The following is a 232,599-nucleotide window of genomic DNA, read 5'->3' as shown; positions in this document are numbered from 1 at the left end:
TCTCAATATTTTACTAGCAATGTGCTTACGTTCAGAGTAAAGTACACAGCTAGGGATTTGGTTCTGTACTGCCCTGTGGATCCTCAGGTTCAAACTCTGGTCTGTAGGCTTGGCAGCAAGCTCCTCTTAACCTATTGAGCATTTTGCCTGGGCCCATTTATTTTATTCATAAGTGAATACTAGACGGTCCAAAAGAAACCAGAGCAAGACATTGGAAAGAGTAATTTGTTTTGTTTTGTAACTTGAAAATGGTCTCATGCAGCCAAGTGGGCCTTCACCTTGCTACGGAGCTAAGGATGAACTACTGGTTTCTCTCCACATCCTAGGATAGGGATTAAAGGTTTCAGCCATCACATGTGGCTTGGAAACTCTCTACAAATCGAATATACAAAAGTTTATAAGTATATAAAATAATGTTCCCAACCTTCTTAGTGGCACGGCCTTTAATTCCAGCACTCAGGAAGTGGAGGCCGATTTCAGTAAGTTTGAAGCCAGCTTGCTTTACATAGCCATTTCAGGCCAGCCAGAGGCTACACTGTGAGACCCAATCAAAAAACAAACAAATAAATAAATAAATAAATAACTCAAATAACGAACCAAACGAAAAAAACAAAAGTACAATCGAACTATATGAGCATGCGAGAAAGAATATACAGTCTTTCCCATAACGTAACAGAAGCAGACAGAAGACCCACCGGCCAGTCCACTGCTTTAGGTGGGCTGGGACTTTAGGGATGGGAAAAGGAAGTGAGTGGGAGGATCCAGAGGAGAGTCCAGTTTCTCGTCGGTTTTTTTTTCTTTTTTCCTCGCATGAGTTATTAGCTAGAGGAGAGAGGCATCTGCGCGAAGAGAGACAGAAGCAGATGAGAGAACCTTCCACGACCTTGGCCAGACAAGCCACAGAGGCTTGACTACGCGGACCGCGACAACTTCCGGCATTCCAGAAGAGGAAGAGGCGGGGCGTGAGCAGCGCCTCGGAGACCAACGAATCCGGAGGCCAACGGGAAAGCACGTGCCCTCGAACCAATAGGGCGCGGGAGCCGCCCCCTCTGGCCAAGGGGACCGCGGCAGTAGTGGAGCTCACAGGAGCTGCGGCGGTATGGCGGGCGGGGCCCGCGAGGTGCTCACGCTGCAGTTGGGACATTTTGCGGGTTTCGTGGGGGCGCACTGGTGGAACCAGCAGGTCAGGCCCCTAGTGGCAGCACGGCGTTCCCTGCGGAAGGTATCGGCTCTCCCCCTCCTTCCCCCTCCGCTCAGTCCTGTGAACCCTGCAGGATGCTGCGCTGGGACGCACGACCGAGGGCGAAGAGTCGCCAGGCGAGCTGTGCCCCGACGTCTTGTACAGAACCGGCCGGACACTGAATGGCCAGGAAACATATACGCCTCGACTCATCCTCATGGACCTGAAAGGTGAGGCGATGGCGGGCTCAGCCAAGTTTCCCGTGTGGCGTGGGAGGGCTTTAGCATCACTTCACTTCAAAACCCACCTTAGGCACAAGCCCCCGGGAATGCCAGACGGGCAGGTTTTTAAGTTCAGGATCCGGCTCTGAAATGGGCAGTATAATGTTAAACTGCTGCACTCACACCCACGGATGGACCACAGCTATTAACAGAAGGATGGAGTCCAGATTCCCTGTCCCATCTAATGTATATCCAAGTATGCTTTTAAAAGGCAAGTGCCATGTGCAGTTGGGCACGCCCTTAATCCCAGTAAAGTCAGGTAGAAGCTCTGAGTTCAAAACCAATCTGTCTGGATAGTTGTAGACCGTTCAGAGTTACAAAGAGAGATCTCATCTTGATCGAGAGGAACCACCACAAATCATCTGAAGGGTAATCAGGTTAGTCTTGATCACATGACGCCCTAGGTTTGACCTTTCCTTTCCTTTCTGTGCAGGCAGTCTGAATACCCTAAAAGAAGAAGGTAGCCTCTATAGGGACCGACAGCTAGAGGCCGAAGTAGCATGGTGAGTATCTTAAGAGCATAGTCCACTGTGTGTACATAGACAGCTGGAGAGAGCTCCGCACAGGGATGCTTTCTTTGTTTAATTTCTCCTCCTCTTCAGGCAAGGGAAGCTCACCACACACAGAGAAGAAGCCCACCAAAAGAACCCGAACCTCCAGGACCTTCTGAGTGCAGAGGTGATGGATGGGCTCTGTCTCAAACCTTTAAACACAGTGGCTCTCTGATGCAGAGAAGTTGGAGTCTAGTCATTGTAAATGCCTTAGGGGAGTATTTTTGGAAAAAGCACCTTTGCCTCTAGACTGGCAGGAAAGGCTCAGAGTTTAAGAGTCCTGCCTGTTTTTCCAGAAATCTGAATTGAGTTCCCAATGTCTACATCAGGCCGCTCACAACTGTAACGTCAGTTCCGGGGTTTCTAACACCCTCTTCTGGCTTTGGGTATCTCATGCACGTGGTGCACATAAACTCACACAGGCACGAACATACACACATAAGTAAAGATAAGCCCATGGCAGACTAAAACAACCTGGAACTAAAATGCTGCTCTTCTCACCTGTCCCAGGGCGTGCTGGGTAGTGATAGTGCCTGGAGGGCCAAACTGATCCAGAATGGCAAAGGTGAGACAGCCCTTGATGCTGGACACTGGACAGAGAAGGAACTTGGGGGCTGGGCTGGGCTGTATCTTCCTACTAGTCATCCCTGCTACAAATCCAAACCCACTTATCCCCACAGAGAACAGCATCAAAGTCTGGTCAGACTTCCTCAGAGTCCATCTCCACCCACGGAGCATCTGTGTAATTCAGAAGTACAACCATGATGGGTATGGGGACTGCAGAGGTGTGGGGACAAAGCTTGGGTGCCCACAACACTGGATAAGGCTGGGGCCCATCTTTACCCACCCTCCAAAACAAGAGACTGATGAGTTGAGTGCAGAGCTGAGTTTTTTATCATGGTGATTTTTTTGGCAGTGAGACAGGCCGACTGGAGGCTTTTGGCCAAGGGGAGAGTGTCCTGAAGGAGCCCAGGTACTTGGAAGAGCTGGAGGACAGACTGCATTTCTATGTGGAAGAATGTGACTACTTGCAGGTAGCTGTATGGCAAGGTGGATGTTGGAATAGAAAGTCTCCTCATCCTACAGCCGGGTTTTGTTTTTTTGTTTTTTGTTTTGGTCTTCATCTATGTCCAGGGCTTCCAGATCCTGTGTGACCTGCATGATGGCTTCTCTGGAGTAGGTGCTAAAACTGCAGAATTACTACAAGACGAGTATTCAGGGCGGGGAGTACTAACCTGGGGTCTGCTCCCAGGTCCCTACAGTCTTGGGGTGAGTGAGTGGACACTGGAAGAGCAGCAGAGTCACTGGGAAGAGGACCCCACTGTGCGATTGCTGATGCAAGCCATTCTCATTCTATTATAGGAGCCCCAGAGAAATGTCTATCGTCTCCTAAACACAGCATTTGGTCTGGTGCACCTGACTGGGTACAGCTCTTTCGTCTGTCCCTTATCCCTTGGAGGGAACCTGGGCCTGCGACCCAAGCCACCTGTCAACTTCCCTTACCTACATTATGATGTAAGGCCCAAGCTCACTTTGTGCCATCCTCTTCTCCTGTGGCTCTGTTCATCCTCTCTCACCCCTAACCCCACGTACGTGTGTGTGTGTGTGTGTGTGTGTGTGTTGCCAGGCACTAAACTCGACCTAGCACATGCTTGGGAGGTGTTTATAACACCAAAGTGGGTTCTCAGCTCCAGCTCACCCAACTTGAACTTGACTTTTAGCACCTCATGTTTGTCTTGTCTAAGGACAGTCTTGTTTCATTCCCTGGATGCCTGTCCTTCATGTTCTACCTCCACATATTTTTGCACACTCAAAAGACGCAGTGTTCCCCTCCTGTCCCACTTGACAGGCCACTCTGCCCTTCCACTGTAGCGCCATCCTGGCGACAGCCCTGGACACAGTCACCGTTCCCTACCGCCTCCGCTCCTCAACGGTTACCATGGCTCACCTGGCTGACGTGCTAAGTGTCTCTGGGAAAAAGGTAAGTTCTGTGAGGGGCTGGGCCAGAGCACAGAAAACACTTGGTAACCTACTCCCTCCCCGTGTTTAGGTGGTGACAGCAGAAGCAATCATTCCCTTCCCACTGGTTCCAGGCCAGTCCCTTCCTGATACCCTGATGCAGCTGGGAGAAGCCCCTCCCTGGACCTCACTGTCTGCATGCGGGGATTCTGCCGGACGTCGGTGCTTTGCCCAGTCTGTGGTGCTCAGGGGCATAGACAGAGCTAGCCATACCAGGTAAAGACTGCTGGTTCTTAAGAGACCCTTGTAAGACCTGTGCAAGTCCTTGTCTCTGTAGCATACTTTCTGCCACCATGGTCGCCTCACCTTAGGGGAAAAAAAAAAAAAAATAGAAAAGCTCCGGACCAGTTCGCTTGATGATCCAAGGATGTATGAATCTTAGCTTACATTCGTGCAGCCCAAGGGTAACTGCGATTTTGTTCTTGCAGTAAGCTCAGCCCGGGGACACCTCTGCCCTCGGCACTCCATGCATGTGTCTCTGGAGAAGAAGTCTTGGCCCAGTACTTACAGCAGCAGCACCCTAGAGTTTTGAGGTCAGTATGTACCCACCCTTCCCCAGGCCTCTGCATCCTGGCCTCCCTGCTCTCTGATCACCTCTCTGTCTGCAGTTCCTCACACCTGCTGCTGACTCCCTGCAAAGTGGCTCCTCCGTACCCACACTTCTTCTCAAGCTTCAGTCAGAAAGGGCTGGCGATGGACAGTACCCCCAAGGGCGCAGGTAGGACATGAAGAAAAATAACGCTTGAGCTGCTTAGGAGCAACTTTACTCTTTCTCTTCCTGGATTAAAAGTGCAAAGAAAGAAACGTTCACAGTTGAGTGTTCCCTACTCCACTACAAGCTCCTCTGGGGAGCACACTAAAGGGACAGCACACATGTCACTGCTGGACTTCAGAGTCCCAGAGCAGACTCCAGCCCACTCAGCATCCCTCTTCTTTCCTTCTGCAGCAGTGCAGAGCATCCCTGTGTTTGGGGCCTTGCGTTCAACTTCATCCTTGCACCGGACCCTGAGAGACTTGGCTGAAGAGCTCAGCAGACTGGAGCTGCGGCGCTGGGCTAGCTTCATGGACGCCGGGGTGGAGCAGGACGACATGGAGGAGCTGCTGCAGGAGTTACACAGCCTGGCCCAATGTTACCAAGACGGTGACAGCCTTTCGAACTGAAGTCCAGGGGAGGGGTGTGGGGAGACCATTTATAATAAAAGCTGCCGGGTGCAGGAACCCAGTATGTAGGGACCTGTTACATGACATACACATTTGTACATTTAAAACACTGAGACCACCAGGCTAAGAAGCAAGCCCTGTTCTCCCTCAATGCTATGTACAGATTGGACTTGTAGGTCTTCACCAGCGACCCTGAGAGATGGACCAGGAGGACAGAGCAAGGATGGAGGTGGCTCCACAGTTCATCTCCAGTGCTTACAGCTCTCAGGCAGATCCTGGCAGATATCACTCATCCAGCTCCTCTTCAGACAGCAGGTCGCCGTGGTCAGAGAGCTGGTCTGCGTTGCTGGTGCTGGTGGCATCATCCTCATCCTCAGAGCTGGCCTCACAGGCCGTGTGAAAGAGCTGCATGAGCTCTCGGAAACGGTGGGAAACCTAGGAACAGAAGAGGGATGTGCTCATCCTTCTAGGCTGCTCACAGTGAGCAGGTGGGTGGGCCCCCTGGCACCAGAGAGTGAGGCCAGGATTGTGTCTTCTGTACAGCAAAGGGAATATCACTCACTCACACACACACACACACACACACACACACACACAGAGTAATATGTACCTTTAATTCCAGCAATCAGGAGGCTGAGCCAGATGGATTTCTGAGTTTAAGACCAACCTGATCTACATTGTTCTAGGTTATCCAGACACAGTGAAAATCCTATCTCCAAAGAAACCCTACCACCTGACAGGTCAAGCCTTTTTAAGACCACCCTTGATGTAACCAGTTGCTGCCTTGAGAGTTCCTAGTGTGTGAACCCACTGGTCTGTCATCTCGCCTTTGTTCCCATCCATCACCTGCCACTTGCACCTTACCTCAGCAGGAGTCTTATTCCCCAGCTGCTGAGAAATGACGCTGAAGGTGTGAGGCTGTGCTCCCTGCTCCTGGCACATGGTGAGAATCACTCTGTCAGCTTCCCTGTGATCCAGGCAGCATCGTTAGCTCCAAGAAGCTTTTTGGATTTGTATTAAATCTTGTAAATACCGCCCAGCTTTACCTACCTTGTCCAAAGTACCACCTTCTCCCCAGTGGAGCTGACCTTGCTGTTGTTGGCACAGACAGTAGCTTCTGAGGATTTTGGCAGCACCCCTTCTGGGCCCTTGCCTTGTGTCCCACTGTCTTCAGCCAGGACCACTCTGGCAGCTTTGGGAGCAGCCTCTGAGGCACTAACTCCTGATGATGGTCCATGGATAGGGGCCGCCATATGGGCTGCCTTTGCCTCAGCTCTGCTCTCAAGCAGCCAACTCTGAGTGCCTGCTTTCCCATATATGTGTCTTCTCCCTGTGTCTCTGGTCCTTAAGGAAACAGGACTTGGGAGAGGAGCAGGGGGCTGCACAGTTCCCAGCAGTCTCTCAGATTCTGATGCTTCAGGGAGGGGCGCAGTAGTCTCTGAGTTAGCAGCAGCCTTTTGGTCCTCCACCTCTTCAGGAGGTGTGGAGGATGTACTGAGGCAGGAGACAACTTCAGGCCCAGCCTGTTTTCTCTTGACAGAGCAGACTACAGCTCCAATCTGAGGAAGAGGCCGAGGAGTCTCTGGTGAGCAGCGTGTAGGGCCTTCCAAGGGTGGCTCCGTGGGAGTCACTTCTGCAGAGCACAGCAAAGTACTCCCTACTGTTGACCCTGCTTAGAAGGAATGTGGGATCAGATCTGTGCTGGGAACCACAGCCTTGGGGGCTGCAGCAACACAGTTCCAGTAGAAAGGCTGCTGGGAGTAACCATGCAAAGGAGGTGGGGTTGATGGAATATTGAGTGGTAGAGAGGACTCAAGCCTAGGGAAAGACTTCAGGAATCGGTTTTGTTATTTTTGAGACAGGGACTATGTAGCTCTAGCTATTCTGGAACTTACTGTGTAGACCATGCTGGTCTGGAACTCACAGTCTTAACCATAATAGAGAGGGGAGTAGCAAAGGGGATTGTCATGGCCTGCCCATGAATGTGTTATGTGCATCACTGGAAAGGTTTTAGCATCCAACACAGCTTGTTGCAGTGTAGGAAAAAGAGCAAAGAAGGAAGGAGCAAGAGCCACAGCGGCCATCAGTCACTCACCTGGAACGGGCGTCTCTCCCTTTTTGGTGGTTCTGCCAGTCTTACTCTGGGTCCCCTCCATGCTCTCCTGTTCCTCCAGGGTTTCCTCTTCTAACGTGTCCTTGCCTTGCCCTGCTTCCTGAGTGCCAGGCACAGTGCTGGCCTCTTGGAGCGGGCCACTGCCCACCAACTCCAGGGGCTCCTTGCTCTTGTAGGATTTGCTGTCACAGACCTGCAAGAGTAACTCTAGGTTGAAAATGTCCTGACTTTCCTATGTCTCAGGCCATTCTAAGGCCTGTGTTGGTCCTCAGCAGGTCAGGCAGCATGCTTTTAAACAGTAGGAAGACTCTGTTTCTAATGAGGACTATATTTGTGATACCAATGAACTCACTGAAAATCCAAAGTTATCTTTACTCTGTTTTGCTCACAGGTTTATTTGATGGAAAGAAAGGGAAACCTAAAGAGACAATCGTAGGGCCTACCTATAATGATATCCCACAGAAGCATAAACTTCATAGAGGGTGTCCTCAGACAGACAATAGCAAATCTGTGAGGAAATACACTTTAACTGCAGTTTTACTCCCCATTTTGAGAAGCATTCGCTTTTAGACAAATTTTATTTTTATTTTACACACATCATGACTATTTGCCTGCATGAATGTCTGTGCACCATGTGCCTGTAAGGCCAGAAGGCAGCAATGGATCCCCTGAAACTGGAGTTGGCAACAGAGAAAAGAAGCAAAGATCCCCTGGAAGGCAGGCCAGCCAGTGTTCTTACTGCTGAGCCGTCTCTCTAACCGCTCAAGTCTCTTTTGAGACAGGGTCTTTATGTATGTTCCCTGTTATCCAGGTTTTCTTTTCAAGCGCCTTGTCTCCACCCCAAGTGTCAAGATTACAGGTATGAACCACCATATTCAAAACAAAGACTGTTTTAAAAGAAAAATCCAAATAGGAAGTGGTGGAGTATGCCTTTAATTCCAGCACTTGGGAGGCAGAAGCAAGTGGATCTCTGTGAGTAAGACACTAGTCTGGTCTACAGAGTAAATTCCAGGACACCCAAGGATATACAAAGAATCCCAACTCAGGAAACAAACAAAAAAAAAAAAAGCAAAAGCTAACTGCAACCCAGCACTTATGTAGCAGAGGCAGGAGTTCAAGGTTTACTACATGGTCAATTTGGGGCTAGCAATGGCTACATGAGGCCTTATCGCAAAAATTTGAGAGCAACCAATATCACCTCAGGAAGAAAAAGGAAAGCCATCTAAAGCTGCAGATGTAGCTCAGGTGGTAGAGCTTGCCTACCACACACGGGCCCTGGGCTTGCTCTCAGAATCACAGAAAACTGAGTGTGGTGATGTATGTCCATAGTCCTAACACTCAAAATGTACAGACAGAAGGATGCTGAGTTTGAGGTCAAGCTGGGTTATGTAAAGCCACTGTCTCAAGACCAAACAACAACAAAAAGACAAAAACAACAACAACAAAAGAAAAATCCACCTATTTCCTTTTAGTTTTGAGAAAGGGTGTTAATATCCCATGCTGTACCTCACACTTGCTATGTAGCTGAGGATAACCTAGAACTTCTCATCTTCCTACTTTCACCTCCTCAGGCACCTGGCTCCACTCTGAATTTTGTAGAAGGGTCCACTTATTTTGTATATCTGCACATGTGTGTACTGCATATAATCAGGTGCATATAATCATTTATAAATTCAAAAAGACTCAAACCTGTAGTAGCAAACTAGCATCTAATCAGGAATGTTGGCACCTTTAATTCCAGCTCTCAGAGGGAGAACTTGAGGTCTCAGTAGGAGAATGAGTCTCCCCATCCCCACCCCAACAAAGCCAACAAGCCCACCAGTGTCTGCACAGTGAAGCCTGGGCAATCCCAGCACACCAAGCGCTTTCTTCACCTTGCTGCTGCAGTGACAATTTCTCCTTTTGCTCTTCTTCAGCTTAGATTCGGGACCTCCCTCGTGGCAGGAACAGGAGCAGTCCTTGGCTGCTTCAGGCCACTCGGTCTCCTACAACAAACCCCAGCTTGATTAGCAGCCAGTATTTTCAGAACTCAGAAAAGCAGCTGAGTTGAAAGGCCTGAGTTATGCAAATGGACCTCTCTCTCCTCTTTTATACTGCAGCCTCTCATCACTCAGGGGCCACTGACCCAGTCCTTGCTACAGTCCATTAAGAATCCCTGAAAAGTCCACAATGATCCAAAGAAAGAGGCATGCCACAGGCCCAGGACAGACTTAAGTCAAACAGATTTTGAAGAAATGCACTGGAGAGCTCCAGGGTAGATCCGGGTCACAGGCTTTCTGTCTCCTGTGTGTTCTCTAAATTCTTGAAAAATGGCTTTGTACAGTAACTCTACTTAATAAAGTCAAAACCCAAGAACCATTAACCGGATGTGGAAACTCCTAAGAGGCTCAGAAGTTCTCAGGGTCATTTATTTTCTAAGAAGTTTGTCAGAGAAACAATAAAGAAATATGGCTTTCATAGGTTAGCTAGAGAGAGAGCTTGGCAGGTAAGTGTGGCTGCTCATCCACAGGATCCAGGTTTATTCGCTGGACCCACATGGTGGCTCATAACAGAGGGTCTGATGTCCTCTTCTGATGTCTGTGGGCACCATGCACACGTGTGATACAAAGACATACATGCAGACAAACACATACTTAAATGTAAAAGCAAACAAAAAGAAAGCCACAGATATAAAGACTACCTCTTCATTGAGCATGGAAGGATTCCCCTTTGATCCCCACACTGGGAAGGCAGAAACAGGCAGATTTCTTAGTTCCAGAACAGCCAGGGCTACACAGAGAAACCCCATCACAAAAAATAAAACAACCCCCTCCCCCAAAAAAAAACAAAAGAAGAGAGAGACAGACAGCAGACAGCCAACATCTTGGGCCAGTGAGATGGCTCAGTGAATAAAGGAATCTGTTGTGGGGCTTGAGGGCCTGAGTTTGGTCCCTGGGACCCAAGGTAAAAGGAGAAAAACCAACAAAGACCCACAAGCTGTCCTCTACCACCAAAAATGCTCCACAGCACATGCCTGCCCCCCACACAAAATACATGAAAAACAAAATCTACCCAGAGCAGCCTACACCTCTAATCATAGCACCAGGAAGACAGGCAGTTGATCTCTGCGAGTTTGAGGCCAAGATGGTCTACATAGTAAGTTCCAGGGCCAGGGCTATATAGAGAGGCTCCACTTACAACAACAACACAACAACAATCTTTAGAAGTAAATTAATTTGGGGGGGGGGCACGTTGAAGAGATGGCTCAGTAGCAAGAGAACTTAAGTTTAAGAGTTCCCAAGTCGAGAGGCACATAAGCCACGCCTTCCGTTCTCTGTGCGCACCTGCATTCACAGACATTTTCCTCCACAGACACACACATCTACTCATCTACTACATCACACTGTACCACATGTATGGCGGTCAGAGTGAAGAGTCTGACCGTACGGACTCGATGATCAACCTCTAGACATCAGGCTTGGGTCCGAGCACCTAGACCATCTTAGCCCAAGGCTATTTCTGGTGCTAGGCATGAACAGACTCTCCAGCTAGAAATATGTCCTATTCATCAGCGTCCCAACACTTGACAGCTGAAGAGGTCACTTTGGCATTAGCTTCTCTATGCACTTCAGTTATATAAATAAAGCCCTCTGCAGTATTGCTGTGATAACTTCATGAACTAATTAAAAACCTATTATCAGGCTTGGGTCCAAGCACCTTTACCTGCTGATCCATCTTAGCCCAAGGCTATTTTTGATGCTGCCACAGTAATACACCTGCTACATGTGTCATTAGTAAATTATCATTATTTCTTTCCATGGGCAAAAATTAAAAAAAAAAAAAAAGAAAAGAAAGAAAGAAAGAAAAAAAAAACCCCAAAGGTAAGAAACATGGCAGCTCTGAGCTAGGGGGGAAAGCATGAAATGCGTCAAGGTTTTTGGTTTGTTTGTTTGTTTTGTAATTGTTCCCTTTCTTTTTTGAGGTAGGGTTTCACAAAGAAGCTTAAGCTACCTTTGAAGCTGCAGCAATACCCCTGCCTCAACCTCTAGGTGCTAGGATTATAAGCATATGCCATCATGCCTGGCTGTGATTCCTTCCCATGAGGCCTGACGGGTCCTCTGCACAACTGCACATGGATTCTCCACAGCAGGCTTACCTGTGGTCTGCACCCCACGAGCACTTCCAACCTTAAGACTTTGAGCTGTCCTATACATACCAGTGGTATGTACAACAGAATACCACTGGTAATTCACAGAGTGATTCCTGAAAAGCAGGGATTTCCCAAAAGCATGCACACCTTATCTTGATGCTGGACCCCAATCTCTTTTCGCCTCTTGCTTTTGGAGGCTGTGGACACCTTGGTGGGCTCTTCTTCCTCTTCCACATCAGGGAGTATCACTTCTTCAAAGCCATCAAACTAAACAAGAGTTGGTGGCAGTGAGTAGACTCTGGGACCCAGCCCTCCCCCAGGAAGCCTCCCCCTTGACAACCTATACCTCATACTCCTTCTCTTCAGTCCAATTGATCTCTTCAAAGTCACCCATCCTGCTAGCTGCTGGGCGCAGATGATCAAAAAAGATGGAGAACTCATCCTGTAGGTGGTCATGGCCTCTGAGGAGCTGCCACATCTGTGTCTTCAGCTGGGGAGAGTTGGGAAGGCTAAGAAGACATCTGCAGAACTCTCTAGAATACACTAAACCAGTCCCAATGAAGCCACATTCTGCCTTCTACACAGAGCCTAGCTTTTTTTTTTTTTAAGTATTTTATTTTTAAATTAATTTGGTGTATGTGTGTACATGCCACAGCACATCAATGGAGGTCAAAGGACAACTTCTAGGAGTCAGTTCTCTCCTCCTCCCATGTCGATCCCAGGGATCAAACTCACATCTTTAGGCAATAAGTGCACACAGGCCAATGCATGGCTAGGTAAGTAATTAACTAACGGAGAGTGATTCAGGGCTCACGGGTTTAATTTAGGTCAGCAGCAGCTAAAAAGTTCACCAAGTAAGTCATCTCACTGGCCCATGGATCCTATCTTTGATAGCTAAGAATTTTCAAGCTTTTCCCTGCTTGCTTGCCTACAGGGTGGGAGTAGGGTAGGGAGGGAGAATATTAGTCATAAATGCAATTCCCAATGACAGTACTTTCCATTCCTGCCTAACTGGTCCCCTGCATAAGCAAAATGAGGAATCCAAACCCTCTGGCACCCACTTTCTTTGACCTCCCTCCCACAGCACTGATGGTCCTATGAGCGTGTGAGTGGCAGTCAGGCCCCGGACTCTCCCAGTGCTTCATTCTGTAGTCGCTAAGTGGAAAACACTCTTGCTTTCTGCATCTCCTGAGTTTATGATACCCCAGAGGGAAATGATATGGAGCCAGTTAGGAGGCAGGACATGGGTGTTGGAGATGGCCCAGGAGTCAAGAGCACCTGAGGGCCCAGGTTAGGTTCCCAGTACCAAATGGTAGTTCACACCCATCTGTTCCAAGAAATACAATGCCCTCTTCTAACTTCTGCAGGCACCAGGCATGCATGTGATGCACAAACACGTGCACATAAAACACTCACACACATAAATAAACCTAACAGGGAAGAACAAGCTGACAGGAAGCAGGACAGGGAGCACCTCAGTGATGTCCTGAGGAAGGCAGTCTGCACAGCCCTGAAGAACCTTGATGATCTTCTGGTGGTGTGAGGGGTTCTCGGCAAAACATATCTCCAGCTGCCGAAGGAACTTGCGACTCTTCTCAAAAGCCTGTTGTTCCTCAAACTGTCAGAGTGGAAGGAAGACGAGAAAGAAGTCACTAGACAGCCAGAGCTGGACATGAGGCTCTGAGGAGAGCTAAGAGCACAAGCCAGAGCACTGCTGATGACAGGAGGCTATTTAAAACCCAAGAGATGGAGATAGGAATCAAAGACTTAAGAGATATATATATCTCTCTTACTAGTAGGAGGCTGACACAGGAGGATTCCAAAGTCAAGGTTAGCATGGGGTACACATGAGAATTGTCTCAAATAAAACAAATAAAAGAGATATATATATCTCAAGTTTGTCCTTATTTTATTTTATGGATTATAAAATAAGATATTCAAACTCAAATGGAACGTCAAAGAGTAGAAATTATTTTTGCATATATGTTCATTTGATCCTCACAGTAATGCCAGAAGATGAACATTAAATTTATAGTTGAGACAACACCAAATGAGCAATCTGTCAAAATAATGTGGTTTCTCCTTTATCCCCGTTCCTGTTTCTACCTGTCAGAACGAGAAGACTAGTCTGACTATTATTGCATATTCATATTCTCTCCTCCTCCTCTCCCCCCCCCCCCCCCCCCCCCCCCCCGCCTCCCAAGCTCAGGGAAAGTACTTAGGAGTCACCACATACATCACGTGACTCCTCCCATTTCAACTCTTAGTCTTCAGCTCCTTTTGTTTTTGGAGACAGGGTTTCACTATGGACCACAGAAACTAGAATCCTGAACAAGCATCAATCCTAGGCTGGTCCTGCATCAGCAGCAATCGTTCTGGCTCAGTTTCCTGAATGCTAAAATTGTAAGTATGTGTACACATACACACACACACACACACACACACACACACACACACACACACACACACCAACCCCTCGCCCACTTACAACTCTCTAGTCTCTTATCTTGCTCTAGTTTTCTGTGAAAAATTATCTTCATAAAAGATAATGTACTACATATTGACTATTCTTATCATCTATACGTTACAGACTTTCTTGAGACTGAAAGCTCTATTGAGGGCAGAAATATTAGTATTTTTTAACTGCTATTCTTAGCTTCAAGATTTGCCTGACACTCAACAATTGCTTAGTATAAAGGAGATGGGGTACGATGGTGCACTCGAGGGGCAGAGGCAGGAGGATCTCTTTGCAGCCTGATATAAACAACGAGTTGAAGCCAACAGAGGCTACCTAGAAACTCCATGTATTTAAAAAAAAAAAAAAAAAAAAATGTACTTTTCACCAGTGAGGAGGGAGGGCAGAGTGTGACTTATCAAGATCTCCACTGGTACTATACATAAAACTCTGTAAGCAAATAAGAAGACTGGAATTGTCTTGATTGACTGCATTCAAGCCCCTCTGCCTCTGCCCGTCAAAGTGGACTTACGAGTCCACAGGACAGGGCTTGCTCAGGCAGCAGGAACGCAGCAAAGTCCTTCAGGAGCTGAGGCCAGTCTTGGAGAAGGGTCTGCAAGCTCCTGAAGAGGTCCACAGCGCTGTGCATCTGGGTGCTTGACTCAAATTCATAGATGATCTGAAGGAAATCTTCGTATTTGCCAGGGACATGCTGGAGAGCTTCTCGGACCTACAAGGAATACGTCCAACAGTAAGCACCCTTCTTTGGGCCTGTAATCCTAACTAACAAGGGCACAGGAGGCAGTGACACTAACCGGGCTCTAAGAGCTCCCGTCAGAGTCACGCCTCGGACCCAAGAAGTAACAGAACATACAGAACGAGCGCAAGGCAGAACTCCTTTCCTCTGAGGGGCAACTGGACAACCTCTAAACTATTAAAAACTAGGGACTTCTTTTCACAGCCTTAAGCTTTGCTTTCTGACGTCAGCACTGCATCAACCAGATAAGAGGCATTTGTATATGGATTCTAAGACATGGCATACCAAGATACAGAATACATGAACTTAGAATGTTAATAAAATGATAGCAGACAAGAACCTCGCTTTGCTGGGTTAACTAAGGAGGAAGCTGCACAGTGTACCTAGAGACACAAGACCAAGGTTCACTGCCCTGAGATCCGCTCTCCCAGCATGCACACTGAGAACTGCCATTCTTTTCACTGAATGCTCAGTGAAGGTCCTGTATCGGCCCAATCGGGGAAGTCACAACTTGCCACTGAGGGAGGCAATATGGTCTTTCTCCTAATCTCTGGGTGAAAAAGAGATGAGATGAGCGAGAGTCGGGGCACCAATGACCAAGACACACATCTCCCGCCATCATTAGAGAACGCTGTGGCAGACACAAAGTCTACTGTGCACCTAGAGAAAAGACTTGGTTTTGGTTGTGCTGGGGCTGACCCAGCCTTGCCCATGCTAGACAAGTACTCTGTTGCTAAGCTACCCCTTAATCATGCTTAGAGCATCTCCCTCCAACGCGGCAGCTCCAAATGCTCACAGACTGGCAAATGGCAGCAGTTGCCTACCCTGGTTAGGTAAGCCTGTGCAAACGCCAGGTCCTTCTGCTCCCTGAGTGGGTCGTGGTCCAGAATGTCCTCATCATACAGCAACAGCAGCTTAGAGGTGTCTTTGCTGGCCCGAGCCCGACTTCCCCGTCTGTTTCGAGCCCGATGACTGCTCCGCCCCTTTCCAGCAGCTTTGATGCTCTCTCCTTGGAGAAGTGAACAAGATTCTTTCTCAATCCTTGTAACCGTTCTACCCAGCACAAGTGCCACCCCATGCACTCCAACCAAGACCACAGCACAGCTAGGGAAGAGTAGCTAGGTCAGCAGCAGAGCCAGCCTGTCTCCATGACAGCACTAGTGCTGCCCAGTGCACCACACGCCCTTCAATAGCCACGGGGACACAGAAGGACCATGAGTTCTGCAGCTGAGAAAGGAGTCCAAGGCTGGGAAGAGGAGAGGTGACCTAACAGAAGAATACTGCCTGAGCTACAGTGTAGGACCCTGCCTCAAACAACAGAAGAGAAGCTGAAGGCGGAACATGAAAGCCAAACAGCTCTTAGCCTCTAGCACACAAGAGGCAAGAAATGCAGATAAAACACAGGGCAACCTAGTGTAAACCAAGTGTTGATGAGAATTTAACTTTCTGTAAAGAGGCGGCTCCAGTCTGCTTGGGGAGGGAAGAAAAGCTCCAGGAGACAAAGCCCACTCTGCACACTGTCTCTGGGCAATGCAGCTAAGGGAAACATACCCTCCTTGGGAAGCTGCTACACTTACCTGCTGGGGTTATGCTGGTCTCTACTTCTGGAGCAGTCTGAGGTGAGGCCAAGGTAGAAGGAGGTTTCTCAGCAGCATCTCCAACTGCTTCATCATTCACTTCATCCTCTTTTTGCAAGGTTTCCATTCCTTCTGCCTCTTCTTCCTCTTCTTCTTCTGGCTCAGAGTTCTCCTCCTGAGAGTTCTCTTCCTCAGACTCACCCTCCTGACTCATCCGCCTCTCAGATGCCAGCCAAGTCAGTTTCTCCATTGTTTCCTGAAAGTATCACATTGCTAAGGTTCGGTCTGTCACTCTGTATTGTAATGATAAACTCTGTACAGAAGGTCTACCTATGAGTGACTTCTCATGCTTACCAGCTTCTGTTGTGCAAACCTTGTTCCTTAATTTAAAAATATTGGTTAAATAAAAATGGCTACAGCCAATTACTAGAGGGATTAGAGGTAGGCAGGTTTTTTAGTTACCTGGCTGTGCATGGCAGAAGAACAAAGAAGGAAAGAACAAGGACAAGGAGAAAGAAGGCACCATGAGAGGAGATGAACCATGAGCACATGGCCAGGAAAAGTTACAAGTTTTGGGGGAACAATGCTGGGGAAGTAGCCAGGCCAGTAGTTGGAAAAGTAGATTAGGGATTAACCCCGAGTAATTATCAAAAGCCAAATACCCTAAGCAAAGTCTGGGTCTCGTTCATTTGTAAGGCAGTCGGGATAGGATTAAATTTGTTTCCAAGAGCTCCTAGCAGCTCCCAGAATGAAGTACAGGAGCTGCAGCATGAGGCTCAGAAGCAAAGCAGGGCCAGCACTCAGAACTAAAGAAGCCTGAGGGAGTGAGGACAGCTTTGCTTTTGCCATGCCCGCGACAGGAACTTTTTCACCTTTTCACCTTCTCCTCCTCTTCCTCCTCCTATTTCTTTGCTTCTTCTCTCACGGCTAGGAATTGAATCAGGGCCTTGCACATGTGAAGTATAGGCTCTATGTTTGCTTGGTTTGGTTTTTCAAGACAAGATTTCTTTGGCTGTCCTGGAACTCACTCTATAGACCAGGCTGGCCCTGTACTCAGAGATCTACCTGCCACTGCCTCCCAAGTGCTGGGACTTGGTGTGCACCACCATGGCCTGACAGGTACATGTTCTACTGTTTAGCTAGTCCTCTATTTCTTATGACTATTTAAAATTATTTTTAATTATTACTTTATTATTTTATGAGTATAAGTTTTGTCTACATGTAGATCTGTATACCACACACCTGTCAAGGCCTGAAAAGGGCATCAGATTCCCTACAACTGGAGTTACTGAGGGTTGTGAGCAGCCATGTGGGTGCTGCGAACCAAAGCTGCATCCTCTGGAAGAACAACAAGTGATACTAACTGAAGAGCCATCTCTCCAGCCTTCATGGGCTATTCTTTTTTAAATCACATTTATTTATGGCTGTGTGCATGCACAGGGGTACATGTACACCATGGCACTCATGGAGGGGGTCCGAGGAAAACTTATGAAAATCAGTTCTCTCCTTATACCATGTGGTGGGTAACTCTACCCATGGCCTCATTGCCATGAAGATTATTTTTGTTTTTTTGGTGTTTTGTTTTGTGGTATGTAAAGTATGCTTAGGTCAGTGAGGTAACTCAACAGGTATGTAAAGTATGCTTACAGTCAGTGAGGTAACTCAACAGGTACAGGCATCTGCTGTAAGTCTGACAACATGAGCTCAACTCCTGGGACCCACACGACAGAAGGATAACCACCTCGTCCTGCTCCTCTGAGCTCTACACACATCATCGCATGGATTCACTATATAAATAAATGAATAGCGTAAAAAATTTTTAAAAATTAAGTGGTCAGCCGGGCGGTGGTGGCGCATGCCTTTAATCCCAGCACTTGGGAGGCAGAGGCAGGCAGATTTCTGAGTTCGGGGTCAGCCTGGTCTACAGAGTGAGTTCCAGGACAGTCAAGACTACACAGTGAAACCCTGTCTCGAAAAACAAAAACAAAAACAAAAACAAAAAAAAAAAAAAAAAAAAAAAATTAACTGGTCAAGTAATTCAAACTAATTCAAATTAACACTTATATGAGTTTAATTCAAAGAAAATGTCCCCTTTACATAGCACTTCAAACAAAGGTCAAAATTATGTTCCACAAATACTCAAGGGTCAAGTAACAGTTTATGGCTATAATGTAATAAATTAAACATTCTATCAAGTCCCCATACTACTGTTCTGGCCCTTACCTGGAGTTCTGGGACAGAAAGCACAGACTCTTCAGAAGCTGATGACAGCTCATCTTCTTCATCTTGGGTGAGATCATCAAGGTCCTCCTCCTCTTCTTCCTCAGGCCCGTCCTTCTCCCCTCCAGTGTCTGGTCCTGCTGATATTCCCACAGACTGACCATCAGCGCTGGCTGAATCCTCAGGCTTCCCTGGAGGACTGCCAAGCACCGTGGCCTGGTCCGTGGAAGATGGAGTGCCTTTTGGCAATCCTTTGCTTGCATCCCTACTTGCAAATCCCTCGTCAGGAGCATCTTGGGACACAGAAGGGGATTTAGTGGCCTGCGTCTCTTCCCTCTGCAGGACTGTCTGTTTCCTCCTCTCCCCAGTACTAGGCGTCTCCTGTGAGGAGTCCCTGTCTAACTCCACAGAACCCTCCTCTTTCACTTCCTCGCCAACGTCCTGCTTGGGGAAATAGCTGGAGATTTCCTCCATACAATCCTCAGCTTCCATCTTGACCATATTTAATAAATCCTTCGATGGAGAGTTCAGAGATTCCTGGAGATTCTGAGGCAATGGCTCCACAGCATGCCCACCATCTTCTGTTTTCACAACAGTCCAGCCGCAGGCAGTCTTTTCGGAAGCCCCTTCCTGACTTTCTGTTTTCACAACAGTCCAGCCGCAGGCACTGGACTCAGAGAACGCTTCCTGGCTTCCTGTATCTGAAGGCCATGGCCTGGGCTCCTCTTTGGAGAAGACAGCAGTACAGAGAGGAGTTAGTTCCTGGGGTTTCAATTTGGATTCAGGGTTCTGAGGAGCATTTTTCCCTTCGGCCATATCCAAGTTCACTTGGGCCTTATCTTCAGGAATAGATGTCACAGGAAGCGTCAGAGGATTGCTGGAAACAATTAGGGGGGGTATGGATGAGGCCACAAGGGGCTGGTTTAGTGAACAGGGGAAAGAGGTAGGGTTAACAAGGAGAGTGGTGATAGGAATGGTCTGGGGACTGGGTGCCACAGCTGCGGTAACAGGCTGGATCATGTTACAACCACCACCGAGGCTTACGACCTTCACTGTGGTGGCAGGAACTGTGAAGATGACAGGGGTGGGGTGGATGATGGGAGCAGGTTTCACACACGGGGAAGCCTTGGCTCCTTTTCTTCTTGTTGGCTTACGCCTCACATATGGCTTTCGAAATTTAGAAGGGGCAAGAGAGGGCAACATTAACTTGGGTGTAGAGGAAGAAGGCAGTGCTGACTGAGACTTGGACAAGGGGAAGCTGGTCCTGGCTTCAGACCCACAAGGCATAGCAGGCAGTGCTGCAGGAGAATCAAAACCATCTTCTCCACGGACCCCCACTGAGGGGAAACCTGGAAGTGTCTGTAAGACAGTAGCTGGCTGGATTAGATGAGGAATCTGGACCACCGTGTTGCTTGGAGGGATTTCTGACTGAGTTGGCCAGGTTGCCATTTTCCCAGGGTTGAACATAGGCTGAACGGAGGGGCTGGGTTGGATAAGGAGGGGCTTCTGGACCAATGGCCGCTTCTGTCGCCAAGCCTTTCTGGAGAAACGCTTGGAACCTGGCTTCAGTTTGAGTACTACACCTTTGGGCAGCAGCAGTGGGTATTGAGTTTCACTCCCTAGGACCGGGCTGGCTTTCTCTAAGTGCTGATCTGTGCTGGTCTCAGCAGCTGTGATCACACTTCCGCCCTCTGTAGCACCTTCAGCTATGTTCCGCAGTTCATCCTGAATGGACTGTAGACTGGCCTACAGGACAAGAACACTCTGCTCTAGCACACATCAGGAGTTAGGGGAAAGAAAACCTAGCTTTCTGGATTCTAAGGATTACTGAAAGGCAGCCTCAACATATGGTTCCAAGAAGGGTTTTTCTCTGCATCAATTTTCTAACACTTCCTGAATTTACTTTGGTAAGTTATCACTTAACTCCTATAGGAGCTTTTAGTGACTTCTGCCTCATACAGATTTATTTTGAAGGAGGGCCAGACCTTTAACCAGAATGGAAGCCGGTGTTCTTCCTTCTCAATAGGTGGCTTCCACTGATGTGGCTGAATCTCTTCACAGCACCGCACCAGGACTGGCAGCTGTTTGGTCTTCTTATAAAACTAAAGGTGAAAACATAAAGTGTAAACCATATTCTTTCAGACTGGTAAATGGGGTGGCTGATGATTTCACACACACACAGGAGTATATGCTGAATGTTTCTGCATTTCACAGTATCTCTAACTAATGAACATTTTACAATTATTCAATATCTAAATGCAAACATCCATTCTGATTACCACTAAAACTTAAACTTATCTTCTCCAATGACCCCCCACCCTCACTGTAGGGACCCTTGGAAATTTATGTCACAAAGAACAGAAAGTAAATGATCAAAATAATCTTATTAAACGTCTTCTCTTGCACACAGAGCTTAACCCTCATTATACACAGAAACTACTTTTAAGCAAGTAAGAGTGTTAACTGGAAAAGACACTATGAACCAAGCATCATGCAACCCATCTGTAATCCCAGGGAAAGAAGAGGAAGAGGAGAAAGAGAGGAAGAGACAGATGATGTTAGTTTCATTTTAAAAGTAAATGGGCCAGGTGTGGTGACATATCTTTAATCCCAGCACTTGGGAGGCAGAGAAAAACAGATCTCCATGAGGTCAATACACTAGCCTGGTCTACATAGTAAGCTGCAGGACAGACAAGGGTACAGATACATAGAGAGACTCAACCTCAAATCAATCAATGAATAATTAAAGGAAGAACATACACCAAGAGACACAGCCCCAAACAAACAAACTAGCTAGATAATAAATAGAATGAATGGTGCAGCCAGTAGGCTTGAGCCTAGTACAAGGAAGGAACAGATTTCCTCAAGTTGTCCTCTGACCTCACGTGTGCACTGTGGCATGTGCATGCCCCTAATCATGTAAATAAGTGCGATTTTAAAAATATATAAATAGATCAAAAAATCAGGGAGGTTGACAGATGGTTCAATAGTTAAAACGCTTGCTGCTCTTACAATGAACCTGGGTTCATTTCCAACACCCACACTAGGCAATGAATCCAGTGCCCTCTTCTGACCTCCACAGGCACCTGCACACACAAGGTCCACAAATACCCAGGCACACACAAATGCACATAGAAAATAACAAACCTTAAGCAATACATTTTTAAAAGAGTAAATGAGGGTGCTAGAGACATGGTTTAGTGAGACATCGTATTCTAACACTGAAGGAGGGAGACAGAAGAGGAGGGAAGAGGGAGGAAGGAATGAAGGCAGACAGGCAAGAATCCATGACTGAAGGTTAGTAACTTAGGTCTAAATCCAAACACCAATTAGTCAGGTATAACCCTGCTAAATAATCCTGCAGTGAGCACACCACCTTCCCAAACACTTGAGCGACCTGGAAAAGGGATAAAACACTTGCATAACAAAAGCCTCATAAAAATGTCTGACTCAGGCTAGAGAGATGGTTCAGTGGTTAAGAACACTGACTGCTCTACCAGGGGTCCTGAGTTCAATTCCCAGCAACCAAGTGGTGGCTCACAACCATCTGTAATGGGATCCGATGAACTATTCTAGTCTGTGTCTAAAGACAGCTACAGTGTACTCATATAAATAAAAAATAAATAAATCTTTGAAAATAACAGTCTGACTCTTTAAACTATTTAATCTTTTCCTGTGTTGTTTGTTTATCCATGTGGAGCCCTGGGTAAACTCCAGCCTCTCAGTCTCCCAAACCCACAGGTTACCGCACTGCACTGCCACCCTGGTTCCCGTGACTCCTAAAGTACATTCTACATAACAAATATAACAAAAAATTGACAAAAATAACAAAATCACAAAGCAGCTCTGGAACATGGAGAGATGGCTCCATGGTTATGATCAGGTAGTGCTCTTAGGACCCCAGTGCAGTTCCCAGCACCTATGCACCCATGTTGGGTGGCTCATAACTACATACAACTCCAGCTTCAGAGGATGTAGGCACCTGAACACACTTGCACACGGCCACACGCAGACCCATGCTTAATTTAAAAAAAAAAAAAAGAAATCTTTTAAAGAAAAGAAAGCAGAACTGTGGAGGTTTCCGGGAAACTGTCTACCCACAGAAAGCTAGAGTAAGAGAGATACAATATGGTTAGAAGGAACAAGGACTTGTGGGATCCTGTGACATGAATAATTTCTTACTTAGGTAAGAGAGGGTAAGCTATAGGTACTTTGGAGCAAATCAATGAATCAATGCCTTAACTAGGGAAGCAGCAGAACTAATCTCACGTAGTGGGAGGAGTCACCCTTTAGATCAGCCTTCTCTTGGAGAAGAGGGAAGGAGGAGGGAGTTTTCACACTCACTCACTTTAATCACGTTGTTAGGAGCTCTGTTCAGGTTGAGGTTCTTGATTCTCACCGTCAGCTGGTGAGCAGTCTTACAAGTCACAAGGTACTTGCTGATCAGAGGCTTCGGAAACTCAGTCCCTTCAAAGTGCTTCAGTCCTAAAGCTAACAGGCTGAGAGAGAGGTGATGAGACAACCTAACTTCACATTCGGCTCACAAAGGAGCTCTCCAAACTGCTCATACTTCACAACCACTCCCCACACCTTCAGATAGTGACAGCACCGAGTATTTTAAGAAGAAAACATGAAAAGCTCGATGACCCTGGATTAATCCCCAGCACCCACTGAAAATAAATTTGCTTAAAACTCTTTGCACAAACATCCTTGAAGTCTTGTGACAGAAAAAAGAACAAACAAAAACAGCCAACTGCACACTCTCAACACCCATGAGGAAGGAGATGCCAAGGCTGAGGAAGGAGATGCCAAGGTTGAAACCAGCTTGGGCTCCATGGCACAAGCCTGTACCAAGAAAACAAGGGTTGTAATGTAGCTAACTCATTGGTTACAGTGCTTGACTACCATATGGAAGGCCCTAGGATTGAACTCTCGTGTGCCCTAGATTGGTTTCAAGAAAACAGCGGGCCTGAGATACAGTACTGAGCAAACACAAATGAGACTGCTTACAATTCACAAACAACAGAAGAGCATTACATGTCAGAATAAGCCATCCCAGGCATGGTGGCACACTCCCGCAATCGCAACACTGGAGAGGCTGAGGCGTGAGTACTGCTGGAAGCTGGGGGCTAGCACAGACTACACAATATCACTCTGTACGCAAACCCCTCCCACAGAGGTAAAAAAAAAAAAAGAAAGAAAAAAAAACTCCAGTTCCAAAATTAAAAACAAAAACAAACAAACAAAACCACAGCTCTTAGGATGTGGAGGCCAAAGGGTTCAAAGTTCAAGGTCATCCACAGTAACATAACTGATACAAGTCTAGCTTTGGATCCCTTAGGGCCTAACTCAGACAACAATAAATCATGAATAACTCAAGCATAAAATGACAACTTCAAGTTCTTTGTTTTGTTGTTGTCTTGTTTGTTTGTTTTTTGGTTGGTTGGTTTTTTTCTTTTTGGTTTTTTTTTTCGAGACAGGGTTTCTCTGTATAGACTTGGCTGTCCTGAAACTCACTCTGTAGACCAGGCTGGCCTCAAATTCAGAATGTTGTCTTGTTTTGAGACAAGTTTTCCCTCTGTAGTGCTGGCTGATCTGGAACTTTCCCTGTAGACCAGGCTGGACTTGAACTCACAGATCAGCCTGCATCTGCCTCCAAAATGCTAGGATTAAAGGTATGTGCCACCATCACTCAGCAAATCCTGTGTTTTTGTAAGATTTTAAAATTAGAAGTAGGAGCAACAGAAACTAAAGGCAAAGAACAAAAAATAAACCATGCTCTCTCTCTCTCTCTCTCTCTCTCCCTCTCTCCCTCTCTCTCCCTCTCTCTCCCTCTCTCTCTCTCTCTCTCTCTCTCTCTCTCTCTCTCTCTGTGTGTGTGTGTGTGTCAGGGCTGGAGAGAGGGCTCAGTGCTTAGGAGCACAGCTTGCTCTTGCAGAGGAACCAGCTTCAGTTAGCACACACATAGTGACTCCAACACCTTGACTGGCCTCTGTTGGCACTGTCATGCACATACAAGCAGGCAAGACATCCATACTCAAAAACTAAAATAATAATGAAAAGTTTTAACATCCCCTACGAAAGAGAGAAACTTGTGTCTATGTACATGGTTTTTCTTTGGTCTACATCCTTGTCATATACATCTTATTTGTCCCAAGCTTCTCAAACAACTGTCTTTGTCTTTCTCTAATGCACTGTTGTCATCTTCACAGTAAACGTACTTATCCTCAGCCTTGGTAAAGATGGTCTTATCCCGAGGATTATTTGCCTTCAGGGAACATACTGGGAGGAGCTCTGGATACATGAAAACCTTGTTTGTGGCCAGAATCCAAGCCACTTGTTTTGGCAAACAGGGAAATTCACTGGCTATAAGGAAAAAAAAAAAAAAAAAAAAAACTTGAGATAAATATAATCCAAGAACCAAAGAGCTTCACAAAGGCCTAAGTCCACTTGGCACTCACACAGGCTCTTCCTCTTACTTGACCCACTCAAGTTTCCAGTCACTGCAACCTAACACTTGCCTAAAAGGAGGTCTGCCGAGCAGATTCTCTTGTGTGCGCCTATAAGGAACACTTTCTCCACTGACACAGGAACACAGGCATGAAGAGAACCCATACATGCTGCTAGACTCACAGTTTCATCCCATCTCTCTTTAGAAAGTCTTTGTAAGACAAATATCTTCAACAAGATTTTTTATCTTCCAAGATAAAAAAATTACAATTTGGTTATTCTCTCTTACAAATCTAGTGTTTTAGATGTTGGTGAGATGGCTCAGTAGACAAACTTCCCTGGGCCTGATGACCTGAATTCAATTCCTGGAACCCACATGATAGGAGGAGAAGAACAACTCATAAAGCTGTCGGGTGTGCTTGTGCATGTGTGCATGCCTGTGTGTGCATGCGTGTGTTTAGACATAAAAATGTAATTTTAAAAATATATAGAAAATACCAGTGGCATTCCCATTTTGAATGAAACACTGATTTGGGAAATAGGCCCCACGTTAGAAATGAACTATAAACATTTGTCACACAATGTAGGTAGGTACTTTACTGCTGAGCTACATCCCTGGTCACCGTGAATGGGAACACAACTGAAACTTCACAACCTGACTTTCCTCTTTACCAAACCCCACTACTTACTGTTCATGGGACAGCAGACGCTTCCCCATGTGTCATTCACGTGTAGGTCCTAGCAATGCTTCCTGCACCCTATCTTGTCTACATCTTACTCTGGCATAGACATTAACATAAAATCAGAAAGCATACAAAATTAAGGATAAAGGACAGAATAAATTACAAATCTCCCATACACTAAGAATTACAGTGAAAACATTAAAGCCCTGCATCTTTCACTGCCAATCAGAACCTGAACTTCACACATGCATCTCCTACCAGTCTTCTTGACAGTTTTATGAGGACTGCAGTCAATGCTGATGTGGGCGAAGTCTTCAAGGAGCTGCATAGCTCCCGTCCAGTTACAAGGCTGGAACAAGGTCTGGAACCTGGGGTTGAACTGCTGGTGAAGGGCGATGGAGTTCTCAGCAAAGGTGCCTAGCTCTTTCTGGAAAGAAAGGACACAGAGGAGTTCTGAAGTGACTCCAAACAACTAATACCACAGTCCTCGATCTCATAAGGGGAAAGGGCGATTCCTGAAATAGGATTAAAGGCAGGTAAAAATCTTTAACTGATATCATTCCATTGAATTTCTCTGTCTTTGGCCTCAGGCTCTCAGGATGGGATCTACACTCATTTGTCTTTTTTTTTTTTTTTTTTTTTTTTTTTTAAGTTATTTACTTACTTTTATTTTACATGCATTGGTGTTTTGCCTGCATGTATGCATGTATGTCTGTGTGAGGGAGTCAGAATCCCTGGAACTAGAGTTTTGGACTGTTGTGAGCTGCTGCCAAGTGCATGCTGGGAATTGAACCCAAGTCCTTTGGACAAACAGCCCCATGCCCTACTTTTCTAAGTCTCATACTGTAACACTCCTGTCTTCCAGATGCATGTTATACTCAAGTAGACTGAAGACTCAGCAGTTGGGTCGTTATGGTTTATGCTACAAGCCCTAGATTTAACCTCAGCAGTGTGGGGAGGAAAAATGTCAGTGTTAGATTCCCACACACATACACCAGTTTTTCAAGACAGTCTCAATCTCTAGGCCTGGACAGGATCCTAATTCAGGATCCTCCTTTCTCATTCACCAAATACTAAATATGGAAAATAAATAGTACCACCACACCCACCTCTAGTTTTGGATTTTTCTGGTTTAGGGGAATTTTGTTTGTTTTTATTTAATTTTTCAAGACAGGGTTTCTCTGTGTGATAGCCTTGGCTGTCCTGGAACTTACTCTGTAGAACATGCTAGCCTCAAACTCAGAGATCTGCCCACCTCTGCCTCCTGAGTTCTGAGATTAAAGGTGTGCATCACCACCTGACCTACTTCCTGTTGTTGTTTTGTTTTTTTAAATTTCCGATGGTCTGGAGAGCTGGCTCAGCAGTTAAAAAGCACTTGTTCTCTTATAGAGGGCCCAAGTTCAGTCCCTAGCACTCATGTGGCGGCTCACAAATGTCCATGACTCCAGTTCCAGGAGATTTGTTACCCTCTTTTGGCCTCCACAAGCATCAGGCAAACATGTTGTGCACTAGTAGGCAAAATAGTGAGGGACATAAAATAAATCTAATTTTTAAAAGTTTTCTGAATAATGCATCAAAAAATATTGTTTTCTCATGATCTTCTGGATACAGTAAGAAGTGAAAGGCCTCTTTTACCACAAAGGAAGTTTGGCACATTGGCAAACACCTTCAGGAAAGCACAAAGGGCTTCCTACAGAGTGCTCCTCTCATAGAGCCTCTTCCAATGCAAACTTCTTTCTTATCTCCTTTCACAGATCTATTATTAAATCTGTAAGAATGAGAAAGAACTGGTGGAAAAAAAAGAGAAAGAAAGGAGAGTGGGAAGGAGGGAGGACCCATCAAAATTAATAAATCTTTCAAAATACTTATAAATGTCATAAGTAAAATTAATTTACATTAAACACTAAAGGTGAGCCTAATCAGCAGGTAAGGAACTCAACACCTATAAAAACAGAAGCATCAAAGGCTGAGAGTGCTGCAGAGTTCAGTGAGTGAGTGCTGCCTAACACACAGGGACTCGGGTTAGACCCACACTGCCCATAATTTGGACAAGGTAGTGTGCATCTGTAACTCAAGTCCTTATCAAGTAGATGCAGGAAGATCAGGTGAACTCATGAGTCTGAGGCCAGCTTGAGCTACATGAGACCCCACCTCCAAAAAAGGGAAAAAAAAAGAAAAAAAAAAAAAAGCAGGGTGATGGGGGATGGATGGATCTCAAGATGAGGAGTATGCAATTAAAATGACATTCAAACATTTCCCCAGACTGTGTTCTGTCAAACAGAGGAAGTCACAGGACAGGCAGGTAGAGAGAACAAACACATCCAGGAAAGAAGAAGAAATGTAAATTACAACCAGTGCGTAACATTAACAGTTAAACGAATATCATACTTAAGTCTTCCAAGTTACAGATATATGGAACCTTACAAGAAATACTTTGGTGGTACTGGCCTCGGAGCTGAGGTTGGGGTTGGAGGTGGTGAGAAGGTAGATTTGTGTCAAGAGCTGAACATGCTGGGAAGGGAAAAAAAAGACACATTATAATGTTGCCAGTTCAGAAACTCAGATCTTACCAAAAAGTCTACAAATGTACCACAGGTATCTTGCTTCTCAGAGAGACTAGAGCAAAGCAGGATCTTGGCATCTGTTTGAGTTATGTTCGTTTGGCTAAAACCACAAACTCAGACAAACTTGAACCTCAAACTAGAGAGACTAAGACTGAAATAAGAAAAGGTAATACTGACGAGTACTTGAGTGTGAATGTGTTACTAAGAATCCCGAAATCTCTAACCCTGCACACGATCAGGGTCTTTATTTGATTTCCCACCTGACCCTCAGGCCACGAACATGATGCTGCCCTTCAGGTCCTAGTAGACAGACAGTCCTATGGGTCTAACAGAAGGTAGGACAGCCACCTGACTTCATCACACTTCACTTACTTACTACAAGACAGTGAGAAAAGCCTTGCCTGCTGCATCTGCTGCTGAAGCCTGCTCCTTTGTGCCGGGTCGAGAACCAGAGTCTGATGGACTTTCTCCTTCTGAGGCTTCAGCTTCTCCACCTCAGGCTGCTGTCTGACTGAAGACTTTTTCATTTTCAGCTGTTCAAGCAGCTCTTTCACTGTCCGATGTCGTTCATTTAGTAAGTTGGCCAATGGTTCCTCAAACCTATTCCCAACAAAGATATAACTTGTAGATTTCCCTAGGTCCACAACACAGCCAGTTCCTTACAAGGACATATTAACCAGCATGAACACCATCTGTTCACTTTGATCATGACATCTTACTAGTCTTGCTCCTTGAGGAAATATTTCCCTTGACTGTTAGCACTGTATTCAAATAAAAGAAGGCTGGTGTTAGAGGATAGTTTGAGCTCATACTTCCTGGGTTCAATCTCCAGCAATTCCAAAGAATATTCTGAAATATACTCCACCTTATTTTAATACAATTACTTCACTATATAAAACACAGAGAGAACAAATAAAATTAAACTCTAGGAGCAGAGAAGCACCAGTGTAATACAATGCCACAGGAGAGTGGGACCCCATCACTCTTACATTATACTAACACATACCACCTTATAACTGCTTCCAAATTGGAGGGACTCTGGCTAGCTCCAGTGTGTCCAGCGTGGCTCTGGCAGCCCTTGCTATTCTCTCCCATTCCTTCTACCTTGCTAAAAAACCATTATAGCTAGTCACCAAGGTTGAGTCCTTTATTGGGCCACTTCCTCCTCTTGAGGAGGACTAACAGAGTACTGGAGTCCAGTAATCGAAAGCCCCCTTTGGCTCAGCTCATTAAGATGCCCACTTACAATGAAACACCTCATCCTAACACAGGCTTTTCCCTTAATCCTTTATAAACTACCTTTTGCCTATTGACCCTGTCTTCTCTCTATTCAGAGGCAGTCCTTTGTCCTCTGGGACAAAGACCCCTCCCACCTTTCCCCTGTTGTCTTCCCCTTCTCAGCTATCCTCTATATCCTGCCTTTGTCCCTTATCCCTACCCTTTGTCTCTCTGGGGCAAACAAATCCCCTTTGTGCTGACAATTCTGTCTTGGGGGTCTTTGGCTGGCACTTTCCCTAACACCAATAGCAACAAAGAATACTGCAGAAGTGCATCATTTGGTCCCTGGTGACCTGCTAAGCCAGCGCTTTCCAATCCAGCGGCCCTTCCTTCATTTCCTTTAAAATAAAACCAAAGCCCCTAAGTGAGGATGCCCCTACCTTAGACTGGACAACACTTGCTTTGTAAGCATTAGTTCTGAGTTTGAGTGTCAGTATCCAAAACAAACAAACAAAACCAAGTAAGTCTAGCAAGGCCTTTCGACAATGTAACAAGAAAGAAATACACTAAAATCTGAGGCAGCTTAGATGGAGATGAATTCTTAGTTCAAACATTACTATACAACCACTATGAAAATAACTTCCTTCACCCATTCAAATACCTTTCTCAAACTTTTTGAACATACCACATACACTGACCATAACTGTAGCCCTACATCTTGAAGAGAAACTATTTTAGGACTATAGCAAGAATCCAAACACCCAAGCACATTAGTTCTGGGTAAAAATAAAACAAAAGATAAAGGTGACAATATTCTAGGCAATCAGAAAAAGAGGTGCTAGCCCTGCAGTGGTGGTGCATGCCTTTAATCCCAGCACTTGGGAGGCAGAGGCAGAGGGATTTCTGAGTTCGAGGCCAGCCTGGTCTACCAAGTGAGTTCCAGGACAGCCAAGGCTATACAGAGAAACAAAAACAAGAAAAAGAAAAAGAAAAAGAGCTGCTCACATGCCCACAACCAACAAATTATCAAACTCCGAGGAGCCTTCTGCAGTGTGGCAACAGTTAAATGGTAACTTTTGTAATAGGTTGAAGACATTTTCTTTTTTCTTTAGATTTAATTATTTTTACTTCCTGTGTATGAGTGTTTTGCTGACATGTATGTGCTCTAGGTTTCCAGATTTGGTGAGCTGTCACCCATGCTAGGCTGAGTTTTGGGTGATGCAGCTGTCTTTGAGTCATCTCTGCCTCTGTAATTAACCCCAAAAAAGCTCACTAGCTCAAACCGAAGAGATGGCTCAGCAGTTAAGAGTACTGACTACTCTTCCAGAGGTCCTGAGTTCAACTCCTAGTAACTACATGGTGGCTCACAACCATCTGTAATGGCATCCAATGCCCTCTTCTGGTGTGTCTGAAATAAATAAATCTTTAAAAAACACCTCACTGGTTCAAGTTGAACTTTGTTCATGGTATCTGTACTTTGGTCTGGCCTGGGCTCCCTGTGTGGAGTGAACAGGCATATGTGTATGTAATGAGTCTTGTGTCACAAAACACAAGGATATTATGCCTGAAGGGGCCAAAGGAGGATGGATGTCAGATCCCTGGAACTGGACTTACAGACAGCTGAGAGCTACCAAGTAGGTCCTGGGAATTGAACCTGGGTCCTCTGAAAGAACAGCCACTGCTCCCATCTACTGAGCCATCTCTCCAGCCCCAAGAAAGACTTAAGTAATAGTTTTTCAGACTGCTTCTTTAAACTGTGAGACATGGGAGCAGATCAAAGGACCAAGCTTGAGTGCTGTCCAAGCAGAGGAACTTATCATTTCTCCTGAAAACAAAGGCATAATCTAAGGCAACTGGAGGAATATCAGATGCTAATAGACCAACAAACACATATAAGCCATTAGGAACAATTGGTTAATACCAGCTAAGGTCCCTAGTAATATTAGGGACTGGAAGACAATAGATATTGAAGGAATGAGGAATTAGGAGTTGATGTGAGGTCAAATTTACTGAGCAAAGTGTTCCCAGGAAAGTTAAGAGGTTGACTCTGAGGGACCAGTGATTGATACGGGGCTTTAGGGGCTTTGCTGAGCCCCATGGTGGAATATGACTGTTCTCAGCTAGGGGAGAATGATTAACAGTGCCATTGGACAAAAATGACACAAAAGAAAAGATGAAGGGGTCTTTCTAGGACACCCAAATGCAAATGTGGAGTGGCCCTGTACCAAGGAAAAACTCATGGCGGTTTATGAAAGAAGGAAGAGAAGTGGAAATGGAACTGTGTGCTCACCCCCAAGGCCTTCCAGCAGTCATGTATTGCTGGCGGGGAGACAGCGTCACCCTGGTGCTCTCCCAGATCCTGGCATAATGAGTTCCCTTCCAAAGGAATCCGACAACTGAGAACCAAGCTGCTGATCTATTCTAAGGTAAGTACAAATCACTTGTTTCTGCTGGTATTTGCCACCCACCAATGTGATTCTAGAGTCTGTCTCCTCCGGCACTTCTTCCCTCCACCTTAGCTCATCATCTATCTCCCCTTGCTAACTCCTCAGTGTCTTTCCCTACTGAGCCCTTTTGGGGTACCCACCACATTGGTATCTCCCTCCTATGCTCTTTGGGGTACCCCCACGTGGGCAATTCTACTTACAAAGACACTTGAACCTCTCAAGCTATTTTCTCCTCTAACTGCTCTATACAATTCTCTCCCCTTCTACTGGGTGTCGCTATGAAGATGCATGCTTTGTAGACTCCAATTCTAAAAGCTACATCACTGTGACAGGAAACTTACAGGGCCCTTATCACATGGGAAAGGGACACCTCTTCTCTGTGACTTCAGACATTTCTCTCCAACCAGTCTCTTGGTCTGCCTGGAAAGAGCCTGGACTGGAGTTCTTGTTAACACCGCACTTCCCCACAGCTCCTCGAGTCTTTGGAACTTCCTTATGTCCCCAGAAGCTGCCTGCCAAGTCCCATGCTTCTCTACATGTTCCAGGGTCTGCAACACTTTTCTTGCCCCCTTGTCCTTGAAGCTACCTGTTCCAACTCTCCTTGTGCCCTCCTGGGCCTGTACATTCCCTTGTATCCCTCCCCCATGGTGCTTAGTCCCAAAGCTCCTACTACTGGGACCCTCCTTGGCTGGAGCTCTAGTTGTCCCCCCTCAACCCTCTTGTCCCTTTGTGGCTCACTGGTCTCTTAGCTGCCTAACCCTCCCTGTGCCCGAGTTCTTTTTAAGACCCTTCCTCCTTTTCTCCTTGGATTTTCTTAAAGTCTTGCTGTCTTACTGAAAACAGCTTGGCCTCAGGACAAGAGTGAGGGACAAAGATGGTGTAATCAAGTTTCAAATTCTCACAGATTCTAACAACTTCTGCTAGGACAACCAAATAATTAATTGCAAAGCCTCTTGCTGCTATGGTTCTACAACTTAACATTCTTAAATCTTTTATCCCTATGATTTCTCTGTGCTTTGCTCCCAAGAAATCTTTTAAGACTATGCTGTAAACACATCTCAGGATTTGTAAATTCATTGGATTTGGTAAAAGAATCTGAAAATCTGTAAAATTTGGCTTAAAACTTGTAACAAACGGCTTATAATCAAAAATCTATACACAGGTATATATGTGACTCAACTCTTGTCTAAAATATACTATGTATAACTTGGACTCAACTCCTGTTTTTTTGTTTTTTTTTAAAGATCTATTTATTTATTTTGAAGAAGGCATCAAATCCAATTACAGATGGTTGTGAGCCACCATGTGGTTGCTGGGAATTGAACTCATGACCTCTAGAAGAGCAGGGAGTGCTCTTAACCACTGAGCCATCTCTCCAGCCCAACTCCTGTTTTTAAAAAAGTCTATCAGCCAGGCGGTGGTGCCACACGCCTTTAATCCCAGCACTTGGGAGGCAGAGGCAGGCGGATTTCTGAGTTCGAGGCCAGCCTGGTCTACAGAGTGAGTTCCAGGACAGTCAGGACTACACAGAGACACCCTGTCTCAAAAATCCAAAAAGTCTATCTACTAGCATCCAAGTGACTTTCCTCCATCAGAGCTGATGACCTCATCAAAATGTAAGAAGCTATGACCGACAGCCATCTTTACTAACATTAAAGGGTACAGGCCATATGGTGTCACCAGCTTAAGATGACCACATGGCATACAGCAACAACTGTGGTACTTCTCAGTCCTGTGAAGCTCTCAATTTATCCCTGCATCTCTTTTTAATAGAAGGAAACAAGAAATATACAAAATAGTTTGAATTGACATGGATTTTTGCATAATGGTAAAAATTTAGGATTATAAAGGTCTACTCAGATTAACAAAAGCTAATTTAAGATTTACGGCTAACTATTTAAGTCTTTGTTAACTTAAACAACACCAGCCTTTCTAGAAACTTTAGATAAATAATAACATGTGTTTAAAATAAGATACATCTGAAAAATAAAATTTATGAATGCCTAAGGGCTACCCAGGGTCACAGTACCAGCAATACAGCTTCTTTGTCTTTGCACCCTTTGTTAAACTTTAGCTATTAGGATAAACTAAATCAAACTAAAAAGCCCTGTGAGAATGGTACACTTCGATTAATAATTTTATTTTGATACTAAAAAAGTTTCAATTAAAAAATTAGGGTTTAAACTTGGTGTGGTAGTACATTTTTTTTTTTTTTTTGAGACAGGGTTTCTCTGTGTAGCCCTGGCTGTCCTGGAACTCACTTTGCAGACCAGGCTAGCCTCAAACTAAGAAATCCACCTGCCTCTGCCTCCCAAGTGCTGGGATTAAAGGCCTGAGCCACCACTGCCCAACTTCTTAATATTTAATAAATAATGGTCCTCAAAACTTTTCAGAGATCTGCTGAATATGGCTTTTAAAACGCTTAACACAAAAAGCTTTACTAAGACTGAGAGAGACCTCCAGATCCTAGCTGTGGTCTGAAGGTCTTCAAAGAAAATGATGGCCCACAGAAGAACTCTACCCAGAACATGCTTTAAATGTATCAAGGAGAGCCTCAACATGAAATATTGCCCTTCACTTCGCCCTCTGCAGGATCTGTGCAAACTGTGGTCAGGTGAACTATTGGGGAGCTGACTGCCCCACTTTGCCTGGACTACACAGCCTGGTCCTCCAAGTTCCTTCTCTACAGCAAAGTCTGTTGGATCTTTTGGGCCTGGTGGCCAAAGACTGACACTGCCCTGGGACTTCTGCCCCTCAAAGAAATCAAGATTACCATGGAGGGTAATTGTTCAGGTAGCCAGTAAGTATCAGTCACTTTTAATAGATTTGTACCTACTTGGTGTACTGAATCATTGCTGGATCTCCAAGCTCCTACTATGAGCTTTTCTGCAATATGCATCTTAATAGAGACCACAGACATTGGTAACGCTAACATATCTAAAATTTTATCTCTTTTGATAAACAACAAATTCTTGTAAGCTGCATGGATCTGACTTCAATTGTCTTCTCCCTGGTCAAATGGACTCCAGATAAGTCTTGTCAACCACCATCTTAAGTCTCCTATCTACTGCCTACTCTTGAGGGTAGGAGCTTTCTTTCTCCCCTGGTCTTGGGACTGCCCTCAGCCAACTACCAGGATTGTGGGCCAGGAAATTTCAAATGCACACCCTGGATAAACATTTCCCCTAAATTCCTTTCCTTTACTTTCTCTCCCTGGTGATCTGTGCCAGCAGATTTAAAATCAACTACAGACTGCTCCAGCAACACGATCAGCTCCAAGTGTCAACTCCACAGCATCTTACCCCAGGTGGTTCAGCCTCTCAGACTGCTCCAACAGGGCCTGTGCTTTGCTATCTCCAGAAGTCCCACAGAACCTAGACAGTGACTAAAGAGCCTGCTCTTCCTGGCGTTGACCAGCATTTGAGCTTTCTTGGGTCCCCAACTATGGTACCCAGGTGTCAGCAGGAAGTGGTCATAGAAGATAATGTCACCCCTTATCACTTACTAGTTAGTAACTTTATACAAAAAGGCTTGTTTCTGGCTCTTCAGACATCATAGCAGGATGCTTACTCAATCAATGCCTAAGTGTCAAATTAGATGTTAATGACAAAGCATGAACACAGCATCATGACGGCGGAGGGTGGTTTCTGTGGCTGGCCATTCAAAGCTCCCAACACCTCTCCAGCACCGCTCGGCTACAGGAGCTGCTCTAAGGCCCAGCTATGCTTTTTCTCCTTTCCCAAACAGATACAGCTTTGTCTAGAGCTGCACTGCCCCAAAGCAAGGAGACTGTTTTTGTTTGTTTGACAACAAACTTACCTCCAGGACTCCCCATCCTAAACAAGAGGGTGATTAAAGATTAACTATAATTTAAAAAAAAAAAATCAAACATTTTCAAAATACATTAATCCCTTCACTCTAAGTCTCAGCCAGCATACCGTAGGGCTTGAGGGGTGTTGAAGCTAGGCCGAGACTCTGTTGCACGTTCCTCTTCCTCTGGGCCATCGTCTTCCATATTGGAGAATCCCATTTCATCTTGAAACTGTGGGAGAGGGGAAAAAAAAAAAAAAAAAAGAGGAGGGTTTTCTCAAGGGAATGATCCCTATTTATAAATATCTCTAGCAATGAGAAACGTAAGTAAAAACTACAGAATTCAGAAATTTTAATAATGTTGAGACCCAAAAGAGAGCCTACAGGCTGGAGTTGACTCAGTGGTTAAGAACACTCGCTGCTCTGGCAGAGGACCCAGGTTCAAGTCCCATCCCCAAAATGGTAGCTCATAACCATCTGTAACTCCAGTCCAGAGAATCCAAAGGCCTCTTCTGACCTTCAGAGTCACCAAGCATGTAGTATACAGACAAACACTCAGCAAAACCACACACTCACATAAAAAATAATATTTCTCACTTAAGGAAACTCTTCTCTGCAACTGACAGAGACCATTACAGAAAACTACAACCAATCAAAATGGAGATCTGTGGAGCCCAGTCACAAAGAACATGTCTACAGCACACTCCTGCCCAGTCGAAAAGGACATATTACGACACACTTGCACCCAGTCGCAAAGGACAAATTACAGCACACTCCTGCCCAGTAACAAAGGACACATCTAAGGCACTCCTGCCCAATCACAAAGGAAATAACACAGTCCTGCACATAAGGTTCCAGGAACATGGCAGAAAGGGAAGCAGAAAGACTGTGAGAGCAAGAGGAACGGCTAGAACCACTCAGCGTGGGTGCCGAGAACTGCAGTGATGTGAACAGTGAAGTCTTGTGTCTGGCTTTGGGTGAAATGATTCAGCAAAACCTTTACAATGTTCAGGTCAATTAAGAGAAGCTGAGAAATTATTCTCAGACTGTTTGAACCTTCTTCAAGGTTCTCTAAAGAATCTACATTTAGGGCCATATGAGAATTTGCAGATGAACCACCCTTGATCCTAAGACAGTCCTGGCAAACCTGGACTTCTTCCTTTTGATTAAGGCTAGCCATGGTCAGAAGGGACTGAGATTTGTGTGGGTCATCTACTGATGCCCAACACTGTGGACCAGGAGGGAGAGGAGTCCAGCTGAGACTGGGCATGAAAGAAGTTGTGCTTGCAAGGAGGTAAACGCATCTCTAGGATTTTGGCAGAGGTCATGGGAAATTCAACTGCTGGTCTGTGTAATTTCTCAGGAGCAGAATTATTGCCTAGGTCTACAAAAAAACAAAAAACAAAAAAAACCCAAAAAAAACAAAACAAAACAAAAACCCCAAACCCTCAAGTATTTCCAATAACACTGCAGCAAATGCCACCAGATATTCAACATCCTCAAGGTTATGTTCAGATTAACTGGAAACCTTCATATAAAGCAGATTTGAGGCAATTAAAGTGGTAGCATATGGAATGCATATGTGAGACAGGTAATAAACAATTGGGCTATGCAGAACAGAATTATACCACAAGATTGGAAGGACTTAATGACAGCTATATTAGAAGCTGGCCCTCAATTTCAATGGCTTACATGGTAGAGAAAGGAATCAGTGGCCATGGAACAACATAACCAGGCTAAAGAAATAAGTATAACAAAGGATCGTTTGTTAGGTGAAGGTCAATTGCTGACTGGCGTAAGCAGATACAACTTGATGATGCTGCTTCAACACAATGTCACTTGGTGGCTTTAAGGGCTTGGGGCAAAGTTGAAGAAGCAAGAAAAAAAAAGACTCCATCTTTTACTAAAATTACCCAAGGTCCTGGTGAGGTATTCATTGACTTTTACAAAGATTTAACTTCAGCAATGCAAAAAGCAATAGCAGATTCAGGTGTTAGCTACTTGAATCTCTGGCTTTTGAAAATGCAAATAATGAATGAATGCCACTAAACCTCAAGGTGTTTCCCAAGAGGAATGGATTAAAAACTACTGCTGATAGTCAATCTGCTGCAGATGATGCAACTTTAATTGAACAAGCCTTAGCTAAAGGTATTTATTAACTCTCAGAAAGCATGATGCTTTTACTGTGGGAAGGTTGGACATTTGGAAAAAAGAATGTAGATATTTGCTTACTAAAGGAAATGCCTCATTTCAAAATAAACAAAATATATCACCAAGAATTTGTAATAGATGTGAAAAAGGCAGATACTGGGCTAATGAATGCCAATCAGTAAGAAATCTGCAAGGAGATGTTTTACCATCCAGAAACCAGACAAGGGGACTATCTCCGGACCCAAGCACAAACAACACAAGCCAACAATGTCCTGTCAGCAATGGAATAGTAACTAACAGGGCAATCAGAGGAATGTAAACTCAGTTTTGGAGAGTTAATGCATGCTACTTCACATAGTGCTGCTCTTGACTTGACAGTGGGAAATATCTAACACTGTCTCCATAAATTCCTTGTTATAAAATAGCCACTGGTGTGTATGATTCTATTCCTACAGGAAGAGTAGGGATGATTTTGGGAAGTAGTGGTTTCACAACTTAAGAGTTTACTGTATATCCAGGATTAATAAATGAAGCTTATCAAGGTGAAATTAAAGTCAAGGCTTATGTTAAGAAAACCACACAATTAGAGCCAGGTAATGGCTCAATTACATTACTCCCAGATCACAAAGGTAAAGCAGCTCCAATAAATAGGACAGGAGGATTTGGAAGCTGCGGTGGTTTAAATCTGCTTGGCCCAGGGAGTGGCACTATTAGGAAGTGTCATCTTACTGGAGGAAGTGTGTCACTGTGGGAGTGGGCTTTGATACCCTCCTCCTAACCACGTGGGAGCCAGTCTTTTCCTAGCAGCCTTCAGATGAAGATGTACAACTCTCAGCTCCTCCTGCCTGGATGCTGCCATGCTCCTGCCTTGATGATAATGGACTGAACCTCGGAACCTGTAAGCCAGCCTCAATTAAATGTTGTCCTTTATAAGATATGCCTTGGTCATGGTGTCTGTTCAAAGCAATGGAAACCCTATGACAGAAGATCTGAGAAGAAAGTATTTTGGCAAACTGTTATTAATGATGAAAGGCCAAAATAAAGGTGATAAATGGTATTGAACTTAGCTGTTTAGTGGACACTGGGGCAGATGTATCTATAATTTCTGAAGAATCTTAGAATCAAAATTGGCCATGGCGAGAAGTCTCTACTCTGTTTATAGGTATTGGAACAATATCGCATGTGAGCCAGTGTTGACTGGAATAAATATATGTGTCCAGAAGGTCAAATAGGAAAGTTAAAACCTACGTGGCTGACATAGTCATAACCCTATGAGAAATGGATTTGTTACAACAATGGGAACTCAAATTAGTGTTTCTTCAGTTTCAGAAACAGCTCATGAGATTATATTTAAAATGGGTTATATTCCTGGAAAAGGTATTGGAAAAAAATTATCAAAGAAGATCACAGTCTATACAGGTTGTCCATCAGCAGGGGAAAGCAAGAATTAGCTTTCCAAATTTAAACTAGAGGCCACTGTTCATAATATACCAACAGCACTGCCTTTAAAATGGTTAGATGGATATGGATAGATCAATGGCCCTTAACAAAAGAAAAATTAATGGCACTTGAGCAACTGGCGCAAAAAAAAAATTGGATGCTAAACATATTGAGGAGTCTACAAGCCCTTGGTATTTGTAATAAGAAAAAAAAAAAGGAACCAGTAAAATGGAGAATGTTAGCAGATTTAAGAGTGGTAAAGTAATACAGCATGTGAGTTCTTTGCAGACTAAAATTCATTTACCTTTTTTACACTATCTAGAAATTGGCCTATGATAGTTACTGATTTAAAAGACTTGTTTTTTTACTATTCCCTTGCAAAAACAAGACAGAGAAAAACTTGCTTTTATTGTGATCACGTATAATAATGCTAAATCTGTAAAGAGATATCAGTGGACTGTTCTTACTTAGGGAATGTTAAATAGTCCAATGTATGTCAATATTTTGTACAACAATGGCTAGCAATAATTTGTTAATAACCTGTTTTCTCAGTCCATTATTCACCATTAATTACATGGTTGAAACTTTACTGGCTGATTCTGATACAGATATTTTAGAAAAAATGTTTAATGAAACACAAAAAGATTTTACCTTACTGGGGACTACAGATTGCACCTGAAAAAAATACAGAAAGGAAATTCTATAAATTATTTAAGATTTAAACTGAGTCAACAAAAAATTCAATCTTAAAAGGTTCAGATTATAAGAGAGAAATTAAAACCACTTATTGATTTTCAAAAATTATTTGGAGATAGTAACTGGTTATGCCTTACTACTAGATTAACTACTCAAGAGTTCAGTAATTTGTTTCAAACCCTGCAATGTGATTCAAATTAAAACCATTCAGGAAAATTAATGGCTGAGGCAGAAAAGGAATCAGCCCAAGTAGAACAGAGATTATAAGATGCCTATGTGTACAGATTAGATCCTAAGCTTGATTATATTTTAGTTATTTTACTAGCTGATCATTCTGGAAAAATTTTGGCAAAGAGAAGATAGTATTTTAGAATGAATTATTTTTATCATATAAAGAGAATAAAAAATTAAAAACCTATATAGAAAAAGTTTCTGAATTAAATTATTAAAGGCAGAATAAGACTTCGTCAGTCCACAGAATTTGATCCAATAGAGTGGAGTCCCATATACAAAGGCTCAAATTACATAATTATGATGGCTGATGATAACAGGCAGAGAGAGCTTGAAGTAACTACTTAGGAGAAATTAACAACAGATACGCCAAAAAAAAAGAAAAAAGAAAAAAAAGACTTCAATTAAAAAAAAAAAAAAACAGGATGAGTTAAATAAAATCACTGATATTCAAAACTTTTAACATTTTTACAATGATGCAAATAAATTAGAAATGGCAGGTTATGAATCAGGAAATATAAGTAGTTCAAAGTCCCTATTCTTCTGTTCAAATATCAGGATTATATGCAATTCTTATGGTACTATTAGATTTTTCTGAAGCTCTGAATATGATTAGATTCCCAATATGCAGAAGTTGTTCTAAATATAGAAACTGCTGAACTTGTTCCTGATAAGTCAGAATTAAGCTTATTATTTATGCAACTGCTACAGGCAATTAGAGACAGAAAGTACCCATTATATTTGTTCTTATACTGGATTACCAGGACCACTTACACAATTGAAATAAATCAACTATAAATAGGAAATGTGTTAGAAGCATCAAATTTTCAATGAAACACATCACGTTGATAGTAAAGGCCTGAAGAAGTTCTCAGTAACATGGCAACAAGCTAAGAAATCTTTAAAAATTGTCCCAATTGTTCCTTGAATAATCAAATTCTTTTACCTGCAGGCAATAATCCTAAAGGTAAACAAAGAAATGAAAATTGGCAAATGGATCTATTTCATTTAACAGAATTTGGGAGGCCAAAATATATACATCATACTATTGATACTTATTCAGAGTTTCAGAGCATAACTGCCTTAAGGTCTGTAACAGTAGATTGTGTAATTGCACATTTATTAGAAACAATGGCTATTATGGGAAATTCCATCACTAATTAAAACTGATAATCCATCTGCTAATGTTTCTAATAAAATGAAACAATTTTTTACATGATATAAAGCATACTACAGGTATTCCTCATAACCCTATAGGACAAGCTATTGTGGAAAGATCTAATCATACATTAAAAGAGATGCTTTTAAAACAAGAAAGGGAAATGATAAGAACCCCCAAAGATAGATTGAACAATGTCTTATTAACTTTAAAAGTTTTAAATGCTAGTGAAACAGGAACAACAGCAACTGAAGGCATTAAATTATAGAAAAAACTGCCTAGTTAAAACAAGCACATCTTAACATCAGAATGGAAAGCAGGGAAGGTATTATACGGGGTTGAGCATATGCCTTTGTTTCTACAAGAGGAAAAACTTTGGATTCCATCAAAACTAATTCACCATGAGCAAGAGAGGAAGCCTTGGCTGCTGATGTGGATGGCATGGCTTTAAAAAGGAAAAAAACAAAAAGATTTTGAAACAGCTTCCTCCATGGGGACAGCTTAAGAAACTGGCTGATGAAGGGAAACAATAGTTGACTATCTGGGAAGCCCCTGAACACTACAACCTGTTTCTTGCCTTGCTGTGTTAAACGCATAGGTAACAGGAACAAATCATATTATATTTCTTTCTTTCCTTTTTTTTTTTTTTTTTTTTTTTAGTTTTTCGAAACAGGGTTTCTCTGTGTAGCTCTGGCTGTCCCGGAACTCACTCTGTAGACCAGGCTGGCCTCGAACTCAGAAATTTGCCTGCCTCTGCCTCGTAAGTGCTGAGATTAAAGGTGTGCACCACCACTGCCACTGCCCAGCCATACTTATATTTCTAACCCATCAATTAACATAGGACTAAATTGGGGAGACATGAGTATTCCTGCGGTGGACAATAAATCTTCTTGGCTACCTGGTCTTTATGACCATCATGGACCTGCTCAACCTGCAGAGGAAGGGTAAAAAAATTATAAATTATACTGTGGAAATTTAAATAATTTCCCCTATTTGTATGGGTAATGGAATTCATTGTTTAAATATAACTTCTTAAATTTAGTTATCTAGAATTGATCATGGTACTATGCAGAATTCTTATAGAAAAGTTCCTGAATTTGACTGGATCCACTAACAGCAACATATAGGTAGGAACTGTCAGGTGCTAGTTAGTATCACCCAAGGAGAAGTCATTGCTTGGAGACCTTATGGGTCTCCTCGAGGACTATACTCTCACTCAGAATTGAAATGGCAATTGTCCAATTTAAGTAAAACTGCGAAGTTGCCTCTGCTTCTAGATATTCTACTGAGTGGCATGGAGTTGGAATGTCAGGCCCTCTATTACAATTTGGTAATTCTATTCAGGCTAATTTGCAGTAATTGGCAAGTGTTTTTCATCACTTGAAGCAGGGAATGGAAAGTTAAACTTTAATAATGACAGATTTCATTTGTCCTTTAATTTGGATCAAAGTCACACCTTTATGGCTTGTATGCCGTTACCTTATCTGTTACTGTAAGGACCGTGCAATAGCACCCTAATAATTATAGCATCACTGCACACTCTATACTCTTCATACCTGTGTCAATGCTAATATGTCTTTAGATGCTACTTTTCAAAGTAGATACCAGTGAAGTTGTCAAGACCATGTCAACACTCACCTGTGATAATGCTACTACAGAACCTTGCTGAAAGAATATTGAAAAGAATGCAACAGATGGTGGGACTGATAATTGCTGAGGTCCCGGGAATAATCACATTAATTGATACTGCTCACATCAAGAGTTGCTCTTCACCGGGCAGTAGTGGCTCACAACTTTAATCCTAACATTTGGGAGGCAGAGGCAGGCGATTTCTGAGTTCAAGGCCAGCCTGGTCTACAGAGTGAGTTCCAGGACCACCAAGGCTATACAGAGAAACCCTGTCTTGAAAAACAAAAGAAAACAAAACAAAACAACAACAAAAACAAAACAAAAAAAAGAGTTGCTCTTCACAAAGAAGTTCAAACTGTTGAACTTTTTAAAGATTGAAATATGCATTCTTACGAAGTCTGGACTCAAGAAAGTAAGACAGGAAAATAGTTGATGCAATAGCCAAATTGAGAGAAGCTGGATTACAATAAGGATTACTGAGATAACAAATAAGATGTGATTGGAATGTCCTCACTTCTTACTGTATTACATCTGTAAGAGTCAAGGACAGCAGATATAATTGGGAAAAGGCTAAAATGCATTCACTGAGTCATCCTAACTCTTCTCAAATGATTTATGATTTACAGCAAGAAATTATAGAAATACTTTCTAAGAAGCTGTCTGAAAAAACAGGGATGGATGTTATAAAGTGTTTTACAGTATGTTGCAGTTTCATTTAAACCCATGAATCATTTTGATAAGTTTCTTGCTTTTGTGATTTTTTTATTCTTTGTGATGACTTTACTGGCTTTGATTAATTTAGATAAAACTGTCAGACAAATAGATAGACAAAAGTGCATATTTACTGTACAACTTCATAATCTTCAACAGAATTATTATCCCTAACTACTTAGAACAGAAAAGGGCAAGATGTAATGATATTACAGCACTCGAGCCTCTGTGCCTGGGTTTGAGGGAAATGTTCAGGTCAATTAGTAGAAGCTGAGAAACTGTTTTGAGACTGTTTGAACCTTGAACTAAATTCTCTCTAGAAAATTTAGTGTTACATATTTCTGGCAAACCTAGAGTTCTTATGTTTGATTCTGGCTATCCATGGTCAAAAGGGACTGAGATTTGTATGGCTGTTTGCTCTCATGGGCAGCAAGAGCAAGATAACTTTGGTATTTGGAACGTTTCCCAGCCCCAATTAACCTTGTATAATGTTTGACTAAAGTAAGCTACCTGGAAGCTTACTTCCAGTGAGCTACTTGGAAGGTTAGACCACTCTGCTCCTTTGGGAAATTAAGGTTTAGCATCTTGGTGAGCTTCTCTCTGCTGTGACATCTACGACCTGACATCTGAACTTAGGTCCTCTGGAAAAGCAGCAGCTGTGCTCTCAAATGCTGAGCCATCTCTTTAGTTTCTGCACACAACCAAAAAATCTTCAAAGAGACAGATTTACCTGCCACTACCCTTTAGAACCACCCAGTCCAATCTCTCTTTAAAGGGTAAATTTTCCTGGGCTTAACAAATTTCTGCTTCAACTGAAAAATTACCTAAAATCAAGAGACAATGTTATGAAAAAAGTTTGTGATCAGTGTCCTAATCATAGTCTGCAAAGGCGGCCCAGAGAAAGAGCACGTAGACGACCAGAGTCTACTGCTTAGAACTTCCTGCCTCTCTGCTCCTAGCTGGCCCTGACACACGCACACCGCTCTGTTGGAAAGACAATTTTGAGGAGCAAAGGACAGAGCTTACTACAGAATCCCACTAACCTACTGACTCAAAAATCACTACTCACAGTCTCAAATAGTTCTTCCATCAGCCCGTTCACTTCTTTTTCTGTAAAGAAGCAAAAGAGTTTGTTAGCAGAACTTGGGTCCATTTTGTAGTAAGAAAGAACTCTAAGAAGATAACAAATCTGTTTTTCCAAGGCATGTGACCAAGGCTCATATCCATCCTCCATGCATCAACTCAAAATCAGTTATGAAACGTCAGCCATTTCTTAAGTCCTGCTCAAGATGCCTGAGATACATGAAAGAACAAGACAGGAGTCTATTTCCATCAAGTTTAAATTCTAGTGGGAAGACACAGAAAACATTCACTGAATTTATAATAAAAACAGAACTATAATCCCAGTTCTCAGGAGGTTGATGTAAAAGTTGTTCATAATTCAGAACCTTACTGGGCTGCATGAATCAGCAGCAAACTCTGGGTACATAATGAGATTCTGTCTCAAAACCAAACAAGACGATGAACAGACATACACATGGAGAGCTATCTGATAAGGCAAGTTGACCCCTGCCTGACTCTCCAGGTGGCACTCTCTTCTGCTTGCAATAGGCCTTCTCTGTCATGTCCCTACTCACTACAAAACTCTTTACCCTCCTTCAGTGACTAAAGCATCTCATCTTAAGTCCTCTCCGAAGCCTTCCAAAGGACAGCCTCTTTCAGACTGGGAAGCTCCAAGCAACCCACCCAGTACCTACTGCTTTCTAGGCCCTTACTAAGCTCATTGCCTGCAACACAGGGCTATATCCACATTCATTTTGGCACTCAAAGTATAATACAACCCTTGCCAAGTAGAAATGCCAAACTTAGGGCCATAAGGTGTACAAGCAAACAATAGCTTTCTGCATATACACCTAAGGTTAACCTACAGAAATGAACAAAGGAACCTTAATTGTCTTTAATTTGAATTAGTCATAAACATCGACATACTAAACAAAGACAAATTGAAAAGGCAATAACAGACAAACATACTAGTGATTCTCACTGCCCGGTCAGTACGGAAATCCTCTGTGTCTGGCTCATCAAGATCTTCCAGGAAGTTATATTCTGGATCATCATCATCATCTGCTTCATCTAGGGGAGAGATGTCTTAGACAATTATTTCCAAACTGCACTGGAATGAAAGGAATGAAGCTTATCTGGTCTGGGTGGCTTGAGTGCCTGGGAGAAATGGCCTTCTCCAAGATGGTTTCAGTGCTACAGCTCTCTTTATTTGGGGGTAATAAGGGCCATATTAACTTTGGGGAGTGGGCAGGGGTTTTCAGAGTGGGTGGTTTATTGCCTGGGGCTGAAGCACTGGGAATGCTTCATTTACATGAAGAGGAATTTCAGGTGCTTGCTGGACATGTCCTTACAGGGAAAGAGGAAGTTAAACCTGTGATCCGGCCACTGGGCTATGTGAGTACCTCAAGGTGGGGGATCACAATCATATGTGTTCCAGAGCATGCAGCCCCTATACAGGGAAAGATTGATCCTTACTCCTGCCCGTCTCAAGATGAGATTTCCGGGGTTTGGACACATTTGGACCTCACTCTTACTCCAGGCCTGATGGCTCACTTGTCCCACACTCTGACTCTTCACCCCGCGACCCCCCCCCCCCCCCGTCCCCAGGTTTCTCTGTTTCTCTGTCTCTCCCTGTCTCTCTCTCTTCCCTCTCCCTCTCCCTCTCCCCCTCCCCCCCCCCCCTCTCTCTCTCTCTCTGTCCCTTTGATTTTTTTGAGATAGGATCTCACTGGGTACCCCTAGATGAACTAGGGCTTACTATGTAGACCAGGCTGCCCTTCTTTTTCTTCCTAAATTCAGAAATTATGGTCATGTACTCATGTACCACTATACCACCATACCCAGACCCTAACTCTGAACATTTACCTGTTTAAAAAAAAAAAAATAGAATCTTTCAACAAAGCATATATAATCCTTTTATTTTATTGCATTTATTTATATATATGTATGCCCAGAAGCCTTGGTGTGTATGAAAAAGGCCCTCATAGCCTCATATATTTGAATGTTTGGTTCCTAGTTGGTTTGGAGAAAGATTAGGAACTGTGGTCTCCTTGGAGAAGTGTGTCATTGGGAGCAGGGAAGGAGGGCTTTAAAATTTCAGAAGCTCACCCCAGGCCCATTCTCTCCCTCCCCCCAACTTTCAGACAAAATATAAATTCTCAGCTACTGCTCCAGTGCCATGCCCACTGACTACTACCATACTCTGACACGATGGTCACCAACTCACAATCTACAACTGTGAACAGAGCTCAATTAAATGCTTCATGGTGTCTGTTCACAGCAATAAAACAGAAAGTGCAAGTGGGGCTCAGTGAACAACTTGTAGGAGATGATTCTCTTCTACTACCACTTGGATCCTGGGCATGGAACTCTGGTCACTGGCTTGGCAGCAATCACCATTACACATTATCTCACTGACCTGTGTCTTTCTTTTCTTTGAAACAAGGTCACACTAAGTTCGGTAAGCCAGTCTAGATATTATGTAGCCCTGGCAAGGCTCAAGACTATGACTCTCCTACTTAGCCTCCCAAGTGCTAAGATGACAGACACATGTCAGGCCCGCCTCACCTTTCCTGCTTTTTAGATAACGTTTCCCCAACACTTCCTGTGCATCACCCTCCATGGCTGACTTGTTGCACCTAATTCCTCCTGAGCCAGGCTCCCTTCTCTCCTCCAAACATCATTCAATCTCAGCAAGCAGCAAGACAGCAAAGTCTATCTTATGACTCACGCTGGGAGGCACAGTTGTGCAGTGTGTCTCACAAAAATAATACTTTTTAAATTTCTTTCTTTCTTTCTTTCTTCTTCTTTTTCTTTCTTTCTTTCTTTTTTTTTTTTTTTTTTTTTTTTTTTAAAACAGGGTTTTTCTGTATAGCCCTGGAACTCACTCTGTAGACCAGGCTGGCCTCAAACTCGGAAATCCACCTGCCTCTGCCTCCCAAATGCTGACATTAAAGGCATGCACCACCACTGCCCTGCCTTTTTAAATTTCTTCTATTCAAATTTTATTTATTGTGTGTGCACATATATGTGTGGGGGTGCTAACATGGCATGGCACACATGTGTGAAGATCAGTGGACAACCAGCACAAGCATGTTCTGGAGATGGCACTCAGGATATCAGGATTGCAACAAGTGCCTTTACTCACAGAGCACTCTCCTGGCCCCAAACCAATGTTTTATGGAAAGGCTACCTATGCAATGATATAGTGAGAGGAGGAATGAGACACGTCCCAGCCATTAGGGCAGGACTCTGTGTTAGGACCCCAAAGCAGCTTCATAAATGGCAGCACTAATGGCAACAGTCTGGATCAAACCTGAGATCAGTGTTGCTAGGAAACAGAAACCTGAAGCATTTCTCAGAAGCCCTTAATCAGCACTGAGCACTCTGACAGGACTGCCAGCACATCCTGTCTGACAGAGCCTCAGGCTGTTCTAGAGGCTGAGATGTGTCCCCCCCTCCCCCAAAACCCAATAAGCTAATGCAGCTGGGCACTGTCCTTTACTATCCTTAAAGGCATCCCACTGGGGTTGTTTTGCCTTTTTTTTTTCCCCCCAAATTAAAACTGTTCTTTCTTTCTACAGAGAGTGGCTGTGTTCAGCAGTGTCTTGCTGTGCCTGCTCAAACCCTGAAACTGTGACATCTGGGGCTGAGGATGTACAGCGTTGTCCTAGCAAATACAAAACCCTGGGTTTGACTCCAACTTCACACATACACATAGATATTAATTATGGATATTTATTATGTCATAGCATGACAAAAAAGGTATATGGGCAGAACATATAACCATCCCACTAATATTCAGTACAGGCATGGCAAAAGTAGAGTATTATATACAGAATCACCACCAGTATAAAAAAGTGTCAGCATCAGTTAAATGCTACTATTGAGAACCTAAAATGTGGCTGAAATACTAGAAGGAAAAAAAAAATCATCAATATAATCCTTACTATGTTGTATCCATTGAAGAAGGAACGGGAGGAGGAGGAAGAAGAAGAGGAAGAGGAGGAAGGAAGGAAGGAAGGAAGGAAGAAAGGAAGGAAGGAAGGAAGGAAGGAAGGAAGGAAGGAAGGAAGGAAGGAAAGAAAGAATAGAAAAGAGAAAGGCAGAAATGGCAGGCCATGCCTTTAACTCCAGCATGTGGGAGGCAGAGACAGAAGAAGCCTGTTAGGGCCGGGCAGTGGTGGCGCAGGCCTTTAATCCCAGCACTTGGGAGGCAGAGGCAGGCAGATTTCTGAGTTCGAGGCCAGCCTGGTCTACAGAGTGAGTTCCAGGACAGCCAGGACTATACAGAGAAACCCTGTCTCGAAAAAAAAAAAAAACAACAACAACAAAAAATAGGTATAATACAATTCTTCTGTGGAAAAACATTCGTTCGTTTGTTTTAGACAAGGTTTCTCTGTGGAGACCTGGCTGTCCTGAAAGTTGCTCTATAGCCCAGGCTGACCTCAAATTCAGAGATTTACCTGCCCCAACCTCCAGAATGCTGGAATTGAACATTGTGTGCTGGCCTGATGGAAAAACATTCTTATAGGAGATAACTATTTGCTTAAACTAAATACACAGAGACTATCTGGAAAGAAATTAACGGCTGGACATGGTGGCACACACCATTAATCCCAGCACTTGGGAGGCAGAGTCAGGTGGATCTCAAATTCAAGGCCAGCCTGGTCTACAGCGCAGGGGAACACAAAAGACCTCACTAATAGACACCATGGAGAAAACCCAGAGTTCAATTCTCAACACTGCCTAAAACCAAATGTGGTGGTTCTAAGCCTCTGCTACATGAGACACTGATTCAAAATAAATTTCAAAGTTAAAAAACAATTTAAAAAGGAAAAAAAAAAAAAAACCACCCTGCTTTGGTGGTACATACCTTTAATCCAGAGCCTGGAAGACAAAGGCAAGTGGTTTTATGTAAGTTTGAGGTCAGCCTGGTCTATAGAGCAAGTCCCCGGCCAGATAGGACTACGCTTGGGGCAGGAGAGGCGGCTTTGCTGCTAAGAGTGTTTACTGCCCTAGCAGTGGACTGGAGTTCACCGCCCAACACCCACATCAGAAAGCTCACCGTCACCTCAGCTCCAGGGGATCTGACTCTGTGACACAGACACACATGTAACTAATAATAAATGTGACAGGGGGCAGCTTCACAGCTCACCAGGTAAGGCGGCTTGCTGCCAAGCCAAACAGCCTCAGCTCAATCCTAGAGGCCTGAATGGTAGGAGAAGAGGAATTTCTGCAAGCTGATCTGTGATCTTTTTTCTTTGTTTGATATTTTTGTTTGGTTTTTGTTTTTGTTTTTTTAAGACAGGATGCCTCTGTGAATTCAAAGGCACCCAGGTCTACATAGCAAGTTCTATAATACTCTTTTTTTACTTAAAAAAAAAAAAAGAAATAGGCTCCCACTATGTAGCCTAGGCTAGCCTAGAACTCATTATGTAGACCAGGATGGTTTTGAATTCACAATGAGTTCCACTTGCTTCTGCAGTTCAAGCTTTGGGATTAATAGTATGTGCCTCTACACCAGCAACATAATTTGTAAGACTACAGGCTGGACTTCCAGGCTCAGCTGTCAAGCCATTTGTTAGTCTCAGAGGAAGTAGGTTTGATTCTTAGTACCCATAAAGAGGCCATAACACACGTCGATTCAAAACTCACTCAGAAGTTAAGAGCACTGACTGATCTTCCAGAGGTCCTGAGTTCAATTCCCAGCAACCACACTGTGGGTCACAACCATCTGTAATGGGATCTGATGCCCTCTCTGGCACACTGGTGTACATGCAGATAGAGCACTCATATACATAACATAAATAAATCTTTAAAAGACAAACAAACAAAGAAACAAACAAAAACCTCTCTCTCTCTCTCTCTCTCTCTCTCTCTCTCTCTCTCACAGACACACACACACAGAGTAGATGATAACTACAAACAAAATCACTCACCCTCGTTCTCCATGTCATCATTTATGAGGCCCCCCAGCCACAGCTTCCAGTCCTCATCATCAGCTGTATTTGGGTCATACATATCGGGAGTGATGTCTGGTGCCTGAAGCTCAGCCTCTAGCTGGCCCAGAGGAACATCTTTCAGTGGCATCTTAGAACGTGTTCGGAATGCAATGAGACTATCCTCCATGGGCTGGCAAAGTAGAAAGAAAAAGCATCCAGGATGTGAAAATAATGCGTCTAAATTATCCAAACTGCACCCTCTGCAATTCGTCCTACTAGAACATCTCCATGCCCACGCTTTTGATCCCAGTGTGTAAGAGGCAGAGCTCTGTGAGTGAGTTCCAGGCCACCCAGGCCTATACGGTGAGACCCTGTCTCCACAAACACAAACGCAAACAACAAAAAGACACAGCAATATGGATTTACTTTCTTCTCAATCTCCTTTTTACGTCCTGTAGGTTTAGGTTGTCCTAAATATTTTTTCTTTTTATTAAATATTTAAGGGAAAATCATAAAAGCAACCCTTCACTACCACAAATTATGCATTGGAGTTTCCTGAGTTTGGGGAAATCGCAGGGTCAGCACATCCAGAGTGCAATGAGTGAGCATTGTCCTGGGAAAACGATTTTCCTGATCACCTGATCACAGCATCTCTCCTCCAGTTAAGCATGCTATTTTTTTAATGTATTTTTTATTTCATAAGTGTGTGTTGCCTGCATGTATGCATGTGTACTACATGTGTTCAATACCCGAAGAAGAGGAAGTTGAACATCCTGAAATTAAAGTTACAAATGGTTATAAGCAACAATGTGGTGTTGGGAACCAAACCCAGTCCTCTACAAAGAGCAGCCAGTACTCTTAACTCCTGAGCCATCTCTTCAATCCAGTCATCAGTTTTACAATATACATTTTCAAGTACATTTATAAGTACTTTGAGATGTATAATTTATGTAACATAAAATCCACCCACACTTTTAAAGGTATAATTGAGTGGATTTTAATACTCACAAAATGATGTAACAATCACTTCTGCAAGACCTTCATAGCCTCAAAAGACCCCATACTTACTCACAGCAGTCAACTCCTTTCCAGCTTCTCCCAGGTCACACTAACTACTCACCTAGCACCTGTCTCTATGTCGCCTACTTACTGGAGACTTTGTGTGTGTGTGTGTGTGTGTGTGTGTGTGTGTGTGTGTGTGTGTGTGTGTGTGTGTGTGTGCTGCCATTTTGCTGAATATGCTTGTTAGGTCTAAGACTTTTCAGATGAAGTCTTTAAGGTCTCTTAAGTACAAAATATCAAACATAAATTTTTCTGTGTATCCTTTACTTGGTTTTGAGTCATAGTCTCATGAGCACAGGATGGTCGTCAGCTGTTTCCCAGCACCTACGTCCATAAGTACATGTCAGGTATTGCTACTACAGCATTAAGGTTTTTAGGAATTGTTTGCTTTTTAGTTTTTTTGATACAGGCCATTACCATGTAGCCTTGGCTGGCCTGGAATTCACTATACAAGCTAGGCTGGCCTCAAACACACAAAGATCTACCTGCCTTTGCCTTCCAGTACTGGGATTAAAGTCATGTGCCACCATGCCCAGCAGGGATTTTTTTTTTTTTAATCTATTCATCCTCTCTGGCTCTGTCTCTCTGTCTGTCTCTCTGTCTCTGTCTCTGTCTCTCTCTCTCTGTGTGTGTGTGTGTGTTGAAGAGCATGAGGGTTCTAGGAAATTAAATCAGATTGTCAGGCTTTGTTAACAAATAACTTTTACTTGGTGAACCTTCCTGTTAGCCTTCAATTTATTTATTTCTATTTTATACATATAGGTATTTCAGCCTAAACAGAACACACCATTTGTACGCACTGTCCACAAAGAACAGAAGAGGGTGTGTGATCCCCTGAATTAAGAGTCGTAGGCAGTTGGTAGCTAAATGTGGCTGAATCCTTTGGAAGAGCAGCCAGTGCTCCTGTTTGTTTGGGGGGTTTTGGTTTTTTATTTTGTTTTGTTTTGTTCTCTGAGACAGGGTTTCTCTGTGTAGCCCTGGCTGTCCTGGAACTCACTCCATAGATCGGGCTGGCCTTAAACTCAGAGCTAAAGGGGTGAGCCATCACCAATCCTGGCAACAATGTTCTTAATCACTGAGCCATCTCTACAGCTGCAGAATTTTTAAGTTTTTTAAATTGATTGTAGTTGTAAGTCTCTTATCAAAAATGTAGTTTGTAAATATTTTCAAATATTCTAAGTTTGTCTTCATATTACCTTTTTCAAAAAAATCTGTTTTTTTGTGCTAGGGTTAAAGGCCATCTACCACTGTGCCCAGCTTACCTTGCCAATTTTAAATACTGTCCCACAGTTTACTCCTTTCTCAAAAGCTGTCATTCTCAGTCAGGCATGGTGGTGTGCACCTTTTATCCCAGCATTCGAGGAGGCTAAGGAGGGTGGACCACCTAATGTTTAAGGCCATCTGGTCTATATATCAAGTCCCAAGCCTTCCTTCAAGGACTATGTACTACAACCCTGTCTTTTAAAAAAAAAAGAAAGAAAAAAAGAAAAAGCCAGGATGGGTGTCTTTAATCCCAGCACTTGGGAGATAGAGGTGGGTGATCTCTCAAAAACCAAAATAATTAATAACAACAACAACAACAACAACAAAAGGACTGCATTTTTACTTGAGAAAAACATCACAAGAGAATCAAAGCCAAACAATAGCAGGACACCCACTTAAGAAACGACTCTTCCTGTCAGCCCCACTACCTTCTCTGAGCAGAAAGTAAATAACCTAAAGTTATTCTGTCAGCAACTCAACAGTGATGCTTACCTGGAAAGTGTCCATGCAGACAGGACTGGATGCCAGCTCCTCCTCCACTGCATCTAGCTTCTCCATGAAAGCACTGTCTCTGGTCTGCTTAGGTTTTGGAGGAGGTGGAGGCCCCATGGGCACGACCTCAGCACTGATGTGCCTGAGCGCAGGGGTGGTAACTTTCTCAACCTGATTAAAAAAGGACACTGTGTTAGAAAGAGAGGAGGGAGAGGAAAAGGCAGGTCTTTCACATGCACTTAATGTGGCCATTTTCCTCTTTTCTAGATGCAGACAGATGAATGGCAACTTCAACACACAGATCTAACTAGGTATCATCTCATTTCCAATGAAGCAAACAGAACACTACTTGGCTTTAAAAACAGCATATAAAACAGGAGAACTCAGAAAACCTCTCTGCCATGACTAGGTCTCAGTCATCTCTAACTGTTCATTCACTTGAGAAACTTTGAAAAAGTGACAACCTAAATTTCCATTGATAGACCAGCTACTTATAAAGAAGCCAGTGCTCATGTAGTGAGTAACGTCTCTCGTCTGACACTGTTTACCTCTGACAACACGCCACTCTCCTCATCTGTCTCGGCCACTTCAGAAGACCGCTGCAGTCTGGATCTCTTCACTCCCCGAGGAGACGAAGCAGTGCTTTCAACATCACTTTCCAATAAGCTCTAAAACAAACCCAGGGTGCTCTCATGGGTGTGCCCCAACCTCTGGCCAGAGCACGAAATGTCACAACACAATAAAGCACAAAATACCAGTCAATTGGGATTTGAGTTGGTAGGCTGGCACAGATGACAGATATGCGACCAAGCCTGAGTTTAACTCCCAAGATCCACACGGTAGAAGGAAGAATGTATTCTTACCAGGATGCCCTCTAATCTCTACCACCAAACTGTGGCACACACACACAACCAACCCCACACACAGACATATACACAGATATATACATACATACATATATAATATGTATCATAGAAAGAATAGGTCATGTATACAATAATTGTATATATCATAGAAAACAATGAATTTTCAATGACTTAATAGCCTAGAGATAGAAAAATGGCAGGAATCAAATCTTTAGCTTCACCTCATTATAAACTGTTATTTAAAAAAAAAAAAAGGAAAAGAAACCCTTTCTTGAAAAAAGAAAAGGCCAACTGCCAGGTGGTGGTGGCACACGCCTTTAATCCCAGCACTTGGGAGGCAGAGGCAGGTGGATTTCTGAGTTCGAGGCCAGCCTGGTCTACAGAGTGAGTTCCAGGACAGCCAGGGCTACACGGAGAAACCCTGTCTTGAAAAAAACAAAAAAACAAAAACAAAACAAACAAAAAAACAAAAGGAAAAAAGGCCAACTATGGTGGCACACACCTTTAATCCCAGCACTCAGGAGGCAGAGGCAGGAAGATCTCTTATCATTTTGAAGATAGCTTGATCTACCTAGGGAACTCTAGGCTAGCCAAAACTCCATAATGAGACCCTTTCTCAAAAATAAAATAAAGAATAAATTATTAATAATAACAACAATAATAAAGTTCATAAACAGAAAAACTTATACCATAGTACATAAAGGTATATATCAGACGATACATAGGTTCACACTATGTGATAGGTACAGAGGTGATGTAACTATAAAGAAAACAGTAGCTACTATCAAGACTTCAGGGTTGGGGTAAAACTTGTCTGTTGGTTTCTAAGACAGGGCATAGAACATATTGTTAGCTGAGGATAAAGTTGAATCCCTAACCCTCCTACCTGCACTTCCCAGGTATACTGAAACTATAGTACACGTTTGTGTCATGTGTGTGATATTTTATAACGTAAGCTTAGATATTTAGGGAGTCTGAAGAGCAGAAAAACACCTCACAGCAAAGCAATTTTTAGGAAAGAGAAGCATGCCTTAATCATCTCTCTCGAATGAGTGACAACACTAATCCCCAAATCAGCCCTTCCTATGAAGCCCAGCTTTATTCTCCACTAACAATGAGCACACACTGACCTCTTCAGCTGTCTCATCTTCCTCTTCCTCATCTGGCTGGTACTCTTCATCTGAGGAGTCATCTTCTTCAAGGTGAATATCCACAAACTGTGGAGGCTGCTTTAATAGAAACACACACAAAAAAGTGGGGGTGGGGGTACAGAAAGATGGTTTAGCAGCTAAAGACGCAGCCCAGTGACCTGAGTTTAACCCGCAGGACCAGTTAGCAGAAGGAAAAGCAATTTCCACAACTGTCTGTCCTCTAAGCTCCACATGCCATGGCAGGTGCTCCCTCCACTCAATACACAAATGAATATGTAAATATAAAATAACAAAGAGTAAGAAAGGAATGGGAGGGAAGCTAGAAAGCTCAGGGCAGAATGCATGCTCACCATGCATGAGGCTCTGGCTTTGAGCAGCAGCAGCAGCAGACAGATGGGTAAAGAGAGGGGGAGGGAGGGAAGGAGGGAGGGAGGGAGAGATGGAAGAAAGGGAAGCACGGATCACACACATTTGGAAAATAAAGTGAAGATATTAGAGGAAAAAAGAAATCTATGAGTCTAATGTACAGGCGCATCAAACAACACAGACAGTACTGTATAATGCCATAAGGTACAAGGTTAGGCATAACAGAATGGAAAAACTCAAACCTGTAAATAAAAAAAGACAGGTCTACAAAGTAGTGAATACAGAGGAAATAGTTAGGTTTCAAAACTGATGAAGTATTTTGGAAAAAGAGTAACAATGACTGCTTCTAAGTTTACCTTAATTTCATTGGCTTTCTTAATTGGTGAAATATTCCAAGTTGGAATTACCTATCAAAAAGAATGTAAGTAATAATATGAAGCTGCTTCTCCTTTTACTGATAATCAGAAAGAGCCAACTACTTAATAAGTAGCTAGAGTACACTACAGATGCTGACTGTCACTGAGCACAGTATCCTAAAATAGCTGGAGGATTTATAATCCCAGCACTTGCAGGGCTGAAAGGAAGAATGTCAAAAGCTCAGAAGAGCTTCGGCCACTCAGTAAGATCGCTGTCAGCCTGGGTCATAACATGTGACTTGCCTCAAGCAATGCCCCACCACCCCACCACCAAAGCTTCACAACTCGCAAGAAAGGAGCACTAACCAACGATGAAACCTGGATGTCCTTGACTCATGCCAGAGTACCACAGGAAAAACTGGGTGGGGTGGCTCACACTTATAATCCCGTGTATATTAGGCAAGCTCACACTGAGCTAAGAGTCCCAGCCTACACATCATTCTGTCAAGAGGCAAACCCAGACCAAAATTGCTCATGACTTCCTTCTCTATCAATAACCTAGAACGACATTCTACTTCCCAAGACAAAGAGAAACTCAGAACACATACCACTCCTTTCTCCACAACTTCCTTCAGTTTAGAGCGTGTCATCTTAGGCTCCTAAGAAGGGACATACAGGAACAAAGTAGTCAATAAAAATTATGCCGTCATTTTTCAAATCTGAGATGTGTCGAGGTGTTTACAAACTCCTACATGGCCTCCCACACTTGGACAGTTCCCATGACGGTTGGAAAGACTGACAGGAAGCTACTCACAAACAGTGGCATGTCTTCTGTCTCACTGATTGCTGCCTTCATCATGGCCACAACATGTTCATTTGTGATTACTTCCTGGAGGGGAGAGAGAAAATCCCACCTTAGACCAAGGGATTTGTCATCTGGACTATACTCTACTGTATGTTACTCTGCCGCTAGACTTTTGTGGAGGATTCTCAAGCAGCTTCAACCTGGGGTCAAGTGAGGCAATTAAAGACAAAGGAGACAGATGCAGTCCTTGAAACAACGTAGGAGCAAATGGCCCCATTCATTACCTGATATTAGAACCAGGAATATGCAGACCTAGGTAGGAGGTGGAAGAGAATTATATATCAAAAGCATTCTTTTTTTTTTTTTTTTTGTCTTGTTAAGGATAGAAGCCTGGCCATTCTTGTGCATGCTAAGCAAACACTCTGCTAGTTCTCAAAGGCATTCATTACATATGTACAAAGCACTACCAACTACTACTATGGCTGTTTTTCTGACATGGTCCATTATTGATCTAATCGGTGGAAGAAAGTATAGGTAGCTCATCTTCTCAACACGTGTGCTGAGTGCAGGGAGAAACCTGTCTCAGGATGTGGAACATTTTGTCACACATAAACGACAAAATTGCTAATCACATAGCAGGAGTCGAGGGCTTGGGCATTTGTTCTCTATGGAAGTTTCTATGCAGATTGAGTAGCTGCCCACGGCGACTCACATGCAGGATGTTTCGGACATTGACTGCCGTCAGATTGTGCTGCTTGGCGCCATCCTCTAAGGTGCGGTCCAGCACATCATCCAGTTTTGGGTCGTATGCCGTTGTCCCTTGCTCCTGACCCTTTCCATCTCGCTTCCTCTTGGTACCCTTTTTAGTTTTTTTCTTTTTATCGCTTTCTTCACCGTCTTGCTCTTCTGCAAATAAACCAAGAAGAACATCACCAAAATCTCCTAAAATACTCCTCTAGGAACTTAGGTCCAAGCCAGCAGTAAAAGAAAATCAACCTGCCTGCTGTCTGACTTTGAAAACCAAACACCATGATGTGGCAGTATGGCTTATCATGAAGTTGGTAATGGTACTATGGTACTAGTCATAATAGTTAACACTCAGCTAGGCACTGGTAGTAAGCACCTTCAATTCCAGAACTCGGGAGCAGAAGCCAGCTTGGTCTACACAGTGATTTCCAGAATAGCCAGTCAGAGCTAAATAGTGAGACCTTGTCTCGAAAAAACAAAACAAAATAGCTAACACAAGCCAGGCAGTGGTGGCACATACCACTAATCCTAGCTGATCTCTAGGCAGAGGCAGAAGATCTCTGATTTTGAGGCCAGCGTGGTCTATAAAGAGAGTTCCAAGATAGCCAAGGCTACACAGAGAAACCCTGTCTCAAAATAACAAACAGAGAGAGAGAGAAAGAGAGAGACAGAGAGAGAGACAGAGAGAGAGAGAGAGACAGAGAGAGACAGAGAGACAGAGAGAGCGAGAGCAAGGAGGGAAGGAAAGAGGGAGGGAAGGAAGAAGGAAAAGAAGAAAGAAAAAAACTGACACTCATGAAACATAGACACTATTAATTTTCCCATTGTTCAGATTAGAAAACTGAAACAGAGAAGAAGCATCCCTGCCAGGTCTAAGTGGCAAATCTCTAACACTTTAGGACAAGAGGCAGGAGGATTACATACCAGGTCACTAGAGTACATAGAGAATAATACAAACTACATAAAGAACCTCTGCTTGGACTGGAGAAATGGTTGGCGATTAACAGCACTGTCTACTCTTCCAGAGGTTCAATTCCCAGCAACCACATGGTGGCTCACAACCATCTCTAATGGGATTGGGTTCCCCCTTCTGGTGTGTCTGAAGACAGCTAAAGTATACTCCTATACATAAAATAAAAAAATAATTCTTTGCCAGGCAGTGGTGGCTCACGCCTTTAAACACAGCATTTGGGAGGCAGAGGTAGGAGGATTTCTGAGTTTGAGGTCAGCCTGGTCTACAGAGTGAGTTCCAAGACAGCCAGGACTACACAGAGAAACCTTGTCTCAAACACCTACTCCCCCCCACCCCCCAAAAAAAAGAACATGGACCTTATTCTGCAAAGACTTGATGAACCAGGGTGAGGAGATATGAAGGAGGGGGTCCCCTACCCTCTTAGAGGAGAAGGAGATGGGAGATGGGGAGGGACTCTGTGAGGCAGAGACCAGGATGGAGAGGGCGCCCAACTGGGATGTAAAATAAACAAGAATATATTAAATGAGACTTGGGAAAATATTTATAAAAAATAAGAGGGGCTTGAGACCAAGCCTGACTGCCAAGCCCCGGAACGCACATGTTGAGAGGAGAAAACCAATTTCTCCAAGTTGTCCTCTGACATCCATAGGTGAACCATGGCACCACTCTCTAAACAATACTCACTCAATCCATCCATCCATCCATCCATCCATCCATACATACATACATACATAAATTCCATTTTATTCAATTTGCATAAAGCCCCTAGTGAGAAGATAGATGTGTTTTACAAAAGAGAACATTGAAGATTCCATCACCATGGTAACATAGTTAATTTATGAAATTGGTACACAAACCTAGAATTTCTGATATATTATGTGATTTGTATGGAGTAACAATTTCACTACAGAGTCTAGAATTAGAATGTTTGGCTTTGGTATGTGTCAAATATCTGGATACAGGATCATTTCCTATACTAGCACTTCTAACATATATAACCTTTAACAAAAAAAAGAAACACAATGAATAAGATGGTACACACCAAATAATGCCAGTGCTTGATGAACAGAGGGAGGAGAATCAGGATTTCAAGGACAGCCTGAGCTACATGAGACCTAGTCTTTAAAAAAAAAAAAAAAAATCAAACAAGAGACCCACTCCTGGAAGCTTGTATCTATAATCTCCTATCACCTTAAAGGCTGAGGCAAGAGAACTGCTTCAAGTTGATATACAGGCCACAGAGGTGAGATCCTATCTCAAAAACAAATACAAAAATAAAAGGGCTGGAGAGCTAGCTCAGTGGTTAAGAGAATGCACTGCTCTCCCAGGACTAAGGTTTGAGTCTCAGCACCCTTTAGGTGGCTCACACTGCCTGTAAGTAAGGTGACACCTTTGGTCTCCAGGGGCACCTGCACTCACATGCACAGTGGTGGCTCATGCCTTTAATCCCAGCATTTGGGAGGCAGAGGTAGGAGGATTTCTGAGTTTGAGGCCAGCCTGGTCTACAGAGTAAGTTCCAGAACAGCCAGGGCTACACAGAAAAACCCTGTCTCGACTAAAAAAAAAAAAAAAAAAAAAAATCTAACAAATTATAAACACGGCAAATCCTTCTCTGGTATCTCTAGTTTGCTACTATCTGAAAACAAGGAGTTTTCAAAGATCAAGATTAACACAATCTTCTATGTTTAAAACAAAGCACACTGGGTGCTGGAGAGATGGCTCAGAGCAATAGCTGTTCTTTCACAGAAGTCAAGTTCAGTTCCCAGCATCCACATGGTAGTCCACAACTGTTTTAACTCCAGTTCCAGTTACCAGACACACTCTTCTGGCCTCTATAGGCACCAGGCACACTCATAAAATAAAAATAAATAAATCTTACTCAGGAGGCAGAGGAAAGGGGATCTCTGTGAGTTCTAGGCCAGCCAAGACCACACAGTGAATCTTGTCTCAAAAAAACAAAACAAAACAAAACTAATATTGTCTGTAAATATTCTTTCTCTTTAAAATAAATAAATATATAAATAAATAAATCTATCTTAAAAGAAACCCCATATGAAATCTGGGGTTTACTTAAAGGGTAAAGTGCCTACCATACAACATGAGACTCTGAATTCAATCCCCAAGCACCCACATAAAAATTAGGCACAATGGCACATTCCCTGGGTTCAATGTACAGTGTGACATAAACCTGTAATCCTCACTGCTTAGGAGGTAGAAGAGCAAGACAGTCAGACATCAAATGTCAGACTCAACAAACTCTATAAAGCTGGGTGGCAGTGACATATGCCTTTAATCCTTGGGAGAAGAGGGGACTGGGCTAGGTAGGGTGTGTCGCAGATGGTAGTTTGCCTAGCACACACAAAGCACTTGCTTATTTTCCCAGAAGCACAGACGTCGAGAAGCGATGACACACGTCCAGACTCTCAACACTCATGTGGTAGAACCAAGAGGATCACAAATATCCTTGGCTACAAACCAAGTACGGGTCAAGTCGGAGTTCCATGACAACCTTTCTTTTCTCAAAATAGAAACACAACAAAGAAGGGGAAAGGGGAAAGTGGACAACCCAGAGCAAGCTGACATACTTGTTAGCCCTGCAGTGCCTGATGAGAGCAAGTCTTTAGTAAAGGGGCAGAGATATGACGGAGGGGCGGGGCAGTGAGTAAAGGCACTTTCAGCTAAGCCTGACAACCTGAGTTCAGTGTCTGTAACCTATAAGCTGTCCTCTGAATTTCACACACCAGGGTTCTCCTCAGGCTGTCCTCTGATCTCCACATGGACACTGCAGCACAAGCACCCTCAAGATAAATGGATAAAACTGTAATAAATTACACTCTGAGCTCTACAAAAGTGAGTGTGCTCACACAATAAATAAAATGTTTAAAGAAACTGAATTTGTAGCATTAAACCCTTGCTCCAAAGAAAATTCCAGGATTAGAAGACTCACTCGTACATTATACGAAAGAAATAATTTGTGGTAGAAATAATACAATTTCACTAGAAAAGTATTTTCAAAATGATTTTTGGTCATTTACATCTACTTATTTATGGAAGGGGTGCCACAGCCCGCACAGCAGTGTCAAAGGACAGTCTGTAGAAGTCCGTCCTCTCCTGCCACCAGTGGGAAGCAGGGATCCATCCAACTTAGATCATCGGGCTTGGCAGCAAGCAATGTACTCACTGAGTCACATCCCAGGAGCTTTAATTTTTCATACACACACACACACACCTACATAAAAATAGTTAAGAAAAAAAGCCTGCCGTGTATACAGGTAGCTTACATCTGTTATATAGAACTTAGAAGGATGAAACAGGAGGATTACTGAGAGTTTTATCCTCTAGCCTGGGTATACAGTGAGTTATAGACTTCCTGGTCTACAAAACACAAACTGCCTTGCTGAGGCAACACTGAGAAGTACTGATGAAAGGTTAGGTGCAACACAGACACTAAACACAAGTCCCTAAAGAAGGCTGCAAACAGCCAAGTAACTGTCATCTTTCACTATGTCTAGTGAAGATTTTCTAACAGTACTCCAACAATGAAACCTCCACATGCAAACCAACAACAAACAAGGAATGCAACCTTGCCTCTTACATAAAGTAGATCAGAACAGCTGGACCCCCTGACAGACAGCCACAGTCTCAGCTACAGCTAATAGGAACACCCAGACAGAAGGCTGGCTAGACGCCGGGAAGTGGAACACAACTAAGGAAAACACAAAGATTCATCTCGGAAATTTACCCCTTAAATGTTCAGCACTGATGGACAAATAGAACCATTTAAATGCCTATATCGTGGGGTAGTCTGGTACTAATCCTATTTCTCAATAAAAATCAGGCAGAGATTTAGAGAAAAATTACTTGTGAAAAAGGCAATACCGTTGGGCTAAGCAGTAGAGGCAGGGACTAACTAAATGTCCAGACTCTCATCTGAACATCTGACATCATATGTCATTTCCACTAATACCTGAAAAGGAGAATCTGTTCCTGGAAATTAATGCTCAAAACTATTGCATGGCCGGCGGTGGTGGCGCACGCCTTTAATCCTAGCACTTGGGATGCAGAGGCAGGTGGACCTCTGAGTTTGAGGCCAGCCTGGTCTACAGAGTGAGTTCCAGGACAGCCAGGCATACACAGAGAAACCCTGTCTCGAAAAAAAAAACAACAACAACAAAAAACTATTGAATGGTGCAGGGGGTTCAGAGCACTTGCTGCTCATCCAGAGGATGGGGTTCAGTTCCTACATGGTAGCTCACAGACATCAGCACGCATGCAGTGCACATACATACATGCAGACAAACCCTCATTGCACAAAAGGTAAAATAAATCTAAAAAAAATTTTTTTAAATATTTGGATTGAATGAAGTAGTAAATATCCACCTTAATATTTTAATATTAATCCTCTAATTGGAAGAAAAAGTGCTACTCTTAAGGGGAAAAAATAAATCAATCTGAATGGAACATTTATATCTATATGAACATGGAAAAGTACAGGCTGGGGATACAGACTCTGAAGGGAAGAGCATGCTTACATGTACAAAGACTGAGTTGGAATCCTGGAACAAAAAAAATAACTGAATAAATAAAAATGACAATTCTGAGACAATGTATACCAGGTTTTCTTTGAACTTGCTATGAATAGAAGAACGGGACAGATGAGAAGAATCCTGAGTCCTTATGTCCTCTGTCTATCTCCTGAGTGCTGGGATTACTACATGTCCCACAACATCTGCTGTGTTCAGTACCAGAGGTGAAACCCAGGTGTGTACACACTAGGCAGGACCTCAACCAACTGAGCTATTTCCCAGTCCCAAAACTATATGACTTCTAGAGAAAAAAGACAAAAAACAAAAAACAACAACAACAAAACCTTTGTGATTATACATGAAGTGACATGTTACTAAAAGCACAGAGAAAAACTAAAACAGCTCTGCATACCCGTAATCAAGGCTCTCACTGTACAAGCTGTATTCCAAGAGTTCGTAGCCAACTTTATAACATAGCTCAGAGCCAGCAGAGGGGGACAACAGAAAACAATCTGAAATAGCTCTCTATGAGTTAAAGGTAAAGAGCTGGGAAAAATAATATTAGTAGTATTAGAATATAATTTCTATTCTAAAATATAAAAATGGAAGCCCATGTTCTATATGTAAATACTTAACCAGATGTAGCAGCATACATGTGTAATCCCAGCACTCAGACCTTGAGTTCAAGCAGTGCGGCACCCAGGCTAGCCTCCGGGAGGCTCTCTGCACTCATTTATTTACTTCCTTCCTTTCTGAGGCAGTGTCTGTCTCAGGCTGCTCTCTACCTCCAGCCTGATCCTCCTTCCCCCAACCCTCATGGGCTGGGGTTCCAGGCTCGCACCACCGTGCCTGGCCAGTTTGACCATGTCTTATGAAGTTCAGCATCCACTCACCAGTGACTTGCAAACACTCCTACTTACCAACCAAGAAAGAATGAAAATGCTGCTGAGCTGTCTGGGGATGGAGCAGGGGGAGGTGCTAAACTGCTTTAAAGAAAGCATGCCAAAGTTCTGTATTTAATTCCCAAAACAAAAAGGATTCAAACAACAAAACATTAAACAGCAGTAAAAATGAAGTCTACAATTTTAGACAGTCTGAATGAATCTTCTACATATAACACTGAGTGAAAAACGACCACCAAAAAGGAGTACATCTGATTCCACTCATTTTATGAAGACAGACAGGTTGAGTGCCACATGCTACTAGAAGTCAGGATTTATTACTACCAAGGTGTAACTAGTAACTGAAAGGGAAGACAAGGTTGACTCTAGGTAGGGAACTCCAGATGCTTGTCAGGGGCATCTCTGTCTATACACTAAAGGCCTGGAATCAGCCATAGGCCTGAAGACAGCAATAGGCCTAACATGCATGCCTGCTAGCACAAAGTCTTGGTCTCTGTGGAAAAACACTAACTAGAACAGATGTCTAGAAGCTATTGTAAACAAACAGCTTTGGTAGATAGTTGTCAGGCTCTAGTCATAGACCTTGTAGATAGGTGACCTTGGGTAGATAGTACCAACTTAGATTAGGACAAGTGAATCATATGCAGAGTCATAGTGGCCTATCCCCTGAACCTTCACCCAGCTGACACACTGTTCTGGAAATTATCTGTACTCCCCCTGAACACCTACGCTCCTGCTTCATCCCCTTCCCCACATCCTGCCTTTTTATGTAAACAAGTAAAAATTGCAGCCAGGCAGTGGTAGCGCATGCCTTTAATCCCAGTACTTGGGAGGCAGAGGCAGGCGGATTTCTGAGTTCGAGGCCAGCCTGGTCAACAGAGTGAGTGCCAGGACAGCCAGGGATACACACAGAAACCCTGTCTCGAAGGAAAAAAAAAAAAAAAAAAAAAAAAAATGTAAAAATTTCGATCTGATCATGATCAGCCTATAGACAGGTCGCCATTCTTTGCTTCTTTGCCTGCTACCCCAGCTCTCTTTCAGGTGATCTCCCCAGACCCCTGTTTAATGTCCTCCTGGACAGGACAGATGCTGCCATTATCCTGACAGAAAACCCCAGCTATCTGATGTCATTTTATACATTATGTTCATTACAGTCACTATATACATACTCTACACTTCAATAGTCTCTTGCTTTGGTGCTGATAAAATTGTTGTTTTCTTTTAATTAAAAAAGAAAAAGTAGCCTACCGGTTGGAATAAAGAGTCCACCATCCTCCATCTCCTCCTCGGCTTGGCAAACCAGAGGTCCGAGTGGCTTTTCTTGAGGAAAGGCAAAACCATCTGGCTGGAATGACTTTCTAGGCTGGGCACCTGGTTTTGCAGATTGACTGCCTGATGACAGCAAAGGTAACTCCCCTTCGGAATTCATCTGAAGTTCTCCTAGAAGAATCGCAAACACTGCTCCACACTCTGCCCAGAGTTAACCTTATGCTACTGCAAAAGTAGCATCTTTTCCTGAGACCTTTATAATAGACACCTTCATAAAGCATACTATACACAGGCTTTCCCTTTTCTTCGAGATGAGCTCCCAAGCCGGGCAGTGGTGGCACAGGCCTTTAATCCCAGCACTTGGGAGGCAGAGGCAGGCGGATTTCTGAGTTCCAGGCCAGCCTGGTCTACAGAGTGAGTTTCAGGACAGCCAGGCTACACAGAGAAACCCTGTCTCAAAAAAACAAAACAAAACAAAACAAAAAAACCCATCAGATCCAAATTATTCATCTCTAGTTCAAAGAATGAATCATACATAACTGCTATGACACTTTCTATTCAAATATGCTTTGAACTCTGTGTTTTTCTAAGAAAATTAGGCCATGGGCTGAAGATTTAGTTCAATGGCAGAGTGTTAGCATAGTACATATGACAACTCTGGGTTCAGTTCACAGCACCAAGAAAACAAAAATTAGAATACAGGGTAGAGGGCATGAGAGGACAAAGGGACAGTTAAAGCTGACCACTAACACTACATTTCACCAACAATAAATGATATAAAAGGTCCAAAGTAGGGGCTGGAGAGGTAATTCAGAAGTTAAAAATATCAGCTGTTATTGTAAAGGTCCCAAGTTCAATTCCCAGCACCCATATTGCAGCTTATATCCACCTGTGACTCCAGTTCAAGGTGACCTAGTCTTCTTCTAACCTCTACAGGCATAAGGCATGCATCTGGTGTACAAACAAACACTGTGATGGTTTGAATGAGAACGAACCCCAGAGGCTCATATGTTTGCATGCTTAGTCCCTAACTGGTGAACTGTTTGAGAAAGATTCGAAGGATTAGTCCTTGTGGGAATGAGTGTGGAATTCTTGGAGGCGCAGAGTGCCACTGGGGTGGGCTCTGAGGTTTCATGAAAGACCATGCCAGGCCCAGTGGCTCTCTGCCTGCTGCCTGAGGATCAGAATGTAAACAGTTCTCAGATAGAGCTACCAAACCAGGCTGCCACACAACCCACCATAATGAACTAACCCTCTGAAACTGTAAGCAAGGCCCCAACTACTTTCTTTTATAAGAGCTGCCTTGGTCATGGTGTCTTTTCACGGCAACAGGAACCCTAATAAAGACATACATAATTTTTTTTTTAATTTATAAAAAGAAAAAAAAAAATGTCTGAGGAATCCTGGCAGGTATCTGTGATCCTAGCCCTGTAGAGGCTGAGGAGGATAGTGAGCTTACGTCTTGGGCTACATAGCAAGACTATAGGTCTTAAAAAAATAAAAGCAAAACAAACATTCCTGACTCTGTAATTTAATTTTACAGTATAAATGAATAAATATACAAAGAATTGTTACATATTTACTATCAAAAGAAAATGTAAAAAATCAAGTTGTCGGGTTATTCTATGGCATGACTGTGATCCTATCACTTGGGAGGCCAAATTGAGGGGGGACACTGGAAGTTGGAGGCCAGTCTGCTCTTCAGATGGAGTTTCAGAAGAAAACAGAAATAATCGAGTTGTCATAGAAAGACTGTAAGAGCCGGGCGGTGGTGGCGCACGCCTTTAATCCCAGCACTTGGGAGGCAGAGGCAGGTGGATTTCTGAGTTCGAGGCCAGCCTGGTCTACAGAGTGAGTTCCAGGACAGCCAGGACTACACAGAGAAACCCTGTCTCAAAAAAAAACAAAAAGAAAGACTGTAAGCAGGCTAAGTGGCCCATGCCCAACACTCAGGAGGGAAAGGCAGCTGTCAAGGCCAGCCTGGTTGGTCTACAAAGTAAGCTCCAGGCAATGAAGCTATACAGTGAGATACCCCCCCCCCTTTTAATTTACTTTACATGGCAGTCAATGTGCCCCTTCACAGTGCTCCCCAATTCCCATAATCCCTCTCCCCATCTCCCCTCCCCTTCTCCTCTGAGAGAGTGGAGCACCTCCCCCCACCCCCACCCCCCAACCTCCCCCACCTCCAGCCCCCACCCCCCCCACCCCCCCACCCCCGGCACATCAAATCTTTGAAAAACTAGGCACTTCTTCTCCCACTAAGGCTAGACAAGATAGCCAGGTTAAGGGAATAGATGCCACAAACAGACAACTTTAGAGCTAGAACAGCTTTAGGGATAAAACCCACTCCAGGTGTTCAGAACTACATGCAGACCTAGCTGCACATCTGCTAGGTGCGGAGGGGCCTAGGTCTAGCCCTTAAAGAGAATTTAGTTTTAGATCAGTCAAGTGCAGTTGTGACTAGAGGGAAAGTGTCTGTACCTGACAGAGATCAAGTGAGATGACTCACTACCTTCAGACCAGTCCCTCCAAAAAAGTGAAAGTGAAAATAGATACACATAAAAAAAATGTTTGAAAAGAAAGAAAAATACATCAATTCTTGCATACACACATATATTAAGGAGTCAGAGGGAGACTTGAGGCCAGGAGGCAGAGCAGGGCTGAAGAGGGCAGGAGAGGTATCTGACACTCACTGAATTCTGTATTCATTTGTTTGCCTTGAGTTCATTTGTCTGTATTTAGTTTGATGTTTTGCTGTAAACCTAACCTCTAACAGCTGAACTGTCTCTCCAGCCCTTGTTTATATTTTGAGACAAGGTCTCCCCACATAGCTGAAGCTGGCCAGGAACTTGCAGTCTCCTGCCTCAACTTCCCAGAGGCCAACATTACAGATACATGCCACCACACCTGGCTACTTTCTGTATTTCTGAAATTTTCTAATCTGTTTGCATAGTCTTCCATTAAACTTTCTTATTTCAAAAGGGGTCCAAGTGGCATTGGAGATGTAACTTAGTTGGTGGAGTTCTTAACTAGCATACATAAGGCCCTGGACTGGACACCAGCAGCCACATGAACTGGGAGTGGGGCTCATGCCTGTAAGCCCAGCACTAAGGAGGAAAAGGCAGAAGCATCTCAAGTTCAAAGTCAGCCTAGGCCACATACAAAGTTCAAGGCCAGCCTGGGCTCGTAAGACACTGTCTCCAAAAAGGAAACCAAACTATCTGTCACTTTCCTCAATTGAAACATACTTCCTATGGCCATCAAGATGGCATGAAGGGTATCCTGAGACCTACCCTAAAAATCAAGATAGGTTCCCAGCACTCACATGGCAGCTCAGTGTCCTTAACTCTGGTTCCATGGGATCTGACACACCATTCTGGCCTCTATGAGCAGTGTACAAATGTGGTATACACACACATGCAGGCAAAACACACTCATACATTAAAACAACAACAACAAAATAAACCCAGCATACTTAGAAATAGTGATACACACATGTAATTCCAGGACTCAGAGCTGAGGAAGGGTGGGTGACGGTTTCTAAGTGGTTACAGTATTAACCCTCATCTCAAAGGAGAGGGCAAACCATAAATACATCCTTCACTTTTTTTAAACTATTATCATATTGGTATCTTTCAACTGGTAAACAATGCTCCTAAATTAGAGACTACTCCACCAAAAAAGAAAAAAAAAAAAGACTGTAAAGATGTATTTATTTTACGTGTGTGTGTTTGTTTGTGTGTGTGTGTGTGTCTGTCTGTGTGTCTGTGTGTGTGTGTGTGTATGAGTACACTGTCTCTCTCTTCAGACACACCAGAAGAGGGCATCAGGCCCCACTATAGATGGTTGTGAGCCACCATGTGGTTGCTGGGAATTGAACTCCTGACCTGTGGAAGATCAACCAGTGCTCCTAAACCCTGAGCCATCTCTCCAGCCCCAACACCTTGCCTTGCCTTTTTTTTTTTTTTTTTTTTAAGACAGAGTCTTGCAATATAATTCTGACTGGCCACTAACTTTCAGCAATCCTCCTACCTCACCCTCCTGAGTGCCTGGATTACAGGCAAATACTACCATGCCCAGCTTACAGTCTTTTAAAGATAGATGCCAGAACCTTTAATACATACAAATACTGCTCTTCAAAGTACATAAGGCCAGGTTGATAGCAGAGCTTCCTCCACTGGGACTTCTGGCACCTGAAACATCTGACACTATTCCAAATTATCCTACAAATTTGATTTAGTTTTATAAGGCAGGGTCTCATGTTCAGCTAGCCTCAAGCCCAACACACAGCCAAGGATGCACTAGAACCCTTTATGCCCATCTCTGCCTCCTAAGTGCTGACATTACAGGTGTTCTCCACCATGCCCAGCCTATGCTCAGCTGAGGTTGAACCCAGAACTTCATCAACACTAGGCATGCACTCTACTCAACTATATCAGATCCAGATATAGGTGCTGGAACCACCCTACAGCTGCACTTAAGGTGCTTGTACACAACTCAAAGTGCTGGGAATTAAACTTCAGTCCTCTGTAAGCAGTATGTACTCATAACCATTGAGCCATCTCTCCAGTCCTTACTTATTCTTTTTAAATTGATTTATATATACTAATTTTCCTCCTTCCCTCTGTCTCTTCCTTCCTCTGTCTGCATCACACAATCCTTTTCATACATTATACAAAGTTCCTTTGCAATTTTCTTCCTCTCACTAAGTCACATTACTATCTAACTTAACTTTGCTCCAGGAAGTCTCTGAGGACCTCCGTACTTCCCCTTCTTTATAGATAACCTAGTCAGAAGGCTGGAGAGATGCTCAGCACTAGCTGCTTTTCCAAAGGACCCAGGTTTGATTCCCAGCACCCACATGAAAGCTCGCAACTTATCTGAAAGTCCAGTTCCAGGGAATCTGACATGCTCTCGTTTCCCATGGGTACCAAGCACACATGTGGTGCAGACATACGTTCAGACAAAACACCCATACACATAAAATAAATAAATATTTATTTAACGAAAGAGAACATGGCTCAGCAGTTAATAGCACATTTCTGTTCTTCCACAGGACCCAAGTTCAGTTCACACAGTGGTCCAGTTTTAGGGGATCTGACAACCTCTTCCGGTCTCTGTTAGCACCAGGCATGGACATGGGTACATAGACAAATACACAAAACACTCAGACACAGAAAATAAAATACATCTTTTTTTAAAGGCAACTAAAATTTAAATAAAAGCAAAACCAAAAAAGCAAGCTACTGAAAGAGGAGGAGCAACTTAGATCGGGAACTGTCCCTAGCTCAGAGCACCACCAGAGCACACACAGCCCTAAGCCGGATCCCCAGCGCTGCAACAGACAAACCGCTGGAGGCTTGGTGCTTACTACAAGAACATTCTATTGCCCTTCCATTCTCTGTCTGGCTATGCTTGGCCTCTGTCTCCTCTCCCTTTACCGATATTCCTTCCCTGTCTCCTCAAGTCTTCCTAACTCTGTCTGTTTGGGCACCAGAGACATAGGTGGAGTTAGAGTGTTTTTTCACCATACACGAGGGAGGCTCTGAATTCAATCCCCAGAACTACTTAACACAGTGATAGACAAGAGTCTCAGAAAGTGATTGACAGCAATTACTGCTCTTCCAACGGACCGTAGTTTTGATCCCAGCACCCAGATGGGTGAGCTCACAACCACCTGCAACTCCAGCTACTCCAGAAGGCCTGAGGTGGGACATTCCCTGGAACCCAGGAGTCCTGGGACTGCCTTGACAACACTGAGGAAGGACAAGGACAAAGATTACTCAGAGTCTACAAGCACAGTTTAACAATGTAACAACCATAGTAAAATGCTGATACTTTAATAAACTATGTAACTTTTCTGTATTTCTTCAATCTTTCTACAATCAATCTGATGCTGTTTTCCTAACTAGGAAAACAAAATGTTGAGCCAAGTGTGGTAGCTCACATTTGCAATTTCTGCACTCGGCGGGGTTAAGGCAGGAGGCCAGTATGGGCTACAGTGAGTTTGAAGTCAGTCTGGGCTAGAGTGATACCCAGTCACAAAAAAGTTACTTGAAAACATGGTTGGGCACAATAGCAGGGCACTTTAATCCCAGATCTCAGGAGGCAGAGGCTAGAGAACTCTCTGAGTTTGAGTTCAACTTGGTCCACAAAGGAAGTTCTCAGCCAGTATGAGCTCTATACTGAAACTTTACCTCAAAAAAAAAAAAAAAAAAAATAAGAGAGAGCTAGCTCCAGCAAAACTCAGAGACAGAAACTGATAGCACTCCAACATGGCACCTCACAGCTTCTCTAACTCCAGTTCCAGAGGATATGGTACCATCTTCTGGCATCAGTACAGATGGAGGGAGTGGGACTGTGCCAGGCGCAGAGGTGCAAGCCAATATACTTCAGCATATGAGGGGACCGAAAGTTCAAAACCATCCTCACATGAGACCTTAGTTTGCTATCTCTGTTCACCTACTGGAAAAACCTCAACGCCTAAGTATAAAAATTAAAGTTCTTTACAACTGAAACCTAACCCCCAACTCAGAAGTCACCTTTCCCTACTTCTTCCAAGCTACTATGTCACCACCTATTCTGTCTCTGTCTCTGTCTACAAGTTGTTCCTAGCCCAGGTGTCCATGGCAACATTCTGTCAAACTGCATCCTTCAGTGCCCTCAGTCCAAAGCATTCTTCATCTCTGGAAAGCCTTTCTCAATGTCCAAAAGTCTTCCTTTAAACTACTGCTCTCATCCCACGAGGCTCACTTCATAAATACAAAACTCATAAAGTGCACAGTTCACCGTTCCAGATATGCAGGATAAAGCCCAAAAGTAAAAGGGGAAGAAAAGGCTAGAGAGATGGCTCAGTAATTAACCGCAAGCCTTGCTCTTGCAGAGAACCCAGGTTTGGTCCCCAGCACTGCGGTGGCTCAAAACCATCCATAATGTCAGTGCCAGGGGTCTGACACTCCGCTCTGGCTCCACAGTCACCAGGTACACAGACAGTGAACATAGATACATGCAAGTGAAATACCCACACACATACATTTGTTTAATGGGGAGAGGGTAGGTCAAAGGGAATACAGAGAAGGAGAGGAAAGAAAATTCTCAACCCACTTGTAAGTTTCACAATTCCACCTCCAAACCACAGCAATTTCCACTTCTCTGTAAGGCACCACAGAAAGCAAAGACGAGCCAGGTGATGGTGGCCCATGCCTTTAGTCCCAGGACTCAGAAGGCGGGCAGAACTCTATGAGTTCAAAGCCAGGCTGGTCTCCAGAGAGTTCCAGCACAGCCAGGGCTACACAGAGAACCCCTGTCTCAAAAAAAATATCAAAATAACACAGCTAAGTGACACACAGGTTACCTGTCTGTGCCTTATCTGAAATGCTTGGGTCCAGTAAGAACATGTGTATTCATGAGATATATTACAGATTACAAGCTTAAACCTTCAATTTATTTACTTAACATACACAGCACTTGTGCAGTCTGATGACAGTTCTATACAATATTCTTTTAATTCCTGACAGTTTGGACATAATCCACCCACAAGAGGTCAGGTGTGGGATTTTAAACTTACAGCATCCTGTTAGTACTCTAAAAGTAAAGTGTGAAGCATTTTGGAGTTTAGATCCTCAGATCAGAGATGTTCAACCTAAACAGGAAAACAAACAAACAAACAAACAAACCAGACCTTTCACTCTTACCTCCTTCTGCCTTGGCTTCTTCAGCAGGTTCTCCTGAAGGAGGCTCCTCTGGGACAGGGTGATCCCCTCCCTCTTCTCTGGTAACCTGCCCAGGTGTGGAGACAATTTTCTTCCCTTTCCTTGAAACAGAGGCCTGGACTCTCCCTTTATCCGTGAGTACAGGAAGGGAAGAAGACTCCAAGGAAGGAAGAGGGATGTCCTGAGACACGGCTACATCAACAGCTTCCACAACTGCTAAGTTCACATGCTGGGTGAGCATCTTAGAGCTTAAAGATGGACCCTCCATGCTGAGCTGATTGTCTACACCCTGCATGGAATGCACTTCAGGGCATACTGCAATGTCGTGACTCTGACCCCAGGACAGTGTCTCTGTCCCGCAGTCTGGGAGCTCCTCTGTTTCTGGCTTCACAGCTGCCTCTAGGTCCAAGTCATCACCCTCCTGGTCATCTTGCTGATGCGCAGACTCGGTCACTGCAGTTCTTCTCTTCTTACAGGGCAACATTTTACAAGTCCCACGTCTGTTCCATGCTAAAAGCATAAAAAGCAAGCCCTTATCATGTCAGTGGTCGTTAACAGAAATGACATTTATTCCATCATCATTTCATGCGCCCCACGTTTAATCATAAGCATAGTATTCCACACCAAATGCCTAGGACCTTTAGCAGAAGAAAGTCATTACAGTAGCTTAACTCAAATTCCACAATGAACAGTATGCTACGTTGCCTAAGGGATATCTCTTCAGCTTCCGTTACCTCAGACTTCATGTGGTAGTATATGCCTTTTCTCAGCCTAGAAGAGGCAGGTGGATCTCTGTGAGTTCAAAGCCAGACTGGCCTGCAACTGGCCGCCTGCACTGACATTCACATACTCGCACACACATAATCAGAAATAAAAAAAGTAAATCTTATAGCACTGTGTATCACTTTTCTAGTATCTTTGTCTTCCAGAGCTATGAAGTCAATTAGAAAAGAGAATTCTTAACTGATTTCTCCAGCATCCAGCATTATGTGGGTATTGTACACACTTGGTGACTCTTCCCTGAAGAGATGAATGAATGAAAGTGAGCATAAACAAAGCTCTGCTGCATCTGGACCAAGCGGGCAACATCCCCTTGGGTGCTGGAGGGTGAATTCCAATTTGCTGTAAATCTCAGGGTGATCATAGCTGTGATCCTGCTGCTTCCACAGGTGTTTCAGCAGGTCTCGTTTAATGAGTTAGGAACCCAAAGTTTTATGCATGTAAGGCAAGCAGTCTACCATCTGATTTCATCCCCAGCCCCTAGTTGCATCCTTCTATGCAGGAAACTCTTACTTTCATAAATAAGTTCAATGCCAGAATTAAGCTCACTCATGCCTGAAAGACCACTCAACAGTACCAGAGAAACCTTACTTAGAGTTTGATCTATAAAGCTAACCTTAAGCCTCTGCAATTCTCGTTCTCTGCGGCATTAAGAGAGGCCCCTCGCCCTAAGAGACCAGGTTCTTATCTTTGTAAAACTCAATAACCAAGAGAAGAATCGTAGATCCTGTCGGGGAGGGTGGTAAATGAGTAAGGAGTGGAGTAGGGATAACCTCGGCGATTCCTTATTTCACAGATGACTTCATAAGGTTCACGGAGGGAGATGGGAAGCGGGGAATAGCCACAGGCTGTTCAGTCAGAACTCTGCGGAGATCGCTCCGAGCTCTTCAAACTACAGTACCTCCAAGACTCTGCGCCTTAAAGGCCAGGAAACGTCGACCAAGAGTGAAGGAACGCCAAGGAGCGAGCAGTCCCAGAGCCCTCCTGAACAAGCATTTCACAGGAGTCCTAGCTCCGCTCTCCACCTCAGTGCTCAACGCTAGCCCAAGTCCGCACCACCACGCACACCCCTGCTATCCGATTCCCCTCACGCACCGGGAACCCAGCCTCGGAGCAGCTGCCCCTTATCCTGGGCAGCCTCCGCCCGGGAGTCCCACATCTAACGAGCTTCTTCCCGCCCCACCACACACTACCTTCAGAGGCCGGCTTGATCCCGCGGAAACTCAGCTTCCGCACCAGCGGAAGTAACGCAACGGCACCGGCTGACGTGCGCGCCCCCGAGGCGCGGGACCTGCACGTCAGGAGCATGCGCCAAACGACAGGCGCCATCTTATTTTAGGGCCTGGTGAAGCCACAGCCCCTATACGTCAGTTCATGGAAAAAGTAACACAACACATCACAAATAGATAGATGAGGAAGAGGCAGGCGGATCTCTGAATGCGGGGCCAGGCTGATCTACAGGACGAGCTCCAGGACAGCCAGGGCCACACACAGAAACCCTCTCTCAAAAAAGAAGAAAAAGAATGAAAGAAAGGGAAGGAGGGAGAAAGGCAAAAAGAGAGGGGCAGGGGCTGGGGAGGGGGGGAGACTCCCTACTCTTCTCTAGTTAGCTACCCAACTCAAAACCTGGGGGTGGGGAGTCCATAGTTTCCATAGTTTAGGTTGACAACTAATCACCCTCTCCAGGAAATACCTGGAACATAGGAAGAAAAAGAGAATTCCTAAAATCCAGAGAGATGCTTTATGTAGCTGAGGTCAAAGCTAGAATTGAACTCAACGTATAGCAGTCATTCATATCTGCATAATAATCTTTAGTTTGCAAAATGTGCTTTTTTTTTTAAAGATTATTTTATGTATATCAGCACACTGTCATTGTGTTCAGACACCAGAAGAGGGCATCAGATCCCAATGCTCTTAACTGCTGAGCCATCTCTTCAGCCCGCAAAATGTTCTTATACTAGGTGATTTGGTCACCACAATAAATCCTGTGGACCAATGAATACTTTAATCACTTTTTCCAGTTTCCAGATTCTGGCCCTGCAGGACAGATGAGCTCACAAAAATACCCAAATATCAAAAGGAGTCAGATATCTGTTATTTCAGTTCTAGCTCCTAATGTATTGACCCAGTGCCTAGTAAAGAGCCTATGCCATAATGTTCAAAAATTCAATCATGGCTTTTGGATATTTTCTGGTGTTTTATACTGCAGAGTACTAGATTTAAAGGCATGCACCACCACTGCCCAGAAGATTTTAGGTCTTTATTATTGTTTTTCCTTTTTTGAAATAGATTCTTGTTATACACCTCAGACTGGCCTGAAACTCTTGATCGTCGTGCTTCTGCCCAGATTTGATCTTTAGTAAGTTTCTCAAGTTTTAAGTTTTCAAAAATGCCTTCACTGTTTCAGGAGTGCAATAAAATATGGCCACCAATACTGAAACCATATAGAATTTTGTTTTCTCAACTTCTCGGGCACAGAAGGCTCAGCTTCTATCTATACAAACCCAGGCAACTAGAATTACAGCTTCAGAAGACGCAAAAGCAACTATCTTCCTGCCCTTCTGTATTTGGAGACTTATCCAAGACTGTCCTTGACTCTCCTTCCTCACCCACTCGAGTGATATAGTCACAGGAATGTGCGACTGAGCTAGCACAACACCTACACTTCTTATGGGGCTTTGAAATTCTAGCCACAAACGCCCACAGCTGTGAATGGGCGGAGACTCATCCTCGGGAAAACTCGGCAGTGGGAGGGGTCTTCTCGCGAAGAGCTTCCGGAATCTTTCGAGCATAGGCGGAGTCTTCTGCCGAGGGCCATTCGGAAAGAGGCGGAGCCTATCTCTCATCAGGACCAGTCTGACTGCACCTGCATCCTTAGCTCAGAGCATCCCTGGAGCATCTAAGTGGAAAGCGCAGCTAGCAACCAGGGATCGTACTGTCGCAGGGGCAGTCGGCCATGCACCTTCTCCTCCGCTGATCTGGAGGTCTACAGCCGCGGCCTCGGTACTGACCGAAATTCCCGAAGTTGTCTGACCTCTGCAAAAGTGTTTCTATCAACAGCCTCTGATTACAACATGGCTGAAATCACAAATATACGCCCCAGCTTTGGTAAGTAGAGCCTGACAAACTAATTTGGGGGTGGTCAGTGCCATTGCTAAGCTAGATAGCTGAGGAATAGGCGGAGGGATGAAGTCCAAATGGAATTCTTTAATTGCCAGCCCAGCCAAAATAGGGTCTGAGGTCGTGAGTCGAAGGTTGTGGAGAGCCTCTGAATTTCAGCTGTGGGCTGCAGGCTCTGGCAAGGGCAGAGTGCCACCGACGATAGGCAAGTCCAGGATGCTAAAACCTTGATGGTAAACCCTTGATGGTGCACTGTCAGCACGGCTGGAGGTGAGAAATGGCAAGCTTGCAGAGGATGTGACACCCCCCGCCCCTTTCTGGAGGAAGAGAGGTGGGGTAGGCCGAGCCCTCCCCCTAGGGGCACGCAGGGCGGTGCCCCTTCCTCCCCCCTCCTACTTCTGAGGGCTGCAGGAGAGGAAAGTGGCACGGGGAATGGGACATCAAGATGGCAGCGTGGAGGCTATGGGCTGTATGGCTGGAAGCCAAGGGAGGCGGAGGCCTCCAGGGAAAGAAGGGTGCGGGGGTGGGGAACACAAATGAAGCCACTCCTTAAGCCAGTCAGAGGGTTGCTAGGGCTGGGGTAAAATGCTAGCCCTGCATGCTTCATTCTGCACCGTAATGGTGTAGTCCTTCGCGGTGTTACCAAATGGCGCTTGGCGCCGCCGGGCGGAGAGATGACGTGATGTCTATTTCTGAACCTCCTGGCAGTGCCTAGGCGCCCCTTCCGGGGCCTTTGTTCCCTGTTTCCCTGGTCTGGCTTTTCAAAAAGGGGGACTCACCCGCGCTGGTGCTGGCAGGGGAGGCTATCCTGGCCTGGGGGAGGGGCTGGAGAGGCCCAGCCCGGGGGAGGCCGCTTTGTGTACCACAGAAAGCATTACGTCATCTCGGAACGGCTGATCCAAGACCTAGCCCTCTGGGTTCTGAGAGCACTTTTACACTCCCTGGGGCAGAAAGTGCTGTGGTAAATAGGTGGGAAAAAAGCAAGAGAGGCTTGGCCAAGTCGTTTCCTCTTGGGGAACTCCTCCATAACGATCCAGGAGCGCAAACTTCTCATGCTTTGCTCCAGACCACATACATAAGTAAAATAAAATTGTCCTTTTATCGGAGTAATCAAGTGAGAGTTGTTGCAAAACAAACCTAGAACCTGCATGTGTTTTAAAAGAGTATATTCCTCAGACAATCTGGGTGTGAGCATTAGGTTCCAAAATGTAGGGGTAGAGACACAAGCCAAAGTACTTTTAAAAAAATGACTTTTCTCGCTCCCAAGTAAGGGGTATATATATGGAACTGAACAGAACCCAATGTTCTGTATTGTCTCAACATAATAAGACATCAGATCTCAGAGAAAGCATCCAGACAATGGATCTTCACACTCCTCAGCCCTTGTTCCCATTTGACCCCAAGGCTGAGTCTTATTATATTTCTTCAGCTTTGCTCTCTGTCTCTATCCTTTAAGTCTTGAGTTTTCCAAACTGAAATCCACTTTGTGATCACATGAGAAACCCAGGATTTTCTTCATATTCTTTTGCTTCTCAAACTCTTTTTCCAGCAGAGTCCTTTCTCTAACTGCAATTCTAGAGTCTTTTGAAAATAGATGAAACAGACCCTAGATTTGTGGTTTCTTTACTTCCTGAGTTCAAGGCAAGTTTAGGGCTATTTGAGTTCAAAACCAGACTGGACAAGGTCATAAAACTGGTCTCTAAAAGCAAGGAGCCAGGGATGGTGGTTCAAGGCATTTCCCCCAGCACTTGGAAGACTAAGGTAGAATTGCCATGAGTTCAAAGTAACCCTGAAGGAATCCAGTTAGCCTGGGCTAGAGAGTGAAGCCTTGTCTTAAAAAAAAAAAAATAAAACAAAATAAAAAAGTGATCCAGGCATGATGGCTGACGCTACAATCCTAACACTGGGAAGGTAGAGTTTAGAACATTCAGAATTCACAGGCCAGGGCCAGGAATGATGACAAAGTGAGTTCTAGCCTTAGAGCCCTCATAAGGTGGAAGGAGACCTTAGCTGTGGGCTTTGGGGCTAGAATTTCAAAGCCCAATAAGAAGTTGTTGCTGTCTTCAGACACACCAGAAGAGAGCATCAGATCCCATTAGAGATGGTTGTGAGCCACCATGTGGTTTCTGGGAATTGAACTCAGGACCTCTGGAAGAACATTCAGTGCTCTTAACCACTGAGCTATATCTCTAGTCCTATTTCTGAAGAAATTAAAGTCTAATTTTTTTTTTTTTTAAATTCTCGTCTGAGCAGAGGCTAAAGGAATTGGGAATATCTCATGTATCTCCAGATCCCTAGACCCTTACAGATTGACCCAAAGAGAGCTGCCACTCTCACATTTTCATTTGTTACAAAATACTTTAAAGCCTAGCACTTGACAGAGGACACACAGGTCAATATTCAACTAGACATGACCTTGAAAAACAAAAGGTAACCAATTAGGAAAATAAATAATTTTATTCTTTATCCGTTAAATCATTCATTCACTCTGTGTGCACAAACACACAACATGGGAATACCTCAGATGTCAGTCCTTCTCATTCACCTTCTTTCAGAAAAGTCTTCTTGTTATACTTTGGTGTTTGATTGTTTTGCTTTGCTTTGCTTTGCTTTGCTTTGGTAGTTTGGTTTGGGGTTTGGTTTGGTTGGTTGGTTTGGTTTGGTTTCGTTTGGTTTGTTGGTTGGTTTGGTTTGGTGTTTGGTTTGGTGGTTTGGTTTGGTGGTTTGGTTTGGTGGTTGGTTTGGTTTGGTTTGGTTTGGTTGTTTGGTTTGGTTTGGATGTTTGGTTTGGTTTGGTTTGGTTTGGTTTGGTTTGGTTTGGTTTGGTTTTTGAGACAAGTTCTCACTTTGTAGCTCCAGCTGTCCTGAAACTGGATCTATGGACCTGACTGGCCTCCATCTCACAGAGACCTGCCTCTGCATCCTAGATGCTGAGATTAAAGGCCTGCACCATCATACCTAGCTGCTTATTTTCTTTCTTCTTCCATGGCTTTTGTTTTTGTTTTGTTTTATCTTCTTTGAGACAGTAGCTCTCTATGTAATTATGGTTGTCCCTGAGCTTTCTCTATAGATCAAACTAATCTCAAACTCAAAGAGATCCTCCTGCCTCTGCCTTTTGAGTGCTGGGATTAAAGGAGTTCACCACCACACCTGGCACTCATTTTGTTATTTCTCTTCTGCATATGGAAGGCTAGCTGAGCCTTGAACTTCTGGAGATTCCTATCTTCCCATAGGCCTGCTAGAAAGACAGATGCATGAGCTGTGCGCCGAGCTTTAAATGGGTTCCCAGAATTCAAACTCACATTCTTGTGCTTGCAAGATAAGGACTTCTATTCACTGAGCCATCTCTCTAGCCCCAATTTTTGTTTGTTTGTTTGTTTGTTTTGAGATAGGTTCTCATGTAGCCCAGGCTAGCCTAGAACTTGCTCTGTAGCTGAAGATGGCTTTGAATTCCTGATTCTCTTACCTCCACTTCTGAGCGCTGAAGTTGTAAACATGGGCCACTGGACCCAGTCACATACAATGCTGGAGATCAAGCAGTGTAGGTGAGCATTCTATCAACAGAGCTATGTCACCAGCCCCACAGCTACTTAAAACAGTCACTGAGCAGTGAGCTGGGCAGTGGTAGTGAATGCCTTGAATCCCCATACTAGGCAGGCAGTGGCAGGAGGATCTCTGTAAGTTTAAGGCCAGCCTGGTCTACAGAATGAGTTCTGGGGGAGCCAGCAACACAGCAAAAAGATGTCTTGAAAAGAATAAACAAAAAAATACGTACATACGTATGTACATATATACATACATGCATACGTGCATACATGCATACATACATGCATACATACATGACTCACTTCAGTCATTCATTCCAACTCCCTTTTCCTACCAAACTTTTCATTAGAGCAAGGAAGAGGGCCTTGAATTTCACCATATGCTGTTTCTAGTTCTCTGTCTACGTATTGGGGATAGAATTCGGAAACAATACTGAGATGAATGTGAATGTAGGGCAGACATGGGGATGGTGGAGTAAGCACCTGAGGAAGCCACACACGGGAACCTGCTTTGCTTCCATCCTCGGTTCTCCAGAATGCCTGTCTTTTCTTTTCTCCACCTATCTTTGTTGTCTCCATGGCAATCGATGCATCATAAGTAGCAGCAGGTTCCCTCAGTGACACCACACAGTAGAACCAAAGACCTGTGCAGACATCTCCCAGTCTTGGCCTTTAGACTTCCTTTTCAAATTACGCTCAAAAAATACCTGTCTCAGGCCAGCAAGATAGCTCAGCAGGTGGGGAGCGCTTGCTGCCAAGCCTGATTGATGATCTGAGTTCCAGCTATGAGACCCACAGCTGGTGGAGGAGAGAACAGACTCCTGAGCTGTCCTCTGCCCTCTCTCCGTGTACGTGTCCTCATACACATTGCACACACATACCTATCCTCAAGATGTGGTGGCTCACACCTGTAATCCCAGCCAGCACTTGGGAGACTGAGACAGGAAGCCTGCCCTGATGCTTACCTTCATAGTTCCCTTCCACCCTCTTCTCACAGTCAGTCAGTGATCACCTTCTCTAAACAACAGCCAACCATCTGCCGGAAAGCGCTTGGCTGGGCAGTGGAGAGCCACGTTTTCATATTGGAGCCATCGTGATTGACCATGCGGTTGTTTACACACAGATTTACCTAGCTTTTGTTAAATGTCAGAAACTCAGATTTGAGAACGAACAGGATGGGTTCTTGCCTCTAAACTTTTCTTAAAAGCGATTATCTTACCGAGTGATGTAAGCAAACATGAGTATGGATGAGGCATGGACATGCGCATCGTGCTTTCCCGCGGTAGTGATGGCCTTTCTCCTTACCTATATGACTTCAAAGTGAAGACTATTTGTTTCTTACTGGTTCTCAGCTTTCACTGAATGGTGAAATATTGAGTTAGAAAAGATTTCAGAGATGGGGTGTTATGACACACTGGGGAGGCAGAGGCAGGCAGATCCTTCTGAGTTCAAGGCCAGAGTGACAGTGTGAGACCCAGACTTAAAGAAAAGGAGAGAGAGAGAGAGAGAGAGAGAGAGAGAGAGAGAGAGAGAGAGAGAGACTGAATACGTGGCTCAGCAGTGAATAGCACTGGCTGCTCTTCCAGATGACATGAGTTCAATTCCCAGCACCCACATAGCAGCTCACAACTGTCTGTAACTCCAGTTCTAGGGGATCTAACACCCTCACACAGACACACATGCCACAGCTGAACACCAACATATATCAATAAAAACAAGTCATTAGAAACCTTTTTTTAGGGCTGGAGAGATGGCTCAGTGGTTAAGAGCACTAATTGATCTTCCAGAGGTCCTGAGTTCAATTCCCAGCAACACATGGTGGCTCACAGCCATCTGTAACGGATCCTCCGATGCCTTCTTCTGGTGTGTCTGAAGACACCTACAGGGCACTCTTTTTTTTTTTTTTTTTTTTAAAAAAAAAAAAAAAAAAAAAAAGAAACCTTTTTTTAAAGAAAGAGAAACTTTGAAGAATAAATGGTCCAATCACCACTAGGAGAAATCCCTTTTATTATTTATTTGTTTACTTATTCATTTAGGGTTTTGTTGTTGTTTGTAACAAGGTCTCACCATGAAACTCAGGCTGGCTTTTTACTGTCAGTTTTTATTTGTTTTTAGATTTTATTTATCGGGCGGAGTGGAGGCTATCCCACATCTTTAATCCTGTGACTCAAAGGGAAGGGCAGGGGAATCTCTGTGAGTTCAAGGCCATTGGTCTTCATAGTGAGTTCCAGGACAGCCAGAGCTTTGTGATGACATCCTGTCTAGGAAACAAAATATTTTATATATGTGTGTGTGTGTGTGTGTGTGTGTGTGTGTGTGTGTGTGTGTGTGTGTTCTGCCTGCAAGTGTGCCTGTATATCAGCAGGTACATGCCCATAATAGAAACCAGGAAAGATCACCGGATCTCTTGGAATTGCAGTTACAAAGGTTGTTAGCCATCATGTGGGTGTTGGGAATTGAACCTTGGGCCTGTGGAACCTGGGATTCCAAAGTCAAGGTCAGCATGGGGTACACATGAGAATTGTCTCAAATAAAACAAATAAAAGAGATACATACATCTCAAGTTTGTCCTTATTTTATTTTATGGATTATAAAATATGATATTCAAACTCAAATGGAACGTCAAAGAGTAGAAATTATTTTTGCATATATGTTCATTTGATCCTCACAGTAATGCCAGAAGATGAACATTAAATTTATAGTTGAGACAACACCAAATGAGCAATCTGTCAAAATAATGTGGTTTCTCCTTTATCCCCGTTCCTGTTTCTACCTGTCAGAACGAGAAGACTAGTCTGACTACTATTGCATATTCATATTCTCTTCCTCCTCCTCCTCCTCTTCCTCCTCCTCTTCCTTCCCACCTCCCCCCTCCTCCCAAGGTCAGGGACAGTACTTAGGAGTCACCACATACATCACGTGACTCCTCCCATTTCAACTCTTAGTCTTCAGCTCCTTTTGTTTTTGGAGACAGGGTTTCACTATGGACCACAGAAACGAGAATCCTGAAAAAGCATCAATCCTAGGCTGGTCCTGCATCAGCAGCAATCGTTCTGGCTCAGTTTCCTGAATGCTAAAATTGTAAGTATGTGTGTACACACACACACACCATCCCCTCGCCCACTTACAACTCTCTAGTCTCTTATCTTGCTCTAGTTTTCTGTGAAAAATTATCTTCATAAAAGATAATGTACTACATATTGACTATTCTTATCATCTATACGTTACAGACTTTCTTGAGACTGAAAGCTCTATTGAGGGCAGAAATATTAGTATTTTTTAACTGCTATTCTTAGCTTCAAGATTTGCCTGACACTCAACAATTGCTTAGTATAAAGGAGATGGGGTACGATGGTGCACTCGAGGGGCAGAGGCAGGAGGATCTCTTTGCAGCCTGATCTAAACAACCAGTTGAAGCCAACAGAGGCTACCTAGAAACTCCATGTATGTAAAAAAAAAAAAAAAAAAATGTACTTTTCACCAGTGAGGAGGGAGGGCAGAGTGTGACTTATCAAGATCTCCACTGGTACTATACATAAAACTCTGTAAACAAATGAGAAGACTGGAATTGTCTTGATTGACTGCATTCAAGCCCCTCTGCCTCTGCCCGTCAAAGTGGACTTACGAGTCCACAGGACAGGGCTTGCTCAGGCAACAGGAACGCAACAAAGTCCTTCAGGAGCTGAGGCCAGTCTTGGAGAAGGGTCTGCAAGCTCCTGAAGAGGTCCACAGCGCTGTGCATCTGGGTGCTTGACTCAAATTCATAGATGATCTGAAGGAAATCTTCGTATTTGCCAGGGACATGCTGGAGAGCTTCTCGGACCTACAAGGAATACGTCCAACAGTAAGCACCCTTCTTTGGGCCTGTAATCCTAACAAGGGCACAGGAGGCAGTGACACTCACCGGGCTCTAAGAGCTCCCGTCAGAGTCACGCCTCGGACCCAAGAAGTAACAGAACATACAGAACGAGCGCAAGGCAGAACTCCTTTCCTCTGAGGGGCAACTGGACAACCTCTAAACTATTAAAAACTAGGGACTTCTTTTCACAGCCTTAAGCTTTGCTTTCTGACGTCAGCACTGCATCAACCAGATAAGAGGCATTTGTATATGGATTCTAAGACATGGCATACCAAGATACAGAATACATGAACTTAGAATGTTAATAAAATGATAGCAGACAAGAACCTCGCTTTGCTGGGTTAACTAAGGAGGAAGCTGCACAGTGTACCTAGAGACACAAGACCAAGGTTCGCTGCCCTGAGATCCGCTCTCCCAGCATGCACACTGAGAACTGCCATTCTTTTCACTGAATGCTCAGTGAAGGTCCTGTATCGGCCCAATCGGGGAAGTCACAACTTGCCACTGAGGGAGGCAATATGGTCTTTCTCCTAATTTCTGGGTGAAAAAGAGATGAGATGAGCGAGAGTCGGGGCACCAATGACCAAGACACACATCTCCCGCCATCATTAGAGAACGCTGTGGCAGACACAAAGTCTACTGTGCACCTAGAGAAAAGACTTGGTTTTGGTTGTGCTGGGGCTGACCCAGCCTTGCCCATGCTAGACAAGTATTCTGTTGCTAAGCTACCCCTTAATCATGCTTAGAGCATCTCCCTCCAACGCGGCAGCTCCAAATGCTCACAGACTGGCAATTGGCAGCAGTTGCCTACCCTGGTTAGGTAAGCCTGTGCAAACGCCAGGTCCTTCTGCTCCCTGAGTGGGTCGTGGTCCAGAATGTCCTCATCATACAGCAACAGCAGCTTAGAGGTGTCTTTGCTGGCCCGAGCCCGACTTCCCCGTCTGTTTCGAGCCCGATGACTGCTCCGCCCCTTTCCAGCAGCTTTGATGCTCTCTCCTTGGAGAAGTGAACAAGATTCTTTCTCAATCCTTGTAACCGTTCTACCCAGCACAAGTGCCACCCCATGCACTCCAACCAAGACCACAGCACAGCTAGGGAAGAGTAGCTAGGTCAGCAGCAGAGCCAGCCTGTCTCCATGACAGCACTAGTGCTGCCCAGTGCACCACACGCCCTTCAATAGCCACGGGGACACAGAAGGACCATGAGTTCTGCAGCTGAGAAAGGAGTCCAAGGCTGGGAAGAGGAGAGGTGACCTAACAGAAAAATACTGCCTGAGCTACAGTGTAGGACCCTGCCTCAAACAACAGAAGAGAAGCTGAAGGCGGAACATGAAAGCCAAACAGCTCTTAGCCTCTAGCACACAAGAGGCAAGAAATGCAGATAAAACACAGGACAACCTAGTGTAAACCAAGTGTTGATGAGAATTTAACATTCTGTAAAGAGGCGGCTCCAGTCTGCTTGGGGAGGGAAGAAAAGCTCCAGGAGACAAAGCCCACTCTGCACACTGTCTCTGGGCAATGCAGCTAAGGGAAACATACCCTCCTTGGGAAGCTGCTACACTTACCTGCTGGGGTTATGCTGGTCTCTACTTCTGGAGCAGTCTGAGGTGAGGCCAAGGTAGAAGGAGGTTTCTCAGCAGCATCTCCAACTGCTTCATCATTCACTTCATCCTCTTTTTGCAAGGTTTCCATTCCTTCTGCCTCTTCTTCCTCTTCTTCTTCTGGCTCAGAGTTCTCCTCCTGAGAGTTCTCTTCCTCAGACTCACCCTCCTGACTCATCCGCCTCTCAGATGCCAGCCAAGTCAGTTTCTCCATTGTTTCCTGAAAAAGTATCACATTGCTAAGGTTCGGTCTGTCACTCTGTATTGTAATGATAAACTCTGTACAGAAGGTCTACCTATGAGTGACTTCTCATGCTTACCAGCTTCTGTTGTGCAAACCTTGTTCCTTAATTTAAAAATATTGGTTAAATAAAAATGGCTACAGCCAATTACTAGAGGGATTAGAGGTAGGCAGGTTTTTTAGTTACCTGGCTGTGCATGGCAGAAGAACAAAGAGGGAAAGAACAAGGACAAGGAGAAAGAAGGCACCATGAGAGGAGATGAACCATGAGCACATGGCCAGGAAAAGTTACAAGTTTTGGGGGAACAATGCTGGGGAAGTAGCCAGGCCAGTAGTTGGAAAAGTAGATTAGGGATTAACCCCGAGTAATTATCAAAAGCCAAATACCCTAAGCAAAGTCTGGGTCTCGTTCATTTGTAAGGCAGTCGGGATAGGATTAAATTTGTTTCCAAGAGCTCCTAGCAGCTCCCAGAATGAAGTACAGGAGCTGCAGCATGAGGCTCAGAAGCAAAGCAGGGCCAGCACTCAGAACTAAAGAAGCCTGAGGGAGTGAGGACAGCTTTGCTTTTGCCATGCCCGCGACAGGAACTTTTTCACCTTTTCACCTTCTCCTCCTCTTCCTCCTCCTATTTCTTTGCTTCTTCTCTCACGGCTAGGAATTGAATCAGGGCCTTGCACATGTGAAGTATAGGCTCTATGTTTGCTTGGTTTGGTTTTTCAAGACAAGATTTCTTTGGCTGTCCTGGAACTCACTCTATAGACCAGGCTGGCCCTGTACTCAGAGATCTACCTGCCACTGCCTCCCAAGTGCTGGGACTTGGTGTGCACCACCATGGCCTGACAGGTACATGTTCTACTGTTTAGCTAGTCCTCTATTTCTTATGATTATTTAAAATTATTTTTAATTATTACTTTATTATTTTATGAGTATAAGTTTTGTCTACATGTAGATCTGTATACCACACACCTGTCAAGGCCTGAAAAGGGCATCAGATTCCCTACAACTGGAGTTACTGAGGGTTGTGAGCAGCCATGTGGGTGCTGCGACCCAAAGCTGCATCCTCTGGAAGAACAACAAGTGATACTAACTGAAGAGCCATCTCTCCAGCCTTCATGGGCTATTCTTTTTTAAATCACATTTATTTATGGCTGTGTGCATGCACAGGGGTACATGTACACCATGGCACTCATGGAGGGGGTCCGAGGAAAACTTATGAAAATCAGTTCTCTCCTTATACCATGTGGTGGGTAACTCTACCCATGGCCTCATTGCCATGAAGCTTATTTTTGGTTTTTTGGTGTTTTGTTTTGTGGTATGTAAAGTATGCTTAGGGCAGTCAGTGAGGTAACTCAACAGGTACAGGCATCTGCTATAAGTCTGACAACATGAGCTCAACTCCTGGGACCCACACGACAGAAGGATAACCACCTCGTCCTGCTCCTCTGAGCTCTACACACGTCATCGCATGGATTCACTATATAAATAAATGAATAGTGTAAAAAATTTTTAAAAATTAAGTGGTCAGCCGGGCGGTGGTGGCGCATGCCTTTAATCCCAGCACTTGGGAGGCAGAGGCAGGCGGATTTCTGACTTCGGGGCCAGCCGGGTCTACAGAGTGAGTTCCAGGACAGTCAAGACTACAAAGTGAAACCCTGTCTCGAAAAACCAAAAAAAAAAAAAAAAAAAAAAAAAAAAAAAATTAACTGGTCAAGTAATTCAAACTAATTCAAATTAACACTTATATGAGTTTAATTCAAAGAAAATGTCCCCTTTACATAGCACTTCAAACAAAGGTCAAAATTATGTTCCACAAATACTCAAGGGTCAAGTAACAGTTTATGGCTATAATGTAATAAATTAAACATTCTATCAAGTCCCCATACTACTGTTCTGGCCCTTACCTGGAGTTCTGGGACAGAAAGCACAGACTCTTCAGAAGCTGATGACAGTTCATCTTCTTCATCTTGGGTGAGATCATCAAGGTCCTCCTCCTCTTCTTCCTCAGGCCCGTCCTTCTCCCCTCCAGTGTCTGGTCCTGCTGGTATTCCCACAGACTGACCATCAGCGCTGGCTGAGTCCTCTGGCTTCCCTGGAGGACTGCCAAGAACCGTGGCCTGGTCCATGGAAGATGGAGTGCCTTTTGGCAATCCTTTGCTTGCATCCCTACTTGCAAATCCCTCGTCAGGAGCATCTTGGGACACAGAAGGGGATTTAGTGGCCTGCGTCTCTTCCCTCTGCAGGACTGTCTGTTTCCTCCTCTCCCCAGTACTAGGCGTCTCCTGTGAGGAGTCCCTGTCTAACTCCACAGAACCCTCCTCTTTCACTTCCTCGCCAACGTCCTGCTTGGGGAAATAGCTGGAGATTTCCTCCATACAATCCTCAGCTTCCATCTTGACCATATTTAATAAATCCTTCGATGGAGAGTTCAGAGATTCCTGGAGATTCTGAGGCAATGGCTCCACAGCATGCCCACCATCTTCTGTTTTTACAACAGTCCAGCCGCAGGCACTGGACTCAGAGAACGCTTCCTGGCTTCCTGTATCTGAAGGCCATGGCCTGGGCTCCTCTTTGGAGAAGACAGCAGTACAGAGAGGAGTTAGTTCCTGGGGTTTCAATTTGGATTCAGGGTTCTGAGGAGCATTTTTCCCTTCCGCCATATCCAAGTTCACTTGGGCCTTATCTTCAGGAATAGATGTCACAGGAAGCGTCAGAGGATTGCTGGAAACAATTAGGGGGGGTATGGATGAGGCCACAAGGGGCTGGTTTAGTGAACAGGGGAAAGAGGTAGGGTTAACAAGGAGAGTGGTGATAGGAATGGTCTGGGGATTGGGTGCCACAGCTGCAGTAACAGGCTGGATCATGTTACAACCACCACCGAGGCTTACGACCTTCACTGTGGTGGCAGGAACTGTGAAGATGACAGGGGTGGGGTGGATGATGGGAGCAGGTTTCACACACGGGGAAGCCTTGGCTCCTTTTCTTCTTGTTGGCTTACACCTGACATATGGCTTTTCAAATTTAGAAGGGGACAGAGAGGGCAACATTAACTTGGGTGTAGAGGAAGAAGGCAGTGCTGACTGAGACTTGGACAAGGGGAAGCTGGTCCTGGCTTCAGACCCACAAGGCATAGCAGGCAGTGCTGCAGGAGACTCAAAACCATCTTCTCCACGGACCCCCACTGAGGGGAAACCTGGAAGTGTCTGTAAGACAGTAGCTGGCTGGATTAGATGAGGAATCTGGACCACCGTGTTGCTTGGAGGGATTTCTGACTGAGTTGGCCAGGTTGCCATTTTCCCAGGGTTGAACATAGGCTGAACGGAGGGGCTGGGTTGGATAAGGAGGGGCTTCTGGACCAATGGCCGCTTCTGTCGCCAAGCCTTTCTGGAGAAACGCTTGGAAACTGGCTTCAGTTTGAGTACTACACCTTTGGGCAGCAGCAGTGGGTATTGAGTTTCACTCCCTAGGACTGGGCTGGCTTTCTCTAAGTGCTGATCTGTGCTGGTCTCAGCAGCTGTGATCACACTTCCGCCCTCTGTAGCACCTTCAGCTATGTTCCGCAGTTCATCCTGAATGGACTGTAGACTGGCCTACAGGACAAGAACACTCTGCTCTAGCACACATCAGGAGTTAGGGGAAAGAAAACCTAGCTTTCTGGATTCTAAGGATTACTGAAAGGCAGCCTCAACATATGGTTCCAAGAAGGGTTTTTCTCTGCATCAATTTTCTAACACTTCCTGAATTTACTTTGGTAAGTTATCACTTAACTCCTATAGGAGCTTTTAGTGACTTCTGCCTCATACAGATTTATTTTGAAGGAGGGCCAGACCTTTAACCAGAATGGAAGCCGGTGTTCTTCCTTCTCAATAGGTGGCTTCCACTGATGTGGCTGAATCTCTTCACAGCACCGCACCAGGACTGGCAGCTGTTTGGTCTTCTTATAAAACTAAAGGTGAAAACATAAAGTGTAAACCATATTCTTTCAGACTGGTAAATGGGGTGGCTGATGATTTCACACACACACAGGAGTATATGCTGAATGTTTCTGCATTTCACAGTATCTCTAACTAATGAACATTTTACAATTATTCAATATCTAAATGCAAACATCCATTCTGATTACCACTAAAACTTAAACTTATCTTCTCCAGTGACCCCCCACCCTCACTGTAGGGACCCTTGGAAATTTATGTCACAAAGAACAGAAAGTAAATGATCAAAATAATCTTATTAAACGTCTTCTCTTGTACACAGAGCTTAACCCTCATTATACACAGAAACTACTTTTAAGCAAGTAAGAGTGTTAACTGGAAAAGACACTATGAACCAAGCATCATGCAACCCATCTGTAATCCCAGGGAAAGAAGAGGAAGAGGAAAAAGAGAGGAAGAGACAGATGATGTTAGTTTCATTTTAAAAGTAAATGGGCCAGGTGTGGTGACATATCTTTAATCCCAGCACTTGGGAGGCAGAGAAAAAAGGATCTCCACGAGGTCAATACACTAGCCTGGTCTACATAGTAAGCTGCAGGACAGACAAGGGTACAGATACATAGAGAGACTCAACCTCAAATCAATCAATGAATAATTAAAGGAAGAACATACACCAAGAGACACAGCCCCAAACAAACAAACTAGCTAGATAATAAATAGAATGAATGGTGCAGCCAGTAGGCTTGAGCCTAGTACAAGGAAGGAACAGATTTCCTCAAGTTGTCCTCTGACCTCACGTGTGCACTGTGATGTGCATGCCCCTAATCATGTAAATAAGTGCGATTTTAAAAATATATAAATAGATCAAAAAATCAGGGAGGTTGACAGATGGTTCAATAGTTAAAGCACTTGCTGCTCTTACAATGAACCTGGGTTCATTTCCAACACCCACACTAGGCAATGAACCCAGTGCCCTCTTCTGACCTCCACAGGCACCTGCATACACAAGGTCCACAAATACCCAGGCACACACAAATGCACATAGAAAATAACAAACCTTAAGCAATACATTTTTAAAAGAGTAAATGAGGGTGCTAGAGACATGGTTTAGTGAGACATCGTATTCTAACACTGAAGGAGGGAGACAGAAGAGGAGGGAAGAGGGAGGAAGGAATGAAGGCAGACAGGCAAGAATCCATGACTGAAGATTAGTAACTTAGGTCTAAATCCAAACACCAATTAGTCAGGTATAACCCTGCTAAATAATCCTGCAGTGAGCACACCACCTTCCCAAACACTTGAGCGACCTGGAAAAGGGATAAAACACTTGCATAACAAAAGCCTCATAAAAATGTCTGACTCAGGCTAGAGAGATGGTTCAGTGGTTAAGAACACTGACTGCTCTACCAGGGGTCCTGAGTTCAATTCCCAGCAACCAAGTGGTGGCTCACAACCATCTGTAATGGGATCCGATGAACTATTCTAGTCTGTGTCTAAAGACAGCTACAGTGTACTCATATAAATAAAAAATAAATAAATCTTTGAAAAAAACAGTCTGACTCTTTAAACTATTTAATCTTTTCCTGTGTTGTTTGTTTATCCATGTGGAGCCCTGGGTAAACTCCAGCCTCTCAGTCTCCCAAACCCACAGGTTACCGCACTGCACTGCCACCCTGGTTCCCGTGACTCCTAAAGTACATTCTACATAACAAATATAACAACAAATTGACAAAAATAACAAAATCACAAAGCAGCTCTGGAACATGGAGAGATGGCTCCATGGTTATGATCAGGTAGTGCTCTTAGGACCCCAGCGCAGTTCCCAGCACCTATGCACCCATGTTGGGTGGCTCATAACTACATACAACTCCAGCTTCAGAGGATGTAGGCACCTGAACAGACTTGCACACGGCCACACGCAGACCCATGCTTAATTTAAAGAAAAAAAAAAAAAAAAAAAAAAAAAAGAAATCTTTTAAAGAAAAGAAAGCAGAACTGTGGAGGTTTCCGGGAAACTGTCTACCCATAGAAAGCTAGAGTAAGAGAGATACAATATGGTTAGAAGGAACAAGGACTTGTGGGATCCTGTGACATGAATAATTTCTTACTTAGGTAAGAGAGGGTAAGCTATAGGTACTTTGGAGCAAATCAATGAATCAATGCCTTAACTAGGGAAGCAGCAGAACTAATCTCACGTAGTGGGAGGAGTCACCCTTTAGATCAGCCTTCTCTTGGAGAAGAGGGAAGGAGGAGGGAGTTTTCACACTCACTCACTTTAATCACGTTGTTAGGAGCTCTGTTCAGGTTGAGGTTCTTGATTCTCACCGTCAGCTGGTGAGCAGTCTTACAAGTCACAAGGTACTTGCTGATCAGAGGCTTCGGAAACTCAGTCCCTTCAAAGTGCTTCAGTCCTAAAGCTAACAGGCTGAGAGAGAGGTGATGAGACAACCTAACTTCACATTCGGCTCACAAAGGAGCTCTCCAAACTGCTCATACTTCACAACCACTCCCCACACCTTCAGATAGTGACAGCACCGAGTATTTTAAGAAGAAAACATGAAAAGCTCGATGACCCTGGATTAATCCCCAGCACCCACTGAAAATAAATTTGCTTAAAACTCTTTGCACAAACATCCTTGAAGTCTTGTGACAGAAAAAAGAACAAACAAAAACAGCCAACTGCACACTCTCAACACCCATGAGGAAGGAGATGCCAAGGCTGAAGAAGGAGATGCCAAGGTTGAAACCAGCTTGGGCTCCATGGCACAAGCCTGTACCAAGAAAACAAGGGTTGTAATGTAGCTAACTCATTGGTTACAGTGCTTGACTACCATATGGAAGGCCCTAGGATTGAACTCTCCTGTGCCCTAGATTGGTTTCAAGAAAACAGCGGGCCTGAGATACAGTACTGAGCAAACACAAATGAGACTGCTTACAATTCACAAACAACAGAAGAGCATTACATGTCAGAATAAGCCATCCCAGGCATGGTGGCACACTCCCGCAATCGCAACACTGGAGAGGCTGAGGCGTGAGTACTGCTGGAAGCTGGGGGCTAGCACAGACTACACAATATCACTCTGTACGCAAACCCCTCCCACAAAGGTAAAAAAAAAAAAAGAAAAAAAAAAAACTCCAGTTCCAAAATTAAAAACAAAAACAAACAAACAAAACCACAGCTCTTAGGATGTGGAGGCCAAAGGGTTCAAAGTTCAAGGTCATCCACAGTAACATAACTGATACAAGTCTAGCTTTGGATCCCTTAGGGCCTAACTCAGACAACAATAAATCATGAATAACTCAAGCATAAAATGACAACTTCAAGTTCTTTGTTTTGTTGTTGTCTTGTTTGTTTGTTTTTTGGTTGGTTGGTTTTTTTCTTTTTGGTTTTTTTTTTCGAGACAGGGTTTCTCTGTATAGACTTGGCTGTCCTGAAACTCACTCTGTAGACCAGGCTGGCCTCAAATTCAGAATGTTGTCTTGTTTTGAGACAAGTTTTCCCTCTGTAGTGCTGGCTGATCTGGAACTTTCCCTGTAGACCAGGCTGGACTTGAACTCACAGATCAGCCTGCATCTGCCTCCAAAATGCTAGGATTAAAGGTATGTGCCACCATCACTCAGCAAATCCTGTGTTTTTGTAAGATTTTAAAATTAGAAGTAGGAGCAACAGAAACTAAAGGCAAAGAACAAAAAATAAACCATGCTCTCTCTCTCTCTCTCTCTCTCTCTCTCTCTCTCTCTCTCTCTCTCTCTCTCTCTCTGTGTGTGTGTGTGTGTGTGTGTGTCAGGGCTGGAGAGAGGGCTCAGTGCTTAGGAGCACAGCTTGCTCTTGCAGAGGAACCAGCTTCAGTTAGCACACACATAGTGACTCCAACACCTTGACTGGCCTCTGTTGGCACTGTCATGCACATACAAGCAGGCAAGACATCCATACTCAAAAACTAAAATAATAATGAAAAGTTTTAACATCCCCTACGAAAGAGAGAAACTTGTGTCTATGTACATGGTTTTTCTTTGGTCTACATCCTTGTCATATACATCTTATTTGTCCCAAGCTTCTCAAACAACTGTCTTTGTCTTTCTCTAATGCACTGTTGTCATCTTCACAGTAAACGTACTTATCCTCAGCCTTGGTAAAGATGGTCTTATCCCGAGGATTATTTGCCTTCAGGGAACATACTGGGAGGAGCTCTGGATACATGAAAACCTTGTTTGTGGCCAGAATCCAAGCCACTTGTTTTGGCAAACAGGGAAATTCACTGGCTATAAGGAAAAAAAAAAAAAAAAACTTGAGATAAATATAATCCAAGAACCAAAGAGCTTCACAAAGGCCTAAGTCCACTTGGCACTCACACAGGCTCTTCCTCTTACTTGACCCACTCAAGTTTCCAGTCACTGCAACCTAACACTTGCCTAAAAGGAGGTCTGCCGAGCAGATTCTCTTGTGTGCGCCTATAAGGAACACTTTCTCTACTGACACAGGAACACAGGCATGAAGAGAACCCATACATGCTGCTAGACTCACAGTTTCATCCCATCTCTCTTTAGAAAGTCTTTGTAAGACAAATATCTTCAACAAGATTTTTTATCTTCCAAGATAAAAAAATTACAATTTGGTTATTCTCTCTTACAAATCTAGTGTTTTAGATGTTGGTGAGATGGCTCAGTAGACAAACTTCCCTGGGCCTGATGACCTGAATTCAATTCCTGGAACCCACATGATAGGAGGAGAAGAACAACTCATAAAGCTGTCGGGTGTGCTTGTGCATGTGTGCATGCCTGTGTGTGCATGCGTGTGTTTAGACATAAAAATGTAATTTTAAAAATATATAGAAAATACCAGTGGCATTCCCATTTTGAATGAAACACTGATTTGGGAAATAGGCCCCACGTTAGAAATGAACTATAAACATTTGTCACACAATGTAGGTAGTTACTTTACCGCTGAGCTACATCCCTGGTCACCGTGAATGGGAACACAACTGAAACTTCACAACCTGACTTTCCTCTTTACCAAACCCCACTACTTACTGTTCATGGGACAGCAGACGCTTCCCCATGTGTCATTCACGTGTAGGTCCTAGCAATGCTTCCTGCACCCTATCTTGTCTACATCTTACTCTGGCATAGACATTAACATAAAATCAGAAAGCATAGAAAATTAAGGATAAAGGACAGAATAAATTACAAATCTCCCATACACTAAGAATTACAGTGAAAACATTAAAGCCCTGCATCTTTCACTGCCAATCAGAACCTGAACTTCACACATGCATCTCCTACCAGTCTTCTTGACAGTTTTATGAGGACTGCAGTCAATGCTGATGTGGGCGAAGTCTTCAAGGAGCTGCATAGCTCCCGTCCAGTTACAAGGCTGGAACAAGGTCTGGAACCTGGGGTTGAACTGCTGGTGAAGGGCGACGGAGTTCTCAGCAAAGGTGCCTAGCTCTTTCTGGAAAGAAAGGACACAGAGGAGTTCTGAAGTGACTCCAAACAACTAATACCACAGTCCTCGATCTCATAAGGGGAAAGGGCGATTCCTGAAATAGGATTAGAGGCAGGTAAAAATCTTTAACTGATATCATTCCATTGAATTTCTCTGTCTTTGGCCTCAGGCTCTCAGGATGGGATCTACACTCATTTGTCTTTTTTTTTTTTTTTTTTTTTTAAGTTATTTACTTACTTTTATTTTACATGCATTGGTGTTTTGCCTGCATGTATGCATGTATGTCTGTGTGAGGGAGTCAGAATCCCTGGAACTAGAGTTTTGGACTGTTGTGAGCTGCTGCCAAGTGCATGCTGGGAATTGAACCCAGGTCCTTTGGACAAACAGCCCCATGCCCTACTTTTCTAAGTCTCATACTGTAACACTCCTGTCTTCCAGATGCATGTTATACTCAAGTAGACTGAAGACTCAGCAGTTGGGTCGTTATGGTTTATGCTACAAGCCCTAGATTTAACCTCAGCAGTGTGGGGAGGAAAAATGTCAGTGTTAGATTCCCACACACATACACCAGTTTTTCAAGACAGTCTCAATCTCTAGGCCTGGACAGGATCCTAATTCAGGATCCTCCTTTCTCATTCACCAAATACTAAATATGGAAAATAAATAGTACCACCACACCCACCTCTAGTTTTGGATTTTTCTGGTTTAGGGGAATTTTGTTTGTTTTTATTTAATTTTTCAAGACAGGGTTTCTCTGTGTGATAGCCTTGGCTGTCCTGGAACTTACTCTGTAGAACATGCTAGCCTCAAACTCAGAGATCTGCCCACCTCTGCCTCCTGAGTTCTGAGATTAAAGGTGTGCATCACCACCTGACCTACTTCCTGTTGTTGTTTTGTTTTTTTAAATTTCCGATGGTCTGGAGAGCTGGCTCAGCAGTTAAAAAGCACTTGTTCTCTTATAGAGGGCCCAAGTTCAGTCCCTAGCACTCATGTGGCGGCTCACAAATGTCCATGACTCCAGTTCCAGGAGATTTGTTACCCTCTTTTGGCCTCCACAAGCATCAGGCAAACATGTTGTGCACTAGTAGGCAAAATAGTGAGGGACATAAAATAAATCTAATTTTTAAAAGTTTTCTGAATAATGCATCAAAAAATATTGTTTTCTCATGATCTTCTGGATACAGTAAGAAGTGAAAGGCCTCTTTTACCACAAAGGAAGTTTGGCACATTGGCAAACACCTTCAGGAAAGCACAAAGGGCTTCCTACAGAGTGCTCCTCTCATAGAGCCTCTTCCAATGCAAACTTCTTTCTTATCTCCTTTCACAGATCTATTATTAAATCTGTAAGAATGAGAAAGAACTGGTGGAAAAAAAAGAGAAAGAAAGGAGAGTGGGAAGGAGGGAGGACCCATCAAAATTAATAAATCTTTCAAAATACTTATAAATGTCATAAGTAAAATTAATTTACATTAAACACTAAAGGTGAGCCTAATCAGCAGGTAAGGAACTCAACACCTATAAAAACAGAAGCATCAAAGGCTGAGAGTGCTGCAGAGTTCAGTGAGTGAGTGCTGCCTAACACACAGGGACTCGGGTTAGACCCACACTGCCCATAATTTGGACAAGGTAGTGTGCATCTGTAACTCAAGTCCTTATCAAGTAGATGCAGGAAGATCAGGTGAACTCATGAGTCTGAGGCCAGCTTGAGCTACATGAGACCCCACCTCCAAAAAAGGGAAAAAAAAAGAAAAAAAAAAAAAAGCAGGGTGATGGGGGATGGATGGATCTCAAGATGAGGAGTATGCAATTAAAATGACATTCAAACATTTCCCCAGACTGTGTTCTGTCAAACAGAGGAAGTCACAGGACAGGCAGGTAGAGAGAACAAACACATCCAGGAAAGAAGAAGAAATGTAAATTACAACCAGTGCGTAACATTAACAGTTAAACGAATATCATACTTAAGTCTTCCAAGTTACAGATATATGGAACCTTACAAGAAATACTTTGGTGGTACTGGCCTCGGAGCTGAGGTTGGGGTTGGAGGTGGTGAGAAGGTAGATTTGTGTCAAGAGCTGAACATGCTGGGAAGGGAAAAAAAAGACACATTATAATGTTGCCAGTTCAGAAACTCAGATCTTACCAAAAAGTCTACAAATGTACCACAGGTATCTTGCTTCTCAGAGAGACTAGAGCAAAGCAGGATCTTGGCATCTGTTTGAGTTATGTTCGTTTGGCTAAAACCACAAACTCAGACAAACTTGAACCTCAAACTAGAGAGACTAAGACTGAAATAAGAAAAGGTAATACTGACGAGTACTTGAGTGTGAATGTGTTACTAAGAATCCCGAAATCTCTAACCCTGCACACGATCAGGGTCTTTATTTGATTTCCCACCTGACCCTCAGGCCACGAACATGATGCTGCCCTTCAGGTCCTAGTAGACAGACAGTCCTATGGGTCTAACAGAAGGTAGGACAGCCACCTGACTTCATCACACTTCACTTACTTACTACAAGACAGTGAGAAAAGCCTTGCCTGCTGCATCTGCTGCTGAAGCCTGCTCCTTTGTGCCGGGTCGAGAACCAGAGTCTGATGGACTTTCTCCTTCTGAGGCTTCAGCTTCTCCACCTCAGGCTGCTGTCTGACTGAAGACTTTTTCATTTTCAGCTGTTCAAGCAGCTCTTTCACTGTCCGATGTCGTTCATTTAGTAAGTTGGCCAATGGTTCCTCAAACCTATTCCCAACAAAGATATAACTTGTAGATTTCCCTAGGTCCACAACACAGCCAGTTCCTTACAAGGACATATTAACCAGCATGAACACCATCTGTTCACTTTGATCATGACATCTTACTAGTCTTGCTCCTTGAGGAAATATTTCCCTTGACTGTTAGCACTGTATTCAAATAAAAGAAGGCTGGTGTTAGAGGATAGTTTGAGCTCATACTTCCTGGGTTCAATCTCCAGCAATTCCAAAGAATATTCTGAAATATACTCCACCTTATTTTAATACAATTACTTCACTATATAAAACACAGAGAGAACAAATAAAATTAAACTCTAGGAGCAGAGAAGCACCAGTGTAATACAATGCCACAGGAGAGTGGGACCCCATCACTCTTACATTATACTAACACATACCACCTTATAACTGCTTCCAAATTGGAGGGACTCTGGCTAGCTCCAGTGTGTCCAGCGTGGCTCTGGCAGCCCTTGCTATTCTCTCCCATTCCTTCTACCTTGCTAAAAAACCATTATAGCTAGTCACCAAGGTTGAGTCCTTTATTGGGCCACTTCCTCCTCTTGAGGAGGACTAACAGAGTACTGGAGTCCAGTAATCGAAAGCCCCCTTTGGCTCAGCTCATTAAGATGCCCACTTACAATGAAACACCTCATCCTAACACAGGCTTTTCCCTTAATCCTTTATAAACTACCTTTTGCCTATTGACCCTGTCTTCTCTCTATTCAGAGGCAGTCCTTTGTCCTCTGGGACAAAGACCCCTCCCACCTTTCCCCTGTTGTCTTCCCCTTCTCAGCTATCCTCTATATCCTGCCTTTGTCCCTTATCCCTACCCTTTGTCTCTCTGGGGCAAACAAATCCCCTTTGTGCTGACAATTCTGTCTTGGGGGTCTTTGGCTGGCACTTTCCCTAACACCAATAGCAACAAAGAATACTGCAGAAGTGCATCATTTGGTCCCTGGTGACCTGCTAAGCCAGCGCTTTCCAATCCAGCGGCCCTTCCTTCATTTCCTTTAAAATAAAACCAAAGCCCCTAAGTGAGGATGCCCCTACCTTAGACTGGACAACACTTGCTTTGTAAGCATTAGTTCTGAGTTTGAGTGTCAGTATCCAAAACAAACAAACAAAACCAAGTAAGTCTAGCAAGGCCTTTCGACAATGTAACAAGAAAGAAATACACTAAAATCTGAGGCAGCTTAGATGGAGATGAATTCTTAGTTCAAACATTACTATACAACCACTATGAAAATAACTTCCTTCACCCATTCAAATACCTTTCTCAAACTTTTTGAACATACCACATACACTGACCATAACTGTAGCCCTACATCTTGAAGAGAAACTATTTTAGGACTATAGCAAGAATCCAAACACCCAAGCACATTAGTTCTGGGTAAAAATAAAACAAAAGATAAAGGTGACAATATTCTAGGCAATCAGAAAAAGAGGTGCTAGCCCTGCAGTGGTGGTGCATGCCTTTAATCCCAGCACTTGGGAGGCAGAGGCAGAGGGATTTCTGAGTTCGAGGCCAGCCTGGTCTACCAAGTGAGTTCCAGGACAGCCAAGGCTATACAGAGAAACAAAAACAAGAAAAAGAAAAAGAAAAAGAGCTGCTCACATGCCCACAACCAACAAATTATCAAACTCCGAGGAGCCTTCTGCAGTGTGGCAACAGTTAAATGGTAACTTTTGTAATAGGTTGAAGACATTTTCTTTTTTCTTTAGATTTAATTATTTTTACTTCCTGTGTATGAGTGTTTTGCTGACATGTATGTGCTCTAGGTTTCCAGATTTGGTGAGCTGTCACCCATGCTAGGCTGAGTTTTGGGTGATGCAGCTGTCTTTGAGTCATCTCTGCCTCTGTAATTAACCCCAAAAAAGCTCACTAGCTCAAACCGAAGAGATGGCTCAGCAGTTAAGAGTACTGACTACTCTTCCAGAGGTCCTGAGTTCAACTCCTAGTAACTACATGGTGGCTCACAACCATCTGTAATGGCATCCAATGCCCTCTTCTGGTGTGTCTGAAATAAATAAATCTTTAAAAAACACCTCACTGGTTCAAGTTGAACTTTGTTCATGGTATCTGTACTTTGGTCTGGCCTGGGCTCCCTGTGTGGAGTGAACAGGCATATGTGTATGTAATGAGTCTTGTGTCACAAAACACAAGGATATTATGCCTGAAGGGGCCAAAGGAGGATGGATGTCAGATCCCTGGAACTGGACTTACAGACAGCTGAGAGCTACCAAGTAGGTCCTGGGAATTGAACCTGGGTCCTCTGAAAGAACAGCCACTGCTCCCATCTACTGAGCCATCTCTCCAGCCCCAAGAAAGACTTAAGTAATAGTTTTTCAGACTGCTTCTTTAAACTGTGAGACATGGGAGCAGATCAAAGGACCAAGCTTGAGTGCTGTCCAAGCAGAGGAACTTATCATTTCTCCTGAAAACAAAGGCATAATCTAAGGCAACTGGAGGAATATCAGATGCTAATAGACCAACAAACACATATAAGCCATTAGGAACAATTGGTTAATACCAGCTAAGGTCCCTAGTAATATTAGGGACTGGAAGACAATAGATATTGAAGGAATGAGGAATTAGGAGTTGATGTGAGGTCAAATTTACTGAGCAAAGTGTTCCCAGGAAAGTTAAGAGGTTGACTCTGAGGGACCAGTGATTGATACGGGGCTTTAGGGGCTTTGCTGAGCCCCATGGTGGAATATGACTGTTCTCAGCTAGGGGAGAATGATTAACAGTGCCATTGGACAAAAATGACACAAAAGAAAAGATGAAGGGGTCTTTCTAGGACACCCAAATGCAAATGTGGAGTGGCCCTGTACCAAGGAAAAACTCATGGCGGTTTATGAAAGAAGGAAGAGAAGTGGAAATGGAACTGTGTGCTCACCCCCAAGGCCTTCCAGCAGTCATGTATTGCTGGCGGGGAGACAGCGTCACCCTGGTGCTCTCCCAGATCCTGGCATAATGAGTTCCCTTCCAAAGGAATCCGACAACTGAGAACCAAGCTGCTGATCTACTCTAAGGTAAGTACAAATCACTTGTTTCTGCTGGTATTTGCCACCCACCAATGTGATTCTAGAGTCTGTCTCCTCCGGCACTTCTTCCCTCCACCTTAGCTCATCATCTATCTCCCCTTGCTAACTCCTCAGTGTCTTTCCCTACTGAGCCCTTTTGGGGTACCCACCACATTGGTATCTCCCTCCTATGCTCTTTGGGGTACCCCCACGTGGGCAATTCTACTTACAAAGACACTTGAACCTCTCAAGCTATTTTCTCCTCTAACTGCTCTATACAATTCTCTCCCCTTCTACTGGGTGTCGCTATGAAGATGCATGCTTTGTAGACTCCAATTCTAAAAGCTACATCACTGTGACAGGAAACTTACAGGGCCCTTATCACATGGGAAAGGGACACCTCTTCTCTGTGACTTCAGACATTTCTCTCCAACCAGTCTCTTGGTCTGCCTGGAAAGAGCCTGGACTGGAGTTCTTGTTAACACCGCACTTCCCCACAGCTCCTCGAGTCTTTGGAACTTCCTTATGTCCCCAGAAGCTGCCTGCCAAGTCCCATGCTTCTCTACATGTTCCAGGGTCTGCAACACTTTTCTTGCCCCCTTGTCCTTGAAGCTACCTGTTCCAACTCTCCTTGTGCCCTCCTGGGCCTGTACATTCCCTTGTATCCCTCCCCCATGGTGCTTAGTCCCAAAGCTCCTACTACTGGGACCCTCCTTGGCTGGAGCTCTAGTTGTCCCCCCTCAACCCTCTTGTCCCTTTGTGGCTCACTGGTCTCTTAGCTGCCTAACCCTCCCTGTGCCCGAGTTCTTTTTAAGACCCTTCCTCCTTTTCTCCTTGGATTTTCTTAAAGTCTTGCTGTCTTACTGAAAACAGCTTGGCCTCAGGACAAGAGTGAGGGACAAAGATGGTGTAATCAAGTTTCAAATTCTCACAGATTCTAACAACTTCTGCTAGGACAACCAAATAATTAATTGCAAAGCCTCTTGCTGCTATGGTTCTACAACTTAACATTCTTAAATCTTTTATCCCTATGATTTCTCTGTGCTTTGCTCCCAAGAAATCTTTTAAGACTATGCTGTAAACACATCTCAGGATTTGTAAATTCATTGGATTTGGTAAAAGAATCTGAAAATCTGTAAAATTTGGCTTAAAACTTGTAACAAACGGCTTATAATCAAAAATCTATACACAGGTATATATGTGACTCAACTCTTGTCTAAAATATACTATGTATAACTTGGACTCAACTCCTGTTTTTTTGTTTTTTTTTAAAGATCTATTTATTTATTTTGAAGAAGGCATCAAATCCAATTACAGATGGTTGTGAGCCACCATGTGGTTGCTGGGAATTGAACTCATGACCTCTAGAAGAGCAGGGAGTGCTCTTAACCACTGAGCCATCTCTCCAGCCCAACTCCTGTTTTTAAAAAAGTCTATCAGCCAGGCGGTGGTGCCACACGCCTTTAATCCCAGCACTTGGGAGGCAGAGGCAGGCGGATTTCTGAGTTCGAGGCCAGCCTGGTCTACAGAGTGAGTTCCAGGACAGTCAGGACTACACAGAGACACCCTGTCTCAAAAATCCAAAAAGTCTATCTACTAGCATCCAAGTGACTTTCCTCCATCAGAGCTGATGACCTCATCAAAATGTAAGAAGCTATGACCGACAGCCATCTTTACTAACATTAAAGGGTACAGGCCATATGGTGTCACCAGCTTAAGATGACCACATGGCATACAGCAACAACTGTGGTACTTCTCAGTCCTGTGAAGCTCTCAATTTATCCCTGCATCTCTTTTTAATAGAAGGAAACAAGAAATATACAAAATAGTTTGAATTGACATGGATTTTTGCATAATGGTAAAAATTTAGGATTATAAAGGTCTACTCAGATTAACAAAAGCTAATTTAAGATTTACGGCTAACTATTTAAGTCTTTGTTAACTTAAACAACACCAGCCTTTCTAGAAACTTTAGATAAATAATAACATGTGTTTAAAATAAGATACATCTGAAAAATAAAATTTATGAATGCCTAAGGGCTACCCAGGGTCACAGTACCAGCAATACAGCTTCTTTGTCTTTGCACCCTTTGTTAAACTTTAGCTATTAGGATAAACTAAATCAAACTAAAAAGCCCTGTGAGAATGGTACACTTCGATTAATAATTTTATTTTGATACTAAAAAAGTTTCAATTAAAAAATTAGGGTTTAAACTTGGTGTGGTAGTACATTTTTTTTTTTTTTTTGAGACAGGGTTTCTCTGTGTAGCCCTGGCTGTCCTGGAACTCACTTTGCAGACCAGGCTAGCCTCAAACTAAGAAATCCACCTGCCTCTGCCTCCCAAGTGCTGGGATTAAAGGCCTGAGCCACCACTGCCCAACTTCTTAATATTTAATAAATAATGGTCCTCAAAACTTTTCAGAGATCTGCTGAATATGGCTTTTAAAACGCTTAACACAAAAAGCTTTACTAAGACTGAGAGAGACCTCCAGATCCTAGCTGTGGTCTGAAGGTCTTCAAAGAAAATGATGGCCCACAGAAGAACTCTACCCAGAACATGCTTTAAATGTATCAAGGAGAGCCTCAACATGAAATATTGCCCTTCACTTCGCCCTCTGCAGGATCTGTGCAAACTGTGGTCAGGTGAACTATTGGGGAGCTGACTGCCCCACTTTGCCTGGACTACACAGCCTGGTCCTCCAAGTTCCTTCTCTACAGCAAAGTCTGTTGGATCTTTTGGGCCTGGTGGCCAAAGACTGACACTGCCCTGGGACTTCTGCCCCTCAAAGAAATCAAGATTACCATGGAGGGTAATTGTTCAGGTAGCCAGTAAGTATCAGTCACTTTTAATAGATTTGTACCTACTTGGTGTACTGAATCATTGCTGGATCTCCAAGCTCCTACTATGAGCTTTTCTGCAATATGCATCTTAATAGAGACCACAGACATTGGTAACGCTAACATATCTAAAATTTTATCTCTTTTGATAAACAACAAATTCTTGTAAGCTGCATGGATCTGACTTCAATTGTCTTCTCCCTGGTCAAATGGACTCCAGATAAGTCTTGTCAACCACCATCTTAAGTCTCCTATCTACTGCCTACTCTTGAGGGTAGGAGCTTTCTTTCTCCCCTGGTCTTGGGACTGCCCTCAGCCAACTACCAGGATTGTGGGCCAGGAAATTTCAAATGCACACCCTGGATAAACATTTCCCCTAAATTCCTTTCCTTTACTTTCTCTCCCTGGTGATCTGTGCCAGCAGATTTAAAATCAACTACAGACTGCTCCAGCAACACGATCAGCTCCAAGTGTCAACTCCACAGCATCTTACCCCAGGTGGTTCAGCCTCTCAGACTGCTCCAACAGGGCCTGTGCTTTGCTATCTCCAGAAGTCCCACAGAACCTAGACAGTGACTAAAGAGCCTGCTCTTCCTGGCGTTGACCAGCATTTGAGCTTTCTTGGGTCCCCAACTATGGTACCCAGGTGTCAGCAGGAAGTGGTCATAGAAGATAATGTCACCCCTTATCACTTACTAGTTAGTAACTTTATACAAAAAGGCTTGTTTCTGGCTCTTCAGACATCATAGCAGGATGCTTACTCAATCAATGCCTAAGTGTCAAATTAGATGTTAATGACAAAGCATGAACACAGCATCATGACGGCGGAGGGTGGTTTCTGTGGCTGGCCATTCAAAGCTCCCAACACCTCTCCAGCACCGCTCGGCTACAGGAGCTGCTCTAAGGCCCAGCTATGCTTTTTCTCCTTTCCCAAACAGATACAGCTTTGTCTAGAGCTGCACTGCCCCAAAGCAAGGAGACTGTTTTTGTTTGTTTGACAACAAACTTACCTCCAGGACTCCCCATCCTAAACAAGAGGGTGATTAAAGATTAACTATAATTTAAAAAAAAAAAATCAAACATTTTCAAAATACATTAATCCCTTCACTCTAAGTCTCAGCCAGCATACCGTAGGGCTTGAGGGGTGTTGAAGCTAGGCCGAGACTCTGTTGCACGTTCCTCTTCCTCTGGGCCATCGTCTTCCATATTGGAGAATCCCATTTCATCTTGAAACTGTGGGAGAGGGGAAAAAAAAAAAAAAAAAGAGGAGGGTTTTCTCAAGGGAATGATCCCTATTTATAAATATCTCTAGCAATGAGAAACGTAAGTAAAAACTACAGAATTCAGAAATTTTAATAATGTTGAGACCCAAAAGAGAGCCTACAGGCTGGAGTTGACTCAGTGGTTAAGAACACTCGCTGCTCTGGCAGAGGACCCAGGTTCAAGTCCCATCCCCAAAATGGTAGCTCATAACCATCTGTAACTCCAGTCCAGAGAATCCAAAGGCCTCTTCTGACCTTCAGAGTCACCAAGCATGTAGTATACAGACAAACACTCAGCAAAACCACACACTCACATAAAAAATAATATTTCTCACTTAAGGAAACTCTTCTCTGCAACTGACAGAGACCATTACAGAAAACTACAACCAATCAAAATGGAGATCTGTGGAGCCCAGTCACAAAGAACATGTCTACAGCACACTCCTGCCCAGTCGAAAAGGACATATTACGACACACTTGCACCCAGTCGCAAAGGACAAATTACAGCACACTCCTGCCCAGTAACAAAGGACACATCTAAGGCACTCCTGCCCAATCACAAAGGAAATAACACAGTCCTGCACATAAGGTTCCAGGAACATGGCAGAAAGGGAAGCAGAAAGACTGTGAGAGCAAGAGGAACGGCTAGAACCACTCAGCGTGGGTGCCGAGAACTGCAGTGATGTGAACAGTGAAGTCTTGTGTCTGGCTTTGGGTGAAATGATTCAGCAAAACCTTTACAATGTTCAGGTCAATTAAGAGAAGCTGAGAAATTATTCTCAGACTGTTTGAACCTTCTTCAAGGTTCTCTAAAGAATCTACATTTAGGGCCATATGAGAATTTGCAGATGAACCACCCTTGATCCTAAGACAGTCCTGGCAAACCTGGACTTCTTCCTTTTGATTAAGGCTAGCCATGGTCAGAAGGGACTGAGATTTGTGTGGGTCATCTACTGATGCCCAACACTGTGGACCAGGAGGGAGAGGAGTCCAGCTGAGACTGGGCATGAAAGAAGTTGTGCTTGCAAGGAGGTAAACGCATCTCTAGGATTTTGGCAGAGGTCATGGGAAATTCAACTGCTGGTCTGTGTAATTTCTCAGGAGCAGAATTATTGCCTAGGTCTACAAAAAAACAAAAAACAAAAAAACCCAAAAAAAACAAAACAAAACAAAAACCCCAAACCCTCAAGTATTTCCAATAACACTGCAGCAAATGCCACCAGATATTCAACATCCTCAAGGTTATGTTCAGATTAACTGGAAACCTTCATATAAAGCAGATTTGAGGCAATTAAAGTGGTAGCATATGGAATGCATATGTGAGACAGGTAATAAACAATTGGGCTATGCAGAACAGAATTATACCACAAGATTGGAAGGACTTAATGACAGCTATATTAGAAGCTGGCCCTCAATTTCAATGGCTTACATGGTAGAGAAAGGAATCAGTGGCCATGGAACAACATAACCAGGCTAAAGAAATAAGTATAACAAAGGATCGTTTGTTAGGTGAAGGTCAATTGCTGACTGGCGTAAGCAGATACAACTTGATGATGCTGCTTCAACACAATGTCACTTGGTGGCTTTAAGGGCTTGGGGCAAAGTTGAAGAAGCAAGAAAAAAAAAGACTCCATCTTTTACTAAAATTACCCAAGGTCCTGGTGAGGTATTCATTGACTTTTACAAAGATTTAACTTCAGCAATGCAAAAAGCAATAGCAGATTCAGGTGTTAGCTACTTGAATCTCTGGCTTTTGAAAATGCAAATAATGAATGAATGCCACTAAACCTCAAGGTGTTTCCCAAGAGGAATGGATTAAAAACTACTGCTGATAGTCAATCTGCTGCAGATGATGCAACTTTAATTGAACAAGCCTTAGCTAAAGGTATTTATTAACTCTCAGAAAGCATGATGCTTTTACTGTGGGAAGGTTGGACATTTGGAAAAAAGAATGTAGATATTTGCTTACTAAAGGAAATGCCTCATTTCAAAATAAACAAAATATATCACCAAGAATTTGTAATAGATGTGAAAAAGGCAGATACTGGGCTAATGAATGCCAATCAGTAAGAAATCTGCAAGGAGATGTTTTACCATCCAGAAACCAGACAAGGGGACTATCTCCGGACCCAAGCACAAACAACACAAGCCAACAATGTCCTGTCAGCAATGAAATAGTAACTAACAGGGCAATCAGAGGAATGTAAACTCAGTTTTGGAGAGTTAATGCATGCTACTTCACATAGTGCTGCTCTTGACTTGACAGTGGGAAATATCTAACACTGTCTCCATAAATTCCTTGTTATAAAATAGCCACTGGTGTGTATGATTCTATTCCTACAGGAAGAGTAGGGATGATTTTGGGAAGTAGTGGTTTCACAACTTAAGAGTTTACTGTATATCCAGGATTAATAAATGAAGCTTATCAAGGTGAAATTAAAGTCAAGGCTTATGTTAAGAAAACCACACAATTAGAGCCAGGTAATGGCTCAATTACATTACTCCCAGATCACAAAGGTAAAGCAGCTCCAATAAATAGGACAGGAGGATTTGGAAGCTGCGGTGGTTTAAATCTGCTTGGCCCAGGGAGTGGCACTATTAGGAAGTGTCATCTTACTGGAGGAAGTGTGTCACTGTGGGAGTGGGCTTTGATACCCTCCTCCTAACCACGTGGGAGCCAGTCTTTTCCTAGCAGCCTTCAGATGAAGATGTACAACTCTCAGCTCCTCCTGCCTGGATGCTGCCATGCTCCTGCCTTGATGATAATGGACTGAACCTCGGAACCTGTAAGCCAGCCTCAATTAAATGTTGTCCTTTATAAGATATGCCTTGGTCATGGTGTCTGTTCAAAGCAATGGAAACCCTATGACAGAAGATCTGAGAAGAAAGTATTTTGGCAAACTGTTATTAATGATGAAAGGCCAAAATAAAGGTGATAAATGGTATTGAACTTAGCTGTTTAGTGGACACTGGGGCAGATGTATCTATAATTTCTGAAGAATCTTAGAATCAAAATTGGCCATGGCGAGAAGTCTCTACTCTGTTTATAGGTATTGGAACAATATCGCATGTGAGCCAGTGTTGACTGGAATAAATATATATGTCCAGAAGGTCAAATAGGAAAGTTAAAACTTACGTGGCTGACATAGTCATAACCCTATGAGAAAGGGATTTGTTACAACAATGGGAACTCATATTAGTGTTCCTTCAGTTTCAGAAAGAGCTCATAAGATTATATTTAAAATGGGTTATATTCCTGGAAGTGGTATTGGAAAAAAATTATCAAGGGTTTCTCTGTATAGCCTTGGCTGTCCTGGAACTTACTCAGTAGACCATGCTGGCCTCGAACTAAGAAATCCACCTGCCTCTGCCTCCCTAGTGCTGCGATTAAAGGCGTGCGCCACCACCGCCTGGCTCTGTTTTCTGTTCTGTTTAGTGGTTTTGATTTGTTTTGTGTTATTGTTGCTGTTGTTGTTGTTACTTTAAGTCCAAGTTGGTCTTGAACTAGTTATTGCCTTGCTGAGATTCTAAGACACTCTTTTTTTCTATTTAGGCTTAGAGGCTGCAAATCTCAGTGCTCTTTCTATTCCCATTCTTGCAGTGCTGAGGTTATAGACACACACTAAGCCAAGCCAGACTGCTCATGGGAACATGGGTGCTGGGCTCTGATTTCAGGTCCTCATAACCATGCAAAAAACATTAAGCACCTTAACTACTAAGCATTCTCTCCACCCCTCATACAAATTTTACCATTTTTCTATCTTTTGGAAGACTAGCATTGGACTTTGGACTGGATTGTATGTAATGTGCACACTGCACTAGTAAGATGGTCCTCTCACATCATTAGTTATTCCAGTCTGTGAGAGGCATCTTGTGATTTCTTAATTTGTTTCTCCAATGTCTTAAGTTCTCAGTGTACAGGCACTTCCTTAGTGAGGTTAATCCAAGCCCACACCACCCAGACAACTATGAATGGGATTCTTTCTGATCTCTTGCTCAGTATGCTAATCATTGGTACAAACAGAGGGTTTTGATCTGGGTATAGTTAATTCTGTAAGCTCGTCTGGGGAGATTGTTCAGGAATGCACTTGCTGCACAAGCATGAGGACCAGGGTTCCATTGCCAGTACAAGAAAAAAAAAAAAAAAAAAAAAAAAAAGGGAGGGACACAGAGATGGTTCTTTGGTTGACAGGCCTTGCATTGGTTCATAGCCACAATTAGCTTATGACTGCCTGTGACTCTAGTTCCACAAGAACCCATGGGCTCTCAGAACAAAGAAAGAAAAGGTGGGTATGGTGGCATGGTTGTGGTAAGTTCCTGGCTAGAGAATGATACCATCTCAATCAATCAATTGCAATGAGTGTGTGTGTGAGTGTGTGTGTGTGTGTGTGTGTGTGTGTGTGTGTGTGTGTGTGCTGCCATTTTGCTGAATATGCTTGTTAGGTCTAAGACTTTTCAGATGAAGTCTTTAAGGTCTCTTAAGTACAAAATATCAAACATAAATTTTTCTGTGTATCCTTTACTTGGTTTTGAGTCATAGTCTCATGAGCACAGGATGGTCTTCAGCTGTTTCCCAGCACCTACGTCCATAAGTGGATGTCAGGTATTGCTACTACAGCGTTAAGGTTTTTAGGAATTGTTTGCTTTTTAGTTTTTTTTGATACAGGCCATTACCATGTAGCCTTGGCTGGCCTGGAATTCAATATACAAGCTAGGCTGGCCTCAAACACACAAAGATCTACCTGCCTTTGCCTTCCCAGTACTGGGATTAAAGGCATGTGCCACCATGCCCAGCAGGGATTTTTTGTTTTGTTTTGTTTTGTTTTGTTTTGTTTTCTTTTTCAAGACGGGGTTTCTCTGTGTAGCCCTGGCTGTCCTGGAGCTCACTCTGTAGACCAGGCTGGCCTCGAACTCAGAAATCCGCCTGCCTCTGCCTCCCAAGTGCTGGGATTAAAGGCATGCGGCACCACCGCCAGGCGGGATTTTTTTTTTAATCTATTCATCCTCTCTGTCTCTGTCTCTCTGTCTGTCTCTCTGTCTCTGTCTCTGTCTCTGTCTCTGTCTCTCTCTCTCTCTCTCTCTCTCTCTCTCTCTCTCTCTCTCTCTGTGTGTGTGTGTGTGTGTGTGTGTGTGTGTGTGTGTGTGTGTGTGTGTGTGTTGAAGAGCATGAGGGTTCTAGGAAATTAAATCAGATTGTCAGGCTTTGTTAACAAATAACTTTTACTTGGTGAACCTTCCTGTTAGCCTTCAATTTATTTATTTCTATTTTATACATATAGGTATTTCAGCCTAAACAGAACACACCATTTGTACGCACTGTCCACAAAGAACAGAAGAGGGTGTGTGATCCCCTGAATTAAGAGTCATAGGCAGTTGGTAGCTAAATGTGGCTGAATCCTTTGGAAGAGCAGCCAGTGCTCCTGTTTGTTTGGGGGGTTTTGGTTTTTTATTTTGTTTTGTTTTGTTCTCTGAGACAGGGTTTCTCTGTGTAGCCCTGGCTGTCCTGGAACTCACTCCATAGATCGGGCTGGCCTTAAACTCAGAGCTAAAGGGGTGAGCCATCACCAATCCTGGCAACAATGTTCTTAATCACTGAGCCATCTCTACAGCTGCAGAATTTTTAAGTTTTTTAAATTGATTGTAGTTGTAAGTCTCTTATCAAAAATGTAGTTTGTAAATATTTTCAAATATTCTAAGTTTGTCTTCATATTACCTTTTTCAAAAAAATCTGTTTTTTGTGCTAGGGTTAAAGGCCATCTACCACTGTGCCCAGCTTACCTTGCCAATTTTAAATACTGTCCCACAGTTTACTCCTTTCTCAAAAGCTGTCATTCTCAGTCAGGCATGGTGGTGTGCACCTTTTATCCCAGCATTCGAGGAGGCTAAGGAGGGTGGACCACCTAATGTTTAAGGCCATCTGGTCTATATATCAAGTCCCAAGCCTTCCTTCAAGGACTATGTACTACAACCCTGTCTTTTAAAAAAAAAAAGAAAGAAAAAAAGAAAAAGCCAGGATGGGTGTCTTTAATCCCAGCACTTGGGAGATAGAGGTGGGTGATCTCTCAAAAACCAAAATAATTAATAACAACAACAACAACAAAAGGACTGCATTTTTACTTGAGAAAAACATCACAAGAGAATCAAAGCCAAACAATAGCAGGACACCCACTTAAGAAACGACTCTTCCTGTCAGCCCCACTACCTTCTCTGAGCAGAAAGTAAATAACCTAAAGTTATTCTGTCAGCAACTCAACAGTGATGCTTACCTGGAAAGTGTCCATGCAGACAGGACTGGATGCCAGCTCCTCCTCCACTGCATCTAGCTTCTCCATGAAAGCACTGTCTCTGGTCTGCTTAGGTTTTGGAGGAGGTGGAGGCCCCATGGGCACGACCTCAGCACTGATGTGCCTGAGCGCAGGGGTGGTAACTTTCTCAACCTGATTAAAAAAGGACACTGTGTTAGAAAGAGAGGAGGGAGAGGAAAAGGCAGGTCTTTCACATGCACTTAATGTGGCCATTTTCCTCTTTTCTAGATGCAGACAGATGAATGGCAACTTCAACACACAGATCTAACTAGGTATCATCTCATTTCCAATGAAGCAAACAGAACACTACTTGGCTTTAAAAACAGCATATAAAACAGGAGAACTCAGAAAACCTCTCTGCCATGACTAGGTCTCAGTCATCTCTAACTGTTCATTCACTTGAGAAACTTTGAAAAAGTGACAACCTAAATTTCCATTGATAGACCAGCTACTTATAAAGAAGCCAGTGCTCATGTAGTGAGTAACGTCTCTCGTCTGACACTGTTTACCTCTGACAACACGCCACTCTCCTCATCTGTCTCGGCCACTTCAGAAGACCGCTGCAGTCTGGATCTCTTCACTCCCCGAGGAGACGAAGCAGTGCTTTCAACATCACTTTCCAATAAGCTCTAAAACAAACCCAGGGTGCTCTCATGGGTGTGCCCCAACCTCTGGCCAGAGCACGAAATGTCACAACACAATAAAGCACAAAATACCAGTCAATTGGGATTTGAGTTGGTAGGCTGGCACAGATGACAGATATGCGACCAAGCCTGAGTTTAACTCCCAAGATCCACACGGTAGAAGGAAGAATGTATTCTTACCAGGATGCCCTCTAATCTCTACCACCAAACTGTGGCACACACACACAACCAACCCCACACACAGACATATACACAGATATATACATACATACATATATAATATGTATCATAGAAAGAATAGGTCATGTATACAATAATTGTATATATCATAGAAAACAATGAATTTTCAATGACTTAATAGCCTAGAGATAGAAAAATGGCAGGAATCAAATCTTTAGCTTCACCTCATTATAAACTGTTATTTAAAAAAAAAAAAAGGAAAAGAAACCCTTTCTTGAAAAAAGAAAAGGCCAACTGCCAGGTGGTGGTGGCACACGCCTTTAATCCCAGCACTTGGGAGGCAGAGGCAGGTGGATTTCTGAGTTCGAGGCCAGCCTGGTCTACAGAGTGAGTTCCAGGACAGCCAGGGCTACACGGAGAAACCCTGTCTTGAAAAAAACAAAAAAACAAAAACAAAACAAACAAAAAAACAAAAGGAAAAAAGGCCAACTATGGTGGCACACACCTTTAATCCCAGCACTCAGGAGGCAGAGGCAGGAAGATCTCTTATCATTTTGAAGATAGCTTGATCTACCTAGGGAACTCTAGGCTAGCCAAAACTCCATAATGAGACCCTTTCTCAAAAATAAAATAAAGAATAAATTATTAATAATAACAACAATAATAAAGTTCATAAACAGAAAAACTTACACCATAGTACATAAAGGTATATATCAGACGATACATAGGTTCACACTATGTGATAGGTACAGAGGTGATGTAACTATAAAGAAAACAGTAGCTACTATCAAGACTTCAGGGTTGGGGTAAAACTTGTCTGTTGGTTTCTAAGACAGGGCATAGAACATATTGTTAGCTGAGGATAAAGTTGAATCCCTAACCCTCCTACCTGCACTTCCCAGGTATACTGAAACTATAGTACACGTTTGTGTCATGTGTGTGATATTTTATAACGTAAGCTTAGATATTTAGGGAGTCTGAAGAGCAGAAAAACACCTCACAGCAAAGCAATTTTTAGGAAAGAGAAGCATGCCTTAATCATCTCTCTCGAATGAGTGACAACACTAATCCCCAAATCAGCCCTTCCTATGAAGCCCAGCTTTATTCTCCACTAACAATGAGCACACACTGACCTCTTCAGCTGTCTCATCTTCCTCTTCCTCATCTGGCTGGTACTCTTCATCTGAGGAGTCATCTTCTTCAAGGTGAATATCCACAAACTGTGGAGGCTGCTTTAATAGAAACACACACAAAAAAGTGGGGGTGGGGGTACAGAAAGATGGTTTAGCAGCTAAAGACGCAGCCCAGTGACCTGAGTTTAACCCGCAGGACCAGTTAGCAGAAGGAAAAGCAATTTCCACAACTGTCTGTCCTCTAAGCTCCACATGCCATGGCAGGTGCTCCCTCCACTCAATACACAAATGAATATGTAAATATAAAATAACAAAGAGTAAGAAAGGAATGGGAGGGAAGCTAGAAAGCTCAGGGCAGAATGCATGCTCACCATGCATGAGGCTCTGGCTTTGAGCAGCAGCAGCAGCAGACAGATGGGTAAAGAGAGGGGGAGGGAGGGAAGGAGGGAGGGAGGGAGAGATGGAAGAAAGGGAAGCACGGATCACACACATTTGGAAAATAAAGTGAAGATATTAGAGGAAAAAAGAAATCTATGAGTCTAATGTACAGGCGCATCAAACAACACAGACAGTACTGTATAATGCCATAAGGTACAAGGTTAGGCATAACAGAATGGAAAAACTCAAACCTGTAAATAAAAAAAGACAGGTCTACAAAGTAGTGAATACAGAGGAAATAGTTAGGTTTCAAAACTGATGAAGTATTTTGGAAAAAGAGTAACAATGACTGCTTCTAAGTTTACCTTAATTTCATTGGCTTTCTTAATTGGTGAAATATTCCAAGTTGGAATTACCTATCAAAAAGAATGTAAGTAATAATATGAAGCTGCTTCTCCTTTTACTGATAATCAGAAAGAGCCAACTACTTAATAAGTAGCTAGAGTACACTACAGATGCTGACTGTCACTGAGCACAGTATCCTAAAATAGCTGGAGGATTTATAATCCCAGCACTTGCAGGGCTGAAAGGAAGAATGTCAAAAGCTCAGAAGAGCTTCGGCCACTCAGTAAGATCGCTGTCAGCCTGGGTCATAACATGTGACTTGCCTCAAGCAATGCCCCACCACCCCACCACCAAAGCTTCACAACTCGCAAGAAAGGAGCACTAACCAACGATGAAACCTGGATGTCCTTGACTCATGCCAGAGTACCACAGGAAAAACTGGGTGGGGTGGCTCACACTTATAATCCCGTGTATATTAGGCAAGCTCACACTGAGCTAAGAGTCCCAGCCTACACATCATTCTGTCAAGAGGCAAACCCAGACCAAAATTGCTCATGACTTCCTTCTCTATCAATAACCTAGAACGACATTCTACTTCCCAAGACAAAGAGAAACTCAGAACACATACCACTCCTTTCTCCACAACTTCCTTCAGTTTAGAGCGTGTCATCTTAGGCTCCTAAGAAGGGACATACAGGAACAAAGTAGTCAATAAAAATTATGCCGTCATTTTTCAAATCTGAGATGTGTCGAGGTGTTTACAAACTCCTACATGGCCTCCCACACTTGGACAGTTCCCATGACGGTTGGAAAGACTGACAGGAAGCTACTCACAAACAGTGGCATGTCTTCTGTCTCACTGATTGCTGCCTTCATCATGGCCACAACATGTTCATTTGTGATTACTTCCTGGAGGGGAGAGAGAAAATCCCACCTTAGACCAAGGGATTTGTCATCTGGACTATACTCTACTGTATGTTACTCTGCCGCTAGACTTTTGTGGAGGATTCTCAAGCAGCTTCAACCTGGGGTCAAGTGAGGCAATTAAAGACAAAGGAGACAGATGCAGTCCTTGAAACAACGTAGGAGCAAATGGCCCCATTCATTACCTGATATTAGAACCAGGAATATGCAGACCTAGGTAGGAGGTGGAAGAGAATTATATATCAAAAGCATTCTTTTTTTTTTTTTTTTGTCTTGTTAAGGATAGAAGCCTGGCCATTCTTGTGCATGCTAAGCAAACACTCTGCTAGTTCTCAAAGGCATTCATTACATATGTACAAAGCACTACCAACTACTACTATGGCTGTTTTTCTGACATGGTCCATTATTGATCTAATCGGTGGAAGAAAGTATAGGTAGCTCATCTTCTCAACACGTGTGCTGAGTGCAGGGAGAAACCTGTCTCAGGATGTGGAACATTTTGTCACACATAAACGACAAAATTGCTAATCACATAGCAGGAGTCGAGGGCTTGGGCATTTGTTCTCTATGGAAGTTTCTATGCAGATTGAGTAGCTGCCCACGGCGACTCACATGCAGGATGTTTCGGACATTGACTGCCGTCAGATTGTGCTGCTTGGCGCCATCCTCTAAGGTGCGGTCCAGCACATCATCCAGTTTTGGGTCGTATGCCGTTGTCCCTTGCTCCTGACCCTTTCCATCTCGCTTCCTCTTGGTACCCTTTTTAGTTTTTTTCTTTTTATCGCTTTCTTCACCGTCTTGCTCTTCTGCAAATAAACCAAGAAGAACATCACCAAAATCTCCTAAAATACTCCTCTAGGAACTTAGGTCCAAGCCAGCAGTAAAAGAAAATCAACCTGCCTGCTGTCTGACTTTGAAAACCAAACACCATGATGTGGCAGTATGGCTTATCATGAAGTTGGTAATGGTACTATGGTACTAGTCATAATAGTTAACACTCAGCTAGGCACTGGTAGTAAGCACCTTCAATTCCAGAACTCGGGAGCAGAAGCCAGCTTGGTCTACACAGTGATTTCCAGAATAGCCAGTCAGAGCTAAATAGTGAGACCTTGTCTCGAAAAAACAAAACAAAATAGCTAACACAAGCCAGGCAGTGGTGGCACATACCATTAATCCTAGCTGATCTCTAGGCAGAGGCAGAAGATCTCTGATTTTGAGGCCAGCGTGGTCTATAAAGAGAGTTCCAAGATAGCCAAGGCTACACAGAGAAACCCTGTCTCAAAATAACAAACAGAGAGAGAGAGAGAGAAAGAGAGAGACAGAGAGAGAGACAGAGAGAGACAGAGAGAGAGAGAGAGACAGAGAGAGACAGAGAGACAGAGAGAGCGAGAGCAAGGAGGGAAGGAAAGAGGGAGGGAAGGAAGAAGGAAAAGAAGAAAGAAAAAAACTGACACTCATGAAACATAGACACTATTAATTTTCCCATTGTTCAGATTAGAAAACTGAAACAGAGAAGAAGCATCCCTGCCAGGTCTAAGTGGCAAATCTCTAACACTTTAGGACAAGAGGCAGGAGGATTACATACCAGGTCACTAGAGTACATAGAGAATAATACAAACTACATAAAGAACCTCTGCTTGGACTGGAGAAATGGTTGGCGATTAACAGCACTGTCTACTCTTCCAGAGGTTCAATTCCCAGCAACCACATGGTGGCTCACAACCATCTCTAATGGGATTGGGTTCCCCCTTCTGGTGTGTCTGAAGACAGCTAAAGTATACTCCTATACATAAAATAAAAAAATAATTCTTTGCCAGGCAGTGGTGGCTCACGCCTTTAAACACAGCATTTGGGAGGCAGAGGTAGGAGGATTTCTGAGTTTGAGGTCAGCCTGGTCTACAGAGTGAGTTCCAAGACAGCCAGGACTACACAGAGAAACCTTGTCTCAAACACCTACTCCCCCCCCCCCCAAAAAAAAAAGAACATGGACCTTATTCTGCAAAGACTTGATGAACCAGGGTGAGGAGATATGAAGGAGGGGGTCCCCTACCCTCTTAGAGGAGAAGGAGATGGGAGATGGGGAGGGACTCTGTGAGGCAGAGACCAGGATGGAGAGGGCGCCCAACTGGGATGTAAAATAAACAAGAATATATTAAATGAGACTTGGGAAAATATTTATAAAAAATAAGAGGGGCTTGAGACCAAGCCTGACTGCCAAGCCCCGGAACGCACATGTTGAGAGGAGAAAACCAATTTCTCCAAGTTGTCCTCTGACATCCATAGGTGAACCATGGCACCACTCTCTAAACAATACTCACTCAATCCATCCATCCATCCATCCATCCATCCATCCATCCATCCATACATACATAAATTCCATTTTATTCAATTTGCATAAAGCCCCTAGTGAGAAGATAGATGTGTTTTACAAAAGAGAACATTGAAGATTCCATCACCATGGTAACATAGTTAATTTATGAAATTGGTACACAAACCTAGAATTTCTGATATATTATGTGATTTGTATGGAGTAACAATTTCACTACAGAGTCTAGAATTAGAATGTTTGGCTTTGGTATGTGTCAAATATCTGGATACAGGATCATTTCCTATACTAGCACTTCTAACATATATAACCTTTAACAAAAAAAAGAAACACAATGAATAAGATGGTACACACCAAATAATGCCAGTGCTTGATGAACAGAGGGAGGAGAATCAGGATTTCAAGGACAGCCTGAGCTACATGAGACCTAGTCTTTAAAAAAAAAAAAAAAAAATCAAACAAGAGACCCACTCCTGGAAGCTTGTATCTATAATCTCCTATCACCTTAAAGGCTGAGGCAAGAGAACTGCTTCAAGTTGATATACAGGCCACAGAGGTGAGATCCTATCTCAAAAACAAATACAAAAATAAAAGGGCTGGAGAGCTAGCTCAGTGGTTAAGAGAATGCACTGCTCTCCCAGGACTAAGGTTTGAGTCTCAGCACCCTTTAGGTGGCTCACACTGCCTGTAAGTAAGGTGACACCTTTGGTCTCCAGGGGCACCTGCACTCACATGCACAGTGGTGGCTCATGCCTTTAATCCCAGCATTTGGGAGGCAGAGGTAGGAGGATTTCTGAGTTTGAGGCCAGCCTGGTCTACAGAGTAAGTTCCAGAACAGCCAGGGCTACACAGAAAAACCCTGTCTCGACTAAAAAAAAAAAAAAAAAAAAAATCTAACAAATTATAAACACGGCAAATCCTTCTCTGGTATCTCTAGTTTGCTACTATCTGAAAACAAGGAGTTTTCAAAGATCAAGATTAACACAATCTTCTATGTTTAAAACAAAGCACACTGGGTGCTGGAGAGATGGCTCAGAGCAATAGCTGTTCTTTCACAGAAGTCAAGTTCAGTTCCCAGCATCCACATGGTAGTCCACAACTGTTTTAACTCCAGTTCCAGTTACCAGACACACTCTTCTGGCCTCTATAGGCACCAGGCACACTCATAAAATAAAAATAAATAAATCTTACTCAGGAGGCAGAGGAAAGGGGATCTCTGTGAGTTCTAGGCCAGCCAAGACCACACAGTGAATCTTGTCTCAAAAAAACAAAACAAAACAAAACTAATATTGTCTGTAAATATTCTTTCTCTTTAAAATAAATAAATATATAAATAAATAAATCTATCTTAAAAGAAACCCCATATGAAATCTGGGGTTTACTTAAAGGGTAAAGTGCCTACCATACAACATGAGACTCTGAATTCAATCCCCAAGCACCCACATAAAAATTAGGCACAATGGCACATTCCCTGGGTTCAATGTACAGTGTGACATAAACCTGTAATCCTCACTGCTTAGGAGGTAGAAGAGCAAGACAGTCAGACATCAAATGTCAGACTCAACAAACTCTATAAAGCTGGGTGGCAGTGACATATGCCTTTAATCCTTGGGAGAAGAGGGGACTGGGCTAGGTAGGGTGTGTCGCAGATGGTAGTTTGCCTAGCACACACAAAGCACTTGCTTATTTTCCCAGAAGCACAGACGTCGAGAAGCGATGACACACGTCCAGACTCTCAACACTCATGTGGTAGAACCAAGAGGATCACAAATATCCTTGGCTACAAACCAAGTACGGGTCAAGTCGGAGTTCCATGACAACCTTTCTTTTCTCAAAATAGAAACACAACAAAGAAGGGGAAAGGGGAAAGTGGACAACCCAGAGCAAGCTGACATACTTGTTAGCCCTGCAGTGCCTGATGAGAGCAAGTCTTTAGTAAAGGGGCAGAGATATGACGGAGGGGCGGGGCAGTGAGTAAAGGCACTTTCAGCTAAGCCTGACAACCTGAGTTCAGTGTCTGTAACCTATAAGCTGTCCTCTGAATTTCACACACCAGGGTTCTCCTCAGGCTGTCCTCTGATCTCCACATGGACACTGCAGCACAAGCACCCTCAAGATAAATGGATAAAACTGTAATAAATTACACTCTGAGCTCTACAAAAGTGAGTGTGCTCACACAATAAATAAAATGTTTAAAGAAACTGAATTTGTAGCATTAAACCCTTGCTCCAAAGAAAATTCCAGGATTAGAAGACTCACTCGTACATTATACGAAAGAAATAATTTGTGGTAGAAATAATACAATTTCACTAGAAAAGTATTTTCAAAATGATTTTTGGTCATTTACATCTACTTATTTATGGAAGGGGTGCCACAGCCCGCACAGCAGTGTCAAAGGACAGTCTGTAGAAGTCCGTCCTCTCCTGCCACCAGTGGGAAGCAGGGATCCATCCAACTTAGATCATCGGGCTTGGCAGCAAGCAATGTACTCACTGAGTCACATCCCAGGAGCTTTAATTTTTCATACACACACACACCCCTACATAAAAATAGTTAAGAAAAAAAGCCTGCCGTGTATACAGGTAGCTTACATCTGTTATATAGAACTTAGAAGGATGAAACAGGAGGATTACTGAGAGTTTTATCCTCTAGCCTGGGTATACAGTGAGTTCTAGACTTCCTGGTCTACAAAACACAAACTGCCTTGCTGAGGCAACACTGAGAAGTACTGATGAAAGGTTAGGTGCAACACAGACACTAAACACAAGTCCCTAAAGAAGGCTGCAAACAGCCAAATAACTGTCATCTTTCACTATGTCTAGTGAAGATTTTCTAACAGTACTCCAACAATGAAACCTCCACATGCAAACCAACAACAAACAAGGAATGCAACCTTGCCTCTTACATAAAGTAGATCAGAACAGCTGGACCCCCTGACAGACAGCCACAGTCTCAGCTACAGCTAATAGGAACACCCAGACACAAGGCTGGCTAGACGCCGGGAAGAGGAACACAACTAAGGAAAACACAAAGATTCATCTCGGAAATTTACCCCTTAAATGTTCAGCACTGATGGACAAATAGAACCATTTAAATGCCTATATCGTGGGGTAGTCTGGTACTAATCCTATTTCTCAATAAAAATCAGGCAGAGATTTAGAGAAAAATTACTTGTGAAAAAGGCAATACCGTTGGGCTAAGCAGTAGAGGCAGGGACTAACTAAATGTCCAGACTCTCATCTGAACATCTGACATCATATGTCATTTCCATTAATACCTGAAAAGAAGAATCTGTTCCTGGAAATTAATGCTCAAAACTATTGCATGGCCGGCGATGGTGGCGCACGCCTTTAATCCTAGCACTTGGGAGGCAGAGGCAGGTGGATTTCTGAGTTTGAGGCCAGCCTGGTCTACAGAGTGAGTTCCAGGACAGCCAGGCATACACAGAGAAACCCTGTCTCGAAAAAAAAAAAACAACAACAACAAAAAACTATTGCATGGTGCAGGGGGTTCAGAGCACTTGCTGCTCATCCAGAGGATGGGGTTCAGTTCCTACATGGTAGCTCACAGACATCAGCACGCATGCAGTGCACATACATACATGCAGACAAACCCTCATTGCACAAAAGGTAAAATAAATCTAAAAAAAATTTTTTTAAATATTTGGATTGAATGAAGTAGTAAATATCCACCTTAATATTTTAATATTAATCCTCTAATTGGAAGAAAAAGTGCTACTCTTAAGGGGAAAAAATAAATCAATCTGAATGGAACATTTATATCTATATGAACATGGAAAAGTACAGGCTGGGGATACAGACTCTGAAGGGAAGAGCATGCTTACATGTACAAAGACTGAGTTGGAATCCTGGAACAAAAAAAATAACTGAATAAATAAAAATGACAATTCTGAGACAATGTATACCAGGTTTTCTTTGAACTTGCTATGAATAGAAGAACGGGACAGATGAGAAGAATCCTGAGTCCTTATGTCCTCTGTCTATCTCCTGAGTGCTGGGATTACTACATGTCCCACAACATCTGCTGTGTTCAGTACCAGAGGTGAAACCCAGGTGTGTACACACTAGGCAGGACCTCAACCAACTGAGCTATTTCCCAGTCCCAAAACTATATGACTTCTAGAGAAAAAAGACAAAAAACAAAAAACAACAACAACAAAACCTTTGTGATTATACATGAAGTGACATGTTACTAAAAGCACAGAGAAAAACTAAAACAGCTCTGCATACCCGTAATCAAGGCTCTCACTGTACAAGCTGTATTCCAAGAGTTCGTAGCCAACTTTATAACATAGCTCAGAGCCAGCAGAGGGGGACAACAGAAAACAATCTGAAATAGCTCTCTATGAGTTAAAGGTAAAGAGCTGGGAAAAATAATATTAGTAGTATTAGAATATAATTTCTATTCTAAAATATAAAAATGGAAGCCCATGTTCTATATGTAAATACTTAACCAGATGTAGCAGCATACATGTGTAATCCCAGCACTCAGACCTTGAGTTCAAGCAGTGCGGCACCCAGGCTAGCCTCCGGGAGGCTCTCTGCACTCATTTATTTACTTCCTTCCTTTCTGAGGCAGTGTCTGTCTCAGGCTGCTCTCTACCTCCAGCCTGATCCTCCTTCCCCCAACCCTCATGGGCTGGGGTTCCAGGCTCGCACCACCGTGCCTGGCCAGTTTGACCATGTCTTATGAAGTTCAGCATCCACTCACCAGTGACTTGCAAACACTCCTACTTACCAACCAAGAAAGAATGAAAATGCTGCTGAGCTGTCTGGGGATGGAGCAGGGGGAGGTGCTAAACTGCTTTAAAGAAAGCATGCCAAAGTTCTGTATTTAATTCCCAAAACAAAAAGGATTCAAACAACAAAACATTAAACAGCAGTAAAAATGAAGTCTACAATTTTAGACAGTCTGAATGAATCTTCTACATATAACACTGAGTGAAAAACGACCACCAAAAAGGAGTACATCTGATTCCACTCATTTTATGAAGACAGACAGGTTGAGTGCCACATGCTACTAGAAGTCAGGATTTATTACTACCAAGGTGTAACTAGTAACTGAAAGGGAAGACAAGGTTGACTCTAGGTAGGGAACTCCAGATGCTTGTCAGGGGCATCTCTGTCTATACACTAAAGGCCTGGAATCAGCCATAGGCCTGAAGACAGCAATAGGCCTAACATGCATGCCTGCTAGCACAAAGTCTTGGTCTCTGTGGAAAAACACTAACTAGAACAGATGTCTAGAAGCTATTGTAAACAAACAGCTTTGGTAGATAGTTGTCAGGCTCTAGTCATAGACCTTGTAGATAGGTGACCTTGGGTAGATAGTACCAACTTAGATTAGGACAAGTGAATCATATGCAGAGTCATAGTGGCCTATCCCCTGAACCTTCACCCAGCTGACACACTGTTCTGGAAATTATCTGTACTCCCCCTGAACACCTACGCTCCTGCTTCATCCCCTTCCCCACATCCTGCCTTTTTATGTAAACAAGTAAAAATTGCAGCCAGGCAGTGGTAGCGCATGCCTTTAATCCCAGTACTTGGGAGGCAGAGGCAGGCGGATTTCTGAGTTCGAGGCCAGCCTGGTCAACAGAGTGAGTGCCAGGACAGCCAGGGATACACACAGAAACCCTGTCTCGAAGGAAAAAAAAAAAAAAAAAAAAAAAAATGTAAAAATTTCGATCTGATCATGATCAGCCTATAGACAGGTCGCCATTCTTTGCTTCTTTGCCTGCTACCCCAGCTCTCTTTCAGGTGATCTCCCCAGACCCCTGTTTAATGTCCTCCTGGACAGGACAGATGCTGCCATTATCCTGACAGAAAACCCCAGCTATCTGATGTCATTTTATACATTATGTTCATTACAGTCACTATATACATACTCTACACTTCAATAGTCTCTTGCTTTGGTGCTGATAAAATTGTTGTTTTCTTTTAATTAAAAAAGAAAAAGTAGCCTACCGGTTGGAATAAAGAGTCCACCATCCTCCATCTCCTCCTCGGCTTGGCAAACCAGAGGTCCGAGTGGCTTTTCTTGAGGAAAGGCAAAACCATCTGGCTGGAATGACTTTCTAGGCTGGGCACCTGGTTTTGCAGATTGACTGCCTGATGACAGCAAAGGTAACTCCCCTTCGGAATTCATCTGAAGTTCTCCTAGAAGAATCGCAAACACTGCTCCACACTCTGCCCAGAGTTAACCTTATGCTACTGCAAAAGTAGCATCTTTTCCTGAGACCTTTATAATAGACACCTTCATAAAGCATACTATACACAGGCTTTCCCTTTTCTTCGAGATGAGCTCCCAAGCCGGGCAGTGGTGGCACAGGCCTTTAATCCCAGCACTTGGGAGGCAGAGGCAGGCGGATTTCTGAGTTCCAGGCCAGCCTGGTCTACAGAGTGAGTTTCAGGACAGCCAGGCTACACAGAGAAACCCTGTCTCAAAAAAACAAAACAAAACAAAACAAAAAAACCCATCAGATCCAAATTATTCATCTCTAGTTCAAAGAATGAATCATACATAACTGCTATGACACTTTCTATTCAAATATGCTTTGAACTCTGTGTTTTTCTAAGAAAATTAGGCCATGGGCTGAAGATTTAGTTCAATGGCAGAGTGTTAGCATAGTACATATGACAACTCTGGGTTCAGTTCACAGCACCAAGAAAACAAAAATTAGAATACAGGGTAGAGGGCATGAGAGGACAAAGGGACAGTTAAAGCTGACCACTAACACTACATTTCACCAACAATAAATGATATAAAAGGTCCAAAGTAGGGGCTGGAGAGGTAATTCAGAAGTTAAAAATATCAGCTGTTATTGTAAAGGTCCCAAGTTCAATTCCCAGCACCCATATTGCAGCTTATATCCACCTGTGACTCCAGTTCAAGGTGACCTAGTCTTCTTCTAACCTCTACAGGCATAAGGCATGCATCTGGTGTACAAACAAACACTGTGATGGTTTGAATGAGAACGAACCCCAGAGGCTCATATGTTTGCATGCTTAGTCCCTAACTGGTGAACTGTTTGAGAAAGATTCGAAGGATTAGTCCTTGTGGGAATGAGTGTGGAATTCTTGGAGGCGCAGAGTGCCACTGGGGTGGGCTCTGAGGTTTCATGAAAGACCATGCCAGGCCCAGTGGCTCTCTGCCTGCTGCCTGAGGATCAGAATGTAAACAGTTCTCAGATAGAGCTACCAAACCAGGCTGCCACACAACCCACCATAATGAACTAACCCTCTGAAACTGTAAGCAAGGCCCCAACTACTTTCTTTTATAAGAGCTGCCTTGGTCATGGTGTCTTTTCACGGCAACAGGAACCCTAATAAAGACATACATAATTTTTTTTTTAATTTATAAAAAGAAAAAAAAAAATGTCTGAGGAATCCTGGCAGGTATCTGTGATCCTAGCCCTGTAGAGGCTGAGGAGGATAGTGAGCTTACGTCTTGGGCTACATAGCAAGACTATAGGTCTTAAAAAAATAAAAGCAAAACAAACATTCCTGACTCTGTAATTTAATTTTACAGTATAAATGAATAAATATACAAAGAATTGTTACATATTTACTATCAAAAGAAAATGTAAAAAATCAAGTTGTCGGGTTATTCTATGGCATGACTGTGATCCTATCACTTGGGAGGCCAAATTGAGGGGGGACACTGGAAGTTGGAGGCCAGTCTGCTCTTCAGATGGAGTTTCAGAAGAAAACAGAAATAATCGAGTTGTCATAGAAAAGACTGTAAGAGCCGGGCGGTGGTGGCGCACGCCTTTAATCCCAGCACTTGGGAGGCAGAGGCAGGTGGATTTCTGAGTTCGAGGCCAGCCTGGTCTACAGAGTGAGTTCCAGGACAGCCAGGACTACACAGAGAAACCCTGTCTCAAAAAAAAACAAAAAGAAAGACTGTAAGCAGGCTAAGTGGCCCATGCCCAACACTCAGGAGGGAAAGGCAGCTGTCAAGGCCAGCCTGGTTGGTCTACAAAGTAAGCTCCAGGCAATAAAGCTATACAGTGAGACACCCCCCCCCTTTTAATTTACTTTACATGGCAGTCAATGTGCCCCTTCACAGTGCTCCCCAATTCCCATAATCCCTCTCCCCATCTCCCCTCCCCTTCTCCTCTGAGAGAGTGGAGCACCTCCCCCCACCCCCCACCCCCCACTCCACCCCACACCCCCACCCCACCCCCACCCCCCCCACCCCACCCACCCACCCACCCACCCCCGGGACATCAAATCTTTGAAAAACTAGGCACTTCTTCTCCCACTGAGGCTAGACAAGATAGCCAGGTTAAGGGAATAGATGCCACAGACAGACAACTTTAGAGCTAGAACAGCTTTAGGGATAAAACCCACTCCAGGTGTTCAGAACTACATGCAGACCTAGCTGCACATCTGCTAGGTGCGGAGGGGCCTAGGTCTAGCCCTTAAAGAGAATTTAGTTTTAGATCAGTCAAGTGCAGTTGTGACTAGAGGGAAAGTGTCTGTACCTGACAGAGATCAAGTGAGATGACTCACTACCTTCAGACCAGTCCCTCCAAAAAAGTGAAAGTGAAAATAGATACACATAAAAAAAATGTTTGAAAAGAAAGAAAAATACATCAATTCTTGCATACACACATATATTAAGGAGTCAGAGGGAGACTTGAGGCCAGGAGGCAGAGCAGGGCTGAAGAGGGCAGGAGAGGTATCTGACACTCACTGAATTCTGTATTCATTTGTTTGCCTTGAGTTCATTTGTCTGTATTTAGTTTGATGTTTTGCTGTAAACCTAACCTCTAACAGCTGAACTGTCTCTCCAGCCCTTGTTTATATTTTGAGACAAGGTCTCCCCACATAGCTGAAGCTGGCCAGGAACTTGCAGTCTCCTGCCTCAACTTCCCAGAGGCCAACATTACAGATACATGCCACCACACCTGGCTACTTTCTGTATTTCTGAAATTTTCTAATCTGTTTGCATAGTCTTCCATTAAACTTTCTTATTTCAAAAGGGGTCCAAGTGGCATTGGAGATGTAACTTAGTTGGTGGAGTTCTTAACTAGCATACATAAGGCCCTGGACTGGACACCAGCAGCCACATGAACTGGGAGTGGGGCTCATGCCTGTAAGCCCAGCACTAAGGAGGAAAAGGCAGAAGCATCTCAAGTTCAAAGTCAGCCTAGGCCACATACAAAGTTCAAGGCCAGCCTGGGCTCGTAAGACACTGTCTCCAAAAAGGAAACCAAACTATCTGTCACTTTCCTCAATTGAAACATACTTCCTATGGCCATCAAGATGGCATGAAGGGTATCCTGAGACCTACCCTAAAAATCAAGATAGGTTCCCAGCACTCACATGGCAGCTCAGTGTCCTTAACTCTGGTTCCATGGGATCTGACACACCATTCTGGCCTCTATGAGCAGTGTACAAATGTGGTATACACACACATGCAGGCAAAACACACTCATACATTAAAACAACAACAACAAAATAAACCCAGCATACTTAGAAATAGTGATACACACATGTAATTCCAGGACTCAGAGCTGAGGAAGGGTGGGTGACGGTTTCTAAGTGGTTACAGTATTAACCCTCATCTCAAAGGAGAGGGCAAACCATAAATACATCCTTCACTTTTTTTAAACTATTATCATATTGGTATCTTTCAACTGGTAAACAATGCTCCTAAATTAGAGACTACTCCACCAAAAAAGAAAAAAAAAAAGACTGTAAAGATGTATTTATTTTACGTGTGTGTGTTTGTTTGTGTGTGTGTGTGTGTCTGTCTGTGTGTCTGTGTGTGTGTGTGTGTATGAGTACACTGTCTCTCTCTTCAGACACACCAGAAGAGGGCATCAGGCCCCACTATAGATGGTTGTGAGCCACCATGTGGTTGCTGGGAATTGAACTCAAGACCTCTGGAAGAGTAATAATCCTTAACACTTTCCATCCTGCCTCCCTTTTAGAGCCCAGGGTTACCTACAGAAGCTACAGGCTTTGCTTAACAAGGACTGTAGTAACCAGAGTAACAAGGACTGTGGTAAAACTGTAGTAAATTTATCAGGACTAGCAAAATGGCTCAACAGGTCTAAGTGGATTGCAACCAAGCCTGACAACCTAAGTTTGATCCCCAGAACCCATACAGTAAAAGGAAAAAAAGTACTGTCAGTTGTGTCCAGCCTGGGCTACACAGTGAGTTCAAGGCTAGTTCAGGCAGTCAATAACTAACAATAATTCTCCTGTCTCAGCCTCCCATGTACTGAAATTACAGGTATGTGCTAGCACATTTGTCCTGCATTTTTTTTTCTTGTTGTTGTTTGTTTGGGTTGGCTTTTCTGGGTTTTTTGAGACAGAGTCTCTCTACATAGCCCTGACTCTCCTGGAATGCACTACGTAGACTAGACTGGCTTTGAACTCACACCTCCCAGGTGCCAGGATTAAAGGAGTGTGCCACCATGCCCCCACTCTATTTTTTTTCCCCAAAACCAGGTCTCATGTAACCTAGGCTGACCTCAAAATCACTACACAGCTGAAGACAACCTTGAATCCCATCCCCCAAGCAGTAGGATTACAGGCATGGGGTCACCACATGCAGACACCTTGCATTTTTTTAAAGATTTATTTATTTATTTTATGTGCAGAGGGCATTGGACCCAATTACAGATGGTTGTGAGCCACCATGTTGTTGCTGGGAATTGAACTCCTGACCTGTGGAAGATCAACCAGTGCTCCTAAACCCTGAGCCATCTCTCCAGCCCCGCCACCTTGCCTTTTTTTTTTTTTTTTTTTTTTTTTTTTTTTTTTTTTTAAGACAGAGTCTTGCAATATAATTCTGACTGGCCACTAACTTTCAGCAATCCTCCTACCTCACCCTCCTGAGTGCCTGGATTACAGGCAAATACTACCATGCCCAGCTTACAGTCTTTTAAAGATAGATGCCAGAACCTTTAATACATACAAATATTGCTCTTCAAAGTACATAAGGCCAGGTTGATAGCAGAGCTTCCTCCACTGGGACTTCTGGCACCTGAAACATCTGACACTATTCCAAATTATCCTACAAATTTGATTTAGTTTTATAAGGCAGGGTCTCATGTTCAGCTAGCCTCAAGCCCAACACACAGCCAAGGATGCACTAGAACCCTTTATGCCCATCCCTGCCTCCTAAGTGCTGACATTACAGGTGTTCTCCACCATGCCCAGCCTATGCTCAGCTGAGGTTGAACCCAGAACTTCATCAACACTAGGCATGCACTCTACTCAACTATATCAGATCCAGATATAGGTGCTGGAACCACCCTACAGCTGCACTTAAGGTGCTTGTACACAACTCAAAGTGCTGGGAATTAAACTTCAGTCCTCTGTAAGCAGTATGTACTCATAACCATTGAGCCATCTCTCCGGTCCTTACTTATTCTTTTTAAATTGATTTATATATACTAATTTTCCTCCTTCCCTCTGTCTCTTCCTTCCTCTGTCTGCATCACACAATCCTTTTCATACATTATACAAAGTTCCTTTGCAATTTTCTTCCTCTCACTAAGTCACATTACTATCTAACTTAACTTTGCTCCAGGAAGTCTCTGAGGACCTCCGTACTTCCCCTTCTTTATAGATAACCTAGTCAGAAGGCTGGAGAGATGCTCAGCACTAGCTGCTTTTCCAAAGGACCCAGGTTTGATTCCCAGCACCCACATGAAAGCTCGCAACTTATCTGAAAGTCCAGTTCCAGGGAATCTGACATGCTCTCGTTTCCCATGGGTACCAAGCACACATGTGGTGCAGACATACGTTCAGACAAAACACCCATACACATAAAATAAATAAATATTTATTTAACGAAAGAGAACATGGCTCAGCAGTTAATAGCACATTTCTGTTCTTCCACAGGACCCAAGTTCAGTTCACATAGTGGTCCAGTTTTAGGGGATCTGACAACCTCTTCCGGTCTCTGTTAGCACCAGGCATGGACATGGGTACACAGACAAATACACAAAACACTCAGACACAGAAAATAAAATACATCTTTTTTTAAAGGCAACTAAAATTTAAATAAAAGCAAAACCAAAAAAGCAAGCTACTGAAAGAGGAGGAGCAACTTAGATCGGGAACTGTCCCTAGCTCAGAGCACCACCAGAGCACACACAGCCCTAAGCCGGATCCCCAGCGCTGCAACAGACAAACCGCTGGAGGCTTGGTGCTTACTACAAGAACATTCTATTGCCCTTCCATTCTCTGTCTGGCTATGCTTGGCCTCTGTCTCCTCTCCCTTTACCGATATTCCTTCCCTGTCTCCTCAAGTCTTCCTAACTCTGTCTGTTTGGGCACCAGAGACATAGGTGGAGTTAGAGTGTTTGTTCACCATACACGAGGGAAGCTCTGAATTCAATCCCCAGAACTACTTAACACAGTGATAGACAAGAGTCTCAGAAAGTGATTGACAGCAATTACTGCTCTTCCAACGGACCGTAGTTTTGATCCCAGCACCCAGATGGGTGAGCTCACAACCACCTGCAACTCCAGCTACTCCAGGAGGCCTGAGGTGGGACATTCCCTGGAACCCAGGAGTCCTGGGACTGCCTTGACAACACTGAGGAAGGACAAGGACAAAGATTACTCAGAGTCTACAAGCACAGTTTAACAATGTAACAACCATAGTAAAATGCTGATACTTTAATAAACTATGTAACTTTTCTGTATTTCTTCAATCTTTCTACAATCAATCTGATGCTGTTTTCCTAACTAGGAAAACAAAATGTTGAGCCAAGTGTGGTAGCTCACATTTGCAATTTCTGCACTCGGCGGGGCTAAGGCAGGAGGCCAGTATGGGCTACAGTGAGTTTGAAGTCAGTCTGGGCTAGAGTGATACCCAGTCACAAAAAAGTTACTTGAAAACATGGTTGGGCACAATAGCAGGGCACTTTAATCCCAGATCTCAGGAGGCAGAGGCTAGAGAACTCTCTGAGTTTGAGTTCAACTTGGTCCACAAAGGAAGTTCTCAGCCAGTATGAGCTCTATACTGAAACTTTACCTCAAAAAAAAAAAAAAAGAAGAGAGAGCTAGCTCCAGCAAAACTCAGAGACAGAAACTGATAGCACTCCAACATGGCACCTCACAGCTTCTCTAACTCCAGTTCCAGAGGATATGGTACCATCTTCTGGCATCAGTACAGATGGAGGGAGTGGGACTGTGCCAGGCCCAGAGGTGCAAGCCAATATACTTCAGCATATGAGGGGACCGAAAGTTCAAAACCATCCTCACATGAGACCTTAGTTTGCTATCTCTGTTCACCTACTGGAAAAACCTCAACGCCTAAGTATAAAAATTAAAGTTCTTTACAACTGAAACCTAACCCCCAACTCAGAAGTCACCTTTCCCTACTTCTTCCAAGCTACTATGTCACCACCTATTCTGTCTCTGTCTCTGTCTACAAGTTGTTCCTAGCCCAGGTGTCCATGGCAACATTCTGTCAAACTGCATCCTTCAGTGCCCTCAGTCCAAAGCATTCTTCATCTCTGGAAAGCCTTTCTCAATGTCCAAAAGTCTTCCTTTAAACTACTGCTCTCATCCCACGAGGCTCACTTCATAAATACAAAACTCATAAAGTACACAGTTCACCGTTCCAGATATGCAGGATAAAGCCCAAAAGTAAAAGGGGAAGAAAAGGCTAGAGAGATGGCTCAGTAATTAACCGCAAGCCTTGCTCTTGCAGAGAACCCAGGTTTGGTCCCCAGCACTGCGGTGGCTCAAAACCATCCATAATGTCAGTGCCAGGGGTCTGACACTCCGCTCTGGCTCCACAGTCACCAGGTACACAGACAGTGAACATAGATACATGCAAGTGAAATACCCACACACATACATTTGTTTAATGGGGAGAGGGTAGGTCAAAGGGAATACAGAGAAGGAGAGGAAAGAAAATTCTCAACCCACTTGTAAGTTTCACAATTCCACGTCCAAACCACAGCAATTTCCACTTCTCTGTAAGGCACCACAGAAAGCAAAGACGAGCCAGGTGATGGTGGCCCATGCCTTTAGTCCCAGGACTCAGAAGGCGGGCAGAACTCTATGAGTTCAAAGCCAGGCTGGTCTCCAGAGAGTTCCAGCACAGCCAGGGCTACACAGAGAACCCCTGTCTCAAAAAAAATATCAAAATAACACAGCTAAGTGACACACAGGTTACCTGTCTGTGCCTTATCTGAAATGCTTGGGTCCAGTAAGAACATGTGTATTCATGAGATATATTACAGATTACAAGCTTAAACCTTCAATTTATTTACTTAACATACACAGCACTTGTGCAGTCTGATGACAGTTCTATACAATATTCTTTTAATTCCTGACAGTTTGGACATAATCCACCCACAAGAGGTCAGGTGTGGGATTTTAAACTTACAGCATCCTGTTAGTACTCTAAAAGTAAAGTGTGAAGCATTTTGGAGTTTAGATCCTCAGATCAGAGATGTTCAACCTAAACAGGAAAACAAACAAACAAACAAACAAACCAGACCTTTCACTCTTACCTCCTTCTGCCTTGGCTTCTTCAGCAGGTTCTCCTGAAGGAGGCTCCTCTGGGACAGGGTGATCCCCTCCCTCTTCTCTGGTAACCTGCCCAGGTGTGGAGACAATTTTCTTCCCTTTCCTTGAAGCAGAGGCCTGGACTCTCCCTTTATCCTTGAGTACAGGAAGGGAAGAAGACTCCAAGGAAGGAAGAGGGATGTCCTGAGACACGGCTACATCAACAGCTTCCACAACTGCTAAGTTCACATGCTGGGTGAGCATCTTAGAGCTTAAAGATGGACCCTCCATGCTGAGCTGATTGTCTACACCCTGCATGGAATGCACTTCAGGGCATACTGCAATGTCGTGACTCTGACCCCAGGACAGTGTCTCTGTCCCGCAGTCTGGGAGCTCCTCTGTTTCTGGCTTCACAGCTGCCTCTAGGTCCAAGTCATCACCCTCCTGGTCATCTTGCTGATGCGCAGACTCGGTCACTGCAGTTCTTCTCTTCTTACAGGGCAACATTTTACAAGTCCCACGTCTGTTCCATGCTAAAAGCATAAAAAGCAAGCCCTTATCATGTCAGTGGTCGTTAACAGAAATGACATTTATTCCATCATCATTTCATGCGCCCCACGTTTAATCATAAGCATAGTATTCCACACCAAATGCCTAGGACCTTTAGCAGAAGAAAGTCATTACAGTAGCTTAACTCAAATTCCACAATGAACAGTATGCTACGTTGCCTAAGGGATATCTCTTCAGCTTCCGTTACCTCAGACTTCATGTGGTAGTATATGCCTTTTCTCAGCCTAGAAGAGGCAGGTGGATCTCTGTGAGTTCAAAGCCAGACTGGCCTGCAACTGGTCGCCTGCACTGACATTCACATACTCGCACACACATAATCAGAAATAAAAAAAGTAAATCTTATAGCACTGTGTATCACTTTTCTAGTATCTTTGTCTTCCAGAGCTATGAAGTCAATTAGAAAAGAGAATTCTTAACTGATTTCTCCAGCATCCAGCATTATGTGGGTATTGTACACACTTGGTGACTCTTCCCTGAAGAGATGAATGAATGAAAGTGAGCATAAACAAAGCTCTGCTGCATCTGGACCAAGCGGGCAACATCCCCTTGGGTGCTGGAGGGTGAATTCCAATTTGCTGTAAATCTCAGGGTGATCATAGCTGTGATCCTGCTGCTTCCACAGGTGTTTCAGCAGGTCTCGTTTAATGAGTTAGGAACCCAAAGTTTTATGCATGTAAGGCAAGCAGTCTACCATCTGATTTCATCCCCAGCCCCTAGTTGCATCCTTCTATGCAGGAAACTCTTACTTTCATAAATAAGTTCAATGCCAGAATTAAGCTCACTCATGCCTGAAAGACCACTCAACAGTACCAGAGAAACCTTACTTAGAGTTTGATCTATAAAGCTAACCTTAAGCCTCTGCAATTCTCGTTCTCTGCGGCATTAAGAGAGGCCCCTCGCCCTAAGAGACCAGGTTCTTATCTTTGTAAAACTCAATAACCAAGAGAAGAATCGTAGATCCTGTCGGGGAGGGTGGTAAATGAGTAAGGAGTGGAGTAGGGATAACCTCGGCGATTCCTTATTTCACAGATGACTTCATAAGGTTCACGGAGGGAGATGGGAAGCGGGGAATAGCCACAGGCTGTTCAGTCAGAACTCTGCGGAGATCGCTCCGAGCTCTTCAAACTACAGTACCTCCAAGACTCTGCGCCTTAAAGGCCAGGAAACGTCGACCAAGAGTGAAGGAACGCCAAGGAGCGAGCAGTCCCAGAGCCCTCCTGAACAAGCATTTCACAGGAGTCCTAGCTCCGCTCTCCACCTCAGCGCTCAACGCTAGCCCAAGTCCGCACCACCACGCACACCCCTGCTATCCGATTCCCCTCACGCACCGGGAACCCAGCCTCGGAGCAGCTGCCCCTTATCCTGGGCAGCCTCCGCCCGGGAGTCCCACATCTAACGAGCTTCTTCCCGCCCCACCACACACTACCTTCAGAGGCCGGCTTGATCCCGCGGAAACTCAGCTTCCGCACCAGCGGAAGTAACGCAACGGCACCGGCTGACGTGCGCGCCCCCGAGGCGCGGGACCTGCACGTCAGGAGCATGCGCCAAACGACAGGCGCCATCTTATTTTAGGGCCTGGTGAAGCCACAGCCCCTATACGTCAGTTCATGGAAAAAGTAACACAACACATCACAAATAGATAGATGAGGAAGAGGCAGGCGGATCTCTGAATGCGGGGCCAGGCTGATCTACAGGACGAGCTCCAGGACAGCCAGGGCCACACACAGAAACCCTCTCTCAAAAAAGAAGAAAAAGAATGAAAGAAAGGGAAGGAGGGAGAAAGGCAAAAAGAGAGGGGCAGGGGCTGGGGAGGGGGGGAGACTCCCTACTCTTCTCTAGTTAGCTACCCAACTCAAAACCTGGGGGTGGGGAGTCCATAGTTTCCATAGTTTAGGTTGACAACTAATCACCCTCTCCAGGAAATACCTGGAACATAGGAAGAAAAGGAGAATTCCTAAAATCCAGAGAGATGCTTTATGTAGCTGAGGTCAAAGCTAGAATTGAACTCAACGTATAGCAGTCATTCATATCTGCATAATAATCTTTAGTTTGCAAAATGTGCTTTTTTTTTTAAAGATTATTTTATGTATATCAGCACACTGTCATTGTGTTCAGACACCAGAAGAGGGCATCAGATCCCAATGCTCTTAACTGCTGAGCCATCTCTTCAGCCTGCAAAATGTTCTTATACTAGGTGATTTGGTCACCACAATAAATCCTGTGGACCAATGAATACTTTAATCACTTTTTCCAGTTTCCAGATTCTGGCCCTGCAGGACAGATGAGCTCACAAAAATACCCAAATATCAAAAGGAGTCAGATATCTGTTATTTCAGTTCTAGCTCCTAATGTATTGACCCAGTGCCTAGTAAAGAGCCTATGCCATAATGTTCAAAAATTCAATCATGGCTTTTGGATATTTTCTGGTGTTTTATACTGCAGAGTACTAGATTTAAAGGCATGCACCACCACTGCCCAGAAGATTTTAGGTCTTTATTATTGTTTTTCCTTTTTTGAAATAGATTCTTGTTATACACCTCAGACTGGCCTGAAACTCTTGATCGTCGTGCTTCTGCCCAGATTTGATCTTTAGTAAGTTTCTCAAGTTTTAAGTTTTCAAAAATGCCTTCACTGTTTCAGGAGTGCAATAAAATATGGCCACCAATACTGAAACCATATAGAATTTTGTTTTCTCAACTTCTCGGGCACAGAAGGCTCAGCTTCTATCTATACAAACCCAGGCAACTAGAATTACAGCTTCAGAAGACGCAAAAGCAACTATCTTCCTGCCCTTCTGTATTTGGAGACTTATCCAAGACTGTCCTTGACTCTCCTTCCTCACCCACTCGAGTGATATAGTCACAGGAATGTGCGACTGAGCTAGCACAACACCTACACTTCTTATTGGGCTTTGAAATTCTAGCCACAAACGCCCACAGCCTTGAATGGGCGGAGACTCATCCTCGGGAAAAACTCGGCAGTGGGAGGGGTCTTCTCGCGAAGAGCTTCCGGAATCTTTCGAGCATAGGCGGAGTCTTCTGCCGAGGGCCATTCGGAAAGAGGCGGAGCCTATCTCTCATCAGGACCAGTCTGACTGCACCTGCATCCTTAGCTCAGAGCATCCCTGGAGCATCTAAGTGGAAAGCGCAGCTAGCAACCAGGGATCGTACTGTCGCAGGGGCAGTCGGCCATGCACCTTCTCCTCCGCTGATCTGGAGGTCTACAGCCGCGGCCTCGGTACTGACCGAAATTCCCGAAGTTGTCTGACCTCTGCAAAAGTGTTTCTATCAACAGCCTCTGATTACAACATGGCTGAAATCACAAATATACGCCCCAGCTTTGGTAAGTAGAGCCTGACAAACTAATTTGGGGGTGGTCAGTGCCATTGCTAAGCTAGATAGCTGAGGAATAGGCGGAGGGATGAAGTCCAAATGGAATTCTTTAATTGCCAGCCCAGCCAGAATAGGGTCTGAGGTCGTGAGTCGAAGGTTGTGGAGAGCCTCTGAATTTCAGCTGTGGGCTGCAGGCTCTGGCAAGGGCAGAGTGCCACCGACGATAGGCAAGTCCAGGATGCTAAAACCTTGATGGTAAACCCTTGATGGTGCACTGTCAGCACGGCTGGAGGTGAGAAATGGCAAGCTTGCAGAGGATGTGACACCCCCCGCCCCTTTCTGGAGGAAGAGAGGTGGGGTAGGCCGAGCCCTCCCCCTAGGGGCACGCAGGGCGGTGCCCCTTCCTCCCCCCTCCTACTTCTGAGGGCTGCAGGAGAGGAAAGTGGCACGGGGGATGGGACATCAAGATGGCAGCGTGGAGGCTATGGGCTGTATGGCTGGAAGCCAAGGGAGGCGGAGGCCTCCAGGGAAAGAAGGGTGCGGGGGTGGGGAACACAAATGAAGCCACTCCTTAAGCCAGTCAGAGGGTTGCTAGGGCTGGGGTAAAATGCTAGCCCTGCATGCTTCATTCTGCACCGTAATGGTGTAGTCCTTCGCGGTGTTACCAAATGGCGCTTGGCGCCGCCGGGCGGAGAGATGACGTGATGTCTATTTCTGAACCTCCTGGCAGTGCCTAGGCGCCCCTTCCGGGGCCTTTGTTCCCTGTTTCCCTGGTCTGGCTTTTCAAAAAGGGGGACTCACCCGCGCTGGTGCTGGCAGGGGAGGCTATCCTGGCCTGGGGGAGGGGCTGGAGAGGCCCAGCCCGGGGGAGGCCGCTTTGTGTACCACAGAAAGCATTACGTCATCTCGGAGCGGCTGATCCAAGACCTAGCCCTCTGGGTTCTGAGAGCACTTTTACACTCCCTGGGGCAGAAAGTGCTGTGGTAAATAGGTGGGAAAAAAGCAAGAGAGGCTTGGCCAAGTCGTTTCCTCTTGGGGAACTCCTCCATAACGATCCAGGAGCGCAAACTTCTCATGCTTTGCTCCAGACCACACACATAAGTAAAATAAAATTGTCCTTTTATTGGAGTAATCAAGTGAGAGTTGTTGCAAAACAAACCTAGAACCTGCATGTGTTTTAAAAGAGTATATTCCTCAGACAATCTGGGTGTGAGCATTAGGTTCCAAAATGTAGGGGTAGAGACACAAGCCAAAGTACTTTTTAAAAAATGACTTTTCTCGCTCCCAAGTAAGGGGTATATATATGGAACTGAACAGAACCCAATGTTCTGTATTGTCTCAACATAATAAGACATCAGATCTCAGAGAAAGCATCCAGACAATGGATCTTCACACTCCTCAGCCCTTGTTCCCATTTGACCCCAAGGCTGAGTCTTATATTTCTTCAGCTTTGCTCTCTGTCTCTATCCTTTAAGTCTTGAGTTTTCCAAACTGAAATCCACTTTGTGATCACATGAGAAACCCAGGATTTTCTTCATATTCTTTTGCTTCTCAAACTCTTTTTCCAGCAGAGTCCTTTCTCTAACTGCAATTCTAGAGTCTTTTGAAAATAGATGAAACAGAACCTAGATTTGTGGTTTCTTTACTTCCTGAGTTCAAGGCAAGTTTAGGGCTATTTGAGTTCAAAACCAGACTGGACAAGGTCATGAAACTGGTCTCTAAAAGCAAGGAGCCAGGGATGGTGGTTCAAGGCATTTCCCCCAGCACTTGGAAGACTAAGGTAGAATTGCCATGAGTTCAAAGTAACCCTGAAGGAATCCAATTAGCCTGGGCTAGAGAGTGAAGCCTTGTCTTAAAAAAAAAAAATAAAACAAAATAAAAAAGTGATCCAGGCATGATGGCTGACGCTACAATCCTAACACTGGGAAGGTAGAGTTTAGAACATTCAGAATTCACAGGCCAGGGCCAGGAATGATGACAAAGTGAGTTCTAGCCTTAGAGCCCTCATAAGGTGGAAGGAGACCTTAGCTGTGGGCTTTGGGGCTAGAATTTCAAAGCCCAATAAGAAGTTGTTGCTGTCTTCAGACACACCAGAAGAGGGCATCAGATCCCATTAGAGATGGTTGTGAGCCACCATGTGGTTTCTGGGAATTGAACTCAGGACCTCTGGAAGAACATTCAGTGCTCTTAACCACTGAGCTATATCTCTAGTCCTATTTCTGAAGAAATTAAAGTCTAATTTTTTTTTTTTTAAATTCTCGTCTGAGCAGAGGCTAAAGGAATTGGGAATATCTCATGTATCTCCAGATCCCTAGACCCTTACAGATTGACCCAAAGAGAGCTGCCACTCTCACATTTTCATTTGTTACAAAATACTTTAAAGCCTAGCACTTGACAGAGGACACACAGGTCAATATTCAACTAGACATGACCTTGAAAAACAAAAGGTAACCAATTAGGAAAATAAATAATTTTATTCTTTATCCGTTAAATCATTCATTCACTCTGTGTGCACAAACACACAACATGGGAATACCTCAGATGTCAGTCCTTCTCATTCACCTTCTTTCAGAAAAGTCTTCTTGTTATACTTTGGTGTTTGATTGTTTTGCTTTGCTTTGCTTTGCTTTGGTAGTTTGGTTTGGGGTTTGGTTTGGTTTGGTTGGTTGGTTTGGTTTGGTTTGGTTTGGTTTGTTGGTTGGTTTGGTTTGGTGTTTGGTTTGGTGGTTTGGTTTGGTGGTTTGGTTTGGTGGTTGGTTTGGTTTGGTTTGGTTTGGTTTGGTTGGTTGGTTTGGTTTGGATGTTTGGTTTGGTTTGGTTTGGTTTGGTTTGGTTTGGTTTTTGAGACAAGTTCTCACTTTGTAGCTCCAGCTGTCCTGAAACTGGATCTATGGACCTGACTGGCCTCCATCTCACAGAGACCTGCCTCTGCATCCTAGATGCTGAGATTAAAGGCCTGCACCATCATACCTAGCTGCTTATTTTCTTTCTTCTTCCATGGCTTTTGTTTTTGTTTTGTTTTATCTCCTTTGAGACAGTAGCTCTCTATGTAATTATGGTTGTCCCTGAGCTTTCTCTATAGATCAAACTAATCTCAAACTCAAAGAGATCCTCCTGCCTCTGCCTTTTGAGTGCTGGGATTAAAGGAGTTCACCACCACACCTGGCACTCATTTTGTTATTTCTCTTCTGCATATGGAAGGCTAGCTGAGCCTTGAACTTCTGGAGATTCCTATCTTCCCATAGGCCTGCTAGAAAGACAGATGCATGAGCTGTGCGCCGAGCTTTAAATGGGTTCCCAGAATTCAAACTCACATTCTTGTGCTTGCAAGATAAGGACTTCTATTCACTGAGCCATCTCTCTAGCCCCAATTTTTGTTTGTTTGTTTGTTTGTTTTGAGATAGGTTCTCATGTAGCCCAGGCTAGCCTAGAACTTGCTCTGTAGCTGAAGATGGCTTTGAATTCCTGATTCTCTTACCTCCACTTCTGAGCGCTGAAGTTGTAAACATGGGCCACTGGACCCAGTCACATACAATGCTGGAGATCAAGCAGTGTAGGTGAGCATTCTATCAACAGAGCTATGTCACCAGCCCCACAGCTACTTAAAACAGTCACTGAGCAGTGAGCTGGGCAGTGGTAGTGAATGCCTTGAATCCCCATACTAGGCAGGCAGTGGCAGGAGGATCTCTGTAAGTTTAAGGCCAGCCTGGTCTACAGAATGAGTTCTGGGGGAGCCAGCAACACAGCAAAAAGATGTCTTGAAAAGAATAAACAAAAAAATACGTACATACGTATGTACATATATACATACATGCATACGTGCATACATGCATACATACATACATACATGCATACATACATGACTCACTTCAGTCATTCATTCCAACTCCCTTTTCCTACCAAACTTTTCATTAGAGCAAGGAAGAGGGCCTTGAATTTCACCATATGCTGTTTCTAGTTCTCTGTCTACGTATTGGGGATAGAATTCGGAAACAATACTGAGATGAATGTGAATGTAGGGCAGACATGGGGATGGTGGAGTAAGCACCTGAGGAAGCCACACACGGGAACCTGCCTTGCTTCCATCCTCGGTTCTCCAGAATGCCTGTCTTTTCTTTTCTCCACCTATCTTTGTTGTCTCCATGGCAATCGATGCATCATAAGTAGCAGCAGGTTCCCTCAGTGACACCACACAGTAGAACCAAAGACCTGTGCAGACATCTCCCAGTCTTGGCCTTTAGACTTCCTTTTCAAATTACGCTCAAAAAATACCTGTCTCAGGCCAGCAAGATAGCTCAGCAGGTGGGGAGCACTTGCTGCCAAGCCTGATTGATGATCTGAGTTCCAGCTATGAGACCCACAGCTGGTGGAGGAGAGAACGGACTCCTGAGCTGTCCTCTGCCCTCTCTCCGTGTACGTGTCCTCATACACATTGCACACACATACCTATCCTCAAGATGTGGTGGCTCACACCTGTAATCCCAGCCAGCACTTGGGAGACTGAGACAGGAAGCCTGCCCTGATGCTTACCTTCGTAGTTCCCTTCCACCCTCTTCTCACAGTCAGTCAGTGATCACCTTCTCTAAACAACAGCCAACCATCTGCCGGAAAGCGCTTGGCTGGGCAGTGGAGAGCCACGTTTTCATATTGGAGCCATCGTGATTGACCATGCGGTTGTTTACACACAGATTTACCTAGCTTTTGTTAAATGTCAGAAACTCAGATTTGAGAACGAACAGGATGGGTTCTTGCCTCTAAACTTTTCTTAAAAGCGATTATCTTACCGAGTGATGTAAGCAAACATGAGTATGGATGAGGCATGGACATGCGCATCGTGCTTTCCCGCGGTAGTGATGGCCTTTCTCCTTACCTATATGACTTCAAAGTGAAGACTATTTGTTTCTTACTGGTTCTCAGCTTTCACTGAATGGTGAAATATTGAGTTAGAAAAGATTTCAGAGATGGGGTGTTATGACACACTGGGGAGGCAGAGGCAGGCAGATCCTTCTGAGTTCAAGGCCAGAGTGACAGTGTGAGACCCAGACTTAAAGAAAAGGAGAGAGAGAGAGAGAGAGAGAGAGAGAGAGAGAGAGAGAGAGAGAGAGAGACTGAAGACGTGGCTCAGCAGTGAATAGCACTGGCTGCTCTTCCAGATGACATGAGTTCAATTCCCAGCACCCACATAGCAGCTCACAACTGTCTGTAACTCCAGTTCTAGGGGATCTCACACCCTCACACAGACACACATGCCACAGCTGAACACCAACATATATCAATAAAATCAAGTCATTAGAAACCTTTTTTTAGGGCTGGAGAGATGGCTCAGTGGTTAAGAGCACTAATTGATCTTCCAGAGGTCCTGAGTTCAATTCCCAGCAACACATGGTGGCTCACAGCCATCTGTAACGGATCCTCCGATGCCTTCTTCTGGTGTGTCTGAAGACACCTACAGGGCACTCTTTTTTTTTTTTTTTTTTAAAAAAAAAAAAAAGAAACCTTTTTTTAAAGAAAGAGAAACTTTCAAGAATAAATGGTCCAATCACCACTAGGAGAAATCCCTTTTATTATTTATTTGTTTACTTATTCATTTAGGGTTTTGTTGTTGTTTGTAACAAGGTCTCACCATGAAACTCAGGCTGGCTTTTTACTGTCAGTTTTTATTTGTTTTTAGATTTTATTTATCGGGCGGAGTGGAGGCTATCCCACATCTTTAATCCTGTGACTCAAAGGGAAGGGCAGGGGAATCTCTGTGAGTTCAAGGCCATTGGTCTTCATAGTGAGTTCCAGGACAGCCAGAGCTTTGTGATGACATCCTGTCTAGGAAACAAAATATTTTATATATGTGTGTGTGTGTGTGTGTGTGTGTGTGTGTGTGTGTGTGTGTGTGTGTGTTCTGCCTGCAAGTGTGCCTGTATATCAGCAGGTACATGCCCATAATAGAAACCAGGAAAGATCACCGGATCTCTTGGAATTGCAGTTACAAAGGTTGTTAGCCATCATGTGGGTGTTGGGAATTGAACCTTGGGCCTGTGGAACCTGGGTCCAGTTCTCTTAATTGCTTTACCATCTAGGCAGCCCCCAGTCTAGCCTTTAACTTTCCATGTTTACAATTGGGTGCTACTGTCCCTGGCTTGACTCTTTTAATTGAGTCCAAAGTGTCGTCCTATATATATCCTGTGCACATTCGTGCTGGTCTGTTCTACAAAATAATATAAAATCAAACCCTCTTCGTGAAAATGCAGTTTCTTTTGATTTTCATTTGGTAGGGTTTTTAGCAATCTGCTCTTCTATTTTTTTTTTCCCTCAAGACAGGGTTTCTCTGAGTAGCCCTAGCTGTTCTGGAACTCACTCTGTAGATCAGACTGGCCTCAAACTCAGAAATCTGCCTGCCTCTGCCTCCCAAGTGCTGGGACTAAAGGCGTGTGACACCACCGCCCGGCCTATTTCTTTATTCATGTGAGCATAGCCTTAATTATGTTTTAAAAAGTGCATGTGGAAGTCAGAAGAATTCCCATCACATAGGTTCAGCAGTCTTGACTGGAAGCACCTTCACCCCGTTTTTGTATATTTTCCCCAAGTATCCCAACTATCTAGAATGTATCCATATACATAATCCAGAGTCTGGATTCTGGTGGCAGTCGGGTCAGAAATTAAATCCTGTCAATGGCATTAGCCAGTCTTTAGTCCTAGGAATATTTCTAAATTCTCAGGCGCCTTGATTCTAAACCAGGAACAACATTGGTCCTATTCATTTATTCAATGAGTTCTTTGATTTGTAATAAAAAGTCTCTATCATAATGCCTTCCAGGGCCCTAATAAGTACACATTAGAATATCTAACTCAGGACAGAAACATTTCATTAGTGCTGTGCAGGATGTCCAATGCAGATTCAATTACACTGCCGCCTACGAGAGGTAAGCTATGTGCTTACAATGTAAGCCAGAAAGAACCTAACGTTGGCCCAAGCCTATGGTCACCTGACATGTCATTTTTGCCCAACTAAGGTTCTTGCCTACAAGTGGGCAGACTTTTCAGTCTCCAGAGGGCTTTGTATTTATCTTGGATGTCTACAGTCATAGTGCCTACATACCCTTGTTTCTAACTGTAGGTTATTAACATAAACAGTGGACCAAGTCTCTGTTTTTGATAAAAGGTTTATTTTGCCTCGTGGTTTCAGAAAACACAGTCCTTTGTCCACTGGCCCCATGTCTGTGGCCCATGTTGGAACAGGTCAGAATAACAGTACTAACTGGACCAAAGCTGTTTGCTTCTTGGCAGCTGGGAAGCCAATACAGAGATGGGCGACAGCTCTGTTGCCACTACATTTATCCAATGAAGAAAAGCAGACAAACAAACACAGGTTAGGCTAAGAAGCAGGTGGGAAACAAAGAAGGTGATGAGTGGGGCAGGAGCTGTCTCTCTCCGGAGGTGAGACTGGGCCCGTGGTCTCCAGTAACTGAGACAGTCAGCCCTGTAGATGCCTGTAAAGGAGATAAGGATATTTAGGAAGAATCTGGGATATGCTAGAATTATATTTATGTCCTTAGTTCTTCCTGACTTCTAGTTCTTTCCCTGAGATGTAAGAGGGAACTATAGGCCTTAGGTAGTAAAACCCATTTAGTTTCCATTAAGTCAGGCAGGTCCAACTTTTAGGGGAAAGACAATTCTAATGGCAGGGAAGAGGGAAGCAAGGGGAAACAGATCATTGTTCTGTGTCTTTAGTTATTTGTTTATCTAGCAAACAATACCTTTACATGCCTGCTATGTGCTGTGTTTTAAACATTGCTTTACACCAAGTTATCAGACACCTTCTGCCCTCCATGGGGATTAGGCTCTATCAGGCTGCAGACAGACAGACAGACAGACAGATAGACAGACATGCAGACAAAACAGATACATCTACAATGATATTAAAATTTTTAAAATATCAGATGAGATACTACACAGGTACATAAAGGAGTTACGTGATCCAGCCTTTAATCCTAGTACTTGGGATGCTGAGGCAGGCAATCTCTGTGTGATTGAGGCCAGCCTGATCTATATGGCAATTTGCAGGACACCAGGGTTACATAATGAAATCCTGTCTCAAACCAGTAGCTATGCAAATGTGTTCTGTGGCAAGGGTTTGGGTCACCTCCTGGGCAGTGAGCAGAAAAAGTTCCAAAGCCCAGATGGGCTCCCACTGTGGAGGCTGGAATGAGGATTAGTTTGGTCCCAGGAGAGGCACTCTCTTGATAGGAATGGAAGTCTTGTTTTGACATAACTCTGGTCTCTGCTTTTAGATGTATCACCAGTAGCGGCTGGCCTCATCGGGGCCTCTGTGCTGGTAGTGTGCGTTTCCGTGACTGTCTTTGTATGGACATGCTGCCACCAGCAGGCGGAGAAGAAACACAAGACCCCGCCATACAAGTTTATTCACATGCTGAAAGGCATTAGCATCTACCCAGAGACCCTCAGCAACAAGAAGAAAATCATCAAAGTTCGGAGAGACAAAGATGGTCCTCGGAGAGAAAGTGGACGAGGAAACCTGTTAATAAATGCAGAGTCTGGCCTGCTGAGCCATGACAAGGATCCCAGAGGGCCTAGCCCCACATCTTGTATAGACCAGTTACCCATCAAAAGAGACTATGGGGAAGAACTGAGGAGCCCCATGACAAGCCTGACCCCTGGTGAAAGCAAACCCACCTCCCCATCATCGCCAGAGGAAGATGTAATGCTAGGATCCCTTACCTTCTCAGTGGACTACAACTTTCCCAAGAAAGCTCTGGTGGTGACAATCCAAGAGGCCCACGGGCTGCCAGTGATGGATGACCAGACCCAGGGCTCCGATCCCTACATCAAAATGACCATTCTTCCTGACAAGCGGCATCGAGTGAAGACCCGAGTGCTTCGCAAAACCCTGGACCCCGTGTTTGATGAGACCTTCACCTTCTACGGCATTCCATATAGCCAGCTACAGGACCTGGTGCTGCACTTCCTTGTGCTCAGCTTTGATCGCTTCTCTCGAGATGACGTCATTGGGGAGGTCATGGTGCCATTGGCTGGAGTGGACCCCAGCACAGGCAAGGTTCAGCTGACCAGGGACATCATCAAGAGGAACATCCAGGTGAGGAGGAAGAGTGTGCAGGGGAGGGATGGTCGAAAGAGGCGTGCCAGATCTCAGTGGAGAGGAGGTTCAGGAGAGAGATGGTAGCAAAGGCAGGTGACAGAGAAGTTTCTGATTTCTTAGCTACCAAACACAAGCTGTCGTCAAAGTGTAACAGAAGGCCTGGTGGGTGTGCTCCTCTAAGAAGTAAATTCTGGGACATAAAAGGGCAGGTTGCTTCTAAATTTTCACTTAGTGGCTGGTGTCTTGATGCTACATCCAGCTTGCTTGGAACAGAGTGGCCCACCAATCCTGGATTCATCACAGTTTATAGGACAAAGGGGCTAACCTAGTGTTCTAGAACCTGTGTTCTTCCTTGAGAAAACATGCACCCTACTGCTGAAAAAGTGTAAAAATTAATTCACTTTAGCCTCGCCTTCCTTTCCTAGGTGGGTGTAAATGTTATTATGAATTTTTGAGATGGGGGTTTCTCTATATAGCCCTGGCTGTCCTGGAACTCATTAATAGGCTGGCCTCAATTTCACAGAGATCTGCCTACCTCTGCCTCCCAACTGCTGGGATTAAAGGCATGTACCACCACACCCAAATTTTCTACTTTTTTGTTGTGGTTTGGTTTTGGTTTGTTTGTTTGTTTGTTTGTTTGTGACAAGGTTTCTCTGTACAGCCCTGACTGTCCTAGAACTCACTCTGTAGAGCTGGCTCAGTCAGAGGTCTACCTGCCTCTGTCTCCAGTGCTGGGATTAAAGGTGTGCCACCATTGTGCCACAATTTTTGAGACAGGGTCTCTTGTAGACTAGACTGGCCTGGAACTTGAGCTTGGTGTGTGCCCAAGGATGACCTTCAGCTCTGATCTTCCTGCCTCTACTTCCCAAAACTGAGATTATAGGTGCATACTACTAAGTCCAACAATATGCATGCTTTCTCTCCTTTTTGTTTTACATGTGTATTTTTGTTACATTTATAGGTTATTTATTTGTAAGTTATGGGGGGCACATGTGCATCACAGCAAGTCTGTGGAGATGAAAGAACAGCACATAGGAGCTGATTTTCTCTTCCCACTCAGATCAGGCTTAGGAGCAGGCACACTTACCCACTGAGCCATCTCAACAGTCCCTGAGCATTTCTTTGAAAAATATTTTTATTATTATTTCTCTGTGTGTATATATGTGTGAGTGTGTTCGCCTGGGCATGCCCGAGGACACCAGAGGGCATTGGATTCCTTGGAGCTGGAGTTCTAACTGTCTGATGTGGGTGCTTGGGACGGAACTGAGTCCTCTGAGAACAACATGAGCTCTCAACCAGGAGCCATCGCTTCAGCCCCTGCGTATATCTTTTTATAAGCATGGTATGGCTTCAGTTTAGTGCAGCGCTTCACTTTCCAGGCCCTGACCTTTAACAGAGACCTTTCCTCTACTCCTCTCCCTGGTCTGCATTGGGAGGAGGAGCAAGACCACCACACTGCCCTTTCTCCCTCCTTCCCTGCTTGGTAACATTGGAACTAATGTCCTGAGTACAGAGCATAAATGACCACCCCTCCTGGCAGCTCAGCCATGTCTTTCACATGGGGGCAGAGCAGTGCTGTGCTGGTGCACACTGGAGCTCTGGAACTGACTGCCTGACTCAGCTTCTGCTTCTCAGCTGCATGACAACAGGCACCTGACTCTTCTCAGTCTGTTCTCCTCAGCTGGCAACACTGCCGTCCCCATTAGGTCATGATGAAGAACCAGGTAACATGCTGGGTGTATTATTACCCTTAAGAAGTTCTCACCTTATTGGAAGAAAAAGACATCATTGGCAGTGTTTGTTTGCAACCCAGAGGCTGGATGGAGTCTGAGAGACAGACTTACCACAGGAGCATGTTACTAACTGAGAGAGTACTTGTCTAGCATATGAGAGACCCTTGATTCACCTTCCATACATAGGAGAGAAAAATGAAAGGGGGGGTGGGATTTGTTTTTTAATGTTGACCAAGAATCTGATGGAGCCGAAGATGACCTTGAACTCCTTGTTGTCCTCCCTGCATCCCAAGCGCTGGGGTTTAGGTATGCACCAGCATAGTTTCTGCAGTGTGAGGTTAAACCCCAGGGCTCACCTGTGCATGTAAGCATGCACTCTACCAACCGAGCTAGTCTTCAGCATCTGTTTCTATTGTTTTGTTTCATGACACATAGGGTCTTACTATGTAGCCCTTGATAGCCTGGAGCTTACTATGTAGCCTGGGCTACCTTTGAGTTAGTAATCCTCCTGCTTTTGCTGACTGAGTGCTGGAATCCTATACCAGCCAATTTTGACTTTTAGAACTGGGCATCATGGAAGAGGCCTGAAACCCAGCTCTTGGTAGGTGAGATGAGGAGGCTTAGGAGTTCAAGGTCATCTTCAGCTATAGGAAGCTGAATGTCAACAGGACTACAGGAAACTGTCTCAGAAACACACACACACACACACACACACACACACGATCAATGTTGCTGAGTTGGTAGAGTATTTGCCTATGAGGCACAGAACCTTAGGTTGGATCCCCGGTCCCACATGAAATGAAAGTGGAGGGACATACCTACAACCCCAGTACTTAGGAGGTAGACACAGGAGGGCCAGGGGTTCAAAGTCAGCCTTCCCTACAAGTTCAAGAACAGCCTAAAATACTTGACATCCCAGCTCAAAAGGAAAAGAGGACGTAACAGGAAGGGACAGTGGAGACAACAGAAGGGAAATGTCCCCTTCTCTGTCTTCTCTCACTGCCTACTTTTCCTCAGTCTCTGCTCCCCACTCTCCAGTTTCCTGGCTCCCATTTACAGGGCCCAAGTGCTCAGCCTTGTTTGTCCTAGAAGGAGGATGGTTTCCAACAGCACCCACCACTCTTCCAGGCCACTCATGTGCTCACAGTCCAGTACTATGGGGGGAGGGAGTGGCTCTGTGCCGAGCTGCAGCTGGGAAAAGACTGGCCAAAAAGGAACTGATTCAGGCTGGAAACAAAGCAGCCTAAAATCCAGGGCACTGGCAGAGAGCACAGACAATGGCATTTGCTAAGCTGCCAGGAGCTCTTGGGGAGTGCCAAATTTCTTCCCACTTTATTAACTCCTTTCATGAGGATGAAGCCAGGGCTAGGATCCTGAGCAACACATGGAAATAGGAGAGGCCAGACAGGACAACAGAGCTTGCCAGACTCCCACACTTCCTGAGCCCTTATCTCTGATCAGCACCAGGGAGTCTGTCCTTCATTCATTCCCAGGATCCCCAGCCAAAGAACCCCCAAATACTGTCTCCATATCCTCCTAAGGACAAAGTGTGGGCTTCATCCAGAACTCCTCTAGACATTTCAACTTTCGGTTCATCTTTAAAAGGCATCTTTTTTTTTTTTTTCTTCAGAGGGACCTAGGGGGATGTGCTAGGAATCTAACTCAGGGTCTAACACACACTGAGCTACATCCCTGTTGGGTTGATGTCTGTGTCCCAGAACAGTTGTTGGGTTAAAGTGTGTCCCATGTCCACCCCACCACAGGGCTAGAGCCACTCGTGGGAGCGAGACACAGGAGTTCGACTGCACTCTTCCCACACCAGCACCAGGCGGGCGTTGGGGACCCTGCCTCCCCCGGGAGTTGGGAGCTCAGTCTGAGGTCCTGGGGGAGCCAGAGCTAGCTCGTCTGGTTCTCAGGCTCTTGGGCACTCTTGTAGGGCTATGGGAGCCTTGGAAGGGCCGAGAACGAAGTGGGGCATACGGGCTGGATTGATCCGCAGCCAAAGGGGGAGAAAGGGAGAGAAGCTCTGGCTGTGTCCTGCAGGGATGAGAGTTCTTGGCTTGGTCACAGCTGCTTGCTTGGTTTGCTTGGGTTGGTGGTCACCGAGACTGGAAATGCAGAGGTCTTCTGCTGGAGATTAGACAGCAGCGCCATTGTTCCCCATGGAAGAGAAAACAGTCTGTGGTCTTAAGATGTTAATTGTTGTGAGGGAAAGTGGATGAAAAACTGTACCCCAGTTTTCTCAGGGTGGGCCTGAGGTTAAATACCTTTTGCAGGGAGGAGGGTCTGGGAAGGAATGCTTAATTGGCTACGCCCCCCTGGCCTTTAGGTACCTCATTAAGATGGAGATCTGTAGTCAGGCCCTCTACCTGTGGAGGAGCTAGTAGGGGTGTTGCCCTATGTGACTAAAGGACACAAATCTAAGGAGGGCTCCTGTCAGGAGCCTGTAGTCTGGGAGCATGGCAAAGGCCTACCTTTATTTACAGAGGACCTTGCAGGGTCACCTGCTGGGTCACTGGGGTTTCAGACATTGCTCAACCAGAAATCAGGCTGCTTTTCACGGTCCTACACATCCCCAGCCCAGGACACCCTCTTACAGCTTGTAACTTCAACCAAACCTTCCTTTTAAGGTTCCTGGGTAGGAGAGCTGAGAATATGGCTTAGTAGGTACAGTGCTTGTCCAACATGCACAAAGCTACACAAAGGTGTGGGGCACATGTGTTTATGTGCCCTTCTAACTGAGCTACACACCAACCCCTAGTAAGACAGGTCTCACTGCGTAGATATAGACACCCTAAGCTATGTAGACTAGGCCTCTGTCTGCAAAGTGCTGGGATTAAAGGTATGTACCACAATACCTGGACTATGGAATTGATTTTTTTAAATTTATTTTTATCTTATGTATATGGATATTTTGCCTGCATGTGTGTTTGTGTGCCTAATACCTATGGAGGCCAAAAAAGGGCACTGGCTCCTCAGAACTGAAGTTATAGACTGTTGTGAGCTACCATGTGGGTGCTAGGTTCAAACCCAGGTTGTCTAGAAGAGCAGCCAGTGCTCTTAACTGCTGAGCTCACTCCAGCCCTTGAAAATAATTTTTAGGCAGAGGCAGGTGGATTTCTGAGTTTGAGGCCAGCCTGGTCTACAGAGTGAGTCCCAGGACCGTCAGGGCTACACAGAGAAACCCTGTCTCGAAAACTCAATAATAATAGTAATAGTAATAATTTTTAAAGCAACAGCTTTGTTTTCTTATATTGTACTTAATAATCATAAGTGAAACCACATATTCATACTAAGCCTGGAACAGGAGGTACAGGCAGAGAGCTGGGAGAAGCCGACTGGCAGAGGGGACAACAGAATCATGAGATGGCCTCAATGTTTCTTGGGTTGTGTTGCTTACCTAGGACAGTGTCATGGGAATGAGAGGATTCTAAAAATCCCAGATTTGCATGTGACCTCCAGATCATCCAGTCTAGCTGTTGGGACTGAAAGGAGAAAGAAAAAGCACATTGATGGCAGGGACACAAAAAGAGCTGTTCCCTGTGGAGAGGGGATCCGAGTGCTCAGGTTTTGTCTTGCATTTTCTCATGGCTGTGATTTAGAGCAGTAGAGGTCCTGCAGATTTCTGGCCCCACAAAAGGTTTATTGAGGGTACACAGGCCCTCACAGTGCGGATACTAACTAGAAAATGACTCTGAAGGAGGTGCATAGGTCTACAAAGAAGTAGACCTGTCCTCCACAGGTTCCCATTGAGTGTCTCCTAATTCTAGCCTACTGTGTCAGCAGAGGCTCTGTCAGACATGGCTAAGATCTCTTCTCCATGGCGTTCTGCTTGCATGCTTCACAACAGGGTCTTTGCCTGACTGGGCCCAGGGACTGGGAAACAACCTAGCTCCCAGCCATCAGTGGCTCAAAAGAGCCATTGACTGGGCTGCTCAAACTGAGAATTGAATAGAAAGAAAAAGGGAGGGGCTGAGGGAGCAAAAAGATCTGGCCTTCCCTGCAGAATGATGGATGGCAGTCAGGTTGTGGCTGCAGGCTTCCTAGCACAGAGGCAGCTGAGTGGGGTGGCCATGCTGCCCAAGGAAAAGAACCAGAGGAGGAGGAGGAAGAGGCCAGGAGACCAGTAACCGTCCAAGGAATGGTGTAGAGGAGAAAACCGGAAGTTGTCTATTTTCCCCAAGAAGTAGGATAGGGCACAGGGGTTCTGCAAGAACAGATGATCTGGCCGGGCAGTGGCGGCGCACGCCTTTAATCCCAGCACTTGGGAGGCAGAGGCAGGCGGATTTCTGAGTTCGAGGCCAGCCTGGTCTACTGAGTGAGTTCCAGGACAGCCAAGGCTACACAGAGAAACCCTGTCTTGAAAAACCAAAAAAAAAAAAAAAAGACCAGATGATCTGGGGACAGTGACACTATAGCTTTCAGGGATGTTTGTCTTGGTTTTGGTTTGAGAGAGGGTCTCCCCCAAGCTACTGGATCTGGGTTCAAAGTTGCCATGCCCTATCTTTAGGCTTGGAGCAGCTGGGTTTATGGGCATGTGCTGCTGTGTGCAGCTCTAAGCTGCAATCATGTTTGTTAATTAGCTTGATATTTGGTGGGTTTTTTTTTTAAATAAGGATGTATCCTTTTTCTGTTTATGATTATGAGTGTTATAGCTGCATGTGTTTATGTATACCACACATATGCCTGATTCCCTGGGAGGCCAGAGAAAGACTTGGATTCCCTACAGCTACAGTTATAGAGGGTATGAGCCAACATGGGGGTACTGAGAATCAAACCCAAGAAAAGCAAGAAAAGCAAGCATTCTTCTCTGTTGAGCTGTGTCTTCAGCCTGTGGGTTGTTTTTTTGTTTGTTTGAGTTTTGAGGCAAACTCTTATGTAACACAGGATGACCTTGAACTCCTGACACTAAGGCATGTTAAATAGTGGGGTTACAGGTGTGAGCTTTGTTCAGTTCCTGTAGGCAGTCTAGGCAGGCATGTTGGTGACTCCATACGTGTAGCTTCTCTGCCGTTTCTAGGACACAGAAACTTACACAGACTTCTTGGTCCTGTGGCTCTTTCAGTCTTTTCTGCCCCTTCTTCTGGAATGATCCCTGAGCCTTGGGAACAGGAGACAGGCTGAGCATTCATCAGCTGAGACTGGGCTCCACAACTCTGCATTTTGATCAGTTATAATTTTCTGGGGTGGTCTTTTGTTTGTTTGTTTGTTTGTTTTTTCGAGACAGGGTTTCTCTGTGTAGTCCTGGCTGTCCTGGAACTCACTCTGTAGACCAGGCTGGCCTCGAACTTAGAAATCCGCCTGCCTCTGCCTCCCAAGTGCTGGGATTAAAGGCGTGCGCCACCACTGCCCAGTGAGCACTTAGCTCTTAAGGACCTGGGTTCGAGTCTCAGAACCTACATAGCAGCTCGCAAGTGCCTGTGACTGGAGTTGAGAGGAGAGCAGATCCAATGCTTTTTTTTTCTTGTCTAGCCTCTGCAAACATTGTCTCTTCAGTGTGTGGTGAGCGCTGGGCCTTGAAAGGCAAAGCTTAGTCTCCTGCTCCCTGAACCCCCGGCACCTGACAGTGCTATGAACCCAAATGCTAATCAGCTAATCAGGAGCTGGTGTGGTACAGTCCTACAGCACTTGAGAGGCAGGAGCAGGAGGATCCAGTGAGTCCAAGGCCAGCCATGGTGAGTGTCAGGCCAGCCAGGGCTACCCAGTCTGAAAACAAGCCTGGGTGAGGCGTGGCGTTTATGTAACCCTGGCAAAGAGAAGCTGAAGCAGGAATGGAGTGAGGCCTTCCAGGCCTACACAGCAAGACTCGTTTTTTCAAATGCAAAGTAGAGGCAAATTTTAAAGCTGGAGAAACAAAGAAGGAGGGCAGTGAGGAGCAGTGGAGGGGATGGGAAGAGGAGGCTTCTCAGAACACAGGCAGGGAGAGCTGGCCAGCAGCTCACCCTGTGAAATCACTGCAGGCCCAAGGTCATGTAGTGAGACAGAATGGAGTCAAACCCATCTCCTGTTTCCCACCATACAATTTCCAATTTCCAAAACATTTGAATGGTAGGTGTATGTTTTCACATGTATGTGAGTGCACATGCATGTGGAGGCCCAGGATTGAGGTCCAATGTCTTCCTCTATTGATCTCTCCCTGAATCTTGAGCTCACCACCCAGACTTTGTCAGACACTGGCTAGCCAGCTTGCTCCAGGTATCCCAGTCTCTCTCTGTGTCCCATGTGCTGGGATTATAGGCAGGACACACATACACACACCTTTTTTATATATGGCCTTGGGGATCCAAACTGGTCTTCATTCCTGGACAACAAGCACTTTATATACAGACTCATCTCCCCAGCCCTTTTCGGTGTTCTGAAATGGTCTCATCATGTATCTCAGGATAGCTTGAAACTCATTACATGGCCAAGGCTAGCCCTTCTCCCAAGTGCTAAGAATTAGGTGTGCATAACGCCCTAGGTCATTCATTGTTCTACAATTCTGAGGATTGAATCTAGGGACTCCCACATGCTAACTAAGCACAGACATTACCACTATACCACAGTTCCAGCCATAGTTTTCAAAGAAATAATAATTTTTTGAGACAAGGTCGCATTATGTATTCTTTTCTGCTATGTAGACCAGGCTGGCCTCAAACTCACAAAAATCCACCAGCCTCTGCTTTCTGAGTCCTGTGATTAAAGGTCTGAGTCACCACACCCAACTCAAAGAAAAACATTTTGAGACAAGGTCTATGTAGTTCAGGTGTTGAACTGAGTATATAACTGAGGCTGACCTTGAACCCCTGATGTTCCTGACTCTTCTCAAGTACTGGCATTACATCTGTGTATCACCACGTCCAGATCAAGTTTGTGTGTGGAGGCCACAAGCTGACATGAACATCTTCTTTGGTCTTGTTACAAGTTTTTTTTTGTTTTTTTTTTTGTTTTGTTTTGTTTTTTTTTACATTTATTTCTTAGTTTGGGATGGGCAGTGCTTGCCATGGTGCACAGATGGGTCAGAAGGCAGCCTGCAGGAGTCTGTGTTCTCACTTTGTACTCTCCAGAGTTTAAATTTGATAGTAGGCAGCTGTACTCAATGAGTCCTCCTACCACCCACCCCTTTGTGGGCTTTGTTGTTTGTTTATTGGGTCTCTACACGAAACCCTGGCTGTCCTGGAACTCACTCTGTAGACCAGACTACCCACAGAGATCTCCCTGCCTCTGCCTCCTGAGGGCTGTCCCTTCTTTATGTTTTGAAATGGGATCTCTCACTGAATCTGGAACTGGGGGTTGGGGTTCGGGTTTCAGGATTCAACCAGGCAGGCTGACCAGTGAGCTCCAGGGGTCTGCCTGTCTGCTTCCAAGCACAGGGGTCCTGGCACACACTGCCAGGACAGTGATCTGGATTCTCCTTTTAAGCTTCACACAGATGCCAAGGAACCCAACTCAGGTCCTCATGCTTTCAAAGTGAACACTTTACCAAGAGGGCATCTGCCTGGTCCCCAGTTTGGTTTTAAATTTATGTTTCTGTGTGAGCGTATACCATGAGTATGCAAGAACAATTGAAGTCCACTAGTGGGTGCTGAGTCCCTTAGAGCTGGAGTTACAGGCAGCTGTGAGCTTCCTTTGGAAGAACAGCGGGTGCCCTTAGCCACTGAGTTCCCAGCACCCAGCACTGACACCCCACCCTTAATCCTAAGAACCAAATTAGAGGCCACTACATGCTGGACACAGCTGCTGCTTACAAAATTTGGTCTAACCAGTCTTCCTAATGGTTCTATGAGGGAGGGCTCTGTGTTATGAAGGAAGGAACAGAAGTTCAGAAATGTTTAATAACTTGTGACAAAACACTGAGAAGAAATAGCCTGAACCAAGCTAGCAGTGCTTAACCGTTAACAAAATACTGGGAGCTGGAGGCAGGAGGATCAGTAGATCTAGGCCATCCTATGTATACAGAATTTGAGGCCCTTGTGGGGGCAGAGAAAAGGAATGCGAGTGAGTATATCTTAGGGTAGCTCAACAGAGCACCTGGCTAGCCAGGCTAGCCTCAAACTCATATGTCTATCTCCGGAGACTTAACTGCCCAACTAGTGGTGGAGCACTAGGCTAGTATGCAGGAGGCCCTAAAGTCAATTCCCAGAACCTCCCCCCCCCCAGCCCCCCACAAGGATGGACATAGGAATCAGCTTTAAATCAGCCAGTGTGGTTTCAGAGCTCTGGCTGTCTTGATGGTGCTTCTGTACCTGGCCTGATTCCATACCCCTTACTTGTCCCTGAGCTCACCCACGTGCAGGCTCTCTTCCCTCTCCTTTGCATTATTTGCTGTCTAGTCTCCTGCTCTCATGCCAGGATTCTGACCTGAGGTCTCTCCCTTACAGAAGTGCATTAGCAGAGGGGAACTCCAGGTATCTCTGTCATACCAGCCCGTAGCACAGAGAATGACAGTGGTGGTCCTCAAAGCCAGACACCTGCCGAAGATGGATATCACCGGTCTCTCAGGTAGCAGCTATTTACTTCAACCCATTTCTCTGACCGAACCAACCCCACCACCACCCCTCACCCTATCCTGACATACTCCAAGTCCACACCCCTGCCCCTTTTCACAGTCCACCTACTCTTCTGCCTGTGTTTGCTCCCCATGACTAGCTAATCTGTTTCCCAGCCACAGTGGTGCTTATGGTAAACCAACAAGGGCATTCTAAATCCCATGCATGCCGGAGCAGTTACCTCAGGTGAGACTTGTAAAAAAGACTGCAGATGATCTATTCAACCCCATGTCCTTGACAGTGCTTCCTGATTTCTGCAGGCCTATACCTTGTTCTACACTCCATACCTGCTTGGTACCCCCTGACCCACCCCCATCTAGGCAGCCAGACTCATGTATGGTCTGTGTGTATTTATGGTACAATCACTGAAGACCTGATGGTCAGTCAGCAAATATGAGGACAGCAGTCTCTTCCATCTAAACCAGTGGTTCTCCATCTTCTTAAAACTGCAACCCTTTAACACAGTTCCTCATATTGTGGTGACCCCATCCATAAAAGTATTTTCATTGTTGCTTCATAACTATAATTTCAGTACTGTTAAGAATCCTAGTGTAATTATCTGATATGCAGGATATCTGCTATGACCCCTGTGAAATGGTCTATCAACCCACAAAGGAGTTGTGAACCACAAGTTAAGAACCACTGTTAAGATTCTAAACATAAAACCACCACACAGCAGAGGATGGTGTCATAGGCCTGTCTCTCTTCTTCTCTTTGGTGGCCCCCAGATCCTTATGTCAAGGTGAACGTCTACTACGGCAGAAAACGCATTGCCAAGAAGAAAACCCACGTAAAGAAGTGCACTTTGAACCCTGTCTTCAATGAGTCCTTCATCTATGACATCCCCACTGACCTCCTGCCTGATATCAGCATCGAGTTCCTTGTCATTGACTTCGATCGCACTACTAAGAATGAGGTGGTAGGGAGGCTGATCTTGGGGGCACACAGTGTCACAGCCAGTGGTGCGGAACACTGGAGAGAGGTCTGCGAGAGTCCTCGCAAGCCCATAGCCAAGTGGCACAGTCTGAGCGAGTACTAACCCTGGGGCCAGGCGGGGAGGCACATGGCGGGGAGAGGTGACAGAGAAGCTGACTCAAAACCTCATTTTAGTGGTAGAAGATTTCTTACAGAACAAACCACACGAAGAACCTCACACTCCACACAGCTGCAGATTGGTTCTTAGCGTGAGGATTGCTTTCTTCTTTGCAAGGCACTAGACGATCTTTTGTTTTTTAAAATGAGGGGGGAAGAGAAGGAAAGACCCCAAGTCTATATATAACAATGTAACCTTATACTTGCATGTCTAATACAAACAAGAAATTAGCCTAACCAATATCAAGTTGCAGATTTTAATCCATGAAAATTGTGTTTTGTGCCGAATTGTATTTGCTGATCCCCTGAAATTGGCCTCTCTTTACCAGGCTTCTCTGGGTTACTCCAGTTCCCCATCACTGCAGGAGAAAAGTCTGCTCCTGTAAAGCCCCATGTTCCTGTCATCCAGTCCTTTTTTCTGTCACCTCTCACATCTCTGCTCTTTGGCTGAGTTCCAAATCTTGAGGTCTGTAGTAAGCAAAGAAGCAAGTGGGGTTTCCAAGAGAAAGAGTAATTGAGAATGGGGTGTGTGCTGCTAGCCATCGGCTGTAAAAGGGTAACAGGCAGCCAGTGACTAGAGATAGCCCCGGTGAGCACAGGAGAGGTGGGCCTGGACTTAGGACTTGCTGATTTCCCTAGGAGCTATGGAGACTTCACCTAGAGGTACCCGTGGGCACCAGCACATTCTGAATGCTACTTGCAGGTCAGGGGACAAGGGGAGGCAATAAGATCCACGTGGCCCTCTGTGGTGGTCAGCAGTCCTGGGTTTGTAAGGTTACACTGACTTTTACTTTTCCAGAAATGCTTCAGTGGCTCTGGCACCTCCTCATTATGTAGCTGCCAACAGAAGTTGCTGTTCATTTCTTAAGGAAATAGGCCCCGGAAATGACTCCTTCTCCCTGAGGTTTACAGTAATGGCTCTTAAGAAAGCCAAGTGGGGCTGAGTAGTAAGATCACATGAATGCCTTCAGAGCACCACGCTCCTCAGCAGAAGCGCACCACCAGAGAACTGAGAGTCTCCCCACACCGTGAAGGATGGAAACCAAAGTTCCACCATCTCTCCACCACTGCACAAGACAGTGCAGAGCTTGAGCATGGTCTGGAGTTCAGATCCAGGTCTCCACATGGAGACTTCCACAGGAACAGGTCACTTCAGAAGGGAGAGGTGAGCTTGGATAGGCAGTGCCTGTTTTGACAGCCTGAAGAGGACCTCAGTCAAATAAGGAATAGCTTGATCCAGGGCCTGAAAGATTAGCTGTAACTCAAGTGACCACTTCCCTAAAGACCATCACTTTCTAGCTAGCTTCTGAGAAGGGGTGGACAAGCTGACTTTCCATGGAGAGGGTTGGTGACAATGCCTTTGGTGGTTCCCCTTGTGCTTGTAGATCTGAATCCACTCCACCCCCCACCAACCCTTCATTTGCTTTTTGTTTGGTTGGTTTTGGTTTTTTTCTGCCGATTCTTGGCAAAGCAGAGCAGTCGTGTACAGGCAGGAAAGCCCACTGTGCTCTCGCTACTGTCAGCCCTGACATCCCATAATCTGACTCAGTGTCTCACCATCAGCTGGGATCACACCACTAGTCTCCGTCCTTTAACCCATGGAATGTAAATATTGTATTATACGTAGAAGAAAATACTTTTTGTTTTCTAAAAAGGCATTTTGACATAGTTTAATGAAAACCCGGCAGGAGCATTCTAAGCCCCATTAGGGAAAAAAATTGAAATGGTTCCTCTTCGTCGCCTTAATGTGTAAAGATCAGAAGTCACTGAGCAGCTCCGTTTCCTTTGGGAGGAGAAGCGATGCGAAGTGACAGGTGGAGCCTGGCCTCTGTCCCGCTGTGTGTGCCTCTGTAGCTCCTTCTGAGAAGTCTGGGAAACAGCCTCACTGAGCTCCTCCCCTCCTGATCCCCCTGCAGCTCAATCCCTTGCATCCTCTGGGTCTGCAGAGCAGCGGGTGCTGGTGGGGGAGCCGGTACTTCCACAGGCTCGGGGCTGCCTCGGTGTCTTTGCCAAGAAAAGGCAAAGGGGTGGGCAGTACAGGATTCCTCCCTCCTACCTCAGGCCTGATCCATCATGCCCTGGACTTGGTACCTAAAGCTTCTTAGCTGACTCTGGCTTTCACATCTGTTCTTAACAGAGCTCACTGATGTGGGTGGAGGCTAATGCCTCTCCCTGTCTGTTGAAAGACAAGAGAGTCACATCCTAGCTTTTGCACAAGGCTCTTGTGGTTAGGAATAGGTTAGGGAAAGGTCACTCCTGATTTCCCAGCAGCCAGTCTGTCTATGGAGAGTTCTTGACTCTCTGGGGACTCTGAGAGCTATTCACAATATCAGAAGTTCCCTCTTTCGTCTCCACACAGCCATGTATGTGTTGATGGACAGTGCTGTGCTGGAGAGCAGAGAGAACTGCTGTGTGGGACCAGGGGGACCTACTTAGGAGGGGGATATGGAAGACTTTTAATACTGGTCATAGTGACATTGCCCTCACCACGATCCCTCTCCAAAGTGGTCGTCTTTCTTTACCTTGTGTCTTCTCTTGTAAAAATAAAACTCAAAAATAAAAGTGTCAAATTAAAAAGAATAAAAAAAAAGCGGAAAAATCTAACATGAACTGTGTGAAATTGCATAACGCTGTGACGCTAACCTGCAACATGTAATGCTATCTTGTATGTGGACCTTGTTAATGCGCCACACACGTGCAGAATAAAGACTGATTCAGATTAAAAGGCACAGTGGTGCAGCCTGGTTTTCTTGAAGCTGGGTGATTGTGATTGTAGATAGCACTCAACACACACACACAGGACACTCTGGGCCAGGACTTCTTAATTTATTTTTCTCATGAGCCCCTTTGTCTGAGAAACTGTTATGCAACTCTGGGTTACAGGCCTATAAAATAGGTGGATCTGTAAGGCATAACCAAAAGGGGAGAGGACGGAAGGTTTTTGGTTTTAGATTTATTTTATTTTATGTGTAGGAGTGTTTGCCTGCTTGTATGTATGTGTGCCGTGCGTGTGTATGTGTGTGTGAAGTGGAGTTAACACATGGTTGTAAACCACCATGTGGGTACTGGGAAGAAGCCTAGGTTCTCTGCAAGAGCAACAAGCACCCTTAACTTCTGAGCCATCTCTCCAGTGGCTCACGGAGCCTTACCGGATAGCTCAGCTAAGCTGGCCCGCTTCTGGTGTCTGACACTCACTTCATTTTCTTCTCTCTTTCCCGCAAGCCTGGTCCTGCCGTCCCTGGTGTGCAGGGCTTTCTCATTCTCTGGACTTCTCTCCTCTTTCCTGTCGTCACCCCTCCTCCCAGCTGAACAATTTGCAGTTTGCTTGCCCTGTTTTCTCCTACACTCTTAATAAAACTGTCCCCAGGTCTCAAACAATACAAACAAAGAAAAGATTTTTTTAAATTAATTTTATTTATTTATTTATTTATTTATTTATTTATTTGCAGTGCTGGGGAACCACTGAGTTCTTTCTCCAGCCCCAACAGGTTACCCACTAAATGCAAGTCTCGGGGGATATGAGCCATTGCTAAGCCAGAGTCCTATTGAAGATGGTTAGCAGAAAGAAGACAAGAATTAACCAAACAGCACAATGATAAGTATACACTTACAAACTGAGGTGCTCTGCAGAAACAGGAGACAGGGCGGGGCAGTACTCTGGGGTAGAGATGCTGGGAAGGTGGGCTGTGGCTTCTCTGCCTCCCGAGCCTAGAGTGACTCACTCATTTTCTTGGTTTGATTTTTAGACTATGTTGGCTTCACGGTCACAGTCCTCTGACCTCCACCACTCCCTGACTGCTGGGTTTCCATCAGGGCTCATTTTCCTAACGTGCTGGGTGAACATGGTCCCCATGAGGGACAGAGAAAACCAACAGCAGAAGCACCTGCTCTTTCTTTCTTTCTTTTTTTTTTTTTTTTTTTTGTTTGTTTGTTTGTTTGTTTGTTTGTTTTTTGAGACAGGGTTTCTCTGTGTAGCCCTGGCTGTCCTGGAACTCACTCTGTAGACCAGGCTGGCCTCGAACTCAGAAATCCTCCTGCCTCTGCCTCCCAAGTGCTGGGATTAAAGGCCTGCGCCACCACCGCACGGCGCACCTGTTCTTTCAAAGTCACTCAAAGAACTTTTTTGAAAAAAAATTTTAAGAGAGTAAAGTGGAAACTTAAGGGTTCTTTGGAAACTTGGTTGGGTGGTGTTTTGCTGGGATAAACACGTGAAGGAACGCTTCGCTAAAGTGGACCCAGGAGAAAGGCTAAGGCAGGCTCATGAAGGAACGTTTCACTGAAACAGACACAGGAGGCTGTTCTGCTAAGGCAAGTATGGGAAAGGACATCGATAAAGGATTCTTTGCTAACGACACACAATTGGTCTGCCTTCTGTTGTGTAGTTGAGCTTCATATGTCAGGACTCCACAGAGAGAAACACACCAAGAAGCTTCTGGTGGTCTGCCACAGCTCTTTTGGTGCTTCCTTGGACTCAGGGTGATTGACAAAGTGACTGAGACAGACTCAAGTGGAGTTTTGCTAAGTCAGACTCACATACAGCGACAAGACTGGTGATGTTCAAAGATACAAATAGGACCTGACGGACAGTGTCAGAGCCTGAGCTTGGCTTGCGTAGAGAGCTAGCTGTGCAACGCTTGTTGGCCCTGGTACCTCCTGCTGAAATGTGCCAAGGCTGAGGCCTGGCTGTCTCTGCTAGGTAGTGCCACCGATGCTGATTCGTGTTTGCCGTCCCGACTCTACTGAACTGGAGTGCTGGTATATCTGAGAAGTGTTTGTGGATTGAGTGGATTTGTGTTGAGTGGATTGAGCTGCTGCTGCTGACCTTGTCCACTTCAAGAAAACTGAAGGAAACTCCTTCACATGTTTGCCCCAGCAAAACAGCATCCAACACAACCGCTTTTCCAAAGAACCTTAGGTTTCCACTTGAGCAGAGTCTTGCTCTATATTCTGTAGTTCAGGCTCCTCTGTAACTTACAGCAACCCTCTCACCTTGGCTTTCTGAAGGCTCAAGCTGGGGAAAATTCCACTCCTCTTTATTTTTATTTTATTTATTAATTACTTATTTATTTATAGATACATTCTCACTATGTAGCCCTGGCTATTCTGGGACTCTATGCAAAATAGGCTGACCTCCAACTCTTAGAAATCCTCCTGCCTCTGCCTTTGCCTCCTGAGTACTGGAATTAAAGGTGTGTGTCACCATGCTAACTTATTTTTTTTTCTAAATAAATTTTTTAAAAAAGATTTATCTCTAATGTATACAGCATTCTGCCTGATGTATGCCTGCAGGCCAGAAGAGGGCATCAGATCTCCTTACAGATGGTTGTGAGCCACCATGTGGTTGCTGAGAATTGAATTAGGACCTCTGGAAGGACAGCCAGTGCTCTTAGTCTTAGTCTTTGTGCCATCTCTCCAGCCCACCAACTATTTTTCTTTTAAAGGACTGGATGTTGAGGCTGGAGAAATGGCTCAGCAGTTAAAACCAGTTGTTACTCTTGAAGAGGATCTGGATTCAACCATCCATAACCCAGTTCCAGAGAATTTAACATGCTCTTTTGACCTCTGTAGACACCAGGCACTCTCAAAATGCACAGTCATAAACTTGGGAGAAACAGGCAGGAGATGCTGTGAGCTCTCTCTCAGCTAGCCTGGACTACAGAATCAGAAATGAAACCCATCTCACACACACACATGACATTCAATTACATAAACTAAAAAGGACTGGGTGTAGTGTAACAGACTTTTCCTGGGGAGATACACAACATACTCACCCCAAATAAGGAGCCTACTGTAACACCACCAAAGTCCAGCTTGGGGAACCAAAGACTTTTACTTTAAGATTCCTAAGGAGATATGGGTGTGGGTAACTTACAAGAGCAGAAATGACTGAAAGACAGCTGCATCAGCAAAGCCTACCCCAGCATGGGTGACAGCTCATGGGTGACAGCTGGGAACCTGGAGCACAGTACAGGTTAGACAGCATCTGCTCTACTCCTCAATCTTCCCTGGTGCTAGTCCGGCCAGAAAGTGACTCTCTGCAGTCTTTACTGTTTACACTTGGGAGGGAGGGGGCAGTAAATCTGGTCAGTTTCAGGGACTTCCTGAAGCTATTTTGATTGTTTACTTTCAATTTTAAGGCGCTTTCTTGCAGGGTGGAATGTTTCAATCTCAAGGAAGTGCTTTAGGACATTGGTTCGCAGGTAGCCCAGGCTGGCTTCATAGTCTATGTAGCTCAGGATGATTTTCAGTTTCCCAAGTATTGTAATTAAAGGTGTGTATTGCCTGCCAGACCTGACTTTAAATCTTTTCCCCCCAAGTTTTTCAAGATAGGATTTCTGTGTGCAACAAACTCCTGAACTCAATTTGAACTCAAACTCAGAGAGACATGCCTGCCCCTGCCCCCAGTGCTGCTGTTCTTTAATCTTAAAATCAAAAAAGCCAAATGTGCTGTAGTCTTAACACTGAGGAGGCAAATGCAGCTGATACTGTATGCTCTCGGCTAGCCTGAGCTACCAAACAAGAAATAATAAGACCCATCTCACAAAACCAACAACCAATGCCAAGACAGCATTGCGACTTCTCCTCCCCCCAAAAACAAGGTGACATCATCCCCTAAATAATTTCTTCTAGGTTTCTATCAATTTTCCTCTATAGTCCTGAGCTGGACCAACATCTGTCATAGGGGTTTCTGAATCAATTTTGAAAAAGAGGATGTGTCATTATGGCTGAAGGACTGCCATCAAGGTGGATGTTCCAGTATCAGTTCTTGGAGATGTTGGGTCCTTGGAGAAGGGAGTACTGGTGCTGGAAAGAACAGTGTGTGCCGTCATACATGATCATGGACCATAACCCTGTTTCCTCCTGGACCTCCCTTCTCTCCTCCTTCCCCCCCTCCCATACTTTTCTTGTCAATTCCTCATAAAGCCTTGTGAAGGAATTTCTATCCTCGGGAAGTCCCCTCCCCCAAACCTGGTCTCATTGGCTGGCCGAAGAGTGTGCTCTACAGAGGCAAACAGCTCTGCTTCCAGTCCTCTTTAAATGCTTCAGGAGCAGTGGTGTCAGACATGGAGACAGCTTTCCCTCCACCCCACCCCTTATTTTTTGGAGATGGGGGTCTCACTGCAGCAAAGCCAGCCTTTGCTTTGAACTCCTGTCCTTACTAAGTGCTGGGGCTGCTGGCTTCTTCTGCCCCATGGCCTGGCAGCTCTTTTTTTTTATATATATAACAATTTTGAGCACAAAGACGTATAAGATTGATTGACTCTGTATTTGCAGTCCCGGCACAGGTAAAGTGCTGTCATCTGTATGAAACAGATGAGAAACCCACAGTGAAGGGGTTAATAGACTGCTCCAAACTTACACGGCAGAGCCTGCAGCGGCCTCATCCAATTCCAGCTTTGTTAATTCGATCCCATTTATGTGTGTGTATGCACGAGGAAGTCAATGAACAACTTTAGGAAGTTGGTTCTTCTATGATGTATATGGGTATTATGTCTGCATCTGTGCACTATGTATGTGCAGTGCCTGAGGAAGCCAGAAGAGGGCACTGGACCCTTGGAATTGGAGTTCAGAGCGTGGTGAACCACAATGTGTAGAAAGAATACTGAATTTAGCTCCTCTGGAAAAGTAGCCAGTGCTCTTAACCTCTGACCCATCTCTCCAGCCCCAGGGAGCTGGTTCTTCCTACCATGTAGCAAAAACCTAATTCGAGTTGTCAGGCTTGGCAGGAAGTGCCTTTATCACCTAGCTGGTCTTGTATTTTTCAACCATTTTTATCGGTGGAGATTTAAGAACAAACAAACCCTAATGGTGATATGACTGTGTAAAGCTGCTTGCTGCCAAACCTGAAGAGTGATTGAATCCCTGGAACCTCCATGGTGGAAGCAGACAACTGACTCCTACACGTTGTTCTCCTGACCTCTATACACCACGCCATTCACACACCTGAAATAATGAATCTCCAAGCCAGGGTCCTCAAGAATGTCCTAGGTGACTGCAGACACAGGCATTGAGTACTCATGATTTAGACTCACTTCTGTCCAGGTATTCTCTGTCCAAGTGTCCTCTCAGACATTTTTCCAGCCTAGTATTTAGATCAATTATTGAGTGGCTGACAGTTGACAGTCTCTGCTCTCTCCCCATGTCCCTGCCCCCAGAATGGATCCAAATCTCTCATTACATTTTGTGTTTCAGAATCAGAGTTTTTCACTTCACAGCACAGAAGCAAAGCTTTGAGAATGGTGTGTTCGCTTCTAATCCACACTGAATTCCTGCTGTGGACACTTGCATGCAGCAGGGGCTCAATAATCAACGGACACAGTATCCTCCCAGAAGCTGGTTCAAAGCAAACATAATAGAGCTTCATATTCTCCTCCTTATTCTAAGTGCAAGTTTCAAAAGAAGTTTGGCTGAAGGCCAAGCGCAGAGCTCCGTAGTATAGCAGACGCCTAGCATCTGTGAAGCCCTGGGCTTGATCCCCAACACTGAAGCAACAAAAAGGAGTGAACACTGTGAGCTCGGGTGTGACTCGGGTGGTAGAGAGTTTGTGTCAAGTATGTGGGTCCAACTCAGAACTGGGGCTGGAGTTGTTTGATTATGAGGTGATGATGATCAGCAGTGACCCACAAATTCTCCTCTAGGAAAGTGAAAGTGGGCATGGTCAGACAGTCAAGACGTGGCTCCCAAAGTGCCTCTTTCTGTATGTGCACATGTGTGTGCAAGGAGTCTGGAGGTCAGCCATCCAGCTTAGATGCCATCCAGCTTGTCTACATATCCTCTGTGTGTTTCCAGACAGGCTCTCTCGCTGGCCTAAGGCTCAACAAGTTGGCTACTCTAGTTGTCCAGAGAAGCCCTTAGAACCCACCCATCTCTGCCGCATCAGCACCAGCATTAAGTAAGAGTCACCACATGCACATTTTTGTAAATGTAGGTTTTAGAAATCAAGCCCAGGTCCTTGTGTTCAGACCAACTGAGCCATATTCGCAGACTCTTGACTCCTTCGGAGCAGGTGCGTGTGAAGCCTTCCAGGCAGGAAAGATGCAGTTAAGGGGCGTGAGCAGTCTTTTTGCTGACCACATGGTCTTGCTCTTGTCCTCCCACCACCACAAACCTCTGCAAGGGCTGTCTGGCCGGAGATGTTAGGGGGCTTATTAAATGTGTTCTGGCTCAGAGCATATTGTACAAAATCTCCAGCAAGGACAGGAAATGGAGCATGTCCCCACCCCAGCAGCTTTTGTTCAGAAAACTGGATGACTTCATGATGCCATCATATGTGCTGAGGTTCACACATTTTAAAAAAGTGAAACTAAGACAAAACTAAAATTCCAGAAATTTTGTCTCAACATCTCATTTTAAAATTTGATCAGCTGATAAATAATAGCTGCAATAGATTTATGTTTAACAATACTTTAAAAACAGCAAAAAGAAACAACTTGATTAGCAATTTCAGAACATCCCAAACATTAAGCTGGTTCTGTCTTGTCTGACTAGTCCCTTCATATTAGGTCCCACCTCCGACCCCAGTGGTGGTGGGCTCTTTGGAGGCAAGGCAGATGGATCTCTGTAAGTTCAAAGCCAGCCTGGTCTACAGAGTTTTCCAGGACAGCCAGGGCTACACAGGAAAATTCTACCTTGAATAAATCCTCCACTCACCCACCTGAAAAAAAAAAAAAGAAAATTTCTTGTTTCCAGACCTCCTGACTCGCTGCTTGAGCTCTGCCACGACAAGGACATTGTTCATTTCTTAATTTTTCAATGCCAGGCTTGAGCCCTAGTTCTATGTATGGTTGCTAGCCAAGTGCTCTGTTTAGCTAGGTTCCGAGTCTTTAATTAAAAAAAAAAAAAAATTAGACTGATCTCACTAAGTTGATCAGGCTGACCTTGAACTCCTGATTCCAAGTGTTGGGATTACAGGTGTGTATCACCATGCCCATATCTGTTTGTTTAGTCAGAGTCTCATATTGCTTAGACTGGCCTTAAACCCAGCTGAGGGTGAATTTTGAATTTCTGATCCTCTTTGCCTCTACCACCTACTCAGGACTCACAGACACTCACAGGGGAGCCTGGCTTTATGGAATTCAGAGTGTCCTGCACAGAAGCAGCTGCTCTGTCACCTAGGCTGCCATCCTGGCACTCCAGCTTTAATTTCTGACTGGAACTCATGCTGCCTACAATGGTCTGAACTCCTGGCTCATGCAGTGCTTTCTCTTAAAGGAATCTTATGTTCTCTGCCTTCACAACTCAGCAGCAGCCTTCTGTTAAAAAGGAGTAAAGAAAAACAGGACTGTAAAGCTTAAGAGACTGATTTAAGTCATGTATAGTTTGACTATATTTCGCTAAGAGCTAAAGGTCGTGTTAATTCCTCCGGGCCTTACCTGATCCCGTGTTTCTTTTAGAACAAGAAGCAAGTCAACTCAAGTCAACTGTCCCAAGGGGAAAGAGAATATTCCCCCAGCAGAGAAAAGCTCCTAGTTTCTTCATGTAGATGGTGAAATACTGCCACAAGGAACCACAGGGCAGAGAGGCACTGGCATCATTCACACTCCACCAGAGAAATGTTCTCTGAAAGACTGAGTTCCTATAGGTATTGCTAATTTTGGATCCTGATTCAAATGACACCTATTTCATAATTACTAGGATGAGAATGAAATTAATTTGTAGTGTGAGAGCATCCAGAGACCCGGAGGGCACACTGAATAGTCTTTAATTAAAGAGCAAACATTCTGCACCATCTCTGCACCATCTCTGCACCACCTAAATTCCAGCTCCAGTTAAGCTGATGAAACTCAAGCAACAGTTTTAGTTCTTCACTTCAAGTTGGGCATATCTAACATTAGTACAATTCAGCATTTTCAATCTTGAACCGTCTTTTAAAATGATTGTCAAAGTTAGCTCCTGAAAGTTAAAAAAAAAAAAAAAAAGATGTACACTGGGAGTGGCGGTGCCTGCCTCCTGAAGACAAGTGAACCTGCTGAGTTAGAGGCCAACCTGGGCTACTAACAAGCATTAGCCTTGCCAGGGATACACCTCAAGATCCTGCTCCAAGAAACAAAGAATAAGCAAAATTCCCATGTATCATTCTTTTTAAAGGTATTATTTTTAACTGCACATGTGTTTGCATGCATGTGTATCCATGTAATGATTGTGCGGTGCAGGTGCCCATGGTGGCCAGAGGCTCTGCTGGAGCTGGTATGACAGGCACCTGTGGGTGCCTGCTGAAAGAACAGTATGTACCCTTAACCAACGAGCCATCTCTCCAGAACATGTGTCCTTCTAGGCCAGAGATAGAGGGGCTGAGGAGACTCAGTGGTTATGACTGCAACTGCTTTGCTCTTCCAGAGGACCCAGGTTCAGTTCCCGACATCCACATCAGGGTGACTCATAATTGTGACTCACAATTACCTGTAATCCCAGTTTCAGGGAGGCTGATGCCCTTAGGCACCAGACAAAAAAGTATGGGGCCTGTAAACTAACAGGCACACAAATATACAAATAAAATAAAAATAAATAAATCTTTAAAAAATGAAATTGTCAAAGTTCTAATACTATAAATTGTATATTGGGTGTTTACCAACGTTTATACAACATGCAAATTTGGGTTCAATGTAGTCTCTCTTCAGTTTGCTTCTCCCATTACCTCTATTGTTGTACTTTCAGGCTGGTCTAGAACTCATTACACAGGGAGTCTAACTCTGGAACTTCTGGTCTTCTTGCCTCTCCCCCCTAGTTGTTGGAATGATACCTGTGTGTCATCACACTTGGCTCTTTGTCTTTAAAATTAAAAACACATTTTTTTATGTGACCTTGGCTGGCCTTGAGCTTACTATTGTAGATCAGGCTGGCCTCGAACTCACAAGGATCTGCTTTTTCCTCTGCCTCCAGCATGCTAGAATTAAAGGTGTGCTCTACCATAATCGGCTTTCTGGTTGGGGAAATGTAACTTTAATTTTTTCAAATCCTTTTTTGTTTTTTTGTTTTGTTTTGTTTTTCGAGACAGGGTTTCTCTGTATAGCCTTGGCTGTCCTGGAACTCACTCTGTAGACCAGGCTGGCCTCGAACTCAGAAATCCGCCTTCCTCTGCCTCCCAAGTGCTGGGATTAAAGGTGTGCGCCACCACTGCCCGGCTCAAATCTTATTTTTAATAATGGTTCTTAAATGCTTTAACCCTCCTTGTAACCTACCAGAGGTTACAAGCGGAAAAGAAGCCAGGCGGTGGTGGCGCACGCCTTTAATCCCCAGCACTTGGGATGCAGAGGCAGGCGGATTTCTGAGTTCCAGGCCAGCCTGGTCTACACAGAGAAACCCTGTCTCGAAGAAGAAAAAAAAAAAAAAAAAAAGAAAAGAAAAGAAAAGAAAAAAAAAGTGGAAAAGAAAGGATACAGGGGAAGTGGACTTGTTTATAAAGGTTCTTTGGAGCAACTTCTATCTGTGTTGTCTGGAAATCAGCAGTTCAGTTCACAGGTTAGCAGGCACTGGCAGCTTGATCCACTCGCAAACACTTCATGGTTACCCCAGCAGTCCAGTTCAGTAGAGTCGGGTTAGCAACAGTGGTGACACGACCTGGCAGAGACAGCCAGGCCTCAGCCTCAGCTTGAGTCAGCAGGAGGGACCAACAGGAACACCAGAAGTTCTTGGCTGTGCCTCTTTCAGGGAAGTGAAGATCAGGGAAGCTGCAAGACCTGTACCTGCAAGCCAAGCTCAGCCTCCATCACTCTGTGGAGTCCTATTTATGCCCTCCAAGCATCACGTGTCCTCTATGTGCCTTGCCTCGGCACTGCTATTGCCTCAGCATGTGCATCCAGTCAGCCGGAGTCCTTGGAAGCCACCACAAACTGCAGCACACCCCCAGAAAGCCTTCGGTGTGCCTTTCTCTATGGTGTCCAGACAAACGGAGCTCAACAACGCAATCTAAGCTGGACCAATATGTATGTGTAGTCAGCAAAGAATCCTTCATCATGTGTCCTTTCATATGCTTGCTTAAGTAGAACATTCTCTCTCCTGTATCTGCTTGAGAAAAACATTTCTTCACGTGTCTGCCTTAGTCTTTCACCTGTGTCCACTTTCATGAAATGTTCATTCATGTGCTTGTCCCAGCAATAACACCATCCAACCAGCTTTCCAAAGAACCCTCAAGTTTCCTCTTCAGGGAAAGAAGGCAGTTTCGAGACAGTTTCTCTGTGTAGCCCTGACTGTCCTGGCACTCACTCTGCATGCCAGGCTGGCCTTGAACTCAGAGAACGCCCACCGACTGCTGGGACTCAAAGTATGTGCCGCTGGTGTTGTTTTTTTTTAACATCCTTTTATTTTGTGGAATCGGGGCACAGGACAGCATATAAGACAGATGACTTCCTGGTAGATCCTTGAAATCACACTCATGTTAGAGGGTGAGTCTTTACCTTCACCTTGCTCACATTTACCCACTGAGCCATCTCATTGGACTGTGGTGATGCTATAGGGGAAAGGGTTTGAACAGTTGGGGAAGCCAGGTTCTTGGCTAAGACCCCAAAAGAACACCCCAATGGTTAGGATCTGATTTCTCAGAACTAGAAGGGCTCTCACGAAGGCCTCGTGAGCTTTACCAATGGCGGCCTACACTAGCTGTTCCACCTCGGGACCTAGGTGGGAAAGAGCAGCTTGTCATCCTCCATGAACACGAACCGTTAAGTGATCTCCCATGATGCTGGTTTAGTTCTTCAGACAAGGTGTCCAGCTGAGTCAGTAGATGAACTGCTCGCTACTGTTCAGCTGCCTGAGCTGTGAAAGATTTGGAAGACCGTCTTCCAACACTAAGCAACCTGCTACTCAGAATAGAGGTGGCAACAGGTCCCTAAACCCCTCCCTTGGAGCCTCTGACTTTTGCACGGATGCCATCCCCCAAGTCTCAGAGGAAGACACTGGCACACTAGCTAGAGGTCTGGTTCCCTGTAGGCAAGCACTGAGATAGATTTCAGGTAACCTCCAGCCACACAAAACTATTGGAATGCGCCAGGCGGTGGTGGCACACGCCTTTAATCCCAGCACTTGGGAGGCAGAGGCAGGCGGATTTCTGAGTTCGAGGCCAGCCTGGTCTACAGAGTGAGTTCCAGGACAGCCAGGACTACACAGAGAAACCCTGTCTTGAAAAACCAAACCGAACAAACAAACAAACAAACAAACAAAAAACCAAAAACTGTTGGAATGTACTTACAATGTTTATAAGTAAACAAAGAAATGAAGGTAAAGCCACGCCCTCTAACCTGAGTGTACTTAAAAAACCAAAAAACCAATTCTAGACATTTCTACCTACTTATAGGTTAAAAAAAGAAAAAGACTACAAGTCCAACATACTGTTCAAACATCTTGTATTGTGCTGCACAGATTGCCATCATATGCGAGTGTGCCCATGAAGAACCTCTTCCCAGGTGACACGCAATACTTTCCTAATATGTCCAGGTTAAAACATATCTCCCTACCGATTATAATTACTTGTAATTACTAATCTGGCTTCAACAGAGTTTCAGTGCTTTTCAACTGAATCTTCTCTTCAAAATTCCAGGGAATACTTGATCTTCATGTCTTCGGGTTAGATGGTACTGATGACCTACAGCTTGTAAGTTAGCTACAGACCACGGAGGAGGCCCTCAGGCTCACACACACACCGCACTCCCTAAGCTTCCTAGCACCATGAATACACTTCTCAATGCAAACTAAGTGACTAGCTTATCCAGGATCCAATGTGTGACAGGATATCCTTAAAACCATTTACTGCAGTTTTCCTTGCACAGAACAAATCCCCTTTCTTACAGGTTTTTCTATCACCTTGACAATCTTCAAACACTGTGGCTGTCACTGCCTTGCTTGGTACTGCTGACAATCCCACAGACTGTGAGAATTGAGCAGTGAAGGCATTCAATCTGACAGTCCTTGTCTGGTGAGATATTGTTTAGAGGTTGCCGCTGTACTTTCTTTCTACTTCGTTGCTTCTCCAAAGTGCTATGGCGTCTGTTTTGCACAGACTTGAACTTGGGTCTTTCATTTTTTTGATGGCTTGAGTATTAACACACAAGTTGCATAGTAGCAAAGTTACCAGGATTTTCAAAAGACAACTACCCAGAATTTAAAAGGCCCAGCAGAGGCTCTGTGTGGGATCTGGATCACAGATCTGCCATTCCTCTGACAGTGGGGAACAGGAAGCTGAGTGTAGCTTTCTAGAGGTGCTGCTGACAACACCCCAGCCTGGAGTGATCATGACTGCCCTGAGTGTGCCCTGTATGACAACATTCAGACAGCAGGAGAATCCTGACCCCATTACGGAGAGTTCACCACTAACAGTTAAAGCTGTTTCTTGCAGGACTAGTCTCTCAATCGCATACAGAACACAGTGGTATGTTCTCTGAGGCTGCTCTGACAACTCTGAGGAAATTTCTGATTAGAAGCCAATTCACACATGTGAGTACTGGAGCTTCAAGGCCACTCCATTGGACAGGGACTCCACACACCTTCAAGCCCGAGTCTAAGGACTGCCGAGGCCAAGGGGACAGAGCAGCTCTTCTTCTTCTTCTTTTTTTTTTTTTTTTTGGTTTTTGTGAGACAGGGTTTCTCTGTGTAACCCTGGCTGTCCTGGAACTCACTCTGTAGACCAGGCTGGCCTCGACTCAGAAATCCACCTGTCTCTGCCTCCCAAGTGCTGGGATTAAAGGCGTGTGCCACCACTGCCTGGCTTTTTTTTTTTTCCCCATGAGACTCGGGAGGAGACAAACGGGGAGAGTGCAGAGGGCCCGAGCCCTCTGCAGGAGGCCGCCTTACGCCACCCCTGGGTACAGAGCATTTCTAATGAGAGGCCTAAGAACCATCAGGCCTAGCCTGACTTTTCAAAGAGGATAGAAAACTAGACAAGTCCTGTGGTACAGCAGTCCTAAGAAAGAACTTGTTTTTATTTGCTTGTGGTTCTGTTTTTCCAAGACAGGCTCCCAATCTGTAATCCAGGGTAATCTCGAACTCATGGTAGTCCTCCTGTTTCAGACTTAGAAATACTAGGATTACAGCAGTGAGCCATATGCCTAGCCCAACAAAGGATTTCAATAAGATTTGAGTGATCTAGCAATGGTCCCAGATCCAGAACCGGGTGGCAGAGGTAAAGAAGAGCAGACATGGAAGAATCAAGCGTGTTCAGAGAGAAATATGCTTCTGTCTCTTTTTACCACCTGAGTGCCTTTGGTCAAATGTGCAGTTCTGGGGCTCCCTGTAGGAACACTGTTCTGACCACGAGTGTTTCTGGCCATGTCTTCTTGTGTGAACCTCCTCACCTCATGGTCCACCACAGGAGTGCCCTCCGCAGATGCCTGCTCACATTTCATGCCAGTTTCTCTACTTAATCTCTGCTCTGTCTCCAGGACGCACAGTGTGGCTACACAAGGCAGAGGTCCTTCTGTGAGATGGTACCAGGAAGCTCAGGTTGAGGGGTGGTGGGGAGAACACAACACAACGTTCTGTTGTAAACTTAGTCAAGTGCACACAGTACACATCATCTCCTGGGTAGAAACGATTTACACGAATAGATTTACATCAGCAACCTAACCCAAACAATGACCAACCAAGTTCTAATGTGACAATTAAGGAGTAGACACTGCCCTGATGAGTTCATGAGTCAGAGTCACCTAGCACAGGGCTTTAGACAGTAAGTCAATGACAACTCCCAGAAGGCGAGTCCCCTCGCCAGGCCAGCGATGTTTAGAATAACCACATAGCAGGAGAGAGCAAACAGCATGCTCACTATTGCAGACTAGACTGCTCGGAGGAGCACTGCAGTTCACAGCAGACACGTCGCTCTTCCCTCAGGTCACGGAGTCTTTCTTCCTCCTGAATGGTGACTTCAGCCTCTTCCATACGCTGCTTTTGGGTTTAGCCTTTTTCTCCATGGCCAGTACTAACTCCTTTTCTTTCTTACGTATCTCCCGTACGAGAGCATGGAAAACGTCATCAATGTAGTAACGGTAGGCAGCAGAGGTCTCAAAAAAGGGACAACTGAATTCTCGAGCCAGAGACAATCCCTCTTCCTTGGAGACCTTCAAAGGCACAAACAGGAGAAAATGCATGGTGTACAGCAGGCGGCAGTGACAACTGTCACAAGAGTAAATGGGTACTCTTAGCAGGACAGCCCCTCCCCCACTGGACAGTGCCAGCCTGAGATGCACAGGAGGGTACTACATGACTTTACACTACATGATTCTATTTCTAGTGTATTTTCAAGATTTCTTTTTAAAACACTGAGTCTTATATTCCAGGGTAGCCAAGCATGACACTGAACTTCTAAACTTTCTGCCCCCATGGTGATGGAATTATAGCTATTTATTTTGAGCCTCGTTTTTGCAGGGCTGGAGCCCAGAGATTCTTGCATAATTTCTTTACATTGTTTTTTTTTTGTTGTTGTTTTTTTTTTTTTTTTTTTTTTTTGTTTGTTTGTTTGTTTTTTTCAAGGCAGAGTTTCTCTATGTGCCCAGGCTGTCCAGGAACTGTTTATAGACCAGGCTGGCCTCAGTCTCAGATATTCACCTGCCTCTGCCTTGTGCATCACCATGCCCAGCTCCCTGCATGATAAGCAGACACTACCAACTGAACTACTCCACAGCCTACGTGTTTTCTCTTCTGAGACAAGGTTCTGTCAGTGGCCTGGAGCTTGCTAAGTAGGTTGGCCAGCAAACCCAAAGGATCTACCTGTTCCATCTCCCCAGTACAAACTATCATGCCTAGCTTTAAAAACAAAACCAAAAACCAAAACTGATCTGAGGTCCTTTTACAATCACTTTAGTGCTGGGACTGAGACCTAGCCCTTTCAAGGTAACTTTTTTGGAACAGTTATCAAGCAAATATGAATACTGATAATGGCAGTTTTCTTTATCCTACTGCTTTTAAGAAAGAAAAGCATAAGGGAAGAGAGATATCTGCTCCAGTTAGCACAACCTGACAGAAACCAACATGAGGCATTCGGCTACAGAAGTGCCACACTTCCACCTGCTTCTGGACAGCGAGACTGCTTCCTGTGTTCTCTTCCTGGCAGTGAGGGTTTGACATATGAACTCCTAAAGGATTTCTATGTCCCAGGAGACCTGTCTGACACACACTGCTCCTGCTAGCAGCTGTGGGAGTGCACACTTCACCACTCCACTCCTGTTCACATTCAAATCACTGCTAGACTGAAAGGCATTGCTTGGCGGAGCCCTTAATCCTAGCACTTGGGAGGCAGAGGGATGGAATTTTGCCAGTTCAAATCCAGCCTGGCCTATATAGAAACTTTCAAGACAGCCAAGATAACATAGTAAGACCCTGTTTAAAAAAAAAAAAAATTAGAAAAACCCTCAATCATTTCTCTTATTTCTGAAGTTTTAGTTTAGCTTTTTTAGTTTATATTTTTGTATTATTTTATGTGTATGGGTGTTTTGCCTAAATGTACGTCTTTATAACACGTGCATACCCGGTGCTCATGGACGCCAGAGGCAGCAGATCCCATGGAACTTGGGGGACAGGCAGTTCTGAGCCCCAACATGCAGGTGCTGGGTAGGGACACAAGTTCTCTGTGAGAACCACCACTGCTCTTAATTGTTCATTAGCTCTGCACCAGTTCTCTCTCTCTTTTTTTTTTTACCTTTATGTAGATTTTAGGATTGAGTTTAGGCCACTGGGTTTACAAAACACAGCAAGTGCTTTACTATCTGAGATCTTGTTAGCCCTAGCTTGTATTAATTTTAAAAGGTTTAGTTTGTGGTACTGTGGATTGAACCCAGGTCCCCATGTATGCTAGACAGGAGCTCTACCACTCAACCACATCCAAACATTTCTGAAGACTTACGAAAGGAAAGCTCACGAGTCTTTACTTAATGAGTGTTCTATTTGCCATTTGTTTGTTTGTTATTTACTAACTAAGCCAGGATCCATGCAGTCCAGGCTGGCCTTAAATGTACGGCCTCGTCTCTTAAGTGCTAAGGTTACAGGTACATGCCACAAACAGCTTATTGTCTAAACTCTTGTATACTGATTTCCAAGATTGAAATTTTACCTATAATAACAGAAAATCAACACAGGGACATTTCCAAGGCCAAGAGAAGATGATGCTCATTTTCTATTTTAGGGGTAAGCAATCTGCAAACCAAAAACCAAAATGACTGCCCACAATGTCCCAGACATCTCCTCCTCACCTGCCTCAGCTGCTTTAGGTCGGACTTGTTGCCCACAAGAACCACTGGTGTATCGTCAGTGCGTCGGACACGGTAAATCAGTTGTTTAAACTCGCGAACTTCATGGAAACTTCGACGATCAGTGATGGAGTAACAGATGATAAATCCTTCTCCTGCCCTCATATACTGATCCCGCATGGCTGTAAACTCTGCCTAGAAGGAAACAAAGGTCCAGAATGCATTGCTGCAACATGGACTTCCACACACGTACTGGCTACTTTAGAGTAAAGAAATAGCATATCAGTTACCTGCTATCCTGAGGCAGAGCATGGAAAATTAAGAGAGACAAACTAGTGACACTGTCCACAGACACCTGCTCCCTGTCCTGAGGGCACCCCACTCCTGCAGTTATGGGCTGAGTACCTGTCCTGCTGTGTCCAGGATGTCCAGATTGGCAGGCTCATCATCAATACGGATCCGGATCTTGTAAGCATCTTCTATAGGAGGGAAGAAAGGCCTGGTATAAGGACACAAAGCTAGGCAGTGTTGGCACATTTTAATCCTAAAAGCACTCAGGAGGCAGAGGGAAACAGATTTCTGTGAGTTCAAGGCCAGTCTAGACTGCAGAGATGGTTTGAGGATAACCAGGGCTACACGAAGAAACCTTGCTAAAAAACAAAACAAAACAAGCCCTCCAAAAAAACAATAAATGAATAAAACAAGCCCTCATATGCAGGAAGAAGCGATGACTTTAAAACTTGTCCCACAAAAGAGTTGGCTCCACCTAATTTTTATTTATTTTTCTGTGCATCTGTTTGGTAGCGCCAGACCTCAAATACTGAGGTTTAAATGTTAGGCAAGTTTTCTGCTACTACTGAGCTATACTCCTAGACCCTATCCAGTTTCTATGTTTGTTTTCATATGTGTGGTTAAACTCCTGTGTGGAGACCCAGGGTTGTTACTGGGTCTTACCAGGCAGCGTGCTCACTGGGGCTTCTGTCTTTGACTTTGGGGTTGGAGTTAACATGTAAACCAGTTCTGGGTTCTGGGACCTGTACTGAACTCTGTTTCTGGCTTGTACAACAAATGATTTAACCTTTTTTTTTTTTTTTTTTTTTTGAGACAGGGTTTCTCTGTGTAGCCCTGGCTGTCCTGGAACTCACTCTGTAGACCAGGCTGGCCTCGAACTCAGAAATCTGTTGCTTTAATCTTCAAGCCCACCAAAGTTCTTTTTAAAATTTTATTATATTGATGTGTATGTGTGATGTGTGTATGAATGCACATAGAGGTCATACGTCAATGTGTGGCGTTGCCACTTTCCTTATACCTTTGTATGTGATCTCAGGATGAAATCAGGTTACAAGGCTAGCAGGGCAAATGCTTTTACCTGTTGAGCCATCTCATTGTCCCCTAAGTTGTTTTTATGTGCCTAATTTTCTCAAGATGCTATTAAATTCATCAAAATATATAGGTTAGGGTATATAATAGGTTTTTCTTTGTTTATGGGTGATTATATATCTTATTCACAGCTATAAATCTAGCATAAAAGTGAACTCTGAGAATTTAAGAAGTAGAGGCAGGAGGATCTCTGTGAATGTGAGGCTAAATCTGTCTGCACAATGAGCTCTAGATCAGCTAGGACTACAAAGGAAGGTACTGTCTTTTTTTTTTTTTTTTTGGTTTTTCGAGACAGGGTTTCTCTGTATAGCCCTGGCTGTCCTGGAACTCACTCTGTAGACCAGGCTGGCCTCGAACTCAGAAATCTGCCTGCCTCTGCCTCCCAAGTGCTGGGATTAAAGGTGTGTGCCACCACTGCCCGGCATTACAACTCTTTTGACAGATGCTCTCAGATGACAGAGTAAATCTCTCACACCTTTATTCCTTCTGGATAGGATTATTATTTTTTTTTTCGAGATCTTATATACAGTTTTGGGGTGGGTTGGTGATTCCTATTGGCTTGGCCTGAAATGCCTCATCTACATTAGGAGGGATTTGTGGGTGCTGCCCCTACGTGACTGATGGCCACAATTCTCTCTATGGGAGGCTGTAGCTTTGTGAAAGAGGTCTAGAATCCAGAGCAGGTGAAGCTCCTACCATCCCTTCTGGGTCTCTGGGGCTTCAAGCCTTAGGTCGACTTTACAAGCTCCTATCATGGTCCACCACCCCACAATATACAATTGTAAACAGAAAGAGAAAGAAAGAAAAAAAGAAAGAAAGAGAGAGAGAGAGAGAGAGAGAGAGAGAGAGAGAGATTATCTTAGTCATTATGCTATTGCTGTGAAGAGACACCATGACCAAAGAACTCTTATGAAAGAAGATAGTTAGTTAATTGGGGACTTTCCTACAGTTCCAAAGGGTTAGTCTATTACCACCATGATGGGGAGCATGGGGAGCATGGCAGCATGCAAAGCATTAGAGCAATAGCTGAGAACTACAACCTGATGCATAATCAGACAAAGAGAAAAAGAGAGAAAGAGAGAGAGAGAGAGAGAAGAGCAAGAGGAGAAAGAGAGAAGAGCGAGAGGAGAGAGAGAGAGAGGGGAGAGAGAGAGAGAGAGAGAAGAATGAATGAGAACACAGAGAATAGGCTTGACTTCAAAGCCTACCCTTAGTGACACACTTCATCCAACAAGGTCATAACTACTAATCCTTCTAATCCTTTCAAACAGCTTCAGTCCTGGTGACTAAGCATTCAAATACATGAGCCTGTGAAATCATTCTTATTAAAAGCACCACTAGAATTCTGTTTGTTTTTTGTTTTTTGTTTTTTGAGACAGGGTTTCTCTGTATAGCCTTGGCTGTCCTAGAACTCACTCAGTAGACCAGGCTGGCCTCGAACTCAGAAATCCGCCTGCCTCTGCCTCCCAAGTGCTGGGATTAAAGGTATGCGCCACCACCGCCCGGCACCACTAGAATTCTGAAAGAATTTCTTTTAAAATATTAAGCCAGGTCATCGGAGATGGTCCTGAGTTCTAACCTGAGATAGATCCCTAGTACCCACATAAAAGTAAGAGAGGACAGAACCCACAAAGTTTTCCATTTGATTTCCACACATGTGCTATAGCATAAGTACCCCACACATCATGCACATACTAAAGAAATATTTTAACTATTGGGCATAGTTGTACACAACTTTAGCCCACATTATCATTTATTAAAGCACATGTAAGAGATAAAGCTAAATTATATGCACTAAATCACTTAATAGTCACAATAATCCAATAAAGTATTCTTATTTCCATTTTCCAGCAAAAGAATGTCAGCCAGGTATGATGGTACACACCCTTAAGGTACAGAGGCAGGCCAGGTGTGGTGGAGCACATCCTCAATCCCACCATGGGATGACTAGTGCAGAGTTAGGCAGATTTCTGTGAGTCTGAGGCCAACAAGGGTTACAGGTGAGACCCTGCCTTTAAAACAAACCAACGGCTAATCCTAAAATCCTGGATGTCTTCTTGAACCCACAGTTAATTACCAATGGGACCAGAATGAAGCCCTAGGCTACTTGACTGAAAGGCCATGTGTGCAGCTTACGCTACAGTCCATCTTTTACACCTCAGCACAGAGAACTGGGTTCAAGGTTTGAGTCACCATGCCTTGACACCTTTAAAAAAAAAAAAAAGACATTTTTATTTTATGCATATGAGTGTTTTGGCTGAAAGTGCGTGTTGGATGCCATAGAGGTCAGAAGGAAGCATCAGATCCCCTGGAATTTGAGTTACAGATGGTTCTGAGCTGCCATGTTTGTGTTGGGAACTAGATCTGTGACTCTGCAAGAATAGCCAGCGTGCTACACTCAGGGAAGCATCCCTAACAGGTTTACTATAGCCTAGAAAATGTCAGAACCCCTTCACTGCAAAACCAAGGTCTTTTCTGCACATTGCTATTAGCTGTAATACTGGGGATTAAACTCAGGGTGTCAGCATGTGGTGCAAGCAGGAGATACCTTAATCCTTTAAAATTCTTTAATTGAACCTTTTTTTGTTGTTGTTTATTCTGTTGTTTTTGAGACAGGGTCTCACTATGTAGCCTTGCTGGTCAACTTGATATGTAGACTGGGCTGGCCTGGAATTCAACAGAGATCTGCCTCCTGATATTTTTTCCTTTTAAAGTAGTGAAGAGAGAACCCAAGGCCTCTGAAAGACAAGCTCTATCAGTGAGCTCTACAGGCAGTTCTTTTCTTACTTTGTTTCCTTTTGTTGCAGGGTTTCACACTGTAGCCCTTTCTAGTCTTTAACTTGTGGCAAGCCACTATGCCAGGTCTAATTAAGTAGATCAAGCTAGTCTTGAATTCGGTCTGTAGAATAGATGGTCCTTCAATTTGTAAGTGTCCTGTCTCAGCAGTCCAAGAAAAATTTTATTTTTGAGACAGAGTTTTAAATAAACAAATCTAGCCCTTGACCTTACAATCTTCCTTCCTCAGCAGATAAGATCTCAGGCATGGCACACGCTACAGCTGGCTGTTAGATAGAGTTTATATGCCAATAACCCTAGGACATGGGAAGTGGAGGAACAGAACCAAAAGTTCAAAGCTTTCCTGAGCTATATAAGATCTTGACTCCACTCCTACCCTAAATACTACCTACTCCCAAAACATAAAGAAATGAGGTCTAGGGGCTAGAGAGATGGCTCAGCAGTTAAGAACACTGACTGCTCTTCCAGAGGTTCTGAGTTCAATTTCCAGCGACCACATGGTGGCTCACAACCATCTGTAATGGGATCTGATGCCCTCCTCTGGTGTGTCTGAAAACAGTGTACTCGTATACATAAAATAAATAAATAAGTCAAAAAGAAAGGAAGGAAGGAAGGAAGGAAGGAAGGAAGGAAGGAAGGAAGAAAGGAAGGGGAGAAAGGGAAGGAGGGAGGGGGGGGAGAGAGAGAGAGAGAGAGAGAGAGAGAGAGAGAGAGAGAGAGAGAGAGAGAAGTGGGGTCTCTATGTTGTCCATCTGGCCCTGAACTCATGGTTCCAAGACATACTACTGCCTCAGACTTCAAAATACTCATACAGGTGCAAGCCATCATACCTGACTTCTATGTAGATTACTAATCTTGTAAACTATAGACAAGTAAGAGAGAGGGGGAAAAACCTACTCAATATTTTCATCACTTGGCCGGCCGGGCGGTGGTGGCGCACGACTTTAATCCCAGCACTTGGGAGGCAGAGGCAGGCGGATTTCTGAGTTCGAGGCCAGCCTGGTCTACAGAGTGAGTTCCAGGACAGCCCGGGCTATACAGAGAAACCCTGTCTTGAAAAACCAAAAAAAAAAAAAAAAAATTTCATCACTTAAAAGCAACTGCCAGACGTGGTGGTGCAAACATTAATCCTTGGGAGGCAGAGGCAGGCAGATTTCTGAGTTTGAGGCCAGCCTGGTCTACAGAGTGAGTTCCAGGACAGCCAGGGCTACACAGAGAAACCCTGTCTTGAAACCAAAACAAAAAAACTGGTTTCATACATCCCAAGATATTTCCCTTTCACATTTTAAAATTCATTACAGTATTTATTTGGTTGTGTGTGAACGTGGGCTTCAGAAGACAGCTTTCAAGAGCTGCTCCTCTTTCTACCATGTGAGACTGAAGGATAGGACTCAAGTTGAACAAACTTGCCAGCCTATGACACAGCATGGCTTCAGGGGCCAGAGGAGAACAGGAATTGGTTTTCTTGCAGTAACTATATGAGTTACTGGAACCAAACTCAGGGCAGTCTTGGTGACAGGTGCCTTTACTGTCTGAGTCATATTACTGGTCCCTAACATTTAAAAATCAATCCCTGCTTCTGACTCTCAGAGATAAAGAAGCCTATTTAATCAATGCTTCTTGAATTAAAGATCACTGTCTGTTAAGATTGGTAAGTTTTAAAATCAGCTTAGTGGTTGGGACCAACATTGGATTTAACATCAGTCACACGTATGTGTGTGCTTATATATGAATATACACACATAGTCACTTCTGCAGTTGTCTTAGTGGTTGGGACTGACATTGGATTTTAACTTTAGTCACATGTACATGTGTGCTTATATGGGAGTGTATACACATAGTCACTTCTGTAGTTGTAGCTTTGTTTTGTCCACCATGTACTCAAGACACAGGTGCACTGACTGCTGAATCCCAAGATACCGAGGGAGCACCAGAACAGGGCAAGAGACAGACTGATTTGGGGTTCCTGCTGATGACCTAGATTTGCCCTGAGAGCTCACACCTTTGTAGAACTCTAGTTCCCAATGATCCAATGCCCTTCTGCTTCTGCAGGCACCAGGTACACTGGTGAATAGGCAAACATACAGGCAAACACCCAGACCCATAAGATAAATATAAATCTTAAAAAAGAAAGGGAGCTTATGAGGCAAGGGCATAGATCTGCAGTAGACTATTTGCAGAAGATATATACGGCCTTGCATTCAACCCAGAACACTGCAAACAAGCCAATGAAACCTTCTTCTTCTTCTTTTTGTTTTGGTTTTTCAAGATATGGTTTCTCTGTGTAGCCCTGGCTATCCTGGAACTCACTCTGTAGACCAGGCTGGCCTTGAACTGAGAAATCTGCCTGCCTCTTCCTCCCAAGTGCTGGGATTAAAGGTGTGTGCCACGACTGCCCGGCTCCAATGATACCTTCTTAGGGTAGAAAAAATAAGAAAGCTGTGGACATGGTTGATAGCCGAGTGCCTGTCTACCACAATCCCCAAAGCTCAACCCCAAGCACCACAAATAAGAGCACTGTTCAATGTCACTTCCAAAAATATGCAAAAGAAATGAGGGGTTGCTTCTGGAGTTCTTTTGGTTTTATTTTGTTTAAGGATTATTTATATTATTATGTATATTATTATTTGACTGTGTGTGTTTGTACACATGCCCACATGTGCCACAGTGTGTGTGCAGAGACCAAGAAGACAACTTTGTAGAGTCAGGTCTTTCCTTCCACCTTTCCATGGGTTTTGCAGAAATTCAGGTCACCAGGCTATTGGGGCAAACATTTTTACCACAGATACTACTAAGTGATGGTTAGGTTATATAAGCAGATTTTTGTTTTCAGTTAAGAGAGACCTGGGAAAAGTTAGATTTCCTTCTTCTTCAAGAATTATCAGATGGTACATGCTCCTTATCCTCAGAGCCCTAACTCTCTCCCACTAGAGTAAGTCCCAGGGTACATGGGCTTCTTCAGTGGCAAATTCATAGATCCATCCAAGTTTGTTACTAATTTTTGCAGCTCATATCTCAAACTGTATGATGGCAGCAAACTTCACCATACTGCATGTTAGCTACCATGTTAAAATAAAAGACTATCAATGGTGCCTGTGAATGAAGTAGAGATGAGCTCTGAGCAGTCGGTCAGGATTATATCACAACACAAGAAAACAGACAGGTACCATGTACATGGCCAAAGAAAATTCTGCCTATTTTGATAGTTCTAAAAACCCATATAGGAAACCAGAACAAAGGAGGCATAGAACTTATCTACCCTTCTACCAAGGACTGAAGTTAGAACATGAGCCACTAGACACTGTGGCCTGAGCTCAAGGCCTGGGCTCTGAGCCCAACTGAGGTGACCATGTGACATTTTCCAGCCAATCTTTAGGTGTGGCTAGTTCTCACTATAAACAAGTGCAGAATAACTAGGTGGGTGTAGTAAGCCGGTCTTCCCACACCCAGGAGCCAGCAGTGCAGGAGGGCAGAGAGGCAAACACTCAGTGCAGGAGGGCAGAGGGTAGATACTGGCCCCGCCTGGTCACTTGGCACAGATCATTTCCCTCTAGTGAGGAATCACTAAAGCTGACACAACTTTGAATTTGGGCTCTGCACTGGGAACCAGGGGCGGGCAGCCTGAAGCTACTGCCTGGAACTAAGTAGATCCTAAGCCCTGAGTTGATTTTATGTATGGAGTTCCCATACCACAGTTTGAGTCTCTGAGACAATGTTCTAAAGTTGATATGGCAGAGCTACGATACAGGTCGGTGGTACAGCACGTACTTAGCCTGTGTGAGGCCTTGGGCTTGATCCCTAACACAGAAACACAGAACTCCCATACTGTTCACTAAAAAGACAAGTGTTTCCATTTTCCCAAACCCACAGACACACATGCTGAATAGAATGAGCACAGCCAGCGATCAGCAGCTTTTGTTTTTGTTGTGACAGATAATCTTACTATGGATTATTGGCCAACCTTTATGCAATCGAGACTGGTGCTGAATTCACATCCCTCCTGGTGTTGCTTCCCAAGTGCTGGGGTTACAGATGTCTGTCATCACTCCCAGCTAATGGCAGAGCTTAGTCCCCTCTTCAGCCCTACTTTTCTTTTAGATAATCACTTAGAATCAAAACTGCTTCCTTATGATTTAGGAATGAGTGACATTTTTAGTCTATAGCAGATAGCAGCTAATAACAACAATAATACAACTCACAAACCACAGAACTGGGCATGGGGTTCACACCTCGAATCCCAGACTAAGCAAAAAGGAGAGCTATGAGTTTAAGACTCATAAGTTAAGATTGCACTTCGATGTTCCATCAAAGGAAAACAACAACACAACTTAACACAAGACAAAACAAGGCTGGGGACGCAGCTCAGTGGCAGAGCCCTTGCCTGATGTGCTTGGCTTAAGTCTCAGGTTCAATCCCCAGGTGGGGGTGGGGAGGACTGATTTACTACACTGATATTCTACCAACATATGACAGCCAGAGATTACAAAGACACAGAAGACATTACTATGTAATGTGCTACAAGGATAAGGAAATGAATGAAGAGCTTCAGGTGGAAGATTGGTTCTAAGACTTCAACAGGCTGGCTCTACTTGTTTTTCTGCTCTTCCTTTTGTGGAAGTTCAAACCAGCTGACTCATACTTCAGGGTTAGTCTCATGTCAGACCCTTAACAGTGACAGCAAGAAAAGATTTCATTGAGTAGCCTTTAAACGTTTTCTTTAATCTAACAATACATTATATGTCCTTAAATAAAAAGGTCAGTTTGTCTATTATCAACGTAACCTGAAGGACTAAAGATAGCTTAATTGTACATATGAAGTCTAAAACAAAAAAATACTCAAATGTTTTTTCTTGTTTCTAAGAAAGGATGAATTTCATACATAAACAGGCTTAGGATATAAATATTATGTTTTAAACTTTAAATCTACTAAGACACTTTCCCAGGATGTATGTGGAAATATAAACAAGGCTGACTTACCAATGGTGGGGTCATGATCTTCTGGGAACCGGTGACTGATGAATTGCATTGTCATGGCTTCAAAACAAGAAATGGAACTTATGACAGTGACCACTAAGTATTTTAACTATCAACTTTGCACAAGAGCCAGTAACCCATCTCGTCTGAGTATTGCTTTTCAAACTTTTCTGGCAAATAGAAAAGGTTACCTACCACTCTTCCCAACTCCACCGGCACCCAGCATCACTAGTTTGTATTCCCGTGAGAGTGCTGCAGGGCTGCTACAACTGCTACCAACTGGGCGAGCTCCAGACTCCATTGTCCTCTTGGGCAGTCCTGGGCCCCTGGGAAAGGCCTCCTAGAGAAGTCACAGAACATTTAATCCAGGATGGAGACAGTCGGCCACAGTCTGAGAGTCCCCTACGTCCCCAAACACCGTGGCCTACTCTGCTCATTGAGGAACACTAAGAAGTCTACATCCTCTCCCTCCCCTGTTAGTCTCAGTCCTAAAACATATCATAGATTTCCAAACTTACTTTTTCCAGAAAAAACAAAAAAACAAAAAACCTTGGACTTCTCTTCAGATTTAGGCAGCGTGCCAGTAGGAAGGAGCCGAATGAGTGCTGAGGGCTGCTTGACACTGCCAGTTTTTTTCCCGGTGTCTGTGCCTCCCCCATGCCCCCGCCACCATCACCCCCGTCCTGTCCACCTGTGCATGTACCTCTGAAACCAGTTCGGAGTCCGGACAGTAACCCGCGTTCGTTCCCCAGCTGCGCCCCACTGCCCAGGGCCCCGCCCGGGTCCTGGAAGATGGCGCCGGTGGGCGGGGGGTGATCCTGGAGCCACGCCCCTACAGCTGACAGAGACTCTGCTCCGCCCTACGCCCAGCTCTAACTCGCAAAGCCCTCTGGTCACGTACGAATCTCAAGGCTTGCACTTACATAAATGGGTGTTCCATTAATCGAACAGATACTTTTAAAGTGATCAACTCGGGGCTACTTGCTGCTGGTGGATAGAAAATATCTGTCACCAGTGGTACAGCACAACCCACACCCCCTCAATCTGACCATAGTACAGGATTCAATTAGGGTAGGTATGGTACTTGTTACACAGCGGGGCTTCATTTTCAAAAAAAGCTGTCACATCTAAGGCTCTTAAAACCAAAACCAGATGTTCTCAGCATCCAGTTATTCTAATTAGAATTTTGTATTTAAAACTATTAAGATAGGGGCTGGAGAGATGGCTCAGTGGTTAAGAGCACTGACTGCACTTCCAGAGGTCCTGAGTTCAAATCCCAGCAACCACATGGTGGCTCACAACCATCTGTAATGAGATCTAATGCCCTCTCTTCTGGTGTGTCTGAAGACAGCTACAGTGTACTCATGTATAATAAATAAACCTTTAAAAAAAAAAAACTATTAAGACAAATACAAGTCAGATAGGATGCAAGCACATGCCTATAAACCAAGCATTTAGAAGGTATTGGTGCTAAGCAGTTAAAGGGCCAGCCTTGGATACATACTAAATTCCATATTGCTTGGGTTGCATGAGACCCTGTCTTAAAAGCAGAGCTCTGGAGAGAGTATCAGTAGTTAAAACCACTTGTTGCTTCTGCACAGAATCCAGATTCAGTCTCTAGTACCTACACAGTGGCTCACAACCATTCAGTTTTAGGGGATACACAACCCTCTTCTGACCATTTACAGGCATCAGAAATGGAGATGTTGCACATATATACACGAGGGCAAAAACAAATACATGAATAAATACACTTTTTTAAAAAAGCAGGTAGCTCGTGCCTTTAATTCCAGCACTCCAGAGCCAGAGGCAGGTGTATCTCTGAGTTTTTGGCCAGTCTGGACTACAAACACAGAAAAATCGCCTGGAAAACTTATAGACAAGACAGACAGATAGTGGGTCTCTTTTGAGTTCCAAACAAGTAAAGACTACATAGTGAGACCATCTCATAATAAAACAAAAACAAAACAAACAAACAAAAAAAAGTTAAGACTCCAGAGAACCAAATAACCCTATTAAAAAATGGGTAAGAGGGCAGTGGTGGCGCACACCTTTAATCCCAGCACTTGGGAGGCAGAGGCAGGTGGATTTCTGAGTTCAAGGCCAGCCTGGTCTATAGAGTGAGTTCCAGGACAGCCAGGGCTATACAGAGAAACCTTGTCTCAAACACCCCCCACCACCCCCACCAAAAAAAAAAAAAAAAAAAAAAAAAAAAACCACAACAGGGCACTATCTTCATCCACTGCACAGCACATGCAGTGAGACTTTCCTGCATTAGTCTTGCAATCTCTACTTCCCTTTTCTGTTAGAGACAGGATGTAGGCTTGAGTTAGCTTACAGTTCCTGATCTTTCTTGTCCCAGCGTGGGGAGTGCTGTGGGGAGACCAGGAGGGAACAGAAGGGATGGCTTAGGGTTCTACTTTACAGACCAGGCTGACTTTAAAAACTGCCTCAGTATTCCAAGTACAATTATTGCATATACCTTGTTTTGAGGGTATGAGCTTCATTTAACCCAGGCTGGCCAGAAATGCAAAATCCTCCAGTTCTTGAGTTTTGGGATAAGTGTTTTCATGTGCTGTTGCAACTTTTGAAGAACTGGGTGTGGTCTCAGAGAGCTGTTTTAATCCCAGGTGTAAGGGTATGAGGTTTGGACTGTCTGCAGCAGCTATAACTTGCCTTGTGCTATAGCAGAGGCATGGTTTTGCCAGCTGCAAGTTCTACAATTCTGTGACACTTGGAATTCCAGAACTTTTCAGATGTTAGGGCCCAATAGTCTGGGTACGTGGTTATTAGTGGTTTGGGGAGGCTGGTTATGGTTTCTTAGTAGCTGTGGTCAAAGAAACAAAAGAAATTAGATGAAGGGATTTTCCTAATTCTTCTCTCCCCTCTACCCATTTCTTTATCTAATGTTAGGGCGTGAAACTGGGGGAGATGAAGGATAGGGAAAAAACCCACAAAGTAGCAAAGACCAGCTACAAAACCTCCAATTAAATGCTTTATATTAGAGTTGCCTTCATCATGGTGTTTCTTCACAGCAATAGTGACAAAAAATGTCTCAAAATACTAATCTCTCTCTCTCTCTCTCTCTCTCTCTCTCTCTCTCTCTCTCTCTCTCTCTCTCTCTCTCTCTCTCTCTCTCTAGGGTCTCTCTATATAGCACTGACTGTCCTGGAACTCACTGTGTACACCAGGCTGGCCTTGACCTAAGAGATCTACCTCCATGCCTAGCCTTCAAAACTCAAAATTTATAGAGAGCAAGCAAACTAAGACAAAGTAGCATGTGCCCAGAATACCAGCATTCTGGAGGCAGAAGCCTCTCTCAAGGTCATTCCTGTCTACACATTAGTTCCAGGGTAGCTAGCGCTACAGGAAACCCTATCTCCAAAAATCCAAAGGGGGAAGTGTCTAGGACATATCTCAGTGGTGGAATTTTATCTAGTGTAGACAAAGTTCTCAGTTCAATTGCCAAAAGCACAAAAGAGACAACAAAACACTCAAAGTCTTTTAGGCAGTAGTACACAATGTTAAATACTAGGTGGAAGGCCAAGCCTAGTGGTATCTTTAATTAGCATTCTGGACACAGGAAAGCAGAGCTCTATGAGAATGAGGCTAGCCTGTTTTTCATATAATTGCCTGTTTTATATATAATTCCAGCCAGGCAGCTCAGAAATTAAAGGTACTTGTTATGACACCCTGAAGAAGCACAGTGGAAGGAAAGAATTCATTCCTGAATGGATGTCCTCCGACAGCTACACAGAGCATGGAACAAAAATGTATTCCATTTATTAATCTTTGTTTTAAGATTTATTTTTATGTGGATGTATTTGTAACTTTATATGAATTACTTGGCCACCCTGGAGGCCAGAAGAGCATACAGTGAGACCCTGTCTCAAAAACAAATAAAGTAAACCATTAAAAGGGGGAAAATAAGAAAATAGAAAACATGTAACTTAATCATCTTTTGACTTTAAGGATATACTTTGCAGAGTTATAAACTCAAGGAGCATATGCAAATGTTGGAGCCCATTAAGTTTTTGTTGGGTAGGGAAATGACTGCAATTTTGCTATGAATACGTAAGGTTAATAAGGAGCTGGAAAGATGACTCCAAGGTTAAGAGCACTATTTCAGAGGATCCAGGTTCAATTCCCATTTGCCATAGGGCAACTCACGACTACGCATATTATTTCAGCTTCAAGGGATGTGATACACAGACATACATGCAACAAAACACCAATAAACATTAAAAATAAATAATAAATAATTAAAAAGTTTATTGATATTAGTGTATGAATGGGCTAGGGGAGAAAAAGAAAAATGACAAGCAGAATATTTATACATTTATTTATAATGAAATTATGGTCTAATTATTTACAACATACAGGAAACCAGAGAATAAGTTTGTACAAAGCCAGCCTGCAAAGTATTCAAAAATGTGCAAAAATGACAGTCAGTATCTCAGACGCTCCTGGCTCACCACCAATTCCTTCACTTCCATACGTCAATATTTCATACAAAAAAGTTCTTTTGGCAAACCCCGCAATGCCAAGAAAAAAGGACAAGTTGCAATTCCAGTCAGAATCACCGTCCTGCCGGTGTCATCACATCTCTCTTCTCGCTGCAACCAGTTCTGAGAGAGACAGATGAGTGTTTCACGTTTTCTTTGACCCAGTTGAAAACAGGGAGCTTAGAAGGGCAGTGCCACCAGCAATGGCTATCTGAAACAAGTGTGCCTAAAGGTGCCAGCTTTGGATCATCCCAGTAAAGAAACAATGCAAAAATAACTTCATTTTCCTATTCAGGATCCAGTCGTATTTGACCATTCTAAATTAGTAAAACAGCATTTTCCAAACAAAGAATCCAAATGGAAAGAGGGAGAAGGAGCTCTTAGAATTCCATGTAAGTATGGAAGGAAGGGTCTTAAAACCATTTCCCACTAATAAATAGTAAGGCTTTGTTTGTAACCAGTTATCAAAATTGACCCAATAGTAGTAAAATACAAATAAAACTTTCTTTACAACAGAGTTGAGGCTATTCATTTGGAAAAGGCTAGACCAGGTCAAACATATGTAGCAATGACTCTGTCCTGATATTTCACTGGACAAGCACATTTCATCAACTGTTAAAAAGCTTGACGCAAATTTGTGATTCTAAGTGAATTTTAACGGATGTTATGCCACTGCAGAAATAGGGTTTTTTTTAAAAAAGAATGGCATCCCTTTATGACAGGGGACACTGCATCCCTAACGTCTTCGAAGGTCCAAGATGGCCCCTAGAACAGGTCCCAGAGTCTTGTTTAATCAAGTGCATGCATTATTGCTAAGAAGAGTCACCGAGGATCAAAGCTCTGTCCACTACTCCTATGGGGCCATCCAGAATGGCATCTGCTGCTTAGCTCTTGGCTGTGATGAAGGGTACTGATAGCCCAAACTCCAGCCCTGTGGAAAGCTACTTGCATTTTTATGACCTCCATGTTCTTCCTCTTCATCAGAGGAGTCTGCAGCGTAAGCCACTAAGCCAAACGCCTTCTCTGCCGTTTTCATCTTCTTGGCTGGATAATCTAGAAGAGAGAACAACCCAACCCCATTCCCCACCAAGAAAAAAATACCATAAATTCGTTAATTAAAAAAAAGATGTTAATTATAAAGTGGTTAGTTGGACACCATTTTGTAGCCACAGGGTCAATGGTCACCCCATAATGTTGATGATCACACGAAAACAGCCAGCACCAGCAAATGACAATCCACCAGAACCATGTAAGAAAACAGAGAAAGAAAAAAGAAAAAAAAAAAAAAAGAAAAGAAAAAAGGAAAGTTAGCAAGTGAGTCTCTGAAGACTAACATTTCACCTCTTAAAGAGCTAAAAGAAAAGAAGAAAAGAAAACCTATTTTTTTCTTCTGTTCACTTTTATCAACTAGAGGCAAGGAATACAATGATCCCATGCATAGGATGCAGAGTTCCGGGAAGCTGCTGGGTGATGAGCTCAGCTCCCAACACATAGGAAAATTAACTTTTCCTAAAGCTACATCAGATGACTCCAATTAGACCAAACGAGCAACAAGACTTTGAAATTACCTCCCAATCATTAGTATTTCCTAGGATTTTAATGTCACTGGTATGTGTAAAATATAAAGCAGGCAACTCTACTCCCGACACAGAATGGCTAAAAATAGAAAGCTATACACTGTCCTTATAAATTAAAAAAAAGTATTGTTATTAGCCAGTAGATGACCGAGACTGGATCAAATCTGACTGACCACCAGGTCAGAAGACTAACAGTTTACACCGCCCTACTTGTCATCCCACCCCCAGCCACACTGTACTCACCATGGCTTCCGGTTAAGGCCCCAGACCCATTCCTTTCATCAGACTCAGTTTTTAGTCCAGTCACTGGAAAGGCTGGTGGAGGCATCAACTGCCTGTCAAAAGCATGACACATCTTTTCAGAGAAATCTAGTATTTTAAATTACCCAGTCAAAATAATAATAGTAACTGCTGGTATTATTCACAAAAGACTGCTGCTACCTTAACCATTTGCCTTTGCCCGCACCCTCTTTAATCACCAAGCTTGTCTAAATAAGGAGGCCATGCCAAAACCAGTTAAGACTATTAAAAGAAGAATTCAGTTCTTTCCTAGACAGTTAAAGGCTCTTCCACTGAGCCATATACCTGCTCACTACCGCTTTACAAAGGATAATGTCATGAACAGGAAAGAAGAATTCATTTATCACATCCTAAAACTACACACTAATTCAAGTATTTCCACTCATAATATAGGTACTTTTCTTCTTACATTTTACTTTATTTTTATGTGTATGGGTATGCTGCCTACACATATGTGCACCCCATGCCAAGTTCCCATGGAGATCAGAAAAGTGTGATGGATTCCCCGGGATTGGAGTACAATTGTGAGAGTACTGGGAACTGAACCTGGATCCTTTGACTGAGTCAATCTTAACCCCTGAGCCATCTCTCCAGCACCAACCCATTTTTTTTTTTTTTTTGAGGGAGTGTCTCCTGTAGCCCAAGATGGCCTCAAACTTGATGGTCTTGAACTCTTGATCTTCCTGCCTTTATCTCCTGAAACGGCATCTCCCACCACACCAGACTCTATCATTCTGAAGTAGTACAAATGGCTTGATTGTATTAACACTTCTATGACTGCCTAATTTAGGAAAATGCCCCAAACCCAGAATATAACTGCCTCTGAGACAGAGAAAGGGGTTATCACCATGTCATCCAGTTCTCAATGAACTGTTCCACTCCAAGAACTTACCTGTCCCTCTCTCGCTCTTTGCCTGAGGAACTTGCCGGCTTCGATCCTGCGCCTTCTATCTCATTCTGACTGGAGAAGCCTGTACCTAAATTAGTCATATGAATGGGTCCATGCTATGAGCAGAAAAATACAGTAGCATTAGCAAATCTACAACTGCTGCATTGACTTTAGCTCCTTAATGTAACTGTCAAGTGCCTCATCTTTCTGACAAACTGCCATCAATTAAAAGACATTACATGGTCTTTGGGATTTGGGAGAATAACTGAAGTCAAGAAGGGATTCTTGTTTCTGTAGAACTTAATAAGAGGGGTGGTGTAACTCATTGTTTAACCAACTGCTCTAAATCCAAACAGCTTCTAAAAACCTAGTGACATTAATTGCAAAATGCTCAGTTCTGAAGATGTCTCAAAAACTGATAAAACACAAAAGTGCCTGCGCTCATGAAATAGCATCAAAATTACCCTCATATTTCCTGTATCTGGGATTAAAGCCAGGGCCCTGTGTGTACTATACATGCTCTGTCACTGAACTGCACCTCCTGCAGATCACCCCATGTTCATAGTGTCATCACTCCATTTTCACAAGAGTTTCCTGGGGTGGGAGAGCAGGCTAGAGCTGAGAAAAATTGTTCTTTCTTTTTTTAAGGGGGCAAAAGAGAAGAGCAAATCGAAAGCCACAGGTTAAGTAAAAATTATGAATTTGAAGACTGACAGCTTTTGGGGGGTGGCTTTCAATTATCTCCCATAAGAAAAAGTGCAAAACTTAATACAATTCCTGAGTGTTGGTGACCGGGAAACTTCCCTCTAAACTGTTTTATCACTCTGACCTCAAAAACAAAATAATGGCAAAGTAAATTCATTCTTGCTTCAAATTAATTCCTTAAGAATAAAATCCTAAGCTAACTGGATTCCAGAAGGGAAACGCCTATCTCATAAGACAGTTGATATGGATGCAAACTCTTATTTTACGGGAGGACACAGCAGGGTAAGATAAAAAAGGAAGAGTGGGTGTTTATTTAACCTGGTATCCAAGCAGTCCAGACTCCCGTTCATCAGGCAGCTCCTCTGTGAATCGCCTCTTCTGTGACTGTGGCTGAGCCGGGAGTGGGGGCTGGGGCTGGGGCCCAGCAGGCAGGGCAGTTTTGACAGGAGCAGCAGGAATAAAAGGAGCACTTATCGGGCTCTAGGACCAAAGAAATGGAGGAGGAATAAAGTATGAGACATTGGACGAATAAACAATGTTGAGAACAAACCTCAACAGTGAGTATGTTTCACGACCCTGACATTCCCACACTCCGGAACTGTCCATTAGTTTGAGTGCTCTGATTCTCAGGCTGAGCCTGGCATAAGGAGCACTGGGAGAACATACAATGCTCACTGACCAGTAAGCTCCAAAGCAAGAGCAGCATGCCTCAAAAGAACTAACACATAGACTTGTCTCATCTTCACATCCTTTGAGATTCTATCATTATGTCCCCCTTGTTTATTTATATATAATATATATATACATATATACATATACATATATTTATATATCCCAAAGTCTCTGTACAGCAAGTAATGACACAGCTTTATCCACTACGCCCTTTTGTGTTTCAAGCACAAAGAGCTATATGTAACTCAAAGCTAAGGAATTTTGGATCCTTAAGAAAAAAAAAAGTAAATACCCTGGGGCTAGAGAGATGGCTCAGCAGGTAAGAGCAGCTGTCACTATTGCTGAGAACCTTCGTTTAGTTCCCAGCACCCACATGGTAGCTCAGAAGTGCCTGGAAGGTGATCCAACAACCTGTTCTGACATCTTCAGGCACCCACTCAATGCATATAAATATATACATACATGCAAAACATTCATACACACAAAATAATCTCAAAAGAGTTAAAAAATGTAAAAACAGCTGTGCTTGATAGAACACACACTTTAATTTCAGCACTAGGAGGCAGAAGGAAGCAGATCTTACGAATTCAAGGTCTGGTCTACATAGCAAGTTCCAGGCCATCCAAGGCTATATAAAGACCCTATGAAAAATGTAAGCTAATACGGATGAGGAATTATAATAAAAATTTAGTTTTTAAGTCCTTTTAAATTTTGTATATGTGTGGCATATATGCACACATGAAGTGCATGCACCTGTGCACACTTGGAGGCCAGGGAGGGCATTGGGTGTCTCTCATTTCCCAACTATTCCTTTGAAGCAGGTTATCTCCTTGAACCTGCAAATGTTTTTGTCGCCTAGCTAGAAATCAAAAATATCCTTCTGTCTGTCTCCTGGGGAACTGGAGTTATAGGTACATGCAGAAATTTTACACTTTTTCTTGTTGAAGATAATTAAAAGGCACTCACCAAAAGCTGTCATCCAAACTAAGGTCCTTATAACTCTTAACTGCTGGGTCATCTCACCAGCCACTAACGACCTTTTTTGTTATAAACTGTACAACCTTCAGTGCTCATAGCTCACAGGTAGATGGCTAGGCAATGGTTTAAGGCTGTAGTTTATTCTGGCATGGGGTCACTAGAAGGAGGCCACATGGAAGGAACCGCCATTAATCCAATACTATGTGTCTTTCCCTTGCAACTGAGGTTTGTAGATAATATACAGATAGGCTAGAAATCCAAAGTTTTCCTAAAATTTTATTTTGTTATTTATTTTATTGATGGTGCCTGGGATTAGAAACAAGGCCATGCAGTCTACTACTACTACTGAACTACTACTACTTCATCTTTACTTGATAAAATTGGATTCTAAGACTGTTATACACAGGAATTAAAGTAAGATTTTGTCTTAAATCATATTCTCCAAAGTGTTAACTTTTCATGACCTTTCCTTCTTCATCAATAACACAGAAAATAAAACAGCAATATGGCTTATCTATTTCATGAGGTATGATTTAATGAGATGAGTTAACCTTATCAAGAAATAATAAAAGCTGGCTGGGTCTAAGGGTACCTGCAAGCATCATAGGTGGCAGGGAAACCATCTGTGTGAGATTAAGAATGAAAGCCAGGAAGTGGAGGTACAAACCTTTAATCCCAGCACTCCAGGAGGCAGAGACAGAGGTAGCAAGATCTCTACCTTTGACGGTCTAAAGAGCAGGTGGATTTATCCATTGATATTTGTGAATAGTGCTTACAAGTGACTCCTATGACATATAAATATCCTTTTAAGAGCCCATAAATTGATTGTTCAAGAGATTGTTTTTGTTGATAGCCATGTATCACATGAAACCAAAGTTTCTTTTGTTTTGTTTCCCTGGCTGTCCTGGAACAAACACTGTAGACCAGGATAGCTAGCACTGCCTCTCAAAGAGCTGGGATTAAAGGAATGTGCCACCACCTCCCAGCCAGAGGTTATTTTTCTACACCACTGCTAAAATCACTATTCTAAGTACAATAATATCACCTTCTGTAAGCAATACCATCAGGTGTTCCCCTTTTGCATCTTTACACATCCATTGTTTCCATTATTAAAACTTTTAAAAGAATCCTTTTAATTATGCTAAAATACTTATTATGGTGTCTGGACTGATTAATCCCACAAAATATCCACCATTCAAGTGATTAAATATTTGTATATACCACCTTTTGTCCAGATAACTGATCCAGATAACTGATCCAAAAGGACAAAGACAATCCTTAGCATGGCAAAGCGACATGATATTGTTCTATTGTATAGAAAGGTGTGCTTTCTATACCCCATCCCTTGTTTACCGCTCTAGAGACAGTGGGACATGGAGAATGCAGTCAGTAAATGAGGTGGACTAAAATCTAATGCAATAACCAAATTTATTCAGAGCATCTGACAATTTATATCTTGCATTAAGAGAAGCCACATGACTAAAGTGTTCAATCACAAGAGCAAGACATGTGACAGAGAAGTCTCATATGGTAAAAATGTTTCCTATAGATGCATATAAACAAGTAACAATAGCCAGTTTTAATAAATAACCTAAATTTAATAAATAATTTAAATAATGTAAATTTACTACACCTGGGAGGGGCAGGAAAGTATAATCCAAGAACAATTCCATGTTTTTGAAGAATCTGGGGTCACAAGACTCTTGGAATGTTCTCACAAGTACTCAGAAATCTTACACACCCCATTCTTGGACCATGTTCCTACACTTCCTCCTTTCTTATTTTTTTAAATACTAGGATATACATAGTGGTTTTGAGATGTAGATAAATCTAATTGTCAACTCATCATAAAAGTATCGTGTATAATAAATACTCTGCCACCAAGAACAGAGAACCAAACTATGTTCAGTACTATTGTTTATATTGTTATATTGACCAGAAAAACCAAGATAATACAATAGCTTGACCCATATAATTAGTAGTCTAGTATCTTGTAAAACATAAACCTATATGTGCCTTTAATAGAAATATAAATGTTATGATGTCCTATTCAAACGGGAAGTGATTCAAATCCCATATAAAAATTAAACACTGTCCCTTCAGAAGAATGAGTGATTCTATTATGGTCCCAAGGTCCAGTCATAAATACAGAGTCATTAGTGAACATTACAGGAGACGAATCCATCCAATTACAAGTTGAAGTAAAGAGTATGAGAAACATTACATCAAAAGACATGTTCAGAGGCACTCCCCACAGATACACAGATCAAAGTAACTAGCACCGCCAGAAAGATTCTTTGGTGACACAGGCTCTGTGTGTGTTTCATAGAATAACTTCTCCCCTGGTGCACAGGGCCTTAAAAGTTTGCACCATATGACTTTTTATATGGTTGATGTCTCCCTTTGCCCTTTAGCTAGAGATCTGCTATCTTTCTTTATCTTTTACAGACAAGGCCAGAGGAGGCGAAGAGAAATCTATGTTTCAGTGGAACCATCTACAAAAACAGATGCACACTTCTTCCCAATTTTCTTCTGTAGAAGTTAATAATAAGGCAAGTTAATGCATTAGCTTATTTCTTTCTGAAATAAAACCAACAAGGTTAGTGTGTTCGTGAGTATGAGCCTATTGCTAGAAATAACCCTACAACATAAGCAAAATCTGAAATGATATTTAAGGGCTTATAAACTAACTGTAATAATGAATCAAAACATCTAGTTCCCCCCCTGTGACTGTGGAAAAAGTATTGATAGACTGATGAATATCTGGACCATGAATCTCTCCTATACACTTAGATAAACCATCAGTAATATAAATATCTGAATGGGAGGAAAGTTGGATAGTCTTTGAAATCACAAATTCAGTACCTGTAACCCCATATCTTACCAGTGGAATAAGAACTTTCTATCCTTGCTTAGCAATCTGCAAATGAAATTCTGGAGAATAAGAAGAAATAAGGAAGCTGAGGGTTGTGGTGTCACACACCTTTAATCACAGAATACTGGAAGAAAGATACAAAAGTATTTCTATGAGTTGGAGCCCAACCTAGACTGAAGGGCTACCCAGAGAAATCCCACTTGAGGTGTGGGTGTGTAGGTGTGTAGGTGTGTGTGTGGGGGAAGGAGCTGTCACTGGAATACTATTGAAGCAAGCTGCTTTTCTTTTCAATTTTGCCTAAACGGGAAATATCTCATTTTATGTTTCTCTTACAATTTAAGGCTTGATCATTCAAGTTTATACTCATTCAATGAATTAGCCATCTCTTTCCTCTTGATTAATATTGTCCTTTGATAACAGTCTCAATTAATGCTTGAGTGATCCCACTGAATGGGGATCTTTTCTCCTAGTTTATATGCCTTTTCAATATCCCTTTAGATTATGTTCCATCCCAGAGGTTATAATCATAAACAACTTGTAAGCCATTGAATAGCTGTGATTTTCATACTGTGCTCTTCCATTCTCTAAAATACAATGAACAAGTTCAAGACAAGGAAAAGCATTCTCTGGCTTCTGTCCCATTATTCTCACCTCCTCGTGAGGGTCTCTACTCTCTTATCTCAGAGCTGACTTCGGGTCCCTATTCTGGGTGCTACTTGTTTACCATCCTAAAGGCAGTGGGACCTGGAAGACTGGAACCTAAAAATGAGGTGATTCTCATGCAATACCCAACTCTATACAAAGCATTAGACAAGTTATACTCTGAGGGTTAAAGGCAGTCACATGAGTAAAGTGTACAATTACAAGGACAAGCCACACATAGAACTAATAACAACCAGCTATAAAGAATAATCTGATATAAACTCACTCCTATCACTACACCTCGAAGGGGCAAGAAAGCATAATCCAATAATTCTGTTTCTAAAGAAACTGATGTCAGAAGTCTCCTCACATGACTCCAATCTTGGATGTTGTTCTGACACCCCTGACAAACAGCACTTGGATTCTGCAATACAAGCTGACATGCAAAAAAGTTAGTAAACAACATCTTGGGGTCAGTTGTATTGAATGCTTGCTGTTACCTCAATGTCTCAGCTTGGCAAGTTAGTCTTGATGCCTCTGCAAGGCTTACTTTCTCTTAAGGCATTTCCTCTTGATGAAGTTTTGCTGTTGTTGTTTGGGGGGGGGGGGGCGGGGTGTTCCTATTTTAGGACTTTCCAGTTGTCTGGGGAACTGTTTTAGAGGAAAACGCTTTGGGGCAGCAGATAAAGAATTATCCTTTAAAGGGCAATGTGGGGATGGTGAGGATCTCTGCAAGCATCACAGCCAGCAGTGAGACAATGTGGGTGAGGTAAGAATGAACTCAGCAATCTTTCTTCATAGGTCTAGCATAACTTAGCAGGTTCTGGGCCAAACTTCTGGAATCTGGTTTCTTTTAACTATATAAATCAAAGCACAATTTGGGGGAAAGTTTCCTGAAGACAATTAACTCAATCCTGCATGTACAATAAAGTTTAAGACATGTTTCCATAGAAACTCTTTGTAAAGTCCAGATGGCTTCTTTCACTAAAAATGGATACTGTTGCGAATTTCTGAGTTCAAGGCCAACCTGGTCTACAGAGTGATTTCCAGGACAGCCAGGACTACAAAGAAAAACCCTGTCTCAAAAAACAAAAAACAAACAAAAAAACAAAAAAAGGGTACTGTTGACTCAGAAACAACACTCCCCGTAAGGGTCTAGGGAAAAGAACTGTGGTAAACACAATGCCTGTGGGAGTCAGGATTGCCTTCGCCCTGAGATAACACAGAAGTCACTTAGTAAACTGTAAGTGTAAACTATAAACTATAAGTGACAGGTCCCATAATGATGGGTTTTATGGACTGAGAAGCAACGTTCAAGATTTAGAGAGAAAACTCTGGGATAATCAAATGTAATACCCATATGAGGAATATGGGTAAGGCCTGACAGATCACAAAGGATCACCAGGTTATAAACTGCATTCTTTCCAGCACCTCAGAAGACAGGTTATACATCTTCTGAATATCTAACTTTTCCTGAATTCTCTAGTGCTTCTCTGTGTACACATGCACTTTTTCCCTCTACAATGAAATATAAAGATAGCATAACTAAATATAGTATGTGGGGATATACATGAGTACAGTCACATACACCTACCTCCTCTTTAATATTTAAAAATTTGCCAATTAAGTATTTATGGTGTTCAGTAATAGCTTTACCCTGTAGTCTGTAAGAGATTTTAGTAACATCAGTAATACTTCATAAGTTACAAACCCCCCCCCCCCCCCCGACAGGTTTCTCTGTATAGTCTTGCCTGTCCTGAAATTTGCTGTGTAGACCAGGCTGGTCTCCAACTCAAGAGATCTATCTGCCTGCCACTGCCTGCCAAGCACTAGGATTAAAGGTATGTGACACCACAATCCAGCTGTGAACTTATTAAATCATTCGCTAGTACAAGTTGGACTATTATCATTTTTAGTGGTAATTGACTCATAGAAGGAAAACGTATAATTCCCTATATGACATATTAATATTTTTATTGGAGCCCCACAAGGCCCCACGCCACACCTTTGACTGTGCTCTATAGCTGACTAGATATGCAAAGGCATTGTGTGTGGCTTTAGTAAATCTTAATACAGATTTCTATATACCTGATGGCAGAAAAAAATCCTAGACACAGACAGCCATAGCTTCAGATGTCAAGCTGATATCCATTCATTACTAAGTATGCATTAGAAGCTTGGACTAAAATAATACCCTTACACTGTATAGCACAGTGGCTGTAACAGAGAGGCTTTCGCAAAGCCCACTGATTACCTCACTTGCCAGAGTCTGATCATTTATCATACAAAGGGCAAGCATAAAAGTTAAAAACATACAAAACATTGTCATTTATTTTTAAAGATTTTAACTTCTGGCTTTATCAAACTAAGATCTGGGAGTTTTACTGGGCAATGGTGGCACATACATTTAATCCCCAGGTCTGGGAGGTAGAGGCACAGGGACCTCTGAGTTCGAGGCCAGCCTGGTCTACACAGTGAGTCAAAGGGCAGCCCTGGTTACTAAGAGAAACTCTGTCTTGAATCCCTCCTCCCCCAAACTTGAGATTTTTAAAATTAAGGACAATTTTGATTTTGAGCTCAAAAAGAGCTTTTTACTAGGTGATAGGTTATTTAAAAGTACCTGAGAAGTAATCATAGATCCTTAAGGAGAAAACGATTGTGTTTTCTATGGAAGAATTAAAGTATATATCCAGATGATACTATAAATCAAATAAAATGTAAACAATGTCAAAGCCTAACATTTTCATGGAGGAAGAATTTGTTGGAAGGCTTTAGTAGATGGTCTGGTTGAACAGACTTTAGCCTGTACCAAAAAGTGATTTTAGAAGAAAACCTTCAAATAATAAAATTTCTACTGAATTTTAAGTCCCTTTGGCCTCCAAACAAATTTGAGAAATACGTATTACTTTTAGATTTTAATTTACCCCTTTTTTTAAAATTCATCTTAAGTCTATTTACATTTTTATTATTAAAGATTTTAGGTTGCCCAAGAATATAAATTTTAAAAATGAAGTCTTGGTAATAAAGATAAAATTTCTTATTTTTTTGAGGCTAATGTTTAACTGATAAAGCTACAGTTAGCTTTCATCAAACATTAAACAGTTAAAATGTCAGATAAAAATTGTTTCTGCGGATTTTTGAGGACTATCTATTAACTATACCTGACTTAGTTACTTTGTAATAAAGCTCTTGCTTGTAAAAGTCAAAAAAAGTAAAGCATTTGTACTTTGCATGACTATAAGGACAGTTCTGAGCACAGTGGAAAGTTTGGACATTTGTCTCTTATACATGCCTTAGCTATCTTCAACAGGTTACAATAAGTTACATACATAAACACAATCAAACTTTGAGGAAAAGTTTCCAGATAACAATTATCACAATAAAGCTTTGGGTTCTATTGACCGTAAGAGCCTAGGGCGTGAGGATTTATAATAATCATAAACATGGCTCTACTTACTCAAGAGCATTGCTCAGGATTTTGGGGGGATTTAAATGAAGGCTGGCTCCAAAGAATAGAATTAGTTTTGTTTTTGTTTTTTTGTTTTTTGAGACAGGATTTCTCTGTGTAGCCCTGGCTGTCCTGGAACTCACTCTGTAGACCAGGCTAGCCTCAACCTCAGAAATACGTCTGCCACTGCCTCCCAAGTGCTGGGATTAAAGGTGTGCACCACCACTGCCTGGTTTGGGTATTAGGTATTAAAACTTCCACTCACAACCTTCTGGATAGAAAACAGGCAACATGCATATCCCTTCCATTGAAGAGGAAAGCCTGCTTGTTTAACAATTCTGTTTCTGCAGACTGCACTCTACAGCTGTTGGGGGTGGCACACTTCTTTAATCCAGCACTCAGAGGCAGAAGCACATGGATCTCAGTGAGTTTAAGACCAACTTGGTCTACAGAACAAATTCCAGCTAATCACAGCTCCTACAGCATCCACAGACACCTGTACACACACAGCAAATGCTACACACAGGTAGAAAGTCCCACACACAGGTAGAAAGAGGTTGAAACTCCCCTGGAACTGGAGTTACAGGTGGCTGTGAAAGCCTAATATGGGTACTGGGAACCAACATCAGGTCCTTGGCAAGATCTCAAAGCCACTGAGCCATCTCTCATGCCTTGAGCTGTTTTTGGTTTTGTTGGAGGTGGCAGTGTGTTTTTTTTCTCCCATTGTTGTTTTTGACACACAATCTCTTGCTGACCTGAAACTCCTCAATCAAGCTAAGCTGTCCAGAGGGCCCCAGGATCAACCTGTCTCTGCCTTCCACCATTAATATCATAAACACATGCCACCACACCTAGATTTACTTTTTTTTTTTTTTTTTTTTTAAATGTTTGAGACAGAGTTTCACTATGTAGCCTTTGCTGGCCTCTGCCTCCAAGTGCTGGGATTAAAGGTATGGACTACCATGCCCAGTCCTACATCCAGATTTTTTTACATAGGTTAAAACTCAAATCTTCATGCTTCTTCACACTTCTGTGACAGGTAATTGACTGACTGGGCTCTTCCCAGTCCTGAAATGTTTATTGCTGAGAACAGAGAGCTCAGAGCTGAGCAATATCAAGTGTTGTCATTCTAGCACATGGGAGGTGAAGACAAGAATTTCAGGCATTTAAGGCCAGCATGGATTATATAAGAACACTTCAAATAACAAAATGGTAAGGTGTCTCCAGGGGGAAAGGCACTTGTCACCAAGTCTGATGACCTAAATCTGGAACTTAGTCTAGAGCTCAGATGATTAAAGGAGAGAAAAAACCCACTTCTGCTCTTGCACATAGTCAGGTGACCTCCTCACATGTGCAGTGGTTATGCATGCACACAACAATCCATACAATAAAAATAATCATGGGCTGGAGAGATGGCTCAGTGGTTAAGAGCACTTGGTGCTCTTGCAGCGATGCCAGGTTAAGTTTCCAGAAACCACAACTAGAATCTCACACGCACCTGCAACCCCAGATTTAGGGTATCTGACCCCTCTTCTAGCCGCTACAGTACAAATACACATGTGGTACATAAATGTGTGCGCGCACACACACACACACAAATACACATTAAAAAGAAAAAAAGACCTGTTCAGTTTCAAGCATCAAGAGGGGTGCACTGTATGCCAGCCTCTTTGCCCTTGAGAACTTTAGACCACAAAGCTAAGAGCAAGAACTAACACTGACCTGCCACTCATATCATAATTAAAGAATGCAACCACATTAGGTGTTTTCTACTACTTTTGTACAACAACAAGAGTACTATGACAGAGGCTGTAGACCCCCACAGTATAAAACATTTGTCATTGAGTGCTTTATAGAAAGTCTGCCAATGACCCCACTTGATACAGCTAATTGGGAGCAGGACATGTGAAGCTAATTAAAAACTGTGGAAATGGGAGGACATATATCCCAAAGTCCTCAGTGAGTTGGCAGGGCAAGAAACAGAATAGTAATTAATTTCTAGAAAGCACCCTTTCCTCAGTTTTTTTTTCCCTAAGTTCAACAATTACATATCCTGGCATCTTACCTGTCCAGTGCTAGCTGGAGGTTGCACTTGTGTTATCGGATACTGTGTTGGCACAGGTGGGACTCCAGTAGGTAATGCTGGCAAGACTCCAGGTGCCAATGAAACAGCTGGTGGCACTATGCTTGGTACTCCATAGGGAGGCTGAACTGGCTGCTGAGGAGGGGGAACAACAGGGTAACCAGACTGATAGCCATTGGATGGATAATATGGTGGTTGAGGAGGGATACTACTTATAGCAGAGGGTTGTGTATAGCCTGAAGGGGGAAGAAAAAAAGTGTTTAATCAGCTGCAGCAGAATGAAACATTTTACCTGATTATTAAACAACACCTAGGAAGATAAACACTGAGGCAAGAATGGCTTTCTAAATTACCCTAAATTGAAAGGACCACCACCAGTGCCCTGACACAACAGTCTAACCTCATGGATTACACCTAACCATAAATATTGGTACCAAAATATCTTAACACTTCAAGCCATACACACCTGGTAATGGTACAGCAGTATTAATTTGATTCACAAATCTAGAATACTCAGCATGAACCTAGAAAAATGGGTAAAACAAAGTTAATAAAGGCCAGTCCCAAGTGATTTCATGTTTATAGAGTATGATTACATACTAAGATAAGCAACTGGGAATTAAAATGTTTCCGCTGATGCACTGATTCAATAGTTAAAGGGACTACTAAATTGTATATAAATTCAGTACATCAGCAGGAAGTACAATTCTAAACAACCAAACTACTCAATCTGGAACACAAAGTCATTCCAAGACCCACAGCCAAACATTAGACAGAGCTTGGGAAATCCTGTGGAAGAGGGGGAGTAAGGACTTGAAGAAGCCAGAGGGGTCAAGGAGACCACAAGAAAACCTACAGAATCAAATAACCTAAACCCATAGGACATCATAGCGATAGAATTGCCAACGAGAACACATGTATGGGATGGATCTAGGACCTCTGCACATGTCTAAGAGGTGTTCAGCTGGGTCCTCATGTGAGACTCCTCGAGTAGAACAGGGGCTGTCTCTGACTACATTACCTGCCTTTGGACCCCTTTCCTCTACCTGGGATGCACTGTCTAGCCTTAGTAGTAGATGCCCCTAGTCTTCCTGAAACTTGATATTCCAAGTGTGGTGATATCCATGGGAGGAGACAGTAGAGCGTGGATGGAAGTGAAGATAGGAGAGGGAGGGGAAGCTTCTATCAGAATGTAAATAGGTAATTTATTAATAATAAAAAAGTACACTACAGGTTGCCTACAGCCAATCTTAGAGAGGCATTTTCTTAACTGAGGCTTGCTCTCTGTTGACCCTAGATGGCGTCAAGTTTACATAAAATTAGTCAGCAGTCACCATCACTACATTTAATGTTGATCTACTCTCTCACATCATGTGTTGCAGAGAGCTCACTAAATTTAATACAATTATAATATCTTAATTTGCTTTTTAAAAGACCATGTCAAAGTCCAGTCTGGTTATAGGTCAATGCTTGAATACACAACTGTGTACCTAGACCCTGATTCCAATCACCAGCAACATACAAACTCACTGTTTGTAAGAGATTCTCGCAGAGTTTCTTGGCAGCAGCCAGGCCTTCAGGTTTGGGATGGCTACAAATAATAAACCACAAAATCAAAAGAGCAAAGTCAGCGTCTTATTTCTATGGTAGTGTACACACTTACTTTGGTATACTCATTAGAGCTCAAACCTAGCACTCTGAAGTCATTTGAATAGGAACAGAAAGATAAGCCTGTTTGGTTTGGTTGAGACAGGGTGTCACTAGGTAGCTCTGGCTATCCTAGAACTGTGTAAATTAGGCTGGCCTCAAACACAAAGATCCACCTTCTCTGCCTCCCCATGTGCTAGGATTAAAGGGATTTACTACTCCCTACCCAATCTCCACTAGCAACCTAAGTCTTTTAAGTTATAACTAATATACCACTGCTACATATATTTTATAGTACCGATTCTCTGGATAATGTGACATAGAGACAATGGGAGCACTGTAGACATGATTCAGCAATTAAGAGCAGTTAGTGCTCTTCCAAAGGAAGATTTAATTCCCATGACCTATATGGTAGCTTAAAACGTTCCTTAACTCCAGTCACTCAGTATTCCTCTTCTGGCCTCTTCGTATAGCAGGCACACACACAAGTATATATACATACATGTAGGCAAAACATTTAAACAAATACAAATAAAACAAAGAGAGGAGGGAGCAGAGAGAAACTAATTCCAGTGCCACTTGTAATCTCAGCACATGAGGGTAGAGACAAGATCAGAAAATTCAAGGTCACCCTGGACTACTCAATGAATTCAAGATCACTATAATCTACATGAGACCCTGTCCAAAAAATTAAAACAAAATACCATTAGCCAGGTGTGGTGATACATGCCTTTAATCCTAGCACTCAGGAGACAAGAGGCAGATGATCTCTGAATTTGAGGCCAGCCAGAGATCCTGTCTTGAAAATACCACTCTCCTACCCCCCAGGCAAACACCACAGTAACATCAGTGTAGGTTTATATTAGTGTCATTATAGACATGGTCTGAGAGGTAGAATAGCAAAAGAGTGCTTGCCTAACACCTAAGAATCCCTTGGTTCAAACCTTAGGACCACACTTTATAATTACAGACTAACAGAAACTAAAGATTTGAATGCTAAAGCCACAAGTAACCTTTCTAATGTAGCTTTTAAAAACTTATTGTTAAAACATTTTCCCTTATTTGTACTTTATGTACATAGGTGTTTTGCCACTATAGATCTGTGTATTAAATGGCCCAGAGGGGACAAAAAGTGGGTGCTGGGATCTCCTGGGCCTGGAATTATAGACTGGTATGCTGCCAACGGGGCACTGGAAATGTAACTCATGCCCTCTGGAAGAAGAGCATGCACTCACAGCTGGGAGACCAGCTCCCCAGCTCCAATAACTCATTAGTTATTTTTATTAACTAATTATAAAGTTACCCTCCCAATCTCTCTTAATTCTTCATGTAGGTTTTGGGTTTTTTTTTTTTTTTTTGAGGTGGTCTCAAGAGACCTAGGCAGGCTTCATAATCATTATGAACACAAGAACGACTGTCGAGACAATTCTGAAATTTTGTTTTTTTTTTTTTTAAAAAGAACAAATATTATAAAAATGTGTTTTTGTTTTAATCCCAGGAGTGAAACTATGGGGCTTCTTCGGAGAGTCTTCAACAGCTGCCTGATTAGCCTTGTGCTCTGGCAGAGGCTTGGTTTCTGTGACATTTGGAATTCTGGGAACCTTTCAGAGGGTATATAAAGTCGAGAGCCCTGATAGGCAGATTGGTGTTGGTCCTTTAGGGAGAGGTTGGTTATGTTTTGCTAGTAGCCATGGTCAATGAAACAACGGAAAGACTTTAGATTTAAAGAATTCTTATCTCTCTGTGTGTGTTTTTCTCCTATCTGCTATTAGGGGTTGAAACTGGGGGAATAAAGAGTAGAAATAAGAAAAACCCACAAAGTAGCAAAAACCAGCTACAAATGACATTGGAATCCTGATTCCAGTTTCCACATCTACATGCAAGGATCGGAGGATTTAACCACATCAGATTTCACATCATTAATGTATTTTCTCACTTTTTTTTCAACGAACCATTCCAGGCTGTAATTACTGAGGATTTGTTATGTCCTCTGGTATTATCCATACCTGATATAAATATACATGGGTTCAAAAGCTTCTCGGCCAGACGCTGGCTCAATGCAGCCTGAGCCTTTGCCTCGGAGGAAGACTTTGGCACCAGTTTCAATTTGAATGTGTTGCAAATAAGAGCAGCCTGGACCTTCTACTTTCTCCTTAACATTAAAAGTAGGCACAGCATGTTCTAGACCCACAAATAGTTTATCTTGAACATAATGCATCTGTAAAGAGAACAGAGCACTCTGATTAGTAAGAGAAAAACAGTAATGCAATAATCTTGTAGAAACTATTATACAAAGTAGTGTAACCTCTATAGACTTAGAACCACTTCTACATGGACCCTTGATAATTTCTATCCGAATCTCCAAGACTGGCTTTTGGTGTTGCTTGCTACAGCTCAGCTGTTCTGAAATTCACTACAAAGCCTTGTTTGGCTCCATAACCTCAACCCTCCAGACTCAGCCTCCTAAGGAGGTTCAATAGTGGTATCTTTTATGCCAAGTTGGCTAAGGACTGACTTGTGAGTGCTAATATTGTTAACTTGACTTATCTGGGAAGAGGAAATTTCACTTTTAAGAACTGCCTTTATCAGACTGGCTTACAGGTCTGCCTGCAAGACATGTTCTTGATTGTTAACTGGCCAAGACCACCCAAATCCAGGCAGGTAGGTCTTGAACTGTGCTAAAAACAAAATAAAGTAGCTAAGCCCAGCGTGGTAACACATGCTTTTAACCTCACCTCTAGGGAAGTAGAGTGGATCTCAGATTTTTGAGGCCAGCCTTATCTACATAGTGAGTTCCAAGACAGCCAAGGCTACATAGTGAGACCATGTCTAGGGAACAGTGGGGCATGTAGCTGAGCTTTCCAGTGTTGACAATCTTCCTGTAAGAACATGCCTCTCACAAAGGCTCTCCCTCATCTCTCTCCACAAGAGGAAATGATTCCTACATTATGGGTATAAACTGCCCATGATGATATCAAATCCCCATGACTTTTAGCTGTGCACAAAAAGCAGTTCTTGTGTGTTGGCTACTCTAAATGTCCTATCATCCCACGGAAGGAAAAGCAAAGCTGACAGAATGCTCCTACAGGAGGAATCAGCACTGAAAGCACCTGATTCAGGATAAGTAGAAACCATCTTAGTGAACACTTTAGATATATTAAAAAGGAGAAAAAGGCAGAAATGGAGAAGCAAGCCGGTAAGCAACAGTCCTGCAGTGATTTATACTTTAAGTTCCTGCTTAGCGATCTATAATCCATGATGGATTATTTAAGAGCTGAGATTTATCCTTTCTTCCTCAAGTTGCTTTTGGTCATAGTGTTTGTCATAGCAACACAATGTTAATTAGAAAACACCACATGCCCAGGTTTCAAGGAGTTTCTGGTGTGTAAGAATGTAGTTTAACTGGTAGAGTGCTTGCCAAGCACCACATAAATAGGACATGGTAGCATGTGCTAATTCCTGACGTGTAAGGTGCAAGAGCAGGACCACAAGTTTCTGGTCATCTTTTGTTACACAGAGAATTAAAGGCATGCCACCACATACCGGTCTTTCTCTAAGACCCTATTGTAATGAAGGGTCTTATAACGAAGGCTTAAACTTGTGGAGCTGGGAATATATCAGTCAGCAGAGTGGTAGCCCAAAATGCATGAAGCCCTGGGCTTGACCCCTGCACTGCATAAAATACAAGTACGATAGCACTTATTCTAGCACTCATGAAGTAGAGGAACGAACATCAGAAGTCAAGGTTACTGAGGCTAGTCTGAGGTACATGAGAAGAACTTATGGAGCTTATGGGCAGAGTACTTGCCTAGCATATTTTAAGCCTTGCTTGACCGAATCAACACCACAAAACCTAAAACTCTTCATGTAACTATCTTACCTACAAAATAATTACTCTAGTCAGCAAGATACGTAAATAAAACACACACACCAGAATACAGTGTTGATTAAGCATACCCACCTCTCTTAAATTTATGCTAAATTAAATAAAAACTAGTAAAGAGCGCTGGAAAATGTTGGGTAGTACAGTGAGCCCTGCGGTTTTCTCCAGTAAGGGCTGCTCTCTCTACCCCTTTGTCTAGGAGGAGTGTATCAGCAAAGTCTTGCTTCATCAGACTCAGCCTTCTTGGTCCTCCAGTTGTCAAGCTTTCAAATGCAAATTATGACTTTCTTCACACTATGCAATCTGAATGCCTTTTAATCTAGCTATCCCCTCCATTTTAAAATCCCATCAATATGAAGATGTTATATTACATGGTATTGGTCCATAATATTGTAGATTACTTATAGCTTACATACTTAATTCCAAAGCCCATACACTCATAACTACAGAACAAAGACCCTGCCTCAAGAAAATATATATATAAATAAATAAAAATAAAAGAGCCGGTAATTCTCAGGGTGGAACTTCAGAATTGTTTGTAAAAGTGACTTTGTTGGACAAAGTCACTTTTACAGCACTGACAACCTCTTGCCAAAACCTACTCCTGACTGGAAGGAAGGCTTCTGGTTAATAGCAGGGGACAGCTGAGCAATGGGAGCTGGTTGGTGATAGACAGTGACTGTTGCACCATTAAAAGTCGGACTTGTCCCTGTGGCAGCCTTCACCACTCCATTGGTGATTATTTCTTTGATTCGGTTTACTGCTCCTAGGGAAAAAAATTACAGACAGTAAGAGACCACACAAGGGGGCTGGAGATACAGCTCTGTCAACAGAGTAGTTACATTGCCTTCATGAGGCCCTAGGTTTGAGATCTAGCACCACGATAAATAAACCAAATGAGTTGACTAATCTCCAATGCACCATTATATAAACTTCAATTCAAATTTCATAAATATGCATCTCCCATCTCTATAAAGTTCATAAACAGCAGTTAATCAAGGACAGTAAGTGATGTTGTCAGTTTTGTACTTTGCAAGAAGTCACTGAAGCCAAAAATTACTTACTGTCTACTAACTCCCGTGTCTGTCCCTGAACATGAAGATACAATGGACGATCTCTGTAAAAAGAAATATGAAAGATTGATCCCAGAGCTGGGGAAATTTGTTGGTAAAAGAAATGACCTAAATTTAATTGCCTAAAACCCAGTTTTAAAAAGCCAAGGATGTAATCCTAACACAAGAGAAGTGGAGAAAAGAGAATCCCCTGGGCTCACTGCTCAGCCAGCCTGGCCTACTTAATGAGTCTGAGGCCCATAGAGAGCCTGCCTTTAGCACACACAAAAAGGCTGCTTTCTGCGCTGTGTGATGGTAGTGGCGCACACCTTTAATCCCAGCAGATGTAAGGCAGACATAAGGAAGATCTCTGAGTTCGAGGACAGCCTGGTCTACAGGGGAATTTTCAAGACAGCCAAGACTACAAAGAGAAACCTTCTCTCGAAAACAAACAAAAAAACAAAAAAGGCTGGTTCCCAACTGATCAAAACCTTTTGCAAGACTTAAAAGGAGCTGTCAGTTAATTTCTAAACACAGACTGAGGAAGTAGGTAGGAATGGAACTCAGCTGGGGAAATCACTGGACTAGCACGCTTTCGGCCCTAGTTCAATCCCTAGCACTGGATAAACTGGGTATACCGTACGTACTTGTGATGTGAAATAGAGGCAGGAGTACCTGAAGTTCATGGCCATCAAAGCCAGGCTAAGGTATGAGACTCTTAACAAACCCATTCAAACAAAATAGAAAAGCCCCAGTTTCAGAAATCTACTCTCAAATTTTCTTGCTATTTCTTTCTTGAGGCAGAGTCTCCTTATTACCCAAGACTGGCCTCAAACTTCTGGCAATCTTCTTTTCTCCACCTCTCAAATGTCAGACTACAAAGATTCTCATTGTTAAGATCAACTGGTGCTGGATTTTGTAATATATACCTCTAATCCTAGGTAATCCTAAGGGACAGAACTACAAGTTTGACATCAGCCTCAGAAACTCAGCAAAAATACCTTAAAATTAAAAAAAGAGACTGAACTGGGCATGGTGGCCAGTGCATTTAGTCCCAGTATTGGGAGGCAGAGGCATACCCGAGTACAAGGCTAACCTGGTCTATAAAGCAAGTTCCAGGATAACCAGGGCTACAAAGAAACTGTCTCAAGAAACAAAACAACAAAATAACAACCACCATCCAAACAAACAAACAAAATAGAGACTGGAAAGATAAACAGTTAAGAGCAGACTAACTCTTGGTCTCTTGCCTTCTTGTTCCTACTCTGTTCGCTCACCCCTTTCCCCCTCTCTCCACGTGATCACTGCCAGCCTCTATTCCTCTACTTTGTCCCCCCCCCAGCCCCCAGCCTTTCTCTGCCTCAACTACCCTCTTCACTCCCTTCCCCATGCCCTGAATAAACTATTGTATACTTTAATTCCCACCTGGTTCCTATCTGGTCCCTGGAGACTTACATGCATGTGGACTTCCCACACATGTGGTGCACAGACAGCCAAGCAAATATATACAAATACATATATTAAAAATACAAAATAAGAGCCAGGTGTGGTGGTTCAAAACTATAACCCTAGCACTCAAAGGGCTTGGGTAAAAAGATTACCATCAGTTTGAGGCTAAATGGGTTACAAAGTGAACCCTATTTTTAAAAAAGTACTTAAGAAGGCTGGTCAAATGGTCCAGCAGGCAGAAGTGCTTGCTGTGAATGCAAGTGCATCTGATTCACATTCCCAGCACCCCACAAAATAGCCAGGCTCAAGTACCTGTGCCTATGAATCCAGTGAGAGACTACCTAAAAATATAAGCTAAAGAAAGATACTGTATCAAGGCCAGCCTGGTCTACAGAGTGAGTTTCAGGACAGCCAGGGCTACACAGAGAAACTCTATCTCGAAAAACCACCAATAATAATAATAATAATAATAATACTCTAGGACTGGAGAGATGGCTGCTCTTCCAAAGGTCCTGAGTTCAATTCCCAGCAATCACATGGCGGCTCACAACCATCTGTAATGGGATCCAATGCCCTCTTCTGGTGTGTCTGAAAACAGCAACAGTGTACTCATATACACACAAGAAATAATTAAAAAAAAAAAAAAAGAGATACTCTGGCTTCCACGTGCCTGTACAGGGATTTACACACTTGTACACATATAAGAAGAGAGTAGGGAGCTACTGATATGACTCAGAGTGACAAAAGCTTGTCACAAACATAAGGACCTAAATGTAAGGGCCATGAAAGCCAGGCGCTGTAGTGAGGATAGAACCTGGGGGCTCACAGGCCAGTCAGTCTAATCAAAATGCTGCCTTGGAGGTTTAGTGAGAAAATGTGTCTCAGAAACAAAGTAGGTGACAGAAAATACCCAATGTCAACGTGTGGCCTCCTTACATGCACAAACTTACATAGTCTCCCCCCTCCCGCTTCCAGGACTTTTGAAATGGATTCTTAAAAGTCACAAACAGCTATGTATCTAGTCGGAGGACAGTCAGAGCTTCAAGAGACCCTGTCTAAAAACTGACAGTATAAAGAGATGTTACATACTAATTAACAGAAGGGAAACTTAAGGGCTGGAGAGATGGCTCAGTGGTTATACAGCACCCTTAACTACCCTTCCAAAGGTCCTGAGTTCAATTCCCAGCAACCACATGGTGGCTCACAACCATCTGTAATGGGATCCAATGCCCTCTTCTGGTGTGTCTGAAGACAGCTACAGTGTACTCACATAAATAAAAATAACTCAGGTCCTCACACTTTCATTGCAAGCACTTTGGAGATTGAGAGATCTCCCTAGCTCACAAAATATATTTAAGTATTAGTCATATTATAAACTTTCATGGTTTTTATCCTTAAAATAATGCAAAATGAAATCTAACAGCAGTCTTCTTCAAGCTAGTACCAAACACTCTTAGCACAAGTTACCTAAGAAAAGCAAACAAGACATGGACATCCTGTCCATCCCCAAACCATAGGATACAAACCCAGGTCCCACTTTGGCCTTCTCCTCAGTCGTCATGAACCGTCCCCGAGTTGACACAGCAGCCCCACTAAGCCGGCTGATCTAAAAGAAGATATGTTCTATTAAAAGGTGCACACGCACTAAGACACAAGTACATATAACTATAAAACTTAAAAATTAAAAAGATAATGTGGTATAAGGTATTTCAGTCAAAGAGAAGACTACGTCTCCCATTCATTTCACCAAGTATAAACTGTCCTCTATCTGAAATTTTGACTGTAACAAACCCAAAGAGAGAAGTCACCCACATCTTTTTTGTTACTGTCAGTGAAACTCACACCCACTCAGGAATCCTTGTGTTCAGAAGTACCTTTCCACCTTCCCCACAGTGCCCCATTCCCACACACCTCATCTTGCGTCTGTCCTCGTGTCAGCAAGTTCCTACATGTCAGAGGCACGTCATTGATTTCTACTTCAGCCACCACCAGGTCATCTTTGCTTTTATTGCTAGTAAGGCTTTTGCCAGGGGCCTGAAGCTACAAAAATAGAAAAATAAATAAATAAATAGATAGATAAAATTAAAAGCTTTAAAAATGGTCTCAGTTGTCTCATTTACAGCTAGCTATCTCAAGTCCCACCTACTTTCTGGGTTTTGTTTGTTTGTTTTTGGTTTTGGTTTCTTTTTCACCTACCAACTAAATGTTTTTCATCTGGACATTCTTCATAAATGGTATAAAAAAGAAATAAAACTTCACTTTAATGGCAACATAGGACTGTGGCAAGCTCAGTCAGTAAAGGCACTTGTCATGCATAATCTATTGGCCAAAGTTCAGTTAAAAAACAAACATATAAACTTTATACATATATATAAAATTTTAAGATTTGCCGGGGGGTGGTGGCGCACACCTTTAATCCCAGCATTCGGGAGGCAGAAGCAGGCGGATTTCTGAGTTCAAGGCTAGCCTGTTATACAAAGTGAGGTCCAGGACAGCCAGAGCTACACAGAGAAACCCTGTCTCGAAAAACCAAAAAAAAAAAATGTAAGATTTATTTATTTTATTTATATGAGTACACTGTAGCTGTCTTCAGACACCCAAGAAGAGGGCATCAGATCCCATTACAGATGTAAGCCACTGTGTGGTTGCTGGGAATTGAACTCAGGACCTCTGGAAGAGCAGTCAGTGCTCTTAACTGCTGAGCCATCTCACCCGCCCCTTAAAAAATATTTTAAAAAACATATATCAAGTAGTGGCTAGAGACAGGGCTTGACAGTCAAGAGCACTGCCTTCAGCCAGGTGTAATGGTGGATGTCTTTAATCACAGCACTTGGGAGATAGAGTAAAGTGGATCTCTTAAGTTTGAAGCCAGCCTAGTCTATAGAGAATTCACAAACAGCTAGGGATATACAGAAACAAGGGGAGGGGGGACCCCCTCACTGCTCTTCTAGAGAACCTAGGTTTAGTTCCCAGTACCTACACGATAGCTCACAATCATCTATGACCTTCAGTTTCAAGGAATCAGACACTAGACATAGACATAGTGCACACACATACATGTAGGCAAAAACACCCATAAGATAGTAATAAAGTTACATAAAAGAAACTTAATTTTACAAGTTCCCATTAGTTTTAATCCTAGCACCAGGGAGACAGAGCATGGGAGGCACACTGTGGGGGAAGTATGAGGCAGAGGAAAGAGGATCTCTGTAAGTTCAAGGTCAGCCTGGTAGAGTTCCAGGACATATAGCATTTTATAGATAAGTCTGTCTCAAAACAAACAAAAACCAAAACCAAGAAACAAAAACAAAATGACCAAATCTTTTGGGGTTTGGGTGTTTTTTGTTTCTTAGGTTGGTTGGTTTGGTTTTTTGGTTTTTAGACAAGGTCTTGTTATATCTCCCAGACTCTTATGAAACCCAGACTGGTCTGAAACTTGCTATGCAGCTATAGATGGACCATTCACTGTGTCCACTTTATGTGCTCTAGGGACAGAACTCATGGCCTCAGAGATGTGATAAGCAAGCATTCTACCAAGCTCGCTCCAGCCACCTAATAAAGTTTTATGGTATTATAGAAACTACAGATGAGAAAATAAATTAAAGGTCAGAGTTACAATACATAGCAGATCAATTTGTTGACTACTTATGGAGTAAAATGGTAAAAAGAAGACACACAACAACCCATACACCTCACTCAAGCAGTAGGAAGCTGAATTTATGCAACTTTCTTTTTTTCTTTTTTTTAAAAGTTTATTTACTTTATGTGAGTACACCTTTGCTCTCTTCAGACACATCAGAAGAGGATATCAGATCCGGTTATAGATGGTTTGTTAGCGACCATATGGTTGCAGGGAATTGAACTTAGGACCTCTGGAAGAACAGTCAGTACTTAACAACCCCTGAACCAGCTCTCTAGCACCTCAACTCTTCTTTACAAATATTCTGTTATACTTTATGGCAAAACAAAGCTTCAGTTTGGAGGTTTAATTACACTATGAACAGACTAAAATAACTAAATAATACTCTCAACTTGCCTGAGATCAAAGCACAACTTATTTCTCCATTTTTAGCTCATATTTAATTGTATTTAATCATTAAAATACGTATTTTTGATCTAATGAGAGAGAACTTTTTTTGCTGCTTGGGTTTTTTTTCCTCCTTTTTGGAGACAGGGAAAGATTCACTCACTTGCATCTGCCTCCTGAGTGCTGGCATTAAAGGCATGTCCCAGCACTGCCCAGCTACTAGACATATTTTTTAAAAAAATATTTAGCTCCTGAGTGATGGCCACACAAGCGTGAGAATGTTGACTTTTAATTCCCAAAACACGTGGATTAGCCAAGCCTGGTATTTTGCATGTGTCATATCAATGCCCCTAATAGTAAGATGTGAGGCAAAGACATATAGACATAGCAGAAAACAGAGACCTTGATGAAAACAGGTGGAAGGTAAAGACTGATACCAAGGCTATCCTCTGACTTCCTACATTCACCATGGCAATAGCATTTCCTGCTGACAAACACTGGTGCCATACCAACACACTCACTGGAGGTTAGCAAGGTGCTCAGAGCATAGAGATGCTTACTGACTAGCCTGATGACTAAGTTCAATCCCTAGGTCCCTCACATAGCCTAGCCCCAAATTCTATGACAATTGAGACACCAGAACTTCATGTATCAGAAACACACTGCTTTAAATAACCATAAAAAATTGAGTTATGTTTCTAAGCACAAAAACGAGTTCATAAAAGAAACAAGACCAGCCGGCTGGTGGTGGTTCATGCCTTTAATCCTAGCACTTGGCAGGGTCATAGACAGCAGAGACTCCATGAGTTCGGGTCTCTCTCGATTAGTTAGAGGCTAGACCACGGTTCCAGGACAGCCCAGACTACACGGATTTGTCTCAAAAAACAAAACAAGGTAACTACACCAATTAAAACTGCCTGGACCTCAGGATGTGATGATGGGGCACAGCACTTGGGAGACAGAAGCGTCTCAGAAGCAAGCCAGCCTAGTCTACGTATATAGAGTCCCTGTCTCAAACAAAAACCAAAGCCCATTGCCTTACAAGAACAATTTAATAAGGTATCATCTAAATACTCCAAAACGTGATCTTCACTGTAACCGTTTTCACCTTCATTAACCCCAATGATTACGAAACTAACTAAAAGGTGAAGAGGGGAAAAAAGACCTACAAAAGAACAGAGCGTCTAGCGCTCGGGATACCTTCTCGGCCGCATTCTGAGATGGTTTCAGCTTCCCTTTGGCCATGAGCATAGCATTGATCTTGGCGGCCACCGCAGCGGCGGCATCCAAGGCTCCTGAAGGAGCAGCCGTGGTGGCGCCCCCGGGGCTTCCCCCGCTGCTGGTGACTTCCCCACCTGGGGCCGCTGGCGGCAGGAAGAGAAGCGGAGCTGGAGCCGGCTGATCCCATTTGCTGCGGCGCCTACAGGTAGGAAAAGGAAAATACTGGGGCCCAAAGCCTTCCTTTGTGTTGTTCCCTTAGTCGACTCTATTCCATTTTGCCTGTCATGATCCATACACATGACCGAATTTCCTATCTAAAACTCAGTTACACTGCCCACATTCCCACGTCTTTCGATCCCCTTACGAAACGTTTCTTCTCCAGTCACTTCCAGCCGAAGACTCAGCTCGGCAGGGAACGCTTCGCGTTGGCCTTCTCCTTGGCTCGCCCTTCTAAAACACTCTGAGTTCCCTTCTCCCTCGCACCGCGACCGGCCTTTTTCCGGGCGCCCGAGGCCTGCTCAACATTCTCTCCAGAACTCCGGCCTCAGCGTACGGACGCGTCCTACCTGAGGGCTTGTCCACCCCACACGCAGCCTCGCCAGCCTCCCTGCCCGGCCCGTGCTCGCTACCCCGGCCTGGCCCGCGAAGGCCTTACCCGCCAGCGGCAGGATGTGTCGCGCTCCCTGCGGACATGGCGGCCAGCTCTAGTCAACCACCCGCCAACTACCCACCACCGCCCTCCCGCCACTTCCGCCCCAACGCGCTGACGCACAGCCTCTTCCGGCCGTGAGGTAGGGCGGTTCCGGTGAAGAATCTCGATTCCAATTGGACCCTCGGTAATTTAAAGCGTTTGGAACAGGGGTGTCGGACGACTCTGTCTTCCTCCCTTGCCCTTAATAAAAATGGTTGCTGCGCTTGATTTGAAAGCGGGTTTCAGGCTAGGAGAAATCCATTTTTATTATGGGCAAGGTAGTCGCGGGGAAGACATCTCTAAGTCAGAAAATGAATCCGACTTTCTCCGAGTTCTGTTTGTTCACGTGAAGCCTCCAGGCTGTAGCAGAAGAGAATTCCTGCGACTTCAGCGCACTTCTCGATTCAGTTTATGAAAAAGGAAATGATTGTTTCCAAAGGTCATTTGCACAACTTCCTTTTCTTTCTTTCTCTCTCTCTCTCTCTTTTTTTTTTTTTCCCTTGGGGTGTGAAGCTCCAGTCTGCTTCAAGGCCTCTGTTCTTGTGGCCATGAGCATAGCGTTGATCTTGGCAAAATCATAGGCACTTGGACAACTTGTTATGAAACAGTAAAGTTGAAGAAAAACTGCCCAGCGTGGTGGAGCTTTTAAAAAACCGAACCTAGAGATGGAGAGATGTCCCTGCAGACAAAGGCACTAGAGCAGAAACACGACATCTAAGTTCGATCCCTGGAGCACAAAGGAAAGTTGTTCTCTGATCTCCGCACAGGCACGCAAAAATAAAGAAAGAGAGGCGCTAAATAAATAAGTTAAGAGCTGTCATTGTGGAGATTAAAAAATCAAAAGTTATGAAATCCCCTTCTCTGAGGGCTGTGTGTTTACATTTGGCTGCCTCTTCAATATACTGAAAAGCTTTGCTAAGGAGTTTTATGTGAATCTGGAGAACAGATCCTTAACGTTTATCCAAGTATTCTTCCCTCAGAGAACAAACCAACCCAGAGTGCTAGCTTACAGAAATGCTTACTTCCGACATAATTCATAGAATAAAATTCACTTAAATGCTAAATCATGGGGGGGGGGTTGGCATATAATAAATAAATATAAATTTGTGGTGGGATGAAGACACTGCTCTGTGGTGTCATCCACATTAGTGTGAATGAGGTGTTCCCTTGATCTTTTAGGGCCAGCACTCCAGACAGTCTTTGGCGGTTTTTTTGACATGGGAAAGAATTGCAGGGCAAGCCAGTGCGAAGTATAGTTAAGTCCAAAGTTCAGTTGCCAATACCGCATAAAGTAAATAAGTTCCGAGGAAACAGAATTGCCTGAAGAACACCAGACTTGAATGGTTAAGTCATGTGTTCGACTAAGCATGGCAAGGCAGCTTTGATTCTGTGCCCTTTCTTCCCTTCCTTTACCCCACCCCCAGGTCCTGCTGATACGATGTGAAAGGACACAAACCTACAACCGCCACTGTAAAAATAAGCATCTTTTATTTACCTGATATAATTATTGTCATCTCTGAGGTTTACTGCCTCCATCTGCTAACCTAGGCCTAGTCCTGAAAACTTGTAGCCTCCATGTTTTCAGCCTCTGAGACTTACTGCTGAGTAAGCTCACCCTTTCTAGTTCTTTCTGGATTCTGGCTGGCTGGTTCAACATGGCTGTCTGGCTTAAAACTTCTCTCCAAGCAAACTGATTCAAACTGATTTATTTCTACTTCTGAGTGAATTGCTCTGATTAAACTAAGTCTGGCAATCTATTCTAATCTTGCTTCTTCTCGTTCTCTATTTGTTTGTCTTTGCCTGTGTCTAGCTTATTCTCTCTTCAACCTGTCTCTGTAAAGCTCTCCTGGTAAAACTGCCTCTAAATTCCATGAACTGACTGAAGGGTATTGAACTAGAATTCTGAGATTAGAATGCTTCTGTCTCCTGAATGGTTAAGTTTAACTGGGATTAAAGTTTTTCTTTAAAGGGCTGGAGAGATGGCTCAGCAGTTAAGAGCACTGACTGCTCTTCCAGTGGTCCTTAGTTCAATTCCCAGCAAATTTCTTTACATCAAACTTGATCTATACAAGGATGGCCTTGAACTCAGAGATTTGCTTTCATATGTCTCCTGGAATTAAAGTTGTGTCTGGGGGCGGTGGTGGCACACGCCTTTAATCTCAGCATTTGGGAGGCAGAGGCAGGCAGATTTCTGAGTTCGAGGCCAGACTGGTCTACAGAGTGAGTTCCAGGACAGCCAGGGCTACACAGAGAAACCCTGTCTCAAAAAGAAGAAGAGGAAGAGGAGGAGGAGGAGGAGGAGGAGGAGGAGGAGGAAGAGGAGGAGGAAGAGGAGGAAGAGGAGGAGGAGGAGAAAGGGTATGACCTCTTGCCAGAGCAGTCATGTGCTGAATTAAAATTCCTCTACATGCCACTTTACTAAACAGCATAATTCCTAAAACCAATGAAATACTTATGCTTTTACCCAGAGTGTAGTCCTCATCCCACATCAAGGAAGCTCTTTGAATAAAGACCATAACAGAACACCACAGTCAATCAAAATGAAGAATTGTGAAGCCCAGACTGCATATATCTACAAAACACTTCCACATCTATGACTCAGAGAACACTGCCACAGAGAGAGTAGAGAGGCTGTTGAGATATGGAGGATTAGGGAGTTTGCTAGGACACTGTGATTCCTGGGAATGTCAGAAGCTACACCCGTAAATTCTCACCAACAGCTGAACAAAGAAAACACAACTTAGTATGTCAGTTGCCTGTCTTAAATTGGCTTTAAACTTGTGACCCTCCTGCCACATCTTTCCAAGTGCTAGGATTCTAGGCAAGTCCCACCCATGCCCAGCTTTTCAGCAATTCAGGAGTCTGTTGTTGTTTTGTAAGCAGACCTTCTGAAACCAAGCTAATCTCAAACTTCTGATCCTCCTGCCTCCACCTTCTAAGCACTAGAATTATGTGTTAGCACTACTCTTGACAGCAGCCCCTTTCCACCATGTTTGCCATTGTAGCTGAGGACCAACTTCCAATATTGCTGTTGCCAAATCTTTCCAGTCCTGGAGGATAATTTTGTTCTGAATTGCCCATGAATTTAATATCTTCTTTACATAGAGTGAATGCAAACCATATTAAAAGCAGAATCTCAAGCTAATGTGTCTATAGGACTCCATCGAATTGCTTCAGGACCTTGGAGGTACCTATCATCTGCTAATAGGTCTTATATAGTAACTGGATAAATTAAGGTTGGTTTTCTAACAACCTTGGGTCACACCTCTTCAGTTTCATCATGAGGTGGCAGAGTAGGTTCTTGTCTAAATTGTTCTGTCTGAGTCTAAGTATTTTTACTTATTTTAATCTATAAGTCTTTCTAAGGCTTGTATCTTATCAATCTTCTCTTCATATTTGGCACAATTATCAAACTCTTTTCCATGTTTGGCACAAAACCCACAATAGCTATTAAGGATAAAATATGAATTACTAAACTGATAGTAATTATAATTGCTTACCACAATTAAAACATCTACCATTTTGATTTTCTTAATACCTTTAGAAATTACTTCTATCAAATTAGCACCATACACATGAGATCCAGTATCAGCTGTATCTCTAATCCATTCCTCTATTGGTGGTGATCTTGCCTTTAAAGGTCTAATCACCCTTCTGCATTCTGAATTAACATTTTCAGTAGCCAAAGATTTGATTAGTATTTGTTTGACTTCTGAATCTGACAATATTCTATTTGTAGCTAAAGTCAATCTTTGCAAAAAAAAATAATAAATCATTGACACCTTCTTTTGGGCCTTGTATAATTTTAGTTAATGACTCAGACCTCTTTCCTGATTCTTCAATCTTGCCCCAAGCATTTAAAGCTCCTAAATGACCTAGAACCAAGGTGTGATAGACTTCAAACTGCCTTTTAAACTCAGGATATTGACTTTCACTTAGCAACTGATCTTGAGAAATATTAATATGTCTAGCCTGATTTCCTTGTTCTATGGCCATAGAATCTTTAGCTATTGTTTTAATTGTGGTAAGCAAGGTCATTTGAAAAGGGGTCATAGGCATGGCATTTCTAGAAACAATGTTTTTTCTAGAGATAATCTAAAAAGAAGGTCCCAAGCCTTGTGCAGTATGCAGAATATATGGACTAATGAATGCAGACCAACAAGAGACTACAGAAAGGTACCTATTGACCTGTGGGGTCCAGTGGAAAGATCACAACATTTGCCTAACACATGCTTTACTGATGCTTCATCAACCACTGAAGGAACCTACACCAATGGAAATAGCAACCTATAGACAGGGGAGGGAAGGCCAATACTGAGAAAGGAACCACAAAATCACTGTTGGCTATGAGACAACCAACTAGGAAAGCAAAAGGAAATCTCTATCATTGATTAATGATATGTGTGCAATGGTTTAGCTATATGGTCATCAAATAGAAAGCCACCGACTGGCAGATAAATGGCAAAGATATCTGGTCATGGGAGGCATGAATGAACAAAGTGAAACTTGGCAAAGCTACTTCAAATCTTATGTAACGCATAGAGCAAGAGACAAAGCGTTGGAAAATAATGAAATAGTGGACAAATTGGCATCATGTTTAATTAAGACTAAAATAGCCGGGCGGTGGTGGCGCACGCCTTTAATCCCAGCACTTGGGAGGCAGAGGCAGGTGGATTTCTGAGTTCGAGGCTAGCCTGGTCTACAGAGTGAGTTCCAGGACAGCCAGGGCTACACAGAGAAACCCTGTCTCGAAAAAAAACTAAAAAAAAAAAAAAAAAAAAAAAAAAAAAAAAAAAAAAAAAAAAACCTAAAATATTAAAATTTGCTAGGTAACAAATTCAGAACAATAGATTGCACATTCGAACTACTTGAAAGTTTACCCCAAACACTAAAAAACAAGGGGAAATGGAGAACCAAATTAAACCCGGACAACCCTATGAGAATAAGTATTATGAGGAGCCCATGGCCAGGCATAGGTTCACACCTTTATTCCCAATACTAGGGAGGCAAAGGCAGGCACATAAGAATTACAGTAATTTAAATTCAAAAGCTGATGGCAAAAGGCAGGCTGAAATTCAAAGTGAATGTCCTTTGTGATCTAATAATAAACACACTGAAACCTTGAATTCAACATAAAGAGATAAGGGAATTTAGGTATATTTATCCATACATACTATTGTACATCTAGTTTCAAATTTTCAAAAGAATTTTTTAAATTTCAATTGAAAAATGATACCTTTTCTGTTGAAAACAACAACAAAACAAACAAACAAACAAAACCCCACCATTTTGTCCTAGGAAAACTATAACCTGCCAGAAAAGGTCACCCCCCACCCCAATCCCCACCCCTCCCTACCCCAGTTAGTGTTGAGGCAGCTTTTAGTTTTATCTTTCCAGGAGAATAAAAGAATCCAACTAAGGAAGCCGAGGCCACTGGACAAGGGAAACAGCTGAAGAAAAAGGACGGATTATCAGGAGAAAATGGCCTAAGAAAAAAATTAAATTGGCCAAGTGATACTGCCCACTTCCAACTGACTGGCCTGAAATCCCAGCTCGGAAGTCCTGACTAGCGCCTGCCGCTCAGGCGCTTCCCACCACACAACCACCACAGAATTTGGCAAGAAGGAAGGGGGCGGGTCAGCCAGGGCACGACCATTCTCCCTTCACTCTCCCTGCCAAGTGGCTAGGCCATGCGTGGCGGTTTCCCAAATGCTTGTCTCTGCTGCCCTCTACAGACACAAATGGCAAATGGTCTTTTTTTTTTTTTTTTTTTTTTTTGGTTTTTCGAGACAGTGTTTCTCTGTCCTGGCTGTCCTGGAACTCACTCTGTAGATCAGGCTGGCCTCGAACTCAGAAATCTGCCTGCCTCTGCCTCCCTAGTACTGGGATTAAAGACGTGTGCCACCACTGCCTGGCGCAAATGGTCTTTATGTGGTCCCGTTTCAATTAAAAATTAAAGCTGGCTTTGGGGTTGGAGCATGGCTTTCTCCTTCTCTAAACCCATTCATGTTTGTTAAAGGAAAATCCAAAATCCCTGTCTCAGATCAGAAGAGTTAACTGGTGAGGGACAGAGGAAAACAAAAAATAAGGGACTGTTCTATTACTACTAATCTCATACTCTTTTGGTTTTCATTTGACTCTAAAACTTTATTTCAGGTATAAATATTATCTCAAAAACTGTAAGATTATTATTTACATAAAACTTTCTGTCATGATGCTAGTAGTCATACAGAGTACTAGCTAATTCTAGAAATAAGCTTTATCCGTATCCTTGCTTTATCTTTGCAGGCAGAACAGTGCCGACTATCCACAGACAGAGGCTGGGCATTATAGCACACTAGAGCATTCATTCTATCTTCTCCCATTTATTTAAGATTACTTAAGGGGTGCAAGACAGGCATGGCAGCACACAAATGTAATCTCTCTCTCTCTCTCTCTCTCTCTCTTTCTTCGAGACAGGGATTCTCACACAAATGTAATCTCAACACTTGTGGCTGAGGTAGAAGAATCAAAAAGCCACTCTGGACAACAAAGCGAAGTCTCCTGTCAAAAATACAACGAAAGTCAGGAGTCAGCTGTATTACTCTGTCTCAGGAAGACAAATACCTGGCATCTGAAATGAAAACCTACTTAGGACAGGAAGGCTAGGGATCCCCAAGTCACAGCCTGGGATGCGCTAAAATGTACCTGGCTCAAGAAAATTCATTCAGTGACCGGGATCCTTCCATTTCAGAGGTTTGGGTTTTTTTGTTTTTGAGTTTGTTTGTTTATTTGTTTTTGGTGATTCTCTTTGTAGTCCTGGATGTCCAGGAACTCACTCTGTAGACCAGGCTGGCCTTGAACTCAGAGATCTGCCTGCCTCTGCCTCCTGAGTGCTGGGATTAAAAGCATGCAGCACCACTGCGCAGCTCCAGAGGTCCGACTAGCCACAGTTCAGGATGATGTGTAGGTCTTGGGTGGAGTGTGGTTGGATCAGCCTTGCTGCTCTATCTAACTCTGCAGTTACGTGCTTCAGTGAAACTGGCAGGGAAAAGAGCAACAATGACCTGGCAGTTCCCCGGCCTTTGCCCTGTTCTCCCTGTTGCACACACCAGTGGCTCATTTGTTTGCACGGCTGAGAAGCATTCTAGTCTATAGAGATGCCGCACCTGGTTGCCTTACTCACCTCCTGATGGACAACTGGGTCTGCCATTTGAATTATTTTCAATTTTTAGCTACCTTAAATAAAACTGAATATTTGTGTACATTATTTCTGTCAGACAAGTTTTCACTCTGTAATCCAGCTGGTCTCAAACTTCTAGCAGTTACTGTCTAGGCTCCTAAAATCCTAGAATTACAGGCTCAAGCTACCAGATCAAACTTGTGTACAAATCTTTATTTTGTAGCCTAGACTGGCCTTGAACTCTGGTCTTTATGCTTCAGTTTCCTGGCTTTCAGCTCTGCTTTCTAGTGGGACTTTTGTTATTACCATTTGTTCTGTGTGTATACATGCCTGTTTGAGTTTTTATACTCTATATGCATGCAAGTGTTGTAATTATTTAAAAATGGTTGCTGGTCAAGCATCAAGCCGACTGTCTAGGCTGCAGTGCCTCTGGCTAGCTCATGTTCAGTGGCCAGAGGACATGTGCATGCTGCAGCTAAAAACGGCCAGCCAGAGACACCAGCCATGCCACCCACAAGACAGCAGAGACTGGCAGAGCCATCTCCCACGATGTCTCTGCAAGGCTGGGCATTGCCCAGACCATCCTGCCAATCACATGGGCCCGGTAGAAAAAATGAGACTCTAATGCTTAGATTATCCAAAGGCTTTATATATTTGGTAATGATCAATAACAAGATGCCCATACAATCAGAAGTGTGATCCAATACCCAACCTAGATATACCAACTAGCTTTGACTAGCAGAGACAGGTGAACATCTGCCTCCATGTTTGCCTCTCTCTCTCCTCCCTCTCCTAGCTCCTCCTCTCCTTTCTCCTCTTCCTCCCTACTCCTCCCTTCCTCTGTTCACTCCTCCCACCTTAGCTCCTCCTACATGCAAGGCCTTCAAGGCCAGAGGCATTGGATACCCTGGAACTGAAGATACAGGCAGTTGTGAGATACCTGATGTAGGTGCTGGGAATCAAACCCAGGTCCTTTGTAGGAACCATCTCTGTAGTCTCTCAGCTTTGTAGTTTTAAGCACAATGCTATTAATCATCTTTTGTCATATTTATCCCTAATAAATATATATGTTTTGTTGTTCTGTCAGGTTTTCTGGATTCATGAATGGAACACACACACGCACACACACACACGCACACACACACCCCATTTAATTTTAAAATGCCTCAGCTACCTCAAAGGCTGGGCACTCCTAAACCTTCCCCTGCTATCCCAGGCCCAGTCGGGGAAGTGGCCAGTGGCCACCCATCCGAATTATCACATGGCTGATTGGCTTTCTCTCCTGCAGTTGTTATGTCCCATCCTTCTGCCCCTGAGCTGTGGCGATTCTCTCTCTCCTTTTTCCCAGTTCCTAGCCTGTGCAAATCTAAAGGTCCTCTCCACCTCCCTTTGCCCAGACACTGCTGGCATCTTTATTGATCAATCAAAAAAGGTCCTTCAGCATTTGGACATGAAGATTCCTGATTAAATCAAAGCATTAGAAACAATCCACAACCCCTCACCTTTTCTGTCCAAGTTAAAAACAACAACAAAACTTCTCTCAGGCATAAATTGAGCATAGCCATATACAATTAACATCCAGTCCATATGCAATTAAACATCTTACACAATGATACACAATTATCATCTTTGTCAGGTAGATAAAGTACTCTACCATCATATTCTAACTAAAGAGCTTAAAATTCTATACCTGAATTGCATTTCAATTTTAGCCTGTATCATCATCTAAATACCATGCTTTCAACTCTATATAATATCTCTCAATATTAAACAATTTAAGTTTGCTTATGAGGCTATAACTAGTCTTCAACCCCAACAGAAATCCAAAAACAAATTGAATATTACCTAAATATATAGGAAGCATAAAAACATAGCTTCCAAAACTTAAACAAATTGTAGAGACTGCTGACTACCTGGACAGTCCCCTATCCCTCAAAACATTGGAGCATCTGTCTTCAGCCTCTGGTCCAGAGCCATCTGGCAGACGCTGAAATGAAGTAGAAATATAAAGGACTAGCTTACCCTGTCTTGGCAGAGATTAGAAGATGACTATACCACATCTGTTTGTCCCTTTTAGACAGTATTTTGTCTGCAGATGATACAGGCAACTTCTTCCCAGTGGCTACCTAGCTACAATAAGCAATCTCACCTGGAGATAAAGATGCCCAATATCTTCCCTGAACCATGAAGGGGGTACTGTCAGGAGCAGACATGTCTCCAGTCAAAATTTCTAGTAACAATGAAATAATTAAATGTCAGATTCTATAGACGTCTGATGTTTTTGATATATATATATATATATATATATATATATATATATATATATATTTCTAATTGGAAACACCTTATTATAATTAAATCAGAATTTAATGTAGCTACGAGTTTACTATCTGACTCGAGATCAACTGGAATCAGTAGCTGTACCTGAAGCTGTTCTGGAAGCAAGTCTCTGGACAGCATCAGGAAGCAGGGGGATGGAACAGCAGGTCAGTTCAGCATCTCTGAGGATAAATCTTGTCAAAGCTGTACATTCTGTAATACATGAACCTCACAACCAAAATTTTAGTACCACTAAGATATTCGTACGGGCCAGGCAGTGGTGGCGCACGCCTTTAATCCCAGCACTTGGGAGGCAGAGGCAGGAGGATTTCTGAGTTCGAGGCCAGCCTGGTCTACAGAGTGAGTTCCAGGACAGCCAGGGCTACACAGAGAAACCCTGTCTCGAAAAACCAAAAAAAGAAACAACTATCTTTTTTATGAGTGCTTGTCTCCAGAATTGGAGTTGGGGGGAGGTTCACCATTCCTTGGTATCTGTTTATGCAGTTGCAGCCTGTTTGTGTCTCATGTGGGTGCCAGTTGTGGATCTGTGTACCAGAGGCTATCTGTGGAGACCTCTGGCCCTGTGTAGCGGGAGGGTTCAGGCAAAGTGGAAAGGGCACAAGCGGGGAGGGGGAAGTACTTCTTCCATTTCCACTGCTCTGGTGCTGCTACCCCAGTAGGCTCTGTTGCTCCAAGATGCTGCACTGGCTGTGCTGAGCCAAGCTGAGCTGAGCTGAGCCAACAGAAGGCTGGCTTGCATGAAGTGCAGGGAAGCTTCTGATGAAGTGAAGGCTTCGGGAGAACTTTCTCTCCTCAGGCATTTTTACAACTATTTTTTTTTTTTTTTTTTTTTTTTTTTTTTGGTTTTTCGAGACAGGGTTTCTCTGTAGACCAGGCTGGCCTCGAACTCAGAAATCTGCCTGCCTCTGCCTCCCAGGTGCTGGGATTAAAGGTGTGTGCCACCACTGCCCGGCATTACAACTCTTTTGACAGATGCTCTCAGATGACAGAGTAAATCTCTCACACCTTTATTCCTTCTGGATAGGATTTTTTTTTTTTTCCAAGATCTTATATACAGTTTTGGGGTGGGTTGGTGATTCCTATTGGCTTGGCCTGAAATGCCTCATCTACATTAGGAGGGATTTGTGGGTGCTGCCCCTACGTGACTGATGGCCACAATTCTCTCTATGGGAGGCTGTAGCTTTGTGAAAGAGGCCTAGAATCGAGAGCAGGTGAAGCTCCTACCATCCCTTCTGGGTCTCTGGGGCTTCAAGCCTTAGGTCGACTTTACAAGCTCCTATCATGGTCCACCACCCCACAATATACAATTGTAAACACTTTAATTCAGGATAGATGGTAGAGTACTTTATCTAAATAGACAAATACACGGACTGGATGTTTATTCTATAGCATAGCTTATGATTGACATAATTGTTATGGTTGTGCTCAATTTATGTCTGAGAGAAAAGGGCCTTTTTTATTGGACAAGAAGGGTGAGTCGTTGGTGATTGGTTTTGATGTTATTTGTGTTAATTCGGCTCACAAAATTACATGAGAATCTGCATCTGCGTGTTCAGAAGCTGAGGGTCCCTGATCCCAGTAGGCTCTAACTGGTGGATAAAATTACTGGCAGTGAATGGCTGAGCAGGGAGACAGAGGCAGGACTTTAGATTTTGAAGCCAAGGAATGATTGGAAGAAGAAGGAGCAGAGTTGCCATGGCAGGAGAGAGATGCAATGCAGGCAGGAGAACCATAGAAGACAGAATAATAAGCATGAATGAATTAGGACAAGCATTCTCAGGGGCCACTCCCCCAATTGAGTCTGGGGTAGCAGAGATGAAATGTAGATTTTAGAAAGTGGTAACTCAGGAATACCAGAGGGGAAAGTGTGTTAGCTATGTGGAGTTGAGGAGAAGCCCAGCCGTTGTGCTGCTAAGGCAAAGTAAAAATAATCTGGATTGTGTTTCTTTCACTAGGGAATCCAAAACGCTTGGGCGGGTCCAGAGGAGGAGCAAGTATCCACCAGGAACACAGAGTGTAACTTTTCAATTTTTACAGCCACAATGGTGCTTTATCACAGCAATAGAAACCCTAAGCCAGTGGCTGACTGGGTTGATGTGAGATTATGGAATTGGGTTAGGCTGGACTTCCTGTTCCTAACATTTCTTGTTCTCAAGGGTCCAGTCTCTGCCTTCAATGACAAATGCATTCGTAATTCCCTTACCTTACTTCTTTGAAGAGGCTAGCCCAGTCCTTCCAAACATCTTGGCTACTCTAGGAATCCCACAGTTCTCAAGCTCTGAAGGACAAGAGAGGCATGGATCTGAGGAGGGGTGGATATTCAGATGGGCAAATAGGGAGTCCCTTCCATATAAGGCTGGGACCACACAGGACCAGTATCAGTTCTCTGGGCTATAACTGAGAGAGTAAATTAAACTGGTAAGCCTATGAGGTGATACAAACACTGGGCTGACAGAAGCATTTTTGTGGACTCCGGTTTCTCATTCCCCAGCAACTGTAAATGAAGAACTCATTTCGAGAGAAGTTATCATTGTCTGTCTGTCTGTCCTGGTTTGCTTCTATTTATAGCTATGGGAATCCCCAAGGGTGGGGACTGGTTCTTCTGGCACTTAGAAAGGAGGAAGAGATGTTGGGAGATGCCCAAGTCCTTTCATGATACAGTGGCAAAAGAATACAGTCTTGGTCTGGAGAGATGGCTCAGTGGTTAAGAGCATTGGCTGCTCTTCCAGAGGGCCTGGGTTCAATTTCCAGCACCTACATGGAGGCAATAACCACCTGTAATTTTATTTCCAAGGAATATGACTCCCTCTTGTAGATTCTGTAAGCAACAAACATGCATGTGGTACACAATCATACATGCAGTTAAACACCTATACACATAAAACAGTAACATTGCCCCTACCCCTGACTTTACTCAGGTCTCTTTCCTTTCCTCTCTATCCTTTCTTCTCTTCTATCTAGAGCTGGGGATGGGGGGTGTGGGAGTGTGTTTGAAAGGGTGGAAGAAAAGGGGTGGAAAAAGGTGGAAGAAAGAGAGACCCACAAAGTAGCCAAAGTCCTGCTACAGAAAAGTGACTAATCCTACCTCCCATCTTCCACATCTGGGATCACAGATGCTCTCCCCTGGCACAGCTCTGCATGGGCTCCTGGGCTTTGAACGGAGACCCTCATGCTTGCATATTATCTCCTCAGTAAACTCCCTCTCCAATCTAAGCTTCGTGGTTTGGGTTTTACTTTGTGTGCGTGTGATGGGGTTGGAGGATTCTGGCAAGCAAGGAAGCACCGTGTGCACGGTTGCCTGAGTGCCTAGGCTGCTAATATGATTCTGGCCAATAAAACATGGCCTCAAGAAATTAATAATTGACACGAGGCCGATTCAGCGTATGATGTAGTATAGGCCCCATCAGGGCACAAGCTCAGGCCTTGAAATCTCACCAATCCCCACCCTGGAGTGTTCAGTCACACAAGAGAAGCTATATAACCTGTGTCTTCTGCTCAGTTCTCATGGCTTCTCTCCCTAGCCAAGGTGGCATTCTCTTGTGTCTTTCACAATAAATCTATTGTGTGTGGTTCGTTGTACAGAGTGACTTTGTGCTATTATTCCTTGGCTCCTGACTGCCAGGATACCTTTCCCTTCAGAGCTGTGACACAGGTAGCCCTGGGTTGCAGCTGAGCACCTGCCAACCTCATCCCACCTCTCTCTTGCTCAAAATCCCAACATCCTGTTTCCCAAAAGGATCTCTCTCACCTCTAGGCTTTGCTGAAATACCTCTCTGACCCCACCTCTAGCACCCCAAGAGAACTGAGTATGAGATACTACCATAGCCAGCAGAAAAGTGCTGAATTGCTCTCAGAATCCTTGAAAAAAAAATCTCACTCTTGCCTCCCCATTCCATGCTTTCTCTCCCATAGCTCCTGCCTTGGAGAGAGAGAAAGGGGTTGATCCAGTGAGGCAGTCTTCCAGTTGTGAATGAGCTCATGGGGAGACAGGATGCGGTGTGGTAAAGGCTTTTCTCAGGTTCCAGAAATCCACGCTGAGGCGTGGGACAAGGAGGAATGTGTGTATGACTGAACTCTGAGTCCACCAGAAGAATGAAGTGGCAGTGGGGGTGGGACAGGCTGGCAGGACTGTTCCATGATGTAGAGCGGGCCTGAAGGCGCATCTGTGTCCATCCAACTATGGCTTCACAAGCCCAGAGTGCCCAGAAGGGGTGCACAGGAAACTGAGACTTTCTTTTCCTTTCTCTCCCCTTCTTAGCATCAAGGTCACATGGTACTACCTTGAATTCCGACCTGTTTTAGTTGGCATGGTAACAGCTGTTCATTGTCCTGTTTCCTTCCCTGACCAACCCTCCAAACTTCCCCTTGAAATGATAGTCATCATTCGAAGACCAACAAGGTACTGGCTCCTTTGATTTAACTTTTATAAGGAATTTTAATTGTATATGTATGTCTGCATGTATGTACATGTAGCACATGTGAGCCAGTGGAGACCAAAAGAGGGAGTCATATTCTCTAGAACTGGAGTTATAGATGACGGCTGTGAGGTGCTAGCTGGGTGCTGGGAACCACACCCAGGTCATCTGCAAGAGCAACACTTTAGTTAATTACTCCTAACTCCTGAGCTATCTCTAGCTCCAATTTAAAACTGTTTAGTTTTATTTGCGGGTGTGAGCATGGGTGTGCAGTGTGCTACAGCCACTGTAGCACTGAATGCGAGCAAACATCAGAACAACTTTCAGGAATCTGTTCTCTCCTTCCACCCTGCGGATACGCAGGACCCAGTTCACACTGTCAGGTTTGACAGGCAGGTACTTTATATCTAGTTGCAAACCTGTTTAGTTTTGTTGTTTTGAGACAGGGTCTCACTATGTAACCTTGGCTGGCTTGGAATTCGGTACAGACCAGGCTGGGGTGAGCCAGCAAAATCAAGCCTGGTCTTTAAATCATTTAATCTTATTTTGAAGATTTAGTAGTGTTGAGGGGTACATACTATTGTGCATGTATAAAGGTCAGAAGACAATCCTGGGGTGCCTGCCTTCTCCTTCTACCTTCATGTAGGTAGGCTCCAGGGACTGAGCCATCTCTTGTGGGTTTGTTTGCTTGTTTATACATTATATCTTGTTATACTGCCAAGGTTGGCCTTCAAGTCTTCGGCTCAGGTGATCCAGCTGCCTCAGCCATGCAGGTAGCAGTGACCACAGTCACTTGGCAGCTCGCTAAATTTCTGTATATTTTCTTTTTAACACTTTGGGGGGTGGGGGCAGGTGAGATGTGTGCATGTGCATGTATACACATATGAGTGTGTATGTGTACAGACACATACACACACAGAGACTATGGTATGAGTGTGGAGGTCAAAGGCCAGTTTGTGAATGGTGAATGGCAGGTTTATCCTTCTCCTAGGTAGATCCTGGAGATTGAACTCAAATCATCAGGCATGGCATGGCAGCAGGCACCTCCACCCACAGAGCCACTACCTTTGGTCTTCCCCGCATT

At 43.7% G+C, this 232,599-nt stretch overlaps 6 protein-coding genes, 1 long non-coding RNA gene and 1 other non-coding gene across 28 annotated transcripts; 3 read left to right on the top strand and 5 right to left on the bottom strand.

The window, feature by feature from the left end:
* Positions 1-984: 984 nt before the first annotated feature.
* Msto1 (misato mitochondrial distribution and morphology regulator 1) lies at positions 985-5,254 on the top strand. The gene is made up of 14 exons (XM_034500362.2): positions 985-1,183; positions 1,275-1,410; positions 1,895-1,964; positions 2,064-2,139; positions 2,523-2,577; positions 2,693-2,780; positions 2,929-3,046; positions 3,147-3,281; positions 3,375-3,527; positions 3,862-3,993; positions 4,063-4,247; positions 4,460-4,564; positions 4,640-4,749; positions 4,978-5,254. Exons 1-14 carry the CDS (start codon positions 1,100-1,102, stop codon positions 5,190-5,192), a joined length of 1,662 nt encoding a protein of 553 aa, XP_034356253.1. The 5' UTR covers positions 985-1,099; the 3' UTR covers positions 5,193-5,254.
* LOC117707043 (GON-4-like protein) lies at positions 4,780-77,904 on the bottom strand. 9 transcript variants are annotated; one of them, XM_076932720.1, is made up of 33 exons: positions 77,809-77,904; positions 73,112-73,639; positions 65,397-65,588; positions 57,713-57,906; positions 57,010-57,084; positions 56,804-56,854; positions 56,196-56,246; positions 55,453-55,551; positions 54,005-54,124; positions 53,457-53,627; positions 50,637-50,829; positions 45,664-45,765; positions 44,702-44,742; positions 39,858-39,881; positions 35,744-35,847; positions 28,542-28,740; positions 28,001-28,087; positions 25,835-26,003; positions 24,665-24,809; positions 22,792-22,942; positions 20,429-20,545; positions 18,447-20,189; positions 16,224-16,479; positions 15,471-15,655; positions 14,422-14,619; positions 12,909-13,052; positions 11,781-11,924; positions 11,582-11,701; positions 9,180-9,290; positions 7,288-7,498; positions 6,243-6,861; positions 6,057-6,159; positions 4,780-5,627 (listed from the first exon to the last, which is right to left on the bottom strand). In XM_076932720.1, the coding sequence occupies exons 2-33, from the start codon at positions 73,611-73,613 to the stop codon at positions 5,478-5,480; spliced, it is 6,771 nt and encodes a 2,256-aa protein (XP_076788835.1). In that variant the 5' UTR covers positions 73,614-73,639; positions 77,809-77,904; the 3' UTR covers positions 4,780-5,477. The 9 variants fall into 9 exon arrangements, with proteins under 9 accessions (XP_076788835.1, XP_034356244.2, XP_076788831.1 ...); XM_034500353.2 differs by lacking the exon at positions 77,809-77,904 and adding an exon at positions 75,103-75,256; XM_076932716.1 differs by lacking the exon at positions 77,809-77,904 and adding an exon at positions 75,103-75,256 and having other exon boundaries at positions 55,453-55,548.
* Positions 76,791-85,245, top strand: LOC143442030 (uncharacterized). The gene is made up of 3 exons (XR_013109913.1): positions 76,791-77,017; positions 83,549-83,655; positions 84,373-85,245. It is a non-coding gene; the product is annotated as an uncharacterized LOC143442030 (long non-coding RNA).
* On the bottom strand, positions 83,134-137,073 carry LOC117707044 (GON-4-like protein). Of its 9 annotated transcripts, none has more exons than XM_034500358.2 (21): positions 136,978-137,073; positions 132,280-132,807; positions 123,746-123,937; positions 116,045-116,238; positions 115,343-115,417; positions 115,137-115,187; positions 114,529-114,579; positions 113,786-113,884; positions 112,338-112,457; positions 111,790-111,960; positions 105,391-105,494; positions 98,189-98,387; positions 97,648-97,734; positions 95,488-95,656; positions 94,323-94,467; positions 92,479-92,629; positions 90,102-90,218; positions 88,177-89,862; positions 85,998-86,253; positions 85,245-85,429; positions 83,134-84,397 (listed from the first exon to the last, which is right to left on the bottom strand). In XM_034500358.2, the coding sequence occupies exons 2-21, from the start codon at positions 132,779-132,781 to the stop codon at positions 84,185-84,187; spliced, it is 4,767 nt and encodes a 1,588-aa protein (XP_034356249.1). In that variant the 5' UTR covers positions 132,782-132,807; positions 136,978-137,073; the 3' UTR covers positions 83,134-84,184. The 9 variants fall into 9 exon arrangements, with proteins under 9 accessions (XP_034356249.1, XP_034356248.2, XP_076788840.1 ...); XM_034500357.2 differs by lacking the exon at positions 136,978-137,073 and adding an exon at positions 134,271-134,424; XM_076932725.1 differs by lacking the exon at positions 136,978-137,073 and adding an exon at positions 134,271-134,424 and having other exon boundaries at positions 113,786-113,881.
* Positions 135,865-159,363, top strand: Syt11 (synaptotagmin 11). Of its 2 annotated transcripts, none has more exons than XM_034500363.2 (4): positions 135,865-136,186; positions 144,459-145,282; positions 155,379-155,502; positions 156,275-159,363. In XM_034500363.2, exons 1-4 carry the CDS (start codon positions 136,153-136,155, stop codon positions 156,583-156,585), a joined length of 1,293 nt encoding a protein of 430 aa, XP_034356254.1. In that variant the 5' UTR covers positions 135,865-136,152; the 3' UTR covers positions 156,586-159,363. The 2 variants fall into 2 exon arrangements, with proteins under 2 accessions (XP_034356254.1, XP_076788845.1); XM_076932730.1 differs by having other exon boundaries at positions 136,002-136,186; positions 155,379-155,499.
* Positions 159,364-170,960: 11,597 nt separating this feature from the next.
* Rit1 (Ras like without CAAX 1) lies at positions 170,961-185,795 on the bottom strand. 4 transcript variants are annotated; one of them, XM_034500013.2, is made up of 6 exons: positions 185,658-185,795; positions 185,150-185,294; positions 184,958-185,014; positions 176,210-176,283; positions 175,808-175,999; positions 170,961-173,680 (listed from the first exon to the last, which is right to left on the bottom strand). In XM_034500013.2, exons 2-6 carry the CDS (start codon positions 185,253-185,255, stop codon positions 173,450-173,452), a joined length of 660 nt encoding a protein of 219 aa, XP_034355904.1. In that variant the 5' UTR covers positions 185,256-185,294; positions 185,658-185,795; the 3' UTR covers positions 170,961-173,449. The 4 variants fall into 4 exon arrangements, with proteins under 4 accessions (XP_034355904.1, XP_076788827.1, XP_076788828.1 ...); XM_076932712.1 differs by lacking the exon at positions 185,658-185,795 and adding an exon at positions 185,473-185,599; XM_076932713.1 differs by lacking the exons at positions 184,958-185,014; positions 185,658-185,795 and adding an exon at positions 185,473-185,605.
* A 3,484-nt stretch (positions 185,796-189,279) lies between these two features.
* On the bottom strand, positions 189,280-217,680 carry Khdc4 (KH domain containing 4, pre-mRNA splicing factor). Its single transcript, XM_034500023.2, has 14 exons — positions 217,563-217,680; positions 216,887-217,106; positions 213,571-213,699; positions 213,186-213,265; positions 210,223-210,275; positions 209,761-209,924; positions 207,282-207,493; positions 205,159-205,219; positions 204,095-204,152; positions 203,611-203,864; positions 193,249-193,410; positions 192,229-192,341; positions 191,280-191,371; positions 189,280-190,512 (listed from the first exon to the last, which is right to left on the bottom strand). Exons 1-14 carry the CDS (start codon positions 217,598-217,600, stop codon positions 190,313-190,315), a joined length of 1,836 nt encoding a protein of 611 aa, XP_034355914.1. The 5' UTR covers positions 217,601-217,680; the 3' UTR covers positions 189,280-190,312.
* LOC117707971 (small Cajal body-specific RNA 4) lies at positions 209,287-209,414 on the bottom strand. The gene has a single exon (XR_004606709.1).
* Positions 217,681-232,599: the final 14,919 nt, after the last annotated feature.

The sequence above is a fragment of the Arvicanthis niloticus genome, chromosome 4 (genome assembly GCF_011762505.2).
Source record: "Arvicanthis niloticus isolate mArvNil1 chromosome 4, mArvNil1.pat.X, whole genome shotgun sequence".
In the NCBI taxonomy this organism is placed as follows: domain Eukaryota; kingdom Metazoa; phylum Chordata; class Mammalia; order Rodentia; family Muridae; genus Arvicanthis; species Arvicanthis niloticus.
Note: the sequence above shows the minus strand (reverse complement) of the source record. Positions and strands in the feature narration are given on the sequence as shown.

Excerpts from the sequence above, each read along its gene's own strand:
- Rit1 (XM_034500013.2), bottom strand. The coding sequence starts at position 185,255 with ATGGAGTCTGGAGCTCGCCCAGTTGGTAGCAGTTGTAGCAGCCCTGCA. Across the intron at positions 176,284-184,957 it reads AGATCATGACCCCACCATTG|AAGATGCTTACAAGATCCGG; the intron begins GTAAGTCAGCCT and ends TCCCTCCTATAG. Across the intron at positions 176,000-176,209 it reads TCCTGGACACAGCAGGACAG|GCAGAGTTTACAGCCATGCG; the intron begins GTACTCAGCCCA and ends GTTTCCTTCTAG.
- Msto1 (XM_034500362.2), top strand. The coding sequence starts at position 1,100 with ATGGCGGGCGGGGCCCGCGAGGTGCTCACGCTGCAGTTGGGACATTTT. Across the intron at positions 2,578-2,692 it reads ACTGATCCAGAATGGCAAAG|AGAACAGCATCAAAGTCTGG; the intron begins GTGAGACAGCCC and ends TTATCCCCACAG. Across the intron at positions 3,282-3,374 it reads CAGGTCCCTACAGTCTTGGG|GAGCCCCAGAGAAATGTCTA; the intron begins GTGAGTGAGTGG and ends ATTCTATTATAG.
- Khdc4 (XM_034500023.2), bottom strand. The coding sequence starts at position 217,600 with ATGTCCGCAGGGAGCGCGACACATCCTGCCGCTGGCGG. Across the intron at positions 217,107-217,562 it reads ACACATCCTGCCGCTGGCGG|GCGCCGCAGCAAATGGGATC; the intron begins GTAAGGCCTTCG and ends TCCTACCTGTAG. Across the intron at positions 209,925-210,222 it reads GACACGGGAGTTAGTAGACA|GAGCAGTAAACCGAATCAAA; the intron begins GTAAGTAATTTT and ends TTTTTTCCCTAG.
- LOC117707044 (XM_034500357.2), bottom strand. The coding sequence starts at position 134,406 with ATGGCGCCTGTCGTTTGGCGCATGCTCCTGACGTGCAGGTCCCGCGCC. Across the intron at positions 111,961-112,337 it reads AGAGTGGCGTGTTGTCAGAG|GTTGAGAAAGTTACCACCCC; the intron begins GTAAACAGTGTC and ends TTTTTTAATCAG. Across the intron at positions 89,863-90,101 it reads GGCTTCCATTCTGGTTAAAG|GCCAGTCTACAGTCCATTCA; the intron begins GTCTGGCCCTCC and ends CTTGTCCTGTAG.
- LOC117707043 (XM_034500353.2), bottom strand. The coding sequence starts at position 75,238 with ATGGCGCCTGTCGTTTGGCGCATGCTCCTGACGTGCAGGTCCCGCGCC. Across the intron at positions 73,640-75,102 it reads GATCAAGCCGGCCTCTGAAG|CATGGAACAGACGTGGGACT; the intron begins GTAGTGTGTGGT and ends TTATGCTTTTAG. Across the intron at positions 28,741-35,743 it reads AACACCCCTCAAGCCCTACG|GTTTGAGGAACCATTGGCCA; the intron begins GTATGCTGGCTG and ends TGTTGGGAATAG.
- Syt11 (XM_034500363.2), top strand. The coding sequence starts at position 136,153 with ATGGCTGAAATCACAAATATACGCCCCAGCTTTG. Across the intron at positions 136,187-144,458 it reads AAATATACGCCCCAGCTTTG|ATGTATCACCAGTAGCGGCT; the intron begins GTAAGTAGAGCC and ends CTCTGCTTTTAG. Across the intron at positions 145,283-155,378 it reads TCATCAAGAGGAACATCCAG|AAGTGCATTAGCAGAGGGGA; the intron begins GTGAGGAGGAAG and ends TCTCCCTTACAG.